At 44.4% G+C, this 238372-nt stretch overlaps 3 protein-coding genes across 7 annotated transcripts; 2 read left to right on the forward strand and 1 right to left on the reverse strand.

Moving 5' to 3' along the window:
- Positions 1 to 6970: 6970 nt before the first annotated feature.
- Positions 6971 to 14068, forward strand: LOC307098609 (isopentenyl-diphosphate Delta-isomerase 1). Of its 3 annotated transcripts, none has more exons than XR_013813447.1 (6): positions 6971 to 7265; positions 8495 to 8667; positions 10759 to 10851; positions 11311 to 11441; positions 12531 to 13604; positions 13681 to 14068. XR_013813447.1 is itself a non-coding variant. In XM_079769541.1 (6 exons), exons 3-6 carry the CDS (start codon positions 8526 to 8528, stop codon positions 12846 to 12848), a joined length of 684 nt encoding a protein of 227 aa, XP_079625667.1. In that variant the 5' UTR covers positions 7159 to 7265; positions 7810 to 7971; positions 8495 to 8525; the 3' UTR covers positions 12849 to 14068. The 3 variants fall into 3 exon arrangements, 2 of the variants coding, with proteins under 2 accessions (XP_079625666.1, XP_079625667.1); XM_079769541.1 differs by adding an exon at positions 7810 to 7971 and having other exon boundaries at positions 7159 to 7265; positions 12531 to 14068; XM_079769540.1 differs by having other exon boundaries at positions 12531 to 14068.
- A 9882-nt stretch (positions 14069 to 23950) lies between these two features.
- Positions 23951 to 48070, reverse strand: GTPBP4 (GTP binding protein 4). The gene is made up of 17 exons (XM_079784491.1): positions 47959 to 48070; positions 46779 to 46949; positions 43121 to 43224; positions 42904 to 43040; positions 42245 to 42345; positions 40712 to 40804; positions 39914 to 40105; positions 37631 to 37696; positions 35332 to 35421; positions 34387 to 34497; positions 32535 to 32612; positions 32153 to 32204; positions 31537 to 31637; positions 29561 to 29758; positions 28311 to 28376; positions 26042 to 26185; positions 23951 to 25126 (listed from the first exon to the last, which is right to left on the reverse strand). Exons 1-17 carry the CDS (start codon positions 48004 to 48006, stop codon positions 24974 to 24976), a joined length of 1905 nt encoding a protein of 634 aa, XP_079640617.1. The 5' UTR covers positions 48007 to 48070; the 3' UTR covers positions 23951 to 24973.
- Positions 48071 to 110813: 62743 nt separating this feature from the next.
- LARP4B (La ribonucleoprotein 4B) lies at positions 110814 to 211812 on the forward strand. Of its 3 annotated transcripts, XM_079769244.1 has the most exons (19): positions 110918 to 111099; positions 122614 to 122740; positions 145369 to 145503; positions 146291 to 146350; positions 166492 to 166642; positions 166926 to 167066; positions 176158 to 176236; positions 178055 to 178191; positions 180667 to 180770; positions 182566 to 182676; positions 183926 to 183979; positions 184060 to 184269; positions 186723 to 186829; positions 187350 to 187601; positions 193148 to 193193; positions 199484 to 199645; positions 206790 to 206914; positions 206997 to 207096; positions 208439 to 211812. In XM_079769244.1, exons 3-19 carry the CDS (start codon positions 145423 to 145425, stop codon positions 208709 to 208711), a joined length of 2193 nt encoding a protein of 730 aa, XP_079625370.1. In that variant the 5' UTR covers positions 110918 to 111099; positions 122614 to 122740; positions 145369 to 145422; the 3' UTR covers positions 208712 to 211812. The 3 variants fall into 3 exon arrangements, with proteins under 3 accessions (XP_079625369.1, XP_079625370.1, XP_079625368.1); XM_079769243.1 differs by lacking the exon at positions 122614 to 122740 and having other exon boundaries at positions 110814 to 111099; XM_079769242.1 differs by lacking the exon at positions 110918 to 111099 and having other exon boundaries at positions 122660 to 122789.
- Positions 211813 to 238372: the final 26560 nt, after the last annotated feature.

Genomic DNA, 238372 nt, shown 5'->3' on the forward strand with positions numbered 1-238372 from the left:
GAGCCCCAGCCAGGTGGGCAGGGCCTCCCTTTGCACAGTGATCGATGGTGGAGCCCCAGGATTGAGAGCCTCAAAGAGGGAGGCCCAGGCTAACCAACGGGTGGCACTGTGGTGGGTGGGCGGGGCCTCCCTCTGCGGGGCAATCTATCTATCACCCCACAGAGGGAGGCCCAGGCCTGTCACCTACAGAGGGATTTTGATCTAATCTTTGGCGGGCTGGGGGGGGGGGGGGGGGGGGGGTTGGGAACCCAAGCAGTGGCAGCCGTGGAGGTGGGGCCAGCTGCCGGCAGCCAGGGGAAGGAAAGCCCCTATAGGCCCTGATTATTGGCCATGCCTAGGGACCCTACCCGAGAGGTCCCAGATTGCAAGAGGGCGCAGGCCGAGCTGAGGGATATACACACACACACACACACACACACACCCGTGCACAAATTTCATCCATTAGGCCTCTAGTTCTTCTTATAAGATCATATTGGAAGATCATACTGGATTAGGGGCCCATCCTACTCCACTGTGACTTCATTCTAACTAATCTACTAGAACAACAACCCTTTTTCCAAATAAGGTTACATTCTGAGGTTCTGGGGGTTAGAATTTCAACATATAAATTGGGAGGGGGGCACAATTCAACCCATAACACACTGTATCCTGAAATAACTATATAATTTTTTTTAAAGTTGTGATTGTCATCCTGGTATCTATTTGCTTTTGCAGAAACTGTAAGGAGTACCCTTCCCATAAAATAAGTTCCTATTTTGTCACATGCCCATCAATGCAAAGGCATATGATTTTTTCCCACCAAGAAGGAAATAAAGCTGAATTTAGTAAGATTCAATAATGAGCATGGTTGATAGGTAGATGAGGTTTGCTGGGTATTCAATCATGAGCTTCATCACTGATTATTTGATCTGTACCTCAAATACCTAGGTATACTATAGGGTTGAGCTGGTTAATATATTGCTTCATGATCAGTCTCATGTCATTTTGTATGTAGGGTGTCCAAAAAATGTGTACACACACTTTGAATAATTATAAAGGCAGTGTTTATTAAAATACATTTCATTTTCAAAATTGAGCTACCAGCTGTTAAAGTGTGTATACATTTTTTGGGATACCCTGTATGTGCATTATATGAGATATATATAATAAACATTTTTTTCTTGAACATGTGTAGCACTTCATTCAGATCTCTGCTCAAATAACACTTCAGAAATGTTCTCCTTATCACTTATCTTTAAATGGCATAGTCCCTCATTATCCCTTAACTGTATTTTTCTTCATAGTACTTATAACCTCTTATGACATTATTTGAGTATGTGTTACTGTTTCTTCCACTAGCATGTATTGTAAACTCTATAAAAACAACTTTTTCTAATTTGTTCACTGCTTTATTTCCAAGACCTAGAAAAGTGCCTGGCACAGTATGCACCCAAAAATGTTTGCTAAAGGGTAAATATTTGTACTTCTCAAGAGTATATAGACTCCTGAATGGCATAGGTCAAGTTTTCCAGTTCTTTTTAGGTACAAAATTTATCGAGGTCTATGCAAGAGGAGAATTAAGAAAAACACAATCATGGCATGTGAATACAACACCTGAACAACTACTGTTTTCCCTATTCAAAAGTGCTCTCACTAGGAAAGTTAATTCATAATTTTGTGGACCAAAGAGTCCAGTCCATACAATAAAACTTCACCAGAACTGAGTTGCTAACCCATGTCACCTGTGCCTCATTCATGACGTTCTTGCCTCAAAAAAAATTTCAATCTGTATTAAGTTTCACCTAGTACATACTTGTTACCTTGTGTGCTGTCCACGTGCCGAATGAAAAGGAACAACTAATCTCACAGTGGGTGTATGTTTAGTCTTCAAGCTGTCTTTAGGAATATGTTTCAGTTCCAGAACAGCAGTTTTGATGTTTTTGAATAAAGAAACAAATCTGTGTTGTTCTCATTATGACACCTAGATTAAAAAGTACGGTAATTATTTGGGGGGGGGGGTGTTGGGAAACTCTACTTTAAAGAACAACCAAACATTTACTGCAGATCTGTTCCAGATGACATTAGAAAACTGTATCTCTATTGATCACAAGTACAAATGAATGAAAACTAAAATACTGTAAGGAGCTATGTACTATTCTGTAAGCCACACAGTTGCTATCCTTTTATTTCTTTATCAATACTGTATGGCTTGTAACCAACAACTACTTACATTCATAACAATAACAGTGCCCAGTTAATGTGAGGCATGTTTTAGAAGAGGTGCTCCAATATATGTAGGAACTGGCCCAAGGTCACAGAATAAGAGGCTAAACTAGAACTCCTATCTCTTCTCTTTTTGTTAACATTAACAATATGAAAACCAAATACTTAAACAGCTCTGGAGTGAACTTAAAACTTAAAACCAAACAACTACTAGTATATGACTCTGAATCTTGTAAACAGGCTTATGCATACACAATGAACTCCCATTGCTGGGCATTCTGAATTCTGAATTTCTCCATATGTATCAAGATGATATACTAAGATTTCTTGATGGGAATATCACTGTCCCCAATCTGATGTCAATAATTTCCATAACTTGGAAGTTTCAAAGTAAAGTATTGAAATGTGAATGCTGTGCCATGTTAGTTAAGTCTAGAACTTTGGTCTCATGAGCCTATTTATGTTATAAAGGGGAACATAAAAGAAATATAAGTCATCTCTGAACTTCAGTTCCTTCATATCAATAGGGATACCATTTACATGTAATGATAAAGTGAAAAAAAATATGTAAAATGCTCCTAGCACAGTAAATAATGCAGGCAGATTTAAACTAGAAGGGAACTTCAAGACCATCTAAGCTTTCTCCTATTACAGATGAAGGTGATGAGGAATTTTAGCACAATATTATTCAACAACAGGTAGCAAAGCCCTGATAAAAACTAAGTAAGGTGTTCTATATTCAGTAGACTTCCCACTACACCAGCAGTTCTCAAGAGTATTCCAGGGACCACTGGCATTTCCAAGATCCTGCCAGGGACTCCATGAGGTCAAAATTAATGTCATAATAATACTGTTCACCAATACACATCTGAGGTTATAAAACAATTTAAAAGTTTATTTGGACCTGTGGACCAAATCCAGCCCCTCTGTTATGTCCTGTGAGCTAAGAACGGTTTGCAATTTAGTTGGAGGGAGAGATATTTTGTATTTGTGAAAATGGAGTAAAATTCATTTCACTGTCCCTCGGTGAAGTTTCCTTGGGACAGTTCACACACGGCCCACAACTGCGTTTGCGCTGCCAGGGAGGGTGACTCTCACTGCAGACAGTGAACTGTCTACATCAGCAGTCCCCCTAAGCAATTCTTTATTTTCTTCCCCTAATAGCTCCCTTGCCCCACCCTTCTTCCTATACTAGTAAAATCCTTCCATTTTGTACAACTCTTGGGACCTCCTTTCTAGTTGCTAGATGGGATGCTGCCAGACTCATAAACTGTTTTAATAAAACCAAGTAGATCTGTTACCGGGAAAATTGTCCTTTTTCCTGTTGAGTGCTGGGGTGGAGTCTTTATGATATACGGAGAAAACAAATTTTCTGAGATTTGCATGAGAGGATGAGTGATTTATATTTGCATGGAATTACATCCCTGGGTTTCCAAAGACCCGTTTCCCTTAGTCCGGTCATAGAAGAAGTGTGGCTGGGGTTTCAGTAGAGCTAGAAACAAAGCCAGTGTCCAGAGTTTCCATTCCATATTGCAGCTGGGTCCAGTTCAGCATCAGGCTAGTTGCAGTCCCATTAGTCCATTGTGTGTGGGGTCCACATGGTGGTGAGCCATGTGCCAAGTGCAGGCAAACCAAGAGAGTGCGCCACCCGCTGCAACAAGAGTCCCGGGATTAAATATCCCAAATTTCTTGCCCTTGCAGTGGCCATGCCCATTCTGGCCAATGACCTGTTCCCAGGTGTAACTGACAGCCAAGTACTTTTCCAAGGTCACCCCAACTTTACTGGGTATGCGTCTATCTTCCCTTTGTTCCTCTCCTATTATTAATAACTAGGTTAATTATAACAGTATCAGATCTTCATATTTACTACATTGAATTTTTTTAATGTTATTGATTTCAAAGGGAGGGAGGGAAAGGGAGAAACAGATAGAAACATCAATTATGAGAGAGAGTCATGATCAGTTGCCTCCTGCACACCCCCTACTGGGGATAGAGGCAGTATCCCCAGCATGTGCTCTGACTGAGAATTGAGCTCTGACCTCCTGGTTCATGGGTCAATGCTCAACCACTGAGCAACACTGGCCGGGCTGAATTTGGTTTTTGTTTTTTAAAAATATAATTTTTATTGATTTCAGAGAGGAAGGGAGAGAGAGATAGAAACATCAATGATGAGAGAGAATCATTGACAGGCTGCCTCCTGCACAGCACCTACTGGAGATCGAGCCTGCAATCCGGGCATGTGCTCTTGGCTGTAATTGAACCTGGGAGGCTTCAGTCCGCAGGCTAACATGCTAGCCACTGAGCCAAACCAGCTAGGGCTGAATTTTGGTTTTTAAGTTCCTATGTCTATACAACGGTTGTTCCAGGATGTTATGTTTATCGCTCAGCCTTGAGCTGTTTAGCAAGTTAATAGCAGCTATGGGAACTGAGGGTAAGATCTGCATAGACCCCACTTCCCTAAAAGCCTCCCAACTACATTTTAAGTGACTCTCTTAGCAATGCTTACTCCCTTTTATTTTCTCCATTATTAGGCTAAACATAATTTCAATTACTTTATATTGTGGACGAAAAAGGGGCCACATGCTAACCTGACAAGTTATTCAGGGAAGGCCTACATGGCAGTCTTTCAAACTCAAAAACCTAAAGTAATCACAAAGGATGGTCTGAAATTAAAACTTTATTTTTTTTGTCTTATCTGTATCTTCATTTTTTTTTTTTTGAGACATGTACTACTTTGTTACAGGTCAATGATAAAATAATCCTAGTAACAAATGTTAACATACAAATGAAGGGTTCTAGCCAAATAAAGATCTAATATCTAAGTGAATGATGATTTCACAAACAGTGCAAATACAGACAAGTGGTAAAAGAATTACCAGTAAGTTGAATTATCACCCAGCAAACAATAGTACAGCTTGTTGTCACATTGAGCAATTATCCTATATAACAAAGAGGTAATATGCAAATTGACCCTCGTGCCCTCGCACAAGATGGCCACCCCCATGTGATCAAAGATGGCTGCCACAAGATACCCAGCAGGGGAAGGCAGTTGCGGGGGACTGGGCCTGCAGGGGAGGGCAGTTGGGGGTGACCAGGCCAGCAGGGGAGGGCAGTTGGGGGCAACCGAACCTGCAGGGAAGGGCAGTTGGGGGGACCGGGCCTGCAGTGGAGGGCAGTTGGGGGCAATCGGGCCGGCAGGGGAGCAGTTAGTCATGGATCAGGCTGGCAGGGGAGTGGTTAGGGGGTGATCAGGCTGACATGCAGAAGCAGTTAGGGGCAATCGGGCAGGCGAGCGGTTGGGAGCCAGCAGTCCCAGAGTGTGAGAGGGATGTCCGACTGCCGGTTCAGGCCCGATCCTACAGGGATCGGGCCTGAACCGGCAGTCGGACATCCCCTGAGGGGTCCCAGATTGGAGAGGGTGCAGGCTGGGCTGAGGGACACCCCGCCGCTTCCACCCCCCCCCAGTGCAACGTGCACCGGGCCTCTAGTATTACATGAATTCCACCCTTGTTCATAGCAACAGTTCATGAACAGTAAGTATAGAAGCAAATATGCAGTGAAGACATTTCTGAAGGTTATGTTTTCATTCTTTAAAATTGTTTTGGGGTTTCTTCATGGATTTTTTTTTTAACATTTGAAGACCTTTATTTTGTATTTGTCATCAAAGTCTTTTTAGTGGCATATTTTTTTCTTTATTGATTAAGGTATTACATATGTGTCCTTATCCCCCCTTTACCCCCCCCATGCCCTCACCCCCCTGGTGTCTGTGTCCATTGGTCATGCTTTTATGCATGCATACAAGTCCTTCGGTTGATCTCTCCCTCTTGCCCCCACCTCCCCTACCTTCCCTCTAAAATTTTAAAAGTAGTTATGGTGGATAGTCACATCCTAGGCCAGTCTCTTCCCTGACAAAGGTCATTCTTTACCTTAACTGAGCCTACTGTCTTTCTGCATGTATGATAACATATTGAAATGTCTGGGTAACTTGTAACTTCCCTTTTTCCAGACCCTTCAGGGCACAACCGAATGTCCTGGGCGCCAAGACGGGTGCCATAAATTCCTTCATTGTTATTGTTGTATTTATTGTTGACTAGTAACTATCCTGTACCCACCTAAGAAGTATGTGTCTATCATTTTACTTTTTATCCAATCACAGAGGTTTCCCCGCCTCCATTATCAGGCTAAAGGTCTCCCTAATCTATCACCAATGGATTTTACGGAAGTCTCCTCTTTTGGTTGTAATGTATGAAACAAGGTGAAAAACGGCCACTCTCCAGAGCATTATCCCAATACATTGAGATTCTGCTTCCCGGCAATTGTATGGCTCTCAAATAAACTCACAAAAATTCTTTATAGGTTTGAATGTTAACAATATCTAAACATTGAAAGATAATTTCTCATGTAGTCTGCATTACTAACATGCAACCTTCAATGAATATATGGATAAAATAAATGTCTGCCACCTGCGCAGAAGGCTCCTTAAACTGCCTCTACCTCGCTCAGCAACTGTCCCTGGGAACATTACCGTTTCAGAACTCACAGAAACTTCCCATTGGAGGTACACTCTTTAACGATTCCAAACAATGTAACCCGGGGTGTGCGGCCCCCAAGCTACTACATCAACAGTGACTTCTACCTTCATCTTCACGCCAAGGACCCCGTCGGAGCCAACTGGGTGAGCGGCTCCGCAATGTATTCAGTGCAGTGCGCAGACCCCCAGTGCGCAGGCGCGACTCCAGGCACAGTTGCCCCAGGACCGTCCTCCGGGGGGACTGGGAAGCAGCCCTACGTCAGGTGGCTCCTAGGTCAGGGGCTAAAAGCGGGTCTGCGACCCCCGGTCCCGCGAGAGACCCTGCGCGAGGTGGGCGTGGCGCCATCGCGCGACGTGACGTCATGCCTTGGCCGCGCGCGATTGGCCTGCAGATGCGTGCGCTCTGGCGCGGCCGCCGGAGATTGGGCTCTCGGCGTCAGGGGCCTGGACCGCGGGGAGGCAGCCCGCGGGGCCTGGGCCGGAGGGAAGCGCGCGCGGCGGAGCGGCAGCCCACGGACTGTCGGCACCTCAGGTTCAGTGCGCCCCCGAGGGGAGAAAAGGGGTCCCCAGGGGGAGCGATGTGGGGTCGGGGTCCCTGAGGGCTAGTGACGAGTGGCTCCCAGGTATAGCGAGGGCAGAGAAGGGGGACTGGCTCCCGAAGGGAGAGATGGGGAGTTCACAGGGGTCGACGGGGGGCAGGTCCCCGAGGCGGAAAGACGAGGGGTGGGGGTTCCCTAGGGGAGAGATGGGGCGTTCCCGAGGGGAGACTCTGAGGGCCCCCGGTGGTCCTGAGGGAGACGGGGCGTGGAGGTCCCTGAGGGAGAGAGACGGGGGTCCTCGAGGGGGACACCTGGGGCCGGTCCCCGAGAGTCCCGGAGGCTCGGCACCGCCCTCAGTGAGCTTTGGGAGGGGGGGACCACCTTCAGCCTGAGGACCAAACCGGCCCCGCCGCCTGTTAGGTCCTGTGAGCTAAGAATGCTTTTTCCGAGTTAGTTGTTTGCGGGGGGCAGGGGGTAGAGAGACTGTGCATTTGTGAAAAGGGAGTGAAATTCCTGTTCTGCTGCTCCTCGGTGAAGTTTCCCCGGAGCAGTTCACGCGCTGCCAGGGCGGGGTCGCGCTCACCGCAGACGGGGCACTGGCCGCGTCCGCAGGGGTGCTGCTCACTCTGCTGCCTGTGGAGAGGGGACGCAGCGGTCACAATCTTCCTAGGATGCCCGGTGGTGCGTGTTGGTTAAAAGGTTCGTGAGTGTTGGGCACATAGAGTGGACCTTGAAAAGGGGATTTTAACAGATTAGAATGTGGCATAGGAGGGAATATGGTTACCATAGGAGCCACCTTTGTATATGTAATGTATAATATGGGTTATCATAGACAACACAGAAAGGGTGAACAGCAGGGTGAAAAGTGAGGTTGGGACTAGACCATAGCCGGACAGGCTCCTAAGGAAGGAAAGTGTGCAGAGGCAGAGGCCACCACAGGACACAGTCTGGGCTGCAGAGGATGGATGGATGGCTGTGACACACATCAGTGACAGACAGACATTAAATCTCCACATGCCTTTCCAGCTGATGGCCAAGATGAGGCTGAATGCTGGGAGTAAGAGCGGTGGGGACGCCAGGAGCAGCGGCCACAGTCCTGACCCTCTGAAATGGCTTACAGTATTTGCTTACTGGGCTCTGGATTCAGAATTGACTTGTCACTGTGTTCATATGACAATTCGAGACCTGTGACACAGCGGCCTTTCTTTCTCCTCCCTCTTAGGATTCTAGGAGAGGTCGGACATTCTGTCACCATGCCTGAACTCAACACCGACCATCTTGATGAGAAACAGGTTCAGCTCCTGGCAGAGATGTGTATTCTTATTGATGAAAATGACAATAAAATTGGGGCTGAGACCAAAAAGAATTGTCACCTGAATGAAAACATTGAGAAAGGTACTGTTTTGAAATACTGTGTGAGAAAGTGACATGCCTAGGCATTTCAGGGCAGCTGAGAAAAGTATGTTGGTAAAGGTGTGACCTTTATCATCATATTTTATCTCTGCTTCCCATTAGGTGAGTGGTGTAATTATACAACCTGTTTTGCTGCTTTCCCTGCTTAACAGTGATTTCCACTTCATGTCTTTTATACATATACTAGAGGCCCAGCGCACGAATTGGTGCTCCGGTGGGGTTCATCAGCCTGGCCAGCGATCAGGGCCAATGGGGGCCCGTCTCACCCAGTCCCAACTGGGGCCAATGGGGGCTGGCCAGCTCAGGGGAGGGACCATGGGAGATTGGCTGTGGGAGTACACTGACCAGCAGGGGGCAACTCCTGCATTGAATGTCTGCACCCCGGTGGTCAGTGCGCATCATAGCGACCAGTCAACTGGTCGTTTGGACACTTAGGGTTTTATATATAGAGACTAGAGGCCCAGTGCATGGAATTTGGGCACGGGTGGGGTCCCTAGGCCTGGCTGGCAATCAGGGCCTATCGGGAGCGTCGCACCCAGTCCCAATCGGGGCTAGGCCTTCCAGCTGCTGGTCAGGACCTGCCGGATGGTGGGAGAGACCACAGGAGGTTTGCCGGCTGGTGGGGGAGGTTTGCTGGGGGAGGTTGGCTGTGGGAGCCCACTTACCACCAGGGGGCAGCTCCTGCATTGAGCATCTGCCCTGGTGGTCAGTGCGCATCATAGTGACTGGTCGAGCAGTCATTCTGGTCATTCGATCGTATTGGTCGCTTAGGCTTTTACATATATACACTAGAGGCCCGGTGCATGAAAATTCATGCACTGGCCGAAACCGGTTTGGCTCAGTGGATAGAGCGTCGGCCTGCGGACTCAAGGGTCCCAGGTTCGATTCCGGTCAAGGGCATGTACCTTGGTTGTGGGCACATCCCCAGTGGGGGGGGGTGCAAGAGGCAGCTGATCGATGTTTCTAACTCTATTCCTCTCTCTTCCTCTCTGTAAAAAATCAATAAAATATATTTTAAAAAAAAGAAAGAAAATTCATGCACTGGAGGTAGGGGGGGGTCCCTCAGCCCAGCCTGCCCCCTCTCACAGTCCGGGAGCCCTCAGGGATGGGAGGCGACCCGGCGATCAGGGGAAGGTGATGCCCCCATCACACCTCTGCTGCTGCCACTGCTGGCAGCACAAGCCTCAGCCGGCCCTGGTTACCTGAGCCTTGGGCGTTGGCTAGGTGGCCGACATCCGAGGCTTGCCTGCGCCTCCGGTGTTGCCTGGGCAGCCGCCATCTGAGGTTTGCCTGCACCTCAGGCCAGCCCTGGGCAGCTGGGGGGCTGAGGGCGGGTCCGCACTGGGCGCCGCCATCTTTGTGATGGCATATTCTCTCTTTATTAGATAGGATCATATTCTCTCTTTATTAGGTAGGATTTATTTATTTATTTATTTATTTATTTATTTATTTATTTAAGAAAGGAAAGGAGGAGGGGAGAGAGATAGAAACATCATTGATCAACTGCCTCCTGCATGCCCCCTACTGGGGATTGAGCCCACAATCCTGGGCATATGCCCTGGCCAGGAATCAAACCTTGACCTCTTGGTTCATAGGTTGATGCTCAACCACTGAGCCACACTGGCCAGGCAACTTCATGTCTTTTACTCAGCTTCTTCAGGATTAATTTGGTTTGTAAAAAAGAAGAAATATAGTAATCCTAGCAAAATAGCACTTGTCAAGCCTATAATGCTTTTTTTCTAGTGAATGGAGAAAGAGACAAGTATTGTAAATGAAAGCACATACCTTCCCAGCTTTCTCAGGATAAGGCTCACTAAGCCTAATGTCCCTGGACGGGAGGTTGGCCGGTAGCAGACTGGCTGACAGATCTCCATTTCTTTCACTTGGAGGCCAACTTCTTGCTGGTATGCCGGAGTTCTTCTCCATTGTAGCCATCTGGAGACTCACTAAATAGAAGACAATGGATAAAAGCAGAACTGCCAGCAAGTTACTAATATCCTGAATTCCAAGTAGAGAATCAGGCACATAACTGGTATTTTAAAACTATATTAACAGTATTGTTTTTGCTTTCAGGATTACTGCATCGAGCTTTTAGTGTCTTCTTATTCAACACTGAAAATAAGCTCCTGCTACAGCAGAGATCAGATGCTAAAATTACCTTTCCAGGTTAGTGTGCCCAATCGATGTACAGTATTTTGTTGGGAACTATATTTAATTTGACTTTGTCATTTGGAACTTTCTGGTTAGCCATTGTCAAAAAGGGAAATCCTGTGAAGGACATAATTTTATATTCTACATAAAAGAAGCTTATACAATGAGTGCAGCCTAATAAAATAGCAGTAAAGGATAAAAACTGCTAGGGGTGCGTGTGTGTGTGTGTGTGTGTGTGTTTAAATCTGTATCTTACATCTTGATCTTTTTTGTTAAAAAGGCATTAATAAAGAACTTATCTATACATGTCTATTTCACAAAATGATGACTGATAGTCCATTATAACTGATTTAGAAATCAATCTTCAAGAATCTTTGATTAATTTTTCTATTAGTTTTAAATCTTTGGGTTGTTTTGAGCTTTTAGACCTACTATGAGCAAAAGTTAATCTACATCTATATTAACATGTTCCAGGTTGTTTTACCAATACTTGTTGTAGTCATCCCTTAAGTAACCCAGGAGAGCTTGAAGAAAATGAGGCAATTGGAGTAAGGCGAGCAGCACAGAGGCGTTTAAAGGCTGAATTGGGAATTCCCATGGAACAGGTAACTAAATTGATTGCATAACCAACCCCTACAAGGTGAAATCTAAACGTATATTAAAACATTTTTCATTAAAATTTTAGACCCAGGTGTAGGTTTCTGCTTTGTAACCTCTTTATAGTTATTGGCCCCCCCAAAAAAAACTTGAATAAAAATATTGAAATTTTTATTTCTTAATATTGTCAGAATTTACCTCAGTATCGAAACAGATTGGTCTGTTCACCAGTATAAAGTTGACTATTTTTATAATTGGTCATATCAAAGATGAATTATTTTCTTGTGGAAATCCTTAAGATTATGAACCACAAGTCTGGGTGAATTAAAATCATCCCCCTCCTCCCAAATTGTCCCCTTTAAGTAAGACAAAATATCTGAATAAACAAAGTATCTCTCATCTAGTTAAATAGCAAGTATTTTTTTCTCCCAAAAGGTAATATTAAGATGTGAAGGGAGACTGATAGAATTCCAGTTTGAGTGACTGCTTTTTTTTTTTTCTTTCTTTATTGATTAAGGTATTACATGTGTCCTTATCCCCCATCTCCTCCCCCCCCCACCAATCTCCCCCTCCTTCCCCCCCCCCGCCCCCCACAGAGTGACTGCTTTTAAAAAAATATATAATTCTGCCCAGCTGGCATGGCTCAGTGGTTGAGCATGGATCTATGAAGCAGAAGGTCAGAGTTCGATTCCCCATCAGAGCACATGCCCAGATTGCAGGCTCAATCCTGGTGTGTGGTGTGCAGGAGGCAGCTGATCAATGATTCTCTGTCATTGATATTTATCTCTCTCCCTTCCTCTCTAAAATCAATAAAAATATATTTTTAAAAATAATGATAAAATAAAAATTTTAAAATACAATTCTTTCAATATATCAAATTATTTTTGGTCCTATGGAAAAAATTTAGGTACTTGAAACTATATAGTACTATTTCCATAAATCATCAATAGAAAATTAAATTTTTTTTAAAAAAAATTAAATTTTTAAAGTCCTAACTAAAACTCTACTTCTTTTGTTCAGGATAGCACTGAAATGTGGTCAGTTAATTTAGATTATTTGTTTTTGATATTTCTATTACTGCTTCATTTTCGTCCTAGGTTCCTCCAGAAGAAATTAATTATCTGACTAGAATTCACTACAAGGCTCAGTCTGATAGTATCTGGGGAGAACATGAAATTGATTACATTTTGTTTGTGAGAAAGAACGTGACTTTGGATCCAGACCCCAATGAAATTAAAACTTATCGCTATGTGTCAAAGGAAGAGGTGGAAGAAATGCTGAAAAAGGCAGCCAGCGGCGAAATTAAGATAACTCCATGGTTTCAATGTATTGCAGAAGCTTTTCTCTTTACATGGTGGGATAACTTAAATAATTTGAATCAGTTTGTTGACCATGAGAAAATACACAGAATGTGAATGTGGAGATGAATGATTAGTAAAGTACTAAAAATGTTTCTGCTTAGTAAACTTAAAATGATTTTTTAAAAATTGGGTTCCCCATTAGAATTTTCATTGGATACATTGGTACTTTACAACCTGAATTTGTGTGGAAAAGATGCTGACAATTCTTACTTGTATCACACACCCCACATATATGCACTCCTATTTGTAAAGGACATTTGTGAAAGATTATTTTTAAAAAGCAAATCAACTAAACTTAACCTGTCTAAACAGTCCTGACAAATTTGAACAAATAAGTGAAGCTCTTTATTTGCAATGTGTTGAGACGTTTTCAGAACTTGTAGAGCACTTTATTTGCCAGGTGCTTTACATATCATTAAAGTTTTATAATAGTCCAGAAAAATGTGCAACAGAAACTGTTTGCTTAGCTTCTTCAGAACAGTTCAAATTAACTTTCCATATTAAGGTATTAAATTAGGGGAGCAGGTCGAAGGTAATTAAATGGTCTATGTCCTGATTTCTATCAGTCTGTGTTCTCAGAATTCCAGGGGACAGTCTATTTGTAAAATGGAAATTGGGTCATACTCTACCACAGGGGTTCTTACCACTGGTTCTGTTAACATTTGGGCTGGGTAATTCTTTGTTGAGGGGGTTCATCCTGTGCATTAAAGGACATTTAGCAGCATCCTTGGGTTCTACCCACTATTTGCCATTGGTACCCATTCCCCCATCACAGTCACAGTGATTACTGATGCCAAATGTGTGCTGGAGGTCAAAGGTGCTCCCATTGAGCACCACTGCTCTACAAAGTCATGCCATACTGGGGGGAGCAGAGGGTGTGCTGGAGGTCAAAGGTGCTCCCATTGAGCACCACTGCTCTACAAAGTCATGCCATACTGGGGGGAGCAGAGGGAATTAAACAGAAAGGTTAATATCCGTGTTAAATGGAATTGGGGTCTGGAATATGTGTATATTAATATTTAAACTGTACCTTGATTGATGCACTTTTTAAAACTCTTGCATAGATTTCTCAGTTTGAAATCTCAAGACAGCTTTATTATCCTTGAATGCTATGTAATAATAATGAAAAAAATTTGTTTCTTACAAGCTAAATATTTTATAAATTTAATGGAAGAATCCATTTCTTGTTAACTCTGAGCAGTTAATTCATAATTTCAGGGAAGATTTGTCACAAGTATTAATTTTACTGAAAAGTAAAAACAATTTAAAAATTACATTTTAATACTGTTGTCTTGTTTGTTAAAATTTTAAGACAATAATAGGTTAACCTGCCTATGGTAGCGTAAACATAAATGCCATATAGCTTCAAAGTACATTCAAAACATTATTTCTAGTTCTTGAGTTTTCTTTCCTAGGAAGTTTTAGGCTGAAAGCCACACATAACTAGTTCCTCAGATACAGTGGCTAATGGCTGCCATACTGGACAGTGTGGCTTTAGACCAGCACTTGGCACTTGGTAAGTGCTCAGCAAGTGCACATATTCCACCGTTACTAGAATGCCCCTTCACACACACACACACCCCTTTTTTGTTTTTGTTTTTGTTTAATTCTCATCTGAGGATATTTTTTCCATTGATTTTTTTATACAAGAGTGGAAGGGATGGGGAGAGACTGAGATAAACATTGATGTAAGAGAGGCACATCTATTGGTTGCCCCACACACACCCCCCAATCAGAATTGGGGATCAAGCCTTCAACTGAGGTATGTGCCCTTGACCAGAACCGAACCCTGAACCCTTTAGTCCGAGGGCTAATGCTCCAACCACAGCCAATCCAGCTAGGTAGAATGCCCCTTCTTTGACCTGATGAACTTACAACTCACTCATCCAATTGAGACTAAAAATTCCTGAAAGGGCCTGAGGGAGCCTATTTAAGCCACTCCTGTATTCCTAGTCCTTTCTCCATCAGTTTTAGGTTACACCTCTCATTCCAGACACAATCAGATGTTCAGCCCATGTATACTTCCCATGCTCAAGTCCTGAAATGGGCCACTTTTTCAAGATGAAGAATAGGAATTTGCATACACATACACTGAAGTAGATTCACTGCAAAATTTACTCATCAGAAAAGGAGAGCCTCTGAAGTTGAGGATTTTTACCCAAAGACCCTCTTTCCCAAGTTTCCTTTCGTTTTGAGATTAATTTTGTAATTACAAAGATTGTAGTGATTTAAAAAAGACATCAGTGGTAGAGGTATATAACATTCAAGATTGTTGTAAGGACTTTCCTCCAACTACTTCAGCAAGGCCTAACTAAGTGATTAGGGTACGTTCCTCACCCAGAACATAAGTTTAGATTCAACTGTAATCTGGGTTTTTTTGTAAGTTTTTTTTTGTTTGTTTCGTTAATCCGCACCCGAGGATATTTTTCCCTTTTTTTTTTTTTTTGAGTGGAAGGAAGGGAGAGAGACAAAAACATCTATAGAAGGGCCAACATTCTATCCACTGAACCAAACCGGCTAGGGCTGTAATCGGTTTTTAAATATTTATTTTTTATTTTAGAGAGAGAGAAACATCGATTGGCTGTCCCCTGAATGCACTACCCCTCAACCAGTGATCTAGCTGCAGCCTGGCAAGTGCCCCGACCAACTGGAATCAAACCAGTACCCTCTTCCTTCGTGGGTCGATGATCAACCATAAGCAAACCAGCTGGCTGGGCTGTAATCTGTTTTTAAACTGAAGGACAGTGTTAATGTGTGTGGGCTGCTTTTTTAAAAATCCTCACCTGAGGATATTTTTCCATTGATTTTTAGAAAGAGTGGGACAGAAAATATCAATGCTAGAGAAACACATCGATTAGTTGTCTCTTGCACATGCCCTGACCAGGGTATGGACTGGGGAGGAACCTGCAACCAAGGTACATGCCCTTGACCTTTCAGTCTGTAAGCTGACGCTCTATATCCACTGAGCTGAACCAGCTAGGGCTGGGCTGCTTTTTAAAAAAATGTTATATCCAAAAAAAAAAAAAAAGTTATATCTAGGAGTAATTTCATTTAATCTGGTATGATTTGCCTTAAAGACCTCCCAATACTGATGGAGAAATGTGAAATCTGGAAAGAGGCTTATCTTAATAGTAGAGTTTCATACAGATATACATAATTTCTAGAGTAACAAGTATAAAAACAGATTGTATTAGTTTCAAATCAGTAGAGGAACTAAGGATAAAAGTTGTATTCCAAAAGCAGACAAGATAGAGACATATACAAAGACAAATTACAAGTACAACATAAGATGGTGCTTTTTAATTCGATTATTTATAAATAATGAGAACTTTACTCTCTTAGCAATTTTCAAATATGTAATACAGTATTTTTTAAATGAGATTTATTCTTTTATTTATTTACTTATTTACTAGAGGCCCGATGCATGAAATTCATGCACAGGTAGGGTCCCTAGGTCTGGCCAGCAATCAGGGCCGATCTGTGGGGCGACTGGTGGGGTGATCAGGGCTGCCCGAGGGCATCTGCCTTGGCCGGCCTGGCGCCACCTGCTCGCTAGCCCTGCCACCCCCACTGCCAGTCGCCGCCCTCTGCGGGGCAACTAGTGGGATGATCAGGGGGCCCCCGCTGGTACCCACCTTAGCTAGCCTGGGGCCTGCGGGCTGGGGGAAGCTCCTACGTTGAGCATCTGCCCTCTGGTGGTCAGTGTACATCATAGCAACTGGTCATTCCACCAGTCCTTCAGCCATTAGGTCGATTTGCATATTAGGCTTTTATTACATAGGATTCTTTTTTTTTTTAATATATTTTATTGATTTTTACAGGGAGGAAGGAAGAGGGATAGAGAGCTAGAAACGTCGATGAGAGAGAAACATCGACCAGCTGCCTCCTGCACACCCCCTACTGGGGATGTGCCCGCAACCAAGGTATATGCCCTTGACCGGAATCGAACCTGGGACCCTCCAGTCCGCAGGCCGGCGCTCTATCCACTGAGCCAAACCGGTTTTGGCTACATAGGATTCTTTTTTAATCCTCACCCAATGTGTTTTCCCATTGATTTTTATTTATTTATTTATTTAAATATATTTTATTGATTTTTTACAGAGAGGAAGAGAGAGGGATAGAGAGTTAGAAACATCGATGAGAGAGAAACATCGATCAGCTGCCTCTTGCACACTCCCTACTGGGGATGTGCCTGCAACCAAGGTACATGCCCTTGACCGGAATCGAACCTGGGACCCTTGAGTCCGCAGGCTGACGCTCTATCCACTGAGCCAAACCGGTTTCGGTTTCCCATTGATTTTTAGATAGGGTAGCAGAGAGAGGGAAAGACAAAGAGAAATATCAATGTGAGAGAAACTTATTGATTGGTTACTTCCTACAAGTGCCACAGCTGGGGAGGAGCTTGCAACTGAGGTTACGTGTCTTTGACCGGAATCGAACTGGAGACCCTTAGGTCCATAGGCCGACACTCTATCCACTGAGCCAAACTGGCTAGGACTGTAATACAGTATTTTTAAAATTGGTTTTAGAGAGAGGGAGAGAAACATCAATGTATGAGAGAAACATTGATCGGTTGCCTTCTGTACGTGCCCCAACCAGGAATCGAACCCACAACCTGGGTATGTGCCCTTACCAGGAATCAAACTTTTGGTGTACTGGGACAATGCTCCAACCAAGTGAGCCACCTTGGCCAGGGCAATATAATATTTTTAACTATAGTCACTATGCTATATATTACATTCCCATGACTTAGTTATCTTACACAGGAAATTTATTTATACCTTTTAACTTCTGTCACTCATCTGCCCACACTCCAGCCCCCACCTCTGGCAACCACCAGTCTCTTCTCTGTAGCTGAGAAACACTGCCAGGGCTATTTTTTAAATAAGTATTGTTGTAGTTGAGTTGTAGGAATTCCTTTTATATTCTGGATATTAATCTCTTACAGATATTGGCAAATATTTTCTCCCATTCTGTAAGTTGTCTTTTCAGTCTGTTATCTCCTTTGATGCAAAGACATTTGTTTGACCTAGTCTCATTTACCTCCTTTTGTTTTTGTTGTTTGTACCTTCCACCTCCAGTATTTTTTTGATACCTTTGTTTTCTCTTTATCGACATTTCTATTATGTTCACACTGTTTTTCCCACATCCATGTCTTCCTTTAGCTCTTTCAACATCTTTAAGACCATTGTTTTGCATGGCATTTGCAGAAAAACAGACACACAGGCCAATGGAACAGAACTGAGAGCCCAGAAATAAACACATGTATATGGGCAAATAATTTTTGACAAAGGATCCCAAAACATACAATGGAGAAAAGAAAGCCAATTCAATTAATAGTGCTGGGAAAATTGGAAAGCCACATGCAAAAGCATGAAACTAGGTTTCAGTTTGTCCCCTTGTACAAAAAATTAACTCAAAACAGATCAAAGACCTAAATATAAGAATTGAGACAAAATCACATAGAAGAAAACACTGGATCTTGGCCTTAGAGAAGATTTTATGAATTTGATCTCAAAGGCAAGGGAAGTAAAGGCAAAAATAAACATGACTATATCGAAGCTTATGCACAGCAAAAGAAACCACCAACAAAACAAAAAGGCGATAGGAGAAACCAAGATGGCGGCATAGGTAAACACCTAAACTGCTGCCTCTCACAACAATTTCAAAACTAAAACTAAAAGACAAAACGGACATCATCCAGAACCACAGGAAGGCTGGCTGTGTGGAAATTCTACAACTAGAAGGAAAGAGAAAAGCATACTGCGACTCAGGAGCTGTGGAAGGCAGAGGTACAGAGGCGTGCACGCGGAGAGGGCTGGCAACTGAGTACGTGGATGGCTTTCTAAATCGGGAGGGAGACAAAAGCTCCTAAATGCTCTGAACTCCAGTTCCGGGTGAGACTCTGGGAACCCAGACTCATACAGGGAGAAACTGGACTGTCTAGCAGCATGCAAAACTCGACGGCGGCTTTCTCTCAGAGGTGTTTGCAGTGATTACCACAGGACACTGAGACCCAGGGGCCTCTTAGGACAGGACAGGAAGCCATTGCAGTTTGCTCCGTCCTGAGACTCCTCCCAATCCAAGTTGAGCGCAGAGGCTTTTGCATATGAATGGCCTGGTCCTTTGAATTCTAAACTTACCTAACAAACTGCAGCTGAGTCAGTGAAACCCAGAACATCCAAAAGAAGGCACAAGGCCCTGCAGCAGCTTGCATTGCTTCACAGCTGGGCCTCATCTGGGCACCTCCAAAACCCAAACAAAGAAGAGGAATCTGCAGATCTCTCCATAGCTCTGGCTGGGTGGCCTCAGGGAGAGGCTAAATTAGCACCTCCTTGGAGATCCAAGAACCAGTGTACCCAGGGGTCAGAGTGGGACCATCCAGATTACAACTCCTCAGACCCATAAGGGACACACTCAAGGGGCAGACTCAGTGAGCACCAAAGCCCCACTGAAACAAGTCTTGTCTCATAAGGGTGTCTCCAGCACAGAAGTTCTCCCATCATAGACACAGCTGATCCTCACAGGCAATTGGTCTGGAGGTCAATTCCTCCCAGTGATACCAACAACAATCAAGGCTTAACTACAACAAGACTGTGCACACAGCCCAAAAAGCGGTGCACCAAGAGTGTCCACCTCAGGTAACTGGGGAGGCTGAGCCACTGAGCCCTGCTAGGACACCTAGCCCACAAAGCCACTCTATCAACTCAGGGAAGCAGCCAAAATGTGGAGACAAAGAAACAGGTCACAAATGAAAGAAATGGAGGAAAGCAAATGACTGGATATAGAGTTCAAAACCACAGTTATAAGGTTTTTCAAGAATTTTCTAGAAAAGGCCGATAAATTTAGCGAGTCCCTCGAGGATATGAAAAAGGACCAACTAGAAATTAAGCATACACTGACTGAAATAAAGAATAATATACAGAGATCCAATAGCAGACTAGAGGATTGCAAGAATCAAGTCAAAGATTTGAAATACAAAGAAGCAAAAAACACCCAACCGGAAAAGAAAAAAGAATCCAAAAAGTTGAAGGTAGTGTAAGAAGCCTCTGGGACAACTTCAAGCGTACCAACATCAGAATAATGGGGGTCCCAGAAGAAGAGAGAGAGCAAGATACTGAAAACCTATTTGAAGAAATAATGACTGAAAAATTCCCCCACCTGGTGAAAGAAATAGACTTACAAGTCCAGGAAGCACACAGAACCCCAAACAAAGGGAATCCCAAGAGGACCACACCAAGACACATCATAATTAAAATGCCAAGAGCAAAAGACAGAGAGAGAATATTAAAAGCAGCAAGAGAAAAACAGTTAGTTACCTACAAGGGAGCACCCATATGATTGTCAGCTGATTTCTCAACAGAAACTATGCAGGCCAGAAGGGAGTGGCAAGAAATATTCAAAGTGATGAATAGCAAGAACCTACAACCAAGATTACTCTACCCAGCAAAGCTATCATTCAGAATTGAAGGTCAGATAAACAGCTTCACAGATAAGAAAAAGCTAAAGGAGTTCATCACCGCCAAACCAGTATTATATGAAATGCTGAAAGGTACTCTTTAAGAAGAGGAAGAAGAAGAAAAAGGTAAAGATAAAAATTATGAACAAATACGTATCTAATAACAAGTGAATCTAAAAATCAAGTGAATAAAAATTCTGATGAACAGAATAAACTGGTGAATATAATAGAATCAGGTGCATAGAAAGGGAGTGGACTGACAATTCTCGGGGGGTAAGAGGTGTCGGGGGTGCGGGAAGAGACTGGACAAAAATCGTACACCTATGGATGAGGACAGGGATGGGGGGATAAGGGCAGAGGGTGGGCGGGAACCTGGTGGAGGGGAGGTATGGGGGAAAAAAAGAGGAACAATTGTAATAATCTGAACAATAAAGATTTATTAAATAAAACAAATAAACAAACAAACAAACAAAAAAACACAAAAAGGCAACCAACTGAATGGAAGGAGAAATTTGCAAACAACACTGCTGATAAGGAGTTATAATTAAAAATATATAAAGAATTAGTACAACTAAACATCAAAAAGTCCAAATAGAAAAGGAGCAAAAACCTGAACAAACACTTAGTATCCCAAAAATACATACAAATGGCCAACAACCCCTCTTCTGGGTATCTGGCCAAAAAACTTGAAAACATTGATTCATAAAGATATATGTATCCCTAAGTTCACTGCAGCATTATTCATGGTGGCTAAGATATGGAAACAATGAAGTGTCCTTCCATACATGATTTGATAAAGAAGTGGTACATATATACAACTAGAGTCCTAGTGCATGGGCAGGGTCCCTAGGCCTGGTTGGCGATCAGGTTCCCCGCCTCCTCGCCTCCTCCTTCCCTCGCTCCCTCAGCAACCCGCCACCACCACTGGTCACCCGCCATGTTTTGCACCACCCCCTGGTGGTCAGTGCATGTCATCGTGAGCAATTGAACTGTTTTCCTGGTCGAACTCCTGAGGGGACACTGTGTATTAGCCTTTTATATATCTACTAGAGGCCCAGTGCGTGAAAATTCATGCACTGTAGGGGGGATCCCTCAGCACACCTGCCCCCACTCACAGTCCAGAGCCCTCAGGGGCGGGAGGCGACCTGGCAATCAGGGGAAGGCAACGCCCCATCACACCTCTGCTGCTGCCACTGCCAGCTGCGCAAGGCTCGGCCGGCCCTGGTTACCTGAGCCTCGGGTGGCCTTGGGTGGCTGGGTAGCTGCCATCTGAGGCTTGCCTGTGCCTTGGGCCGGCCCTGGGCGGCTGGGGGACTCCGGAGGCAGGTGCGCGGAGCGGCCGGGCCTGCCTGGGGGTAGGCCAGGCCATGCCCCATGCCTGCCACCCGGTGGGGCTGAGGGGACTGGGCGTCACCATCTTTGAGGGCATGGCAGCCAATTAGCATATTCCCTCCTATTGGCTGTGGGCACTGCCATCTTTGAGGGCGGGGCAGTCAATTAACGTATTCCCTCCTTGTTCGCTGTGGGCGCCGCCATCTTTGCGACGGCATGAGGGTCAATTAGCAATTCTCTCTTTATTAGATAGGAAGATGGAATACTAATCAACCAAAAGATGAAATACTGCCATTGCAACAACATGGATGGATCTTGAGAATATCAAATAAGTCAGTCAAGAACCTTATTTCACTCATGTGGAATATAAAACTGAAAGCAACAAATGAATAAACAGAAAACCAAAAATTCATACAGACAACAGTATGGTGATTATCAGAGGAAAAGGGGAGTGGAAAATAGTAAAGGGAGTCAGATACATGATAATGGAATGTTTGACTTTGGGTGGTAAAATGAAATATACAGATGATGTATTTTAGAATTGTATACTTGAAACCTACATAATTTTATTAACTATTGTCACCCCAGTAAGTTTAAATAAGAAGATAGCTTTTAAATTCTTTGTCTAAGGGATCGTTTCCGTTTTGGCCATATTTTCCTCTTTATTTGTATGCCTTCTTGGTTTTTTTTGGTTGTTGAAAACTGGGGCCTTAATGGGTTGCTCAGTTGGTTAGAGCGTTGTCCCAACACACCAAGGTTGTGGGTTGGATCCCCAGTCAGGGCACATACAAGCAACCAATGAATGCATAAATAAGTGGAACAACAAATTGATGTCTCTCTCATCTCTCTCCCTTCCTCTAAAATCAATAAACAAAATAAAAACCAAACAAACCTGGGTATTTGATTCATATAATGTGCTAATTCTATAAATCAGATTATCTCCCTTTACCTGGGTGGCTGAATTTTGTTTTTTGTTGTAGGGTATCTGTGCCAGCATGAGGTAAAAAATTTAGATCGTGCCCTAGCTGGGTGGCTCAGTTGACTGGAGCATCGTCTCATAAACTAAAAGGCTGTGGGTTTGATTCCTGGTCAGAGCACATGCCTGACTGGCAGGGTTGATCTGTCCGGGAGCGTGTGGGAGGCAACCTATGGATTTTTCTCCCTCACATCAATGTTTTTCTCCCCCTCTCTAAAATCAACAAACCAACAAAAAATAAAATCAATAAACATGTCCTCGGGTGAGGATAAAAAAAAAAACCCTTAAGGTCTTCTCAGTTCTAAGTATGTCTTTCCCTGGGCATGGGTGCTTTCTAAATGCCCCTGAACATGAAGTTGGTCTTTAAAATCTTAATTCTTAAATCTCTGGTCCCCTGAAAAAGGTGGTGGTGGTGGTGGGGGGGGGAATGCAAAGGGGAAAAAAACGCACTGAGCCTTTAAATTTCCCGAATCCAATTCAGCTTATGGGAACTGAGCGTCAACCTCTGCTATCAGAAGCAGCCATCAGCAATCAAAACACAGAATCCCAATGTGTGGAGGACAAAGTCCTGGGCAACCCACTCCCATACACAAAAACAGGGCTGGGAGTGGGTGGTATGAAATACTAACCCGTAAAGGCTAAAACTGACCAAAATTAACTGACCTACTGGCCAAGACTTTCCCTAAAAGAGGTTAGGCATCAGAGACTCTAGAGTTCCAAGCTAGTTACATCAGACAAGTTCTGCTGGTGCCACTTAAATCTAGAACAAAGGAATTCCTGGTGCTTCCTACTTGACATCTTCCCTATCACTGGAGGATGAGGCTCTCTCTCTCTCTCTCTTTTTAAAATACATTTTTATTGATTTCAGAGAGGAAGGGAGAGGGAGAGATAGAAACATTAAAACTTGTGACTGACATACTTTCTGTCCAGAAGACAAAACAGGCTGGGCGCTTAACGTGTTAGTAATGAGAATCATTGACTGGCCGCCTCCACACCCCCTACTGGGGATCAAGCCTGCAACCCTGGCATGTGCCTTTGACCAGAATCGAACTCAGGACCCTTCAATCCACAGACAGACACTCTATACTGAGCCAAAAAAACTGAAAACAGATCCCTCCCCAGGAGGTGCTTTTGTGGTAGTACTGGAGTGTTTGTTATAATTAAAGTGTGATTTTCGGCCATGAACTACTGAAACAGGACATGCCTACATTTAATAGCTCTTTACGCCACAAAAAAAGTATTTTGCTTAAAAAAAAAAAAAAAAAGGTCTTTACCCTCACTTCTTTTGGCAAAATTGACAATAACTTGTAACTAAACCCTACACACACACACACACACACACACACACACACACACAAAGAAAGTAAAAGAAAATACAAACCAACAAAATAATAAAAACTAAAAGAAGTTTATTTTGGATAAAATAATGAAGACAGATTACAATGGCACATTGTACAAAAAGACTAGAAAATAATTTAGTGCTGGCATACGACAAACCCACAACCTGTATCTGCAAAGCAGGACTGGCAGCCTTCTGCCCATGGCCACAAGTGGAGAGGTTTTCTTAGCAAGGAAGGACTATTTATATGCAGGGAACCAAACCAAAGTTCCGTCTTGCTGAAGAGAAGACTTTTTTTTCTGCATCAAAAACAACAGTCACACCAATAAATCTTCCCAGTTCTGCAAATCTGATGCAATCAAAAGTCCATTAAAAGCAGAAACCAGCCCTAGCCGGTTTGGCTCAGTGGATAGAGCATCAGCCTGCGGACTGAAGGGTCCCAGGTTCGATTCCAGTCAAGGGCACATGCCCGGGTTGCGGGCTCGATCCCCAGTAGGGGGCATGCAGGAGGCAGCTGATCAATGATTCTCTTATTGATGTTTCTCTCTCCCTCTCCCTTCCTCTCTGAAATCAATAAAAATACATATTAAAAAAAACACACACACAAAAAAAACCAGAAACCAGTCTACTCAAAGTATTTGCAATATTAGGCAGTGATAAAAATTTCTCACACCTGTATTGTTAAGGGTTAACCATAATTTTTTTAAAAAATATATTTTATTGATTTTTTACAGAGAGGAAGGGAGAGGGATAGAGAGCTAGAAACATCGATGAGAGAGAAACATCGACCAGCTGCCTCCTGCACACCCCCTACCGGGGATGTGCCTGCAACCAATGTATATGCCCTTGACCGGAATCGAACCAGGGACCTTTCAGTCCGCAGACCGACGCTCTATCCTCTGAGCCAAACCGGTTTCGGCAAGGGTTAACCATAATTTTGAAGAAAAAAGGTGCTTTAGTTATTTCATTGTTATTTATAGTTTATAGATCATGACTGCAATTTTCTGAAACCATACCATATCAAACGAGAAACAAACAACAGTCCTGCCAAACTGCTTCAGCTGAGAAGGACACTATCTCCTGTCCTTTTTACCAGCTTTCCTCTTCCCAGAGAGTAAGTGCTTGGGCTTCATATCAAACACATGCCTGTCTGCCTCCCCTTTCTTCCCCAAGCGATTCATCTTCTTCTGAGCATTCTTCATCATAGTCTTGGCTTTCTTCACCATCTAAAGAGGAGAAAACATAAAACACATTAGGTGCTCACTGAAGACCAAATATCCATATGCATTTTCATGAATGCTTAATAGCCTGTCTTTACAATGTAGGTGTGCTCAGTACTGGAAAACCCAGGTAAGCCCCACTCACTGCTATTTTGAACCCACTGCAGTACCTGCAGGAACTCAACCAACACCTGCATGTGAAGGCAGGAGGAAAATTATAGCCAGACAAGTTTTGTACCTACAAGGAGCAAATATATTTAGTGTGGAAGATTAGAGTGTCTCTATTATAACTCCCTCTTGGACAAACAAGAAAACTCAGATTAGGACCCATGAAATTATACTACTCACACTTGACTAACAAGTGGCAAGACTGTTATTAAAATCAGATTTCTAGATGGAGATGGAAACCTCAGGTTTCCATGAAGTCGACTGCTTGCCCATTTATACAGACTTTCTCCTTTACCTGAGTTTTCAAAATGCCGAAACTAAGAATTTTGGGGTTTATTTAATAAAATCAAGTTTCAGCAAGAGACAATGTACATCCAAAGTGTCTTTCCCAAAGGACTGAACAAAAAGCTCGGTTGGGTCCCAGCATGACTCACTGTGGGTGAGGCCCCAGGCCTCCAGGGGCCATTTCCTAGAACACCCTTAAACGGCTGGGGCCTAAGCTCAGACCACCTGGTGCCATATGACATCATGCTTCTGTTCACCACAAGAGAATGGTGTTCTGTGGGCAAAGCTCCAGGGACACCCAATTGAACAGGCCCATGCATGGCTCTTGGGGTACAGCAAAACAGCTAACCCCCACCTGCATTCCCTGCTCCAAAGGACAGCTGAGGGATGGGGAGGTTTTGCCTTGGACGTTCAGGTAGCCAAAAGCAGAGGCCACCATGTTATTAATTGCACATGACAGAGACTAACCTTGACGTCCCGAAGACCAGACACATCACGTGGAGTTCGAGAACAACTGCGACTCCGGGCAAGAGATGTGGGCGGGACAGAGTCTTCCCGCTTCCTTTTCCTAGTGACACTCCGAGACCTTCTGGCTTGGACTGCATAATGGGCCTGAAAAGCACAAAGACCACACTTCAGGATCCTAGCCTGGCTTTCAGGCTTAGGGACAAACATGAAATCACTCCAACAAGGGCAGAGGGCACTCAGGAGCTTTTATCAAAGCCATTATCAAATAAACTAAAAAGAGATCTTTAAAATACACAAAGTTAATTTCACATTATTTGTCAAATATTCTTTTTCATGGTTACAAAGCTAATTTTACTCCATTAAAAAAAAAATTAGAGTTGCCCATTCATCCATGTTTTCCTTTAACCTAGCTCAGCATCACAATCTGAATCTTAGACAGAGTTTTATCTTCTTTATTCCTCCATTTTGGATTAAGCCTGTCAACACTGTGACAAACATCAGAAAGCTCAGCCTTAGGGTTCAGCAAAACCATGCAGATGGCCACCGACGGGTTGTCTTTAGCCCCTCCAGTTGTCAGCCCTGCTCCCGCTGGCAGTGGGTGAACACCCTGCTCACCCTCCCCACTTGTCTGGATCTAAGGATAATTCAGCTCCCTCCAAAGGTAGATAAGCAGTAAGTCCAACACTTAATAAGCCCCCAAAAGTCAGGAGCTACATATGCACATTAAACTATAACTCCACGTGAGCAGGGTGTTCTCACTCATTGCTGATGAAAATCCAAATCAGCCAAACCCTTTTGGAAAGGAACTTCAACAAACACTACCCTTTAATTTCATTACTCCACCCCTGGGAATGTGTTGTGAGAAAATAATCCAGAATATGGGAAAGTTCTTTTATACAAAGATGCATATAACCCAGGATAACTCACTAAGCAAAAAACATTGGAATTCCAACAGGTACCTGAAATGCCCTCTAGTCGTTAAGATTTCAGAACACAGCTCTAGATGATTTGCAGCCTAAGTTCCCCTCCCGTTGAGAGACTCAATAGCACCTATGGTTATTTTATAACTGAAGCTAATCAAAGCACCAGATAAAGACTTTAGTCAACAAAATTAAAAGTTCCGGTAAAAAAAAAACTGTGTAAACTGTGTAGGACGGACAACATTAGTTTGTACTAACATTTCCAATTTATATTTTTCGCTGACACAAATCTTGTTTTTATTGTGCATTTTTTACACATCAGCTTTCATTCTTTGAGGCAACAGCAAATGAATTTTTAAACTGCAAGCAATCAAAAAGGCTTAAAATGAAGAGACTATTTATTACCCTAAAAGAAAGTGCCCGTTGCACAATGAAAAGTAGATGCAGCGTGTAGCATGTGGGTATAAACAGATTTCAAAGAAAGAAACAGAAAGATTAAAGTTCTCTGCATAAACACTGGATAAAAAGGCATGCACCACATGGTAGCCTAGTTCATTTTTGTGCACTGTAACCACAATTGTTTTCTTTCTAGTTTTAGGAACTTTCCAAGTTTTATAAATGAAAACACAAATATAATAAAACATCAATAAAAGAAAAAAAGGTAAATAAAAAGCCTCTAGGGTGGCTACGCACACCTGACATTAACTAAACTGGACACCAGAATGACATCCAGGGAAGCCTTCCATCCACCCACAAGGATGAGTTCTAATTGCAGAGGATGGTATTGGCAAGTCTTCTTCCTAAATTCTTCTCAAATGGGAAAAGCAAGAACTGACTCTGGCAACACCATCCTGTACCAACAGGATGAGCCAAATGCCCAACCTGTTCCCCAAAAGGGAATAGACAATAGTGTGACTAACGCTGTGTCTGTCCTCAACCAACCACTTCCAACCAAAATGTCAGGCTAGTGAAGCTCCTCAACAGAAAATTTGCAGGTTCTAATTTCTTTCTTTTTTTTTGAAAGTAGTAAGGAATTTTATTGTCAAAACAAGTAAGAGATACAAGCTTAACAGAAGACACAAATAAGTTAATTGTTCTCATCCTTTGAGACTCCAGGGTCTCTCTGTGAAAGGCTCAGCCTAGCTCCCTATGTAGCCACGACCCCTCCAAAGCAAGAACAGCAGAGATCTGAGACAGTGTTCAGGACAAGGATCAAACACGTCCACAGTAAGGAGATCTAATTTCTTTTCTAGTGAACTCTGTGACCCTACAGGTTTCTGAGTCCCTGGTTTTATAGCACAAAGCTGTAACCAACTATGAAGTATCTGAGACCATCTCTGCACACTCACATTGTCATTATCATCCATGTTAACACCAAGACTGCGCATCTCATTCTCCAAGACTTTCCGCTGAACCTGAAAAGAGGGGAAAAAATATTTCTTTTAAGCAAAATCAGTTTGATGAAATGTTAAAAAAAAATTGAGGAGAAAATGTGCCTTTTATAACTGATCTGTGATACACCTCTTATAAATTATATCTTTTACTTAGGCTCATGCTGATGTTTGTGGACAGCTCATTAAATCCCATGAAAACTAACATTTCCTGGGCACTTGCCATGTGTAGAACAGTGTACACTTTATCCCTGGATTCTGCACAATTCTGCAGGGGATTCCTGTGTGCATATGAGGTCATGAAGGCAGGTCATGTGACACACACCTCCAGCCAGTGTCCCTGCAGCACCACTGGTGGATACAGTGATGTCTGCATCTGCCAAGAAGCACTCACTTGCTATAACATGAAAACAGTGCCGAGCACAGGAATATCCGCAAGGTTAGTGCACTGTTGTCATTTTCCTTCCTGTCCCACTAAACTTTAACTGCCCTGCACATCTTCTCTTTCTTTGGGGAGCTGCCCCCACCTTTTCTTTTTTTAAATATATTTTATTGATTTTTTACAGAGAGGAAGAGAGAGGGATAGAGAGTTAGAAACATCGATGAGAGAGAAACATCGATCAGCTGCCTCTTGCACACCCCCTACTGGGGATGTGCCCGAAACCAAGGTACATGCCCTTGACCGGAATCGAACCTGGGACCTTTCAGTCCGCAGGCTGATGCTCTATCCACTGAGCCAAACCGGTTTCGGCTGCCCCCACCTTTTCTATCATGCCCTGTGGTTTGGAGACGACCCACAGGATCTAACCTCACCTGCCACCCTGACGAGAACTGAGTAGAGAAAGATGGCTACAGAGATGGAGCTGAGAGCTGGAAAGAACCCCAACCTCACTGACCCACTCGAGCTTGAACTAACAGGTCACAGGAGCCAATAAATAGCCCTCAGATTTATGTTAGGTTTCTGTAAATTGCAAGAGTCCTGACTAAATTATGATCTTATGAACTTTGAAAATCACTAAGAAAGGCATAATAATCAGAAATAAAAGATCAAGACTCAACTAACCTTGAAAGTTCATACATACCAACAACAACAAAAAAAGCATGTTATTACTATACACAGGTGAGAATGTTTTATCTAGCAATGACTATATGAGAATCCAGTATGGAAAGAAATGGGTCACACCTCCTTGAGGAGACACAAAACTTGCCTTCTTAGCAGTTCGTGGCATTCTGGGACCCTGTGTGTCCTTCTCTTTGGATTGCAGAATTTTCAACTTCCTTTTTTCTCTGATTTCTTTTGCCAACTGTCGGATTTCCACCATTTCTTCATCTTCACTTTCTGAATCACTGTCATATTCTCCGGCAGCTGTTCTTAGCTCTTCTTCTTTTTCTAATTCTTCCAATTTCTTTGAAAAGGGTCATAAACAAAATCAACATTGAAAAACTCAATTAAGTATAGAAACCTTTCTATGGGAATTAGGTTTCCCCTAAGCCTTTCAGTGTGCAATGGACACCAGGGTTGTCTCATGTGGGCCTCATACACATGTCAGTCAGAGCTGACCTACTAGCAAAGATTACGGGAAGAAAATGAAGACTGCACAAATGCTGAGCTGACAACATATTAATTGCTCGGTGCCAGATCTTTTTCTCCTTTAAAAACAATGAGTGTACACAGCAAGGTTAAAAATGTGCAGACAGACAGCACCTCCCTCAATCCCCTCTCTCCCAACAGACACATGGAAGAACCTCCGTTCCTGAAGAACTTAAATCATTCGTCTGCACTGATCTTGTACTATAGTGTCCATTTATCCATCCTAATGTCATCCCCAAGCACAACCTCACAGGCTGTACTGTTAAGATTTTTAAATGCATGTACATATATCATAGCCAAATAAGTAAACTCACAGGAATCCAGCAGTCATATGTGCCTACATCACTATTTATGTGACAGTGTGGGGGCAGAGACTAGAACAGCATGGCCAGACTAAACACAGGCCACCCAGAATCCACACTGAGGACAATGGGTGCTGTGCAATGAGAAATGAAAGCAAGAGGCACAATGGAAGTTTAGAGGAGAGCGACATGACTTCTTGTGTGTGTAAGTACGGACAACAGAATATGAAGGGGAAGAGCTGGGAAAACAGACTAGTTAAAGCCAAGGCAGCAAGGATGAACATCAGACAACAGAGAACAGTACTAGTCAGAAGTGGAAAAAAGCAGAAAATATGAAGGGGGCTTATGTTAGGGTTCATTCCCTTGATACCTGAAGACTGAAAGTATAAATTAAGGGCACCATTTAGGAACTGAGGAGAAGAAAGTGGGGAAATGTAGACAGCAAATATTCATAAAGCTTTATTTTTCAAAAAGCCTGACTGACAAAAGACAGGATAGGAACTAAAGGAGGACCCAGGACTTTGGCTTTTTTAAAAAAATATTTTTTATTGATTTTTTACAGAGAGGAAGGGAGAGGGATAGAGTTAGAAACATCGATGAGAGAGAAACATCGATGAGCTGCCTCCTGCATACTCCCTACTGGGGATGTGCCCGCAACCAAGGTACATGCCCTTGACCGGAATCGAACCTGGGACCCTTCAGTCCGAAGGCCGACGCTCTATCCACTGAGTCAAACCGGTTAGGGCAGGACTTTGGCTTTTTAAAGATGACAGAAATTTGCAGGCACTCATGTGCTAAGAAAAAGCAAACAAGGAGGGGAATGAACAGGAGGCATATATTGGTGATGGAGCAAAACTCTGGAGAAGACAAGGAACCAGGCCTGAGAACCAGGGGTGCTACAACCAAAAGTACCTGCCAATGAGAAGCACCTGGGCACTCACACCCACGGCTGCTCTACCTTCTTCACAAAGGCAGGCTACCTGCTATGCTGGGCCAAGGGAAGCAGAGCAGGAGCTGAGAAGGGAAAAGGCCTCAGCGGGAAGAGGATGAATGGCCCTGCAAATGGGCAGAGCGCTGGAGTCTCCAGGACACTGGTAGGAGCAAGCTGTGGGTGACTGGGGACAGGGAGGCTCATGGGTGTAGAAGGAATGATGGCAACAGGTGCAGGTGAGCCCAAAGTTGTGCTTGAGTCAGAGACCATTACACCATGAGACCAGCTAAAAGTTGTGTTTGCATTTTTTTGTGGTTGTATTAAAAAGAATAAAAATGTGATTTAACAAGTGATACAAACCTGCATGATGTCAGGATCAATGTAATCAGCTACATTATGGCCTTCCCAGATCTCAGGTATCTTATCATACTTTTCAGATGAATTCATTATGTCCCAGTACTCTAGAGTTAAAAAAATTACATTTACAGTAATTTTTAATATCTCCAACTACCACGTGCCCAAAATAAGTTATAACTTACGCAAGTCATTCCCCTCTCTAAAGACAACAGTGTTTGTATTCAACACTATGTAAGCAAAGCCACCTGCTTATTAAAGATTCACCCCCAAACATTTCCCAAGGTCTATCAGTACCTCAGGATGAAGTGACCATAAAGGAAAACAAAAATAAAACACGTACGATATACTCAAAGGAAAAAGGCATGAATAACAGATAACTGACAATATCAACCTGGCTCACATTAACCTATGAAAGTTACAAAACTAATCTCTCATCCTTAAATGACAGAAAACTATCAGAAAGGAAGAAATCTCAGAGCCCTGCCAGCACAAAACCTTTCATGTTTAAGAAATCAACAAAATGTTGAAGATTTGTGCTCATTAAAGCCCTTTCACACTTTTCTGAAACACTTTACACAAAACTGGCATTTTAAAATAATTAGTACATGCAGGCCCTTACTTTGAAGATCCAAAATATAATCATCTCCCAGTTCCAGTTCAATATCTCGTTCCTGCAATTTTAAAAAACACACAATTATGATCAGTTCTATTTGACCCTTCAGGTCCAGAATAGCTGAGCCCCTCCTCCTTGTTCCTGTGAAATAACCTCCTCTCCAACCTAAGGATTAATCCTTTACACACCTGGCACTCAGCTCCTACATCCAGTAGGACAGCTGTTGTGCCACATACAAGAGGGTGGGAACCTGTGTAGGGTTTCACAGCCATGTTCTCAGAGTGTAATGGTGCTATTGGCCTGTTCATGCTCTAAGTCTCCATCCCTCATTGCAAAGCCTTTCTGCTCATCCTCACAAGTACACCCAGAAAGGTTAACAGTGACCTACCCTCTTCCTTTGAGACTCCACAATCTCCATTCTCTTCCTGCGTGCCACCACTCCTTCTGGGATGAAAGGGGGTCTCTCCTAAGAAGATATTATGGGAAATATTTATGTAAAACACCTTGCTGAACGGGAAAGAAACACACAAATGAAAAACTATGAGTAAATTCTCCATCTGCAAAAAATACATAAAACCACACCCAGCCAATTAAAAACCAACAGATGATTCATGGGGAGAGGGGAGGGTGTAAGGCCAGTTTGGACATGTTAGCCAAGAGGACTAAGAGCCAATTCTAAAGTTTATTTAGAAAAAATAAACATTAAGGTTACCAAGAACAATTATGAACAAAGGAAGCAACACGAGAAATAAAGCACATCATGAACAAAAGAAATTTAGATATAAACATGAGATAAATGACTAGCTACTGTAAAGCAGAGCTGGATAACAACCTCCACCTGCTTCCTAACAAAATAAATTCAAAACTAAGTGAAGACTTTTATTCAAAACAGGTAAAATTAAAAATAAATTAAACCATCAAAGTATAGAATAAGAACTATTTTTGGAATGGGTGGTGGGCATTGATATGCATGACATCAAACCAAGCAACCACAGAGAAAATATTAATATATGCTAATAGCATAAATATGTATACTTTCTCTTAGATTAAAAAGGAAATCATCCAGCCTACATGTGTGGCTCAGTCATTGAGTATCAAACCATGAACCAGGTCAGGGCTTGATTCCTGGTCAGGGCACATGCCCGGGGTTGTGGGCTCAATCCCCAGTAGGGGGCATGCAGGAGGCAGTCAATCAATTCTTTTTATCCATGATGTTTCTTTCTCTCCCTCTCCCTTCCTCTCTCTGAAATCAATAAAAATATGTATTTTAAAAAATCCTCCAATGACAAAATTAAAAGAACAAAAACGTTTTATAGTACAAAACCCTTTTAAAGTACATAACTGTCTAACCACTAAGCTGTACACCCAAAACTAATACAACATAATACTGAATGTTAACTGTAATTTAAAAAATTAAAAATATATATATACCAGTCTAATTACCTTAATATAAAAATTAAAAATCAATGAGTAAAATATAAGTGACGTGAAGAACTGAAAAGGCCAAGAAGCCCATCAAAAATGCTCACCTGCACTAATCATTAAAGAAATACATCACAATAGAACCATCCCTTAAAAAATTGTAGTAAAATCAATATACAAGATTATATGTATTTCAGGTGTACACCATCATAATTTGATACTTACATACATGACACAGTCACATCACTGTCCAGCCAGTTAGCAGCCATATCTTTAACCAGTTGTAATCCACTAGACTAACAGATGTCAACAACAAAGGTGCAAGGAACCATCAGCACTATATATACACATAAGGTATTTTGGAGGACGATATTTTCAATGCCATACCTTAAAATCTCTACAGATAGATTTGCAAATTAAAAAAACAACACTATATATAAAGATGTGCACTTAAGCACTGTCTACTAGCAATTAATGAAAAACTTAAAGAACACAAAATTTGCGTTTAAAAAAATTTTTTAAAAAAATATGCTTTTATACCAAAAAAATTTCTGGAAAGATAAACAAGACAGAGTTAACATTAATAGGCCTGGTGGAATGAGAAGCAGGTTTTAATTTGGCACCTCACTCTCATTTTTTGTCTTTTTCAATATATGTGGAAGGATTTAGCCTGAGTGAGAACTCCGGTCCGCTCACGACATCCATTTATGCACATATGTGCAACTGCATCTGTGGCCCCCTGGACGAAGCACGTGGCATGTCCAGTGTCAGTAACACCGTAATTCCATCTCAAGGTGTCTCTGGAAGAGCAACCTTACCTTATCATCTCTTTTGTTTGGCATAGCCAAATGCAATCTGTTCAGCACCTCATTGACTTTATTTCCTTTCATTTTGGTTTCAACTCGATGAGCCAAGAGCCTGTCACAAGCCTAAGAAAGTGTGAAAACAAGACACGAAAGTCACAAAGCATCCTGCAGCAGCCTCCAGAGACTATGTATGTTCCAACGTTTGGAACTGGCTAAGCACTTCTGCTCAGTAGTGACATCTGGTGGCTATGTCCCCAGGACCACATTAAGGTCCAGTTCTTCCCCTGGGGTAGACCCTACTCTCCAGGATGGAGGCTCCTCTTTTTCCCTTTCTAGACCAGTCCCAATCTGAGGCAGAACCCGGAGGCGGCAGCACCACCACACAGCTGGCCCCGAGTAACCCCGCAGCCCTTTCTGGGACCTTCTTCCACTAACAGCGACTCTGTGCTAACCAGACAGCTCCCTAACTTGATCCACATCCCCCGCTCAGGACTCTAACTAAAGCATCTGAGCCCGAATAAAATCAACAGTATCAGAGTTGCCCTTTTTATTTCAGGTAAAAATAACAAAATAAGAATGTTAGAATCATGTGAAATCTAACCAGAAGTGCTTCCTTAAGCTGTTCCCACTTTTACTATTTTTTCCTTCTACTTCTGAACAGGTTCCATGGAAGTACTTTTCAGAACAGCTCCCATGGAAATATTGGCAGGTTGAGAGAAACAGCAGGCAGTGGACAAAGTTAAAACTACTGGAGCGGGGAGTGAAAGCATCTCCCAAAGCCCCACTTTTGTTGGGGTGGGTGGGACCAGGGCTTCAGTGATGGCGCCGGCATTCATGCCTTCTGCCTAAGCCACCACAAGCACTCACCTGGAAAGAAAACTTTCCCCATGACTGACTTTTCTCAAACAAGAGAAAGACAGCAAAGTGCTCGAACCCTGCCTACGAGGAAGCACTGACCTCTGTTTTCACTTTGATAACCCCTTCCTCCGTCAGGGTGCTGGTCTCTATCACAGGAAATCCTTCAGCCTGCAAATCTATAAATATTTTCTGGGAATATAAAGGAAAAACAAGAGACATGTTATTTCCAAGTCCCCATGACCAAATCTTACTGTTCCTCAGCTGGGTGTTATAAATGCTGCTTAGCACAACACCTATGGTTTGTTCTAACTCTTTTGAAGGACATCCCCCGAAAAGTTATTTATTTTTCCCTACTTTATTCTGTAATTAAGAAAATACAAATTACTAGGAGGACCAAACCAGACTACAGCAAGCAAACCAGAGGCTTTCTAGAATATTCTGTGAGATCTTACCTTCCAAAAAGAAACTTGGCAAGATCAAGGGTTTTTTTTTTAGAATGTTTTCCAAGTTTTTAAAAAAATCCTCACAAGAGGATATATTTATTATTCTAGAGAGGGAGGAAGGCAGAGATAAGATAGAGATAAACATCGACTGGTTGTCTCCCATACGCACCTAGATATATGCCCTGACTGGGAATCTAACCAGCAACCTTTTTTGGTGTACGGGACGACACTCCAACCAACTGAGCCACCCACCTGGGGCTCAAAGCTATTTTTAGTAAAAAAATATTTAACCTCCACAGCCTAAGAGAATTTCTTAGAAAACAACACAAAAATGTTTACGCATCTAGCTCCTTATAAACCACCAAGATGCTAAGCGAAAATACCTCGTTTGTGTGCCCTTCCCCCATACACAATTTCATTCAGAAACAGTCAACCAATCCAGCGACCCTTAGCTTCGTGTGAATAAGACCTGCTTCCCCACTGGAAAGAGCAGTGTTCTGAGGAATACCAGGGTCAGAGAGCCAGACTCACTACTGACTAGCGTGTGACCTGAGTAAGACACTCTGCATCTGCCTAAGTATGTGGACAAAGCGTCCATCACACAGTAACCTACACTGTTGTTGAGGAGTCAGAGCACTGATGAGGTAGTGTTATCCAGACAGTTAGCATCGCAATAGTGCCCGTGTCACCTACTTCTCGATTTCACTAAATCTTCCCAACCATATCACTGGTGTAAAACCAATGGTGCCACTGTTACTTCAGAGAGGTGGCCTCACACGTCAGGGCTGCTAGGTGGTGAGGCTGAACTCAAGCGTGTGTAACATCAGAGCCTGAGCATCTGCTATAAGGTTTACTCCCAACCTTCCCGGTGTCCCCAACTTTCCCTACTTCTCCACCCTTCAGTGCTTTTAGACAGAAAAACTGAGATTATTCAATAGGTACATGGGTCCTTTAAAAAAATAAGTGAATTATCTGGTGGCATGTTTATAATAGTACTAGTATAATTAGCAATTTAAAGAATACACCACAGTTCCCCAAGGAAACCAGCATGACTGAAACTCTAATTCTCACCAAGCATTAAACGTCCACATGACACAAGGGACACTGGGAAGAGAGCAGCATGCCCCTTCCTTGAGACCCACTCAACGGAGCATGCTCCAGGACATGTGACCAGCTGCAGTCATCATTCTACTGCAGTAGCTCCCAAACCTCGAGTGTGCACCCATCACCAGGGGGCTGTTCAAGCCCAAGCCTGCTGGGTGCCCCGTTTCTGATTTCAGAGGCCTTGCATTCAGAACATATTACCACGGGAAAGTAACGTTGGCTAATGGTCACGGTCACGACCTGAGAACCATTATACTAGTGCAAAGCTTCTCACAGCGCCTGTCCTGAAAGATGCTACTAAAGAGGGCTGCAGGGTTCAGTCTGACAAACCCAAGGCTCACATTCTGTCTCTTGGAAAACTTCAGCAGACACTACAGATTCCGGTCCTACAGTGTCAGATGCTCATTTTCCTTCATTCACTCAGTTTCCAAACTCACTTCATTACAGACTCCATGCAGCAGACACATAGGTAACACTATGAAACCTCTGCTACCTAGAAACGTACTCTGCGAAGTGCTGCTCCTGTGCACCTGCTGCCGAGGCCTGAGCTACATTTCCCTGGTGTAGAACAGTCCCTTCCTATGTAAGCACATCTTCAGAGGTTAAATGTACCGACTGATTGCACACATGGATGCTTCCACAGCCTCTAATAGAGCAGCCATCAGGAAATTTCAGGTTTAGTTGCTAGTAAGAGGTTTATATAATGTCATGTTGACTGGACTACCAAGGATACTATCTCAACTGTAAAATCAAAAACCAGACCAGCATTGCTGTAATTCTTTCTAAACTCTGGCAATCTAAGATGAGATTGAGAATTGGTAAGAAATATTAAAAGCATAAGGGTGACTTACCTGGTCATCTTCTGGAAGCTCCGCTATTCTCTTTACATCACATTTGTTTGCTACAACTATAAGAGGCTAGAGCGGGAAGAGAAATAACAAGGTGATTATCACCTTTATACTGCAGGTCATCAATGTGGTACTGGTCATCACACTCACCTTGTTTATTTGGGGTTTTTTGCTCTTTATTTAAAAACATAACCAGATGCATCTTGGTAGTTTATATTCTCTGGTTGTCATTTAGTCTCAAAATAAACATTGGGAGCATATGCTCAGCAACAGTTTATTGAAGCCGTAACATTTACAGGATTCTCAAATGGGTAAAATATACAATCTGTCATAAAAATTATAAATGATGCGAGGCAGAATAATACATTTTTAATACTGGTACAATGGCAATAGCAGCTTTACAACTATTTATCTATAGGATTTCTATAACATTTTTAATAAACCTTTATTCCACAAAAATGACTAAATCATTTAAATTAAAACTGATATAGTACACAATGGTTTAATATTCGAAACATAATGAATGCCTCATAAAATATTTTGTACAAATGCTCAACTACTTTATTTTCAGTGATAATTTCCTTTATTCACACATAAACGTAGCTAACAGGTTAAAAAAAAACTTTTACTGGATGCATAGGTTTCTTAACTATTATCGGTTGAATTTTTATCCATACATGTGCTATAAACATAAATGTGGATCTCATGAAAACAAAACAGTACCCCCAGGTCTGCTTTCCAGTCTGGTGACTTTCACAACACTATTTGGCATCTCAAAGCACTATTTATCTGTGGAAATACAGGCATTTCTGGGAAATGCTAAAGTATCTTTTTAGCCTAAGCCAACCAGGGGATATTTCAAGGATGTCATCCATGTAGCTGCTTCCTCTCAGGCTAAAAAGTACAGGGAAGATGTGAAACCCCTGGGTTCCTATCCATGAAGAACTGCTCTCCTTATTTCTGGAACTGCAGTGGAGGTTTCAGCACCTCAGCTCATCCTGCACCTTCAGTCACACTCACCTAATGAGTGTCCCTTCCTCCAGGATACTTAGAACATTAGTGATGGGATCCTTGACAAAGCTATAATCGTGTCCACTATTAAGTACACGTAACTGACAAACTGGGGGCTCCCAGAAATACCTGGCAACTTTGTAGAAGACTAACTGATAGGGTCACCAAATAAAAATACAGAATGCCCAGTTAAATTTGAATTTCAGGTAAATGAAATTTTTTTTTTTTGTTAGTCCTCACCTGAGGATATTTTTTCCATTGATTTTTTAGAGAGTGGGAGAGAGGGAGGGATTGGGAAAGAGAAACATGGATGTGAGAGACACATCAATGGGTTACCTCCAACACACACCCCTACTGGGGCCGGGGATCAAACCTGCAACCAGTGCCCATGACCAGAAATTGAACCCATGACCTTTCGGTGCATGGGTCAACGCTCTAACCACTGACCCACACAGGCCAAGGCTGAATTTTTTTTTAAGTATACATATGTCCCATGCAATATTTGGGACATAATTATACTGAAAAAATTATGTGTTATTTACCTAAAATTCAAATTTGATTGGTATCACATATTTATATTTTCTAAATCTGGCAACCCTAGATTGGCAGGAAAGAACAAAAATCGAGTTAGGTGTGCATTTACTGTTATTGAATCAGGCTACTGAGGACAGAGTATCAGGTCTCATAGTGAACCTGCTATGGACCTCAAAGAATCCTTTGCAGGGCACTGCAGAAAATGCAAGGTTCAGGTTGAAGTCTTCATGAAATTTACATTTAGCTGTATGAATGTGGACAACTGACATAAAAATAATGAATATCTCAGACTTCAGTGAGCCAGATATAACTACCTACCTAAGATGATAGAGATGATACAGTCTAATTTTTAAGGTCACATTGGACCCTTTGCTTCCAAACCTTTTGAAAAATAGCTTGGTTTAGATGATGTTCTTACCTCTTAACTGTTTACGATGAACATAAATAAAATCTAGAGGGTTTTTTATTGATCAAGTTTGTAGCACTAAATGGATGCATGAGCTTTACAGGCTGAAATACTTTTCATTACCTGAGAATACCCAAGATGAATGGAACTAGGTTATTGTCTTAAGGTCGTAAGTGCACCTACAGAGTACAAATTAGAGTGATCTAGTTAAATGTGAACAACCTCTCCTACCTAAATTGGGTAATTCCAGGATAAACATCACTTTGGAGATTGTATTTTCTGTTGTGTTCTTTTATTGATCGTGCAAACTAGAAAATATCCAAATACCCACTCACCTTGTTGACAAAGAGAGGCCTGATGTTCTGGAAGAGCTCCAGCTGCGCCTGCAGCCCGTGCCCACACTGCTCAGACAAGTCCATCACGTACAGCACTGCGGCACGCAGATGGGCCAGAGCCGTGATGGCCTGCATTTCAATTGTGTTCCGATCCTCCAAAGGGTGGTCCAAAATCCCCGGGGTATCTACAACCTAACCGTCAAACTCGTCACTCCAAAGCACACTGCTCACAAAGCACACTGTCCAGCACATCCTACAGGTCACTGACAACACTAGTTAATGAAACGTAGGTCTCCCAACTGATCATGATAAAATAAAGCAGTAAGGGGAAAATAGGGGATGGAGGGACCTGCATAGCTCATTTAGGAACTAGCAATGACCTTGAGAGAATGCCTCTCTGCTATTAGTGACATCATAAAACAGAACTGGAATAACTGGCTAACATGCCCATGTGGGAGGAACTACTTAATCATTGATAAAGTCAAATTCAACTGTGTAAATACACGGCTTCACGCTTTTAAATTAGTAAATGCCATTTCTAATAACAGGGTCAGAAACAGTGACAAGGAGACTTTCCTCAGCAGCACCATTGTTAACATAATGCAGAAGCCTCCTGGTAGAGAAATGAGGGCACTCCAGGCAACCCTAAGAGTCTACTTCCCACCTCCTCATTCTCCCCACCTCTAAAAAGTGCACTAAATAATAAGACACTTTGATCCCCTGTGCTGTAGGGATCAAAATCATTCCATTAACAAAACCACCAGGACATCTGTTCCGTTTAAAGATAAGAGCTCTTACCTGCCAGCGCAGATACTTATAATCCATGTGTCCAACAAACAGAGATTTGGTGGTAAATGCATAAGGCTGGACATCCACATCTGCTCTTGTCACCTGAAACCAATCATAGTGTCCTACACTTTATTTCCTCTCACACAGTGTAAAAGTACCCCAGATATGTTACCAAGACTGTGACGGCAGGAGGAAAAAAGCTCAAGTGAGACCTCCATGGTTAACTGCTGAGGACAAGAGCTACTGTGCTTTGACAGGTGACGGTCTCCACTTCCTCACCACTGCCCACGTAGAGAGAAGAGCCTGAATCACGGATAAGGGATGCGAGGCAGGCCCAGCCGGAGGAGGACACCCACCAGTTTTTCCTTGCTTGCCCCGGCCCCTGCCATGTCCAGAACAACTTTCTTTAACGAAGAAAACATTCCACATCTGCAATGTCCATATGGGGCCTGCTAGCCACACACTACCCATGAACTCCTGAAATGTGGTCAAGCACAACTGAGAAACTAATTTTATTATTTAAATAAAAAGATATATTTTTAATTGATCTCAGAGAGAGGGAGAGGGAGAGAAGAGAAACATCGAACAGCTGCCTCTAGCACTCACCCCAATTGGGGAGGGAACCCTCAACCTGGTATGCGCCATGATTGGGAATCAAACCCACCACCTTTTATTGTACAAGTCAACGCTCCAACCGAGCTAAACTTGCCAGGGCTATTGTTTAATTTTAATTATTTAAGTGGTCCCGTCTTTGCCCCACAGAACTGGCCTTCGAGTGTTGGAGACATAGCTAGGACACTGCAGAGAATCGGCTTGTCACTATGTCGGCACAACTTGTGGACAAAATCTGTAAGTCTTAAAGGCAAAGGTGTTCTTGGAAACAAATAGCCACATGGATGTATCTGAATGTAACAATTGTTTATTGGCACATGAGCTGTTGCTGCTTATGAAATGACATTTTAATAGCTGTTTCTGCTCTGCTCAGGTCCCTCAAAGTCAGGTAAATTACCCTGAAGTACCAAGTTACTTACATAAATAGTGCCCTTGAGCCTTAAATAATAAACTCACTCAAATAAGAATGACTCAGTACTCCCCACTACATGGACACAATAGTTTATGTGAAAGCTGGCATAGCAACTAAGGGGACAGTACCCGAGAAATACTTTCAGAGACTGGAAGTCCCATTCAGCAAGTGCAGCCTGCCACCGTGAACAGCAGGCCCACTGGCACCACTGTTCCCAGAACATGCCAACACATGTCCTGAGAGAGGCTCTTGTGTGTTAACAAAAACGTACTTTAACATCTCAAACCTCTTAAAAATTTGTAGGAAGCACAAAAGAATAAAAAAATGGTTTCTGTAACCGCAGTATAAATCTAGGATCAGACAAACTTAATCCTCCCTTCAAGGACACAATGTTTTAAACCCAGGGTAATACCAACTAAAGGACTAACTAGCCGTCCTCCATCCCATGCAGTCAGAACATGGCAGCCCGTTGGCCTCCGGTCCTTAGTCACCTGAGTAATTATCAGAGACAAACCAACCTTATTAATGAAGCTGGACTTGCCGACATTCGGGTACCCACATAGAAGCAGGGTCCTTGTGTTCGGGTCAATAGTTGGCAGACGGGAAAGGTGCTGACGCACTGTGTGAAGTTCAAATTAAATGTCAAGTAGCAGTTTGATGCTATCATGTTACAAAAAAAAAAGCATTTTAAAAAAAAATGAAAACGTAAATAATACATAAAACTAGGAATCAGGGGACTCTCTTCCTCGTCTCCACGTGGGAGTCCTGGGAGTCCGTTCTGTGGGACTCTTTTCTCCCTCCCCATGTGGGAGTCTGTACTTGTTCTTCAATAAATCTCCACCTTTGCTATACAAACAAACAAAAACAAACTAGGAAACACTTTATTTTCCTACATATTTTTGGTATTTCCCATGATTTACAATATACATGTCTTATCTACTAAATATGAGAAACGTAAGTTTTCTTAAAAGTGCTATTAACTTGTAAGTATTGTAAGTGCTAGTTACTTTTTCAATAACTGGCCTGTCAGAATTTCTTATAGGATAGACTAGGAAAAATAATTTGGCCCTGTCATCTCTAAAATAAAATAAAACATTTCAAAAATAAGTTTTTGACAAGGATCAAGTACCTTAATAGAATGCACTCAAAACTATTTTTGCTTATGTATGATGAGTACCTTGTTCCAAATACTCCAAACTCTGTTTCTGTCTTTTGATAATAGTGCACATTCGCCCCAGGGCGGCACGCTTCAGCTGCTTGCAACGGTAGAGGGAGTCTCCATATTTCATAAGCCGCACATAATCTTTAGCAACACTTAAAGAAATAAAAAGACACACATAAGTTATTTTCACTTTTGACAATTTAAAAGATAATATATTAGGAAAATACCTTACTTGTCCACTAAATTCTTGGCAATATTTATTTGTCCCAGAGCCAACTTGTAATGATCTTTATCATAGAGAATGTTCATCAAATCAGCATAAAATGGATGGATATCCTGTAACAACAACAAAAAAAAAGCAAAGCAGTTTGATATAAGTTCCTCATCCCTATTGTACATAATACTTGAAGAATAATTTCCTAGGGAAATACATCATACCTTTCCCTCTCTTCCCTCACCCGTAGCCTCTCTCCCCAGATCTCCCTCCTGGCTAACGTTTGTCCGGTTCTCTGAGACAGCAGAAGTTACAGGGAAGTAAGTCTGGCCGTCACCTCTGCCCAGCCACAGACCTTCATCCCACTCCTATAGAACTGTTCTTGGATCCAACCAAGGCCTGGTCCATCCATGCACTGGACCCTGCCCCTTACAATTCAAGAACTGAGCTCCAGATAGTATTCCCTCTCCACCTGGCCATTCCCTTCAGCCTGTAAACATATTATTTCTCCCCCTAAATTTTAAGTTTTAAAACTCCCTTGCTCCCCTCTCCCCTTCCCAATCCTTCCTTTCCTTTGCTCCCCCTTCTTGGCAAATGTCAAGAAGAGAGGTACTGAGTCTTTTCTTTCTCCCCATTCCCACAACCCAAACTAGTCAGGACTGTCTCTACCAGGCCGTCAAAGCAGCTCATCACCACCAGTGATATCCAGTTCTCCTTTATCTCACCAGATGCTTTCCCACACTTCCTGATGCGTTTATTCATCTGGTCTCCAGGATCTTCTCTTTCACTGGCTACTTCTCCAACCCCCTTGCTGGCTCGAGCTCCCACCCCAATGCTAACCACTCGCACTCCCCAAAGCATTCTTCTCACACTCATTTCCTAGGTGACCTTCCATAGGTTCTCACACATCTACATTTTCACAAGTCATATCTGGCCATCTCCAGGCCAGACTGCTCATGAGCTTCAGACTGCTCGGCATTTCTGCTTGAACATCTTACCCACATCTCACAGTTAACATGTACAAACTGTTCTCCTTCTCAAACCAGTGTCCCTCCCGGTCTTGGTGAAGGGCAACTCCACTGTCCAAGGTGCTATGGCCCACACCTACTCCATGAGCAAATCCATTAGCTCTTCCTTCAAAGGATACCCCGAAGCCAACCACTTCTCAACTCCTTCACCACCATGTCCTCCAAGTCACTGCGCTGACCTGAGTGGCCTCCTACCTGAAAAGGCCAGTCATCCTCTAAGAGATGAGCCAGAACATGGCCAGTCCCAGGCTCAGCTCCAAAGGCTTCCCTCCTTAGTCCTACACAAGTCGCCTCGCCCCACCATTACCTCTCTGACCCACCTCCCGGTACTCTCCTCCATCTCCTGGGTCCACCTGTTCCTGGAAGACACCACACTCTGAACCTCAGGGCCTTGGCACTTGCTTTCCCCAGGGAGCCAGACAGCTAAGCACCTCACTTCCTTCAGGTCCCTTACAACCTCCCTGCTGGGGCACTCCCTACTCTCCTTATTTATCTGACACACCATGTATTTTCACATTTACTGAATTTCCCCCCACTAGACGAAGTTGGGGACTTCTTTTATAAAGGCTGTATTCCTAATGTCTAGAACAGTACCCAAGAACCAGCAATCATTCGATGAATGGTAATTTACGCTAACCCTCTACCCTGAAACTGTTCTCAGATAACTAACTCTAGTTTTAAACACACACACACACACACAAATACAATGTTCATAAATTTGAACCTCTAATGAATAAAAACTGATGCCATAAAAGATAAAACTTTTTGCAAACCACAGAAATCTGATACTAATTAGACCAAAGTATTCTGTTCGTTCAAAGCAGGTATTTCCTAATATTAAATTAGTTTACAATAATCTCATCCTTATGTGTCTGTTTGTTTTTCAATTTTGAGAGCACTTTTTTAAAGCTGGGGACAGTAAAACAAGGAAAGACTTAGGATAGGAGAGCGCCTAGGAGAGGCTTCTTTGGAGACAGGTTCAGGGGGTTAGCTCGGGACAAGCTGGCACTGCCCATTGCTCCCGTGGCTGCAAGTCTTGTGGGGTTCCTTAGAGGTTAGGATGCACACCTGAGAGGGAAGAAGGGGAAGCCTCTCTTTCTCAAGAAATAATTACTTATTCAAAAGCATCTATTGAAAGACATGTGTCACTCCTCTAGCAGAAACCTCTAAATTTTATTTTAAACATTTCTGTATTTTTTTAAAATATTTTTATTGATTTCAGAGAGGAAGGGAGAAGGAAAGAGAGATAGAAACACCAATGATGAGAGAATCATTGATCACTGCACGCCCCCACTGGGGATTGAGCCCACAACCTGGGCATGTGCCCTTGACTGGATCGAACCCGGGACCCTTCAGTCCACAGGCCAATGCTCTATCCACTGAGCCAAACCAGCTAGGGCTTTTTTAAAAATATATATATTTTATTGATTTTTTACAGAGAGGAAGAGAGAGGGATAGAGAGTTAGAAACATCGATGAGAGAAACATCGATCAGCTGCCTCTTACACACCCCCTACTGGGGATGTGCCCGCAACCAAGGTACATGCCCTTGACCGGAATTGAACCTGGGACCCTTGAGTCCGCAGGCCGACGCTCTATCCACTGAGCCAAACTGGTTTCAGCCATTTCTGTATTTTTAAAACAAACCATCATTACCTTCTTTTTTTGTTAATCCTCACCACAGGATAGGGTGATTTTTTAGAGTAGAAGGGCGGAGTAGAGACAGAGAGAAACATTGATGTGAGAAAGACCCAGCGATTGGTTGCCTCCTGCATGCGCCCTGACTGGGGCCCGGGATGGAGCCTGCAACCAAGGTACATGCCCTTGACAGGAATCAAACCCGTGACCCTTCAGTCTGCAGGCCGATGCTCTAATCACTGAGCCAAACTGACTAGGATTATCAATATCTTTTTATTTCATTTCTTATATCATTATCTTTTTAAATATAAAGACTATTTTAGGACAGTGGCAAATTTACACCATCTCACATAACCTTGCTACCATGTGATCCTACAAGAGGACTTCTTAAGCAGTGTTGCTTTACCTTTCTACAACTAAATAAACAGGCAAACTGCACTATGCAGAAGAATGAAGAAAGAGTTCAACTTTTGTGACTTAATGAAAAATCACAGATCCCCTGAGCAATTTCTTACCACTAGTGAAAAAAAGCCAGAGCTGAACTGACCATCACTGGCTGATGAACCAATAAGATCACAAACAGTGGGAGACCTCAGGGCACGGACCCAACTTGAGGCCAGGAAAAAGAGCCTTGGAAACAGGCAGGAGAGGAACCCAGACCAGCTGGTGAGCTGCTAGAACTCTGGGCTTCCAGATTCAGTCACAGCTTTCAGAGACCCTGGGATGGACCCTGCCAGCTTCGAAGTTACACAGCCTGGAAACAGCTCTGGGCCCTCTCAGATGGGGTTTGGTTGGCAGAAAGTAAAATTATTAAGAAATTTAAAAACAAAAAACAAATAACAAACCATGTTCTGTTCCCAACTTTGCCACTCACTCACTGAGTAAACTTAGACAACTCAATTATTTTCTGTTTCCTTCATAATCTGTCAGGTGAGTAGACCAAACTGGTTAAAACCCACTACCCCAAAGCTAACATTTACATAAGCATCGGTGGCCTCTAGAGTCACTTACATCCAATTTGGGGAAATCCATTATAATCTGTGAGAGTCTGTCATGGTAATTCTGTTGAGTAAATTTGACTTTTCTCATGTAAAAATGTCTAATGCGATGAATTTGGTAATGTTTATGAATGACCGTTGGAGTCTTCCGTTGCGTCTTCGATAATGTCAGGTCAATAAAGTCCTGCAATTAAATAAAATAAGAGTTACACCAAATGCACCTACTTTTCATCCACTTTATTGAAACCTTCTTAAAAGACTAATATCTAATAATAGTACATATTTTAAACGACACCTTTTCTAACTAAATCTTTTATATACAACTTTGTTCATCTTTATAGTTTCTGGCCTTTAAAAAAAAAAAAACACTTAGCAAATGGCTGCTGAAATAAATCTTTTATCTTAATTCCCAAACACCTAAAAACCTTTGAAACTTAAGTAGTCAGACAACTCAAGCAAAAATCAGAAGGAAAAATAAACACCCACAGTATTAAAAAAAAAACCACAAAAACAACCCTACAACTTTAAACGTACATAAAATGTTGGGTAAAACGAAAATCCACTGTGTATAATTTCCTAGGACTTGTTAAAGGTGACCAAGGACATTGAAGATTTTTGCGTGAATTCCCCAGCTGACAGGTGCCTGCGGCACCAGCAGGGAGGGATACAGATGTCAGATTCCAGGTCGCTACTCCCGCCTCCACCTGCCACCTGTGTGAATCCTCGGGGGCCCAGTTCTAAAGTTCCCTGCTTCCAAAAGCTTTCCGCCTCCGCCCCTCCTCTCGGGAAAGGACCCCTCCTCTCGGAGGAGGACCCAAATGTCTGAGGGAGGACCCCCTCACCTCTTAGGGGGGCGTGTGTGGAACCCTAATGTCTGAGGAAAAATCCCAACTCCTGGGGAAGGACCTCTCCCCTCTGTAGAGGACTCAAACGTCTGAAGAAAAACCCTCCCCTCTGGGAAAAGACTCCAGTCACTGAGGAAGGAATCCCTCGTCGCTGTAGAGGACTATAAGGTCTGAGAAAGGAAACCACCCTTTTTTTTGGGGGGGGGGGGGGCGGGCCTAACCCGGGGGACCCCTAATTTCGAGGATGCGGCCTGGGTAGCGGGGCCCGGCGGAGGAGCGCTGCAGGCCCGGGCCCTCCGGCGACCCGCCGAGGAAAAAGGCGAGAACGGAAGGTCCCGGTACGCTTACCTTGGCGGACGGCACCACCGTGATCTTCTTGAAGTTGTAGTGCGCCATGTCGGCGGTCGGCCACGAGGGAAGCCGGCCGACACACGCAGCTGAGGCGGAGGAAGGGGGCGGGACTTCCGTGGACGACAGAGGCGGGACTTCTGCCGACCGCGCGTCACTTCCGGGCGTTCCCTGCATCTCCCTTGCACAGACCTCGGGTCCCACAGCGCCCCCTCCCGGCCGGAGGTCCCTGGCAGGGGAGTCACAGGCCCGGGTGGGCTAGGGGCGCGTTGGGGACTGAGGATCCCGGGAATGGAGCGGCCCGGAGGTTCAGATCCTGCGGAATAAAAGGAAGGGTCCTGACAGGCTGACCTTGGGATCTGGTGTCTCCGCCATCCAGGGGTCTCCGGAAACTCAGGGGCCCGGGGATTCTGGGGAATCTTGGCGTCTGGAGGGTCTCGGGTGGGCCTTGGGATCCGGGAGTCTCGGGGGGTCTTGGGGTCTCGGGGTTCCTGGTATCTCCCGGGTCTCGGCCTTGCGGGGTTTTTGGGGACTCAAGAGTCCGGAGATCTCAGGGGTTTCGGCGGCCCGGGGTTCTCTGAGGATATCGGGGGCCTTGGGGACCCGGAAGTGTTGCCGGGGACTCGGGGTTTGGGGATCTCGAGGGGTTCCGGGGACTCTAGGGTCCAAGGATTCTGGGGACTTTTGGGGTCGGGGTATATGTCTCCAGGGACTCTTTGCCTGCAAGGGTTTGGTTGTAATCCTCAAGTTTTTGAGGTCCCCAAAATGTCTTGATGCTCTCTCTGCCATCTCCTAGGAAAGCAACCTTCATTCCTTACCTGGAAAGACTGCTGTGAACCAAGTAAACAAGCAAGGTGCCTACCAGGCCATTTCTTGCTTTTGATTGGCTTTGATCAGTTTTGAGAAGGCTTTCTGGTGACCCCCCGAGTCCAGGCACATGACATTACAAAGTCTTGGTTAATAAAACCACAATTGGAGACTCATAAGGAAAATAGAATCTTATTGGATTTATGCAAATAAATAGGGGTAGTGGGCGAGGGTCTTGTGCTCCCAAAGAAGGTGGGTGCGCAGGCCCTGGGCTGTCCCCTCTGAAGCAGTGAGGCCCTTAAGTCTGGCTTCCCGCATCTCCCCCCCCACCCCCCCATACAGGGTCATAACTCGACCCAAACCAGTAAAGTACAGCACAAAACATTTAAATAAAATGATTATGTAAGAAAAGTATTTGATAACTTCAACATTCATACATAACAAAAACAACAACACTCTTGGCAGACTAGTGATAAGAATATCCTTCTTCAGGGAATCTAGCAAAGGAAACAAAACAAACAGAAACAAAACTCAGCAAACACCTTACTCAGGGGGGAAACATGGAGAATGTCCTGTTTGAAATTGAGAACAAGATTATTGCCGAAACCGGTTTGGCTCAGTGGATAGAGCGTCGGCCTGCAGACTGAAAGGTCCCAGGTTCGATTCTGGTCAAGGGCATGTACCTTGGTTGCGGGCACATCCCCGGTGGGGGGTGTGCAGGAGGCAGCTGACTGATGTTTCTCTCTCATCGATGTTTCTAACTCTCTATCCCTCTCCCTTCCTCTCTGTAAAAAATCAATAAAAAATATTTAAAAGAAAGATTATCCATGATGATCATTGTTAAAAATGGGCGATTCCCTCCGTGTCATGTCTTCATCCTGGATGGTTTCCAGTCTGCTGGTTCTATCCTCAAGCGCAGGGACATGGGTTTAAAAGGGGGAAGGATGACAGTCAATATATGAGGGTCTATTACACTGTTTTCTCTAATATATGTTTGAAATATTCCATAATAAAAATTTTTTTAATAAATAAAATTAAAAGTATTAACTACATGTCCCAGTTCTTGAAGCCCTGGTCCATAGAATGAATCCACTACTCAAACCAACAAGAAGAGAGGAAGAAAACCTATATAAGGAAATTAACAAAAATTTATATAGCAAAACCAGTATTCATCTTAGCAAATGAAAGGCATGGGTCTAAACAGAAGTACCCAAGTTAGTTCTTTGAAAAGTAACAACAAAAACATTAGCTACACAATGTGAAGATGACATTATGTCTAAATATGGTGAGAATTCATCAGTGTAATTTTCCAGGGATCGATAAAGAATACAGGGTCCAAAAAATATATATACACACTTTGACCAATTATAAAGGCAGTGTTTATTAAAATACATTTCATTTTCAAAATGTAATAGAATCTACAGACATTGTGTGTATACATGTTCTGGGGACACCTATATAATGAAATGCCACCAATCACTTTACATGCCTGGGAAACTACTATGTTCAAGGTTTTATTACATGTAAGGTGTTGAGTGGAACATAATGTAGCATAAAAGACACCTTCTCTGTGCTCAATAATTGTTTCATTTTAGTCAAAAAGACAAAATTGAACATATAACAGTCTAAGCCAGCGCCATCCTATACAAAACCCTAATATGCAAATCGACCGAACGACTGAACAACTGCTCTCTATGATGTGCACTGACCACCAGGGGGCAGATGCTCAATACAGGAGCTGCCCCCTGGTGGTCAGTGCGCTCCCATGGGGAGCGCTGCTCAGCCAGAAGCCAGGCTCATGGCTGGCGAGAGCAGCGGTGGTGGCGGGAGCGGGAGCCTCTCCCGCCTCCGCTGCAGGCAGGCAGTAAGGAGTGAGGGGTCCCAGACTATTAGAGCCCCGGACTGTGAGAGGGATGTCTGACTGCTGGCTTAGACCCCATCCCCGATCCCCGGGGGAATTGGGTGTAAGCCGGCAGGCAGACATCCCCCGAGGGGTCCCAGACTGCAAGAGGGTGCAGGCTGGGCTGAGGGACTCCCCCTCCTCCCCAGTGCACAAATTTAATGCACCTGGCCTCTAGTTTACAATATAGTCATAAGTTGGTCATTCCCACCCTCTTCCTTCAGAGATACAGGGGCTCCTGTCCTTCAAACATCACAGCTCCACCTGCACCCACCTTTCTCCTATCTGATGGCTTTCCCCTCCCTGATGTCTTTCTGTCTCCTCCTTAGTTACTTAATACCTTCATACACAGTGACCTTTCTTCTCCACACTCCCATGTGAACCAGGCAGTGACACTGTGGACTTCAGTACCCTGAGTTAAGTCCAGACACACCACCCAGATGGCATGTCTGTGGTGGGATATTCTGAGAACCTCTGTTTTTTTACTGCACTGCTTATGGGAAAACAAGCTTTAAAATACAAAATGCCAATCGACAAATTAACTTTTAAGCCTATTATAACACAATTTGGTGAGAACTGCCTGTACATTGAAGATCAAATTGGAAATAGAGACCAGTGGTTCTCAAATTCAGTGTCATGACATCACTGTCATTTTGAAATTTTTTGTTACAAGCAACTTGTTACTACTTATAAAGTTCTCAAGTTTGCAAAGATTTCCTTTTTATTAATGAAAAATGCAAACTGAAAACTCTCCTTGTAATGCCATTTATTGAGATTTCTTCTTGACCAGGAGAGAAAAGGTTGTGCTCCAAGAATTACTATAAATAACCGACGGACTACTTAATTTGTCTGAAAAATAGAATTTCTGCATGCTTACAATATTGAACAGAAGTGCAGCACAGCAAAAGAGTGTTGACAAGTAGTGTGTAGACAACCTGTCAAAGTTACAGGAAAGAAAGGAGGGGGGTGGAGGGGTGGCTATTGGAACCAGGAATTCATCTCTGCAAAGATGAATTCAGACTTCCCCTTGGTGGGTATTATTTCAAACAGGGGAGAGGACAAGCCAGGTGAGGGGAGTGGCTGCTTCCAAGGGGTGAACAGATGGCACCATGGGTCACCGAGGTTGGCTTGGTTCTGTTTTCTTCCGTGGGTGGGTTAATGGATGAGGCGTTTGACTCCTGCCGGGCAGGTGACTAAATGATGGTTAAGTGTTTTTTCAAGCACTGTATACAAAATGCATCGAAAGCAGGGTCGTTGCTGTGGCCTCAACAATATTCACACTCCCTGAGCACCAGCTGTGTCCTCTCATAGGATCCTCACGAAGGCCTGCAGGTAGGTCCATGTCCTGAGGAGAGGGGTACAACCTGGGGGGAGAGGCCACGACCTGGGGGTGGGAACTATTGTTACGTCTGTTTTGCACACAAAGAAATGGATCATAGAGACCTTGTCTCCCACCCCAAGCCTCACAGTGGAGGCAGAGCTGAACCCAGCCTGTCTGAGGGCAGGGCTTCCTTCTTCACTCCCCACTGCACTGAGGACCTTCTGCGATGGGACCCTGTCTCCTCGTGTCACTCCCAATGGAGGCAGAAAGGACCTCACCAGCACCGGGTGGCATGCATCACACACACGCATGAAAGGCATACAGGTACCTAAGAAGGAGGGCATTAAATCACCCGGGGAATGATGTCAAACACCATTTTTATGCTATTCTTTAATCAATGACACTTGTTTGGCTCCTGCAGGTTCTGCCAGCTGAAGGCTATTGATAGTGCATTGAACTCTGAGCAATTCTTTGGCCCAATAGAGACTTACAGCCTTACATACTCTATTTGGAAAGCATTCAGTGATTGACAAATGACCATCATGTTGAGATGTGAAGTCATTTGGAATCACACTTGGAGAAGCCATAGAAAAAAATGTTTCAGCAAATATTGACAAGCCGATGGAGCTGATTTAAAAGATATGGTAGTCCTAGCCATCTTGAGCAGTGGTTAGAGCATCAGCCTGTAGACTGAAGGGTCCTGGGTTCAATTCTGGTCAAGGGCACATACCTCTGTTGCAAGCTCTATCCCTGGCCCTGGTCTGGGTGCATGCAGTAGGCAACCAATTGATGTGTCTCTCTCACATTGATGTTTCTCTCTCTGTCTCTCCCTCTCCTTTCTACTCTCTCTAAAAAAAACAAAAAAAATCAATGAAAAATATCCTCTGGTGAAGATTAACCAAATAAGTAAATAAATTTATTTTTTAAAGATATGGTAAAAAAAATTAACAAACGTTCATGAAAAATTCTTTTAAAAAATTATCTTTATTGTTGAAAGTATTTCAGATATCCCCTTTTTCTTCCCCCACTGACCCCCTCCACCCTACTCCTCCCCGGGCCTTCACTGCACTATTGTCTGTCCATGGGCTATGCATATGTGCATAGAGGCTCTTTGGTTAATCTCTCCCCAAAGATGTCCATGTCCTAGTCCCTGGAACCTGTGACTGTGTCACCCACCATGGCGATCAAGAGACAATGACGTTTACTCCCAGCTGACCTGAAGGTGGGGAGATGATCCTGCATCCGTGGGATGGGCCCAAGTAATCACCAGGGTCCTTTTAGGTGGAAGGGTATCAGCCACAGTGCCATTTGATGTGACAAGGACTTCCTAGTAACCACCACTGCTGGCTTTGAAGATGGCGGGCGGTGCCACGAGCCCAGGGATGGGGGTGCCTCTAGAAGCTGGAAAAGTCCAGTAAGAGCTCCTTCCCTCGCCCTCAGAAAGAACGCAGCTCTACCAACGTGTTCACGTCAGTCCAGGGAAACCCGTTGCAGATTTCCAGCCTGAAGAACTGTAAGGTAATGAATGTGTGTTGTTTTAAACCACATTTGTGCTCATTTGTTGCAGCAGCAAGAGAAAGCAAAGGCACCCACTAATCTATCAATTGGTCCGACTGTTTTCTTGCTAAAGAAAAAATAGATAAGACACGACTCTGGCCTGCAGGGACAAACATATTCACAGCCAATTGCAGTTGTGCAGTAGAAGTCTGCACGTGGTTACATGTGTGTAGGTTTATATGCGCTGTCTGAGCAGAAGAGAAACATTAAACATAAAGGCAGTGAAAGGCACCGTCTGAACGTGGGTTTTCTTTTTCTTCATTGTGAATCCTGTTGGGACCCAAAATAGTTGCCGTGGAGACAGAGTAGGTAGGAGCCACTCTCAGCCAGGGGCTGGGCCGGTTTCCTCTGCATCTCTCCAAGGTTCCCCTGTGGTGGGCGGGCTGCCCTGCCCTCCTCTTCCCAGAAGAAGAGTATTTACGTTCTCGCTGATGATCATGACGACGACGACGAGGGGACAGAGTTCGACGAGGGGACAGAAGCCACGTGGTGTCCGGGTGTGTGTCTTGCTCACTTGTCCGGGAGGTGGCATGAACAGAGACAGACACTTCCTGGGGGTCCAGGTCCACCGGCTGAACTGCTCAGGGAACGGAAAGTCTCCTAGGGCTTAGTTGTTCCTGGGGCCGGAGTGGAATCCATTCTTCACCGCATTTTTAACTGCTTCCATGTCTTCGCTTGACTAGGCAATGCCAGGCTGGGGCGTTGTGGAAAACACCAAAGTTGTCACCATGGAAACGTGCCTGTTACGTTTTGTGGGTTTAATCTTTATTGTTGAAAGTATTACATATGTCCCTCTTCTCCCCCCCCCCTACAATTTCATTTTTAAACAACCCCATTTTCAAATCTAATTTGAAGTATGAATGAATGTGGGAGGACTCTTTTCCAGGACTCAGAGCAGACAGATCTGTGCTGATCTAGTCAGTTGCAGACGTGGTTAGCAACTGCCCAAATTCCACTGGTGACCTTTACTCTGCACTCTTGTCAGGACCCCCCCTCCGCCCGCCCCGCCACCTAGACTCTGGCTGAGAGGGTTTCCGGAGATCCTTGGACTGCCCTAGGACATACTCTCTGGGGATGCTGGCACACACCCTGGCCCTGAGAAAGATGGGGACTCTTCAGCATGTTAGTCTGAACCCGAGGACCTAGTTATCATAGGACCCATTCTCGGAAAGCTGCTAGCACTTGCTCCACAAGCTCCCTGGACTCTGACCCTCCCACTGGCTTTTCAGAAGTGCTCAGAGCTGGGTTTCTTATTCTGCAGCCCTTATCCGCCCCCCTCATGCACCCTGTGGTCAGGGGAGGGGACCTCAGAGAGCAGCAGCTCTCCCACCCAGCGGAACCTTCTCCACACTCCTGGGCTCCCCTTCCGCTCCTTCCTGCAGTGAGAGGTGTGGTTAGAGGGACCCTCCTCTTGTGGGTGTGGAATGCCCACTGGTTGGAAAGAAGGAGGGCAGTGCCAGCGTTGAGGCTGCTCCTCCCAGGAAGGTGGAAGAAATGACTCTGCGCCACCAGAAGCCTCTTCATGACCTGGAAGGAGTGGAGGCCAGAGCAGAGGACGGGAAACTCACGCTCTGCTGGAGTGTGCCTCACCTTTTCTGTTTGGTGGCTTAGAGGCAAAGCCCTCAATACATAGCCCAGAGGATTGGGGGGTGGGGAGGTGCCCAGCCTACCCAACCCAGTGGTGGTTAAGCATCTACTATGCACTCACTTCTAACATGTCGCAGATTTAAATATCCCCAACTAGATCACATAGAGCAAAGGCCCTCAGCAATGGGACTTGTCATTTCGCACATCTGATACCTGTTAGTAATTTTATATTTTAAAAATAAGAGGTACGCCCTAGCTGGTTTGGCTCAGTGGATTGAGCGTCCGCCTGCGGACTGAAAGGTCAAGGGCACATGCCTATGTTGCCGGCTCGATCCCCAGTAGGGGGTGTGCAGGAGGCAGCAGATCAATGATTCTCTCATTATTGATGTTTCTCTTTCTCCCTCTCTGAAATCAATAAAAATATATTTTAAAAAGATAAGAGATAGTAATTTTTTAAAAATAAAAGTGTATCATGAGGTAAGACATATAGCTAAGTCCAAAAATTGATAAAAAACATGATAAATTAAACAGGGAAGTTACAGGTGAAGCGAAAAAGGCGGTCTCTGGAGGAGGAGGTTTGGCTGGGAGTAGAGAGACGTTCCCAGGACTGCTGGTGACCACCACCTAAGCATTTTAAACCCACATCAGATCAAGTGGTCTTGGGGGTGGATCTAGGCAATTTTGTGAAGCTTCTTGGGGCTGTGAACAGAACAGTGGCTACCTGGCAGGCCTGACAAACTGAAAGTAACCACACAGGATGTTTCCGTCATAATTCCTAACTGAGCAGGTTGCAGTGGGAAGTCCCTGAGGCCTATGTCATAAATTAATCTCTGCCTTGAGCAGCCCTGTCCATTGTTTTTGTGCATCTGGAATAACATACTTAAAATGTCAGAACAATCTCTTCTCCAGACCTGCAAGGGTAAGGGCGGACAACCGCAGCAGTCCTCATCACTTTCCCCAAATATCCCTATAAACTGTGCCTGGGAAATGTTAACCGCCTGTACCCACCAGTGTAAAAGAAGTATGTCTGTCCATTTTGCTTTTTGCTCAATTCTATAGACTTACCCGCTTCACTCTCTCCTTCCTCCTTAATCTGCCACCAACGACTTCATGTAGCTTTCCTTACATCTTCTCCTTTGATTCTAAATGCATGAAAGGAATCACATAACTGCCATTCTCTGGAGCATTTTCTCAGTCCTTTAATATTTTGCTTCTGGGACTGGCCCCTAAACCTTGGCTCAAAAAAAGTTTTTGTTTTTTTTTTACATTTTAATCATGCTTTTTTATTTAAATTATAAATATAATCCTATTTCCATACTATTAAACATTAGTTACAAGTGTTATTTTCAATGGCTGCAAAATAGTTCATTAAAGGGATATATTATAATTGATGTAGTAACCATATTGCTGCGGTTCTTGATCTGGCATCTAGAAGGGTTCAGGAAACCTGGAGAAAGGGCTGTGCGTAAATTAAATAAGAGTCCAGAGATGAAACATAATTTTGAAAGGCATTTGGGGGGCCAGAGGAGCTTGGCTGAAGAAACCAAGTTCTCCTTATCTCAGGACCCCTTGCTTTTTATTAACACAATTTGTCCTAAGGCGAGGTAGAGATATACACATCATACAGTAGGGTTTAGAACAGAAGCATTGGCAGATTGGGGAATTACCTTCGGCTGTTCAGGTGTTTGGCCAACAGGAGGCAATAACATGTAGATTAAGATGCCACGAGCTGTCTGGCAGCAAACAATCATCCTTCTCAGGTTTGGGGAAATGCCTTTAGCCATTCCCAACAGGCGATAACATATGTGACTCAGCCCTTGTTGAGTCCCCAAGTTCCATCAACCTTTCGATGAAACTCTTGCAATCATGACATGCTGGAATTGGCTTCCAGCATAACCATTCAATCGTTTTTTGAACATTTAGGTTTTTTTCTCATTTTTCTACTACTATAAATACTACATTTGGTATTTCAAGTTATTTCCTTTAAAATTTCACCAGAAGTGTACTTATTTTTTCAGAAAGGGTAAGCACATTTTTAAGGCTTTTATTACTTTTTAAATAATGGAATAATAGACACTCCCATTAGCAGGAAATGACAGTCCCTGCCTCATCAGACCCTCAGCAGCACTGTGTATTATCACTTTTAGATCTTTATTAATAATTTAAGTGTTTTAATAATATTATTTTAAATTTCTATTTATTTTGCTAAAAATAACATTTAGCATTGTTATACATCTTTAGGATTGTTTTCAACTTAAATTTGTTTTTTCCTTTCCTGTCTCATTTCCATTCACCTATTCATTTATTTTTTTAAAAACTCTTTAAGCCCTAGCTGGTTTGACTCAGTGGATAGAGCGTCGGCCTGTGGACTAAAGGGTCCCAGGTTCGATTCCAGCCAAGGACACATGCTGGGTTGTGGGCTCGATCCTCCCCCGTGTAGGGGCCCGGGCAGGAGGCAGCCAATCAATGATTCTCTCTCACTGATGTTTCTATCTCTCTATTCCTCTTCCTTCCTCTCTGAAATCAATAAAAATATTTTTTAAAAAAAACTCTTTAAAACCTTTCTTCAGGTTTGGAATTTCTTTCATCAACAGGGGCCCCCATGCAGCCCAGGGTGGGAAACTGCCGAGGTCGAGGAGTGTGCATCCAGGGCAGGGTGGGAGGTCAGGGCCTGCCGCCTGCACTAAAGGTCCATCACTGTCTCTCAAAGTGGGATCACACCCGTTCCTCCCTTGCCATCACCCCTGCCTCCACCTAATCAGTCCCTCAGTAGGTGAAGGTGCCTTTCCTTCCTCTGTAGCCCTGGGCTCCCACCTTGTCTAGACTGTCTGCCCTGGGGACTCGAGGCCTGGTGCCAGGGTACAAACCCACCTCACATGGAAGAGTTAGAGTACAGGGTATACAAGTCCTTTTTAATAAAATGTATAGTTTTTATTGATTTCAGAGAGGAAAGGAGAGGTAGAGAGAGATAGAAACATCAATGATGAGAGAGAATCATTGATTGGCTGCCTCTTGCACGCCCCACACTGGGGATCAAGCCCAAAACCTGGGCATGAGCCCTGACGGGGAATCGAACCATGACCTCCTGGTTCATAGATCAATGCTCAACCACTGAGCCACGCTGGCTGGGCTTATTCATAGTTTTTATATTGCTCACACACTGAACATTTTAGTTATGTGGGATTATTAAAATTAATTTGCACCTGTCTCTCTACTGTGTAAAAAAGTGGTTACCAGCTCACTAAAATTACAGGCGTCGCTCATGTCGTGTCATGAGACCCAGATGGGCTGGCATGACGTTCTCCGTGGGTCTCTGTCTCCCTGTCACCTCGCCTGCGCCTGCCTGCCCCCCACCTCACCGGCCCAGCAGTGAGCAACCTGCTGCGGTTGCAGAGGGAGTGCCCGCCCCTGTTTGTTGGTTGGGGCTCCAATTGATTTTTTTACTGTCCCCCCTCCTCGCCACGTCCTCCCCTCACCCCAGGAGCCAGGCGTCTGTCTGCCTGGCCTGCTCTGATCACACACAGGATTGGGACGGTTTGTCGGTTTGTCGTCTTCCCGCACGCACGCACATTTGCTCCTTGGAGGCAGGGACAGTACCTGACTCACAACATCCAGCTTTGTGGTTTGTATCAATCAAAAACTGTTCATTTACAGAAGGAGCAAGGGAATGAATGATGACACAACTAAGAAGGCAGCGTGTCAAGAGTTGACGTATTCTGATATTCATGCCAGCATTAATCAGCTGTTATTGTGCTGGATGACGATTATGCGTAGATGGTACCAGTCTCATCAGCTGTCTTTCCCTGCTTCATTTATCATGCAGGTGCCCACCACCCAGAGACACAAGTGCTGTTCCTCACCATGCAGGGCCCCCGCTCGGTCCCAGGGCCTTGGTAGGTATTTGGAGCAGAAACTGGCAATCAGGCTGCGGGCCACACACTTGCTGGGGTGGGGCAGGAAGCTCAGGGTGTTTGCTCATTGGGAAGAAAAGGAGCCGGAGGTCCTAGTATCTCTGCTCTGTCAGCAACAGGGGAAGGGCTGAGGGTACAGAGGAGAGTCTGCACTCTTCTAACCCTGCAGCTGCCCCCAGAAATCGTGCTCTAACCCTGCCTAGAGGAGATGGAGTTTCAGGCCCAGCAGGCCATCGCCTCCCACCACACCACTCCCATATAAGCAGGCCCCGGTGTTTCTCCTTATGCAATTAACACATGTGCCATGATCACTTCTGTTAAAGAGGAAGCATGAATCTCAGGACACTGGAACCTTCAGGATGGGCAAGGTGGAGGGGAGCAGCCCGTGGCAGAAAGGCAGGCTGGAGACATTAGGGCAAACTTTGAAACCGGTGGTGAATCACTCAGACCCCATTCTTTCTCCTCTCCTTCTGCCTACCTGTGACTGGTTACCTTTTTACTGGTGTTTCTATCTAGGAAGTGCTCGAGAAGACTCAGGGTAAGTGAAACTCTAGCGTTCCCTTTGTTTTGTCTGTCCATCTGTTCATCTGACGTTCTGACTTAGGGACAGGAGCCCTTCTGGAACCAAAGGGCTGGATTTGGACCCAGGTCCCCGCTCCGTAGAGCCTTAGATGAGTTGTTTGCTTCTCTGTACCTAAATTTTTCTCTTCATAAAATTGGACATAATAGTAGCATCTATCATGGAAGGAAGCATAATGGTGCTCAAAGATGTCCACATCCTAAATCTCGGAACCCCGGAATGTTCTCTTCCATGGCAAAAAGGGCTTTGCACAGAGACAGAGAAGCATCTTTCAGACCGTCAAACCTCAGAGGGAAGGTAAGGGAGGGTGGGGGGAAGGGGAAGAGATCAACCAAAAGACTTGTATGCATGCATATGAGCCTAACCAATGGACACGGACAACAGGGGGGTGAGGACATGAGTGGCGGAGTTGAGGGGGGAGGCAATGGGGAGATAAGGACACATATGTAATACCTTAATCAATAAAGAAAAAAAAGGGCTTTGCAGATATGATTACGATTATATAGAATTTTGAGATGAAGAGATTATTCCCAATTATCTGTGCCCTAATTACATGAGTCCTTAAAAACAGGGGAATCATCCCTGGCTGTTCAGAGAGAGAAATGTGAGCAAGGATGGACTAATGGATAAATGGATGAATAAGATATCTAAGAGGCCAAAATGAGGTTTAGAAATATTTGTGTGATTTCTTAATTTATAATTTCAGTTCTTTCATCAGAGTTCAGTCTCTCTCTCTGTCTGTCTCTCTTTCTTCTCCTCCTCTCTGTGTACAAGCCATCTGTACTAATAAAAGCCTAGGTGGTCCTCACACCCTCGTGCACAACATCATCACAAGATGGCCACCACAAGATGGCCACCACAAGATGGCTGTGCGCACAGTGGAAGTGGGGCCCGGCGGCTGTTCTGTGCAGTGAGGCCTGGGGGTCCACGGCTCCGTGCAGCACAGAGGAGGCGGGTCCCAGTGGAGGAGGTGGGTCGCAGCACGGGAGGGCAGTTATGGGCGATCAGGCCAGCAGGGGAGGGGAGTTGGGGGCGATCAGGCTGGCAGGGGAGGGGAGTTGGGGGCAATCAGGCTGGCAGGGGAGCAGTTAGGCATCAATCAGGCTGGCAGAGGAGCGGTTAGGGGGCAATCAGGCTGGCAGGCAGAAGTGGTTAGGGGCAATCAGGCAAGCAGGCAGGCGAGTGGTTAGAAGCCAACAGTCCCGGATTTTGAGACGGATGTCCAACTGCTGGCAGTTGGATATCCCCCGAGGGCTCCCAGATTGGAGAGGGTGGCAGCCGGGCTGAGGGACACCCCCCCCCCATGCACAAATTTCATGCACCGGGCCTCTAGTAGCTAATAGAAAAGTTTTCTATAATTCTAAACTTAACAGAGGTCCCATCTGAGTCGAACATTGATGTTTGAGATCTTTGTGTGGTATGAAGCCAGGACATCTAAGGGGTCAATACATAAAACTCCATGATATTGTGTATCCTTTGAGCTCATTAAGTATCTCACCAGCACAGCCCGGGATTGCACAGGTCCATCCAGACCCCCAAAGGGGAGTGTGGTGGGAATTCCACAGCACTCCTGGTGCAGCACAGATTTACCTATTCTTTTCTGTTGAACCGAATGATGGTGACAACAGGATGAGTGATTGAGAAACTTTGGGTGGTTCAGGACTAATTCACAGCCTTAATATACTGAAAGGAATAAGGTTAGGAATATTGTCCTTAAAATAAAAAGAGGCAAGAATTCTCAAAAGAGTGGAAGTGGAATTGTTAATACAGAAGTAGAAGAGAACCAAACAATCTGATTCACCCAATTTCTGTAACGTTTGTGTTGTTGTCACCAGTCCTCCGGTCCCACTCCTCCCTACCCCTAAATTGGATCTATATTAACTCCCAGGTTGAGAGATGTATTGCAGTAATTCCCCTGAAGCATCACTGTAAATAGAGCCCTCCTCAGAAAGTACATTTTTTAAAAAGAGTTCTATGTCCAGGCCTCCCACAAGGCCATCACCACCCCCATAGACAGGGACCCCCTGTAGCCTGCTGTAGGCTTGCATCATCTGTGTGGGTGAAGCTATCTCCCAATAAATATTTGCCAAGTTAATGAACTAATTAATTAGTACTTTCACTGTGGGAATAGGAATTCAGCTACAGCTACTCTAGAAGTGAAGGTGGAGGAAACAATATAGGCTCAAATGTGAGGAATCAGCAAACATTTCTATTGAACACTTGGATTACATGCGAGGACACAGAGTAGACATTTGAACCCCTGTATTACATGTGAGGCCACACAGTAGACATGTGCAAGAAAAGTAAATGGAGTCACTAAATAAAGGCATCAAAACCAAGTAAAAATAAATGCACAGTGATGTTCTCTTTTAACCTTTCATTTAAACACTAGAGGTCCGGTGCATGAAAATTCATGCACTGGAGGAGGGGGGGGGGGGTGTCCCTCAGCCCGGCCTGGGCCCTCTCGCAGTCTAGGATCCCTCAGGGGATGTTCACCTGCCAGCTTATGCCCGCTCTCCGGGGGATCGGGCCTAAGCTGGCAGTCAGACATCCCTCTGGCAGCCTGGGAGCCCTCAGGGGATGTCACATCTGACTAACAGGGAGCGGGCCTAAGCCGTTAGTCGGACATCCTTAGCGCTGCCACGGAGGCAGGAGAGGCTCCTGCCACCACCGCTGCGCTCGCAGCTGTCAGCCTGGCTTCTGGCTGAGCGGAGCTCCCCCTGTGGAAGCACACTGACCACCAGGGGGCAGCTTCTGTGTTGAGCATCTGTCCCCTTGTGGTCAGTGCGCATCATAGCAACCGGTCATTCCTGGTCGTTCCGCCATTAGTGTCAATTTGCATATTACCCTTTTATTATATAAGATTATTTTAAAAGCAGGTATTGTATTTGATCAGTTTCCATCTTTATGATGGAGAAATCTGAACCCCAGAGTTGACACGGGACGTGACACATAGCTAGTTAAAGGCAAACTGCAACTGGAATCCTTGTCTCCTCATAGCCAGGCCAGCCCTTTTCAACTTAAGATACTCCAGAGTGGGTGCTTATCCTCTCCTGGTGCAGGGGAGCCTGGGGAATGAGGCCAGAGGGCAGTGGTGACTCACTGGGCCGCATGGCTTCCTGTCCCTGGGTATCTGAAGAGTCTCCTTCTGGTTCATTGGCATCATCTGTGTGATTCAAGCTTCCTGTTCCATTTATAGTCCGGCCACTGGATGAGCTTGCTGTGGCTGTATTTCTCGCCTAGGCTCTGATGTCAGAACTGGCTCCTCTGGGGTCATGAAACAGGATTTCCATTCCTGACTTGTAACGGAGTCCAATCATGGGGGCAGGTGGCTCAGAGCTAAAGCTCCCAACTGAGCTTCATTCAACACATTCATTTAACTCCAACATATCAGGCACCATTGCAGGCTCTGGGGATACAAGAGTGAGCAAAACAGACAGAACCCTCACCTCACAGAGCCGCATTCCAGTGGAGGGCATGTCAGTCAGTCATCCCTGCTGTGGAGAGGAAATACAGAGCAGGAAAGGGAGGTCAAGGAGGGCGCCGTGGACAAGTGATATTTGAGCAAAGACCTGACGGGAAGGAGGGAGCGAAACCACATGGATACCAGGGGCTGGTTTCGACCAATAGTGCGAGTGAGGCACATGCCTGTGAACTGGGCAGCCACAGTGAGGTGGGAAACCCTGCAGGGGTCAGGAAAAGTGACCCGACCTGGCCCTGGTTCACAGGGAGACCTCTGATTGCCATGTTGAGAGGAGAGGTAGGTGGAAGCCCAGAGCTCAGCTGGACACCGTGACCCATGTGGGGTATCAAGTCTGTCCCACCTAAGAACCACGGCTCCGCAGACGTGCCGCAAAGGGAGCAGGCGTGGATGATGAGCCGGTGGCTGCGGCAGGAAGGGAGGGTGTTTCTGTGCCCCTGCCGTGTTTTACTTCTCAGAGTGGATGGCCAGTCCACCGGTATTGATTCTATTTTAAAATGCTCAAAATCCCTTCTGAAAGTGAAAGAGAAAATAAGGAACCGAAGCCCACAGAGGCGAGATGATTTTGTCCTGAGCCTCATCCCTGAGAGTTTGCCAGTGTCTCCAACCCTATGGCAAGTCTTTATCCCCTAAAATTCTTGTATTCCAGGGAAATCGGAACAGTTTGCCTTTTTCAGTGCAAGGAAATAAAGTGTGAAATGCATGCCACAGACGATGAGCCTGCTTGGGGTGGGGGGGTGGGGAGGTCTAGGTGATGGGAACTGAGGGGGCAAGGAGGCCAATGCCTCTTTCCCTAGAGACAGTGTCCTCCGGGCCTCCTTCCACCCCCCAAAAGGCAAAGCTTCTCATGCTCATGGGTCCCATCAGAAAGGCACCCTACTGTCTTGTTGGCACGATGCATCACCATAAAATGTGAAGAGCTGTCGGCACTTCTTAAAAACCCCGGCTGGATTTCTCTCCCAGGATCCTCTTCTTCTGCTCGCTAGCTAACTGGCCTTGAGTGCTGACTCCCCTTAGAGAGCCCCGACAGAGCCTCGACCCCCACCCAGTGGGAGCTCTGTGGCCAGCCTGCCAAATGTCCACAGACTGCTGGTCCTACCTGCTCAGCTCCCACCACCTGTCCATGGTCAGGGAGGCCGAAACAAGCTCAGATTCCTTGCAGAAACTGCCCACACTTCAGGCACTAAGCAGACCCTGCGGTGCACCTACCATATTCCAGGACCTCCTCGGCATCAGGACTACAAACAGGTGTAAAAAATTTACTGTGCGTTTGCTGAAACCGGTTTGGCTCAGTGGATAGATCGTCAGCCTGCGGACTGAAAGGTCCCAGGTTCGATTCCGGTCAAGGGCATGTACCTTGTTCGCGGGCACGTCCCCAGTGGGGGGTGTGCAGGAGGCAGCTGATCGATGTTTCTCTCTCATTGATGTTTCTAACTCTCTATCTCTCTCCCTTCCTCTCTGTAAAAAATCAATAAAATATATTAAAAAATTTTTACTGTGCGTTTGAAGAGCTCACAGTCTGATAGACAATTTAGTAACATCATTTCCTTGTTCTGAAAATGAAATACATGCACTTATTACAGAAATACAGAAAATAATTACGAAAACTAAAATCATTCATAATGTCAACACCTACAGGCCATCATTGTTAAAATCTTACTTATATCTTAATCTCCATCGTTTGACAATTCTAGTCATTCCCGCTCCCACCCCTTGTTCACCAGTTACCATTTGCTCAGCAGTTTCCCTGGTTTTTAGCAGAGGAATCAATTGTGTTAATAGGATCGGTGGTCAGGGGTCTTACCCACCCCTGCCCACCAGTTTGTTGGAGGGGTTTATTTTCTTCTGCACAAGACTGTGAGTGAGAATTTACCAGCTGTGAAATGTTCACAACCTCTCAATGTATGTCAGATTCACACAAGAGCCTTCCATCGGGCTCAACATCCTAGAGAGGATGCATTGGGGCACAGTCACAGGAGTCTGCCCAGAACAAATGGAGTCTAAAAAATGCCCGCCTTCCGCCGTGAAGTAAATTGACCACTGTCACCACCAGCCAGCATGGCCTGTGACTTCAGGCCACGGGAGGATTGGACCATGCCCTTCCCTGAAGCATGGCACCAGGCAGCAGGGACATCTATTCGGGGGAAGTGCCCCTTTTAAGGAGTTAGATTGACAAATGTAAATGTCCATTATTTTGTGAGAAGAATTTATATTTTAAATAGAATGTAAATTCTATTTACATTTAACTTGTCTAACTAACTCATCTCCATATTTCCTTGTCAAGAAACTCTAAAGTGTTGCTATTTTATGACAACACCATTGAGCCTAAAGCACCTTGAAGTTTGTTCCTTCCTTCTCTCTAATCAGTCAGTTATGTAATTAAGTGCCCTGATTTTTGGCAAAAATACTCAAACAGGTCTTTTGATCACCGAGCTTTGGGACATGCTTCTCCCTCATTATTCTTCTATGTCAAAGGCTGCTTCTTCCTTATTTGGAACATTGGTGCCAGATCTTAATTTATAATCCAAAGTCAACATCCAGTCCATTGAGCAACACTCATGCTCCAGCCATGGAGAACATCACCCCATGCCAGGGTGGATAAGCATCCTTATCCTGTGAGTTGCAAGGAACAGGATGTTACTGAATCCATGACCAATGTTACAGAGAGAAGACGAGCTGACAGAATTTAGCACTTTTCAGTAAAATTATATAAAACAAGCAACACAAGACCAACCCTAAATCAAGCCTGTGCTATTTATCGGTGTCTGAGTGGGCAGTGTGGTACTGACTGAGGCACTGTCTTGATTTAGGCCACGTCAGCCTGGACTTGATGTGGGACTCCTCCTGTCCCGGGGAGGGGCGGGGGGTGGCGAGGGTTGCCTGGGCCTCCTCTTCCCTCACTGCTTTCCAGGAGAATGGAGCCCCTTTATCCACCTGGCCCACCCTAACAAAGGCAGGAATTTAGAGTGTCACCAAGAGTAGTCCTGGCGACTTTGTTCAATTGGTGCTGAAAGAAACCACGGTGCTGGAGAACACTAGTGTGGTGGTTCACAGATGCCATCTCCAGCCGGATTAAATTCTCTCCTTAAAGGGTGGACGGGCATCTAACCATTAGCTAGCTGGCTAGCCAGTGTCATTTACACTCGGACTCCATCTTCAATAGGGGAAATGCGATACAGAGTTCTTGGTCTTCTATGCCCAGAGCATCTACTCACAGCCTGTATCACATGATTCTTTTACATAAGTGTTGTCATTGTGATTGAGCATCCACAGTGCTCTGAATGACAGCAATGGTTTCACCTGCATCACTGTGTTGTCTCCTCATTGGCAAGGTCTATAGGCAGGAGGAGGATGACCATGTGTGATGACCCTTGAGGAACCAATGAGCATTTCTAGCCATTCTTACTTTGTCTGCCTCCTGGAACAGGGAACTAACTCACTGTGCACAGGCTGGGGTAGAAGGTTAGAGAGACCAGTGGCTCTTAAACCAGGTCCACACCATTGGCATCTCCTGGCCAACATTGCAAATAAAGATGCTTAGATCCATCCAGACACACTGCTTCACTCGGCCCATGAGGGCCAAGGGTGACCCCTTGCCTGGTGTTTACAGCTCCTTCCCCCGAGTCCACACCCAGCTCTGACTGGCCAGGGGGTGCAGCTGGCTAGCCATTAGCAGTCCTGCTCCTTCTGAGGTTTTTGCTTGAACTCTGTTCTCAGGTGTCCCAACAGAACAGGAAATGTTTTCGAAGGGGAAAAGTCAGATGGATGTGGCTAAGCTACACTCACTAGTTTGCTTACCCTACTTCCAGAATTGTGTTTTCAGTTTCCGTCTGCTTTTGTTCATCTATGATGCCTTCAAACTCCTGCTCTTAATATTTAATACAGCGTTTATTATCAGGAGAGTTAGTATGATAAAAGAAACTTGCTGTGGCCTAACACACATTTTCCCAAGTATTTTCCTGATGGCCACGTGTGTTCAGATCGTCAAATAATATGGAATTGAGATCAGGAATCCTGATAAATTGAGACAAAATTATTTTCCCACTGTTATTACAAAATAACTTTGGTCACCTCAACTTTTTAGTATCCTTAAATTATGTAATACAAACAGCTGTAAATTTAGTTGACACATTCTATATTTAGAGAGCAATAAATTAGAGTAGTTTCTTCCTCTTTTACAGCCCCCCTTTGCCCCTGATTAATGTACATGGCATTTACATAGAACATGCTGATAGTTCACTTGAGAGGGGCAAAAATAATTGTCATAACCTTGTCAAAAATACTTTGCTACTTGAACCAATATTTGAACTGATGGAATTCTTGAGTAAAATGAAAAGTAATTAAAATTAAAGAACAAATTTGCATTCCAAAAGTTTACCCAAAGAACTCTTTTCTAAAATGATATCTGGGCCTGAACAACTGCCAAGGATCTGGGCACAAACACTGCGTGGGCAGCTTAGCGTGTGTGTGTGTGTGTGTGTGTGTGTGCACACACACACTAATGCCACTTTAATTGGTTTTGCAAACACACAGCAGAGTGATCTCCGGAGGACAGTGGAGCCAAGCCCAACACCGGGAGCGCCAGCACATCCTGCCATAAACCTTTAACGTGGCTTGGAAATGGCATTTGCAATGTCTCCATTCTTCCTTCTCAATCTGTCATTTTTTTTTTTTGTCCTTAAGTCTTCCAGTTGTATTTCCAGTCTTTACTTCACCCTCTTCTCTCTGGATGTCTTATCGTTATCAAAATAGACATCAAGGAAGAAAAAACACACCCCCAACTTTGAGAATGGTCAAAGCTGATGCAGCTATCTTTTCTCTCTTTGAAAAGGAGTTCCATCACTCATTCTAGGAGCCAGAGTAAAATAAACACCCCAGTTGTTTGCAGTGCAGAGTCCCTGACCATGCTTACACACAGGCTGTGATCACTGCTTTCACAGGCCTCCTGTGTAAACAGGTACATGCAGCTTAGACTCTCAGCCCTACTCCCATTTTTGAGCCAGGGATTCCAATGACTCAGAAAACCAGGAAATCCCAGATTTGGAAGGGCTGGAAGATTCCAGTTAACCCAATTTGTACCACCTATCATGAGATTTTCCTGCAAAACACTCCTAAGGGATAAGACACTAGCTTTCACCTGTGACCAGAGCTCATGGTTTCTCCTATCAGTCCATCCCATTGCTGGGTAGTGCCAATGCCTATAAAGTTCTTTCTTGTGTTAACGAAAATATCCTTCCAGAACCCTCTGCACTTAATCCTTTCTCTGTCATTGAGTATAATTAAATCTATATTTATACAAGGCTAAGCAACTGTCTGACCTTCCAATCACATGACTGGCCAGTGAGTATGATGTGCACTGACCACCAGAGGGCAGATGCTCAACGCAGGAGCTGCTGAGCTGCGGTGACTTGGCAGTGGCGGTTCTTGGGTGATGCACCCCAGAACCAGAGAGGAGGGAGCCCGATTCCTCGTGGGGCCGTGCGATTCCACCTTCGGCTGTGGGTTATGTTGTTGCTGGGACACTGTCAGCCCAAATCTGGTTTACTGCACACTTGCATTTGCGTTCCACACCCTGTACGACAGCAACTTTGCAGAGCGCCCTCTCACACTCCGGGACCCCTTGGGGGATGTCGGAGAGCTGGTTTCCCCTGCTCACTCCACAGACACCCTTTGAGCCCCAGCACTGCCCCAGGTGTGGCTGGCCAGGGAGGGACTAAGGGAGGTTGGCTCCTGGGCGTGTCTGGCCCTATCTTACCCAGTGCTGCCCTGCTGGGCACATCCTAATTAAATTCCTTTCAATGTGCACGAATCCGTGCTCTAGGCCACTAGTCAATCCATAAATACAGATGCACAGAAAATTACCATTTCTTTAAATCAACTTTCATCTACAACTGGGCCTCTGGCGGTATTGATGTCAGTATTTCATCTGAGTGTTGATAAAGTTCCCAGTCACTAATCAATAACCAGGGCCCAAGCAGAGCCAAATATCAGGGGCATTCCAGTGGTAATGAGCATGGGCTGATCATGCTGGAATGCTCATGGCCACTTTACTTCCTGTCCTGTTGGGGTTGTTGTGGGGTGTGCAGCCCCCTGACACACCTTTCAGGGGCACCTTCATAGGAAGGGGATCAGGTTGCCTCTAATCCTGGAGCAAGTCACCCCACTTCCATTCCCTTACTCCCAGAATATCTTTTACAACTAATAAAAGTACCACTCCTGTCTCTAGCCTACCACTGGAAATCTAATTTCTCACAAGCTTTTGTAAGTCAGGAGGAGCCCTTGTCACCAAACTTCCCTGCAAAGACCCCAGGCAATACAATTTAGTCTGAACCCTTACCTGCAGTGGGGTGGGGTGGGGTGGCAGGAAAGACAAACAGGGAAGGTAAATATGGGAAGACCAACTGCAAGTATTCCAGCCACACCTAGTGAAAATGAATCATTTTCTTAATTTCCTTCCAAATATTTGAAAATATCTATGATGTTTGCTCAAAACCCTATTCAATTCAGAAACCATCCCCATTTCATTTAATTATTCACCATAAAACATAGTTTCCAGGGTTTTAAAAAATCCTCACCCCCAACCTGCTGTTGTTTGCCCAAGTCTTTCTAAAAGAGCTGAGACCTAAACACGGTGTCCAGGTGTGGTCTGACCTCGGCAGAGGATCATAGTGCCAGAACTGCCCTTGGTCCAGACAATGCACAAAAACCTTAAGGTAATATCAGTTTTCTCCCCAAACACCACATCATGAACCCACTTTGAATTGCAGCCAAGACAGAATCTCGGTCTCTTTCTAGCACCTTCTCCAGAGCACGCTGCTGACCCAGGAACAGCTGTGCGGATAGGCGCTCACCTCTGCTGCCATGGTTTCTGAGAGAAGTCTCTTTCTCCCAGTGCTTTAAGTTCATAGCCAAGCCCTTCTTTGTGGTTCAAAGGAACGTCAGCTTGTGGAGAGAGCACCAACAAAGCAAAGGAAACAGGTGCTGAGCCTTCAGGAGAGTCCCTTCACACCAGCCAGCTGGGAAGTGGAAGTGTCCATCCTGAGTGTCCTCTCTGTTATGTTCACTAGATTAGAGGGACAGCATTAAAGCCTTCCTTTGGCGTGTGTAGTTTAGATGCCCACGTGGAGCAAAACCCTATCAATGTAGGCTGATTGGAGAAAAGGCCAATGGAATTAATGAAAAGTCAAGTACACTTGAAAATTCTTTGGGACCTATCTCTAAAAATTCTTTTAATTAACCTATAAATTGTGTGGCATGTCTATAATATTTAACCTCAACATTCTCTCAAGAAGCATGACTTGCTTTAAAAAGCCCTTTTATTAGCTCAAAGGTATACTGTAGCTTGAGCCCTAGATGACTATTGCAAATTACCAGGTTTCAACTTAATGAGGGTTTCATGCCATAACGATTATAGAGTCTTGGAGGCAGAACCTCAGTGGATATTGGCTCTGAATTTCCATCCATTGCTGAACACCTCCTCTTGAGTATGTCTCCTGAGCATGGGTTATATAATATATAATTATATAATTAATATAATAGTAATATTATACAATATCTGGAGAGAGAATTTGCTTTAATTTTAAAAAATATTTTTATTGATTTCAGAGAGGAAGAGAGAGTGAGAGAGAGATAGAAACATCAATGATGAGAATCATTGATCAGCTGCCTCCTGCACGCCCCCTCCTGGGGATAGAGCCCGAAACCTGGGCATGTGTGCCCTGATTGGGAATTGAATATGACCTCCTGGTACATAGGTCGACACTCAACCATTGAGCCACACTGGCTGGGCAGAATTTTTTCTAATTGAGCCAACATCCTCTGGTTAATTTCCACCTCCCCTGTTTTAGATTTGCTTTCTAAAACAAACCATCTCTTCTGATGTTATTTTGTTGCAGGCTAAATAATACTAGTAACCTGAACAGGGATAGGGCCCCAGATCTGCCTGCCCACTCCCTCTCCCTAACCCACTATATAGCGGCACCTCATGCACAGGGCGCACAACACTCACAGAGCACTGTAGCAAGGTGAGTACCAGGTTGTCCTTGAACCAGTCTCTAGGCAGCCCCATCCCTTATTCCCTTATCTGTATGTCTCTTAAGTGTCCAATATACCTAACACAATGCTTGACACAATAAAGGAGATGCCCACACCCAAGATCCTGACGTTCTGCTTCTCTATGAAGGAGTTTAAGGGAGAAGTAGGTGCATCCCAGAAACAATGGCCCAGACTGACTGCAGCCATCTTCACAGGTATTGTGGGCCTCCCAGAAATCTCTGCTCACAGGATCTTAATCTTAGCTGCACACTAAATCATGTGATGCCAGACCACACCAGGACCAATAAGTCCAGCTCACAGATTTATCTCTGAAAGTGTGCATAATGCTGTCTCCTACTCTTTTTATTCTAGGGTCATCCATTCACTCCCATCTTGAGTGGCAAGGCGTTAGCTATTCACTGATGGCTGCTGTTCACCATCAAGCACATACATGCACACATACATGCACACACGTGCACACACACCTCCCAGCCTTTATATTCTTAACATGCTCTATTGTAACACTGGGTTATTTGACTTGTATCCATGTAAACATTGTTCCTATAAAAAACTATGATTTCATTTTCTTTATTATACACTTTCCTCCCCTAAAGTGAGTAGCTTGGTCTTCCTACTGTTTACCTTTATATGCACTTATAATAAATCCCCCCACCCTCTTGGCTTTGGACATACACCTCTTCCCGACATGCACATCACATCCGTGTCCAGTCTGTCCCATCTCCTGGTGCTGAGCTCCTGAGGCCTCAGACTTCCTCTCTAGTCTGTGCTGGGTTTGCTCAGGGTCCACCAAGCGATTCTGGGGACTTTCCCCCGCTCTCCTGTGTTGGAGTTTCTTTCTGGACCCTGTGTTCTTGTGTTTTTGTCTACTCCCCCATTTGATAGGAACACATCTCCATTAACTTCCTGAGATTCCTGAATGCCTGAGAATCTCGGCTATCCCATGACCAGGTCCAATAATTGGGCTGGATAAGGACTCTCCTGGGAGGTGATCTGCCCTTAGAGTTGGGGGAGGGGGTCCTTGTCCCATCACCTCCTGTAGTCCAACGTTGCCTTCCAGTCATCAGTGGCATTTGTTCCCAATTCTGTGCATGGCTGTGCTCTCCCCCTGTGCCTGTGGCTCTCAGGACCATCCTTTACCCCCTTGTTCTAGAATACTGTGACAGGTCTGGGTCACCCCTCAGTTCACAACTGCACCCACAACTGTTTCATCAACCCGCCAAACCAAAGATATATCTTGGTTCTTGTTTCTTGGGTGCAGTATCTCCTCTCCTCTCCTCTCTCTGAGGGTGCAAATCCCTAGTGTTATTGTGTCCATTTCCTCTGAATGGCTTTCTGTTTGTTCTGGTGTGAATTCAACACTGGCTGCTTTCCTCCAGAGTCAGGTGGGTTGGGGCCATCCACCCGTAGGAGTGGGACTCTAACAGGGTGATGGTCGCTGTGTATGTGCTGCGTAGAGTGGTGAGGCGGGAGAGTGTTATCAGGGTGCTTCCTATGAGAGAAGATTTAAGGAACTTCTCTCGAAGTCTAATGGGATTCTATAAAAAAGAGTGTCCACACCTTATCTGGAAGATGCCGCCAGTGCTACAAGACTCACCGCAGAAACAAAGGGGGTGTGGGGTGGCCTAATGCCTCAATGTGTGGTCTCTCACTTAAACCACTCAGCAGAGACCCTCTCTCTGACCACATGCAGGGACCAACCCTTTTCCAAGTTGCCTTATTGTGAGCAGTGGAGGGAGGGGCTTCTTTTCAAGTTTCCAACAAGCCTTTCATTTTCAGGCCCATCTTCTCCTCCATCATTCACGGGTCCCTGCTACTTCCTGTCTCTGTGCCCCCTGAGGTGGTTCAGGCACAGGGCTGCCAGTGGGCTTCCCTCTGGGCTGGGCTGTCCTCTGGGCTCAATGTCCTCAGCATGATGATGCCACATCCACCCTTTCCTGCTCCCACAGTCTTCTCACTCTACCCTCCCCTTCCTGCCCCATGTCCTCCCCCTTTTTCTTCCTTCCTTCTCCACTTCTATGGGCATTTCAGAGAGATTTCAGGTGGGAATGAAGGAAAAACCGTACATTCAATTCACTAAGCCCCCTAAGCTCCATTCTACTTTTTAAATTATTACTAGAGGCCCGGTGCACGAAATTCGTGCACGGAGGGGGGGTGTCCCTCAGCCCAGCCTGTACCCTCTTCAATCTGGGACCCCTCGAGGGATGTCCAACTCACAATCCAGGACTGCTGGCTCTTAACTGCTCGCCTGCCTGCCTTCCTGATTGCCCCTAACTGCTTCTGCCTGCCAGCCTAATCACCCCCTAACCACTCCACTGCCAGCCTGGTTGATGCCTAACTGCTCCCCTGCCAGCCTGTTTGCCCCCAACTTCCCTCCTCTGCCGGCCTGGTCACCCGTAACTGCCCTCCCCTGCAGGGTCGATCACCTCCAACTGCCCTCCCTTGTAGGTCTGGTCTCTCTCAACTGCCCTCCCTTGCAGGCCTGGTGCCTCCCAACTGCCCTCTCCTGCTGGCCATCTTGTGGTGGCCATCTTGTGTCCACATGGGGGCAGCCATCTTGTGTGTTGGAGTGATGGTCAATCCGCATATTACTCTTTTATTAGATAGGATAGAGGCCTGGTGCATGGGTGGGGGCCAGATGGTTTGCCCTGAAGGGTGTCCCGGATCAGGATGGGGATTCCCTTGGAGTGTGGGGTGGCCTGAGCAAGGGGCCTGTGGTGGTTTTCAGGCCAGCCACGCCCCCTGGCAACCCAAGTGGAGGCCCTGGTATCTGGAATTTATTTACCTTCTACAATTGAAACTTTGAGCCTGGAGTGGAGCCAAGCCTCCTGCTCTCTCCAAGGCCGGCAACCATTTCTATTGGAGTTAATTCACCTTCTATAATTGAAACTTTGTAGCCTTAAGCGGAGGCCTGGGCTGGCCAGGGTGTGTGGAAAGCTTTGCTTCCTCCGTTGCCGGGGACAACCCTGGCCTGCTCTCTCCAGCTCCGTGGCTGACGCCATTTCTGTTTGGATTTGTTTACCTTCTATAATTGAAACTTTGTAGCTTGAGTGGAGGCTTAGGCCTGCAAGGGCAGGAAGAAAGCTTGGCTTCCTCCATTGCCTGGGAAACCTTGCTCTCTGTGGCTATAGCCATCTTGGTTGGGTTTATTTGCATATCTGCTCTTGATTGGCTGGTGGGCATGGCTGGTGGGTGTGGCTTGTGGGTATAGCAGAGTTAGGGTCAATTTGCATATTACTCTTTTATTAGGTAGGATTACTATTTTAAATCTTTATTGTTTAAAGTAGTACATAGGTCCTCCCTGCCCCCCCCCTTTAACCTCTTCCAGCCCACTCCTGTCCTCCCCCACTCCAGACCCTCGCCACTCCATTGTCTGTGTTCACAGGTTATGCTTATATGCATACAAGTTCATTGGTTGATCTCTTCCCACCGACCTTCCCCTGTCTTCCCACTGAGGTTCCACAGTCTGTTCATGCTTCTATGACTCTGGGTCTATTTTTGATCATCAGTTTATTTGGTTCATTAGATTCCACATGTGAGTGAGATCATGTGATACTTATCTTTCTCACACTGGCTCATTTCACTCAGCATAACATTCTCCAGGTCCATCTATGCTGTTGCAAATGGTAAGAGTTCTTTTTTATTGCTTCATAGTATTCCACGGTGTAGATGTACCATAGTTTTTTTATCCACTCATCTGCTGATAGGCACTTAAGCAGTTTCCAAGTATTAGCTATTGTAAATTGCACTGCTCTGAACATAGGGGTGCATATATTCTTTCTGATGAGTGTTTTGGGTTTCTTAGGATATAGTCTTAGAAGTGGGATGACTGGATCAAATGGGAGTTCCATTTTTAATTTTTTGAGGAAACACCATACGGTTTTCCACAGTGGCTGCACCAGTCTGCATTCCCACCAGCAGTGTACTAGGATTCCCTTTTCTCCACAACCTCACCAACACTTGTCATTGGTTGATTTGTTGATGATAGCGATTCTGACAGGTATGAGGTGATATCTCATTGTCATTTTGATTTGCATAACTCAGATGATTAGTGATTACTTAAAAAAATCATCATTATTGAAACTATTACATACTTCCCCCCCATTAACCCCTTTCCCTCCTTTTTCCCCCATTAACCCCTTCTAGCCCACCCCACCCCCACTCCAGGCCTTCACCACCTTATTGTCTGTGTCCATGGGTTATGCATATATGTATACAACTTCTTTGGTTGATCTCTTCCCACCCAACCCACCCACCTGCCTACCCTCTAGGTTCAAAAGTGTGTTCCATGCTTATATGTCTCTGGATCTATTTTGTTCATTAGTTTATTTTGTTCATTAGATTCCACATATGTGTGAGATCATGTGATACTTGTCTTTCTCTGACTGGCTTATTTCACTTTGCATGATACTCTCCAGGTACCTCCATGCTGTTGCAAATGGTAAGAGTTCTTCCTTTTCTTAAACAACATCACGCCCCAAACTTAGGGACAAATGAAAATAACAAATGGACCCACCAGGAAGCCTTTTTCCTCAACAGATGGGAGGGGCTGGAGTGTCTGCATTAATTCCTTCTGTTGGTGATATGGTATAAGGTAGTGGGGCAGTTCTGAAAGACTTAGCTGAAATTTCATCCGTCACACTCCTGTAACACTTTATTACATTAATAGTGGACATAAATCTCTCTTCCAAAGGAGAGTCATGCCTCAACACAGTAACGTTTCCGTATTTCCTTTTTATCTTTAGGGTTCAGCCTCTGGCGGGTGTTTGACAAATGTCTGCTGAACAACTTGGTGAATAAACAATGGCCTCATCAATTATTTGACTATTTAATAACTGATTCGTGTAGAAATGACTCAAAAGGACATATTTCTTCCTTTTTCTTGTTTATCTTGTTTTACTTACATACAAATATCTGTACTTTGCTAGTTCCCTCATATCTTCTGTTGCATTTTTGGGCTCTGGATGGATCATCAGCTGTTTGAAGATATGGACCATCTCAGAATTACATAATTTGAAGTGAGAGGAGCACTCAGAGCATCTCCCAGGTCATCCTTGAGGCCCATGTAGCATGAGCCACGTGAAGAAGATGGAGGTTGTAGAAAAGGAGGTCAGAGAAAAGACAGAGCCCAGACGAGACCTGGCCTTTCATTCGCCACAGAAATTCCTCGGCACCACTGTCTTCTGTCCCTGAGAGGTTCCCACTGAGTCCGAGAAGCAGCGAGTGTGGGTCTCCCGTGCTCCTCAGTCACAGCGTCTGCACTGCCCTGGCACTCACCAAGACAAGACCAAGGAAGTGATTCTCCCACGGAAGCCAGTGGGTGCAGAGTGGGGGATTGGGGTACACAGTCACACAAACGTCCACTCACCATGCTGGCACCCTCTTCTCTTCTGACTCTCCAGCAGCAGCCGTCTTAGAGGCTCAGCGTGGAAGGCAGGGACCAGGGGTGGAAGGTCTGCTTGGCGTCCCCTCCTGGTCAGGACGTCCACCCCAAGTGCATGTCCATCTTCCACAACCCTCATTTCCAACGCTCCCTCTCCTACTATAGTCATCCCTCCTTCCCATTCCTCTCCAAGATCTGAACTTTCTGAGCTCTTTACTCTGGCTCGGCCTTAGGCCAAGAGAAGCTGCTCTCTCCCCAGCTGCCCAGCCTCGGTAGGTGGCCAACATCACCTGTGCATGGAAACGCCGTCATTATCCAGTACTGCCTCAGCCGGGCCTGGAAATGGAGCCATCTGTGCTTGGACCTTGATACCTGCATTTTGTGGTCTGTGACCTTGAACCCTGACTTGGATTTTGACTTCTGTCATGTCTGCTGAGCCAGGCCTATGGTTTACTTTAGCGATGGTCAGTTTTCATTTAGCCCAAATTGATGAATTGCTGCAGAAATGGGTACCGCTTTGGCCAGTTTTGCTCAGTGGATAGAGCATCGGCCTTCGGACTAAAGGGTCCCGGGTTTGATTCCAGTCAAGGGCACATGCCTGGGTTGTGTGCTTGATCGCCAGTGAGGCATGCAGGAGGCAGCCGATCAATGATTCTCTCTCATCGTAGATGTTTCTATCTCTCTTTCCCTCTCCCTTCCTCTCTGAAGTCAATAAAAATATATATTTAAAAAGAAACAAAAAAGCCTCCCAACTTTGTTTTAAAAAATGTGAGTACCTACATTTTTGTTTCCTTAGAGCTCCTTTTATGGGATGCACTCTGTTCTCCACACGTTGCCACTCTGGACATTGTCAGGGTGGACTTGTGGACTCCCGGAGCATGGGACCATGACTCATCATCTTTATTCTCCTACATTTCTGTTCAGATACAGGAGAAACCACTGAATTCTCACACATCCAAGAGACTCCTGGAGAACCTATAAAAACAGGGATGGGGAACCTTTTTTCTGCCAAGGGCCATTTGTATATTTATAACATCATTCGAGGGCCATACAAAATTATCAACTTGAAAAATATGTTGCTATGGCCCTGGCCGGTTTGGCTCAGTGGATAGAGCATTGCCTGCAGACTGAAGGGTCCCGAGTTCAATTCCAGTCAAGGGCATGTATCTTGGTTGCGGGCACATCCCCAGTAGGGGGTGTGCAGGAGGCAGCTGATCCATGTTTCTCTCTCATCGATATTTCTAGCTCTCTATCCCTCTCCCTTCCTCTCTGTAAAAAAATATATATATTGCTATGAAAAAAGCTCCTGGATTTATTGAATTTTGAGTGCCGCCTGCGATTGCCTTTGCAGGGCCAGACCAAGTAATACTGCATGCAGCTGGACGTTCCCCACCCCTGTTTTGTAGTATAAAACATGCAACCCCCAGGACCCTTGGCAGGCAATTCTGTCTGTATGTCTGAGGCAGGCCTAGAAACATGAATTTCAAGCTCATGGTTTTTAAAAAATATATTTTTGTTGATTTTCAGAGAGGAAGGGAGAGGAAGAGAGATAGAAACATCAATGATGAGAGAGAATTATTGACTGGCTGCCTCCTGCACACCCCCCACTGACCAGAATCAAACCTGGGACCATTCAGTTCTCAGGCTGATGCTCTATCCACTGTGCCAAACCAGTTAGAGTGGGTTTTTGTTTTTGTTTTGTTTTTCTCATTGCTTATCTGACATCACTCCACCAATCAATCAGCAGCACCAAGAACCCGTGGTTGCTAAATCCAGAGCACGTTTCTGTCTCTGTCTTCCTCGCTAACTCACACACAGCACCTCGGACCATACCCTCCTTATTGAACCTCACCAGGCATAGTTTGGCACATTGTAGATACTCAAAAATTACTTGTTGAATGATTGAAGTTTGAGGATTTAGACTAAGAAATATGGAAGAATCACAGAACAAAAAATACAATTTAAGGCTGTATTTTCTGATTTGGAGCACAAGTGCTATTTCCTACAGGAGAAATATTCATGTGGGGAAAAAGCAGTCAGTGTCATTTATGCCACAGACAGAGAGACGCAAGGGAGGCGGGTTCAAGAGGAAAGATGACTGCTTGCCAGAGTGATCAAGCAGGTTCCCAGTGTGGTCTCTGCTCTCTTTCTCATGCGGCAATCCCTCCTCTTTACATCACTACTGACGAATGAATGCCCTTCTTTCTAATGTTCACCTGTCAAGACCGACTCTTAGCATGGATGGCATCATCCGATCTGTCCATGACATTGTTCTTGTTCTCCTCTGAGCAGCCTTCTGCCTTCCCTGCAGCCCTCTGCTCTGCCGACTCTATTCTTTCTTCTCCACCCCACGCATTGCCGGGTCAGGCCGGAGAGGCTCTGATCGGCCCTCGTTGGCTCCTGTTTGAGCTCCAGGTGCAAAATTGCATCATCGGAGAAGGGAAAGCACAGGTGAAAGTCTGAAGTTGAGCTATGGCACGACACTTAGGAAATGGTTAGCACCCAGTATGGATGGAGTGTAACATTTGAGGAGGGGGGTGAGAAGGGGGAGGGTCAGAAAGAAAAGGAGCCAGGTAAGAAAGGGGTTTGGGTACCTGGGCAGGGTTTGGAGCAGGCGCTGTAAGCAGATTTGTGTATGGCAAGAATGGATGTTGAGAGAACAAATAGATCACTGTTGTGATCAGAGGGGGAGGAAGGTGGACTAGTAACTAGTGGTGTCCAGTGGAGGGACATGGAGGGAATGAGTGGTCATCAGGAGCAGAACTGGTCACTAGTGCCTCTCACAGAGACCGCTTACAAAATAGGGCAAATGGTTTGGGCACTGGGCTGAAGAGGGGAGGGGAAAGGCAGCAGGGGAGAGGCAGAATTCAGTTGGGTTAACTTGACGTGAGCTCATCTTCATCCCTCTGGGAAGTGTTGAGTAGACAGTCAGGGACACATAATTTAAGTTCAGGGTCTATGTACACCAACCATGTCAAACGTGCGGCCTGTGGGCTGCATGCGGCCTACAACAAATATTTTTGCAGCCCAGCCAATATAACAGCCTATAAGAAACGTTTTAATAAGAATTTTGTAACTTAATTTTTACAATATCCTGTTATACATAATCCTATCCAATAAAGAGGGAATATGCTAATTTACCCTCACACCATCACAAAGATGGTGGCGCCCACAGCCAATAAGGAGGGAATATGCGAATTGACTGCCCACCCTCAAAGATGGTGGCACCCACAGCCACATGATGGTGGTGCCCAGTCCCCTCAGCCCCGCTGGGGTGGCAGGCACGTGGCAAGGCCGGGCCTGCCTCCGGAGTCCCCCAGTCCCCTCAGGCCCCCAGCCGCCCAGGGCCGGCCCAAGGCACAGGCAAGCCTTGGATGGCGGCTGCCCAGCCGCCCAGAACCACCCCAGGTTCAGGTAATCAGGGCTGGCCAAGGCTTGCGCTGCCGGCAGTGGCAGCAGCAGAGGTGTGATGGGGCGTCGCCTTCCCCTGATCGCTGGGTCGCCTCCCGCCCCTGAGGGCTCCTGGACTGTGAGCGGGGGCAGGCTGGGCTGAGGGACACCCTCTCCAGTGCATGAATTTTCATGCACCGGGCCTCTAGTTATTAATAACGAACTACAACGTTCACTAATGACTGATTACTATAATCGTGTTGCATTCATTTCCCTTCCGCGCCTTACGAGCAGGCGCACCATTTCTCTCCATTAATACTAGCAGCGAATATGTTAGCAGCCAATTGCCACGTCATTAGTCTTGGACTGACTTGTTTGGTGCACACAACAGGAAATATTTTGCTTTTGGAGAACAAGAAAAATAGTTTTTTTTTGCGTTACGCTTATTAATTTGTGCAGTTATTCAGTGTCTGGTAAGTTCATGTTCAAGAAAAAATATTAATTTTTATTAAAATGTTCTATTGTTTTATGTTAACGATTACTCATTATTTCAGCCCTTTGTATTCAGCATGTCTCTATTGAAATAAGCCTATGTTTTTATGAAAATTGAAGCTTTTGGTTTTTTTGTGGCCCACATAAACTTAAACCTTGTTTATTTGGCCCGAGTTAGCCTTTGAGTTTGACATGCTTGATGTACATGAAGGCTGCTTTGGGAGTAATTGAAGCAGAGATGACGATGGAAAGTCACCCAGTAAGAGTGGGCAGAGTGAGGACACACAGCAGAAACCCCAGAGGCACCAGAAGTTAGGAAAGAGAGGAAGAGGAACCTACGAAAGGAACAGAGAAGGGCTGCCAGAGAGAGAGAAGAGGCCAGAAGCCAAGGGAAGACACTGCTCAGAAAGGAGGCTGAGACACCTGAGGCAGAGCGTCAACACCGAAGGCTGTTCTTCGGGCGGCTGTCCGCGACTCAGCAGGTGCGGTCTGTATGGACAGAGGGAGGTGTGGGCCAGGTGGAGGGCTAAGAGGGTGACTAGGGAGAGGGGAGACGGGGTGACAAGTGTAGAAAATTCTTTCTAGAGTATGATCAGCCTGAGCCAGGAAGATCTCGCCTATTCCTAGGAATCAGGAGGCACAGATGTCTGTGTCAGGGAACAAAGGGAGTTGTTGTGCAGTGGCCTTTATTTTCTCTGTGAAATTGAAGAGCGGTGGAGTGGGGGGAGCTTAGTGGTTTGAGGAGGAACGGGGGAGGTCGGAACCAGCATCCTGGAGAAGGAGGGGGAAGTGAGAGGCTGCAGAGCATGGCTGAGTGGACCCTCGAGTCTCTGAGGTCACCGGCTTCCACCAGCAACACCCTCCGGAGCCCTGGAGTGGGACAAGGGCAGGAAGTAGTGGGGTTAGTCCTGGACTGGCTTCTCTCCAGGCAGGGATGACACAGGGATGCAAGGGCGGGGCAGTAGAAGATGCTGTAAGAGCTGAAATAATGTAGCTTGTAATATGACTTTGGTAGGGAGGGTGTGCGTTAGTTTTCTATCACTGCAGAACAGTTTACCTCTAACCAGTGTTGCAAACAAAATCCATTCGGCTGTGATAAGGCAGAAGTCTGAGTCTGGCTTAGCTGGGCCCTTTCCTCAGTCTCACAAAGCTGCAGTCAAGCTGTGGGCAGCGCCTGTGGCCTCACCTGGAGCTCCGGACGCTCTTCTGAGCTCATTCAGGTTGCTTGTGATGGTCTCTCTGAGGTCCCTGAGTTTTGCTGGCTGTTAGATCACTCTCGGCTCCTAGAAGAGACCCCCCTCCACAGGCAGACACCTCTCTCCTCAGGTTTTTGCTTTCTTTCTCCCAGGCCCTCTGCTCTTAAAGAGCTCACCCAATTAGGTCAGCCCCCACTTCCCCAAGGCAATCTTTCTTTCGATTAGCTCAAAGGCAAGTGATTCAGAGCCTTGTTCACATCTATAAAATTCCTTTTACCATATAATGTAGCATGATCACAGGCGTTATAGCACAGGTTCCACCCACACGCAATGAAAGGGGATTATACAGGAGGAGGGCAAAGTCATCTACGTGCAAAAGAAGTCCTGGATAAATAGAAAGAAGGGGCTAACAGAAATTGAGGGGTTGGGGGCAGGTGGCTGTTCCTGAGTGTAAGTATAGCAGAGTTAGGATTAGGTGTGATGAAAGAAATGCAGAATAGTCACCCAGAGCAGGGAGGTGGGCAGTTTAGGCTGATGGGACCAGGTTCTCTCGATGGCCCTCCATCCTTATTCAGTGACCTCGGCCTCCTGGTCCAAGCTGGACTTCTAAAAAACTCCAGCTCTAGCCAGTTTGTTTCAGTGGATAGAGCGTTAGCCTGCGGACTGAAGGGTCCCAAGTTCGATTCCAGCCAAGGGCACATGCCCAGGTTTCGGGCTCGATCCCCAGTAGGGGGTGTGCAGGAGGCAGCCGATCAATGATTCTCATCATTGATGTTTCTATCTCTCCCTCTCCCTTCCTCTCTGAAATCAATAAAGAAATATATTTTAAAAATAAAAATAAAAAACTCCAGAAACCGCCACACAACTTATACCTTTGGTTTTAACAGTGGGAAAGCCACTTTCTGAGCATTATATGTACAGAAGTGCCATTTGTATAAACACACACATCATTAAAGGGCTTAACTCCATTATTAAAGAGTGCTTATTTTTTGGTGGTGGAATGTAGGAAGTTTTATTTTCTGTGTTGGGCTTTTCTAGATTTCCATATGCATGGTAATAAATGTGTACAGCTTTTAGAAACAGAAAAATCCAACAAAAATAATTTCCAGAAAAGAGAGGAAACGTATTGATTTATGCTGGAGATCCAGAGGGTTGATTTGTGGCTGAGAGAGGAACGAGGACAGGACTAGATAACAGTTGGGAGAAGAAACATTTTTAGATTCAACAGAAGGGACCAACTTCTCTTCCATTGTCAAAATGTTTACAAACAGTCTGAAGTGTTGTTAGGCTTGGGATTTTAGGCTTAGTTGTATTTGTTTTGGAGTTTATTCTCTTCACAAAATGAGACTCAAAAGGAACAAAACGTGGACAACAGACAACAGCTCAGGCTGCAAATGAGGCAGAAGTAAATACCAAGATCTTGAAAATGTCAAGCTCTCCTTTCAATATTTGTCTACATGGTAGTCCCATTCCAGCACCTTCCGTGATCCCTCACCCAGATAAAGGGCATCTTAAAGTTTTCTATTTACCCTCAATGTCTAGCTCCAAGCCACTCCCCAGGCCCAGGAGGGACTTTCATGTTGGCTACCAGGGGTCACAGTTCTACCAGCAGCCCTGGGAGGCAGCCCTCAGCCCACCGTCAATAGGGAAGCAGTCCAGTTGGAACCTAACCAGTTCTTGTCTTTTAGGTTGAACAAAAGGATAAGTTAAAGATTTTCTACATTAGACTATGCTCCTTAGTGCCTTTTGGAAGTAGGTATAGCCTTGGGCATGCAGATGGGAGCCCTGTCAGTACTCTGGTAATGTAACTACATAGTTTGTAGCTTGTGATGCAAATCAAGTTCCTAGCTGCCATTACACTTTGTTGTGGGGACTGGTGCAAACACAATTTCATTCACCTGTCAGGGCCCATGGGGTCAGAAGTTTGGGAGTAGACAATTGGTCTGAGCCAGCTCCTAGGGCAGCTGTACCAAGAAGGCTCTCTGGCTTGGTGGGTAAACCAGGAACATGACTTGGGCCTCTTCTCCTGCAGAGTGGTGTGTGTGAGAGCCCCTTCTCTGCCGGGCTGCTGGCAGGCACCATGTGTATGTGAAGCATGAAAGGCATAGTGTGGGGACCAGAGTGCAGAGCGAGATTTGTCAGCCAGCCAGAAACACGCTGAGTCAGGACAGATTAAGAGGAAGAAATTAAGACCCAAGGTTCTAAACACGCTCACATGGTTTCCTCCTTGCCAGGGTTTTCAAAGGATTATATTTTAAAAAATAGTCCAGTTTCGAGTTATTCAAGTTTACAGGATAGTGTTTACTTTGCTTATTTCCTTCTAGAACTTAAAGCAGAAAGAGTATTAAGCTCTCCGGGTTTTGCAGTATGTCAGGCAGGCTAGAAAAGCTCGTTTAAATCCATGGAGTAGAAAAACATAAGCCGCACATCCTAGGCAACAGGCAAAGATACATGCTGCCTAGGCAGTAAAATATTTTATTGAAAAGGCCATGACCTAAGCCAAAGCTCTTATTTAGTCATAAGAGCGGTATGCTCAGCACCTGCCTAATCTTCCATCACGGAGCACACCTGCAGCCTGTGGTGTGGGACTCCCCAGCTGGCTACACCACTGGCAGGTGATCTGGGAGTCGAGATGCAGGTGTTATCAGCAGGATGGTGGACTTTCAGGTTGAACAAAACGATAAGTGAAAGATTTTCGACACTAGACTATTCTCCTTAGTGCCTTTGTTGCCCTCACTCACTCCCCGTGCCTCCCCCCCAAAAAAACACACAACAATTTAACAACTACCCACAGATGATAATAGTTCTGGGAAAGCTCTGGGGTACAATTAAGACACTGCAGCAAAAACTGAGGATAACCACATAGAAAAATCACAGAATCATTTCACCTATGTCACTGACCCCCGACGGAACATCTCCGTGCCAAAAGGAATACCCTCCACTGTGAGTCCCCTACAGGGAAAGGGAGGGGAGGGACTGTAGCAGCCTTATCACTGAGGATCCTGCAGCCCTTGCACTGCCAAGGACCCCACTGTCTCAGCTGACACAAACTCCAGCTGCCAGACACAACCGGAGCCCACACCACAGCTAACATCATCTGTGAAGAAAAAGCTTTTCCTCGAAGATTCGATACCAGACAAGGATGCCCACTCTCACTACTTCTATTCAATATAGCACTAGAAGTTCTAGCCAGAGCAATCAGACAAGAAAAAGAAATAAAAGGCATCCAAATTGGAAAGGAAAAAGTAAAATGATCTGTTTGTAGATGACATGATCATATAGGTAGAAAAACCTGGCTTCACAAAAAAGTGTTAGAACTGACAAACAAATTCAGTAAAGTTGCAGGACACAAAATAATCTAATTTTAAAATGGCAAAAGATCACCCTGGCCGGTGTAGGTCAGTTGGTTGGGCATTGTCCCATGCACTGAAAGGTTACTGGTTAGCCCATATGGCTAACTGGTATGGTTCAGAGCTTGAGTGTTGACCCAGGAACCAAGAGGTCACAGTTCAATTCCTGGTTGGGGCACATGCCCAGGTTGTAAGCTTGACCTCCGTTGGGGGCCTTGCAGGAGGCAGACCATGGGTGATGTTCCTCTCTCATCAATGTTTCTATCTCTCTATCCCTCTCCCTTCCTTTCTCTCTAAAAAAAAAAATCAATAAAACATATTGAAGGAAGGAAGGAAGGAAGGAAGGAAGGAAGGAAGGAAGGAAGGAAGGAAGGAAAGAAGGAAAGGAAGAGAAAGGAAAGGGAAAAGAAAACACATCAATTGGTGTGTTTCTCTCACATCGATATTTCTCTTTGTCTTTCCCTCTCTCTTCCACTCTCTCTAAAAATCAATGGGAAAATATCCTCAGGTGAGAAAGAAAGAAAGAAAGAAAGAAAGAAAGAAAGAAAGAAAGAAAGAAAGAAAGAAAGAAAGAGGAAGGAAGGAAGGAAAGAAGGAAGAGAAAGGAAAGGGAAAAGAAAAGAAAAAAAGGAAAGGAAAGGAAAGAAAGAAAAGAACAGAACAGAACAGAAAAGAAAAGAAAAGAAAAGAAAAGAAAAGAAAAGAAAAGAACAGAAAAGCTGGTTTGATTCCCAGGCAGCTCGATTCCTGGTAGGGGGTGTGCAGGAGGCAGCTGATGGATGTTTCCCTCTCTCTTCCCCTCTCCCTTCTTCTCCCTCTAAAAATTTTTTTTTTAATCTAGAAAAAATGTTAATGGGCAAAGGATCTGAAGAGACATTTCACGAAAGTTGATAAACAAATGCCAACAGGTACATGAAAAAATGTTCAACATTAATAGTCATGAAGGAATTGAAAATCCACACCACAATGAGACATCACATTACACCTGTTAGGATGGCTTTTATAAAAAAGACAAAAGATAACAAGTGATGGTGAGGATGTGGAGAAAAGGGAAGCTTTTTGCACTGTTGGTGGAAAAGTAAATGGGTATAACTATTTTGGAAAGTAGTATGAAGGTTCTTTAACATTTTTTTAAAAGAGCTACCGTATGATCCACCAATCCCACTTCTGGGTATATATCCAATGGAAATAAAATCAGTATGTTGAAGAGATATCCACACTCCCATGTTCATGGTAGCTTTATTCACAATAGCCAAGACATGGAAAAAACCTAAATGTCCACTGAGACACAAATGGATAAAGAAAATGTAGTATGGCATATACATATGATAGAATATTATTCAGCCTTGGGTCCCGGGCCCGGGTGAGGCCACGTGCCCCTGGGTCCGGGGAAAGGCCACGCGCCCCTGGGTCCGGGTGAAGCTGGATCCCGGGTCTGGGTGAAGCAGTGTGCCCCTGGATCCGGGTGAGGCTGGGTCCCGGGTCCGGGTGAGGCCATGGGCCCCTGGATCCGGGTGAGGCCACGCGCCCCTGCATCCGGGGGAAGCTAGATCCCGGGTCCGGGTGAGGCCGTGTGCCCCTGGATCCGGGTGAGGCTGGGTCCCGGGCCCGGGAGAGGCCGAGCGCCCCTGGGTCCGGGTGAAGCTGAATCCTGGGTCTGGGTGAGGCCGTGTGCCCCTGGATCTGGGTGAGGCTGGGCCCCGGGTCCAGGTGAGGCCGTGGGCCACTGGATCCGGGTGAGGCCACGCGACCCTGGGTCTGGGAGAGGCCACGCGCCCCTGGGTCCGGGTGAGGCCATGCGCCCCTGTGTCCGGGTGAAGCTAGATCCCAGGTCCGGGTGAGGCCATGTGCCCCTGGATCCGGGTGAGGCCACGCACCCCCTGGGTCCGGGTGAGGCCACGTGCCCCTGGGTCCGGCCGAGACCCAACCAGAGGGAATCGAACCTGCATTACCACCATTTGTCCACCATCCAGAGCTGAGGGGTCAGTGCCGACATGTACACATAAGGAACTGGTGGACATTGATATTGGGTCTCAAAAGAACTGTTGGTCCAGAAAGAAACTCACTACAGACTGATTCATTTGCCTGTCAGCATAACTATTATTGCTCATTTCACATTCAGTTCATATAAGTATATCTCTAGTGACACATGATCTCGCTCATCTAGGGGAAATGATGAACAACATAGACTGATGAACAAGAACAGAACCAGAAACAAGGAGGCATCGATCGGACTATCGGGCCTCAGAGGGAGGATAGGGGAGGGTGGGGGGAGGGGGGAGAGATCAACCAAAGGACTTGTGTGCATGCATATGAGCCTAACCAATGGTTAAGTTCAACAGGGGGTTGGGGCATCCGTGGGGAGGGGTGTGGGATGGGAATGGGGGGATGAGGACAAATATGTGACACCTTAATCAATAAAGAAATTAAAAAAAATTAAAAATAAATAAATAAATAAATAAATAAATAAATAAATGCCACACACACACAAAAAGAATATTATTCAGCCTTAAAAATGAAGGAAGGTAGGGGAGGGGGGGTGGGTGGGAGGTAATCAACCAAAGACCTTGAATGTATATATGCATAACCCATGGACACGGACGGTTAGGTGCTAAAAGCCTGGGGTGGGGGTGGGGGCGGGCTGGATGGAATTAATGGGGGAAAAAAGGGACATATGTAATACTTTAAACAATAAAAATAAACAAAATGAAGGAATCCGGCCATTTGAAACAACATGAATGTACCTGGAGGAAATTATGTTAAGTGAAATAAGTCAGACATATACAGCATAATCTCACTTACATATAGAATCTAAAAAAGTCAAACTTAGAGTATCAGAAAATAGAATGGTGGTTGCTAGGGGATAGAGGGAAGGAGAAATGGGGAGATTATGGTCAAAGGGTACAAAGTTTCAGTTATGCAGGATGAATAAGTCCTAGAGAACCAATATATGACAATATAACTAGAGTTAACAATACTATATTGTGTACTTGACATTTGGTGAATCTTAAGTGTGCTCAACACACACAGACTCACTCACGCACACACACACACACACACACACACACGTAATTATTTAAGGCAATGGAGATATTAATTAGGTTGATATGATGATCATTTCACAGTGTGTACATATATCAAAGCATTACATTGTTCACCTTAAATACATATAATTTTTATTTGGGAAAAAAAGGAGTGATTACGATGGGGCAGGCATGCTCAGCAGGGCTCTGATAGACTGAGGTGGGATGTTCTTCTTCAGCTTCTGATGTGCAGGTGATAACTGGCTGCTGGGTTACCAGTTATCTGCCACCCTTTAAATGTCGGCACATAGTAAATATTTAATTCACAGTGATAGGACTAAAACCACCATGACAATCAGTAGTGAACCTGCTCATATCCCACCACACTATTCTGGGAGCAGTTTCGTTAGCAGCTGAATTCATCTGCATTCTATTTTCACTTTGAACAGGTGTAATCAATCAGTCCTTCATGTATAGTTACCAAACGCAGGACAAAACAAAAATAAGATATTTTGCCAAGGAGATACTTATGCTCCAGCCTCCCAATTATTTCTCTACATGCAAAGTGACCACAAATGACAAAGCAAAGGAGCTATGTTCTGGAGGGCAGCAGCACCCAAAACCAGTCCTCCAGCCTCTGGGCCCCCCAAGGCCGCACAGCCAGGATACAGTCTCTGTAGGGCTGATTACTCTAGGCTCACCAGGACTTTGGGGTTCAGCCATGGTCACTGAGTGGCTCCTCCTTGCAGGCTCCTGGGTCAGTCCTTCTTCCCCAGTGGCAAATACCTTTTGAGCTAAAGTAGATTCCCATCTTTCCCTGGGATCTTGTTCAGTCCTTGCACATTTTTCAGGAGATTTTAATATGCTGCGCTTTTGGTGTTTCTGGTCAGAATTACCCTGCCCAGCACTACGGAGGCAGAAACCCCTCATCCTGCCCCTGTGTTCTTCGTGTGTGTTCAGATTTCCTCAAGCACATCCTGTGGATTATATGCTTGGTCCATCCTGTTACTCAGCTGGGCCTTTGAATTCTGTAATTCATTTCAGTAAAAAAATTACATTTTAAGTCCCCTACAGACTTTTCTTGTACGGGTGCTCCCATGAGCAGTCTAGTATTATTTTGGGGATATAATATTGCCCTGAATGTCTCCGAAGGCTCTGTTAGTTTCATATTTCTTAAAGTTCTTGCCTGTTTCTGAATTAGTACCATCACATCTGGGCTGATTGTTCTAGTCCTACCTGTGGTCCTTCTATTCTGACCTGTCTGAGGACCCCGAGGTACCTGGAGGGCAATGCAGGTTTGTAAATGAAGAACAAAGTTTATGAGTATTTGGAGCTGGCATAGGAGTCCTCTGCAGTTGTATGACTCTGTCGCATCTGCTATCTCCATCTTCCCTCATTCCAGTCTCATTCCAGATCTGGTATCTCATCTTCATCTGGAGGGTCACTTTCCATTGATCCTTCAGATCAACAAAAGGCAGAGATAGCCGAAACCCGTTTGGCTCAGTGGATAGAGCGTCGGTCTGCCGACTGAGGGGTCCCAGGTTTGATTCCGGTTAAGGGCATGTACATTGGTTGTGGGCACATCCCCAGTAGGGGGTGTGCAGGAGGCAGCTGGTCAATGTTTCTCTCTCATCGATGTTTCTAGCTCTCTATCCCTCTCCCTTCCTCTCTGTAAAAAATCAACAAAATATATATTAAAAAACAAACAAACAAACAAAAAGGCAGAGATAAAAACATAAATAGACCAAAAAAAAAAGGCACCCAAAAAACCCAAAGATAAAATAAGAGTTCAGTGTACTGATGAGGTAAGTGTTTCTGGATCAAGAATGAGTCAGTGTTTATATTTTCATTCTGTATTCTCTCTGTCTGGGCTAACTTCATCTTCTCTTTAGGAAATCCACAAAAAACAGCCATAACTTGCAAGTGTAAGTATGAAGAAAGAATAGATTCTTTTTTGTTGTTGTTGTTAATCCTCACCCTATATTTTTTCCATTGATTCTTAGAGAAAGTAGAAAGGAGGGGGAGGGAGAAAGAGAGAGACACCTTGATGGGTTGCCTCCCCCACGCACCCTGGCCAAGGTGGGGAATGAGCCTGCAATCCAGGTACGTGCCCTTGACCTGGAATCAAACCCGGGACCCTTCGCTGCTCAGCTGACGCTCTACCACTGAGCCACATTGGCCAGGGCAGGAAGAGACTTTTAATCACAATTTATGTAGCCTGTTCCTGGCTGGACTGCAGACTGGGCACACTTGAGTCCTGGGTAGAGGGAATGTGCTAACTGGAGTACTTGGCAGAGGAAAGACAGAAGGCTGTCCCGAAGGAGTGAACTTTGGGCCTTTAAATAGCAGTGTTGTTTGTCTATAGCTGCAAGAACTCAAGGAGCAAATACCACGTATTTTCTTCAAGAAGTGCCCACTGACAACAGAAATATAAATGCACCTTCTCAGTGTGAATATGCCGAAACACTGCAGGTTACGATTATGCTATAATTAAGTGAAGTGGCACTGCAGGAAGGGAAACCTAGCGTAGCCGTCACAAAAATCCCAGGAGCAATATTTTCAGCATTTGGTGAGTCACTATTCTCCAGAAATAAACACAAACACAGCCCAGGGCAGAAGACTGCTTGGTCATTTCACACAGAGGGGTTTTCAGTGGTGCTGAATGCAGTTTCTGATAAACATGAGGGACCTACATTAATTATTCTTTGAGGCTTTCTACTAGTATCTCTGAAGGTGGCTCAGGGGATCCTCAGGCTATAAATAAGTCATAGTCCCAAAGCTAATCCACGTCTGACATTTGGAATAATGTCATCCATGGTATTTCAGTTCCCAGCTGACTCACCAAATACAACTGAGGGTGAATCCTATGTCTTTTCAAAGTATCTCTATATGCATTAAATCACACCAAACACCTAACATATAGTGATAATGAATCAGGACCGGTGAATTTGATAGTAATAATGGCTTTGGGGTGAATAAATAAGAGCCCCTATTTCCTGAGTGACCTAACTCTGATGGCATGATCCCCATGTTACAGATCAGTAAACTGAGGTTTGGAAAGGGTAAGCAACTCAGTCGAGTTCACAGTGGAGGTCAGGCTGCCAAGACAGGCCCTCCCTGTCATCCTTGCCACTCAGCTGTATGTGATGTCTGTGGGTAGGCCCAGCCTGGTTCCGGGGTCCTGCAGACAGGGCTGTGCAGCTCCAGAAAAAAAGAGGGGCCATGGGAGAGAAGTTCCTGCCCTGCTTTGGGCAGAGTTGGGCTTGGTCACAGTATCTGACCCAGACCCTCCTTCCGTGCACGTCTTTCACGGGACACATCATGGCCACTGTGCCAAACCCCTTCCACACTGGCCGTGCTCATCCCCACCCCCAAGTGCTCCGTTTGCCTCTCAGTAACCATCTCTTTTCCCCAGCAGGAGTGGATTGAACCTTCCTAGAAGTGTGGCCACGAATGAACCAGGTCTCTGAACCTTTACAATAGCTGGCAGTGCACCCAGGCGAGGTGGGACAGGAACCAGCGGAGGAAGAGTCACTTTGCTGGTGTTTTCTCAGAAACTACAGGTCCTTTTAATGTCCCACATTGGCCCACGATGGTGGCCGGATCTGAAGCAGTGCAGGCACCACTCTTTAAGCTGGTTCACAAGCCAGGGGCTGCCTATCAATGGTCATGGAAAATACTGGATCCTGCCCTGTCCAGGAGCTGGACCAACAGGGCCCCTCGGAGGACACGGATTCGGAGTCTAGTGAGACGTTGTTGTGAATAGAGACCCCAGCATTTCTAAACCAAGCTGTGTAATGTTGTGAGCACCCCAATTCAAGGCAAATGGCTCCACTTCCTACTTAGGGGGTCTTGGCTCCACTTGGTGCTGGTTGTTCTTTACCACCTACCCTCGTCTTTTTATTTTTTATTTATTTTTTAAATATATTTTATTGATTTTTACAGAGAGGAAGGGAGAGGAATAGAGAGTTAGAAACATCGATCAGCCGCCCCCCGCACACCCCCGACTGGGGATGTGCCCGTAACCAAGGCACGTGCCCTTGACCGGAATCGAACCCGGGACCCCTCAGTCCGCAGGCCGACGCTCTATCCACTGAGCCAAACCGGTTTCGGCTACCCTCGTCTTTTTAGATGACAGTTGTTTCTTAGTGGCTGCACTGTGCTGTGACAGAACATCTCGCTTTCATTACCATGCAAACCTGTTTGTTGTTGTTTTCTTTAGGCCCAAAGTTAGAGTTTGAGGTTCAGAGCTAGGATACTCAGACCAACGTCGTAAAACTACATGCTCACATGGGATGTTGGTATACACAATAATTCAGAATGAATGTCTGTGTGTCTCGACAAGAGCAGTGGCAAACCCATTGTGCTCCCGATTCTGCAGAGGGCCGTTCGCATGCAGACGGCGTCAATGGCCGCGGCAGCAGGGCCCCTTTGGGAGCGCAGTTGCTCTGCTGAGGCCCTGCAGCATCAGAGCCCATGTGTTGACTCAGAAATTTTCCATCAACCCTGCCAACCTCACCTCAGCCTCGTCCACATTCCACCGGAGCCACATATCCTACAGGCTCCTGGAGTGGGTGTCCTTGGTTATTCTGATAATAAACAACGTCAACATTTCCAAGATTAGAAATTTGGTGAAGGTCATAGTCCAGCTTTTAGAAAGGAGGATACCGTTTTAAGATAAAAATGAAGGTTAGAATGTAATGTAGCAAATATCAGTTTTCGTCAACTTTGAGGATTTCAAAGTGTGGAGAGTTTTTCTGGTTAGGACCAATTCACGAAGGCACATCTAGTGGACATTAGTGAACCCCAGGGCTGTACCTTGCGTTTCCAGTTCTCTTTTCTCACGTCCCTAAGCAATCACATCAGTTTCAAAGGTTCCTAGACTCATATATTGAAAACTCCAACAGTTTTACATTAGCCCTCATGTTTCCTTTGACTTTCAGACAACTGACTTGACACCTACCCTTGGATGTCTTGTGCTTACTTCCAACCAAACACATCCAAACAGAAATCTTGGCTTCTCTCACCCCCACAGTCTCCTAGTATCCCCCATATGAGTAAATCCACTCTTAGCATGGTTGCTCAGAAACATGAGGCTCCTGCTGATTTCTGCCTCCTGTCCCCATACTTGCAATCAGTCAGCAAATCCTGCTTTCCATCTTTGCGATCTATTGGAAGCTGTCCACCACCCTAGCTGTGTGGCTGCCGGCTTGGTTCAAGTCCACCTGGCCAGCTGCCACCCTCACTCGGGTTCTCAGCAGCAGCACTGTTGACATTTGGGGCTGGATGACACTTTGTCGTGGGGGTGGGGTGTGGGTAAGTGCCGACCTATGCATTGTAGGGTGTTGAGCAGCATTCCTGGCCTCCGCTCATTCAATGCCTACAGCTCCCGCTCCCGCCGCCCCCTACCAACCTTGATGTCCAAAACATCTCCAGGCATTGCCAAATATGCCCTGGGCCAAAATCTTCACGAGTTGAAAACCAATGTTCTCTTCCAACCCATTTTGTGCTCAGAAGAAATATGAGCAATGATGTTCCTAAATCCTAATCAGATAATCTCACCGTCTTGATTTAAAATGCTCAATGATCCCCTATTGGAATAAACTCCAAAATCTTTACCATGAGATGCTCAACTCCTTGTATGGCCACACACCTCCTACAGCCCCAACCTCTCCCTTCACTCACACCTTCAGCTAGTGCCATGGGATGAATGTCTGAGTTCCCCAAATTCATGTGCTGAATCCTAACCCCCAAGGGAACAGCAGTAGGAGGTGGGCTTTGGGGAGTGACCTAGGTCATAAGGGTGGAGCCCTCATGATGAGCTAAGTGTCCTTATAAAGGAGACTCCAGAGAGTTCCATTGCCTCTCCCACCAAGTGAGGACACAGCAAGAAGACATCATCTATGAACCAAGAAGTGGGTTCTCTTCAGACACCAGATCTGCTATTGCCTTGGCCCTGGACTTCCAGCCTCTATACTGAGAAATGAATGTCTGTCTAAGCCCCTAGTCTGTGTATTCTGTTGGGCAGCCCAGGTTGACTGAGACCCGTAGTATAGCCTCCTTTCACGCTTGGGACCCTGCCCAGCCCTTTCTCACGCAGGGCCTTTGAGCATGCTATGCCATCTGCCTGAAACCCTTCAAGTTTCGGCATAAATATTACCACCTCAGGGAAGTCCATGCCTGGCCACCCAAACTGCCCCATTTTATTCTCCCTCAGCCCCTTTCTATTTCCTCTCTCAGGGCAAGCCCTGGCTCTCTGGTTTTCGCTGGGTACAAAATGACAGGAAAGGGAATTTCAGAAGAGATGACAGCATACACAGAAGCCCCAACACAGGAGAAAGCCCGGTGGTCTGAGAGGCAGAGGAGGTCTGTGGTAGCAAGGAGTCAGTGAGGACACAGAGGGAGGCAGGGGTGGTGTAGACTGCTGTGTGCAGACTCTGAACACAGTGCCAGAACCAATCACCTCCCCCAACTGGACCCAGGGGCCCCATGTTCCCCTGCTCCAGTGTGGAACATAAACCTGTCCCCCTGAACTAAAATCAAAGTATGACAAATAAGTGGGAGAAAACAAATATTCCTGTGATTTTCAATGTTATTTGGACAAGACAATGACTAAGCTCCTTGTTTGCTCTGCTATTGCTGAGTGGGTGTTGAATGTTCACTGTGTCACAGGCTCTTTCAGGGTGTGGATCTGGAGAGGCCACAGTCCAAGCCCTAAGGCGGGATTCACACTGTGGATCAATGGGAGGGCCTTTGGTCTGTCTGTGCAGCCCTAAATGACAAAAATTGATGGGCATCTTTCTAGGGAAAGTGTCCATCGCTTCCCTCAGATTCTGAAAGAGGTCTGAGCCCCCCCTCAGACATGCCGAGACCCACCAATGCAGGCACATCCCTGAGCATGAAGCACATTACCTGCCATCTAAATCTTGCTCACATGATAGGAGGTTGCAGTTCCTCTGTGTTAAAGTTAAAGTGTGTTCTTCAGGCTCACACTCACTGTAATTGCAACCCAACAGACCAAAGGAACTGTCAGCGGCATCCATGTGCCCTCAGGGCAGCAGACTGTGGAGGTCACAGTCACGGAGCTGGGCCTCGGTGTCAGGCTCTGGGATAACTGTGGAGTTCAAACCCTATAGCTTCTGACAGTCTGTCTGTGGATTCGCCAGAAGAACCGAATATGAGTGTTTTCCTTGAAGGTTATAAAAGAAGTTTGAGAATATGTAACTGAAGATTACCCCGGACTTTGGGCAATAGTATATAGGAAGAGAGATGTTTTCAAATCGAGAAGCATAAGCGGTTGTGAGAAGGGAGTGACAGGAATTAAGAGTGTTTATCGCCCTCGGTATCCAGTATAGCAAGAACAGTGATGCAATCTAGTGGAACCAGAGGAAAGGCTTTACTCTGGATTCCTGCAAAAAGCACACACTAATAAAATCCCTGGAAATTATTCAGGCCATGTACTTCTGTCAGATTTTCCAGTGATTTTCTAAGTAAGAACATTCTTAAACTTTCCGGAATGTGGAAAGAATGGTGGCACTGGCCCATTCACCTACCTTGCTGGAACAATTTGACTTCTAGGAAGGAATCTCAAATACTGGTCTTACTCAACACCTTCCTAATCAGATGTTCTGTTTTTATTTCTTTCCAGATTACCTTTAGAAGAGTTAGTGAACACATTTAGCACATACCAAACTTCTGACTTAAAAAAACTGGCTTCTCTTTGCAAAACTAAAAGTTGAAGTTTGCCATCTTCCAAGCCAATGTGAGGAGAGGGTGTCCCCTTTGCCCAAAGGAACAAAGAGTCCAAGATGGAAAAGACAAAAACAAAACAAAACAAAACAACAAGGGTCTAAGGTGAAATACTATTTGTCATAAATCATTTTCCTTCCTTACCTCGGCCTCCTTACCTTCCTATATCCTGCATGTTGCTATCCAGAGAAGCAGTCATCATGTTATGCTCACCTGTAGCTCAAAGCTCTTCCTGAAATACCCCTTACCCTCCTCTTCACACACTCCATTACCTATCTTAACACTTCAGCTTTCCCCAGCTGACCCTCTGCTCCACCAGGCACTGCCCTGGTCCCCACCATGCACACCTGTATTTACCAGTGTGTTGACATGTACATTACTCTGTCTGCAGGAGGTGCCTTTCTCCTTGTGCTTTTGCTCAGAGCCTCCCACCTTCCTCCTCCCCATTAGGACCAGCCCTTATTTTAAATCCAGATCACCAGGATGCTTTCAAACCTTTCTAAGTCCACTCTACCACAATTATTCCTTTCTTATGCCAGTAAATTCAATCAATAAATTTAGGAAATACATGAACACTTTTTCTTATAGATACACTATGGCTGAGAAAAAGCATGTGAGAAATTATTTATGCCACTTAGAGATTAAAGTTTGGTAAGGAAAAGCAGATGTTTTTAGATAACTGCAATTTAAGAAGACAAAGCATGGGACACATTAATGATGCTTACAGCCACTTAGAGGAATGAGGCGACTTTCACCCACCACATCCCATATTAAGACCACAGGGTCATGGACCTTGGGAAAGGGTGGAGGGGAAACCAGGGTTGAGGAGGAGGGTGCTAACCCAGAGTATCAGGCTGGCCCTACAATCCAATATGAAGTATTCAGACTTGACCTGGACAGAAACTCACTTCCTGGAAGAATGCAATAAGAAGATGGATCATGGCAGCAAAAATAAACAGTGGATGATACTCAGAGTTGCAGGGAGGCACCTGCATAGTTCCAGGAACAGAAAGAAAGGAGAGGAAGGATAAGGGGGAGAGGAAGGAAGACTGGCAAAGAGTGTCAAGAGTTTAGCCAAATAGGCCAGGTTTCTGGGCAAGACTGATTTCAGCAGGAAGCTAAGAGAGAAGCTGGTCCAAAGGCGAGCCAGCACACAGGGGTGGAAGGGAGCTCTCATGCAGCCACCCAGAGCTGCCAGGCCTGGGCCCAGACCCTGGACCTAATGGCTTTTTCTATAAGTACTTTCATTTTTGCTACTTTATTAATTGAAAAAGAATTGTAAGGTAAAGTAAGTACAAACCATTCAAAACAATCCTATATAATAAAGAGGTAATATGCAAATTGACCATCACTCCAACTCATAAGATGGCCATCCCCATGTGGTCCAAGATGGCCGCCCCCATGTGGACACAAGATGGCTGCCACAAGATGGCCAGCAGGGGAGGGCAGTTAGGAGGGACCAGGCCTGCAGGGGAGGGCAGTTAGGGGTGACCGGGCTGGCAGAGGAGGGCAGTTGGGGGCGATCAGGCCTGCAGAGGAGGGCAGTTGGAGGGGACCAGGCCAGCAGGGGAGGGCAGTTGGAGGGGACCAGGCCTGCAGGGAAGGGCAGTTGGGGGGGACCAGGCCTGGAGGGAAGGGCAGTTGGTGGGGACCAGGCCTGCAGGGGAGGGTAGTTAGGGGCAATCAGGCCAGCAAGGGAGCAGTTAGAAGTCGATCAGGCTGGCAGGGGAGTGGTTAGGGGGTGATCGGGCTGGCAGGCAGAGCGGATAGGGGCAATCAGGCAGGCAGGCAGGCGAGCAGTTGTAAGGCAGCAGTCCTGGATTATGAGAGGGATGTCCGACTGCCTGTTTAGGCCCCATCCCAGTCGGACATCCCTTGAAGAGTCCCAGATTGGAGAGGGTGCAGGCTGGGCTGAAGGACACCCCCGCCCTGTGCGTGAATTTCATGCACCGGGCCTCTAGTATACAATAAAAACAGTTGAACAAGAGTGGTGGCTATATGGATGTCATTGATACGATTCCTTTAGCATTTCAGCTTGTATGAAATGTGCATATGAAAGGGTGGGGAGTCAATAAATCCCCTCCCCACCACCTTTTTTAAGCACAACCGCTCCAGCTCCTTAACAGACTTGCCCTCATTAGAATAGCCCAGGGACAAAGCTCATAGAACTGAGAAGGACATTCTAAGTAGAGGAAAGAGCCCGGTTAGGAACGAACAGGGAAAGCACTAGGCACACCTTGGGTGTAGCAAGTAGACCAGTTGACCAAATGGTGGCCTGCACACCTGTATCCAATATCCTGAGTTGGGCAGTGAATAAATTCATACAGAATCTGATCCCAGAAATTAAGAGCTTATTGTTTATTCAGAGAGTGAACATGCAAGCAACACTGCAAAGAAATATGTAAAAAAAAAAAAGAATGAAAAAGAAAAAGAAGTGTGTAAAAATGCTGATGGCAGGAGAAACCCCATTTGTACAAGGCTTCGAGAAGAGATGATATGTGAGCAATACTGTGAAGGATGTGGAAGATTTGGATATTCTGAAAGGAGAAAGCAGAGCTTTCTGAGCATGTGTGCGTGTGTGTGTATTCATTTTGTGAAGTATAAATATAACTACTGACTATTTGCCTTTCTTCTTAATTATCTCATTACCTCTGAGCATTGGCAAGGGATGCAGACACCAGGGTGAAGAGAGGCTGTCTGTGGGGGAACAAATGGAAAGCCTGCTGCTCTGTCCTCCTACTTCCTGCCCATCTCCAACTGCCCTCTCTGCTTACTAGACATGGTAGAATGTGTAGTTACAGGTGGAGTTAACCTAATGACATACTTCATAGGGGCTAGAATGGTCTGGACCTTTAGTCTCAAAAAGATGATATGCGAACAAAACTGTAAGACCATAATATAGACCTGTGTCTTTAAGAGTCTCTCTGTTACTGGGCTTAAAAACTTCCCCAGAACTCCTTTAACAATATATATTTTAAAAAATGCTTGTGGGAGTGTACGTGCTTTGAGAACTCATGCTTCTATGAAGTAATAACTAGGGGCAATCAGTTTTCACAAACACACTTGATGTTCACCTGTCTTTCCTAGGATAGATTAATTTTTTTAAAACACTAAGCGAATATAATCTCACATTTCCCATCATGAAAAAAAAAAAGTGAATCAGAAAATCTGAATGACAAGCTTGTTTTTGCTCCTTCCCAGCTTATTAAGTGAACTTGGCTGAGTCATTCAACCTTTGAGCCTGTTTCTTTAACTGAAATAAAATTGAAAGATGAGACTAATCCTGCCCCATTGATTTTACAACATTGGTATGATGATCAAAGAAAATACATATGCATAAATACTAAATCACTGTATGAAATATGAAAAATCATTAAAGTTTCAGCAAGTTAGTATGTACCAACTTACATTTCTTTGAGTGACTTGTACTGCCATACCATCAAACCATATGTAGAAAGCAAGTACTTTGCTCAAAATATTAAAACCTCTAGACCCAGATAATTTCACTGCAGCATGCTACCAAACATTTTAAAAAATTAACTCAATAGCTACTGAAAACGCCCGTGTCACCCCATTTCCAAGCCATTTAAACCACTGAGCCCCGACTGTGCAACATTCTCCAGGGGTTCTACACAAACTGTTTCGCTACTGAGAATCTCAAGCAGGCCATATCTCCCCTCAGGATGGGCAGAGATGGTTTGAACCTTAAGGCCTTTGAGCCTAAGGCTAGAGAGAAGCTAAGTGGGAATGGTCAGTTAAGATGCAAACAAACTAAGGAAAGGCCAAGTGATGACATAGGCAGAAGGCAACTGACTACAAGCCTCAAAGAGGATCTCACCAGAAACCGAATCTGCTTGGAGCCTTGATCTTGGACTTCTAGCCTCTAGTTTAAATAATTCTGTTATTTAAATTATCCACTCTGTGGTAATTGTTATGGCACCCAGATATACTGGTAAATTATATCACATAGAAAATTAGACACATTTTAACCTACTCTGCATTCTTTGGATAAATCCAATGTAGCCATGAAGTATTTATCTTTTTTATATGTTGCTTATATGTTTAATAGAAACTTGAGAAAGATTTTCAGGATCATGGTAGAAGGAATATAATTTTGGATCAGGCAAATTTAATAATATGCTGATCTTGTTACAGAAAATAGAGTATACTATACATTCTGTTGGTATACATAAAGAGGTATAATAACACTTGAACTTATGCTGATAAGCTAATAATGTAAACTCAAGAAACCACTTAAATAACAAAGTTATAGCTAATAAGCTAACAAAGGAGATAATCATAAAACATACTCAGTTACTACAAAAGAAGGTAGAAAAAGAGGAAAAGGGGAGCATAGAACACATGTTATTAATTTAAACCTAATCACATTAATTCTCACATTAAATATAAATGAACTGAAAACAACTAAAAACGCCCAACTATATAGAGCCTACTAGAAACCCACTTTATTTTTTAAAATATATATTTTTATTGATTTCAGAGAGGAAAGGAGAGGGATATAGAAATATCATTGATGAGAGAGAATCATTGATAAGCTGCCTCCTGCATGCCCCACATTGGGGATCGAGTCCACAACCCAGGCATGTGCCCTGACCCAGAATTGAACCATAACCTGGTTCATAGGTCGACGCTCAACCACTGAGCTATGCCAGAAGGGCCAGAAATCCACTTTAAATATTAAGTCACAAGTAGGTTAAAAGTAAATCATGTTAAATAGAGATATATAAAAATAAAAAGAAAGGCCCAAGTCAAATTTCTAAAGATAAAAACTACAATGTCTAAGATAAAACATACATTGGATGGGACTAAGGGAAGATTAGAAATTGCAGAAGAAAAGATAAATTCAGACACTAGCTTTTAACAAACTGTTTATGGACTGATTTTAATAAGAAACTAAAGAGCACCAGAAGCACTTCAAGATGAGACACAGAGACTCAGAGTCAGGTGCAGGGTCAGCCATGCCCAGGAAGCCAACTCCAGGGATGGGGCAGGACAGGGTCAGCACCACTCTAGAGGCCAGGAATAAACATCCAAAGCTACAGTGTTGGCAGGAAGGGAAACTTGTTTCTCTCCCCGTCTCCACCTCAACACAAATGACAGGCACTGGTCCATCAGACTGGGAGGGGGCCAGTGTGGAAGTTGAGGTCCGAATCCAAATCTGCTCACTCCAAGGCCCATGTCCCCTCCCAATATTTTCTAAAGGTTGTAACCTCAGGCCGATGATGCTAAACCAGATTTCCACATTTTCTTTGTTGTGAAAACTAAACAACCACTTACCAAAGGAAGTGTGATGGACAAACTAATATAATTGTATTAATTAGACTATTTATAGATTTCCCTACTTTTAAAAAACTATATATTCTTATTGATTTCAGAGAGGAAGGGAGAGGGACAGATAGATAGAAATATCAATGACGAGAGAGAGCCATGCCAGGCTAGATTTCCCTACTTGCAGTGAGGCAACCATTGATCAATACATATGCCCATCTTCAGGTGAATTTGGAAGTTTTAGTCTTTAGCGACACGGTGTTAAGTATGGGAATAATTAGAGTTCCCAATGTGCAGAAGCTTATTGATAATCCTCAAGAAAGACAACTGTGTTGGTGGAGAAGCCAAACTTCAGAATTCCTGTCCTTTTGGTTCATATTTTTCTAATTTATACACGTTATATGCCAGTAAGACTGATTTTGGGTCATGCTATTAACATTCTCCCTTGTTTTCTGAGGCACTGGAGTCAGCTGTGTGCATGTCTTCTCACCCCACATTTCCTCTTTCCTCTCTGCGCCCCACTCGCCTACTCAGGATGCTTTCCTCCCTCAGCAAGAATGTTGAAGAGCTAAGTTTTCCTAGGACCCAGCCACACACATCCCTCAGGGCATGAAAGTTGAGATGCTAAGCATTTGCAGGTGCTAGAGATAACAGTCTCTGGAATCTTGGGCTTATAGTTTGGCAAGATCAGAAACAACTACAATTACTACACAAATGGTATTGCTCTCCCATTGCTTTCCTGATTTTCCTGCAGCATCTTATGTACTAATTCTCAATATCTATCACTCTCACTGCCCACTTCTCCTGCAACAACTTTGTGAAGGAAAAAAGAAACACTATCCTATCTAATAATAGACAAATATGCAAATTGACCATACCTCTGGCACACCCACAAGCCACGCCCACCATCCAATCAGAGCAAGTATGCAAATTAACCCAAACCAAGATGGCTACAGCCACAGAGAGCAAGGTTTCCTAGGTAACAGAGGAAGCCAAGCTTTCTGCCAGCCCTTGCCAGGCCTAAGCCTCCACTCAAGCTACAAAGTTTCAATTATAGAAGGTAAACAAATTCAAACAAATGGCGGCAGAATGGAGCTTGAGAGAGCAGACCAGGGTTGCTGCCGGCAACAGGGGAAGCAAAGCTTTCTGCACACTCTGGCCGGGCCCACCCTTAAGGCAACAAAGTTTCAATTATAACCCCAACACAAATGGCTACCGGCCTCGGAGGGAGCCCCAGGCTTGGCTCTGCTCCAGGCTACATAGTTTCAATTGTAGAAGGAAAATAAATTTCAGATACCAGGGCCTCCGATTGGGTTGCCAGGGGGCGTGGCCCACCTGCAAACCACCACAGGCCCCTTGCTCAGGCCGCCCCACACCCCAAGGGAACCCCCACCTGATCCGGGACACCCTTCAGGGCAAACCAGCTGGCCCCCACCCCTGTACCAGGCCTCTATCCTATCTAATAAAAGAGTACTATGCAGATTGATCATCACTGCAACACACAATATAGCTGCCCCCATGTGGTCAAAGATCCTGCTCCCATGTGGACACAAGATGGCCACCACAAGATGGCCAGCAGGAGAGGGCAGTTGGGAGGCACCCGGCCTGCAAGGGAGGGCAGTTGAGAAGGACCAGGCCTGCAAGGGAGGGCAGTTGGAGGTGATCAACCCTGCAGGAGAGGGCAGTTAGGGGTAACCAGGCCGGCAGAGGAGGGAAGTTGGGGGCAAACAGGCTGGCAGCAGAGTGGTTAGGGGGTGATCAGGCTGGCAGGCAGAAGTGGTTAGGGGCAATAAGGAAGGCAGGCAGGCAAGCAGTTGGGAGCCAGCAGTCCTGGATTGTGAGAGGGATGTCCGACTGCCCGTTTAGGCCCGATCCTAAACAGGCAGTCGGACATCCCTTGAGGGGTCCCATATTGGAGAGGGTGCAGGCTGGGCTGAGGGACAACCCCCCTCCGTGCACGAATTTCGTGCACCGGGCCTCTAGTAGTTTATAATGTCAATCTTAACTCAACCAATCAACTCTCATTAAAAAGAACACTTGACAGAAATCACTCTCATTTAGAATTAAGGCTGAAAACTAGCTTCTGATTCACATTCTCATGTATGTTCAAAATGCTCTCTTGGGAAAAGGCACCAATGTGCATCTCACAGTTAGACGAATTACAGGAGGGAGGCTGGCTGAGCCCAACCCGCAGAATAATACACCACAAGCAAGGGTCCAGCTTACCCTTTCAAAAAGGAGTCAGGAACTCAGAATGGCACAGCTGGTTAGTTCTCATGCAAGGCTCAGGCAAGAAGCAGCTTGGGCTGTGTGTGATCTCATCTGAAGGCTGCGCTGGAGCTGGAGGACCCACTTCCCAGGGAGCCTCTATGGCCTTTGGCAGGAGTCTCAGTTCTGCCACAGGTACCTCTCTAGAGCTGCTGGGATGTCCCTATGCCATGTCAGCTGGCTTCCCTCAATGTGATAACCCAAGACAGGGGACCATGGTTCCAAAAATGTCATTAAATCATGAAATTAAAAGAACTTCCCATATTTGTGATGATCATTTATGATGACTCACTCAAAGCTGAATATTAGTAATACTCCCACTATAGATTTGGTAACCCACTACCTTCTATACTTTGTAGAGATGGTTCCATCTGAAAGAAAATTAACTTCCAGGACAAAGTCTCTCTCTCTCTCTCTTTTTTTTCCTTTCTTCTTCTTCTTCTTCTTCATATATATATATATATATATATATATATTTATTATTATCATTATTATTATTATTATTATTATTATTATTGATTTTTTACAGAGAGGAAGGGAGAGGGAGAGAGAGTTAGAAACATCGATGAGAGAGAAACATCGATCAGCTGCCTCTGCACACCCACTACTGGGGATGTGCCCACAACCAAGGTACATGCCCTTGACGGGAATCGAACCTGGGACCCTTGAGTCTGCAGGCCAACGCTCTATCCACTGAGCCAAACCAGTCAGGGCTCTCTCTCTCTTTTTAAAAAAATATATTTTATTGATTTTTTTTACAGAGAGGAAGGGAGAGGGACAGAGAGTTAGAAACATCGATGAGAGAGAAACATTTATCAGCTGCCTCCTGCACACCCCCTACTGGAGATGTGCCCACAACCAAGGTACATGCCCTTGACTGGAATTGAACCCAGGACCCTTGAGTCCGCAGGCCGACGCACTATCCACTGAGACAAACTGGTTAGGGCCAAAGTCTCTTTTTGACCTCTGGTTTAAGTGTGTACAAATATGATGTTCGGGAAAGAAGATCTTGTTAAAATAAGTTATTTGGAAGGAATTGGGACCTAGAAAAATGGATCTGGTTCAGAGAGAAGAAAAGGGGGTGGGGTGATGCCTATGGAATCTGATCCTGGAAAAATGAGGGGGTCAGGCTCCTAGGAGAGTCTAGGAGTTTGATCAGAGAAGTCTCCTCTCCTTCTTTACCTTTGTCTCCCTGTTTCCTCTTCTATAACCTCCTATTTTCTTTAACATAATTACCCCCCCACCACCCCACCTCATTCCATTTCTAAGCTGTCTCCAACAGATACTTCTTGTAATAAATCTGGATCTAAATTATCCAAGGGAAAATAGATATGACAAGAAACATATGTGAAGGTGCTCAAACACAGTAGTTAACATAGAAGTATAAAGTAAGGCAAAAATAGGTATCATGCAATACTGGATTACTATAACACCAACTGGAATTGCAATCACTTAAAAGTAATAGCAACGTCATGGGGAAATGGGGCTCTCTCTGTTCATCTATTCTCAGGTGGGGGCAGGAGAAGGAGTTCCATCAATAAGATATGTAACAACCTTAGACAGGAGAGAAAAACAGGCTGCTGGTAAGTTCCTAAAATCTGTAAAAGTGACTTAGTAGTAAAGAGGACATCTTCAACATTCATATTTTCTCAAGCATATTCCTGACAACTTTTACAGACTTCATCATTTCTCCAACCTGCTAGTTAACCGCATTTTCAGCAAATGAACTGACCTGCAAGTCTGAGGTCTGAGCTCCTTTCACCATAGAGAACCAGTGTTCCACTTCTCTGCCACCAATAACCTCACCACCCAACTCAATGAACGATTAAAAAAAAAAAGTATTTTTACTGATTTTTAGAGAGAGAGGAAGGGAGAGGGATAGAGAGACAGAAACATTGATGAGAGAGGAAAATCATCAATTGGTTGCCTCCTGCCTGCACAGAGTTTAAGCCCACAACCAGGCATGTGCCTGACTGGGAATCAAACTGGTGATCTCTTGGTTCCTGGGTTGACGCTCAACCACTGAGCCACACCAGCTAGGCTTGAGCCAATGATTTTGTCCAGTCAAGATATTAAGGCCCAACTTTCCACCCAACATACTTTCTCTGTAGTTATTTAGATTGACCTCTAGTTGCCACCTAAACGCAACAACTTCTAAGTGAAACTTTGAAACTTGATCTTTTCAAAGTCTTCCAGTTGCCCCAGGATACAGTAAAAACTCCTTGGTTTGGTGCTGACAGTTACAACCTGGGACTATCCTGAATTTCCCATTTCTCATATTGCCTCTCACTGCTTCCCCGTTATGGACTCTTTGATCTATACTCCAGTTTTCTCACTGTACTCCATACACACCAAACTTATGCTGTCTTCCTGGTCCAGAAACACATCAGTCCTTGAAGTCCCAACACTGCAAGCTAAGTCTTCTCCCTACCCTTGGTGTCTATAGCACTTATTTTTAGAATAACACATTTTGTCTTCTGATTTGGTATTTGTTATACATTGTCTTGTTCATAAATGTCTCATCTCCCCCCAAACATTGTAATATTTTTGAGAACACAGCCTATATCATATGTAGCATTTCTTTTGTATACTTACAAAAATAAGCCCTTTGTTGTATACCCCTTAACAAATAACATCGTGCTTAAGGTCAAAACAGGTTCTTTAACCCTGGCTAGTTTGGCTCAGTGGATAGAGCATCAGCCTGCAGACTGAAGGGTCCCAGGTTCAATTCCAGTCAGGGGCACATGCTGGGTTGCGGGCTCTCTCCCCAGTGTGGGGCATGCAGGAGGCAGCTGATCAATGATTCCCTCTCATCGTTGATGTTTCTGTCTCTCTCTCCCTCTCCCTTCCTCTCTGAAATCAATAAAAATATATTAAAAGAAAAACAACAACAACAAATTTCTTTATAGGTATTCACTGAATAGTCCTGTTTTTAGGGGGGGAGGTATGGAAGCATATCAAAAAGAGCCACATCCACCTGCATTTCAGCAAACACACTAAGGTCTGGTGATAGGATCAAGACTTCAAGACTAAAAGAATTCTAATTTCAAGTAGACTTAAAATAACTCATATCTCCATTCACAAATGTTATATAACCAGAGCTGGACCCATACAACACTCTAATGTCTTCAGGAGGAATTGAAGCTGTTCTTTTCTGGGCACAGATGTCACAGTCTGACTGTATTTTAATCAGTGAGCAATAGATTAAGTCTGGTTAAGTCTTTATATAGAAAGCTATTTGTCTTCCACTTTGCTACGTTAAGAAGCAAGGTATAGCAAAAAACATTTCCACTGAATGAAATGTGAAGTTTCCCCAAACAGACTTCCATTCCACTGACAGAACATGGAACACATTATGGTGTAGGGGGAAACACACTGAATCTGGAGTTCTAGTCTGGCTTTCTCCTCACTAGCAAGGGAATTTTGGGCAGATTGTTTTATGTCTCTGAGGTTCACCTTCCTTATGTATAAAATGGAAATGGCGCCCAGCCGGGGTGGCTCAGTGTTTGAGTGTAGATCTATGAACCAGGAGGTTCGATTCTCTGTCGGGACACATACCTGGATTGCAGGCTCCATCCCCAGTTGGGGGGCGTGCAGGAGGCAGCCGGTCAATGATTTTCTCTCATCACTGATGTTTCTATTTCTCTCTTCCTCTCTCTCTCTCTAAAGTCAATAAAAACATAGAATAGAAAATAGAACTGTTGATAACTTATACTTGTGTCATTTACACTTTTATTTATATTCTTAGTATAAACTCATGCACTCTTTTTTCCCCAATGTATTCTAATGTATTACTGTCATTATCCATTTTGATATTTCTACCTAAGCCAGTTCCTTATTGTATTTCTATTTGCATGGCTTTTGGGGGCCAGAGAGCCTCCAGAACTTAAAACCTTTTACATACCCCATCTTGCTTCATCATAAAATCTTTTTTTTTTTATTATTTAAAATCTTGACTATCAAATTCAAACATTTTAAGTGGCTCACAAGACCCTTGGGGTTCTTGCCTTGCTTACCCCTCTGGGCTCCTGTGCCCACTTCCTCCTTGTTAACTTGGCTTTATGCTTTGCCGTGTTCAAACACTTCTGTTCTCTGACCAGGATTGGTCTCTCCCGCCCTGCTGGGGGCTTTGCTGGCAGCCCCCCCACTCCTGTCTCTCTGGCCTTGGCTTAGTTATCACTTTCTCTGATTCCTTCCCAAGCTGGCTGCAGCCCCTGCCATGTGCTTGCTACCTGGGCACTCTGTGCATACTCCATAGTCATCCTTAATTCTCTTTATCCCTCACTGCTCACCTGACTTCTGGTCTGTGCTGTGCATCTCCCCAGAACTTAGTACAGCCCCCCCAAGGTAGAGTAGGGTCTTGCTGAGTATTTAATTAATTAGTAAATGAATAGTTTCACACTATTAGAAATAAAATTTGAGCATAGCAAATGAGTTTGCTAACATACAAGTAAGATAATTTTCAATAATGGAAAATAAACCATGGATAAAGGTGTTTCACAGCAAAGAAAAGAAAAGGCCCTGTCGGCGTGGCTCAGTGGTTGACTGTCCACCTATGAACCAGGAGTTGACGGTTTGATTCCTGGTCAGGGCACAAGCCTGGGTTGCAGGCAGGATCCTCAGTGTGGAGCATACAGGAGGCAGCTGATCAATGATTCCCTCTCATCATTGATGTTTCTCTCTCTCTTTCCCTCTCCCTTCCTCTCTGAAATCAATAAAAATATTTTTTTAAAAAAGGCATTATTAAAATTTCCTTAAAAAAAAAAAGGATGTTCCCATATATTAGCTGAAATTTAGGCTTTTACTAAGAGAATAATGTCTTGCTTTTCTCATTGGTTAAATCAACAGACATTTTTAAGGAGGTCCTATGTCCCCACCCTCCACCCCCCACATGGTGCTAGATATCACTCTTATGAGCCTCCTCCCTTGTTTGGCGGACAGTCATGCAAATATCGTTACAGCAACTTTAACAGAGCTATGAACAGACTGCTAAGAGGACCCAGAGTGAATCGGAAAAGATTTATGGTTGACATTTGAGCTGTAGTTTGAGAAATTAGCCAGATTTTAACAGAAGTGGAAGCAGAGGAAGGACACTTCCAGCAGAGGAAAAAGCACAGATAAAAGGACACTAAAGTCCCACAGTGCTCAGGAATGAAAATACGCCCCACACTCAACTTCAGGAACAGCAAACATCTGGGAACCCATGATTCTGTTTTGTTCTGGTCTTTAACAGGACTCACCACACACTATGGCGACTGTCAGTTGATTTGCCTTTCAGTAACCGATAAGGCCCTATCGTGTAAAGACTATGTATTATTCCCACCTACACCCAGGAAGCACCGCAGTGATTTCAAAATACTTGCTACTTGAGTGTGATTGAAAAGTTAGGGTGTCTGACCTAGGGCTGGACAGGACAGACTGAAGCAGGCTAGGGCCTTCTAGTCCATGGAACACGATGTGGACTTCACCCTCTGGGGCGGCCAACAAGTCTTGTGGGGAGGAGGCTTTTTAAGGAAATGTCTGTTGGCATAATGAGTGATGGGGTAAGGAGACCTGGAAGCAGAGACCAGCCTCCATGCTATGAAAACAATTGGGAGAGGAGTAAAACCGTCCTTAGAGGGAGAAGGAAAGGGTTTTTAGGTAGGATAGGTAGGACTTGTAACTGCTTGACATGATTTGAGAAACTTTTGTTAAAATGGTTTTTAAAAGTTGATCTTGGGGCTCTCCCTCCCCTCACTCTTCTTCCCCCACCCACCTTTAAGGGACCCCCCTCTAACCTGTAAGGGACCCCATGAGACTTGCAACCAGGGGAGCAATGGGCAGGGGCAGCTTGTCCTGGGCTAACCCCCTGAACCTGTCTCCAAAGCCACCTTTCCCCCCCTTCCTCTGACTTCCCAGTGAGCCACGGCAGCCCTGCCTAGGGTCTCCTGCTACTTCTTCTATGTGCTTTCTTGTTTCACTGTCCTAAGTATATTTTTGCTGTGCTTAATAACTTCTTGCTTGCTTTAAAAAAAGTGAATCATACTTTTTAAAGTAGAAATGCCACAAACATGTGATTTATGTTACCACCTCACATCCCAAGGTGAAAATGGATATTTCATTTGAATCATGTGTCAAAAACACACACACACAAACAATCATAGGGGAACAAAAAAACCCAGTGTTGATTGTTCAGGAAGGATCACATGACATGAACAGAAAGTAAGAGATGCCATTTAAATATAGTGTTTTCTCCTATCATTTAGGTTTGTAGTCTTTTTTTTTTGTAATTGGGGAATCTGACTGTACAAAAGATGAAAATCTAACTTACCAACTTTAGAGAATTATTCCTGGTCTCTCACAGGCAGACCACATCACTGGGCCCAGGGATGATGTCACCAGGAAGAGTAGAGGCCTTAGTCTCAAAGGTTACAAGTGGACGTAAGCACAGAGGAGGCACCCGAGAAGGGCTCTGCAACATATCCAACAGGCAGGTTCTCTTGGAAAGTGAGCTTTCAACGTTGTTTTTCCCCCTCGAAAATCTGTACATGATTTCAGTGTTAGAAGAAATATTAGCCTTATGTGATTATTCTCCTTAAAGACAGTATTATGAATATTATTATTTAACTTACAAGTGTCTTAGAACTAGGATGTGAAAACACATCACAGAGCAGGAAGCATCCCACACTGATGACAATATTGTGACCCTACCAATAGATTCCTGTAAGTCCAGAATGTAGAATACATTAGGAAGAACCAATAAGAAGCATGGGTGCACCAAAAGTCTGGATAGAGTGACCCAGAAAGCCATTATAACAGGGGTCAAATCCTGTAATTTGGCCCAATTCATATATAGGTCTACACCATCAATAATCAATTAGAGCAGGTATACAGGAAACCAGGCAGCAAGTTTAAAAAAGGTGTACATGATTTTCTTTTGTTTCTTTCTTCCCACAAAATGGTCAGAGGTGGGTGACAAGGTCGTGTTTGGGAAGATACCCGAATTTTCAGCACTCCCCCTGAAACCTTTGAGAAAATAGGTGACAGGCGGAAGAGCGAGGAGAGACTGAAGGCACCTGCGACCTGACCGCCTTCTCCTCAGCCCGCTCAGGGGGCTCCCGGACCTCCACTTGGGATGCCGACCGCCAGAGGAGAGGCCTGGGGAACGCGGTCCCGGGATGAGGAGGCTGGGGGTCGTGGTCTGCCGAATCTCAGCGCTTCCCCAGGTCGCGGTGGGGCGCTGGGGAAGGCGGGGTGGGGCCGGGAAGCGTGGACGGGGCGGGGCGGGGCGGGGCGGGGCGGTGTGCGCGGGGCGGGGCCTGGCTACGTGCGCGCCCGCGCCAATCGCGGGCGCCGGGAAAAAGGGAGGGGGGGTACGCGCGCGCGCGCGGATAGGCCGGGAGGAGAGGGCGGGCTGGACGCCCCGTGCGGCCAATCGAGCCGCCGCACCTTCATGACGTAAGGCTCTCCCGGGCTGTGAGCGCCAGTCGGCGGGCCTGGCGGCTGAGTTCGCGGGCGCGCGGGCGCGCGGGCGGGCAGGCGGGGCGGGACTTCCGCCGAGTCCCGGAAGCGGGAGCTGTGTGTTCTCATGCGAACGGGAAGGAGCGTTGGGGCCCGGAGTCGCGAGGTTGAGACATTTTTCTGGCCCGAAACGGGAAGGAGCTGCTGCCGCCCGCCGTCAGCCCGCCCCGCGCCGTCCCCCGCCGCTCGTCCGGGCCGGCCGCGCCCCTGCTCCCGCCCCTCCCTCACGGCCCGTCCGCGTGTGGCGCGGTCGCCGGGCACCGGGGCTGCGGCGGTCGGCGGCCGGGCGGCGGAGGCGCTGACAGGTGAGCTCGGCGGGCGGGCAGGTTCAGGGCCCCCTCTTTCTCCCTCCGCTCTCTCCCCGCCGCCTCGGACCCTCGCCGAGCCCGCCTGTCATAGGCCGCCATCTTCCCGGAGGACGCGGCTGGCTGGGCGGCGGGCAGGACCGGGCCGGACAGGGTCGGGCGGCGGGCAGGGTGGCGGCGCCTTGCAGGGCCAGAGTACAGGCTGGGGTCGGGGTCTGGGCAGGGTCCAGGCAGGGCGGGGGTCTGGGTAGGGCCGGGTGCCCGGTAAGATACAGACGGCGTCCAGCAGGGTCTGGGGTCGGACAGGGGCAGGGCCTGTGTCGCAGGTCAGGGTCCGGGCAGGGCCGGGGTAGCAGTCCGGGGTCCGGGCACGGCTGGGATTCCGGCAGGAGCGTGGTCTGGAGTCCGGGCAGGACAGGGCAGGGTCTGGGCCCCACCGCGGGTCCGGCCCGCACTGCGACGGCCTCGCCCCGGCCTCCGCCCCGGAGGCCGGGGCCGCGGCTGGCCGGGCCGGGAGGGGGCAGGGTCATTCGGACCAGGAAGTGGGGATCCTGTTGCTCGGTGTGTGTTTGGGAAACTCCGGTTCTCTCGATAGGGTTGAGCAGAGGCAGATTGTGAAGGTATTAGAAAAATAAAATAAAATCTTAATATATCCGGTGTTCGAAATAGGGCCAGGAGACACGGTGGAGAAAAGGACAGGTCAGGAATCTCTTACCCACCTGCTTCTCCGTCTTGTCCAATCAGAATGTAAACTTGGAAGAGTTAAGACTTAAGTGTAACTTTGTATTGCAATTCTTTGTGCAGCTAATATTACTTTCCCCCTCTTTTTCTTTTTTCTTTTGTGAAATGGTCTTTAATTTTGGCTGACATGAAACTTGAGGAAATTATCTGTAGGGTAGCTCTTATGATTTCGAGAGCCCCTCCCGGCTGTAATGTAACTTGTCCTAATCTTAAGTGAAAGTTTGAAGTTTTGGATAGCTGAAAGAATGGAAGTATTTTCCTGTACTGTGCAGGGAAATTAGATTTTAAGGGTGAGGGGTTTTACAAAAGATAATGCCACCTTGAAGACGAATATTGTTAAGCGTACAAGTTATTTTCCTTTTTGAAAGTTTTTTCTCTATTGATATTTAGTTGGTCTCTTAAGTTGTATTAGTATTCAAAACACACTTGAAATAGGTGCTGAGTTATAGTTTGCAAAGATCAAGGGGAGGAGTTGAGAAAGAGTGATGTTCACTTCTCTGGGGTGGTCAGATAGGAAGCGCAAGGTGCAATTTCCAAGCTTCCCCACCTGCCTGGCTCCCTCTAATTTACAGTCCCAGTAATTTACAGAAGTTGAAATGGTTATGGCTTTTCGACTTTCCTCTGTATTTAATATACTGAAAGGCAGTTTAAGCTATAAAGAAATCGGTTGACTGAAGTTTGCTTGAGTTGCTTAAAGTGAAATAATTTCTGAAAGGCATCAGATTAGCAAGTTTATTATTATTCAACCATAAATTTGACTTGTGTACTTCCCTTTGAAACTTGTGTTTGGTTAGAAATAAGTTTCATCCTGTATTTTGAAAAGTTAATGTGAGATGCCTTATTTACACGAAATAATGGCATGGCTTCTTGTTGATTAGAAATTACCCTCTTGGGGCTTCACTTTTTTAATCTCTAAAGGGAATGGATGACAATATCAGCCTCATAGGGCTGTTGGAACACATTGGAGTTGGCTGATCTTACTATTTTTTTTTGAGGCATGTACCCGTTTTTTGTTTTTTTTAAAAAATACATTTTTAATTGATTTCAGAGAGGAAGGGAGAGGGAGAGAGAGAAAAACATCAATGTTGAGAGAGAATCATTGATCAGCTGCCTCCTGCACGCCCTCTCCTGGGGATGAGCCCACAGCCCAGACATGTGCCCTTGACGGGACTCGAACCTGGGACCCTTTAGTCCGCAGGCCAATGCTCTATCCACTGAGCCAAACCAGTTAGGGCTATTTTTTAAAATTATTGAGATTGTTATTAAGAAATTTGAAAATGGTGCTTACCTTATTACTATTTTCAGTATTCTTTCTGTGATTGACAATTTTAACTTATTAACAGAGATTTTTTTAAAATTAATCACATGTATCTGGGCAGAGAAAACAGGTTCTGAGGACAGAATGTATATTCGGAGAAAGGAGTCATAGTCAGACTATAGTAGTATTTGAGTAGGAGCCAGAGAGAAAATAGGCGATAATGTGGGTACAAAAGTTTTTAGCACTCATTTTAACATTTTTTGTAATGTTCCTAGGGATTGAGTTTTTTAAAAATATTGAGATTTGGAGATTTTATTGAACTTAATATGATTTCCACAAATGAGCACATTTTGACAAATACATAGTTAAACTGTGGAAACAAATATTTTACTCATTCATTTGTGTGTGTTTTTGAAGCAATCTTCACATATCATAAAACAATTCTAAAATATTTAAGTGCAAGTTGGAACATCATGTTGTTAATGCTAATAACAATAAACATTGTCTGCAGATAGCCTCACTACTTACTCTACATGGATTTGCAACAATATTTACAAGTTTTTGTAGTGATAGACCTGTGTGGTTGGTGTTGCTAACCAAGAAGTGGCTGAGAAACTCCTTATTTCAGTGTCATGCTGGAGTTCATGCTTTTGTATGATAACTAGGATTATAATCTAGGCCTAATTTCAGTAACGTGTTGTCTTTATGATGCTTCCTTGAGATTGCAAACAGCTGTATAGATATGTTAGTTTAAATCCATTTGCTGTTGTCCTAATGTTAAAGGCACAAGTTTTAAATATGCTTTCATTGACACATGCTTGTACTCTTTCAGAGTTCTCATGCTTAAGGACTTCCTTTTTCAGATTGGTAAATGCAAGAAAATCTCAGAGTATATTCTTGTAATTCTTTCTGTAAGACTATTTACTCAACCTTTTACTAATGGAGAAAAGAAAACAGTGATGTTGTGTTTATGGAAATACATTGTTAAAAAACAGACACTGCTGCAGGAATTTTTTGTTTATGCTCTTTTGTAAAACTTTATTCCTGTAAAGAGTTCTCCTTTTTCTGTGAAAGCTAATTTTAGAGTACACAGTGAATGAGGCACTGCCTTCTAAAAGGGTTAAACTCAACAGATAAGATTTTAGTTTAGTTCATTTTAAACTTTTTGCTCTTAATTATTGCACTGGCTGATGTTTTTGGAACTACTTTACTGGAATTATCATGATTAGAAAGTGAATTTCTTTATTGGCATATGGAATTCTAAGGTAGAAACCATTAGGTTCTCTTATTAGAAGAAGGATGATAATTCCTAGTGTTCTAACAATTTATTTTTTGAGTATGAATGTCTTCATACTCAAAAGAAGACATTTACTTAGCTTGTTTCCTTTCCCCCTCACTCAAGCTCCATACCTTTTATCCCTTCAATGCCTTTATAAACACTGTCTTTTCACAATTTTTATGGTGAAGTTGTCATGGCTTCTGTTTAATCATGAAGGGCTACAGGTGAATGATGCCACCACTTTTGTGCCTCTGTCAGGGTCTGGTTCCTTCTTTAGTGTCGGCCCTTCTTCCCTGCTAGTGAGACCTAGGCCACAGAGTGCATTGTGTAACATGGAGGACATTTGATATTTACTCGAATTTGAAAGCATGCAACTTAAGTTTTAGGGGGAGTTTGATAATCATTAGGTAGGATAGTCTTCACTTGACAGTTCTTTATGAAATCTGAATTATGATGGTATTTATTTGCATGATAAAGATAAAATACTCTCTTATTTATACACACCATGTTAGTCACACTACAGCCAGAGGTTGCTTTAAAAGGTATATCCTGCCCTGGCCAAGTAGTTCAGTTGGTTAGAGCAGCGGTCGCCAATCGGTGGTCTGAGGACCACTGGTAGTCCGTGAGGTCCAAAAGGTTGGCGACTGCTGGGCTAGAGTGTCATCCTGACATGCCAGGGTTGCAGGTTCGATCACTGGTCAGGGCACATACAAGAAGCAACCAATGAATGCATAAATAAGTGGAACAACAAATCAATCTTTCTCTTTTTCTTTCTCCCCCCCTCTCTAAAACCAGTCAATCAATCAATCAATCAATCAATCAAATAAAAGAGGTGTATCCTGATTATTAGGACCTTTAAAAAACTCCTTAGTGACTGTCCCCTGCCTAAATAAGAAGTGCTGCCCTACTGGTTTGGCTCAGTGGATAGAGCGTCAGCCTGCAGACTGAAGGGTCCCAGGTTTGATTCTGGTCAAGGGCACATGTGGGCTCCATCCCCAGTAGGGGGAGTGCAGGAGGCAGCCAGTCAGTGATTCTCTCTCATCATTGATGTTTCTATCTCTCCCTTTACCTTCCTTCCTCTCTGAAGTCAATGAAAAAAATATTTTTAAAAAACAAAAAATTCAGCCCGGCCAGCGTGGCTCAGTGGTTGGGCATTCACCCATGAACCAGGAGATCAGAGCTCAATTCCCAGTCAGGGCACATGCTGGGGATACTGCCTCTATCCCCAGTAGGGAGTGTGCAGGAGGCAGCTGATCATGATTCTCTCTCATCATTGATATTTCTCTCTCTCTCCTTCTCCCCCTTCCTCTCTGAAATCAATACTATATATACATAATTTTTTTTTTTTTTAAAGAAGTGCCCAGGCCCCTGAGCACAGCAGGCCTGGGGCCCCCAGGGCCTTTCTTCTCTGCCTTCTCCTTGCTGACAGGGCCATCTGTGGTCAGCCTCACTGATCACTGCCTACCCCCACCCCCACCAAACCCCTTAAACCATGCTGTTGCCTTTGCTCTTCGTAGTTTCTTTGCCTGAGGTTGAATGTCTTCCTTTAACCTATCCTTACAAAGTTATTTTAGGAGGCCTTCAGAAATCCCTGCCTTCATTTCTAAAGTGGTACTGAGTGCTTTCCCATTTTCATAGTACCCTAGGCATGGCACCTAATTCATTAATGGAAGTTCCTTGAGGGACAGATTATGTTTGTAATCTCTTTGCTCAGCCCAGGGCCAGGTACACTATAGATGTTTAGTAAACTTTGTTCAACTAGAGGGATAAAGGCATACCTAAAAGACAACTCCCTCCTCAGTTTTAGAGAAATAACCAAGCATGGAGTTCTTAACTAGAAAAGGGTGCAATAGAAAGTACATATAAATTATATTTATAGCCCTGGCTTGTGTAGCTCAGCAGTTAGAACGACAGCCTTCTCACTGAAGGGTGTCTAGTTTGATTCCTGGTGTATCTAGGTTGCAGGTTCCATCCCTGGCCTGGTGGGGAATGGTGTGGGAAGCAGTCAATCTATGTCTCTCTCACATGGCTGTTTCTCTCCCCCTGCTCTCCTCCACTCTCTCTAAAAATCAATGGAAAAAGTATCCTCAAATGATGATTAATAAAAAATTTTAAAAATTATATTTATAAAATGTTAACTGATTTGATAGTTGCATCTAGTGCTTACAGTACTATTTCAGATGGAGTAATTTACATGACCTAGATTACACTTTTTCAGTCTTCAAAAAATGTGCCATTTTAATAACAAATATTTTTTACCTTTATTTTGCTTTAATATTAAAACATACTTTATTAACCCAAAACAAAGCAATTGCAATAGTGAAAATGTATTTTTGTTGATTTTAGAGAGGAAGGGAGAGGGGGAGAGAGCGAGAAACATCAATGATGAGAGAGAACCATTGATCGGCTGCCTCCTGCATGCCCCCCACTGGGGATCAAGCACGCAGCCTGGGCGTGTGCCCTGACGGGGAATTGAACTGTGACCTTCTGGTTCATAGGTCACTGAGCCTAGCTGGCAGGGCTTGAGCAGATGTTTTTGATCAATCACACTAGCAATACAGTGATGAATGGTACCAGAACTTTTTTCTAAGGCTGTGGTCTAGAAGAAATTAGAGTGAATTGTTTTATTTAAAAGACTGGTATTTGCATTCTCAAAGCTTCCTTGCAATGAAACTTCTTGATCACTCTCAACTCCACACTTCCTTGAGCATCTCTGTTATGACAGGCGCATATATTATAGCATACCTGGTGGCAGGCACTCCTCATCTCCCTTCCCTGCTTTATTTTTTTGTTGTTGTAGCACTTGCTACATTATAACATCCTGTATAATTTCCATATTTTTATGTATGATCTGCTTTCTCATACTTGAATGTAAACTTTATGAGATCGAGGGTTTCTGCCTATTTTATTTATTGATATGATCCCAGATCTTAGAATGGTACACAGTATAAATGAAGTAATTTATGAATAAATCCCAGGGTTATAATGATGAACAAAAGGGATATATTGTCCCCCTTTTGATTGCCTGAGGCAGGCAGTCGAATAATCAGATACGAAAGTAGGCAGTGCTGAGATCATCCAGTAGACCTTAGGGATCTGTAAGCCTCCTTCCCTAAGGAAGAGTTGGGTGTGGAAAGAGGGCTTTGTAGGCAAAAAGGATAACTGCAAAAACTCTGAGCTGAGAAGGGGCAGAGCGATTTGGAGGAACTAATTTGAATGAGACTGAGGCTGGGAGAGGTAGCAGCTACATCCTACTGGGTCTGGAAGGTCCCAGCATAGATGAAAATTTTGTTCTATATTCCAAAAACAGTTGGAGGATTTCAAAACCAGAATTGCCTTTTTAAAGTGATCATTCTGCTTTATGGAGAGTAGCATGGAGGGGGAGGAATGGGCACACACAGATGGGTATTACTTGGCCCAACGTGGAGAGCCCTCTTGTTTCAACTGTGTTTATCACAGTGGAAAAGGCTTTAATGGAAGAATAGCTTGCTCAGAACCCTTTTCATTTATATTACACATAATAATGTATGTTTAAAAAATGCTTTAAAATTATGCCTTAAATTTGCTAGCATTTGTCAGTTTTTTAAAGTATATTTGTTGTTTCAGCTTTTATTAAGGCAGACTAATTAACAAGATTCCTTTTTTAGAAACATCTTTGAAAAACGAGAACATTCTGTTTTCAGGATTCAAAAAGCTTTGTTTTATTGTCAAAGCTTAAGATATGGGGATAAAAACATAGTGACCAATTTGATAAAGATTTACAAGTTGCATCTTTCTCTGAACATGTTAAACATTCCCTCTTCAAATGTTTTCTTCTGAAAATGTCAAGCCCTTTAAAGTCTGTTCTTTAAAGACTTTATATTTGCCCACTGGTGTGGCTCAGTGGTTGAGCATCCATCCATGAACAAGAGGTCAATGGTTCGATTCCCAGTCAGGGCACATGTCCAGGTTGCAGACTTGATTCCCTGGCAAGGGGATGTGCAGGAGGCAGCCGATCAATGTTGATGTTTCTCTCTCATTGATGTTTCTATCTCTTGTTCTGAAAATCAGTAAAAACATTTAAAAAAATGACTATACTTTCTGAATATGATTTTTCTTTTTGTTGATTACTACATTATAGTATCTATGTTTCATTGTTGAGATTTTATTATCTGTATAATTTCTGCCTTGCCATGTACACATCATCTCCACACAAACTGTATATAGTACTGTAATCCATTGCTGCCTGGCTTATTACAATTTAGCATAGTCAGAGAATACCAGGATCTTTTAAAAGTAGAATTGAAGTCCCTGTGGAAAGTTACCTTTTAAAAATGTAGACATTTGAAAGTCAAAAGCATTTTCTCTTACTTGTGTTTTTAGCAGGTAAATAAAAACATTCAAACAATTGGTACTATATATTGGTTGTCATGTAGTGCGGAAGTGTAATTTGAAAACCTTATGGCTGACACTTTCTCTGGAAGGTCAGTGTTCCTTTTTGATTAATATCTGAATTTTTAGTGTTACTTGTTATCAAACTAGAATCTGTTTCCGGTTTCCCTTCAGTGGGTCACTTGGAGTACAGGCCATTGTGCAAATGAGTAACTGATGAATCAGCAATGTTTGCTTCTTCACACCTTACATAGCTAGGGAGGGGATTGGCAATCGGTGAAGACCAAAGGACAAAATGAATAAGGCAGTTGACAGAAGTTGCTCTCTCTACCTTTTTTTTTTTTTTTACGGCTCCTCCCGCTTATTTTATGCTTTGGAAGGAGAAAGTAGAGTCCCCAAGTAAAACTGCAGAGCATTCAGGCACATAGCATTTAAGTCTCTGTGATTGGTGGAACTCCAGTCACGGAGTGAAATGCTTTCTGGCAGAGAGTGTTTTGAGGTCCTAAATGACTATGAGTTTTAGTATTGAAGTCAAGTCCACAACACTGAGCATACTATGCCTTTCAAGTTCAGAATATTTAGAGTACTAGTATGTTTGTCATATTAGAGGTTTTTAATCTGTAACTCATTGTAAGTTTTTATGATATCACGATTTTACAGTTCAATATAAAAAAACAGATCAGATGCTTTCCCAAAGTCATTATTTTGCCACAAATTGTATTACTAGATAATTTTATGAGTGGGCAAATAAAAGCTAGATTATTAACTTCCAGTTTGCTGTGTGGAGGTTATTGATAATTTGTGAAGAATATGCTTACTAAATGTTTAACAACTAGCAATACATTTAATCAGCCTTAATTCAGTAGCATGGAGTATTTTGTTTTTATCAGTGCCATTGTAATCTGTCTAGAATAATAGAATTGAGAGGGAAACTTTTCATTCTTTTTGCTATTCAAGTAGTGTTTGGTGTGAATGAAACAACAATTTGAAGTAGGACAGTCATTTTCTAAGACTTTGAGTTTTGGTCTATATTATAACAGATTTGATAACTAGTTTCTGAAAGTAATGGCCAGGAAATAGTGTAATACTGCAGTTGCAGTCTTAGGATTTTAGATTTCTAAAGACTCAGAAACTGAAGCTCACAGAGGTAAAATTAATTAGAAAAATATGTTAGTTGGTGGCAGAGTGAAGCTATAACATTGGTGTCTTCTCTGAGTTCAGTTTTCCATTGCACTGTAATTGTGGAACTCACATAAGGTACTTATCCAGGTATAGTCTTAAAATTTTTATTTTTTAATTCCCACCTGAGGATATGTTTTTACTGATTTTAGAGAGAGGGGAAGGAAGGGGTGGGAGAAAGAAAGAAAGAGAAACATCGATGTATGAGAGAAACATCAATTGGCTGCCTCATGTATGCACCCCCACCGGGGATTGAACCAGTAACCTAGGTATGTGTCCTGCCAGGAATGGGGACGACATTCCAACCAACTAAGCCACATCAGGCAAGGCTAGGTAATCTTTTTAAAAATTTTTTTTAATTTTTATTGTTGAGGGTATTGCAGATGTTCCCCTCCCTCCATTGCTCTCCTCCACCAGGTTCCTGCCCCATCCTAGGCCTTCACCACGCTATTGTCTGTGTCCATAGTAATGCATATCCTATATAATAAAAGCCTAAGATGCTAAGTGTCCGACCGTTTGACCAGTTGCTATGATGTGCACTGACCACCAGGGGGCAGAGGCTTGCTGCTGGGGTCTGGCCAATTGGGACTGGGTGAGACGAGCCAGACATGTCCTAGAGCCCTCCTCCCATGGTCCCTCCCGGGCCCCAATCGTGCACTGGCCTGCGCCCTCTCACAATCCGGGACCCCTCAGGGGATGTCGGAAAGCCGGTTTCGGCCCATTCCCCACAGGCCAGGCTGAGGGACCCCACCGGTGCACCAATCTGTGCACCCTGTCTCTAGTATACGTATAAGATCTTCAGTTAATCTCTTCCCGCCCGCCCTTCCCTCTGAGATTCGCCAGTTTGTTCCATGTTTCCATGCCTCTGATTCTATTTTATTCATCATTTTATTTTGTTCATTAGATTTCTTGTTTATTTTTAGATTCAGTTGTTGATAGATACGTATTTATTGCCATTTTATTCATATTTTTGATCATCTTCTTAAAGAATACTCTGCAACATTTCATGTAATACTGGTTTAGTGGTGATGAACTCCTTTAGCTTTTTTTCTCATCTGTGTAGCTCTTTATCTGATCTTCAATTCTAAATGATAGCTTTGCTGGGTAGAGTAATCTTGGTTATATGTCCTTGCTATTCATTACTTTGAATATTTCTTGCCACTCCCTTCTGGCCTGCAAAGTTTCTGTTGAGAAATCAGCTGACAGTCCTATGTGCACTTCCTTGTAGGTAATTAACTGCTTTTTTCTTGCGGCTTTTAAGATTCTCTCTTTGTCTTTAACCCTTGACATTTTAATTATGATATGTCTTGGTATGGGCCTCTTTAGGTTCCTCTTGTTTGGGACTCTTTGCGCTTCCTGGACTTGTAAATCTATTTCTTTTCACCAGGTAAGGGAAGTTTTCTGTCGTTATTTTCTTCAAATAGGTTTTCAGTATTTTGCTCTCTCTCCTCTTCTTCTGGCACCCCCATAATGTGAATGTTGGTATGCTTGAAGTTGTCCCAGAGGCTCCCTACACTATCTTCATATTTTTGGATTCTTTTTCTTCTGATTGGGTGTTTTTTGCTTCCTCATATTCCAAATCATTGATTTGATTCTCGGAATCCTTACTTGACTCTGTTGAATCCCTGTAAATTATTCTTTATTTCAATTAGTGTATGCTTAATTTCTGACTGGTCCTTTCTCATGTCTTTGAAATTCTCAAACTCACTAAGTCCCTTGAAGCTCTCATTAAGATTCTTGAGCAACCTTATAACCATTGTTTTGAATTTTGTATCTAGTAGTTTGCTTCCATTTCTTTCATTTGTGTCTTATTTCTTTTCTCTGTATTTTGGCTGCTTTCCTGTGTTTGTTTTTATGTATTAGGTAGAGCTGCTATGTCTCCTGGAGTTAGTAAGAGTGGCCTTGTCCTGTAGGGCCCAGTGGATTTCAGGCCATTCTGAATGATTGTTCTGTATTTTAGTTGTAATTTTGATGTGGTTGTGGGTGGCGGTGAATACCATTGTTTATCTATGTCGCCATCTTGGTTCTCTCTAGGTAAAGTCTTAACAGTGGTATTTCAAAAGAAAAATTGAAATTGGTTAAAGCGTTAATTTTATATATGCTATTGATTTTAGGTTGGCATTTTTTTAAAGCAAATTCTTAAAGCACCTATTAAACTGTGCTTTTTAAAACATTGAAATAAATTATATATTCCAGGAAAAGAAAGGGTTTCTATGTCATTTAAGATAATTTTTAGTGTTAATGTATTTATAAAGGTGGTAACAGGCCTTCCAGTTTGTCTCATATTCAGACTGCAGTTTGCATGTTTTCTTTGAGAAATAGTCTCAGAGAAATTAAATTCAGTGGTTTCCTTCCTGAAGCATTCAGACAGTTGTAAACCTTCATGTCTATGCTGTTTTGCAGAACTCTCAGGCCTTGACAGTGTCAGCACCTCTATCCATACTCTTTGCCTTTCTGTAAGGAGAGAAGTGACTTGTGAGCACTGTGACACCTCTTTTGTCTTTAATTTACCATCCTCAACAACTGTTGTTACTCAATACCTGCTAATTTCAGATTTAACAGCCTGCAGCTCTACTACAGAATTGAGGAATGAATGCAGATTGCTGTAGTTCCCACCCAAACAGTATATTTGGCATATAATTCAGAGGACTCAAAGCCCTTGCTTTCTTTTTTTGTTTTTCTTCAGAACACCTGTTTTGCTGTATGGGAAACTGAGACCTGGAAACAGTTCGCAGAATGAGGGGAGAGCAGAATATGGGATCTGTCTAGCTTCTTGCTTCCAAGACTACTGCAGATTGCATCATTGGAAAAGCGTAGGTGTCCTGTGTAGCACCCACCTTGGGCCCAAGTAACATGATAGAGGTGAGGACTAGCCACACAGCATAGCTAAGGGTCAGATATGTTGGCTTTGAATAAAAAGTTTTAATAGTAGTTTTTATAGTGATGATGGTTGAGATCAGGGGTATCCCACACCATAAGGCCAAACAGTAGTTTAACATTATTGGAGCTGATTCTGATAGTTAGCTTTGAACTTTTATGGTGATGTTATTAGGTCCATTGTCTATTGAACTATAATACTAATTGGCATAGGAATTGTGATCCAGTTATTTATAAAGTGGAAATGTATTATGCCTTTGGAATATCAAACAGATTTTCCAAATTTGTATATATTTTTGAATTTATTACTTCAGAACTTAATTTTTTTTTAAAAAATAGTATCACTTGAAAGCAACATCTTCTGTTAGAGGGTGTTCGTGTATTTTAATATTAACTGTTTTGCACTGTCATCTTGAAAAATGAAGGCATGTTCAATTGTCCCTTCTAATATTTGAAGATTGAGATTGGATTCTGTGCTTAGATGCAGTGGCTTCCTGAGCACAGTGTGGTATTTCAGAGCTGCCCTGGTCTGGCCTCTGGCTCTTTAGTAACAGTAATGACTGAATTTTTTTTAGATTACATGCTCTGTGCTGTGCTTCCCCTAAAAATGCTCACAGTAGGTAAAATGGGAGTGCCCAGGGTCACCACTTGGAGAGTGGGGAGCTTGGGTTAACTTTCTCCTCAGATTCTGCCTGTTATTCATAGATGGGGGAAAGGGAGAGTGTCCTTGGACTTTTGAGTCTGTGTTTAACATTTCTAGTATGGGTCTGTTTTTTTAGTGAAAGGGTTTTATAGCTTGCAGCATATTTCCAAAGGATCTTTGACCTCTCCCTTCAATACAAATAACAGTTTTAGTGTGTTTGCCACATAGGAACTTCTTCAATGATTTGTTATTTTGATAATTAAACGTAGTTCTTTACTGTTCCCCTACCTTGTATTTAACTATTCTGTATGTTTAGATCCCAAGTGCACACTTACATATATGCACACATGTATACATATACAAAATCTAGAGAATATCTAAAATAAGATGAACATGAACTCAAAGTAATTCTAATTTTACCCTAACCTAAAAATACTGCCCTCCCCATTGTCACATCATTTGGAGTATGTAGCAGCAGCGGCTTTCACTTGTATTCCTCTCATTTTCTGAGCTTTATAGTTTAAATACTAGAAGTCTTTCCCCACATGTTTATTGCACAAAAGACCAAGTTACTAAACATGTATTTCCTGAGATTCTGTTCTGTTAAGTATGTGTCAGGAATATAGTGGTGAAGAAGATATACATACTGGAGCAACAGAACTCATTTGACATACTGTGTCACTGGGTATATTAGTAAAGGATTTTGGACTCCGGCTCTGTAAGAAAGATGGAGTGACATCTCACCTGGCCTTGCTTGTTGAAAATGTACGCTGAGAGGTGGGAGGGAAGATACGAGTTTAATTGAGAGGAAGAGGTTAGAAATGTATTTGCAGGTTTTTGGTTTGGGCAACTGGGTAGACAATATGCTGTCTTTCCTTGAGATTGAGGGATCAGTTGTCAGTTTTTGCTTGTTTATTTGTTTTAAATGGGAAGGAGGGATGAATTTGAGGAATCTGTAGGTAAAAAAAAAAAATGTTCACCAGAAATTTGCATGGAAATTCAGCATATGGTTTTAACTGCAGCCATAAAAAGCCAAGAGCAGAAGAGCAGAACTGGGGCACAGTGAGGCAGGTAGACTCACTCTTCTGGTAAGTCTTATTTACCTGTGGGCAGTGAAGTGCTGGGACTGGTGGCCACTGTCTACTTTGTCTCTTTTTCTCTTTCTACCAAGTTGAGTTGTGCTTAGAAAAGCCAGTTTTCTTGTCCCTAAACTTGTTCAGGGCTGTTGTACTCCTTAGTGCAATTACACGATTTAACTAATATAAACTGATAAAAGTATTACAAAAGCAGTTACTCAGGAAAAGTTATCTGACAACTTTGGAGTGTCTTGATAACAAGAAAATTACTAAGAAAACTGCTATTAAATGAGATATATGGATAAGACTATGAAAAATCGGGGAATGGGGGAGGCAGAGGCAACCTGTAGGAGGAAAGATGGGAGATAATCGGGTTGCATTGTAACATTGTAAAAGAGGCTACAGAAAGTGCAACCAGTGGCAAAGCCTGTCCACACAGCAGAGTGAATCAGTGGTCACAAATTGCAGTAGAACAAACTTTAGGCCACCTCTCCAAGATGGGAAAAATATTTAAATGTACTGTGACCTTTGTAATTATGCAGAAGAATAGAGTGGGATTATACCCATCAAGTTCTTGCTTCTGGGACAACTCTTCTAATGGAGAATAAGACCACGTACTGCATCAGCAGTGCCTGTGGTCCAGCTATGTGATCTCCTTGTCCAGCTTGTCATCTTTCTCCTTTTGTCTCAACATTTCTCTTCCACCTTCTAGCCACCAGTCGTGAATTCAGTGAACACCTTTTTCATTATCTTTGTGTCTCAAGCATATAGGAAGAAAAAACAAATGATTACATTGTTCTAGGAATTGCACACACTCAAAGGAAGTAGTTGGTCAGAACCTGTATTGCCACTTGTCTTAACTCTGCATATTTCTTTTCAAAGGTTGTAAAAACTCAAATCTGCTGGTGTGCAGCTTTACTCTAAAATTATTCAAATACACTTATTTTCCATATTTTGTACTTTGGTTAGAATAATAAATTATTGCCCTAGCTGGTTTGGCTCAGTGGACAGAGCGTCGGCCTGTGAACTGAAAGGTCCCAGGTTCGATTCCTGTTAAGGGCTCATGCCTGGGTTGTGGGCTCGATCCCCAGTGGGGACTTGCAGGAGGCAGCTGATCCATGATTCTCTTATCATGGATGTTTCTATCTCTCGCTCCCTCTTCCTTCCTCTCTGAAATCAATAAAAATTTATTATTAAAAAAAAAGAATAATAAATTATTCCAATAAAAAAATGGGGAATAATCATTTTAGAAGCATTGTGCCATTCATATTATTTGTTGAGTATCTAAGTTGTACTTCAAAGAACAAAGTGAAAATCTTTGTGAAAAAGAAATAAGAACGCATAATAATTGACTCTATTTAAGAAAAAGACACAAGAGAAGGAGCACATACAGTTAAACTGGGTAAGGATTCGAGTGTCAGTTTGTAGAATTGCCTATTGTTTGCAGTAACTTCCAATCAGGCAGGGCAAAGGAGGAGCATAAAGGTAGGGAGAGGTGAGAAAGGAGGAGGACAAAAGCATGCAGGGCAGAGTAAGCATCACACAAGGCCCAGACCCTAAGTTGGAGAAAGAAGATAGTTCTTGTAGAGGCCCACCCACCCCATAGATCTAGCAGCAAGGAGGCCGTTGGCCCCCTTCAAAGGAGCTGCATTGTCCTTCTGTGTTCCTGCTTCCCAGACCTCCATTCTCCCTACCTTGTGGCTCTGTCTTTGGAGACAGCAGAGGCTGGGGCGTGTTTAGACAGTGACAGGGAGAAAGAGGTTGATGGTACCAGGTAAGAGGAGGGTATGGGATCCACACTACAGATGAAGGACCAGTATTCCTTCAATTAACAGCTGTTTCCCCCCCCCCCCCCGCCCCCGCCCCTCTCCAAACCTTCTTTGACATAGAAACTCCTGAGAAAAATAATTCATTTTCATGAAATCTTTTCAAGTTGTCTTATGTGTCCAGGCTGTATTTAAGGTATCTTATTTTGACTTCTGAGGTCTGATTTTCTAGAGCTGTATGGGATTATAATGGTTATGGGATGTTTCCCTTTCTTTCTCCAAAGTGCTAAGAAGTATGTATCTGTTGGAATACTAAATTAAAGAAAGGAATGATGCACATGCATATAGATCTTAAAAATGAGGCATATTTTAATTACCACTTAACAAAGTTGTCACTTGAGGATATGTTTATTGATTTTTTTAAAATATATTTTTTTATTGATTTCAGAGAGGGAGATAGAAAGAAACATCAATGATGAGAGAGAATCATTGATTAGCTGCCTCCTGCATGCCTCCAGCCAGGGATTGAGCCAGCAACCCGGGCATGTGCCCTTGATTGGAATCGAACCCAGGGCCCTTCAGTTCGCAGGCTGACACTCTATCCACTGAGCCAAACCAGATAGGGCTATTTATTGATTTTTGAGAGACATTAATGTGAGAGAGAAACATTGCTCGGTTGCCTCCCATAAATGTCCCGACTGGGGATCAAACCCACAATGGAGGTATGTACCCTGAACGGGAATAGAACCTGCAAACTCTTGGTGTATGGGGCGACACTCCAATCAACTGAGTCACCTGGCCAGGGCATCAGTGGCTTTGAATTTTTAAGGAAGGTGGTATGTTTACTGATTAACAAGACTTTAAGAGCCCTGTGGAGCTTTGGTCAGGACATGAGGAAGACAGGTTGCACATTTCACAACCATCTGTTGGCATCATACAGCCATTTACTCTGCAGACCCTTCACAATTTCTTCATGACTTGCTGAATTTCATTGTCCTTCATTTGGAGAAACATTACACATTTGAGATGTTCTTGCTATTTGATTAACATAGATCAGAAGTACCTTTTCCCCACCGCAAAGTTGTTGTTTTTTATGTTTTCTTTTTAATCCTCACTTGAGTATATTTTTTTTCATTGATTTCTAGAGAGAATGGAAGGGAGGGAAGAGGGGAGTAGAAAGAGAGAGAGAAACATCGATGTGACAGAGACACATCGATTGGTTGCCTACCAAGCTACCCATACCTCCCACACGTGCTCCAACCAGGGCTGGGAAACCTGCAACCGAGGTACATGCCCTTGACTAGGAATCGAAACCACGATCCTTTGGTCTGCCGGCCTACTGTAACCACTGAGCAAACTGGCCAGAACCACAGCAAAGTTTTTAATATATGTGAAAACTATATCTTGGGTGTACTTTAAGAAATTGGTTTGTTACAAGATGAAGTGAAAATATTCTATTAGTGTCAGGTGGGCCCAGTTTTTTGTGTATATATGTGTATATATATATATTTTTTTACTAAATCAATTATGTATAGCTCCAGGACCATTTTACCACCTCCACTTCTGGTTCTTTAGCGCCCTCCTAGGGATAAGCATGTCCCAATCTCAGCAGCACAGGGTTAAAGCAGCTTTAAGCTGCTTTCCAGCTCAGACTGTCTGTCATTCTTTAAAACTAGAGGCCCAGTGCATGATTGAATCATGCATGTGTAGGGTCCCCTATACGCTTTCGCTTTTCGCGGTGGAGCTGGGTGCCTGTCCGCTGGTGCACCAGGCTTCTGAAAGGCCTGGTGCCAGAGCAGACAGGCACCCAGCTCCGCCACTTTTGATGGTCCGCTGCTGTTGAGGGGGGCTACCCTGCTGTTGAGAGGCGCAGGGGGCGGGACTCCCGCCCCCTGCGCCTCTCAGCGGCCGCTGAGGGGGACTGCCGCGGACACCTGGCTACCCTGCCGTTGAGAGGCGCAGCTGGGTGTCTGAGGCAGGCCCCCTCAGCGGCCGCGGATCTGGCCGTTGAGAGGCACAGGGGGCGGGAGTCCTGCTCCCTGCGCCTCTCAACAGCAGGGTAGCCCCCCTCAGTGGCAGCGGATCCGTGCCTCTCAATGGCCGGATAGGCCACCCCGAGTCCCGCCCCCCAGCCTCCCGCCGCCCAATCGTGGGCGTAGCGGAGTGATGGTAATTTACATGTTGCTCTATTATTAGATAGGATGTTGTGTTCTAAGTTGGCTTACTACCACCCACATCTTACTCTTTAAGTATTATGTGCTTTCAATCGAAAAACTGATAGTTATCCTATCTAATAAAAGAGTAATATGCAAATTGACCATCACTCCAACACACAAGATGGCTGCCCCCATGTGGACACAAGATGGCCGCCACAAGATGGCCAGCAGTTGGGGGCGATCAAGCCTGCAGGGGAGGGAAGTTAGGGGTAACCAGGCTGGCAGAGGAGGGAAGTTGGGGGCAATCGGGCCTGCAGGGAAAGGCAGTTGGGGGGACCCAGGCCTGTAGGGGAGGGCAGTTAGGGGTGACCAGGCCAGCAGGGGAGGGCAGTTAGGGGCAAACAGGCTGTCAGGGGAGCAGTGAGGCATCAATTGGGCTGGCAGGAGAGTGGTTAGGGGGTGATCAGGCTGGCAGGCAGAAGCGGTTAGGGGTAATCAGGAAGGCAGGCAGGCAGGCAGGCGAGCAGTTGGGAGCCAGCAGTCCTGGATTGTGAGAGCGATGTCCGACTGCCCGTTTCGGCCCGATCCTACTGGGATCGGGCCGAAACGGGCAGTCGGTCATCCCTCGAGGGGTCCCAGATTGGAGAGGGTGCAGGCTGGGCTGAGGGACACACACACACACCCCCGTGCATGAATTTCGTGCACCGGGCCTCTAGTATGATAATAAATTGGAACGTGTAGTAGAATTTGATTGGCAATCCTTGAAGAAAAGCAGGATTATTAGAAGGGTGAGATGAATGAGATTTTCCATTGAAGAGTTGGACAATGCACTACCCGTAGTTCATTTTTGAAGAGGACTTCTGGGTCTCTTAAGACTTTTGTGGTATTCTGACTTTTTCTTTGGTGCAGGTATACTAATGCTACATTTGCCCATTAGCATTTTTGTTTTCAAATGTAAATGAGAGAAAGTGAAGATACTGAACCAGACACTTCTGCTCTTTGTCCAAAAGGTGATATTACATCTGAAATATCAGCAGTAAGTTGTTTTTCCCCCTACACTATACTCTAGATACATTTTGTTTGCCATTGAGGGAGGTTAGTGTGTGGCTAAGAAAGAGATGACAAAAATAAGAGAAACAGTTGTTCAGTGGAAAGTACCTTTGCAACAAATGAGAAGACTTGGGGGTAGGAGTGAGGGGATCTGAATAAGGCAAGAAAGATGGGCCTCTCAGGGTGACATGCTGCTGAATGAGATGCTGCGAGTTTGGCATGGCAGGAGCTGTCATTTTCAACATAGGAAGTAGTAGTTCTTAATGTGCTGAATGTTGATAGACAAATAGAGGTCAGAATATATCCTAAACAGACTGGAAGAGAGCAGTTAACTTTTCAGCTATGGAATTGAACATTTTTGTTAAAAATATTTCTTATATATCTTGGCCAGTGTGGCTCAGTTGTTTGGGCATCCTCCTGTGAACCAAAGAGTCACCAGTTCAATTCCCAGTCAGGGCACATGCCCAGGTTGTGGGCTCAATCCCCAGTGGGGGAAGGGGGTGCAAGAGGCAGCCAATCAGTGTTTCTTATATCACTGTTTCTCTCTCCCTCTTCCTTCCTCTCTAAAGTAAATAAAAACATGTAAAAAATATTTATTATACTTGACTTCTTCCATTTTAGGTTAAATGAAGTAGACATGCTGCGTTGTATCCCATGCAGTTTCCAAGTTTGGGCCTAGCACTTCCTGGGAGTGTTCAAGAAGGTGTGCACCCTGTGAAAATCGACCTAAGGAGGTCATTAGTCATTATTATCCTTTCCATTTGCTTCTTTCTCCCTTTGGTGGAAAAGTGTAGGTGCTTCAGGAGGTGCTCTTCTCCTAGAAAATGAATGACTCCCAATAAGAGCAAGAAATTATACTTTGAGAGCAGAAAGGCTGTGTCTGTAAGGATATGATTACCTACATCAACTTTGCACTTAGTTTTACAAAATAACCATTACGACCACACGCAAAGTTAAGAGGTAGGAGTTTTAGTCTTCATATTGTTTTGCATAACATTTTATTTAGGCTTAAAACAAATTTTTTTATTGAATTTTAAAAAAAGAGAGGAAAGGAAAGAGAAACATCGATTTGTTTTTTCACCTATTCATACATTCATTGATTGACTCTTGTATGTTCCCTACCTGGGGGTCAAACCTACAACTTTGGCATATTGAGATGACATTCTAACCAACTGAGCTACTCGGCTAGGGCTTTTTAGGCTTCTTTATTATAAAAAATCGCAGTGGTTGTTGGAGTTTGTCAAACATTTAATGGATGAAATACTTCTCTCCTAGCAGAAGGTTAATGAGATGATCTAAATTCTTTGCTTAGTGAGAATCGTAGCTAAAATGATCTTTCCAAATAATTGTCCTCTTGAAGGCAAGATATGTTATAAACCAATTATAAGGCTTAAAGCTGGAAGGGACCTTTTTCATTTTTGTGTGTGAAATTACTAGGTAAGTTCTGAATTAAAAGCAATTAGTGGAAAATTCTTTAAGTGGAATTTTTTTTGGTCTGCTTCTCATGTAGATACTTTTCCAATCATACTTGGCTAAAAAGGAAGTTTTTGCATCTAGTGTCTGATTTATGCTCTCCCTAGGAGCAGAAGCAGATAAAGGTATAAAAATAAATTCCCTTTTCCCACTACTATCCTTTCCAGTAGAAGCACAGATGAGTATGTATAAAAGGTAATTTAAAATTTTAATCTTGAAGTTGATTGTCAACATCTACTTAGGAATATTTCTATACTGGGTGCCAGTTAAATGTGTAATTAAATGACTACTGAGATTGGATTTTGTTTGTCCATGTCTTTGAGTGACACATTTACTGTGAGAATACTCTGTGGAAAGAATTGACTATATATATATAAAAAGCCAGCGACCAAAACACCGGAACGACCAGAACGACCAGTCGCTATGATGCCCACTGTGGCCAGAGAACTGACCCAGATCGGCCTCCACCACCCCATGGGCCCACAGCCCCTCCCCCCCAGCCAGCCCTGCCCCTTATTGCCCTCCTACCACAATAGGGGGCAGGGCCAGCTGGTCAACCTCCTGCAACCCCTCTCCCTGCCTGGCCCCACCCCAGATCGCCCCCACCACCCCAATCAGGGGCAGGGCTGCCAGCCAACTGCCTGCGGCCCCTCCCCCTAGCCAGCTCCGCCCCCGATCAGACCTCTCACTCTGATCAGAGGCAGGGCCAACCACCCATGGCCCCTCCCCCAGGCCGCTGGTCCCAGATCATCCCCCCAACCCCATTCTGGGGAGAGGTGGTCAGCCCACCACTCACAGCCCCTCCCCATGGCCGGCCCCACCCCTGATCATCCCTCACCACCCTAATTGGCCCTCGACCCCTCCCCAGCCAGCTCTTCCCCTGATCAGCCCCCCCACCCCATTCGGGGGCGGGGCTGGCCAGTCCAATTGACTCCCTCACCCAAATCGGGGGTGGGGCCCGCCGACCAATTGCTCTGGGCCCCTTCCCCCAGCCAGCCCAGCCCTGATCAGGCCCTGATTGAGGCAGGCCAGCTGGCCAACCTCCCACCGTCTCCTCCTCCCAATAGGCCCAGTCCCAATCCGCAAATTGGGGCTGGGCCAGCTGGACCCTACCCATGAACGAATTCGTGCACTGGGCCTCTAGTCATAGAGATAATGAACTTAAAGAAAACACAAAGAACTATAATAACATTTCTCTTGGAAACAGCCATCTGTTGCTGTGTAAATATCCCACCTATTCAAGCCTACAAATTCAGTTGAGTGTACAGGTGACGATTGAACAGCACAGGTGACACTTGAACAGCACAGGTGACTCTTGAACAATGCAGGTTTGAACTGCACAGATTCCCAATCTCAGATGAAAAATATTGTTTTTGATTCATGGTTGAATTTGCAGGTGTGAAGAGCTGACTGTAGAGTCAAGAGTTACGCTTGGATTTAAGAGCAGGGGTTGGTGCCCTTAACCCCAGCATTGTTCAAGGGTCAACTGTATATGTGTAAGGTACTATGGAAGGTACAGCACCTAAGATACAAATTATTCTGTCGTAAAACAGGAATATGCAGTTTATAATCTGATGTCAACAGATGTGAGGTACACAGTATAATCTATCCAGCAGCACAAGGCAAATGAATAAGGAACTATAATTCCTATTATGGTATTTTATTTTTTTACACCTCTTTAGCCATGGGCATATTAAGTTCATTAAAGAAAGTTACTATTACATATTAACGAGTGTCCTTTCAACCTCCAAATGGCTATGATTGTGCTTTAATGATTAGATATAGCTTCTTTGATCATTTTGGTTTTTTTAATGGGTTTATTTAGTTTCAAAGGTCTGGAAGGTAAACTACCTTTCTACAAAGTTATGTTTAGACATTGAAAGTAACAAATTTTGACTTTTCTAATTGATTTTCAAAGGGGATCCTGCAGTACTTAATCAGGGCAGTTTCTAAAGTTCCTAAGCCCATTTTCCATCTTTAGTCAAACTGTGTTTACTTATCTAGTTGACTGTTCATTTACTGTTTTTTTGTAAAATGATCCTAATAGTTATGCTGGTGTTCTTAGAACACATGTCTGTGTAGAAGTGTCTTATACTATATATCTCCTTTGCTCATGCTCTGTCCTATAACACAGAGTTCTAATTCTGATCTCTTCTGATCCAGAGACAAATCATGTTTCCACATCACCTGTTTGTACCAAGGAAAATAATGTCATGCTCTTTAAGAGAATGATACCTTTTGGTTTTAGAAATCATCAAATTCTCAAACTATGATTCTATCACTGTTACTTGAAAATCCACTGAAGTAAGTATATCAGGCACATGTATGAAAATGAGGCTCTTAACCTTTAATAGTTTACGGTCCTGTATGACAGGGATACGTTATTCTGAGAAGTGTGGCATTGTGCAAACATAGAATAGAAGTTATAGCCTACTACATACCTAGATTGTATGGCATAGTCTATGGTTATACTGAATACTGTAGGCAATTGTAACACAATGATGAGTATTTGTGTATGTAAACATAGAAAAGATACAGTGAAAATACAGCATAAAAGATAAAGTGTGTGTGTGTTTGAGTTAGAGGGACAGGGCTATAGAGTGGGCACCTTGGAGGGAGAGTATATGTCAGGAGGAGTGTGGGAAGGAAGAGAAGGGGATGAAAAAGGATCCCTGACATAAAGAGACCCAGAGAGATAAAGCTTGAGATGAGGGGGAGGGGAGGGAAAGGAGAGAGGGACAAGGAGAGAGAGAGGAGAGTTGGACTTATCCTCCTATCTAATAATAGAGTAATATGCAAATCATCACTCCGCTACACTCACAAGCCACGCCCCAGCCACGCCCACCATCCCGTCAGAGTGAGTATGCAATTAAACTGAAAACATGGCGGCAGCCTCACCCCCCAGCCTCTCCTGGTCTCAGGGAGTCGGAGAAGTCAGGCACCAGCGCCTGAGGCTGGCTGCCGCCACGGAGACCAAGAAGCCGCCTGCCCCATGATCCCAGGCTGCAGCCAGCCTCAGAAGCCTCAGGTCCGCCTGCCCAATGTCCTGGGGAGACGGAGAAACGGTGCCCCAGCGCCTGAGGCTGGCTGCAGCCACGGAGACCAAGAAGCCGCCTGCCCCATGATCCCAGGCCTCAGCCAGCCTCAGAAGCCTCAGGTCCGCCTGCCTCACGTCCGCCTGCCCCACATCCTGGGGAGACGGAGAAACCGGGCCCCCGTGCCTGAGGCTGGGTGCGGCTGGGAGACGAAGAAGCCGCCCGCCCCATGATCCCAGGCTGCAGCCAGCCTCAGAAGCCTCAGGTCCGCCCGCCCCATGTCCTGGGGGAGACTGAGAAACCGGGCCCCAGCGCCTGAGGCTGGCTGCAGCCATGGAGGCCAAGAAGCTTCCTGCCCCGTGATCTCAGGCCTCAGCCAGCTGGAGAAGCGGTTCACCCCACGACCTGGGGGAGACAAGAAACCAGGTGCCAGTGCCTAAGGCTGGCTGCAGCCCGGGAGATGAAGAAGCCGCCTGCCCTGTGATCCCAGGCTGCAGCCAGCAGCAGAAACCTCAGGTCCGCCTGCCCCACCTCCTGGGGGAGACTGAGAAACCGGGCCTCAGCGCCTGAGGCTGGCTGTGACCTGGGAGATGAAGAAGCCTCCTGCCCCATGATCCCAAGCCGCAGCCAGCTGGAGAAGCCGCCCTCTCCACGTCCTGGGGGAGACAAGAAACCAGGTGCCAGCACCTGAAAGTGGATGCGACCTGGGAGATGAAGAAGCCGCCTGCCCTATGATCCCAGGCTACAGCCAGCCGGAGAAGCCGCCCACCCCATGTCCACCCGCCCCATGTCCTGGGGGAGATGGAGAAACCGGGCCCCAGTACCTGAGGCTGGCTGCAGCTCGGGAGATGGAGAAGCCGCCCACCCTGCGGTCCTGGGCACCAGTACCTGCGGCTGGCTGTGGGAAATCATTTTTCTTTTTGCTGCTTTTGGTGTCCTAAGAAGTCATTTCCTAATGCAAGCTCACAAAGATTTACTGCAATGTTTTCTTCTGAGTTTTGTAGTTTTGGCTCTTACATTGAGGTGTTTGTTTGGTCCATTTTGAGGTAATTTTAAAATATGTTTTTATTGATTTTATTTTTTAAATATATTTTTTATTGATTTCAAAGAGAAGGGAGAGGGAAAGAGAGATAGAAACATCAATGATGGGAGAGAATCATTGACTAGCTGTCTCCTGTACACCCCACACTGGGGATCGAGCCCAACCTGGGCATGTGCCCTTGACCGGAATTGAACTCTGGATCCTCAGTCCGCAGGCCAACGCTTTATCCACTGGGTCATACCAGCTAAGGCTTGAGTTAATTTTTATATAGAGTGAGATAGGTATCCAGCTTCATTTTTTTGCATGTGGATGTCCAGTTGTCCTGGCACCAATTGTTGAAAAGAATATTCTTTCCCCATCAGATGGTCTTGGCACCCTTTTGAAAATTAATTGTAAAGTATTTACATAAAGGTAAAGTATTTCTGGATTCTCAGTTCTATTCCATCCATCTGTATGTCTGTGCCATTACCACACAATATTGATTGCTGTAGTTTTGTAGTAAGTTTTGAATTCTGGAAATATGACTCTCCCAATTTTGTTTTTTCCAAGATTATTTTGGCTGTTCTGGGTACCTTGCATTTCCCTAGGTTTTTTTGGATAAATTTCCATCAACTTTGCAAAAAGGGCACGTGGGATTTTGCTAGGGATTGCCTTGACTCTGTAGATGACTTTGGGGAGTGTTGCTGTCATAAGAATAGCATGTTTTCTCATCTGTGAACATGGGAATCTCTCACATCCATGAACACCAGGTTTCTGTCCACCAGAACCACTATCTTATGTCAGTGGTTCTCAAACATTTTAATCTCAGGACCTCTTTACATTTTTAAACATTGAAGATCCCTATCTCAAAATTAAGGTTAAGAAATTTTAAAAATATATTTCTCTTTAATAATAATAACAAATCCATTACATATAAGTAATATTGCTTATGAAAAGATAGCAATCTTTTCCAAAACAAAAAGTAATTTAACAGGGAGAGTGGCATTTTTGTCATTCTCCTTAATGTCTGATTTAATAGAATCTCAGCTGGATTCTCATCTGCTTCTGCATTTGATCTGTTACGAGGTAAATGAAAATCACTTAGACTTTATGGGTCCACAGAAAGGGTCTCTGGGACCCTGACAGAGCCCAGGCCACACTTTGAGACCCCCTGTCATAGAGAACAAGACTGAATAGTGCAGTTTCACAAGAAAATGGTGTGATGACCAAATGGCAGTTTTTATTATCTGTATTGATGAACAGCTGGGAAGGGACTTGAATGCCTTTTCTGCTGGGTCAGTACTTGCTCTTCTCTAGGAAAGACACTGCTAGACCTAAAGGTCTTAGAGAGCTGCTTGGTAAACATGGAATCAGCAAGCTGGATGAGTTTTATTAAGTAGATCCTATCTGATACAGAGGGAATATGCAAATTAACCATCACACTGTCACAAATATGGCGCCCACGGTGGAGGCGGGGTTTCTGTAACACAAGATGGCTGCACCCACAGCAGAGGCAGAGTTCACATAACGAGCCTTAAGGTGCAATCAGCAGGGACCTGAGGCTGCATGGTGCTGGGCCAGGGCTGGGGACCTGAGCCTGCGCCCCCCCGCCCGGTGGGGCTTGACGGGGGACCTCAGGTCACACCCCCTGCCCAGCAGGGTTTGACGGGGGACATCAGGCCGCACCCCCCTCCCCGGCGGGGCTTGATGTGGAACCTCAAGGTGTGCCCCCTGCCCCGGCCCGGGCTGGGTGGTCTCAGGCTGCGCCCCCCACCCAGCGTCGGGCTGGGGGACCTGAGGCTGTGCCCCCCGCGCCCAGTGAGGCTTGATGGGGGACCTCAGGCCATGCCCCCCGTCTGGGTGCCAGGACAGGCGACCTCATGCTGCACCCCCCACCCCAGTGCTGGGCAGGGGAACCTCAGGCCATGCCCCCCCGCCCGGCGGAGCTTGATAGGGGATCTCATGCTGCATCCCCCACCTGGCGGGGCTTGACGGTGGACCTGAAGCGGTGCACCTTGCCCGATGTGCGCCAGGAGACCTGAGGCTGTGCCCCCCACCCAGCGGGGCTTGACAGGGGACCTGAGGCTATGCCCTCCGCCTGGTGCCAGGCCAGGGGACCTGAGGCTGCACCTCCCTGTCCGGTGGGGCCGGCAGGGTCTGGATCTTGGCTAATGGAGGTGGGGCTGGCTGGGGCTGGGTCTCTCGCGATTTTGAGGCACCGCGGGTGGGCGGGGACTTGACTCTGGGTTCCGTGGCGCGCCCCAGACTCTTGACAGGAGGAAGAAGATTTTAATATACATTTTACTAATTTTCTTTCATCTCTGTCACTTCTATTATAGAGAAAGGGCAAATAGCAATATAAAAATATTTCCTCTAATTAATCCCCTTTAATGTGCATGATTTTTGTGCACCGGGCCACTATTGTGATTATAAAAATAAGTTACTTAAAAAATTGATACTGTAGGAATGAAACCAAGTAAAACTATTTTTGAGTTTTCATACACATTGTTAGTCATCTGGTGTATTTCATTCTAGTTTCATTTGCTTTGCTTTTATTTCTATTTATTTAAAATTTACTTATTTATTTTTTGGTTAATCCATGTAGGACTCAAACCACGATTCCCTTAGTTCCTGGGTCAAAAACTCAACCACTGAGTTACGCTGGCCCGGTTCCCATTTTTTTTTCCCCAGAGAGAATGGGAGAGGGAGAAGAGAGATAGAAACATCAGTGATGAAAGAGAATCATTGATTGGCTGCCTCCTGCATGCCCCCCTAATGGGGATCGAACCCGCAACCCAGGCATGTTCCCTAACTGGGAATCGAACCATGACCTCCTGGTTCATAGGTCCATGCTCAACCACTGAGCCACGTGGCCAGGCTTTCATTGATTTCTTTTTTAGAGGGGGGTAGAGAGAAACATTGGGTGTTTGAGGACCAACACTCTAACCACGGAGCATCACTGACCAGGGCTTGTTTGACTATTTTAAATAATCTATACTAATAAAAGGGTAATATGCTAATTAGGGCAGGCATCCATCCGGACAAAGCCACAGCGGCTGCGAGGTCTGGTGCTCAGGCAGCCACTGCGGCTGGCAGTGGGGGGGGGGGTGCCTTTCCCTGATCAGCATGGTTCCCTCCCGCAGAGGACATCCCTGAGGGCTCCCGGACTGTGAGAGGGGGCAGGCTGGGCTGAGGGACCCCCCCCCCTCCAGTGCACAAATTTTCATGCACCAGGCCTCTAGTCTATATATCCTATATAATAAAAAGGTAATATGCAAATTGAACCTAATGGCGGAAGGACTGGCCGCTGTTACGCACACTGACCACCAGGGAGCAGACGCTCAATGCAGGAGCTGCCCCCCTGGTGGTCAGTGCGCTTCCACGGGAAGTGCTGCTCAGCCAGAAGCCGACTTATGGCTGGCCAGCACAGCGGCGGTGGTGGGAGCCTCTCCCGCCTCTACCATAGCACTAAGGATGTCTGACTAAGCCCTTAATCAGACATCCCCCGAGGGCTCCCGGGCTGCCAGAGGGATGTCTGACTGCCAGCTTAGGCCCAATCCCCCAGGGAAATCCCCCAAGGGGTCCCAGACTGCAAGGGAGCGCAGGCTGGGCTGAGGGCCTCCCCACCCTCAAGTGCACGAATTTTCGTGCACCGGGCCTCTATTATATATATATAAAAGGCTAATATGCTAAGTGTCCGTCTGGGTAATGACGTCACATAGCAATGTCCGGCTTCCTCTCCCTAGTGACGACTAGCCTCCTTGCAATTTCTTCAGCCCAGGAACACGACTTGCTTTATAGCCAGGTGTAAACATTTCACACTGTAACCAAATGTCTGTGAAGTGTTTTCCCATGCCTCATCTCATTTGATCCTCACAGAAGTCCGGGATTAGGTAGAGAGGAGACTCGGTGGAATTCTGTTTTCATTAGCCGGAAAACAGAGATTTAGAAAGCTTAGAAACTTGACCTGACTGAAAAGAAGTAAGAAATGGTGGACCTTGAAAATGACTTCAGGTTTTCTCACTGCGCAGAATATAGTCAAACACTGCTGTAGCTAAGTATTTTATCCTTTGTTCTCCCTGTGTGATCTACAATAATAATCAGCTTCGTGTTGATATTTACTGCTGTTGTGCACCGGGCCACTAGTGCACAATTAACTGAAAGAGAAGTTGGGGTGCTTCACTGGGCTGGAAAAAGTTTAGCTAAATCAGAAAGCAGGTCTAATTAAGCAAGTTTATTCTATATCTATAAAAGGCTACGTTGACTCGTGCATGCGGGATACATATAAAGCTCTCGCTGGCGCCAATCGCATGCGTGTGTTTCCATCTGTCATTGTTGATCATTAATTTGGTTGACATTTCTATTATAGAGAAAGGGCAAATAGCGATATTAAAATATTTCTTCTAATTCATTTCAATGAGCACGAATTCATGCACCGGGCCACTAGTTTAATATAATGCATTAGTTTCTGCTTTTTTATAGCTTTTTCCTTTCTTGTGTGCTAGAGCTGTCATGAACATTGTTCATAAAATGGTTTACATAGTTTGTCATCATTTCATTAGTACAGATTTTAAATAGAAGTAAGTATATGAACTTTTAGATGTATATTGATACTATATCTTAGAGATATTTTTATTATTATTATGGATGATTTTAACGACAAAAGTAGAGAGGTTAGTACAGCAATCTTCAATGCACCCATCATTTAGTTTCAGCTACCATCAACTTGCTGTATTCTGGTATTTTTGTTTTTTCTCTCTCCTTAAACTTACCCAAAAAATATTAGCATATTTTAAAGCAAATTCCAGATGTATAATTTTATCCATAGTCTTTTAATTCATATCTCTTATAGGTAAGACTTTTTAAAAATTTAATCCTCACCTGAAGATATCTTTTCCATTTACTGCTAGAGAGAGTGGAAGGGAGGGAAGAGGGGGAGTGAGAGAGAAACATTGATGTGAGAGAGACACATTGATTGGTTGCCTCCTGCATGTGTCCCTACTGGGACTGGGAAACCTGCAACTGAGGTATGTGCCCTTGACTGGGAATCGAACCCAAGACCCCTTGGTCATTGGGCCAAAGCTCTAACCATTGAACCAAACCTGCCTGTGCCAGGTAATACCTTATAGTTTAGTTTTTTTTTGTTTGTTTGTTTGTTTTGTTTTGTTAATCCTCACTTGAGAATATTATTTTCCGTTGATTTTTAGAGAGAGTGGAAGGGTTGGGGAAAGACACAGAGATAGAAATGTTGATGTGAGAGAGACACCAACTGGTCGCCTCCTGCATGTGCCCCGACTGGGGCTGGTGATGAGCTTGCAACTAAGGTAAAAATAACCCGTGACCCTTTATTACCTAGGCAACATTCAGTGTTTCTAGTCAAAAATGTCATTTTAAACTTAATTGATTTGATTTTGGATACAGGTACAGTTTTCACACAAGGTTATTTTGATTAAAGCTTTTGTATTTTCTAGCAATACAACTCTCAGAAAACACAGATATTTACATTACGATTCATTAACAGTAGCAAAATTACAGTTATGAAGTAGCAACGAAAATAATTTTATGGTTGGGGGTCACCACAACATGAGGAACTGTATTAAAGGGTCGCAGCATTAGAAAGGTTGAGAACCACTGCTCTATGGCTAGTGTCTAGGGCTCCCATTCCCAACTTAGGTAGATGCTTCCTGGACCACCCTGCAGACACTGTCTTAAAATCACTTAGAATAATTCTCTGAATAGTTACACCACTAACTTAATATATAATTAAGTTTGAGATTGATTTACATTTTTAAGGATTGCTTTGAGTGTTTTAAAAAGACCTTAATAACTATTTAATTATGAAACATTTCTGATATATATGAAAAGAATTATTTAGAAACAGAGCTAAGAGAACTATATTCTTCCAAGTATTTAATAAGATTGGTAAAGCTTTTTCAGTATAGCTTTGACATTGAGATGGAAAATGTACTGCTAGAATAGAGTCCACCAAACAGGATTCCATCATACGGGAAGAGGGCTTAATTTAATCTCTCTGCTTTTTTCCTCTAAAGAGCGATGAAATCAAATCAGGGAAATGACCTCTCTTGATCAGCTCATTAAAGGTGTGTTGAGGCTGCCTCTGGGTTTTAGGCCAGAAAGGACTTTACTTTGGTGGTAAGTTTTCCCTCTTGCGTATTTTTCTTTGTAACCCAGAGACCTGCTTTTTGGCCATGCCAGAAAGCAATAGTTTATAGTTTTAAGTCTCAAAATAGTTTTGGTCTCTTGAACAACTAATGAAAAAGTTACTTATTGGAAGGATTGTCAGTAATTGCATCATTATCATCTACTTTTTTGTTGTTGTTAATCCTTGCCCAAATATATTTTTCCATTGATTTTTAGGGAGAGTGGAAGAGAGAGGGAAAGACAGACAGAAACATCAATGTGAGAGAAACACATCGATTGGTTGTCTCCTGCATGAGCCCTGACCAGGTCCCGGGCCAGGGAGGAGCCTGCAACCAAGCTACATGCCCTTGACTGGAATCGAACCTGGGACCCTTTGTTTGGTCTGCAGGCCAAAGCTCTATCCACTGAGCCAAACCGGCTAGGGCAGTGGTCGTCAAACTCATTAGTCAACAAAGCCAAATATCAACAGTACAACGATTGAAATTTCTTTTGAGAGCCGAAAACCGACTTCTGCGCATGGGCCACGAAGTTTCAATCGCACTGTACGTGGGCGCCCGCACGTGGTATTTTGTGGAAGAGCCACACTCAAGGGGCCAAAGAGCCGCATGTGGCTCGCGAGCCGCAGTTTGCCGACGACTGGGCTAAGGCATCATCATCGTACTTTAAATCTTATTCTAGATTCAGACATTTGATAATAAAGTCTAATTTTAATGCTTTGTATCTGTTGTACTGTTTACAAGAGGGGACTATTAATAACCTTTTCTGTTGGCAGACTTGGCAGTTGTAGGACTCTTTTGAAAACCCGTTTGCATGTAGGTTAGTAATTAAGAGCCATAATGGTGTGATGTGAACCTTCCTTGTTTATGGACAGGATACATGGGTCAGATCAGGACCACTCTTTTTGTTGGACTGATATTCTGGCCTGGTTACCTTTGTAACCTTGTATTAAAGAACATTGAAACATACCAAAGTAGACAGGACCATATAATGATCCCCATATCCTTCTCCAGGAGGAGGAATGGTGAAGGTCCCACATCTCTGCCCAATGTACTACTATGAGGAAAATTCTAGACATTGTGTTATTTCCCCTGTAAATATTTCAAACATGCAGTTCTACAAGCCAGGGTCTCTTATTATTAAACATAATCATAATATCATTGTAACATCTAAGAAAATACAGTAATTCTTTAATGCCATCAAATATTCTATCAGTATTATTTGCCTGATTGTTGTTTTAATCAAAGCCAAAGTTTGGCCATTATGCATCTTGTGTTGTCTTTCATGTGGAAAAAAGCCAGGCTGCTTGTCTAGTAATTGCCCACTTTGCAGAACTCTGCTTGTGTTTACTGTTAGTTTGTAACAAGTTCATATCCTGGATTCTGTTGTTTTGTTTTGCAAGACTACTTCCTGTCTGGTGTGTTGCTGTTTCCATCAGCAGGATGTGATTTCTGACTGCCTGAAAAAATATAGAATACACACACACACACACACACACACACACACACACACACACACACTGGAGGCCCAGTGCACAAAGTTTGTGCATGGGGGGGGGGTGTCCCTTAAGCCTAGCCTGCACCCTCTCCAATCAGGACATCCCTCTCACAATCCTAGACCACTGGCTCCTAACCACTCACCTGCCTGCCTGCCTGCCTGATGGCCCCTAACTGCCTCTGCCTCCAGCCTGATCGCTCCTCACTGCCCCCCCCCCCCCCCCCGCTGGCCTGGTTGCCCCCAACTGCCCCCCCTGCCGGCCTGGTCGCCCCACGCAGCCTGCTGCTTGTTCGTTTGGTCGCCCCTCACGAACCCCCCTGCTGGCTGGGTTGCCCCACGCAGCCTGCTGCTCCGTCGTTTGGTCACCCCTCACTAACCTCCCTGCCGGCCTGGTCGCCCCATGCAGCCTGTTCGGTCCTCCGTTTGGTTGCAGTGGTCACTTAGGCTTTTATATAGATAGATATATCTTCTAGTTGTGTCCCCCCCACCCCCCCTTTTGGCTATCATATATCATGTTTAACCAAACATTTTTTTGAGAATCTTAAAAGTGTAGAAGTTAATAGTGATGAAAAGCATCTACAGGACTACCTTCTGTGACTTATCAGTCTGGATACCAATCTATGTCTTTATTTTCTGGATGTGACAGTTTTGTGAGAATTGATGTCGGTCTCTGTTACAATTTAATGTATTTGTCCTTTATCCTACATTTTGGAAAACACTGACCTCTTGAAATAGATTTAACTTGTTTCAAGCATTTCTTCTTTATAAGTAGTTTACATTTATATATCTATCTTACAACATTTAAGGGATTTTGTACCTTTCTGATTGATGATACACAATGATAATTGGATGAGACCATCTTTGATCATCAGATTATTTCATTAACAAGGGTTTTGAGCATTAACTATAAACAGGTTATTGAGAATAAGGAGCATCATTATAGAAACTTAACTAGAGGCCCAGTGCACGAAATTCATGAACGGGGGGGGGGGGGTTGTCCTTCAGCCCAGCCTGCACCCTCTCCAATCTGGGACCCCTCGAGGGATGTCCGACTGCCCTATCCCACTGGTGGACATCCCTCTCACAATCCAGGACTGCTGGCTCCCAACTGCTCGCCTGCCTGCCTTCCTGATTGTCCCTAACCGCTTCTGCCTGCCAGCCTGATCACCCCCTAACCACTCCCCTGCCAGCCTGATTGATGTCTAACTACTCCCCTGCCAGCCTGTTTGCCCCCAACTTCCCTCCTCTGCCAGCCTGGTCACCCCTAACTGCCCTCCCCTGCAGGCCTGTTCCCTCCCAACTGCCCTCTCCTGCTGGCCATCTTGTGGTGGCCATCTTGTGTCCACATGGGGGCAGGATCTTTGACTACATGGGGGCAGCCATCTTGTGTGTTGGAGTGATGATCAATTTGCATATTACTCTTTTATTAGATAGGATAGAGGCCTGGTGCATGGGTGGGGGCCAGCTGGTTTTCCCTGAAGGGTGTCCTGGATCAGGGTGGGGGTGCCTTGGGATGTGGGGCGGCCTGGGCGAGGAGCCTGTGGTGGTTTGCAGGCCGGCCACGCCCCCCGGCGACCCAAGCAGAGGCCCTGGTATCTGGGATTTGTTTATCTTCTACAATTGAAACTTTGTAGCCTGGAGTGGAGCCAAGCCTTCTGCTCGCTCCATGGCGGCAGCCATTTCTGTTGGGATTTATTTATCTCCTATAATTGAAACTTTGTAGCCTTAAGTGGAGGCCAAAGCAGGCCAGGGCTGCAGAAGCCTGGCTTCCTCCATCCCTGGGGAAACCCAAGCCTCCCTCTGCTCTCTCTGTGGCTGCAGCCATCTTGGTTGGGTTAATTTGCATACTCGCTCCTGATTGGCTGGTGGGCATGGCTTGTGGCTGTAGCAGAGTGATGGATAATTTGCATATTACTCTTTTATTAGATAGGATAAGCTTCATGGTTATCCAGGAGACAAAATAGTTAGCTTTTAGATTTTTTTTATCAAGCACTCAGAAGAGTCTGAAAAGATACATGGGTTAAATCAAGGTCTTTATCTTGTTGTAAAGCAGAGTAGCCTGGAATCAGACCTGTGTATCCAGGAATCTTGGGTCTGACACTTACAATACGAAGGCCTAGAAACCATCCCTTCCCAACCAGAGTTACTTTGTAAGACGTGGGAAAATCAGGAGGTGTTTTGTGTGAAGTTGAGCCAGTACTTTGTAGCAGAGGCCCCTTTACACTATGGTTCAGAGTGTGAAGGGGTTCCTTTTAACCAATTATTGTTTATTTCTCCTGACAACTGTTCCTGGAAGAAAGGAAATTAATGGGGCTGGTCAAAAATGATATATATAAATTGGGGGGGGGGGTGTCATCAAATTCCAAGTTGGAGTTCTATTAATTTTGTAATTTTCTGTTTTAAAAATATGAGTTCTGGGCATGAGTGGGTTTATATGTTTTGACACATAGTTTCTAAGTCTTAAAACATTATCATGGTCACCAAATTATTGTGAAGAAGAAACTTATTAAAAAAAACAACCAAGGTATTTCTTGAGTAAGTAAGGTGTAAATTATGGGCAGGTTTCTCTAAACTATTTGAACTCCAGAGGGATAAACATATCCTGGAAAATTTGAGGATTTTAAGACTTCAGAATCAGTTATACTCTGTACTTCAAGTTACCAATTTACTGTCTTTGTCATTTTACAGCATCCTACAGTTAACATTAAACTTCTCCCAGTGGAGCCACAAAGTAAACAGCTCATGACTTCTGATCAGGACGCTAAGGTTGTGGCTGAACCGCAGGGCCAGCGAGTCCAGGAAGGGAAAGACAGCGATCATCTGGTGAGTGCATGCCTGAGGCCAGGATGGGCCTGTGCATCTCCCTTTCTTCTGATAACAGATTTTTACATGCAATAAATTTATGGGTAGCTTGGTAGAGGAAACTTAAGTACTAGGAGATAGAGAAAACAAATGGCAACTAGTAGCTCTAGATATTAAAGCCTTGGATTTTAATTTTTTTTTTAAATTATTGATTTTTAGAGAGAGAGAAAGAAATATCAATTTGTTGTTCCACTTATTTATGCATTCATTGTTGATTCCTGACTAAGGATGGAACCCACAACCTTGACATTAACAGGAGGACATTCTAACCGACTGAGCTACCTGGCCAGGCCAAAGCCTTGGATATGAAATCACCAAGAAAACACAGTGATTTATAAATACTTTTATAACATTATAGCCATTGCAGTGGTATGTAGTTAAAGAATTAACTAGAATTATAACATAATTTTTTTATTTTGACTGCTTTTGTTAATTGTAAGATTTGATCATGTCAAGCAGTAATATTTAAAGTTTCTAAATGGCTTTGGGAAAAGTAGTGTTTTTTTTTAAATTTTCCCTATTGAAACTACTTTAGTAAAGTAAAGGAATTTTACTTTATTGTGTACAGTCAGAATTTCAACATTTTAAATTTTAAGGCTCCTATATTGCTCTGAATATCTCCCTGAATTTCCTTTGTCATATAAAAATGTGCTTTTCTCATGGGTTTTGTTGTGCTCAGTTACTGTGGTTTGAAAATATGTTTCTTCACATTGTAGTGATGGTATGTTTGATGTTTTCAATTTTGCAGATGAATGGTCCCATATCTCAAACCACTTCTCAGACAAGCTCCATCCCAGCTTTGAGTCAGGTAATTTAGTCCTGAGATATATCACGTTAGAGGCTCACAGATATTGCCTTATAACCAATATTTATTGTAAACTAATTAGAAAATGTTGATGTTTCTCAATGGGGTAGGGGGTACCTAGTGCCTTGTGTGTTAATTTGATGTCTTATATTCATTAAGATGTTTTTAAAGGTTCACTGATCATCTATCATGTGTATACTAGATTCGTATAGGGGTGGGGGGGCCCCTCAGCCCAGGCTGCACCCTCTCCAATCGGACATCCCTCTTGTAATCTGGGACCGCTTGCTCCTAACTGCTCACCTGCCTGCCTGATCGCCCCTAACTGCCTCTGCCTGCCTGCCTGATTGCCTCTAACTGCCCTCCCTTGCTGTCTTGATCTTGTCCCCATCTGCTCTCCCCTGCTAGCCTGATCTCACCCCCAACTGCCTCTGCCTGCCTGGTCACCCCCAACTGCCCTCCCCTGCTGTCCTGATCTCGCCCCCAACAGCTCTCCCCTGCTGGCCTGATCTTGCTCTCAACTGCTCTCCCCTGCCTGCCTGATTGCCCCTAACTGCCCTCCCCTGCCTGCCTGACCTCACCCCCAACTGCCCTCCCCTGCCTGCCTGATCTCACCCCCAACTGCCCTCCCCTGCCGGCCTGATCTCGCCCCCAATGGCCCTCCCCTGCCGGCCTGATCTCGCCCCAAACTGCCTTAAAACCCCTCCTCAGCCCCCACCTTAAGTTCTGCCTTTGCTGTTCACTCAGATTAGGTTCTGATTGGTCGGTTTCTATGCCAGTCAATGTCAAAAGCTCCGCCTTCTAGGCAGCCATTGGCTCCTCACAGTTCACCCAGATTTGGTTCTGATTGGTTGGTTTCTATGCTAGTCAGCATCTCCGGGCCTATCCCCCGGCCTAATCAGAATGGCGGGGCTGATCAGCAGCCCCCGTGGAGGCCCGGAGAGAAAGAGAGGCACGCTGCTGGCCAGGCCCAGACAGAAAGAGAGAGGCAAGGGCTGATCTACAGCTGCCACGGAAGCTATGGATCAGACCTTGCTTCTCTCTCCAGGCCTCTCTCTGGGCCTGATCCATGGCCCCCGCAGCAGTCAGTGCTGGGTTGTCGCGCCCGCAGCGGCAGCAGTCAGTGCTGGGTCGCCACAGCAACCCAGCACTGACTGCAGGATTAACTTCCAGTGTTTGGTCGAGCCTTCGGTCATTATGGTCACTGCCTTTTTATATATACTAGAGGCCCGGTGCATGAAATTTGTGCATGTGGGGAAGGGATGAGGCGAGGCTGAGGGGACTGGGCGCCGCCATCTTGCGGCTGTGAGTGCTGCCATCTTGTGAGGGCATGGCAGTCAATTAGCATATTCCCTATTTATTGTCTAAGTGCTGCCATCTTGTGAGGGTGTGACGGTCAATTAGTATATTCCCTCTTTATTAGATAGGATTGGTAATTAACTTTATGTATTGATATCCTGTACTTTTTAAAGCACACAATTCATAGTAAGCTTTCAGTATAAGAAAATTAGTTCAGAAAAAATATTCCTATGAGAAATGTTCAAAATTTTACTGCCTATGTTTTTTTTCCTAGGATTTTTATGGTTTTGAGTCTTAACCTTTAAGTCTTTAATCCGTTTTGAGTTTATTCTTGTGTACGGTGTGAAAAGGTAGTCTAGTTTCATTTTTCTTGCTCATATCTGTCCAATTTTTTCAACACCATTTTTTGAATAGACTATCTTTAGTCCACTGTATGTTTTTGCCTCCTTTGTCAAATATTAATCTTCTATATATATAAAAAGCTAATATGCAAAATGTCCCCTTGGGAGTTCGACTGGGAGTTCGATCACTCACTATGATGTGCGCTGACCACCAGGGGGCAGTGTGGAACGAAGGAAGACCCCGGTCGGCAGCTGGGGAAGGAAGGCCCTGGCCGGCAGCCAGAAGGTCCCGATCAGCCCTGATCGTTGGCCAGGCCTAGGGACCCTACCCATGCACGAATTTTGTGCACTGGGTCTCTAGTTAACTGTAACAGCATGGGCTTATTTCTGGGATCTCTACAGGCAGTCCTTGGGTTAAGTTGGTCTTGACATACATTGTTTCGTGGTTACGTCGCCATCTCACATTGATTTATTTAAAAAAATTCCGTCATTTCGACGTATGTACATGTGTTTTATGTTTTTTATTATTTATTTACCACAAGAAAAGGTCAGGAATTGTTACCTCTCTTTTAAATTTTTTTTACTGTTTTCACTTCATTACTGCTGTGTATGTGCTCCATGTGAGTGACGAAGGTGCTTATGTAGGTGGGTTCCGACTTACGGTGAAAATTGCATTATGTCGTGCCATAGGAAGGGATCTCCGACGTAACCTGAGGACCTACTGTATTCTGTTCCATTGATATCTTCCTCTCTCCCTCTCTCTCTCTCTCTCTCTCTCTCTCTCTCTCTCTCTCTTTCTGGTTAATCTTCACCCCAGGATATTTTCCCATTGATTTTTTAGAGAGAGAGGAAGGAAGGGGGAATGACAGAGAGAGAGAGAAACATCAATGTGAGAGACACATCAATTGGTTGCCTCTTGAATGTGCCCAGTCCGGAGATACATACCCTTAACTGGAATCAAACTCAGGACCTTTCAGTCTGCAGACCGATGCTCTATCCACTGAGCCAAACTGGCTAAGGCTCTATATGTCTCTTTTTATGCCAGTACCATGCTGTTTAGATTACTATGGCCTTGTAGTATAGTTTGATATTAGGTAGCGTGATTCCTCCAACTTTGTTCTTTCTCAAGATCACTGTTGCTATTCAGTGTCTTTTGTGGTTCCATAGAAATTTTTTAAACATTTGTTCTAGTTCTGTGACTAAGTGAAATAAACCAGTTAGAGAAAGACAAGTACCATATGATTTCACTCATATGTGGAATTAAATGAACAAACTGAACTACCAAGCAGAGACAGACTAATAGAGAGCAGGCAGACAGCTCTATTGGGGTGGTGGGGTAGTGGAGGGATTGAGCAAAAAAAGAAAAAAGAGAGAGAACTCATGGACATAGTCAACATTGTGGTGATAGTGGGGCATGGAGGGGTGCGGAGAGGGTAGCTGGAGGTGGAAAAGGCATAGAGGGGACAAAGGGTGATGGGGGAAAAAAAAGAAAATTGGTTCACATTTTAGCTGTGATTAATGAAAGAGTATGGAAATGGACAGCTATTGGTTTTTAAATCCTGCTTTACACCATTTGGGTCTGCATATGTCAGGTGCATTTGGAGATATACCAGATTTAGCTTGTTAATCTTGTATGTGATCTTATAAATCTTACACAAAATTGAAAAAGTGAATCTTTTTTAAAAGTAAAAATTTAAAAGTAATCTCACAAAATTTATGGTAAACCTCCTAATATTCCCCCCATATAAGCAGTTCATGTAAGAAATTAGAGGGGATTGAATTATTTATCTTCTTATAATAAGGAAGGCTTTTTTTTAAAAAAGACCCTTCCAAACAATTATATTTCATTATTATTTTTTTTGCATATTGTATTTTACATTGATTTTTTAACAATAAATTTTATAGCCCTGGCCCAGTGGGTCATTTGGTTGGAGTGTTGTCCCATACACCAACAGATTGTGGGTCTGATTCCCTGTCAGGGCATATATACCTGTGATTTGTGTTTGATACCTGGTCAGGGTATGTATAGGAGGCAACCGATCTACAGTATGTTTCTCTCATTGATGTGTTGCTCTCTTTCTCTCTGTCTCCCTCTCTCTGTCCTGCCCCCCCCCCCCCCTTCCTCTTTCTCTAAAAATCAATAAAACATGTCCTCGGGCTACGATTTAATAAAAATGAAATTTATAATAGCTTTAGTAACTTAAAATCCAAATATAAGACCTCTGGTAGTCTAAGAGGGAAATGACACAGAAATCATAGAGAGTTTTAAAACAACAAAAAGAATTTTTTTAAAAGAACAAATCTTCCTCTGGTTGATTTGCAGTCTAATATAATGTTTAAATGTCTTTAAAACCTGTTGCTGGCTATGAAACTAGCTTTTGTATTCTGTGGGGGTTTTTGGTCTGTTTTGTTTCTGTAAATTACTTTGTGGATGAGAATTGAGTTAAGACCTATCTAAAAAAGAATTCAATATTTCATTTCTGTGGAGAAATAACTTGCAATTAGTACTACCTACACATAATTTTTTTGTTATTTTTAAGTGTTAATGGCTGCCCTGACTGGTTTGGCTCAGTGTGTCGGCCTGCAGACTAAAGGGTCCTGGGTTTGATTATAGTCAAGGGCATATGCCTGGGTTGCAGGGTCCATCCCCAGTAGGGGGCGTGCAGGAGGCAGCTGATCATTGATGTTTCTATCTCTCTTTCCCTCTCCCTTCCACTCTGAAGTCAATAAAAATGTATTTTTTTTAAAAAAAGAGTTAATGGCCTGTAACAGAATATCATGTGACTAGTTCTTTGTCTAGCCCTGCTACTCAGTACCCCTAGCATCCCTTGTGCAGATCACATCTCTGACACTGGGTTTTGTAAATTGGGGATATACGATTTACCAGTTTTGCAGGGTGGTGCACACTTCAGGTTTTCATAGGATCGTTAAATACTTGAGCTGGAAGTTACCATAAGGGACCATCTTGACTCGCATCGCATGTGTGTCCTTTAAAACTTAATTTGTAAACTTAAACATCTTCATAGAAAAAAAATAAATCTTATTAGAGACTACACCTATTTTTAAAGAATGGTACAATGAGTAGATATATATTTCACCTCACTTTTTCCCATATAGTATGAGTTCATCTATATATTCCCTTGTACTTGTCGTGCAGTGTTTTCTTTTCTTTTAAAATTACTATACTTTAATTTTAAGGAAGGAACTTTTTAAAAAAATATATATTTTATTGATTTTTTACAGAGAGGAAGGGAGAGGGATAGAGAGTTAGAAACATCGATGAGAGAGAAACATTGATCAGTTGCCTCCTGCACACTCTCTACTGGGTATGTGCCCACAACCAAGGTACATGCCCTTGACCAGAATTGAACCTGGGACCCTTGAGTCCGCAGGCCAACGCTCTATCCACTGAGCCAAACCAGTTAGGGCGGAAGGAACTTTTTTTGTGGTTAATCCTCACCCGAGGATATTTTTCTCATTGATTTTTATTATCCTTCCCCCTTTCCCCGCCCCAGTGGTTTTGTTTTGTTTTTTAATGTCGATAAGCCATCATTTCTTTAGCCATTTGGTTTTTGGGGAGGGGGGGCATTTGCATTGTTCATTTTTTCCTATCATTATCAGTGGCGTTGCTCTGATCATTTTTTTCTGACACTGCTTATGCCACACTGAGTGTGTAGACATCTTACTTGGTGTTGTGGCTCTGAGTGTTGATGCTCAGTAGTCTGCAGTTATGATTGACAGTGAGTATGCTTAGCAGTTTGATTTAGGAACCATCTCTTTAAGGTTTAGTCTTTCCCCCAGTTGGACACAGTGTGAGTTAAAGGAGAATTGCCATAATGATGACCAAATAAAAGTCTGACTAATTCAGGAGCAGATTTGCATTTATCCAGTCAAATTATCAATCATATTTATCATACATCCCTCTGTTCCCTATCCCCCCAAATTTTTGAGTAGTAGCTACAAGCCTAGCCAACCAGTGAGCACCAAAAAGTGATCCTATCTAGAGGAACTGAGACCTGGAGAGGATTAAGTAATTTCCCTAAGATTACTCAACTAAAACATGGCAGAACCAGGGTTTGAAACCAGGCATCCAGGCTTCAGAATCCAAACTCTCAAGATGAGATACTTCCTCATTGGCATACTTTCTGCATTTAAAAGCAGAAACAACAAGTGGAAAATAGTACCAAAAACAAAACCCAGCTCTTGTCAGCCATTTGGCAACTCTTTGCATCGTCTCCGAGCAGATAAAATTAATTTGGAATAAACCTGGAGGATTTTAGGTGGGGAATAGTGTGACATATATGAATATTATTTTGTTCTCATTATATTAACAGAATGGATTTTAGTGAGTCAAGAATGCAAGCAAAGAAACCATATAAAAAAAGCTATTAAGCAATGAAGGTGAGAAATTATGGTGGCTTAGACTTGGAGTAAATGGATTGCAAATTTATTTTGGAGGTAGGTTCAATCACACAACTCTGTGGATTGGATGTTGTAGATGTTGGGATGAGGAAAAGATAAATCAAGGATAGTTGAGCAATTGGTTTCATTTATTTTAGGGTGGAAAAAACTGGAGAAGTAAAGGTTTGTGGAAGGAAAATCCACCTGGCAGAAATTCAAGTGAGCAGTGAAGTGGGCAGGTGGGGCTGGTTGGACCTCAGTAGAGAAGTTATAGCCTGAAATATAAATTTGAAATAAATAAGTAGACGTTTTACTATATTTTCTATATAGAAAAGACTATTAAAACTACTATTCTAAAAAAAAAAACAAAAAAAAAACTATTCTGTATGTCTTGTTACTTTGTTTCATCTTTTCATCCCCTCTACAAGGACACTTCAAAAACAGTGTTATGTATTTACTTCTTTTTTTTAAAAAATATATTTTTTTGATTTTTTACAGAGAAGAATAGAGAGTTAGAAACATCGATGAGAAAGAAACATCAGTCAGCTGCCTCCTGTACACCCTCCACTGGGGGTGTGCCCGCAACCAATGTACATGCCCTTGACCGGAATCGAACCCGGGACCCTTGAGTCCGCAGGCCAATACTATCCACTGAGCCAAACCGGCTAGGGCTGTATATACTTCTTTAAATAAAGCTTCAACATGTTTCTCTAACGGGCACCATTCTAATTTTGTGCCTAGCATTGTTATTTCTGAACTCCAACAGTGTTATTTCTTTCAGAAAATTAGATATAACTATAAATACCTATAAATTTTAAAGATCAAATTTTTGTTATTATTTCCCTTTGGAGACTATACAAGGTAACTTCTTTGGTTGTCATCATTTCTTGAAATATAGTTCAGAGAATGTGGAAACACTAGAAAAATAAGAGGTTGGAAATTCTCTGGCTGGTATATTAATTTTAGTTACTTTTTAATTGAGTTTGTGAGAATAAGAAGAATAATATGAAAAATTTTGTTGCTATTCTGAGTCATTGGGTTCCATGTGTTGTTTGGGTTTTAGTGCATGGAACAGGGGCTGTTGTAATTAGGATTTTGGATTTGAGTGGCGGGGACATGTGACTGTTGTGCAAAGGGCTATTTTTGGTGTCTGGGTGTCGGCTTCTTGTCAGAAACCATAGAGAATTAGTGTGAGGTGCACTTGGAGCTTAGACAGTGCCGACAGGCATTGTGATGTGTTTGAACTTTTTAACATGGGTTGTTGCTTCAGCAAAGAATTAAGTGGTGACAATGACAATGAAAAAACTGGCCTGTTACAAAAATCTGTGGAGGAGAAGGACCCGGAGAACAAGATAAGTAAAACTTTATCTGTATTATTTGATACACTGGAAGGTGAAGAGCTGCACAATGTTGAATATGGAGCCAGCAGGGCAGCTGCTGGGACTGATATATGGCCAAGGATGTTTGTGAGGTCTGGGCACAAATGGGCGCACAGATCAAGGCCATCGGTTAACTCTATTTCCTCTTTAATGTATAAGTTCCTAGCTAGGTATAAAAATTTGGATGAGACTGACAAGAATTCAGGTACTGCTGCTGTTGAGCAGGCCTGTGAGAGTGTCTGTGAGACTCTGTGTGTGGACATTGACAGCACACGGAGTTTCTCTGTAGGTATTGGCTCTGAAGAGGACGAGTGTCTTTCACATGTCCCGGGGCCTTCTGACCAGGGCATGCAGGAAGGAGCCCTTGTAAATAACCGTCTGTACCATCACTCTGTCACGTGTAAAAATGCTGTAGTAGAAAAAGAAATCACGGTAAATGTTCACATCAGTTGTGGTAATGAGAAAAATGCTTTAGGTGTGTCTGGTAGGGAGACCGAGGGTGCAAACCCCATTTGTGTGGATCACAAACAATGCTGGAATTCAAGAGAGAACAAGTTTTACAGTATCTGTGTTGTAGATCCTGGAAGCTTGGACAGTGACGACGAGCCATGTGTGCACAGGTGTGGAACAGCTGCCACAGAAGAGAGCCCCTCAGCTGTCACTTTTGAGGGGGTTTGCATAGGGGCCTGGCCACCAGATAACGCTGCTGGAGGTCCAGGGGACTTAGAGGCACCACAGGAAGAACTATACCCATGTGGCCTGCTAGGTCCAAGTGAAGTGAAGGAAGTCTCTAATGAAAAAACTGAACCTAGTCTCCAAGTTTTGACTGACAGCGACCCATCTTGTAAAAGAAACACTGGTGACATGCAGGCTCAGTCTTTAAGGGCAAACACTTACACTGGGTTCCCTACAGATTACACAGAAAGTGATGCATTACATAATGTTGGCATAATACCTGAATCAAATACTAACATAGACACTGACTCACTAGAATACATGTGTGCCATCCCTGAAGAAGGAGAGAGCCATAGTTCAGTACTATTAAGTCCGATGGGTGACTCGGGTGTTGATCTAATTGAACAAAGTGGTGAAACCGAGGCTGTAAAAGCTAATGTAGATCAGAGTTTAAACTCTGAAAAGGGAGGAGGAAAGAACTTTATAAAATTTCTAAAAGACAGTGATTGTTCCAATTTAGATGTTAACAAATTGGACAGATCAAAAAGATGTATCACTTCAGCGAGCTTTGGAAATGAGTGTCTTCTTGTTCATGCTAATTTCCAAGGAGCAGCCCCTAAAAGAAGTGATGACCCCAGATCTGAATACCTGGGGCCAGCAATGACAGAGGGGCAATACAGTGGTGATTGCAGCCTGGGAACTGGGAGCATCCAGCTTGCGAGCAAAGGAGAATTGGCTTTGCAACCTGAAAATAGTTCGTCTTATCAAGATGAGGATGAAATGAGCATTTTTGAAGATGAAGGTCATGATAAGAGGGCTTTTGAAAGATCTTTGAGTCAGGAAGATCTGTGTGCAGATACTGGGGCCATCATAGCCCAGGCCCAAATCTGTGATTTAACTCATGCAATGCGGGCAAAAAACGTGGAGAGCTTATGTCAAAGAACAGATACGCAGGATCTCAGGAGTTTGCAGGAAGTGCCCCAGCAGGATGAGTCTCCCGGTGGACCCAGGTGTGTTCAAAGTAGCTTGATGTCCTCTGCATTTATTTTCACCTGCACTGAAGAAGAAAAAAGTGAAACAGGCCAGAATCATAAAGCAGAAGATGAACTGTGTGTGAAGAGTTCAGTGAGTGGCCCTCACAGACTAGAAAATGCCGAAAAACAATCACTAAAGGCTAATCACAGAGAGACAAGTAAAAATGACATAGAAAATTTCAAGTTAGACTCTAAAACAATCTTTCATTGGGAAACAAATACAGAAAAATGCAAGACAGTACCCGGTCAGGATGTATTGGCTTGTGCTAGTTCTAGTATAACAAAAGCCCCTGATTTTGAAATAAGTCAAATAGAAAAATGTGATGAAACCTGCAGAGTGAATGACAGCAAACACAAAGATCTTCATCTTGTACCACCAGTGAGTTCAGGTGTGCAGGTGGCAGAAGCACAGGAGACCTGCTCTTTTAACGGTGGTGGAGATCCAAGACGGGAGCAGGTTTCCTGCACATCCACTGGCGTCTCTGATACCTTAGACACTGCGGTGGCAGGACACAAAACAGAACTGATAGGGGAAGAAGGACTTTCCTGGGAGAAAGACAGTGACTCCAATGGCAGCTATTGCAGAGGTCCATGTGGGACAAGCAGACTTGCACACCACTTCACACAAAGAAATGCCAGAGCCACAGTTAAAGAGCCTGCTTTAAACGATGAAGTGAGTTTTGTGGGAAGTTCAAGGGTGAATTTTGGAGAAATAGAGTTATGTGACACTCTTGATGAGTATTCCTGTTTGGCTGGTGTGGATCCTGCCCGAGTGGACAAACACACAGCTGTTCCTCACGACGTGCTGCATGCAGTTTCTGTCATCTCAGGTGGCAGCAAAGAAATGGTAGTACCAAGTAGTGAGGACCATATTTTATTACTCTCAGAAGACACTATAAATACATCTGAAAACCCCTCAAAAGAGGATTTGCAGAGCTTCCCAGAGGAATTGTATTTGAATGAACTTTCCTATTATCCAGTGGGAGGGTTCGCAGGTCAAATGTTTTCTGAAAGCCTTGCAGGTGGTGGTTGTCGCTATCCCGTGGGCTGTCTGTGGACTAACACAGTTGTGAAAGGTGAACTAGAGGATGAACAAATACTTATGGGGGACCTGCACAGTCAGCCACAAGACTTCAAGATCACTCCCTTTTGGATGGAAAAGCTCCATTATCAGCTACCAATTGCAGAAGATGGTGTTATTTGGGGATGGCAGAATAGTAGTGCGCAGTTAGTAAGTGTTTTTATCAGTTTTTATTGTGCTGTGATAAATGAATCTTTCATTTTGATTGCTCTTAAGTTGAAATTTATAAAGGTTTATTCTAAATAATGGGCAGTTGTTTGAATCTTTATGTAAAGCTATGAGTGATGTAGCATTGATTTAACCATTTCCAAATTGGTGACTATGAATTCACTTTATTGTTTGGTGTATTTTAGCCAAAGTGTTTGTCAACTCTTGTTAGCACTAAACCTGTACTGCTCAGGTGGTCAGATTCAGCTTTGTGCAGACCATCTTATGTTTGTGGACTTCTTATGCATGTGCTCGTGCAGGCTGACATTCTAGTCCTGACTTTCTTATCACCAGCTTGCTGGAGCAGAACAAGCATTTGACCCATTGGATGTTTAAAGTCCTTTCTAAAAGGTTACTTACACTTGCAGTGTCTACATGAATTAAATCTGTGCTTTCCGCTTCATTGTATGGTAACCGTCTAAGACAGGTAAGATTTGCTGCTTTTAACTCACTGAAATTTTGCTCTCTCCTTTCTGTCAGAAACATCTGCAGAGCTTTTCAGACCACAGTGCTCAAGTCCTACTCATTTGGAAGAACCTTCGCAGATGATTCTGCAATGGGCAGCTAATTTGGGCATCTTTCTAGAAATTCTGTAATAAATGCAAATATTCCACAAACAGGAAAGTTAGTCTTCTCTTAAAGCAGTCCTTTTGGACATGTCTGATTGAAAGGGCATACTTTTAATAGTGGAATTTTTGTTGCATTAGGCAAGAAAAATGGTAATAGTAAGGAGATAGATGTAGAGTAAATGCTAATTAATGCCTATTATATGGAAATAAGTAAGTAGAAATTCTATAACTTAGGGAATCATCCATTAACTTCCTTCCTTTCCCTGCCCACATTTGGGAGTTTTATCAGAGTTACGTTCAAGTTAATCAGTTTTGTTTCTTAAATTATTGTAAAGGCAAACACTATAAAATTAGGCCTTTTAATCATATGCATACAATTGACTGCTAATTTCAGTGCTTGGTGCAATAATGTAGAGTGCACATGGGTTCTGTTGCTGTCCTGCTCTTCTGCCTCTAAGTGAGATACATGTGTACTGTTTTGAATTAGCTTTTCAATTATGAGATATGTCCAAACAGCATTCTAATTTGACATACTATATTTAGGATAGTGCTTTGCTTTTCACAACTCTAGTTTTCACAGTATTTGTACAGGTATCTTTTTTTTATAGTAATCTTATAAATAGCAGCTGTTACTCCATGTTACAGATCAAGAACCAGAAGTACGAGACTTCATGACTAAAGCCAGTGAATTGTTCTGAATTATTAAACTTACTTAGGGACAAATCCAGGAAGTTTGTGCTAACTTGAAATAAGAAATGTGTAAGTGTATCTCTTCCCCCCTTATCTTAACTGTTGTATTTTCTTCACCTGCCTTTCCCTTCCTCTGATATTAGTTACTCTAGTTTCTACTTAGTAACTTGTCAGTGGGACCATTCTATCTCATGTTGTGAAAAACACAAATTGATGAATTGCTGGGGGTAAATTTTTTTAAATGGTGCATTGTGTTTGGGGCAGGTAGAAGAAATTTTTTTTATTTTTAAAATATATTTTTATTGATTTCAGAGAGGGAGGGAGAGAGAGATAGAAACATCAATGATGAGAATAATTGATTGGCTGCCTCCTGCATGCCTCCAACATGCAACCTAGGTATGTGCCCCAGACTGGAATCAAACCTGGGACCCTTCAGTCTGCAGGCCAACGCTCTATCCACTGAGCCAAACCGGCTAGAGCAAGAGTTTCTTTTTAAAATATATATATATATTTTATTGATTTCAGAGAGGAAGGAAGAGGGAGGGAGAGAAACAACAATGATGAGAGAGAATCATTGATCAGCTGCCTCCTGCATGCCCCCAACTGGGGACTGAGCCAGCAACCACAACCTGGGCATGTGTCCTGACCGGGAATGGAACAATCACCTCCTGGTTCATAGGTCGACAATCAACCACTGAGTCACATCAGCTGAGCAGAAGAATTTCTTTAGAGCGTCAGAATTTGGGGCTGCTCTTCAAAGAGTAATATTGGTCATTTATGCAATATTGACTCCTCTTCAAAGAGTAATATTGGTCATTTATGCAATATTGATTCAGAACTTTTTTTAAATTGTCACCTGAGGATATGTTGGTTGATTTTTAGAGAGAGAGGAAGGGGGTGGAGGAGAGACAGAAAAAGAGAGAGAGAGAAACATCAGTGTGAGAGAGAAACAGTGAATGGTTGCCTCTCGTATGCACTTCGAACAGTGATCGAACCACAGCCTAGATACGTGCTCAGACCAAGAATCGAACTTGCAACCTTTTGGTGTACTGGATGGCGTTCCAAACAACTAAGCCACCCAGCCGGGGGAAAATGTGTTTTTTAAGGTCACTTCATTTCTGGTTCTAATGATCATTGCTTAGTTATGATTTTCAGTGGAAAAATAAAGACTTGGGTGGCCAAGCAGGCCGAGTTGTTGATAATAAGTTGGAAGTTCCATCTATATATATAAAAAGCCAGCAACCAGAATGCCGGAATGACTGGTCACTACCACACCCACTGCGGCCAGCAATCCGCCTGATCAGGGGGTGGGGCCGGGCCCCGCAGGCCAACCTCCTGCAGCCCCTCCCCCTAGCCGGCCCCGCCCCTGATAGGCCTCTCCTACCCCAATAGGGGGTGGGGCTTACAAGAAGTTAATGAACTCTTGATAAATGTTGTTTTTGCTGACATTAGAGCACTTTTTCTTATTACCATCATTTTCAGGGGGGTGGGGTAATTTCATAACCTCTTTCTTGGTTTTCTTATTTCTGAAATGGAGGCAGTGATTACTACTACCTGACAGGTTTGTCATGATTAAATACAGGTAAGTACATAGAATATTCTGGCACCTAGCCAACTCTCCAGTGTTAGTTGTCATGCCATTAGGACTTAGTTATGTCTCCCGTTTTTTACCCTTGTCACATCTCAGAGTATCTTTTTAATACTGCTTAATTGCTTTAAATCATGAAGTCCCTAATAGTTGATTTGGATTTGAGTATCTGCTACTTACGAAGTAGTAAATTACATAAAGGTAAAAACATAGAGAAGCCATTTGTTGATGGTAGCCATTTCTGACAGGTGTGAGGTGATACCTCATTATCGCTTTAATTTGTAGCTCTGATGATCAGTGACTTTGAGTGTTTTTTCATGTCTCTTGGCCATCTGTATTTTCACTTTGGAGAAGTGTCTATTCAGGTCCTTTGCTCATTTTTTTTTTATTGGATTGTTTGTCTTCCTTTTGTTAAGTTATATGAGTTCCTTATATATTTTGGATATACCAGATATATCATTTCCTTTATCAGATATAACATTGCCAAATATGTTCTCTCATACAATGGACTCCCTTTTCATTTTGTTGATGGTTTCTTTTGCCATGCAGAAGCTTTTTATTTTGATGTAGTCCCATTTGTTTATTTTCTCCTTTGTGTCCCTTTTAGGAGATGTATCGACAAACATATTGCTACGAGAAATGTCCAAGCTTTTACTGCCTATGTTTTCTTCTAGGATTTTTATAGTTTCACAACTTACATTTAAGTCTTTTATGCATTTTGAGTTTATTCTTGTATATGGTGTAAGTTGGTGGTCTAACTTCATTTTTTTGCATGCATCTGTCCAATTTTCCCAACACCATTTATTGAGGAGACTGTCTTTTCTCCATTGTATGTTCTTGGCTCCTTTGTCAAATATTAATTAAGCATAATGGTTTGAGTTGATTTCTAGATTCTCTGTTCTATTTCATTGATCTATATGCCTGTTCTTGTGCCAGTATCAAGTTGTTTTGAGTACAGTGGCTTTGTAGTATAACATGATATCTGGTATTGTGATCCCTCCAACTTTGTTCTTCTTTCTCAAGATTGCTGTGGCTCTTCATTTTTGTGGGTTTTTAAAAATATTTTTATTGATTTCAGAGAGGAAGGGGAGAAAGGGAGAGATAGAAGCATCAGTGATGAGAATAATTGATCGGCTGCCTCCTAAATGCCCCCTACTTGGGATCGGGCCCACAACTTGGGCATGTGCCCTTGACCAGAATTAAACCGGGACCCTTCAATCTGCAGGCCGACACTCTATCCACTGAGCCAAACCAGCTCGGGTATTCGTGGTCTTTTTTCGTTCCATATAAATTTTTGGAGTGTTTGTTCTAGACCTGTGAAATATGCCATTGGTATTTTAATAGGGATTGTGTTGACCTTTTGGGTAGTATGGACATTTTGATGTTGTTGATTCTAGCAATCCATGAACATGGTATATTCTTCCACTTTATATTTTCCTCTACCTCTTTTTTTCAATGTCCTCTAGTTTTCCAAGTGAAGCTCTTTTACATCCTTGGTTAAGTTTATTCCTAAGTATCTTAATTTTTTGTTGCAATGGTAAATGGGATTTTTTTTTAGTTTCTCTTTATGAGAGTTCATTATTGGTGTATAAAAATGCCATCGATTTCTGGGTGTTAATTTTGCTGGCAAGGATGTAGAGAAAAGGAAACCCTAGTACACTGCTGGTGGGAATGCAGACTGGTGCAGCGATTATGGAAAACAGTATGGAATTTCCTCAAAAAATAAAAAATGGAACTTCCATTTGACCCAGTCATCCCACTTCTAAGAATATATACTAAGAAATCAGACACACCCATCAGAAAGGATATACAGTATGTACCCCTATGTTCATAGCAGCGCAATTTACATGGTTAAGATCTGGAAACAGCCCAAATGCCCATCAGTAGATGAGTGGATAAAAAAGCTGTGGTACATTTACACCATGGAATACTATGCAGCAGTAAAAACAGAAGAATCTCTTACCCTTTGAGATAGCATGGAGGAACCTGGGAGAGTATTATGCTAAGCGAAATAAGCCAGTCAGAGAAAAACAAGTATCACATGATCTCACTCATATATGGAATCTAGTGAACAGAATAAACTGGTGAACAAAATAGATCTGGTGACATAGAAGCATGGAACAGACTGTGAGATCTCAGGGAAGGCCGAGGTTGGGTGGGTAGGGAGAGATCAACCAAAGAATTTGTATGCATATATGCATAACCCATGGACACAGACAATAAGGTGGTGAAGGCCTGGAGAGTGGGGGTGGGCTAGAAGGAGTCAATGGGGGGAAATGGGAGACATATGTAATACTTTCAACAATAAAGATTTTTTAAAAAAGAGTTGCTAAGATTAAAAAAAATAAACAACACATAGTGAAGCCATCAAGAGTACTAATGTTGCTAAGGGTGTGAAAGTGCTCACAAAACAACAATCCAAGGCAATTGAATAGTTAGCAAAACCGTTGTTGATTGGATCAGCAAAAAGCAGTTAGCTGGTGAGAGCATTTCGGAGGCAGTGCTATATGAAAAATTCATATAAGGCTAGTAGGGGGTGGTTCCAAAAATTTAAGAAGTGTTTATTTATAGACTAGAGGCCCAGCGCACGATTCAATCGTGCGGGTAGGGTCCCTAGGCCTAGCCTCCTGCGATCAGGGCCATCTTCTGCCTGTTCGCCAGTCCCCAGGCCCAATGCTGCCTCCGCCGCCGCCACTGAGCTGCCAGGCTGTTGGGATCACCAGCTCATCCCCAGCCGCTGCCGCTGCCGCTGCTGCTGGGGCTTGAGGCGCTGACGAAGGGGAGCACAGCAGGGGATCCAGGTGCGGACAACCGGCTCCCCGCCTCCGATGGCAGCGGAGCTGGGCAGGGGATCCGGGTGCGGACAACCAGCTCCCCGCCTCCGATGGCAGCGGAGCTGGGCAGGGGGTCCGGGTGCGGACAACCGGCTCCCCGCCTCCGATGGCAGCGGAGCTGGGTGTCCAGGGTGTCCGAGGCAGCCCCCCTCAGCGGCCGCCAATCCAGCCGTTGAGAGGCAGAGCGGGGGGCGGGAGTCCCGCGCCTCTCAATGGCCGGATATGCCACCCCGAGTCCCGCCCCCCAGCCTCCCACCGCCCAATCGTGGGCGTAGCGGAGTGATGGTTATTTGCATATTGCCTTTTTATTATGAAGGATTAAACAGTACATTAGAAATGTACTGTATATAAAAAAGGTTAAAATGGAATCATTTTGGTGGGAGGGTCTGGAATGGATTAATTCAATTTACATTATTTCTAATGGGAAAGAAATGATTCCGTTTTCGAACAAATCACTTCTTGAACAGCCTTCCATAACGAATTTGGTTTGAGAACCGAGGTTCCAATATAATTAGAAATAGTGGTTTACACAAGTGTTAGGGAAAAGAAAGAGAATAGAGACATGATTTAAGAGGGGGGAAAAAAGCAGGTGGTACAAGTGTGAATGCTGAGGAAGGTAAGTAGTGGTGTATTAGATGCAGAGTACCTTTTGCATTGCTTTGTTCACGAGGGTTGTATCTGCATTGTTCTATTCTGATGGCTTAGTGTTGTGCCTGGCACTTACTGAGCATTTGGGGAGTATTTATTGGGGACATGCAGGCAGGGGGATGAGAGACAAATAGAGAAACACCTTGTGCAGAAGCAAAGGCAAAAATGAACTGGAACTGTAGGCACCATATACAAAGAGGGATTCAAGACTCAGAACTTCTTGAGTATAGTATCCTTTTATTATTAATTTATTTATTTTTTGCTAATCCTCACCCGAGGTTATTTTTTCCATTGCTTTTTAGAGAGAGTGGAAGAAGGCGGGGAGGGGGTGGTCAAGGGAGAAACATCAATGTGAGAGAGACACATTGATTGGTTGTCTCCTACACATGCCCTGACCAGGGGTGGGGATCGAACCTGTAACCCAGGTTTGTGCCCTTAGTTCATAGGTTAATGGTCAACCACTGAGCCACGCCAGCTGGGCCGAGGTTTGTGCCCTTGACAGGAAGTGGAACCTGTGACCCCACTGTGTGCAGGCTGATGCTCTAACCACTGAACGCAACAGCCAGGGCTTGAGTCTAGTTTTCTTGAAGGGGAAGGGGAACCATGTTTTTTTTGCCCATTCATCAATACCTTAACAATGAGGAAACTTCCAGGTAGGCATTCACTGAGACATCCCATTTTGTGGACATGATATTTATTGCCTTGCCTCCTGAATATGAATAAAGTAGATACGATAGTTTTAACCACATCGGCTTCTACTGTTGATTTTAGAAATAGTTGTTTTTTACTTGAAACTTTATCACCCCAACTAGAGTGAATTTATTTTGTCTCTTTTTTTTCTTTATTGATTAAGGTATTATATATGTGTCCTTATCCCCCCACTGCCCTCCACCCCCCCACTCATGCCCTCACCCCCCTGGTGTCTGTATCCATTGGTTAGGCTTATATGCATGCATACAAGTCCTTTGGTTGATCTCTCGCCCTTATCCCCACCTTCCCCTACCTTCCCTCTGAGGTTTGACGGTCTGATCGATGCTTCTCTGTTTCTGGATCTGTTTTTGTTCATCAGTTTATATTGTTCATTATATTCCACAAATGAGTGAGATCATGGGATATTTATCTTTCTCCGACTGGCTTATTTCACTTAGCATAATGCTTTCCAGTTCCATCCATGCTGTTGCAAATGGTAAGAATTCCTTCTTTTTTTACCGCAGCATAGTATTCCGTTGTGTATATGTACCACCGTTTTTTAATCCACTCCTCTGCTGATGGACACTTGGGCTGTTTCCAGATCTTAGCTATGGTGAATTGTGCTGCTACAAACATAGGGGTACATATATCCTTTCTGATTGGTGTTTCTAGTTTCTTGGGATATATTCCTAGAAGTGGGATCACTGGGTCAAATGGGAGTTCCATTTTTAGTTTTTTGAGGAAACTCCATACTGTTCTCCACAGTGGCTGCACCAGTCTGCATTCCCACCAGCAGTGCACGAGGGTTCCTTTTTCTCTGCATCCTGGCCAGCACTTGTCGTTTGTTGATTTGTTGATGATAGCCATTCTGACAAGTGTGAGATGGTACCGCATTGTCGTTTTGATTTGCAACTCTCGGATGATTAGTGACTTTGGGCATGTTTTCGTATGTCTCTTGGCCTTCCTATGTCCCCTTTCGAAAAGTACCTATTTAGGTCCGTTGCCCATTTTTTGATTGGGTTGTTTATCTTTCTTTTGTTAAGTTGTATGAGTTCCCTGTAAATGTTGGAGATTAAACCCTTATCAGAGATAACATTGGCAAATATGTTCTCCCATGCAGTGGGGCTTTCTTGTTGTTTTGTTGATGGTTTCTTTTGCTGTACAGAAGCTTTTTATTTTGATGTAGTCCCATTTATTTATTTTCTCTTTAGTTTCCATTGCCCTAGGAGCTGTATTGTTGAAGATAATGCTTTGGCATATGTCTGAGATTTTGCTGCCTGTGGATTCTTCTAATATTTAAGTCCTTTATCCATTTTGAGTTTATTTTTATGTATGGTGTAAGTTGGTGTATTTTGTCTTTTTTAAGGTTGTTAATTTACATGTGGTTTCTTTGATGACTTATCCTGTTCCTGTTTACATTAGGAGAGCATCGGGTAATATGTGCACCTTTCTGGGTTAATGCAATGAGACTACACCAAGCTCAGAATTCCTGCCTGGCACTGCTCAAGGGCTCTTGGGACCAGGACTCTGGTCCCTTCCTTCAGAAGCTCTGACCCCTATACAGTGGGGTCAAGGCTCTGGTACCTGGAAAAAGGTGAATAACTTGGCTGGGTTTGCTGAAAGATTACGGCAGCAGAACTGGAGTTAATTTGAGGATCAGCATTTTATTTTTTATTTTTTGAGCAGCATTTTTGACATTAACTTTTCTTTAGATTTGTGGAGCCGCTCAAGTGAGCAGAAGAAAATTCGGGGTGGTTGTCAGTTTAATAAGGTTCATTGGAAAAGACCTCCCCAATCCCTAAAGAAGGTGAAGGTGGTAGCATGTGAGTACTTGGGATAGTGTGAGTACCTGGGACACACGGAGCAGAAGCATCTGGTATGTCTGGACAGCAAGAGGCTAGTGATCCTGAAATAAGCATGGTTCCAGAAGTGCCCCATCTAGCACCCTCTGACAGAGCTGTTAGAGACCTTTTTTCTGGAAGAACTTTCATTTTCTACATCCTTTGCTTATATGAGTGTTTAAGGTTTATTTTCAAACTAGAGGCCCGTTGCACAAAGATTCGTGCGATAGGCCTTCCTTCCCCTGGCTGCTGGCACCGGTTTTCCTCTGGCACCCGGGACCCAGGCCTTCCCTCTAGCCGCCACCTTCCGTCTTCGCTCCGGCCGGAGCCTTCAGTCTTCTCCACTCTGGCTGGAGCACTGCTCCTGTAGCTCCCTCTGCACCCCCACCATCCCCCTCATAGCAGGCGTCCCGGCCATTCTGCGCCTGTGTATGCAAATTAACCCACCATCTTTGTTGGGTTAATTTGCATATTCACTCCTGATTGGCTGATGGGCATAACAGAGGTGTGGTCAATTTGCATATTTCTCTTATTAGTGTAGATTTTCTCCATCTATGTTCTATTCATATTTGCAATTCTGCAAATTTTGTTGGGTAGTCTAGAGCATTGATGATAATTGGACCCGCATTTTTTATCAGTTACTGTCTCTAGAGTGCCTTGTACTCAGTAGGAACTTAGATGCTAATGACAAATTAAGTTGAGTTCTGAATGCATCCACTTTTGTTACTGTTGCCCTTGACTTCACCCCCAAAGTATGTGTACATAGGCTCAGCCCTTTTAGCATAAATTCTCTGCATTTTAACTCTGATTAAATATAATTGCATTTGATTAGAATTTGGATACAAATGCATATATCAAAATTTTTCTTAGGTACCAACAGCCAAGGTTTCGGAGCTAAACCCCAATGCAAAAGTATGGGGGACACCTGTGTTACATTTGGAGGCAGGTAGTGCATCAGACAGTGGTGTGAGTGCAGCCTGGGAGGACACCCCTTGCCAGCGCCCCGACTACAACCAGGAGGGTGAGTGGTGAGGTCAATGCCATGAGGAGCATCTTTGCTCTTCAGGCTTGGTCTATGTTTCCTTTTAAATTGTCTAAGAAATTGTTAATTAAAATTTGTGTCCTGGTTTGTGACACTATTTAAGAGCCATGCCATCTTTCACCATCAACTTAAAAAAAAATCGAACTAACTATATATATAAGCTTTTGTTTTGTTTTGTTTTGTTTTGTTTTGTTTTAATTTTAATTTTAAGAGAAAGTTACTCTTCTAACCCTATCTTCTGGGATAAAATTCCTAATTACAGAATTGGATGCCAATGGAGATGGTGACAAAAGTCATGAAAATGCAGCACTGTCAGAGTTACAGGAGTTGGACCAAACAGCCATGAATACTTTGGCTCTGGATCACTCTGAATATGAGTCTCTGCCTGAAAACAGCGAAACAGGTAAAGCTGCTTTATGAATTCATTTTCATATAGAGTACAGGCTTTTTTATGTTGCTTTTGAAATTTAGCTTTTTAAATCTTTCCCTGCACAATGTGTCTGATATTGCTTCCTTTGAATCTATTTTAAACTCACTCCTGTGTGAACAGAGATGAGGCTTCTGGTCTGGGAAGGCATCACGGAAAGAGTGTGAGACCTGAGCACTTCCTGCAAAGCAATTTCCCATTGGACTGAGAGAAGAAGATCTACCATGGGGCAAAGTGTGAGAACACAGACAGGGAACATTAGTGTGAAATTAAGAGTCAAGTTCAAAAGACGTTGGGTATTTTTATTTATTTATTTAATTGATTTTTTTCAGAGAGGAAGGGAGAGGGATAGAGAGTTAGAAACATTGATGAGAGAGAAACATCGATCAGCTGCCTCCTGAACACCCCCTACTGGGGTTGTGCCCGCAACCAAGGTACATGCCCTTAACCGGAATTGAACCTGGAACCCTTCAGTCCACAGGCCGATGCTCTATTCACTGAGCCAAACTGGTTAGGGCAGAAGTTGGATCTTTTTAAAGAGGTATTTAAAGCTATTTTCAGAAGAAGAAAAGAAAAGGAAAAGAGAGCAGTTCTTTTTGGGGGGCCTGGATATGGGTGGATATAAAAGTGCCTAAAGGTTATGGGACATCAAAACTCACCTCCAAGTTTGTTTCTGACATAATCTAAGACCCCAGAGATCTAAGAGGTAGGCTGCACTTTCATTGACAGTTGAATGGGGCACCTTGAGTGGAAGGAATAACTACCCTAAGTTGGCTAGTAGAGCTGATGCAGGTGAAGTGTGCTCAAGTCTCTCTTCTAGAGATACACTTGAGTTAGACAAGGTACATGAATGAGAAAGCACACCCTCCCTTTATGTGTTATGTTCTCACTACCAAATGTTGTTACATACAAGAGGTACACATACAGCAGCATGTACGGTAAGTGTTGGGCACTATATATTTGGTTATTTTTTCCCTTAAAGGGTAACATCCTTGAAGACCTTGTCTGCACTGTTGCTAATTTGGCTAGCACTTGTTGAATGATTCCACTGACCTCTGAAATCTCCCATGACCCGCCTTTCGCCTTCATTTCATTACTTCCTTCATAGTTGCTTAGCAAATGCTTCAAACTTGTTTAAATATAATTATCTACCTATTATGTGCCTATTCCTGAGCAGATAGATACATGTGGCTGAACAAAACTACATAGAAGTATAGTTTTGCTTTAAGTTCATGATCAAACATGAACACAAACTTCCAGTGGGCCCTTAGCATGGCCCACAGTGGCCCAGGGAAGTCATTCTTCTGGACAACTGTTTCACAACTTTTGTTCTGTCTTCAGAACCAGCACTCTCCTCTTCTTCATTATTTTTGGATGTAGAGCCTCTTGAAGCATAATTGATGTACAATAAACATCACCTATTTCAAGTATATCCCAGCTTTTCTATAAGTTTTATTTTTCCTAGCTTATAGCACAGTATTCACCTTACCTAATAATAGACAAACATGTAAATTGACCATACCTCCGCTACACCACCAGCCAATCAGGAGTGATATGCAAATTAACCCAACAAAGATGGCACTTAATTTGCATACACAGGTGCCGAGTGATGGGATGCTTATGTCGTTGCTATGGTGACGATGCAGGTGTTCTGCCCCACCCCCAGTCTCTCAGGGCCTCTGGGCAGTGTGGGAAGGCGGGGCTGGAGCGGAAAGAGGCGGCTCCGGGGCCAGAGTGGAAAGGCGGTGCTGGAAGCCAGGGAAAGGAAAGCCCATTCTAGCACGAATCTTCGTGCATCGGGCTTCTAGTTGCATTATAAAATTGATTTTCTGACTTCCATTCCTCATTGATTTCTCTCCCAAATGTGATATGATGTGTCTACCTATAAAACCATCACCACAATCAAAATCGCTACTTCTTTTAGTTGGCTTACAAATTTTGAGGTTCATTCATGTTGTAACATTCACAGGTTGTTCCTTTTTGTTGCTGAATAGTATTCCATTATATACCAGTATGGTTTTTCCATTCACCTATTGATGAATATTTGGTTTGTTTCCAAATAATACTGCCATGCACATTTATAAGCAAGACTTTGTATGGACACACTTCTGTTTCTCTTGGATAAATTCATAAATACAGAATAGACAATCATCTTGTAGGCATATATTAATCTGCTTAAGAAATGGTGAAGTTGTGTCACATAGTGGCTCCCTTTGTGTTCCCTTTGGAACACAAAGGGAGCCACTATGTGACACAACTTCACCATTTCTTCAGCAGTGGATCAGAGATCTAGCTGCCCATACCCTCACCAACACCGATAATGGTCAGTCTTTTTAATTTTAGCCATTCTAAAAGGTAGGTAATGGAGTCTTACTGTGTTTTTAATTTGTATTTCCCTAATGACTAATGGTGTCAAGCATCTTTTCATATGCATGTATTTTTTAGTGAAGGGGGTCTGTTCAAGTATTTTGCCCATTCTCTTAGTGGCTTCTTTAGTAATATGTTTTGAGAGTTCCTTATATGTTTTGGATACAAGTCCTTATCGGATATGTGATTTGCAAATATATTCTCCCAATCTGTGTCTTTTTGTTCTCCTGATAGTTTCAACAGAAATTTACAATTTTTTATATAGTACAATTTATCATTTAAAAAATATATAGTCCAGTGTATAATTTTTTTTTTTTTATGGATCTTGCTTTTGGTGTTGCACCTAAGAAATCTTTACTTAATGCTAGTCACAAAGGTTTTTTTTCCTAAAATTTGTATGGTTTTAATTTTTGCATTTTTTAGGACTGTGTACAATTTCAAGTTAATTTTTGAATATGTTGTGAAGTGTGGAGCAAAGTTCTTTTTTCCTACACATGTGGAAATTTGCTGGAAACACTCTCCTTTCTCCATTGCACTGCCTTTGTACCATTGTCAGAACCATCTGTTTATACATTTGTGGGTTTATCTCTGTCTCTTGACTTTATTGGAGTAGGAAATACTAAAAGTGTACAATTTTATAAGGTTTGATATGAGTCTAGAGCTGTGGAAACCATTGCCATAATTTTCTTTTTATTGAATTTATTGGGGTGACATTGGTTCGCAAAACCATGGAGGTTTCAAGTGTACAACTCAATAAAACATCATCTGCACACTATTGTGCACTCATCACCTCAAGCAAAGTCTCTTTCTGTCCTCATTTCCCCCCTCCTTTGCCCACCTCCACCTCAACCCCCTTTTTCCCGGGCTATCATCATACTGTTTTCTGTGTCTGTGTGTTATGCATGTATGTTTTTTTGTTAATCCCTTCACCTTCTTTCATCCAGTCCCCCAACCTCCCTCTCCTCTGACTGCTGTCAGTCTATTCTTTGTACCCATTCCTCTGTTTCTGTTTTGTTCATCAGTTTATTTCATTAGATTCCACATGTAAGTGAGATCATATGATATTTTTCTCTGAATAAGCCTATTTCACTTAGCATAATAATCTCCAGGTCCATTCATGCTGTTGCAAAAGGTTAAGATTTCCCTTTTTTTTTTTTTTAACTGCCAAGTAGTATTCCATTGTATAAATGTACCACAGCTTTTTTTTATCTACTCAGCTACTGATGGGCACTTGGGCTATTTCCAGATCTTGGCTATCTATATATATAAAAGCCCAGTGACCAGAATGGTGGAACAACCAGAATGACCAGAATGACTGGTGGCTATGATGCATACTGCGGCAGCCAAACAGCCTGTTCTGGCCCGGATTGCCCCCGCACCCATGGCTGGACCACCCCCGATGAGCCCCCAACACCCTGATCAGGGGCGGGGCTGGCCAGTCAACTGCCCTCGCCCCCCCCACCTCCGCCAGCCCAGCCCGATGGGTCCCCATCAGGGTGAGCTGGCCGGACACCACCCATGCACGAATTTGTGCACCAGGCCTCTAGTTGTAAATAATGCTGCTATGACCATAGGAGTGCATCTATTCTTTCAAATTAGTGTTTCAGGTTTGTTAGGCTATATTCCCAGAAGTGGGATCGCTGGGTCAAAAGGCAGTTTCCATTTTGAATTTTTTGAGGAAACTCCATACTTTTCCACAGTAGCTGCATCAGTCTACATTCCCACCAACAGTGCAGAAGGTTCCCTTTTCTCACCAGCACTTGTTTGTTGATTTATTGATGATAGCCATTCTGACAGATGTGAGGTGATATTTCATTGTGCTTTTAATTTGTATCTCTCTGCTGATTAGAGATGTTGAGCATTTTTTCATATGTCTGTTGGCCATATGTATATCCTCTTTGGAGAAGTATCTATTCAGGTTGTCCATTTTTTAATTGGGTTGTTTGTCTTTCTCATGTTGAGTTCTATAAGTTCCTTATATATTTTGGAAATTAACCCCTTATCAGATGTCTCATTATCAAATACTAGAGGCCCAGTGCACGGATTCGTGCACTGGTGGGGGACCCTCAGCCTGGCCTGTGACCTCTCGCAATCTGGGACCCCTTGGGGGATGTCGGAGAGCCGGTTTTGGTCCAATCCCTGTAGACCAGGCCAAGGGACCCCACCAGTGCACAAATCCATGCATTGGGCCTCTAGTATGCATATAAGATCTTTAATTAATCTCTTCCCGCCCTTCCCCCACCCCCTTCCCTCTGAGATTCATCAGTCTGTTCCATGTTTTCATGACTGCATTGAGCGTCTGCCCCCTGGTGGTTAGTGCGCATCATAGTTACCAGCCGAACGGTCTCTTAGGCTTTTATAAGTATAGATGTTCTCCCATTCAGTGGGGATCTGTTAGTCTGTTTTGACAGCATTGCCACACAGTTTTGATTACTGTAAGTAATTCTTGAAAACAGGTAGTGTTAGCCCTCTCATTTTGTTCTTTTTCAGAGTTATTTTGGATTTTCTAATTTCTATTTTCATAAAATTAGAATAAGATGGTTATTAGCTATAAAATGCTGAGGTTTTTTTTTTTTTTATTGAAATTGCATTGAATCTATAGATCAGTTGGAGAAAATTGACATCTTAAGGCAGTATTCATGAACAAGATATATGTTTCCACGTGTTTAGGTCTTTGATTTTTCTTGGCTTTGTGGTGTGTGTTTTTTTTTTGTTTGTTTGTTTGTTTTTTGGTGTACTGGTCTTTCACATCTTTTGTTCAACTTATCCTTAAGTTTTTTGTATTTTTTGGTGCTATTCTATTGTAAGTGATTTTTAAAAAATTTAATTTGTTTACTAAACAAATTAAGCAGTTGTTAAGCAATTGTTTATCAGTAGATAGAAATATAATTAATTTTTATAAATTGACATTATACCCTGTAAACTTTCTATTAAGCTCACTTACTAGTTTTAGGAACTTTTCTGTAGATTCCATTGGATTTTCTACATAGATGTGAATTTATCTGTGAATAAATTCAGTTTTATTTCCTAGCCAGTCTGGTACCCTTTATTTCTTTATCTTGCCTGATTGTACTAGATAGATTTTCCATTGCAAAGGTGAACATATGCGACGAGTGCAAACATCTGACTGAACTTAGGGGGAAAACAGTCTTTATATTGAGTATAATGCTAATTATTTTTACCTATATGACCTTTATTGGGTTGATGAGGTATCTTCAGTTATATTTTCCTGGGAGTTTTTATGAGGAATGGTTCTTGAAATATGTCTTGCTTTTCCTCCATCTGTGGCGATGGTCATATATTTTTTTCTATTTTAGTGTGTTAAAGGTGAATTATATTATTGATTTTTCAAACATTTAACCACACTTACATTCCTGGGAAAGCCTCACTTAGTTCATGATGTAATATACTTGATATATTGTTGGATTAGATTGGTCAAATTTTTGCTTAGAATTTTTACATCTGTGTTCATGAGTAATATTGGTCTGTAGTTTCCTTCCTGTTCAATTTTTTGATGAGTTTATTATTTCTTCCTTAAATTAAGAAATGAAGTCATCCAGGCCTACAATTTTATTGTGGGAAAGTTTTCACCTACATGTTTTTATCTTTTACTAGAGGCCTAGTGGCGCCCCCCCTCCCGCCATGCGAGGAGGCGTCCTGTGGGGGCCGGGACCTGCGCCTGACTCCTGCAGTGCCGGCCACTGCAGGAGTCAGGCTGGACCAGTGCCTGTCTGACTCGCAGTGTTCCCCGGCCACCCTGCCTGTGTCTGTTCCGGAGCCGCCCGAGCTGCCACGCCAGCTCAAGCAGGCCCCCCTGTCTCTGTCTACCTTCGCTCAGGGCCTCACCTATGCACGCAACCTCTTCCTGTTGGGTCCTGACCCGTTAAGGCATCCTGGCTAATTTGCATATTACCTCTTTAGATAGATAGATTTTTTAATATATATAGGGCTTCTCAGGTTATCTATTTCTTCTTGAGGGAGCTTTAGTTACTTATGTCTTCCAAAGATTTGGACCAGTTCATTAATTGTCAAAGTTATTGGATAGAGTTGCTTATATTATTCTATTTATCCTTTTAATCTATAGAATCTGTCACATCACTCATTTCTGTTGGTAATTTGTGTCTCCTCCGGCCCCCCAATCAAATTTGGTAGACGTTTGTCCATTTTATTGACCTCAAAAAAATAGTATTTGGTTTCATTGAATTTCCTCAATATTTTTTTCTTCTTGTTTCATTGCTTTAAATCTAATCTCCATAATATACTTTCTTCTTGTTACTTTGGGTTCAATTTGTTCTTTTTCTAGTGTCTTATAAGACAGAAGCTGAACTCATTGATATGGGGCCATTTCTTCTTTTTAATATAGCCATTTAGTTCTATAAATTTCCTCCTAAGTACTGCTTTAGCACAATCTCAAAAATTGTTGTGTCTTTCTTTTAAATTCAGTTTCAAATTTTTTCTAATTTCATTCCTACATTTTTTTAAAAATCCAAACGTAATTTAGAAGTATTTAACTTAGTTTCTAAATATTTGGGGGATTTTCCAGGGAACTTTCTTTTATTGACTTCTAATTTAATCTCTGTGGTCAAAGGACATGCTTTGTATGACATGAATCTCTTTGGCCCAAAATATTGGCAGTCTTAGTAAATGTTGCCTTTGCACTAAAGAAGAATGTGTATTTTGCTGTTGGTATAGGGGTGTTCTATAAATATCAGTCAGGTCTTATTCAAATCTACTATATTCCTGGTTTCTGCCTACTTGTTCTGTCAGTTATTAAGAAAGGTATTTTATCAGTATTGGATTTGTCTGTTTTTCTTTTAGCTCTACCAGTTTTTGCTTCATGCATTTTTTTTGGAGCTCTGTATTAGGATTGCTATGACCTCTTGATGAATTGACTCCTCTGTCATTATGAAATGACTTTCTTTATCCCTGGTAATTAATTGTCTTTGCTCTGAATTTACTCTGTCTAATAATATAGTCCCTCAGCTTTATTTTGACTGGTGCTAGCTAGCATGGTATATCTTTTCCCATCCTTTTACTTTTAACTTATTTGGGTATTTATATTTACTAAAGTACATTTCTTATAGATAACAGTTGAGTTTTGTTTGTTTTTACAAAAAGTCAAGTCTTAATTTAATGATCTCTGCTTTAAATTCAAATGTTTAGAACATTTACATTTTCTGTGGTAATTGATATGGTTAGCTTTGAGTCTCTCGCCTTGCCATTTGTTTTAGAATAGTTTTAGACTTACAGAAAAATTGAGAAGATTGAGTACAGAGAGCTCTCAGTTCCTTCTGTTTTTTTTAAATCCTCACCTAAGTACATGCGTTTATTGATTTTTTTTTTTTCCTTTTGGGAGAGAGACAGACAGACAGACAGACATGGATTGGTTGCCTCTCTGGGAATCGAACCTGTAACCCAGGTATATGCCCTGATTGGGAATCAAACCCTTGAGACCTTTTGGTTTACTAGACAAAACTCCAACCAACTAAGCCACACCTGCGGGACAGTACCTTCTATTCTTAACATCTTACATTATTAGTATGCTGTATCTGCCACAAATTCTAATGCAGTATTGGTACGTTTACCTATTCCAGGATACCAAATTATATTTAGTTGTCATGTCTTCTTAGGCTCCTCTAGGCTGTAACAATGTCTTAGACTTTGCTTGCCTTTGATGACCTTGATAGTCTTAAGGAGGACTGGTAAATTACTTTGTTTCTTTATTGATTTCAGAGAGGAAGGGAAAGGGAGAGAGAGATAGAAACATCAATGTTGAGGATCACTGATTAGCTGCCTCCTGCACGTCCCCTACTCGGGATCGAGCCCACAACCCGGGCATTTGCCCTTCAATGGAATTGAATCTGGGACCCTTCAGTCCGCAGGCCGACGCTCTATCCACTGATCCAAACCAGCTAGGGCTGAATTATTTTGTATGGTGCGCTTCTATTCCTGTTGGAATTTGTTTGATTTTTTTTTTTCATGATCATACCAGAGTTATGGGTTTGGAGGATAAAAAGACCACAAAGATCAAGTGCCATTTTTATCCCATCATGTTCACAGTACTTAGTATCAGCATGATTTACCACTGTGATATTGACCATGACCACCTGCCTGAGGTAGGCTTATTTGTTTTCTCAATCTTAAAGTTTCCTCTTAAGGATCTGTTTATTTAGTGTTCTCAGTAGCATCCCTGTGACTCCACAATTTCTCACTTGTGACTTTGACTATCTCAAACTTTAAAGGCGCATTTATAAGGCTCTTGTGTAGGAATTGTGTGGTCCTTACAGCCTGTGTGTTTATTATCCTCATCCTTGATTTTTTGGCCTTATTTTGATTCTTTCCTTTAGATTTTATTATTGCTTTATTATCTGTGTTCTTGAAGGCTGTCTGAAATTTTCTTTTTGGAATTGAGACAAAGCATAAACTTGTACATATTATGTGATAAAAAGCACCTGCTAAACTTTGGTAATAAATCTGATAATCATATTATTTTTGAAACTGTGTTTTTCTTTGGGGGTGAAGGGATTTTTTTTCTTTTTTTGCTTCTACTTTCCTTTTTTAGTGGGTACAACAGCATTTTTCTTATATTCTCTATACACTAAATGATTAATATGTATATTGAAAACATTAGAATTGCTATACTGAATCATCTGCTTGGTAAATTTTAAGTCATTTTTCCTGAGTTGATTATTTTGTATAGGAGGAAATGAGTCTCAATCAGAAAGCCAGGAAGACCCCCGAGAAGTACTTAAAAAAACATTGGAATTCTGCTTATCCAGGTAAGGATGGTAGTAGTGTTTCTAGTACCTAATACTTGTGGTATTATGCACTGGCTATTATATACAGACTAAAGGCCCAGTGCACAAAATTTGTGCATGGGTAGGGTCCCTAGAGGCTGCTGGCCAGGGCCTTCCTTCGTTCCATGCCACCCTCTGGTGGTCAGTGCACATCATAGCGAGCGATCAAACTCCCGGTAGGTTGAACTCCTGAGGGGACACTTTGCATATTAGGCTTTTATATATATATACAAGGAGAACTTGGTTTCTTCAGCCAAGCTCCTCTGACCCCCCCTAATGCCTTTCAAAATTATGTTTCATCTCTGGACTCTTATTTAATTTACGCACAGCCCCTTCTCCAGCTTCCAGAACCCTTCTAGATGCTGGATCAAGACCCATCAGCAATAGAAAGGGGCAGTTGGACATCCCTCTCACAATCTAGGACTGCTGGCTCCCAACCACTCGTCTGCCTGCGTGCCTGATTGCTCTCCCCTGCCTGCCTGGTCGCCCCCAACTGCCCTCCCCTGCAGGCCTGATTGCCCCCAGCTGCCTTCCCTTGCAGGCCTGGTCCCTCCCAACTGCCCTCCCCTACTGGCCTGATCACCCACAACTGCCCTCCCCTGCTGGCCACCTTGTGGTAGCCATCTTGTGTCCACATGGGGGCGGCCATCTTATGTGTTGGAGTGATGGTCAGTTTGCATATTACCTCTTTATTATATAGGATAGATGTGACGCTTTACATAGAAGGAGTATATATCTGTTAATATCTATGTCTGTATACGTCTATTAACAGGAAATCTGTAATAGTGAGTAAGTAACCTCTGACATATTGGAGAACTCTAGGCCAGAGTCCTCCATAGTTGTCCACAAATTCATCTTAATGATTGTTATCTGGGTTGTTTTCTGAAATTTTGATTCCTGGGCCCCTCCATACCCAGACTCTGAGTGATGGGGCCTTAGGTTGTCTATCTTACAAAGACATTTTTCAGCACACTAAAGATTGAGATCAAATTTCCTGCACTAGTTTTTAAAATATGCCAAACATTGCAATAGTAGGTTGTTTTACTCGTGCAGCATTCATATTTTTAGGTGTGTCCTCCCCCAACCCCCCAAATATTTTTTCTATTGAAAAGTAGAATAGAACATTTAAAGTTCAAATGGAAGAACGGAACAAACAAGAATATGGAATTGAGTTAAATGTAATCTTTTTGAGTGAGAAGATAACTGTTTGGCATGTGTAAAATTTATCAGTATTAGTGATTTTTCAGTTTTTTCTCTGGGCCTGCCTTAATACTTGAGAATGTTCATCATAGGCCAAAATACCAGGAAGTAGCTCATATTCAACCAGACTGATTATCTGTGACTTAGCTTGTGATCCTGTAAGTCATGTTATGATCAGGTTTCCTTCTTTTTAATCCTGGTTGCTAGAAAGTGCTGGGAAGTGTTTCAGACTGAATAGCAAGCACTTTGGTCACCAACCTTTCCTGGTCTTTTTATATTTTTCTTATTTTCTTGTTCTTTCAGTTGTATTTCCTTACTTAAAAAAATTGTGTTTGTGCTTTTAATAAGCTACTTAAAACACTCTTTAGAACAGATAGCTATAAGATACATTTTGTAAAGATTAGTTTTGATTGTATAAAATGCAATATACTTTTACTCTCTCTGCTTCCCAAATGTCTTTGAAAAAAAATTGACCTAAGGCAAATAACAGGTGGGGTTGGGTCTAAACTAACTCTGAAGTGACATCACACCACACTCATATCCTTGCAAGGCTTCCTCTTAAAGAAGTGTTAATTAAGAGAGATTGTCTTCTTTCTGCAGGGAGAATCTTGCTAGTGACATGTACCTTATATCGCAGATGGATAGTGATCAGTACGTGCCAATCACCACAGTGGCTAATCTGGACCACATCAAGAAGCTCAGCACCGACCTGGACTTGATTGTCGAAGTGCTGAGATGTAAGTGAATGACAGTCTAGGCTTCATTGTACCTGGTGTTGACATATTTTTTTTTTTTACCAGTGTGACTGTTAGATCTACAGCCATTCAGTGCTAAGGTCCTTCATGGCAATTGGAGTCTTCCCTGAAATCTGGGCCTTTCTGACCAGTCCCCATTGTGGTGAAATGCTCATGGTACTGGGCGTTGATGGGCTCCATAATTGATCATAGATCTAGGGAGTGGAAAAGGCCCATGGAGAAATGAAAAGAAACGTGACATGAAGGAAAAGTAAAATAAATAGTGATACTTTCGTTTAAAGTAAAATACATTTTAATTAGCATTCTAGTCACTAAAGGAGTTCCTTTCAAATTTCACCTTCCTACTGAAGTTTGGTGAAATTGTGTTTTTCCTTATAGGACTTTGTGAATGAGGTTGTTTCTTAGACATTTGGCAACATCAAAGGAAGGTTTAAATGGGTACATCAGAGGCCCACAGTGATTCTGGGAATGTGGATAAAAATAGTTAACCTGCCATGTGCGTCCGAAGGGTCTCGGGTTTGATTCCTGGTCAAGGTCACACCTCTGTTGCAGATTCCATGCCACCAGCCCCATGGGGGAAGCAACCAATCGATGTGTGTGTCTTGCATTGATATTTCTTTCTCTCTCTTTCTTCCCCCTGCCCTTCCCTGCCCTCCCTCCCACCCTCTCTAGAAATCAATGGGGAAAAAAATCTGGGGTGAGGATAAAATAAAGTATAGTTTGCTGGTGCCCTGGTTTGCTTTGCAGATTTAGTTTTCTGCAACCTAACCATTTTATTTATTTTTTTAAAACCACTTTATCGAGGTATACACTGAGTGGCCACATTATTATGATCACATTACACACACACACACACACACACACACACACACACACACACACACGTATATTAGAGGCCCAGTGCATGATTCGTGCATGGGTGGGGTCCGGCCAGCCTGGTCAGGGGGAGGAGACATGGGCGGTTGGCCAGCCTGCCTGCTGGTCGAACTCCTGGTCGAGGGGACAATTTGCATATTAGCCTTTTATTATATAGGATATACACTGAGTGGCCAGATGATTATGCGTTCAGAGATCATAATAATCTGGCCACTCAGTGTAATTGACATATAGTGAACTGTGCATATTTAAAGTGTGCAGTTGAATCAGTTTGGACATACGTATGCATCACTGAAATCTTCACCGTAATCAAGATTACAAACATGTCTACCACTGCCCAGAGTTTCCTGGTGCCCTTTGTAATATTTCTGTCTCTCCACTCCTACCCAGAACTGGCTTCAGTGGGAATTAGTTTTATATTAAATGTATGATATGTTTGATTTTTTTTAAAAAATGGGATTATTATTTTTTAATGGGATTATTTTTAATTATAAAAATTCATTTTATAATATTGTTTACAATTACTGGGTGAATAATTTCTATAGTCTCCCTCCTCAGGACTGCTCTACTGAGTAGCTCTGACGGGCGTTCCCAAAGAACACAGTACGATGCGTGTCCCCCACCTCACCCAAATATTTCTAAATGATGGGTCATCACTGTGCCCGAATTAAAGCCCCATTTCTCTGAGTTACTGCCATGACTATCCATCTGACTCTTATGCAAAAGTGTTTACATATTCTCCCTGGCTTAGTTGTACTGTGGACAGTCAGTGGAGATTTTTTTTTCCTGTGTCCATTTAGTAGTAGAAAAAAAAGAGAAACATCTTACCTTAAGTTTGAATTCTGAAAACTAGTGTTGTGCTTTCCAGTGTTGCTTTTTTTTGGAATGTTCATTTAGAACAGGAACCTATTTTACATATTAGTTGAGATTGGTTCCACCTGACCCACTTGTAAAGGCCAGCAGCTTTCCTTTTTGTTCTTTTTTAAATATATTTTTGTATTGACTTCAGAGAGGAAGGGATAGGGAGAGAGAGAAACATCAGTGATGAGAGAAAATCATTGATTGGCTGCCTCCTGCACGCCCCACACTGGATCGAGCTCGGAACCCTGACCGAGAATCGAAACGTGACCTCCTGGTTCATAGGTCAATGCTCAACCGCTGAGCCAAGCCAGCTGGGCATCAGCAGCTTTCTTAATCTTTACTTCTTGTGAATTCAAAATGAAAAGTCATAATAAGACAGAAAATTATTTTATTTGGGGGGACTTGTAGAAAGGAAAAGCCATTAACCCTGAATTGTAATTATTAGTTATTTGAGCTGTTTAGAACCTTTGTTTCATAGTGGTAACATTGATTATAGCTCTTATAGGACTTTTAAATCATGTTCTATAGTTCTGAGAAATGTAATATGCAAGATTAGTTTAAAACCTTTAGCTAATTTACAATATATACAGGCTTTTTTCAATGTGTTTAGTTCCATGGTGTAACATCCTACTGGAGTATCTATATTATATCATAATGGAATGTAAATGACTCGTGTGTTTTAATATTTTGTTTTACCATTCATATTTCTTCTCTTTATAGCTTTACCTTTAGTCCAAGTGGATGAGAAGGGAGAAAAAGTAAGGCCAAATCAAAATCGTTGCATAGTAATATTACGTGAAATTTCTGAATCCACCCCTATAGAAGTAAGTCATTTCTCCTCACAAGGCTACTTTGAAGTTTTTTTGTGTAGTTTTTTGTTTACTTCCTTGTTTTTTGAAGAGTGTATTTTAAAGAATGCATATGTACAGTAACACTTTTCCCAGAATTTATACACTGATGATTTCAGTGTGATTCATATGTGCGAGTGGTTCTCAAACTTTTTGGTCTCAGAACTTCACTGCAAACTTTACATTTTAAAAAATAAATAATGGTGACTTCAGTATTCAGAAATTAAAAGGTTTAAATATTTATTTACTTTAAAGTAATATTAATAAACCCACAAGTTAAGATAAAGACCATTACTTTTCAAAACAAATATTTTCATGACAAGGATACACTGCAAAGAGTGCAGTGAGCAGGAGTAGCTTGTACTTCATTCCAGCTGATGGGCCCACATCAGTGCAGATGTTGTCATAGTAGAAAGACAAAGGCATCTTTTAAAAAAATAATAAAAATTTTTTTAATTCTCACCTGAGGATATTTTCCCTGTGATTTTTAGAGTGGAAGAAGGGGATGGGGTGGGGAGAGAGGGAAAAACATCAATATGAAAGAGACACATCGATTGGTTGCCTCCTGTATGCACCCCGATTAGGGCCAGGGATCGAGCCTGCAACCAGCATACATGCCCTTGCCTGGAATCTAACCTGGGACCCTTCAGTCCTCAGGTGATGCTCTATCCACTGAGCCAAACTGGCTAGGGCACAAAGGCATCTTTTTTATGTAAATGGAGTAGAGATCATAATTTGAGAAGTTCTAACTTAGGCAATAATTTTAGAAAAAAAAACAAACCCACAGCATTTGATTGTTTTGAGTTGTGAAAAGTAATCTACTGTTACAGAATTGCTATAAAATCTGTGACATATCCGAATGTTTAAACTGAGTTGCATGTGTGTAGTAAAACATACTGATGGTGTGCCTTGAGAGAATGAAGGAAAGTCTTTCTAGAGAGCATTAAGAATATTTTTTATTTGATTGGAGTTTTCTCATTATAGGTCACATCATTTTTTTTTTTTTTTCATACCTGGTAAACTTTGAATGGATGCCAGGCATTTTGGACTGTAATGTTTTATAGTCCTTTCTCTTGAATATTCTTGAGCTTTGTTTTGAGATTCAGTTGTCTGACTTGGAAGCAGTTTCGTCCTTAGGGGCAGTGGTTAGGTGGGAGCAAAGCTGCCTTTCCTCTAGAGCTGATTTCCCTGTGCTGACTGAGGCAGCACCCTCTGTGTGCCCTGAAGAGGGCCCTGGAGGGGCTGGACTGACTAGGCTAAGCTCAGCTCGGCTCACCCTCCTAGCACTGTGGCCTGTTAACTCCAGGTGTGAGCTAGGTTCTCCCAGGCTTACCTGTGTTGCATGACCTGAGGTCCATTGTCTGAAAACTGTTATTCCATGTATTTTGTCTTTTGTTTTTGTTTCATGTGGGAGGCTAAATCTGGCTTATCTTGGCCAGAAGCAAAAGTCGAGCTAATTTTTAAATTTCTTAAATCCCCACTCCCACCCCCAGCCTACTGGTAAAATTAAATTATATTTTCACATTAATTTAGCTTAATGGTATCTTGGGAGTAGAGAAAGCTGTAAATAAGTTGTGGACTTATGTTCCTATAGCAATGAGACCCCAATTCTGGAAGCCACACTGAACCTTTTGAAGGAGCAATTCACTGGAATATCAGTGTGTTAGACTCTGTCTAAGGATCTGTCTTGAGAGCATGCATCATTTGTATTTCATGCGGAAAAAAGGTGGCATGGTTGAAAATTAATTTCTAACCTTTCTATTTCCCATAGGAAGTAGAAGCACTATTTAAAGGAGATAATTTACCAAAATTTATAAACTGTGAATTTGCCTATAATGATAATTGGTTTATTACATTTGAAACAGAAGCTGATGCCCAACAGGTAAACTTCTCTCCCTCAAGAAGTACAGAGTTTACCAATACTTAACAATTAAGTACATAGTGGGGCTAAATTTGGGGAGTGATGCTGCTGTCATATTTCGGGGTTAAGTTTGAATATAAAGTGGAGAGGAAATCAAGTTGTAGAAACTTAAGTAGGTGTGTGTTTGTAGACAGTTTTTGTAGAAATATGAAAAGCAAGTGACACTATAGACTAAGGATATGTAAGACAAGCAGTCTAGAACAATTCTGTTCTTGTATCTGGGCAGAGACAGGTCTTACTATTTGGCAAGTGTTTTGGGAAATTTGAACCTGACCTTATCTTTCACTTGGCATCACATGTGTTACAAGATACTTGAAAGAGCACAAGGCGCTGGGAGGAGACACAGGAGTTAGGATGGTCTCCCTGCCCTGAAAGGAAGACTTTTCTCTGGGGAAACAGTAGCATGTATAAAGGAAGCTCTCAGTGTTAAATGGTTTGAATGCAGGGGGTTCAGAGGACAGAAACAAGCATCTGAAAGGTGGACTTTAATTGGATTGTGGGGGACGGGGAGTTACTAGGAGGAGCAGGTAGCAAGTGGGTCAGAGCCTTCAGTGTTACGGAGTGGGATTTGGAAAAGAATAAAGACTTTAAAAAAAATACATTTTTTAAATTGATTTCAGAGAGGAAGGGAGAGGGAGAGAGAGATAGAAACATCAATGATGAGAGAGAATCATTGATCAGCTGACTCCTGCACGCCCCCATACTGGGGATTAAGCCCACAATCTGGGCATGTACCCTGGCTGGGAATGGGACCATGACCTCCTGGTTCATAGGTCGATGACCTCAACCATTGAGCCACACAAGTCCTTATTCTTATTAGGGCTTGTGAATATTGCAATCCTAGTTTTTTCCTTTCCCAAACTGTAATTCCAGTTTTAAATTCTGGTTATTATTAGGAATTCAGCACCCGTTCGTTGTTTCCCCTGGGTCAGGATTCTAGCCTGTGGTCTCTGGTAGCCTTTCATGTTATCTATTAATACTTACAAAATGTATACAGATGTTGTTTGTGAGAATTTTGGGTAGAGATTCCATAGATCTTATCAGGTTGTTTTTTTAAAAGCAATCTATGGCCCAAAGGAGATTAAGAATCACAGTTCTAGGTCTTGCCCACTGTATTTTAACAATATAATTTCTTATCTGAGGTATTAACTGTCAATTCATCTTATTTGTAAGATTAACACAATGGTATTTTGGATGATTTTATCCTTAGGCTTACAAATATCTGCGAGAAGAAGTCAAAACTTTTCAAGGAAAACCAATTAAGGTAAGCAAGACCACTGCTTATACTTTATTTGTAAACCAATATTCTAAAGTATTCTAATAGACACTTATATTTTCACACAGGCACGGATAAAAGCAAAGGCAATAGCTATAAACACATTTTTGCCAAAGAATGGATTTAGGCCCCTGGACATGAGCCTTTACACGCAGCACCGTTACACAGCGTCCTTTTACTTACCTCCCATCTATAGCCCCCAGCAGCAGTTCCCTCTCTATAGCCTGATTACTCCCCAGACGTGGTCAGCAACACACAGCTATCTCGATCCACCCTTGGTGAGTCCTGTCTTTTCTTGTCCCTTATGTGACAGAAAGTTGTGTTGTGGACACTGCACTAGATGCTTTGAAGGATAAAGAGCTTTGTCTGATAAGTAAACCAGATATGTCTACAGCTTGCTATAGAAAAACAGACCTTCTGGTTCTGCGGTGGGTTTTAAATTTAATTGGGAGATAAATAAGGTGCCATGTGTATTTTAAAAACCTTCAAACATTGTACTCAATCCTTTGCCCAGTTTTCTTGCCCTCCTGTCTAGCATTTCTTTTCCTAAATGTAAGGAAATGTATACCTAGTAAAACAAAGTATGATGCAAGCTCTGGGGTGGGTAGCAGGGGAGCTATGAGCACGGGGTAGCCTGGGGGGATGCCTTTAAGGAGAACAGTGTTCTCATAGGTTTCTAACAGTCAAGGACGCGTAGAAGACAGGCCATCTTATAAGTGTTACTTCTCACATCAGCCCTATACTAGTCACTTGGCATAATTAATTTTTATATATTTTGAGTTCTGTTAAAGCCTGTGGTTAGAATTCATAGATTTGTAATGGATCCAGTCCTTTTTCTTAAGCTATGCTGGTGGCAGATGTTAGAAAGATTGGGGAGGCCCTGGGCATGAGTTTGATGTAGTGGATGTGTCAGGGCTAATCTACGGCAGGAAAAGAAGTGGCCATTTGGCCCCTTGCTTGGGAGGTGGAGTAGGTTGGTTGGAGGGAGGTTTGCATCGGGTTGCCAGCATGTTTTGTTGGAACCATAGTGATGGAAGGGTAGAGTGTGTGGGAGGTTGTGGTCAGAAGCAAGAATTTAGTTTAAAATTTCAAGGATATGGCTGTGGACCACATCAAGGAAAATTGGGATGATCTATCAGATGTGTGGGAAATGAAGGATATGAGCCAGGCCCAATCATATGGGGATATCACCTGAGGCTTGTAACTACTGATTGATGGATGCAAGGAGGGTGGTAACTGAAAAGGGTGAGCCTGAGAGGAGGAGGGTTGACTCAGCTGGATGGTGGGTGCCTGTTACCTACTAGAATGTAAAGATGTGTGTCCATGAAGGAATAGTCTGGAAAAAACAAATGTGTAAAGCAGGTGATTATTGCAAAAATGGAACATAGACAGAATTGTGTGAAACTTATAATTAGGGGTTTATCAGATATAATGTCATCCTCTAAGTGGAGCATATCAGAAGGGCTGGAAGGGAAGGAAGCTGCATGAGAATGGCATGCGCAGAGGTTCCTGGGGTGGTTGTGGTGTGGTGAGTGTTTCTGAGCTGAGATAGGGACTGGGTAGATGAGGTTGGTAAGCTCTACATATACAGGTTCTTAAATGTGTCTTGAGGTGTGTGGACTGCATCTGTGGTGTGTGGGACATGAGCAGGACAGATGGGTAGAGAGATGAGTCAGGAGAGGTCCTTATGGGCACCGAGCCCTTAAAATCTAGAACCACTCAGTGAAAGACAGTAGCAGGCAAGTGCTAACGTGCAGAGTTGTGTCTGCCTCTGAATGAATCCCAATGTTAAGAAAATGTACTACTTTTTTGAAGTATTTACTATATTCTGTACAAGTGTACTGCTAGCCATGTAGTTAATATGTCATGGGAGACCTGTAAAAGGAAAGAAAGTCCGTAACCTCTTGTGTTGAATAATTTTCCAAATGACGCTAGATCAGTTGTCTGGCCATTTGGGATGGCTCCTGGTCTGATACGTGAGGCTCTTTGCTTGCTCTAAAACACACTGCATTTTTGAGCAGAAGTGAAGAGATGATGCTTATTAATTCTCAGAAAGTTATATTAAATTATTGTGTTAGCAACCAATTTATTTTTAAACTCTTGAGCAAAATTGTTTAAATACCAGAGTTCTACATGTAAAAGTTTATACATGAAAGGATTCTTCTTGATGAGTCTTCCTGTGAAAAACAATCGTCAGAATCTAGTTCTGGGGTAATTGACATATTTCTAAATAGTCTGACTCTTTCAAATTATGGAATTTCTCATTATTGCATTGGGGATTCTGTCAAAGTTTCAAGTCTGTCTCTCTCCACCAGCGTTTTGAGGAATTCCATTAAAGTCATTGGGGTTAAGGAGAAATTTGCTGACTTCTTATCAGCCTGGAGGTAGTGTTGCAGTTCATTAGGTTGAGCACTTGGGCTTTTCAGACAAGCATGTGGGGTCTTGGCAGGTGCCTCCCCCCTCTTGTCAATTTCCATGTGTGGGTATCCGCTTCCTGGAGGCTTGCTGGGAGGATCTAAAACAGCATTGGAAAAGGTCTTAGCCCCAGCCTGACTTTGGCCATTAGCAATAATCTTACACAATGCTTTTCCTAAAGGAATATTTTAAGTATAAAATGGAACATAGACTCCTTGACACATCAAGGAATGACATTGGTTATCATCTTAGGCAGTGTTAACCAACTCGAAGTCTGGTTATGGTTTGTTGACTTGTTTGTTTTTAATGAATCTAGGTAACTCCATTTCCAAATACTGGATTTATAAATGGATTTACGTCTCCAACTTTCAAACCTGCAGCAACTCCTCTGGCTTCACTCAGACAATACCCTCCAAGAAGCAGGCAAGTTGCGTGATTCACTAAAATGCTATTTTTCTACCATTTGTAATAACAGGTCACTGCCACTGTATATTTTAAAAGCAAAGCAAAATAAAATGTGTTAAACCTTGGTCGTTCTAACCATGTGTATGACTCCTGTTTAACTAAGTAAAGAGGCTCTTCCTGATGATTGCTAATGATATACTTGACCACTAGTAATGTTCATCCGAGATAAAACTACTTGAAACATATGATTACACAAAATGATGCTGTAGTGCCTACATGCAGGGGGTTCTCTTTAGACAAAGTCTTCTGGGGCAGCGTGCAACCGTGTGAGCCTGCTTTTCATTTGAAAATTGATACTGTAGTTACAGGTTTGCACTGTCAGCACTATCAGACATATCATGTTTCAACTATTCTTACCACTTTAATATTTTTTCTAAATAGAGAGCACATTTTACCTTAGACATTTCTGTGTGAGCATGCTTACTTCATCATGCTGTGATCACTCATAATTGAACCTTTATAAACATTTCATTTGCAGGAATCCTAGTAAATCCCATCTGCGCCACGCCATTCCTAGTGCAGAGAGAGGACCTGGGCTGTTAGAAAGTCCATCAATATTTAACTTCACCGCGGATCGGTTAATTAACGGTGTGCGGAGCCCACAAGCAAGGCAGACAGGCCAACCTAGAACCCGCATACAGAACCCTCCAGCTTATGCCAAGAGAGATACAGGAACTGGGCGGGTGGAGCAGAGCAGCCTCGAATCCTCTCCTGGCTTAGGTAGAGGCAGGTAAGTTACTCAGAACTGTTGTTGGATGGGTACTATGTAATGATAAACTATTAATATTTTTAAATTTTGTTAATTAAGATGTGTTTTTTATAGTCATTTCAAATACATCACAGAAAATTAAATTGAAGGCTCTAACCATCAAAGGTTTTATATAGTTAGAGGGGTTACTTTTAAAATATATATATATATTTTTATTGATTTCATAGAGGAAGGGGAAGATAGAAACATCAATGATGAGAGAATCATTAATTTGCTGCCTCCTGCAGGCCTCCCACTGGGGAACTAGTTTGTTCTCTCAATGGTTTATTCGATACAGGATATCTGGAAGGAAACCCCCTCTTACAGATAACTAGCTGAACTTGCCTAAGGTGTTTTGTTTTGTTTTTTTAAACCGAAGGCTCCTGAGTTTGATTCCAGTCAAGGCCAAGGCTGTATCCACTGAGCCAAACCAGCTAGGGCCAGAGGGGTTACTTTTAGAGCAGAGACCTAACTGGTCACATCTTTGTTTTAATATAAACTATGGATAGAATGGAACCATGTAAGGTTACAGTCATTATTTGTGGAGATGTTCAAGCAGAGTAGATACCAGACTCCACAATATGTGAGCCTCTAGTCTCCTCCCATTCCTGCCCATTCAGAGGGCCCACATTTTCTGTTCCAGTATTGCTCCTTTTCCAGCCAACAGGATCACACAATAGACAGGTAATGAGTTGTATAGCCAGGCAGTCAAGAGTTTAAATTTCATTAGTACTAAGTTTATTTGCCTGTTGTTCACATTTAGGGGTGATTTCCATCCCTGGGTGTTCAGTCAGGTAACGTTGGTCCCACAATGTTTGTGGTTATTATCTGGATCGTTGCCGCATCCTAACAGTGGACTGTGTCCACTCTCTTTTCTCCTTTCCTTTGATGCAGCTTGCAGCTGCTTGCTGTCTTACCTTCTGCCATTTGCACTCCATTAGAGAGAGGAGATTAAAAAGATGGAAGTGAGTCCTGGGCGTTGTTCAGTCACTGCTCTCTTGCCCGAGACTGACAGATTGAAGCTGGCTTTATCCAGTTTGTTCTCTCCGTGGTTTATTTGATACAAGATGTCAGGAAGGAAACCCCGTCTTACAGATAACTAGCTCAACTTACCTAAGGTGTTTTTTTTAAAAAACTGCTTTGAATACTTTAGGTGAACATAATTTCTAAGTGTTTCATACAGCATGTACAGTGCAGCGTTTGACATGCAAAGACTCCAGTGACATTGGTTCCTTTTTTCTTGACTCAACAGGTGCTTCCAGTGCAGGTTCAGGGTGTGAGGGACCAGAGGCAGTCCATTGTATTCATGGTGGTTAAGCCTTATGGCTAGGCCTTGGAGGGGTTGTAGGATAAGAGTTAGAATGGCTGAAGACAGCACCGCTGCAGGAGAACTGTCGTGGGACTGCATATCTTCAAGAAATTTGATATAAAATTAGTTCAACAGGTATCGGAGGGCTGAAAGGCAAAGAGGGACACTGAAGAAATACAGACTTCAGGAAGCAGCTGCTACCCATAGGGCAGGGGGACATTGGGTGTGTTTGGACTTATCAGACTGAAAAGCTTGGAGCAGGACTTGTGGAGCTGAGGCCAGACCTTAATGAGGGGCCTATCATGTTGCTAGAGGGACAATTTTAAAAAATGCCACCAGGTAGACAGGTTCCCAGCTCCTCTCCTTCTCTGTCTACCTGTAATGCTTGCTGTTGAGAAAAGTTCCTGGCAATGGAAAGACAGGGCCCGAGGAACACCTGCCCCGGGTCACACACAAGGTTAAAGGTACCTGAAGCTGAGAAGATCTGGTTGACCAGCACTATCCAACTGTGGCCACATGGATATGTATAATCCTCCCACAGCATTGGAATTTCCAAACTACAGCAGTGATGAGTTAATGCCTTTGCCCAACAATTAGACTCCCACACAAATCCTCTGTACCCTGAGGACTGCGACTACCACTAGCGAGACATCAGGAGAGAGGAGTTGAGCTGGTGTGCAGCATTACACATGACGCACAAGGAAAAGCCAGTCAGGAAGCCCTGGTTATACTGATAGGTGGCTCATTCCTCTTCCTCAACATTTCCTTTGTCTCTAGACAAGGCTTCCGGCACTCAGTGCTTCAGCTGGAGGGTGATGCTGTAGTTCCTGAGCCACGATGGCTGTGTCCCCCACTAGCACTCTCCGTTTTCTGGTTTTTGTTTTGTTTTCCATTAACTTCATGTGTTGGGCCTAAGGAGCTGTGCAAGGCATCCCAAGGAATCCCCTTGGACCACACATGGTTCTCCAACCCCCTTTGTAGCAGCAGCCTGCAGAGTAGTCACCCAGTCAGGTGCAGTGGCAGGAGGAATCCCAGCTGAGCAGACACTGACTGTTATGTCACCGGTGAGAGCATTCTGCTCTGTTGATCAAGACAGCCAAACCACCAGAATTCAAAGTTGTGGGCACAGGAAGTAGAAATTGTGCTGGTAGAATATTGGCTGTGCTCCGTGGTGGCTGGACCTATGTGCTGCCATGGCCCAAGCTTGGTCATATGCAAAGCATATGATGCTCTCCTTAGTTAGCGACATCCTCTGAGGGTGCTGCTGGCCCCTAGTCTTGCAGCTGAGTGTTCACTTAACCAGCCTGCTCCCCATAGTGGGGCACACACCACTTCTGTTGCTGTGAGATGGGCCTCTGGGTCTGACCAGCACTGCATGGACACTATTAGGTGAAAGTGGCATCTCCTTAGGTTCACTGAGTGGTGCTGATGGGGCGGTGGCAGGCAGAAATGCTGCCTCCTCCAGGATGGGACAGGGCTGGCACCACTCTAAGGTGATGATAAACAGGCTAGCCTCGGCACCAGGATCCCAAGTGTGACTATTTTGCACCTGGGGTGACCAGGAAGAGGCTGGCTGGTCACCACTTTTCTCCTAGCTGTCAGAGGTCTCTGCTAAAGTGGATAATTTCAACACAGATGCCTTCATAGTTCCTTCCATAAGACTGCCAAGGTCTTCTGTCACCAGACTTTGAGTCTTGGACTTTGTGGGTCTAGCACACAGCCAGATCCTTAGCTCCTCTGCTCGAGAACCAATAAACATCTGTATTTTCAGACATTTCTGTAACCAGACACTGGATAACAAATATGTTGCTTGAACTTCTGCCCTCCGGAGTGATCTCCCTGCACCCTAGCTTTCGGAGGCACTCCTGAGGCGATCTGACACTGCATGGCCATAAGTAATCCAGGTCTGGAACTCCTCCCCCTTTGTCCCTGTGCTGAGGGACTCCCCACAAGGGAGTGATGCACAGAACTGGAGCCCTGGTTCTGATGTGCTGCTTCTGCTGCTGGTGGGTGCTAGTGCTTGTGCCTATCTCCATGGCTCCGTGCCCCATCATGATGGGCGGCTCAAGTCCATGGTCACGGATGTCTACAGTCAGGCTTTTATTTTCTTTTAAATACATTTTTATTGACTTCAGAGAGGAAGGGAGAGGGAGAGAGAGAGAGAAATATCAATGATGAGAGAGAATCAGTGATCAGCTGCTTCCTGCACGCCCCCTACTGGTGATGAAGCCTGAAACCTGGGCATGTGCCCTGACTGGGAATTGAACTGTGGCCTCCTGGTTCATAGGTCAATGCTCAACTACTGAGCCACACCAGCCAGGCTACAGTCAGGCATTTAGGCTCTACTAGGAGCCAGTTGCATTTTGATGATAAATCCAATACATTTTATCATCATCCTCTCACAATTCACCTGTGTAGTTCAGTGTCAGATTTTACACATCCTGTCATCCAATTGAATGGATGTTCAAGATAGATATAACAAAAATTTGAAATAGCCACTAGGAATATTCTTTTAATATTTTTATTTTCCTATCTAGACATCATTTTTAGTCCTTTACTATACAGTTTTTGTTTCTTTTGCTTACACTTCTTAAGGTTGGGATTTTGAATCAAAAGTCATTGTAAAAGAATACAAAATCATTAAGATTAAATATGTGTGCTCTACATGTGCCCAATGAAAAATGTTCCAAATGGGAATCATCAGAGAGATGCAAATTAAAACTATATTGAGCCCTGGCCATTGTGGCTCAGATGGTTGAGCGTTGTCTTGTGCACCAAAAGGTCACTGGTTCAATTTCTGAGTGGGGGGGTTGAGGGCTCACTCCCTAATATGGGGCATGCAGGAGGCAGTCGATTAATGTTCTGCTCTTGCATCAATGTTCCTCTCTTTCTTACTCTCTATCTTTTTCTTTCCCTTTCTCTCGAAAATCAAATTTTTAAAAATTTATTTTTAAATAAAAAAACTTACAATAAGGTATCACCTCATACCTTACCAGAATGGCTACCATCAATAAATCAACAAACAAGTGCTGGTGAGGATGTGAAGAGAAGGGAACCCTAATGCACTGTTGGTGGGAATGCAGACTGATGCAGCCACTGTGGAAAACAGTATGGCGTTTCCTCAAAAAATTAAAAATGGCCCTGACTGGTTTGGCTCAGTGGATAGAGTGTCAGGCTGTGGACTGAAAGGTCCCGGGTTCGATTCCAGTCGAGGGCATGTACCTTGGTTGCAGGCTCGATCCCCAGTAGGGGTCGTGCAGGAGGCAGCTGATCGATGTTTCTTTCTCATCGATGTTTCTAACTCTATCCCTCTCTCTTCCTCTCTGTAAAAAGTCAATAAAAATATTTTTTTTCCTAATATATTTTACCGACTTTCTACAGAGAGGAAGAGAGAGGGACAGAGAGTCAGAAACATCGATGAGAGAGAAACATCGATCAGCTGCCTCTTGCACACCCCCTACTGGGGATGTGCCCGCAACCAAGGTACATGCCCTTGACCCGAATCGAACCTGGGACCCTTGAGTCCGCAGGCCGATGCTCTATCCACTGAGCCAAACCGGTTTCGGCAAAAAAATATATTTTTTAAAAAATTAAAAATGGAACTGCCATTTGGCCTAGCGATCACACTTATGAGACTATATCCTAAGAATCCCAAAACACCAATCAAAAAGAATATATTCACACCTATGTTTATAGCAGGGTTATTTATAATAACCAAGATCTGGAAACAGTGCAAGTGCCCATCAGTAGATGAGTGGATAAAAAGACTGTGGTACATTTAGACAATGGAATAGTATGTGGCTATTAAAATAAAGGAACTCTTAACTCCTTGCAACAGCATGGATGGACCTGGAGATTATTGAGCTAAGCAAAATAAGCCAGTCCGAAAGACAACATATAATCTCACTAATATGTGGCATTTAATGAACAAAACAAACTGATGAACAAAATAGAAACAGAGACATAGATACATGGAACAAACTGACAAATGTCAGAGGGGAGGGAGGTGGGAGGTATTAGATAAAAGAAGGTGAAGAGATTAGCCAAAGAACATACATTCATAGTCCATAGATACAGACAACAGTGACGAAGGCCAAGGGAGAGGGGGATGCAGGTGGGCAACGTGGAGTGGGGAATGGGGGACATGTGTAATAGTGTCAACAATAAAAAAAAGCTCCAAGTGGGAAAAAATTAACTGTTTTGCTTTTCTCTCCTCTAGGAAAAATTCCTTTGGTTACCGGAAGAAAAAGGAGGAGAAGTTTACAGTGAGTACATCAAGCTTGTGTTATTTTCGCAAGACATTTAAATCTAATTTATATTAAACAAGCATGAAATGTAATTACAGTTACATTAAGAATAATGTTAAGATGTAATAAGGAGCATTTTAAAAGAAGTTTTCTTTTTATGTGATATCCATGAAGTGATAGCTGATATTTTTGATGCTTTAATGGGGAGAAGGTGGTGGCTAGTTTTCTGAGATAGTACATGGTGCACATATGTATTGTGCAGTGGGTATAGCCAGAACATATTATGCACATGATGCAGTCTATCTTCTGGTGTCCACATGAGTCTTTGCGTGTGGTTAACTATACTATCTAATAAAAGAGAAACATGCAAATTGACGGTACCTCCGCTACGCCCACCAGCCAATCACAGCGACTATGCAAATTAACCCAACCAAGATGGTGGTGGCCACAGAGCAGCTGGAGAGAGCAGGAGGCTTGGGTTGCCCCCGGCCATGGAGGAAGCCAAGCTTCCTGCTCACCCTGGCTGGCCCTGGCCTCTGCTCAATGCTACAAAGTTTCAGTTATAGAAGATGAATAAATCCCAGATACCTCCTTTCAGCTGGCCCTGGCCTCCACTCAAGGAGGGGCTGGGAGCCTAGGTTGCCCTACCAGCCGACCCTGGCCTCCGCTCAAGGCTACAAAGTTTCAATTATAGATAAACTAGAGCCCGGTGCACGAAATTCGTGCATGGGGGTATGTGTCCCTCAGCCCAGCCTGCACCCTCTCCAATCTGGGGCTCCTCAAGGGATGTCCGACTGCCCGTTTAGGCCCGATCCTACCTGGATCGGGCCTAAACGGGCAGTCGGACATCCCTCTCACAATCCAGGACTGCTGGCTTCAAACTGCTTGCCTTCCTGATTGCCCCTAACCGCTTCTGCCTGCCAGCCTGATCACCCCCTAACCACTCCCCTGCCAGCCTGATTGATGCCTAACTGCTCCCCTGCCAGCCTTATTGCCCCTAACTGCCATCCCCGGCAGGCCTGGTCACCCCTAACTGCTCTCCCCTGCAGTCCTGGGTCCCCCCCAACTGCCCTTCCCTGCAGGCCCAGTCGCTCCCAACTTCCCTCCTCTGCCGGCCTGGTCATCCCTACCTGCCCTCCCCTGCATGCTTGATCACCCCCAACTGCCCTCCCTTGCAGAACTGGTCCCTCCCAACTGCCCTCCCCTGCTGGCCATCTTGTCGCAGCCATCTTTGACCACATGGGGGCAGCCATCTTGTGTGTTGGAGTGATGGTCAATTTGCATATTACTCTTTTATTAGATAGGATAGAGGCCTGGTGCACGGGTTGGGGCCAACTGGTTTGCCCTGAAGGGTGTCCCGGATCAGGGTGGGGGTTCCCTTGGGACGTGGGGCGGCCTGAGCGAGGGGCCTGTAGTGGTTTGCAGGCCGGGCACGCCCCCCAGTGACCCAAGCAGACGCCCCAGTATCGGGTTTATTTATCTTCTATAATTGAAACTTTGTGGCCTTGAGCGGAGCCAAGCCTCCTGCTCACTCCGTGGCCGCAGTCATTTTTGTTGGGATTTACTTATCTTCTATAATTGAAACTTTGTAGCGGAGGCCAAGGCAGGCCAGGGCTGCGGGAGCTTGGCTTCTTCCATCACCGGGGGCAACTCAAGCCTCCTGCTCTCTCCAGCTCCGTGGCTGCCGCCATTTTTGTTGGGATTTATTTAGCTTCTATAATTGAAACTTTGTAGCCTTGAGTGTAGGCCTGGGCCGGCCAGGGCGGCAGGGAAGCTTGGCTTCCTCCATTGCCGGGGAAACCCAAGCCTCCTGCTTGCTGCAGCTCCGTGGCCGCAGCCATCTTGGTTGGGTTAATTTGCATACTTGCTCCTGATTGGCTGGTGGGCTTGGCTTGTGGGTGTAGCGGAGGTATGGTCAATTTGCATATTATGCTTTTATTAGATAGGATAAATCCCAGATACCTGCTTCCAACCGGCCCTGGCCTCCACTCAAGGAGGCGCTGGGGAAAAAAAAAGGTAAAAGAATGAAAGGAGGGGCTGGGAGCTTGGGTCACCGGGGGCCGTGGCCAGCCTGCAAACAGCCATCACCCCTCACCCAGGCTGGCCAGGCACCCCAGCGGGACCCCCCACCCTGAAGGGGGTGTGGCCAGCCTGAAAATGTCCCTCAGCCCCTCACCCAGGCTGGCCAGGCACCCCAGTGGGACCCCCCCATCCTGATCCGGGACACCCTTCAGGGCAAACCAATGGGCCCCCACCCGTGCACCAGGCCTCTGTCTATACTAATAAAAGGGTAATATGCTAATTAGACTGGGAGACCTTCCAGGAGACCTTCCGGACATTCTTCTGGACAAAGCCATGGTGGCGGGGCCGAATTAGAGGCGGTTAGAGGCCAAGAGGGGAGGGCAGTTGTGGGTCATCAGGCTGGTGGGGGGCGGGGCCATTGGGGGTAAGCAGACCAGCAGGGGGGCCAGTTGTGGGCAAGCAGTCTGTCAGTGGGGGTCAGTTGGAGGTGATCAGGACTGCGGGGGGGGGGGAGTTTGGAGTGAGCAGGCCAGCAGGGGGGCAGTTGGGGGTGAGCAGGCCAGTGGGGAGGGAAGGTAGGGGCAAGCCGGCCAGCAGAGGTGGCAGTTGGGTGTGAGCACACTGGCACAGGGGGCAGTTGGGGGAGAGCACACTGGCACGGGTGGCAGTTGGGGGTGATCAGGCTGGTGGGGGGGGGCATTTGGGGACGAGCAGGCTGGCGAGTGGTTAGGAGCCAGCAGTCCTAGATTGCGAGAGGGATGTCCAACTGCCCGTTTAGGCCCGATCCCTGTAAACCGGCAGTAGGACATCCTTCGAGGGGTCCCAGATTGGAGAGGGTGCAGGCCGGGCTGAGAAACCCCCCCCCTTGCATGAATTTCATGCACCAGGCCACTAGTATATTATAATTTAAAGTAACTGGACTTGTACAATTTGGCAAACAGAATAAACTTTTCCCATGTAGAAAATACTTCACCCATCTTTTTCCTTCAAAACACTATGCAGAAGGCATTATTGCCTCTGCTGTAACTTATGGTGGTGGGTTTATGTGAGTGATGGGCATGTGAGACGGGGTCCTATCTTCTTGGGTGATGACAGTTCAGCCTATGCGTAGTTCTCTACTGAGCTTTGTCGAGTGCTAATATGGTGCGTTTCCACACACGTCGTGGAGAATATTCTGGCAGTTTGCAGGAAGACGTGAGGGAAGGAACAGTGTTTCCTGGACTTGCAGGTGTAGAATAAACTCCACACTTGGCAAAGATAGGAAAATTATTGGTCCAGTCCCCTGAGTCATCAAGTATGTACTTTCCCATTACAGAAGATGTGTTTTCTTTGGAACTTAGAAAGTGCAAATTAGTCATAATTCCCATAATTCTATGTTATAGCTGATTTAGTCTAGTTTTTAGTGAACCCTTTGGCGAGGCAATTTATATCAGCTGATTTCAGTTGGAATTAATTATTCCTGTAATGCAGGGGTGGGAAATATATAAGGCCCTCGAAGTCATTTGGCCTGGCACTGCCAAGGCATTAGGGGTGAGTTAATAAAATGTTTGACCAAATATAGCAGACTAATTTTAAGTTTATGTTGTATGGCCTTCGAAACCTATATAATAAAAGGGTAATATGCAAATCAACCGAATGTTGGAAACAACCGGTTGCTATGATGTTCACTGACCACCAGGGGCCAGACACTCAACACAGGAGCTGTCTGCAGGCCCTGATTGCCCGGTTGGGACCTGCCGGGCAACCTCTTGGTCCCTTCCCCTGCACGGCAGGCTCTGTCGCCATCGGGAAACGGGGATGGGTCGCGGTGAACGCTGGTGGCACCAGGCCAAGGCCCCTGCCCTGCTGGTAGCCCCACACAGGGCAACCCATGGCGGGGGACAGGGCCGGCAAGCGGATGGGAATGGCCAACCTCTCGGTTCGTACCCCTGCTGGCAGGCTCCGATTGCCCAATGGTTAACGGGGAACCAAGGGTTGGGGGGCTGACTGTCGGCAGCCAGGGAAGATGGCCCTGATCGCAGGCCAGGTCTAGGGACCGTACCTGTGCATGAATTTTGTGCGCCAGGCCTCTAGTGATGTTATAAATATCCAAATGGCACTTGGCAGAAAAAGGTTCCCCACCCCTGCTGTAATGTTTAGACTAGCAAGACTAGCATCTGAATCTCTTCAGAGTCTAGTTATCTTACATGAGTTACTCCCATTGCTCACTCACTGTATCACCTAAAAAGGTGTAATTTTCTTTCGTTGCCATTTCTGTTTCATTTTGTTCCATGTTCCTCATTCACATGTTCATACTTGGGAACCACTTAGAAGCCCAGGTACGTAACACAGTTATACTTATTAAAGAGATTGCACCTGTTGTTGCACAGTCTGATGATTTCAGAAATCTAGAAACTTAACATACAGGTGAGCGTTGGCCCGACCAAACCCATAGGACTAGGGCAGCATTCATACCTCACCTAAAGCCCATCAGATGCTAAAAAATGTTAGACACTTACCTTCAAGAGCAAATCTCATCAGTAGGTCCTGTCATTGTGTACCTCTTGTGTCTGGGCAGTTGTTGCTTGCCTCTTTTGTCCCGAAAAATCGAGATGTAGTAAATTTTTGTGAAGTCTTTCTCCTTAGAAATGCTTATCTTTTGAAAACACGAAGATCTATAAAATAAAACCTGAAAATTGCTTTGAGATCATAAAGTCTATGCATAGCCTTCTAGATTTGTTGAATTACAGAGACCATCATGGCTCCTGTTAGTTAGTGCAAGTTCTACTCCGAGAGCTCATGACTGAGCAGAGTGAGGCTCTCAGTGCCTGCACTGTAATGAAGGAGAGTGGCTGGCAGGCTGCCCAGAGGAGGCATGGGATTGCTGCCACCTCATATCCATGTCATCCTTAACCTGCTCTCACTTGAGTTCTAACAGACTTTCTCCAGATTCTGATTCTGGAGGGAATGATCTTCCTGTTAGTATAAGTTTCTGGGGAGTATCAGCCCTTTGAAGTTAAGTGAGCCCCATGAGAGCAATGCATCCACTCAAAGTGGCTAACATTCAACAAAAATACCACCTAAGTAGAAACTTCATTTCCTTTCTGTTCCTTTTTGCCTTCAGCCAAGGACTTGAACACCTACAAAATTACTTCTAGCTTATTAAAACAGGTTGATTGTAGTTTTTCAATAAAATTATATCACTGCCTTTTTCCTGAGAGCTTGGGTTGATGATTTACACTTGGATATTATTCTGCTGAATTTACTTTCTTGAAGTCAGGAATGTGATAATCTCTTAATACCATATTTTTACTTAGGGATTTAAAAATACAGTGTTTCTATAAGTTTATTTTCAGACTAGAGGCCTGGTGGAAATTCGTGCACTTGGGTGGGCGGGGAGTCCCTCAGCCCGGCCTGCATCTTCTTAGAGTTTGGGAGCTGTTAGTCCGACATCCTTAGTGCTGCCGCGGAGATGGGAGAGGCTCCCGCCACCGCCACTGTGCTCACCAGATGTGAGCCTGGCTTCTGGCTGAGTGGTGCTCCCCCTTTGGGAGCGCACTGACCACCAGGGGGCAGCTCCTGCGTTGAGTTTCTTCCCCCTGGTGGCCAGTGTGCATCATAGCAACTAGTCGTTCCACTGTTCGGTCAATTTGCATATTAGCCTTTTATTATGCAGGATAACTGAACCCCCCTTATTTTTTTATTTTTTTATTTTTTTGTTAAACCGTTTTTTACTCTAATGGAAATCTTTCATACATAAGTTGTAGATAGTTGGAAGAGTGGCCTTTTTGTTTTGGGGTTTTTTGTTTTTTTACTATCCTTTATGACCTAAATTACACACTATTTCATAATAACACAAAATTTGTCTGGAGATGAACAGGTTAATGTCTAGACTCAGGCTACTCTGATTTTTGACAGTGGGGCCCACTTGTTCCACAGCGTCTTCCTTGATCATAGCTATCACTTTGCAGCTTACCTGTGTCTTGCACGGTCTGTGTTGGCCCACTGTACCAGGGACCAAAGGGTCTTGGTCATAGAGAGAAGCAGCTCTGCACAGCAGTTGCCTTTGAGGTCTCAGCTTTATAGCTATGCTCTCGATGGTGGAAATTGCCTTCTAAGTGACTTGACCTACTAAGTGACCTTTGATTAGGTGACAAAGTGTTGTTGTGGTCAGATTATGTTTGTGTTTTCAGACAGATGTGGAAATCAGAAGATTAGAGAACAGATTATTGCCTTACTATTCTGGTGTGTTTCTTAGCACTGTACTGTCTACACTTGTGCAACTTTGTGGTGTTGTTCTCTTTCAGAGGAGTCAGACCCAATCTCCAACGCCACCAAAACCTCCATCCCCGAGCTTTGAATTGGGGCTGTCTAACTTTCCCCCACTGCCTGGGGCAGCAGGCCACTTGAAGACTGAGGACTTGTTTGAAAACAGGCTGTCTAGCTTGCTGCTAGGATCAAAGGAAAGGGTAAGATACATGTCACAAGCTTAATTGTTGCTAGCATTTACTAAGCATTGATTTCCTAACAGGCACTGGGCTGAGCTCTTTACACACAATTTTTTTCACAGACAGAGGAGGTCCAGAGAGGGTAAAGGGTTTTCAGAGGCCACACAAATTTTGAATGGTAGAGTCAAAGCTGACCCCAGGACTGGAGCCTGCCTCTTAGTTCCCAGTCTGCCAAGGTTCAAGGGAGAAACTTGTGCCATGGTGTGGAGTTTAGATGCTTTCTCTCACCCATAAACTCAGATTGCATTTTTATTATTGCTATTCAGGACCTGCCTTTATTTACCAGTCAGAAGAATAAAACAGAAAAACCTGGATTATACCAGAAGTAATATAATTTTTAGTAAACTACACAAATAACAAGAAGCCTGAAATAACTTTAATACTTGTGGCTTTTGATGAGCTCTGTAGGCTCCAGACAGGCTGCTTTCAGTCTATGTGATTACGATCCCAGGAATCAGCTTGCACCACTGAAGTCACACGGAATTCTTTTCCAGCACTCCTTCTGGGATCTGCTATAGTTAATGAGGTACAGAGAGATTTGTGCTGCTGCCAGGAGTAATCCCCCTATGTACTTTTCCAATGGAAACCCATTTCATATCACTCCCAGATGTCAGGCATCAGAACACCCTGCCCCTCCCCACTCCCCCTCCCCCTGCCCCAGATTGGAGAAGGCCGCATCTAGACTAAATGCAACCTTGAAGCCCGTCAGTCACCAAGCTGAGGCTTACATGGGATTTATAGCCAGTTTTCAGTCCTCTTTATGCTGGTATGTGATTACTGCTCCTGTTTTTAACCTTCAAGGTTATAATATCAATCACATATTAAACTTGGCATGTCTTGTGCATTATTCTAAACTTTTAAAAAATGTATGTTTTTATTGATTTTTGGATAGAGAGGAAGAGAAAGAGAGAGATAGAAACATTGATGAAAGAGGCACATGGAACAGCTGCCTCCTGCATGCCCCCTACTAGGGATCGAGCGCACAACCTGGGCATGTGCCCTGACCAGGAATCGAGCCCGGGACCTCTTGGTCCATGGGACAGTGCTCAGTCCACTGTGCCACGCTATCCAGACGCATTATTCTAAACTTTTAAATAGTAATTTCTGAGTTCTAAGTGCCTCATAGATCGAAGTGCATTTTAAAGATTGTGGTCTAGCCCTAACTGGTTTGGCTCAGTGGATAGAGCGTCGGCCTATGGACTCACGTGTCCCAGGTTTGATTCCGGTCAAGGGCATGTACCTTGGTTGCGGGCACATCTCCAGTGTGGGGTGTGCAGGAAGCAGCTGATCGATGTTTCTAACTCTCTCTCCCTCTCCCTTCCTCTCTGTAAAAAATCAATAAAATATATTAAAAAATAAATAAAGATTGTGGTCTAGTTTCAGACTGACTTTATTCCCCCCAGTGGTGGACAGAGCAAGCTGGCCTATCAATTATTACTTCTTTTAAAAAAAAATGTATATTTTATTGATTTTTTGCAGAGAGGAAGGGAGAGGGATAGAGAGTTAGAAACATCGATGAGAGAGAAACATCGATCAGCTGCCTCCTGCCCACTCCCTACTGGGAATGTGCCCGCAACCAAGGTACATGCACTTGACCGGAATCGAACCTGGGACCCTTGAGTCCGCAGGCTGATGCTCTATCCACTGAGCTAAACCGGTTAGGGCAATTATTACTTCTTATATTTACGTTTCTGTGTAAGATTTCTTTGGAAGAAAGAATTGCTACTTTAAAAAAGTCAGAGCCTGATTCCATGGCCAGGTGAGAGCCTCCATCCCTGCTTCTTTTGGGAGCACCTACAATAGTTTTTTCTATCTCTGTGACACTTGAGATTCAGAGCTGGGGGGGAGGGGACTTAGCAACTGTGCAGGAGCTTGGGGAAGGCCTCACATTTGAGGTGCTGGTCACATTCTGACTCCTTACATTCCAGCGTGTCAGGATCAAAAGATCCTTGGTAACAGATTTTCCAAAAGAGGAGGTTATTTCCCTTTCCCACATTTCCACCAACCTTGAATACAAAGTAATAAAAGATGATGGTTCTCAGGGAGGCTGCACGTGTCTGCTCACCCCTGCTGGGGACAAAGTGGTATAGATGTTGCTGTTCTATTCATCTCCCTCAGCACTTTTCTGTTTAGTTTACTTCTGAACCTTTTGTCTACTTTGAAAAGTACAATTTTAGGAAATGTCTTTTTACACTTAATCGCCCTTCCAAATATTTATTTACTCTCCTGCCTTTATTAATTGCACATCATGAAGAAGACAGCATGTATGAGCTGTCACTGTGTACAGGGGTGGGGTGGGTGTCAATGGTTGGAGATCTGGTATCAGGCTTTGCCTTATGACCATGGATGATTAATTTAAAAGTTCTGAGTTCAGTTTATTCCCCTGTTAATTGAGAAAGTTAACACATCACTCCCTGGGATTGTTTTTGTGTTATTTTATTTTTTATTTTTAAATTTTTTATTTTTTTTCTCCTTATTTTTTAAATCTTTATTGTTGAGAGTATTACAGATGTCCCTCTTCTTTCCCACCATTGCCCCCCGCCCTCCACCTGTCCCAGGCCTTCACCACCCTATTGTCTGTGTCCATAGGTAATGTATATATGCATATAAGATCTTTGGTTAATCTCTTCCTGCCTTCCCTCCCCCCTTCCCTCTGAGAATTCATCAGTCTGTTCCATGTTTCCATGCCTCTGATTCTATTTTTCTCACAAGTTTATTTTGTTCATTGGGTTTCTTGTTCATTTATTTTGGTTTTTAGATTCAATTGTTGATAGATAAGTATTTATTGCCATTTTATTCATATTTTTGATCTTCTTCTTCTTAAAGAATACTCTGCAACATTTCATGTAATACTGGTTTGGTGGCGATGAACTCCTTTAGCTTTTTCTTGTCTGTGAAGCTCTTTATCTGGCCTTCAATTCTAAATGATAGCTTTGCTGGGTAGAGTAATTTTGGTTATATGTCCTTGCTATTCATCACTTTGAATATTTCTTGCCACTCCCTTCTGGCCTGCATAGTTTCTGTTGAGAAATCACCTGACAGTCCTATGGATGCTCCTTTGTAGGTAACTAACTGCATTTCTCTTGCTACTTTTAAGATTCTCTCTTTGTGTTTAATCCTTGTCATTTTAATTATGATTTGTCTTGGTATGGGTTTCTTTGGGTTCCTCTTGTTTGGGACTCAATGCACTTCCTGGGCTTATAAATTTGTTTCTTTCACCAGGTAGAGGAAGTTTGTTTTTTGTTGTTTTTTTAAAATTTCTTTATTGATTAAGGTATCACATATTTGTCCTCATCCCCCCATTCCCATCCCACACCCCTCCCCACGCATGCCCCCACCCCCCCTGTTGTCCTTAACCACTGGTTAGGCTCATATGCATGCACACAAGTCCTTTGGTTGATCTCTCCCCTTTACCCCCACCCTCCCCTACCCTCCCTCTGAGGCCCAACAGTCTGATCCATGCCTCCTTGTTTCTGGGTCTGTTCTTATTCATCAGTCTATGTTGTTCATTATTTCCCCTAGATGAGTGAGATCATGTGCTAATAGAAATACACTTATAAGAACCGAAAATGAGAAAAGCAATAATGGTTATGCTGACAGGCAAATGAGTCAGTCTGTAGTGAGTTTCTTTCTGGGCCAACAGTTCTTTTGAGACCCATCTTCAATGTCAAACAGTTCTTATGTGTACATGTCAGCAATGACATTTCAGTTCTGGATGGTGGACAAATGGTGGTAATGCAGGTCCGACTCTCTCTGGTTTGGTCCTGGCAACCTGCAGTGACGCACAGCTGCTAACTGCTAGTATGGCAAGGCGACGTCGGTGTCTTCCATCTCTGGACTGCTTCTCTTCTGTCTTCATGGCTGGAGTAGTCCTGTCGATTTCTCTCTGTTGCTGGAATCCACATGGTCTCAGAGTTGTTTTCTGAAAATATACAATCATATTCTTGACCAAAAGTTAATAAAGGAATATTTTCTATAAATTTGACTTGGGATCTTATTTTATTTTTGCCCAAATGGTTTTCCTCTGGCTTGTTTTGACACCTTGTGTGTTTTTCATGGGTGTCTTGCTTTTAGCCTTACAATTAATTTTCTAAAGTATTAATTTTCTAGATGTAATTTACTTACAGGATATTTTTTATTACATGATATTCTTCTACTATCCCCCCCTTTCTTGATTTAAATATTAGGAGGCTTTTGAAAATTTTATAATGTAGTCTTGATGGCTTTTAAATTTTAATTTTGCACTATAATATTACTGTTATAGGTTCATTACATGGTGCGCAATTTTATCATGAGATGAACTACCAATAAAAATTTTAGTTAACACTTTAGGAACACCTTTTTGTCCAGTACAATTAATTTTTCTAGCATATTCGCTTGTTTCAACTAGCCAATTTAAATTTGCCTGAAAACTTGACTACTATTTTACTGTCAAATTTAATACTCTAACAACAATCTTATTTTACCCTGTAAATATTAGTGGAAAGGATTATTTGCCTTCTTGAGTAGGTCCTGAGCATTCCTGGTGGTAGGCTAGATTTAGATATCATAAACCCACTTCCCCACACCATGGGTACAAGACAACTCAAACAATTCTTGTTGGAGTGAGAGGGTAGCTGGGTCCTGATCTGAGCTGGGCATGGGAAGCACGAAGCAGCCATGGGGGCAGGAGACCTCCCTCAGAAGGGGCTAGGGTTCAGGCCCCTGCAATGTTGGGGGGGTGAGGTTCTGTGCCCCACCTCTGTTGACCCCCAAATTCTCACCTGATGGCCCCTCTGCGACTGTGCCTGTCTTAGGTTGTTCCTCCCCTGAGGAATCTTACCCGTCTCTGGCTAACCAGCCATCTTCCAGGGCCAAGCAGGGTGATGTGAGATTCAGTTTTGTCTCCTTGGTAGCCTATGCCCCCCTGGCCTCCATGCCCAGCACCTGCCTTGGGATCCCCTCGCCTGCTGGCGGGGCCCCAGCACTGATCACATATCTTGGGGAACCCGGGTTTCTTCTCCAGGGAGGGCTCAGTTCACCCCACTGAGTGAGAGACAGATCCATGGCACCAGTCATCACGAGACTTCAACCTCGACATGAACAGAGAGCTCATGCAATAGCTGTGAGCAATTGAATTGTGAGAAGAGGGTCCCTCTTGGCCTAAAGGGTAAGAGGGACCAATATAGAATGCTCAGGTGCCTACTAGAGGAAGTTTTCTGTCATTATTTCTTCAAATAGGTTTTCAGTATTTTGCTCTCTCTCTTCTTCTGGCAACCCCATAATGCAAATGTTGCTATGCTTGAAGTTGTCCCAGAGACTATCTTCATATTTTTGGATTCTTTTTTCTTTTCTAATTGGATGTTTTTGGTTCCTCATATTTCAAATCGTTGATTTGATTCTCGGAATCTTGACTATTTAATCCCTGTAAATTATTTTTTATTTTAGTTAGTGTGTACTTAATTTCTGACTGGTCCTTTTTCATGTCTTTGACGTTCTCATAAGGTCCTTGAAAGTCTCACTAAGTCCTTTGAAGCTCTAAGTAGATCTTTGAGTAACATTATAACTGTGGTTTTGAACTCTGAATCTAGTAGTTTGCTTTCTTCCATTTCTTTCATTTGTGACCTGTTTCTTTGTATCTCCATTTTGGCTGCTTCCCTGTATTTGTTTCTGTGTATTAGGTAGAGCTGCTATGTCTCCTAGAATTGGTGGAGTGGCCTTATATAGTGGGTGTCCTGTAGGGCCCAGTAGCTCAGCCTCCCCAGTCACCTGAGCTGAGCACTCTAGGTGAGCCTTTGTGTGGGCTGTGTGCACAGTCTTGAAGTTGAGCCTTAATTGCTTTTGGCATCACTGGGAGGAATTGACCTCCAGGCCAATTGGCTGTGAGGACCAGCTGCAACTACAGTGGGAGAGCTGCTGTGCAGGAGGAACCCCTATGAAGCAAGTCTGCCCCTTGAGTGTTTTGCTTGTGGATGTGTAGAGTTGTAATCTGGTGTGTTCTGAAGCTTTCCACCAGGTGCACTGGCTCTGGGGCTATCTCACAGGAGCTACAGATCTGCAGATGGCTGCCAATTGTATTGGGTTTAGAAGTGCCAAGGCAAGGCCCAGCTTTGAAGTAAGTCAGGCTGATGCTAGTGCTGGGTCTTGGGCCTTCTATTGATACTTCGAGGTATGCTGACATCAGCTGCAGCTTGTTTGAGGGATTTTATGAAAGTCTGAAGCCTGAGCCAGGACAGGCCATTCATATGGAAAAGCAGCTGCAAACAAGTTTGGGTGGGGCTGCAAATTGGATGGGACGGGGTCTCAGGGAATCACCAGGGTGGAGTGAACATTGTGAGCTAGGCTGATGGAGACTCAGATATGGCTGCCAGTCAGCTCTGTGATAGGGGAGGTCCCAGCACAGGAACAATGACCCCTGTGAACACCCTTGTCTGGGAGAAAGCTGCCCCCAGTTCCTGCCCCGATGCCAGATAATCCAGTTCTCCCCGTATGTGTCTGGATTCCCAAAGCTGACTGATGCTGGAGTTCAGAGTCTGAGTAAGTTCATGTGCTGGACCTGTGTGTCCAGCAGCCTCCATGTCCCACAGCCACAATCCCCGTTGATTTTTACAGCCGAAAGTTAGGGGGACTTCTCTTCCCAGCTCTGGAAACCTGGACTGGAGGTCTGGTTTGGGGCTGGGACCCCTTGCTCCTTATGGGCAGCCTCCACAGGCCCTCCCGATTACATAAACCGCACACTTGGGTGTCACCTGCACGGTCCTCCTTTCCTCCCCTCCTACCAGTCTCAGTGTGCTTGCTTCTTTGCTTCTCTAGTTGTAGGACTTCCTTTCATCCAGCTTTCAGGTGGTTCTGAATGAATGATGGTGTTGGAGATGAATAGGTGTTTTTGATATTCGTTCATTTGGGAAAACAAGCTGGCAGATAAAACAAGCTAGGAGGACAGATTTGGTTTCTGTTTCCTTTTCTGACTGCCCACCCCACACGACAGTACCTACCTGGTGCCACAGGAATGAGGGTGGGCAGCTGTCTGAGTCAGTTGGGCTGGTACCCGTTGGTGTATTGTAGATGAGAGATGTGACCCATGCTTCTCTACCTGACTGTAAACTCTAACTCCAATGGTTTTCAGAGCCTCAGCGCAGATGCAGGCACGAGCACTCTTCCCACAGCAACCTGCAGAGAGCCCTCAGGGCCAGTCCCCTGCACCTTGTCCGTGGCCCATGAACGAACCCCTTCCCCCGCCCACCTGCCCGAGTAAGTATAATCCTGCTGCCTCCTCCTTACCCACTGGGATTGCTGTTATGTGTGACTCACGTGTTGGGTGCTCTTTTCACAGGGACCCCAAGGTGGTGGAGAAGCCGAGGGAAGCCCCGAGTGCAGACAGACTTACTTCCACCACCGCCAGTAAATCGGTGCAGGTGAACGGCACCACCACGGTAGGTGCCAGGGGCACGGGGCCGGAGGAAAGCAGCTCCTTCTCAGATCAGCTCATTGTCAGCAGTCTAATTTGGTGGGCTTTTCCTGCTGTGTGCGGTGTGCTTCCTGTGCAGGATACCTTGGATATGTGCTAATTGCTTATATCTTGTCACCACTGCCCTGGGCTCTCTAGTGTCAGTTGAGGGGGCTTATCCTTTTGAGTAGTCTCAAAACTCCAGCTCCTGTTCCCCATAGGATACATGCTCCATCTGAGTGTGGCTGTTGCTCACGGGTACTGAGAACACAGAGGAACCTCGCCCTGCCCATCACGCCCAGCCCACCCCCTCCTTTCCTTCCCTTCCCTCCAGGTGGATCCAGCATATTCTGTTCTGTTTTTGTTTCCTCAGTTTGGTCTTAGTGAGCTTTGTCATTTAGATTAAGGAGTTAAACCCTTACTGTCCACTATTTTGACTCTTTAAAGAAAAGACTTTTTTTAGGTTAAAATTATTTTCAAGTTAACAAATGATTTATTTAACAAATAATTTTAACTGTTCTTTGGTTACTTAGCCTTAATACTTCCACTTACGTGAAAACCTGCTAACTTTTTGTCCAAGTTTTTAACTCTTCTTTCCTAAACCCACACCACCAGTCTTCTATAGTTAGAAATGAATGCAAAAAATTTTAAAGACAATTCTGACGTTCATTTGTAAGCTGGACTATTTATAGGAAGCAAGGGCAGAGAAAGCTGGTGCTGTTCATGTCTTCTTGGGGCACCTGGTTTTCTCAGGCCTCCTTTGAGGCCTCATGTGGCTCAAGAATGCTTCAAGTTGGAAGGAGTTCAGTCAGCACTTTACACATCAATGCCTTTCCTAGTTTTTCCTATTTTTACAAGATATTTCTAGAGTTTCTTAGTGGAAAAGTTGTGCTGCAGGGGAAACTACATTTTTAAAATTTATGGCATCTTTAAAAATAAAAATATTTTTTAATGTGGGAATTGGTTACAGTTGAAAACATTTTTTGTTTTTTTGTTTTTTAATCCTCACCTAAGGATGTTTTTTTCATTGACTTTCAGAGGGAGGGTGGGGGAGAGAGAAACATTGATATAAGAGAGACATATTGATTGGTTGCCACCCCAACTGGGGCTAGAGATCAAACCCGAAACCCAGGTATGTGACTTCGACTGGGAATTGAGCCTGTGGCCCATCAGTCCACAGGCCGATGCTCTAATCACTGAGTAACACCAACCAGGGCCAAAAAAAAAAAAGTTTTTTACCTTGGAAGAACAGTATTTCACCTGTTGCCCCTGGAGATGAGATGTCATGTTCTGCATGTAATTAATCCCAGAGCTGTGTCTTTTCCCAGGAACTGCGAAAACCCAGCTACGCCGAGATTTGCCAGAGGACAAGTAGAGAGCCTTCGTCCTCCCCATTGCCACCCCCAAAAGAACAAAAGCCAAACACTGTTGGTTGTGGGAAGGAAGAAAAGAAGCTGGTGGAGAGAGAGCTCCCTGCCCCCAAGTCCAACCAAGGACTACCCAGTGACCAGAGAAGGCCACCAGGCCGCCGGCCCTCACCCCCGCCTGCAGGGAAGCATTCACACAGAGAACAGAGCTCCCCTCCCAGGTCCCCTCAGTGAGCGCCGAGGTCAGGGAGGGCTGTGAGGAGCTGAGGTCGCCACAACTAAGCACTGTCCCACTCGGTACCGAGAATGAGCCGCTGGTTAGGAGCTTGCAGTGTAGACAAGGCCCATGAGATGCCTGCAAGTTATTTTTCTTCTCAGTCAGATGTTCCCCCCTCTTGAAAAAATCTATTTTTCAGGATTTAATTAATATAAACCTTATTTTAGGTTGGTGCTTAATTGGAGGTGATGCATAAGTCTGATTTTTTTCAGGATAGAAAATGCATTTATCCTAACAAATTGATATTTTTTATTAAGCCTCCATGTGGCTATGAATGCAAGCTATAAATAGTGAGTTTTTCTAAATTAAGCGGAACTGTGCTACTTTATTTTTTAAAATAACTGGTTAGCAAGTACATATCTCTAAGGATGTCAGACCAACAGGCAAACGGGCGAAGCTGAGGGCTGTGGGTGTAGCCTAGAGGAGGGATGGGTCAGAGGATACCACACACTGGCCTGGGCCGTGTACTCATTCAGAATCCTAACAAGTGATCCTAGCTTTTTGTAAAAAGTACAGTCCATTTTTTATCTACTGGGCAGAATGAATCTGCAGAGAACCCCTGAGAGCCTAAAACCTTGAGTTTCGATGCACTGCAAGCAAGTAACCAGCTCCTCACTCCAGTCTCAGTGGCTAATATGTAAGATAAATTCAAAGCACATTGTGAATAGAACTTAAATGAAAACATAAACTTTGTTGCCCACTGACATGTTACCATGACATTGTACCCTGGTGGTGTTTTGTTCCCATGAGCTGGCGGGAGGGCTGGAAGCCCATAGGGCTCCCAAGTCTCCCACACGTTAGCCAGCTTCCATGGGCGTCTCCCTGTACCTCCGCATGGGCACACGGACTGAACATTACTTAATCGTGAGAGAATGTGTTTGTGGTGCCCTGTGGTGGTGGAGGATAAGAATTCCCGCTCTCTTTACCTCCAAGATGAGGGTCTCACTGATTCCCTTCTGGAAGTGCTGCACTCTGAACCCGCATGCACTAAAGCTAGCAGTTTATAATAAAGTTAAATATAAATTATTTTCTTTTAAAATGCCTAAATTTTTTCTTTAAGTATTCTAAGCAGCAGGCAGTAAACTAAGAGTCTTTCCTGCTAAATGTAACCATACAAGTTTATTCCACAAAATGTTATTTAACAAGACTGAGGGTTTTTGTTTTTTTTAAAGTTATTTCCATCCAATATTTAAAGACTTGAATTTTATTTAAACTTGAAAATGACTTTGCCTTAACTTTTGTATAAGACAGCGTAGAGTTCCTGGAGACCGGCCCCTGGGTTGGCGTGAGTGGATTGCAGTTACTCAGTGATGTGGGATCTACTGGCGCTAGTTTTACTGAGTAAACGTACTGGAGTACGAGAACTAGCCGTCATGTTTGTAATATACCTTGAAGATCTTACACAGTTGATCTTTTTTCAGATTGTTGAAAAATTCTGTAAATGCAAATAGTCGATACTGTATTAAATATGTGCACTTGGGAGTGTGTGCTTTGCTTGTACAGTTGTAAATAATCAGAACATATTAAAAAGGTACCCTAAAGAGAAAAATCTGATAAAAATTATTGATATATTATAAATGTTGCTATTGAGCTGGATGTAGATAAACTAAATGTTGTGGTTTGAATATTATTTTAATTTGTTGAGGTTTTTCTTCCCTTTTAAACTGGTGTGTTGAGCTGATTCTGCCGCTTTGCTACTGCAGAGGGAAGTGGACAGTCTCATGAAAGCCTTTGGATGTGTCCATGCTCTTCCTAAAAGTATGTAAATATGCGTTAATCATAGTTGGTGTGAAAGGGTTTTTGAAGTGTAATGTAGAAAGCAGAAACTGGCAGTATCTTCAAGGGAAGTGAAAAATAATCTACTACTGAAAATCACAGATAGCCCAGCCTGATTACCTTGCCGGAGGAAAACACCCTCCTCAGAGCAGCCAGCATCCTTTATACACCTAGAAGTACACCACAATGCTAATATTGTGCAAATGCCTGTAAAAGGAACATGGAAATTATTTGTGGTTGCCAGATAGCTGATGAAAAAATCAGAAATAACTGACCTCTTCTGCCCAAACTAATGAGTCCCATAAAGAGCGTTGGAAAGGCAAGCTCCAAGGTTAGGAATTCTTAGTGTTGTGATCTTTGCTGGAGGAGGGAACCACGGTCATCCCCAAATGATATAATGACAAAACCTTTCTGTGAGGCAGTGCCTGCTGGTGAGTGGAGAGCTAAGCAGCTGCATGTAGGATGAAGGTGGTCACTGACCAGTCTTGGCGTGGCGAGGCGTGCGCTGCAGCGACTGCTCCCACAGCCAATCTGTGGCATCCAGAATTGAAACGTTGCTCTGATGGATTTTTATAACATCCTTTTTAATTAAGCAAAGTGATATGCCAAATAACTATATAATGTCCTAAAAACCTTCCTGATACTATCCTTCAGATTTTCTACACAGAAAAGAATGAGAGTTGGCACAACAGGAAGCTGTGATGCAAATGGCTAGTAGTATATGGCTTTGTACATTTTAAAAAATGTAACTGTTTTTCCCCAGCAGTATTTTGAGGTATAGAATCAGAGATACAACGATCACAAATGACATTTTAACTTGTACAATCGTGTGATGATGATATTTTGGAAATACAGGAATCTGGCCCCGTTTCTGCAGACATGAATTTCAAGTATTGTAGTTCCTTCTTAAAGAGTTAGTGTCATGATGTTTCTGATCAGGCCCTCCCCTGTAGGCTCATCACCAGCTGTCACTAGCTGTAGTCAGGAGCGCTGCAGGTTATGTTTCTCACAAGGTAAGCAGGTGAGGAGGGTGTGAGCTGTCGGTAGGGGTTACACAGAAAGCAGCAGACAATCGAAGACTGAAGGAGAGCCAACAGCTGCCAGTTCACAAAACAGGAGCTTTCTTGAGGATTTTTATTTTTGTTTTATTTTCATTAAGACTGGAATCAAGCTTATGTGTAACTATTGGTAATTTAAGTTTCCTTTTGTGTCATTCAGTGTAAAACTGTCTAATTTGAAAAAAATGTAGGTTATGAAAAATAAAGATTTAGGCACTGTTCAATTTTTCTTTTGATTTTTTTAAAAATTAAAATATTCTTTAAGAGTGTACCTTTTTAAAAATAACTTTTTCTGAATTCCCATCTGTGTACATGAGAATGAAATACAAGTTTCTTCCAACTTGGTGTTTTAATTATAAAGGCTTCTTAGCACACGTGTGAGTGATCTGTAGCATGAGGGTTCTCCAGTCGGCTTAATGTTTGAAGGTATTCAGAGCTAGCATTGAAATCAAGTATTCATGAGGAAACTGTTCATTAAGCCCAAGATTTACCACAAAAGTAAATATCCCTGTGTCAGGATCTTTTGTTTCTTGTGTTAAAGGGCCATGTCTCATGAGTTGTGTTCATAAAGTCACTCAGAGTTGATGTTGTGGTTGTGTGGTTTTCAAACTATAAGTGAGCCCCAAAAACAAAGTAATTGGTCTATGCTTAAACTGGTGATACCAACACTAGTAAAAGGCTGAAGGTAGATGAAAATTCTAAGTATATTATTACTTTAGTGGACAGACAGTCGATTAGATGTTAATTGACCAATTTTCTTTCACGAATTGCCTGTTCATATCCTTTTTCATTTTTCTACTAGGTTATCTTTTTCTTATTGACTTGGTATTTTTTATCTGTTCTGGCTATTCTTTGTCTATTTATATGTGTTATAAATATGTTCTCAGTCTGTACCAGTTGTCTTAACTTTATTTAGAGTATTTCTTATTTTACAGTTTTTTAATTATGTAAATGTATCAATCTTCTCCTTTAGGTTCAAGCATCTTGGTCTTGTTTATGAAATCTTTCCTCACTTCAGAGTCAATCTTTTTTTATATATATTTATGTCTTTAGTCCATCTGGAATTCATTGATCTGTGTGTGTGTGTATGGTCTGAGGTAAGAACCCAACTTCACTTTTCCATCATATGGAAAGTTTCTTTTTCCTGTATCACTAATTAGTTCCTTATTTCTCCACTGATGTGTAAAGCCCCTCTTGTTACAGAGTTCCCACATATGCATGCATCTTTACTTGGCTCTCATTCTATGTTCTGTTTCCTTGCTGACACCATAGAGTACCATTCACCCATTATTCTCTGTTCGTAAGTATTTCCTTTGTAGAACTCATCACAATGATAACAAAATGTGCTCTGTGAAGGCAGGAATTAGGCCCATCTGGATCACCATTGTGTCCCCTGTCCTTTGTACACTGTGACATAGTAGATGCTCAATAAATATTTGTCAAATTAATGAAATATTTATTGAGTATGTATTCTCCATGCGCAGCACTGGCCTAGGAAATTCGGAAGAAATAGGGTGATGTGTTGATTGCTGTATCAGCATAGCCACACCAAAACTCAGTGGCTTAAAATGACAGTCATTTACATACATGGGGATTTGGCTGATGCGGGCTTGGTAAGACTGCACTTGCTCACAGGTGTGTGCCTGGGCTGCTCTGGGCCTTTTTGTGGGGGTGGAGGCTCACACTCTGCTGTTCACCTCTGCATTTCATCTTTGGGCCAGCAGGGAGGCATGTCCTCTTGTCTATAACTGCACCTTATAGGGCAGTCTCCTGCAGGTCCATAACTTGACACTTCATGGAATGTGGGTGATTCCACAGCACCTGAAATCTGAGCCTACCTGAGGATCAGCAACAATCATGTCACTGAAGAGGAAGCTCAAGATGTCCCCAGGGACCTGTGCCCTTTCCGTCGCTCTGTCCTGCCACCTCAGGGTCAGCTTCGTCCTCAGAACAGAATGCTGCAGGAGTCATGTTAATATCTAGGGAGGAAAAGGATATTCTGTGGCATTTAAGAATTATGCCAAACCAATAGTAAATTGCCCATTTCATTGGCCAGAGTGGGGACCTGTGTCTATTCTTGAACCAGTGATTGCTTTCAGACCATTTAGGTCTGGGGTAGGCCAGGGAGGGTGGGGCCCCAGACAGGTTGGGACTCACTCTGTTAGGAAAGAGGAGGCAGCCGCCAACCTGCCCACTGAAAGCAGCCCCTCAGGCTCCAGGCTTGTGTATCACATTTGTGTGGTGTGGCCACCTCAATTTAGTCAATATCAGACTTTCCACATTCAAGGTAGATCCTTTGTTTCCTGCACAACACACCATCTCAGCTGGTACCAGTTACTCCACTCAACAGCTGGAGTAACCATTTCTTCCTCCCTATATCTAATCCAACACTCCTGTCACCACCTCTACCTTCATAAGACATGACACCCTGAGCCTCCCATTGTCCTACTTAGCCATCATCACCTCTTGAAAGCCTCTTAACTGGCCTCCAGTCCACTTACACCCCCAGCCCCCTTCAACCAGAGGGGTCCTCCCTAAGTGTTCTCTGACATAAACCCTATGACTGATCCCTAAGTCCAAACAGCATAGGCTCCAGGTCACTCGCCAGTGAGCTGCCCAATTTTGGGTCTGCCGCTGGTTGGCTCTTAATCCCTGCTCATCCCACCCAGCTGCTCCACCTCTGTTTCCCTAGCTTGGAACCCTTCTCCCTCTGGCTTGACAGCTCTTCCTATCACATGAGTTCTGTTCACATGTTGGCCCTTCACAGAGCCTGTCTCTGAGCCCATCCCAAGACACCTCTATCTCATTCCTATCTTATTTGCATCTCATCTAATTTGTCTACTTGCTTTTGGCCCAAATTCCCTGTCTCCCCAATGTCTGGAGAGTGGCTCTGCCCCCTGTGGGTGTCGCATAAATCCATTCAAGTATTGAGCAGTCCAGTGACAAGACCTGTGTTGTCCCACACACTGACACCTGCAGGCTTCAGGCCACCAAAGTTTCAGGTGCCCCAGAGCTTAAACTGTCGGCTTACCGGAACTGTGTGGGCGCCTAAAAGGCAACATGGCCGAACTTCTGACGCTCCCTCAACAATCTCCCTTCAGGCGGTGACAGCCCTATCAGTCCACTCCTTAGACTCAAACCTAGGACTCACCCTTCACTGCTCTCTCTGCCGTCCCACATCAGGAAATCAGGACATGAGCTGCCTCCTTTGGATCAATGCAGTAAGTGCCGCTTTTACGCTTGGCCCTCCTGTCCTTTCTCACAGGGCACCACAGCCCACCTCCTGGCGTGACCTGGATGACCTGAAGAGCCCTCAGACTCAGTGGGCCCTGCGTCCCTCACACTGGCTTCTGGTGATCTGTGTGCATCCAGCCTCCTGACCACTGATTAACTTCTACCTGCCTGCCCTTCCTGCTGTTTTCCTCACAGTCCCCATCACTATCAAATAGAAGGTTTCTGGGTCTTGTTTGCTGTCTGCTGGCCTCCCTGCAAATACACACTTCTTTAGGTCACAGTGAATTTGGGGGCGGGAGAGGGAGGAGGTGTCTATTTTGTTTAGTGCTGTTTCTCCAGAGCCTGAAAATGTGTAAAAAGCCCTTAAATGGGGAAAAAAAATCCACTTTTAAAAATTAATGTTTAAGTATTTAAAACATACTTCTATTTTCATACTTGTTATGCCAGTGGGTGGGACCATGAAGCCAAGCTGTTGCAGCCACAGCCGCCTTCCAAGGAGCCATCCTGCCCCGTTTCTGCCCTGTCCAGCCTGGCCTGGCTCCGCCCAGCCCAAGAACCACAGATGTTCCCACAATAGGGTTGTGTGTAGTGCTGGGTGTCGTCGTTTGAGGTTCCCACCCTGTGTTCTTCACCTTCAGCCCCATGAGATCACCCAGAGCTCTTGTGGGAGCTCAGGTTCCTGAACCTCGCCTGGTCCTGACGCTGCGATAGTGGCTCTGGCCTGAGACAGGCATTCAGGTTTATTGTCTAGCACCGTGTCATTAATGGTGTATGTGACCCAACCAAGTCTGTCTGAGACAGCTGTGGTGCCTGCACATGCGTGCACACACACGTACACACATGCACATACACACCTTTACACACGCACAGGCGTGCACACAGGCTTCCTGTGCCCTCCGCAGTATTGCCTATTACAGAGGAGCTCCACGCCAGAAGCACTAGGATCACCAGGCACTGAGTTGCCCAGGAGCTGGTGCACTCAGTCCAGTGCAGGGGGCCCTGCAGGCTCCTTGGCAGGCTGCTCCCTCTGCGCCTGCAGCTCCGCTGACAGTTCAGTGTCCTCACCCTTCTTTTCCCTGCATGAAGGCTCACACCACGTGCAGGCCTCTCACAGCAGCTCCCCGGGCTAGCTCCCTAGGATCCTGGAGGTCCCAGACCAGCGGGGTTGAACCGTCAATGAGAAAAACAGCTCCCCACAGACTGGTGGACCCAGGGCTATCAGCCTCCCTGTCTGTTCCTGAGCCTGGCCAGTGTCTTGTGAGACCTGGAGTCCTGGCTTCCAGCGACACAGACGCCACTGCCAGCAGGTAAGGGGCCATCTCTGGGCAAACAGTACTTCTGAGGACTTGGTGAATCACACCCTGGCCGGCCACAACAGCTCTGGAGCACCCCCAGTGGCGGCCTGGCCTCAGGGATGAGGGCCACAGGGTGGCATGATCCCGGGAACTCGAGGGTTGAGGGCAGCTGGGGGAGGTCCTGCCCCGGATCCTCAGACGTGGGTGCAAGGCTTGGTGAGTCAGCCTGGAAAGGGAGAATTAAAGAGGGAAATAACGGGAGGTGGCACCATACTTGAGGTGGCTGTGTGACTGTCGTGTGAGGGTGACCCCTGAGACCACGTTTCCTAAGGGGGAACTAAAGGGTTCCTTTCTTCAAGTTGAGATATAATTGACATCAACATTGATATTTGTGTATATTGTGAAACAGTCACCATAATGAGTCTAGGTAACTTCTATCATATCACAGCTAACAAATTTTGTGTGTGATAATTAAGATTTACTCTCTTAGCAACTTTCAAGTACAGTAGAACCTTAAATAACATTGTTTTGTTCAATGTTTTATTGTAACACTGATGAGGAAAAAATATTGCTTCCTGGTGGGGCCGCTGTCTGTGCAGTTTGCAGACTCTCCCCATGTCTGCGGGGTTTCTCTGGGGACCCTGATTTCCTCTCACGTCCCAAAGATGCGCACGCGAGGCGAATGTCGTGTCCACAGTGTCCCCATCTGAGTGTGGGTGTGAGTGTGAGTGTGAGTGGCTCTGCCTTGCAGGGTGTTCTGTGAGGGTGGGTCCCTCCTTGTGCCTCCCTGACGCTGAACTGGGGTAAGTGGGGTGGAAAATAATAATCTAACTTGTTTTAATTCATTTTTCTTAAATGTATGTGCAGCTACATTTCTTTCAATGTTTAATATTAGAAGTTTTGAGAGTCTTTATTCAGAAATTTGATGATATTTTTGTGATCAGAAATATGTCATAGGTAGGAGCTTAACTCTTGTTTATATCAATTCTCCCAGGGCAGCAATTTTCAACCAGAGTATCATGAGAATTTTTAAAACATGCAATACCTGACTACTAGGGCCACTGACCTCTTTTCCCTTAGATTGTCAAATTAAAAAAATGACAATAGCAAACAATAGCCATCTGGTGTGAATGAATCAAAATATACCTATTTTTTTGTCAGATCGGCCAAAAATATAATATACTAGAGGCCTGATGCACGAAATTCATGCAAGAGTAGGCCTTCCTTCTCCCAGCGGCTGGCACCGGCTTCCTTCTGGCACCTGGGATCCGGGCTTCCCTCGCAGCCCTGGCTTCGTCTGGAAGGACGTCCAGTCTAATTAGCATATTACACTTTTATTATTATAGATATTTTAGTGTGCCACAAAATTGTAGTAATTAGTTTATATGTGCCATGAAATGAAAAAGGTTTAAAATCGCTTTTATAGGGCAAAACTGGTTTCCTAACAAGTCGTTTCACTTAAAGTCAGTTTCCAAGAACCTACTTCAATGCATTAAGTGAAGACTTACTGTATTCAATACAATAGTGCCCCTTATGGGAGATTTCAACCTCTGTGGCTTCAGTTACCATGGTCAACTGTAATCCAAAAATGTTAAACAGAAAATTCTAGAAATAACATCCATAAGTTTTAAATTGTGCATTGTTCTGAGTAGCTTGATGAATTCTTGCACCTTCCTGCTGCATCTCTCATGGACATGAATCATTCTTGTGTCTAGTATATCCACACTGCATACGTTCCCTGCCCCTTAGTCATTTAGTAGCCACCTCAGTCATGAAATCGATTGTCACGTTGTTACAGTGCTCGAGTTCAGGTAACCCTGATTTCACTTAGTAATGGCCCCAAAGCACAAGACTAGTGATGCTGGCAACTCGGATATGCCACAGAGAGGCCAATGAAGTGTATGCATGTGCAGGAAAAAGCAGTATCTATGGAGTTCAGTACTGTCGTGATTTCAGGCATTCACTGGGGGTCTGAGAATGTGGATAATAGGGGATTACTATATAGTATTGTTAACTACAGTACAGTCACCGTGTTGGACATCACATCTCTAGAAGTTACTTTATTTTTATCGCCTTCACCCATTTTACCCACCCTCTACCCCTACCTCTCTGGCAAACACCAATCTGTTCTCTGTATCTGTGAGTTTAGGGTTTTTTTTAGAGTCCACATATAAGTGAGACCACACAGCATCTCTGTCTTCCTCTGCCTTATTTCACTTAGCATACTACCCTCAAGCTCCATTCATGTTGTCACAAATGGCAAGATTTCCTTCTTTTTATAGCTAAAAAATTTTCCATTATGATTATATATCACAAATTCTTTATCCATTCATCCATTGATAGATACCTAGGTTATTTCCATATTTGGCTGTTGTAAATAATGCTGCAATGAACATAGAGATGCATATATCTTTTTGAATTAATGTTTTGGACTTCTTCAGATAAATACCCAGAAGTGGAATTGCTGGGTCACATGGTAATTCAGTTTAACCTCCATACTGTTTCCATAATGGCTGCACCAATTTGCAATTCCACCAACAGTGCACAACAGTTCCCTTTTCTTCACATCCTCACCAACATTTGTTATTTCTTATCTTTTTTATAATAGGCATTCTGACAGGTATGAGGTGATACCTCAATGTGGTGTGAACTTTCATTTCCCTGATGACTAGATTAGTGATGTTGAGTATCTTGTCATGTACCTCTTGGACATTTTTCTTCTTTGAAAAAATAATATCTATTTAGTTTTTCTGCCCATTTTAAATAATTTTTTTCTTGCTATGAGTTGTCTGAGTTCTTTCTATATTTTATACATTAAGCCCTTATCAGATATATAATTTGCAAATATTTTCTCCTATTCCATAGGTCACCTTTTCAGTTCCTTGATGTTTTCATTTGCTGTGTAGAAGCTTTTTAGTTTTCTGTAGTCCCATTTGTTTATTTTTGGTTTTGTTGCCTTTACCATTGGCATCAAATCCAAAAAATCATTGCCGAAAGCAATGTCAGTGAACTTACTGTTTATGTTTTCTTCTAGAAATTTTATGGTTTCAGATCTTACTTTCAAGTCCTTGATCCATTCTGAGTTAATTTTGTGTACCGTATCAGATAGTGGTCCACTTTCATTCTTTATTTTTTAAAAAATATATTTTATTGATTTTTTACAGAAAGGAAGGGAGAAGGATAGAGGGTTAGAAACATTGATCAGCTGCCTCCTGCACACCCCCTACTGGGGATGTGCCCACAACCAAGGTACATGCCCTTGACCGGAATCGAACCTGGGACCCTTTGGTCCGCAGACCAACGCTTTATCCACTGAGCCAAACCAGTTAGGGCCCACTTTCATTCTTGTACATTTGGCTCTCCAGTTTCCCAACACCTTTTATTAAAATCACCCTTCTTTCCCTGTTGTATATTCTTGGCTCTGGGCTCTCTATTCTGTTCCATTGATCTGTGTATTTGTTTTATGTCAATACCATACTGTTTTAATTACTCTAACTTTGTAATAAAGTTTTAAATCAGGGAGTGTGATGCCTACAACTTTGTTCTTTTTTTCAACGTTGCTTTGGCAATTTGGGGTCTTTGTGGTATCATACAAATTTTAGGACTGTTTGTTCTATTTCTGTGAAAAACTCCATTGGAATTTTGATAGGGATTGTAATGAATCTGTAGATTGCTTTGGATAGTATGGACATTTAAACAATATTAATTATTCCCATCAATTAATATGAAATGTCTTTTCACTTATTTGTATCTTCATTTCTTCTCATCAATGTGATATAATTTTCCGTGTACAGGTGTTATACCTCTTTCGTTAAATTTGTTCCTAGGTATTTTATTCGATGCATTTATAAATGAGATTTTCTTCTTAGTTTCTCTTTATGATAGTTTTTGTTAGTGTATAGAAACAAAACTGATATTTGTATATTGATTTTGTGTCCTGTAACTTTACTGAATTCATTTACTAATTCTAACAGTTTTTTTGGTGTAGTCTTTAAGGTTTTCTATATATAGTATCATGTTATGTGTAAATAAAAACAGTTATACTTCTTTTCCAATTGGATGCCTTTTCGTTCTTTTCTTCTCTGATTGCTGTGGCCAGGACTTCCAGTACTATGTTTGGGTAAAAGTGAACATTCTTGTCTTTTTCCTGATTTTAGAGGAAAAGCTCTCAGCTTTTCATAATGTTGGCTGTGGGCTTGTCACATATGGCCTTTATTATGTTGAGGTACATTTCCTCTATGCCCACTTTGCTGAGAGTTTTTATCATGAATGGATACTGTATTTTGTCAAATGCTTCTTTTGCATCTATTGAGATGGCCATATGATTTTTATCCTTCATTCTGTTAATGTGGTGTATCACATTTATTGATTTGCGTATGTTGAAACATTTTTGCATCCCAGAAGCAAATCCCACTTGATCATGGTTTATAATCTTTTTAGTATATTGCTGAATTCAGTTTGCTAATATTTTGTTGAGGAACTTTGCATATGAAATCATTAGGGATATTGGCTTCTGATTCTCTTGTATTCCTGTCTGGTTTGGGTATCAGGGTAATGCTGGCCTTGTCAAATGAGTTTTTAAGTGCTCCTTTCTCTTCAATTATTTGGGGAAGTTTGAGAAGGATTGGTGTTATTTCTTCTTTAAATGTTTTTAATCTTATTTTTTATGAAAGTATAGTTGTCATATGAAGTTCTTTAAATGTTTGGTAGAATTTATTAGTAAAGCCATCTGATCCTGGATTTTTGTTTGTTGGGAGGTGTTTTTTTTTTTTTTTTAATCCTCACCCAAGGATATGTTTATTGATTTTTAGAGAGCAAGTAAGGGGAGAGAAGGAGGGAGGGAGGGAGACTGGGGGAGAGAGAGAGAGAGAGAGAGAGAGAGAGAGAGAGAGAGAGAGAGAGAGAGAGATATCAGTGTGAGAAAGAAACATCAATTGGCTGCCTCTCGTACATGCCCTGACTGGGGATCGAACCCACAACCTTTTGGTGTATGGGACAATGATCCAACCAACTGAGTAACCTGCCAGGACTGTTGGGAGGTTTTTGGTTACTGTTTCAATCTCCTTACTACTAATTGGTCTGTTCAGATTTTCTGTTTATTTATGTTTGTCCTTTAAATGATTTTTAAGGTACACACACATACTGACAGTCTAACATTATCTATAGTTTTCAAAGCCAGTGGCTCTAACTCCTCTGTGCACTCTGAGTCAGGTCCCTCTAGGTTTGGGTCTGCAACTGTTGGAAGGAGGTTTGGAGGCTGGTGCAATGATCTCTTGAGGACTGAGCAGTGTGCTGGGAAGAGGGATCGAGAAAGATGCCAGGTGGGTGGGCAGCCTAATTTAGTCTTTGTAAAAGGAAGGATAATATCAGATGGAAGGAAAGTCCCATGAAAGGAGGGCCAGCAGGACTCTTCACCTTCACAGTGGTTTACCTGCCTGGGTGCCTCCTGGACCTACAGTCCATGACTATAGACTCAAGTTCACATTCATCCCTGGCACATGGACTAATCCATATTTGCTCCCATTATACAATGAATGGGTTAACAATGAGATCAAGGATGAAATAAAAAACTTCCTAGAAACAAATGAAAATGAACACACAACAACCCAAAATCTATGGGACACAGCAAAAGCAGTTCTTAGAGGGAAGTTCACAGCATTACAGACCTACCTCTTTCTAGTTCTTTTAGTTGTAGGATTAGATCATTTATTTGAGATCTAAAAAATATATCCCAAAAATTTATATGAAACCAAAAAGGACCTTGAATAGCTCCAGCAATCTTGAGAAAGAAGAAAAAAGTTGGAGGATCACAAAACTGGATATCAGACTACACTACAAAGCCATTGTAATCAAAACGGCCTGGTATTGGCACAAGAACAGTCATATAGGTCAGTGGAACAGAACAGACCCCAGAAATTGACCCATGCTATTATGGTCAATTAATATTTGACAAGGAAGGCAAGAGCATACAATAAAGTAAGGACAATCTCTTCAATAAGTGCGTTGGGAATATCGGACAGGTACATGAAAAAAATGAAACTAGACCACCAACTTACACCATACAAGAATAAAAGACTTAAATGTAAGTTATGAAACCATAAAAATCATAGAAGAAAACATAAGCAGTAAAATCTCAGACATCTCATGTAGCAGAATTTTCACTGATACATCTCCTAGGGCAAGGGAAACAAAGGAAAACATAAACAAATGGGACTACATCAAACTAAAAAGGTTCTGCACAGCAAAAGAAACCAGCATCAAAATGAAAAGGGACCCCACTGTATGGGAGAACATATTTACCAGAGATACATCTGATAAGGGGTTAATATCCAAAAAATATAAATAATTCATAGAACTCAACAAAAGAAAGACAAGCCAATTAAAAAATGGGCAGAGGACCGAATAGACATTTCTCCAAAGAGGACATACAGATGGCCAATAGATAAATGAAAAAGATGCTCAGTGTCATTAATCATCAGAAAGATGCAAATTAAAACAATAATGAGGTATCCCTCACACCTGCCAGAATGGCTATCATAAAAAAATAAACAATAAGTGCTGGCAAGGATATGGAGAAAAGGGAACCCTAGTACACTGCTGGTGGGAATGCAGCCACTATGGGAAACAGTATGGAGTTTCCTAAAAATATTAAAAATGGAACTGCCTTTTGACCCAGCAATCCCACCTCTGGGAATATATCCTAAGAATCCAGAAGCACCAATCAGAAAGAATATATGCACCCCTATGTTCAAAGCAGTGTTACAATAGCTGAGATCTAGAAATAGCCCGAGTGCCCGTTAGTAGATGAGTGGATAATAAGCCTGTGGTACGTTTACACACTGGAATACTCCTCAGCTGTAAAAAAAAGGAGCTCTTGCGCAACCTGGTGGCTCAGCTGGTTAAGCATCAACCTATGAACCAGGATGCAATGGTTTCATTCCCAGTCAGGGCACGTGCCCAAGTTGCAGGCTTGATCCCTAGTAGGGGGTGTGCAGGAGGCAGCCAATGATTCTCTCTCAATATTTCTATCCCTCTCTCCCTCTCCCTTCCTCTCTCTGAAATCAATTAAAAATATTCAAAAACGAAGGAGCTTTTACCCTTTGAGAGAGCATAAATGGACCTGGAGATTATTATGCTCTATGAAATAAGCCAGTCAGAGAAAAACAAGTATCCATGATCTCACTTATATATAGAATCTAATGAACAAAATAAACTGACAAAATAGGTCCAGAGACATGGATACATGGAACAGTCAGACAGATCTCAGAGGGGAGAAGGGTTGGGGGAAGGCGGGGAGATTAACCAAAGAACTTACATGCACATGCATAGCCCATGGACACAGACAATAGTGTGGTGAAGGCCTGGGGTGGAGTGGGGGCTGGGTGGAGGGGGACAAAAAGGGAGAAATGGGGAACATCTGTAACAGTGTCAACAATAAAAAAGAAATGTTTGCTCCTGTGTTGTGCCCACACTCTCTTCCCAGGCTCAGTCCATCCTGCTCTTACCCCTTACGACAGCAGCACCTGCTGGACCCAGCCAAGCCTGTTGGTTTTCACTCCATAAAAGGGAATGTGTTTGCCCCAGTCCTCACCCTAGTTCTGTCACCAGAGGGCGGCAGAGAGACTCCGACGGATGCAGCCAACTGTTCCCAAGGAGACAAAATCAAGTCTCAGCTTTGTCCTTAAGGGACCAGGCGGGGCTCCGTGAGTGCTCAGGTCGCTGTGCTCCGGCCCAGGGGCTCGTTGGGCAGCTCCCTGTCTTGTTTTGAGGCCAACTTCTGGGTTTCTAATCACGACTGTTCCTGCTACCGCAGGCCCCTAGGTGGCCCCAGGGGAGCAGCTGTGGTCAGTGCTGGGACTGGGGACATCCTGGAGGGCCGGGCCTGTAGGCATCCAGACTCGCCCTGTCTCAGCTGGCCAAACCTGCAGTTTGCCTGGAAATGTTGGCAATGCAATTTTGTTTAAACCTTCTCTCTTACATTTTCCATTCCTAAAACAAATGCTTTTTTTTTAATTTAATATAACCACTAGGGGTTAGACCAGCCCACACTCCAGTCAGCCTCCTCTTCCTGTTGTCCCCCTCAAAGCGGACTGACTTGGGGTCTTCCTCCCAGGCCCCATGGCTCAGTCTGTGGGCCCTCCACCCTCAGGCACAGTGGGACAAGGCCACTGAGTGCTGGTCTGGGCCTGCAGCATGGGAGGTGGGGGGATGCAGCCTCGGGAAGGAGGGGCGGGGCCCGTGGAGACTGCCCAGAGCAGCAGGAGATGCCAGCTGAGTTAGCACAGCCACCTCTTTTCCTCGCCCCCTTTTCTCTCTCCTTGGCACCTGCCGTCTGAAACCTAGGTCAGCACCCACATTTCACAGAGCGCACACCCACAGTCCAGCCACTGGAATGCCGATGCCCAGGCTGCTCACTGCTCTCTGCCATCTATGTTTTGTTCTCCATTTGCTAAGATTTCAAAGCCCACACATAAAATCACATGCATGGGTCAGGGGAGGCCGTGGAGGCGGGGGGAGGGGGGCATCCTTATAAGCTGGGTCACTGCTGTGGCCTTGGGGGTCCCTGGATCAGCCTCGACAGAGAGCAGGCAGGGGTGCAGTCTTGTTTTGTGTGGGAAGGGAGGGAAAGGTTCAACACCACCGGGCCCAGCCTGACAGCACATCGTGGCTTTTGCGTCTGGCATCTAGAGTCCGTGAGAGCTCGCTCAGAAATGATGCTCAAGGTGGGGAAGGAGGGAGGGGCAGGGGATGGAAATGACCACACTCCTGCCTCTCAATGTGCAACATGGGCTGGGCTCTCGAGAGTCTGTGAAAACGCTCTTCAAATGGGCTCCGATGGGCACTTTTGCTGGCAGAAATAATGGCCCAGGCAGGTGCTCCAGCGACGAGAGCAAATGCAGGCCTCGCTCTGCAGCAGCCTCCTCATGGATTTCTATAATTGGAAGGAAGCAGAGCTGATAGGAAACACACTGCCGTTAGAATGACAGGCGTGCACATTCCATCCGGCTCCTCCGGCGCTCGGTGTGCTCCGAGCATCAGGTGCGTTTCCTGGAGGAGAGCTTTCAAGCACAAGCTGTACCTTTTCCCAATTTATCGAGCTATGAATTCCTCTAACGTTTTGCCAATCTCTCTCTGGGGGCTCATTAAAGCTAATCAGCTGAGTAAATAATATAGAATGAGGACAAAAGGGATCAACAGTAAAATACTAAGAAAACCGCTTTGGTGCCCTGTTATAATCGGGTTCTTCACTCTTCACACTTGAGCTCTGCGGGGAGAAAACACCTTCGTTCTGCAAGTCAAACAATTGCAATAGAAAAGATCGATTTCCAAAAGATGAAAAGGATCATACTGGGCCTAGCCAGCTTGGCTCAGTGAATAGAGTATCGGCCTGCGGACTGAAGGGTCCCAGGCTCAATTCAGGTCAAGGGCACATGCCTGGGTTGCGGGCTCGATCCCTAGTAGGAGGCAGCCAATCAATGATTCTCTCTCACCGTTGATGTTTCTATCTCCCTCTCCCTTTCTCTTTCTCTCTGAAATCAATAAAAATATATTTTAAATAAATAAAAATAAATATAAGAAACACACTGTATACAGTGTTGTGTGGTGAGCGGAGAAGTTGCAGTCAGACCTGAATGCCAGCAATTTCCTTTCTGGCCAGCCCCGCACCAGTAACTGGCAAATAAAACCCAGACACGCACTCCTGTGAACACAGGGCCCAGGGAGGAGGCAGAGTGGCGCTCACGGGGAGCTGGAAGGAGACGGGGCTGGATTCTCCCTCACTGCCGGAGCTTCTGACACTGCGGCTGCTTCCGGCCTCCCTGTGCTCCAGCCCTTTCTCTGCAATGTGGGCTGCAGGGATGAGTGACGAATGGGGGTGATGCTGAACCACGGAAGTCAGCAGGGAGCCGGGATGATTCAGCTCCTTCCCTTCGGCATCTGGCCCAGAAGGCGTTTGCTGCTGGGTGACGCACACCTGGGCGCCCAGGGCTCGGCTCAGCACCTGGTGATGGAGGAGGAGCGTGGGCCGGCTCCCAGGGGTGGTGAGGGCAGCAGCGCCGCCCCCCCCACTTGCTCCCGGGCACCTCCGCCAGTGTTTCTCTCGGTGATTCTGCGTAAAGTGGGTGGGACCCACTGGCCTGGTTTCAGCATCAACTGTAACACTGTGAGTCCAGTCTGAGAATCAGGGATGGGCTAACCCAGCGTGGGGCCTGCCACCTCCTCTGTGGGGAATAGGAAGGGCAGTGGGTGGTGCCCACTGTGGATTTGTGCAGAGCATGGGCAGGGAGGGCCCAACAGTTTTTGAGCTGCCCCACCCCAGCCCGGTTCCTGCACAAAGCTCCCGCCAACTCTGCCCTCCTGTCAGCACCCAGGCCATGTGGAGAGGAGTGGATTTTACTTCCCCGAAATCTGCACCAGCACTGTCCCCTTGAAATGTAATGTGAGGCACCGATATCATTTCAAATGCCCTAGTAGCCACATTTTTAAAAAAGTAAAACGAAACAGGCTACACTAATTTTAACATTTTAATTACCCAATACATCCCAAATACTGCCACTTCAACAGGTAATGCATATAAAAATCATCAATGCAATCTGTTATTTTTTTTCACGCTCACCTTCGAGAGCCAGTGCTTCACGCCTACAGCACCTCTCATTTTCTCGGGAGCCTGCAGCGCAGGGCCAGGGCCACCGCCTCCCCGTGCAGTGCAGGTCTTGGCTGAGCCCATATGTCCACGTCGCTCTCGATGGTCCTAGATTGTCTAGAACCACAGCCCACAGCTAACAGAGCTGTCCCCTCACCAAGCAAAGCGTGGCCCCTCTGAGCGGGGCTGAGGCATGTGGGGCCGCAGGCAGGGCCAAACTGCTTGGAGATACGCACGTAGGAAATAAAGAGCAACTGTGTGCAGGGGAGATGTGATTTAGGGGCAGAAATAGTTTTTTTTCTGTAGGAAAGCAGTGCGCCTACATGTGTATGCATATACATGTGTGTGCATATACATGTGTGCATGTTCAAATGTGAGCATGCACATGTAGGTGTGTATACTGCATGCACGTGTGTACATGTTTGTGCATGTGCATACACACATGCATCTATAGGCACATGTTTAGGCGTACATGCCTATGTGCAAGTGTTTGCATATATGTGTGTATGTGCGTATGTGTGTAAGTGCATGTTTGTGCACGTGTGTGGGGGCGTGAGAGAGAGAGAGAGATGAAATGTGAAGGGAACCCACATTGACAGTATTTTCTATTTATTTCTCCAAGCAAACAACACTGGGAAAAGGCATTGCACTGCGTGAGGCTACTGTGGGGGACAGCGCACTGCAGTGACCGGTAATGCCCAGGGCACTTCACGCGTGAGGATCCTTGTTGCTCCGTCTGGGCAGTGAGACGCCTTTACTCTCTGTGGTTTAATGTCAAACTGCTGTGATGCTCAGACCTGGGCTTGGGCTTGGGAGAGGGGGCAGCTCCTTGCAGGACAGCCCGAGGCTGTGAGAGGTTCCCAGTGCCCGGATCGGCCTCCCCTCGGCCAACGCAGGGAGGGAAGCCTCAGAGCCCGGGAGCAGCTCCAGCCTCAGCCCCACCCCAAGAGTGTCAGCCCACCCGGCCCACACAGGGACCGTCTCTGAGGGGAAGACGCCCTCAGGCCACCAAGCACACCCTCCTCTCTGAGCACTGCCCCCCCCCCCCCCCCCCCCCCGCCCCAACTCTCAGGCTGCGCCAAACGGGCCACGTTTGATTACGTGTCACCTGAGGCAGAGAGAGTGGGAGAAACAGAAACAGAGAGAGAGACAGAGAGAAGCAGAGAGAGAGACAGAGCCAGAGAGGGAGAGCCAGAGAGAGAGAAAAGCAAAGAGAGACAGAGACAGCGTCCTGAAGGCTGTGTGCGCAGCGCCCAGGGCAGCCTCAGGCCGCAGGGTGGCCGCTCTCGGAGGGGCGGGCTGCCGGGCCTGTGTGGAAGCCTCATCCCACCGTGTGGGCGCCTTCCTTTCCTTTCTGCCTCCTGGGAAATGGGGCTGCTGCAAACTGATTTCAGTAGCGGAATTTCTGATTCACTGGCACCGAGCCCTCAGCGAGGCTCTAAAAATGGCATTTCAGGGGCTGACTCAGTGGTTAGGAGCATTTGGTAGGTTCGCTCCTGCCGTGGAGGAAGGAATGACTCATCCTCCTGGGGGCTGGAAAGGTTTTGGATTGAACGCCTGGAGCCTGATGCCACATCTGGGCTGCTCCGGCCCAGGGGCCCTGGGAGAGGAAATCCCACTGCAGACCCAGCCGGGCCGAGCGTCGGAGTGCCCTGCCTCCCAGCAGGGGGTGGTCTGCTCACCTACCCCCAGGTAGGAGTGTACGGCCAGGGGTGGTCAGGGCTCTGTGAGGCTGCTTGCCCTCGCCTGCCTTTCGCTGGGGGCAGCCTCTTCTTCAACCAAAGAGTCGGAGCAAAACCTGGGCTCTTGAGACAACTCGCTTTCATCGGGGCCCACGGGAGGCGTGGTGTGCGCTGGGCTTCCCCCACGCAGAGCTGAGCCGGCGCTGAGTGCAAGTAGTTGGTTTGGGAGGTGGACCTGGAACAGCCCGTCAGAGCGGGGCAGGGAGGGACACACCAGGCCCCCGGAGCCTTGTCCAGCACTGGACAGTGTAGGCAGGCCCAGGGGTGGCCTGGGAGAGGAATCTGGGGTATTCCCCCCAATCCATGCAGGGGTACCCCTGCAGCCCTGGGCCTGATCTCAGGTGACCAGAGGGAGATGCTGGTGCGGGCACAATTCAGGTGGCCACAGGCGGCCAGTCTGCGCCATTCAGCCATCTCAACAGCCTCAGGCCAGACCAGCGTCCTTTCCCGTCCGGGCCACAGGAAGGGGGTCTGCACTGCAGCTGTCTGCTGAGCACACAGAGGCCGCGATGCTCGGGATGCCTGAGCGTCGCTGTGAGGATAAGTAAAAGGGCCACATGTCAAGGGACCATGAATGGCAGGAAGAGAGTGTGATTGGAACCGTCCCCGTGACACAGGTCTGCACGTGGGGGCTGGGTGGTGGGCTCCCCAGGGCACACAGTGCTCACTCAGCCTGACACCATCTCCCACAACAAGGAAGAGCTGCTTGGCGCCTGCCTCCCGGAGCCCAGGCCGGTGGACGGAGCGGGCTCTGAGTGCATCCCTGGCTGCTTGCCAGGCCCGGAAAGAGCTGCTGATGGCTGAGGTGGGTCAGGCCACACCTAACTCATCAGCAACCCAGGGCTGAGCTGACTCTCCGGGCTGGCCTGCCTCGGGCCTGGCCCAGGGACTCTGGGGAACTCGACTGGGTCTGTGAGCTTTGATTTTCCAGGGAAGAGGGCAAATCTTTCTGAACCTTCCAGGCTGTGGGATACCTGGACGAGTTTTGTGCCTGTGTCTGGGATCGACAGCTGCTGGCTTGGAATTAAGTCAAAGGCAAAAAGTTGTGCTCAGGCCTCCTCATGACACCACGTTAAATCCTGGGGCGCCCACTGAAATGCAGGTTCCCGGGCCGCTTTGGAAAGGCCCGCTCTGCGGATGAGCAGCAGCCGTCCTCTGAGAAGCAAAATACAAATGGCACCTTTCAACCAGAGGAGCTGCACTAGGAAGGGGCCAAAGATCAAAGACAGGGTTCACATTCAGAAGTCAGGGCTCCTGGTCAGAGCTGGAAGGATGTGCCCTGTGCCCTGGCCCCGCTCTTGGGGGGCCTCACAGGTGGACTTTGTTCCCCCCTGCCCCAGCACCACACCTGTAGCATCACCTCACCTCCCGCAGGCTCTCCAGGACTGAGAAGGGTTTAATTCCCAGTGCTGGAGCCTTCACGCCCCCTGGGCTACTCAGACAGGGAGGGCTGGGGACCGAGGGGTGCACAGAGCAGCGGCACTGCCTGCCCGCCCAGGCTGGCTGCTGGCCCCCCTCCGCACACCAGCGGCCACCAGAGCCCTGCCCACGTCTGCTGTGTCAAAGACGCTCGAGATACAGGCTGCACTCATGAGGAAAGGAACACACAGATGACACGATGGTAAACGCCTGGAGAAGGAAGGTGAGTTTAGTAGCTGTAGTACCGGATGTGGCCTGACCTCGCTCCGTGTTTCCGTGGAATCTGGTGTCAGGCCCACACTCCGTTGGCCAGTGCGGGTACCAGGGAAACTGAGTTTAGAGGACAAGGTAGCCGTTAGGATCCCACCGCTGATGCGCACGGCTAGAGACGACGATGGACAGAGGGCTCTGGGACGGCAAAGGTCGCTCTCGATTCTGAAAGTGCTGCCCAGGGTTTCCTTCCTGCGCTTGCACCAGGTCCCCTCATAATCTCTTTCTTGACAAATCTTCCAGCTGAACCTGTCGGGGTCGTGTTTTATTGGGACTTTGAGATGGAAGTCCGTTGGAGAGTGGGATTTGCACAGGTTTTTAAAGTCAGGCCACTTACATCCCACGGGATGAGAGACCCCATAGGCACGCGGTCTGTGGCGGGGGCGGAGCTCCGTGGCGGGGGCGGAGCTCCGTGGCGGGGGCGGAGCTCCGTGGCGGGGGCGGAGCTCCGTGGCGGGGGCGGAGCTCCGTGGCGGGGGCGGAGCTCCGTGGCGGGGGCGGAGCTCCGTGGCGGGGGCGGAGCTCCGTGGCGGGGGCGGAGCTCCGTGGCGGGGGCGGAGCTCCGTGGCGGGGGCGGAGCTCCGTGGCGGGGGCGGAGCTCCGTGGCGGGGGCGGAGCTCCGTGGCGGAGCGAGCTGGGCAGGCAGGCCTGCAGGCTTCACCACTGATGCCAGGCTCTTCTGACTTTGGTCTCTGAGTTCACGCCTCCTGAGTGAAGCTCACGACTTGATTTCTATCGATTCTTTTGCAAATGAAAACGAAGAAGTTCAAGAGACTAAATACTTACGGTATGTGAATCGCGTTTCTTATTGTTAACTTTAAATATTCAGGGAATTGTTCTTGCCTGTGGGTTGGTCTCAGGGGTGTGGGAAAGCAGCACAGTGATGAGATGCCAGCCAGGAATGTGGCACTGTTCATCCCTGGTCCACTCCTGCCACCCTCCCCAGCTGTGATGTAAATTTAAATTTGGGCCAACATTTAAGAAAGAGCTTCCACCCAAACCTCCTATGGAGCCAGGGCTAGGGTAGGTGCCCAGGGTCTGCCTCAGGGCACCAAAGCATCCTGAGAGGAAGGATAATAATCATCTTAAAAGATTGTGCAGAATTTCTAGCCTCCTCGCTGTTCACAAACGTTCATGGCAGCCAGAGGCCACAGAGCCAGCGTTAGGTCTGCAGTGCTTAGGGCGTGATCCACTCTGCAGCGCCCACATCATCTGGGAGCTGTGAGAAATGCAGACGCCCAGGCCCCACCGCCCTGGGGCCACCATGACCGGTAAGAGTCTGCAGTGTGGCCAGGTGTGCCAGTGCTTCACAAACACAGTGATGGGGAGGGAGTGCTGTGGGCAGGGCTGGCTCCTCTCCCCTCTCCTCCTCCCTCTCACCCCTCTTTTGTCCTAAACCCTTCCCCCATCCCTCCTCTTTTTCTCCTCTCTCTAATCTGAGCAGCCTTGGGCTCTGCCTTCTATTTTAGGTAAAAGATCCCACATCCCATAACAGCCTCCTCACGCACTGCCCTTGCCTTCTGCACCAGGAGCTACTCCGGTCGTGTTTTCTCTCCAATTTCTTTTTTTCCTGGTTCTCAGTACTTGGGTATTTCAAATGCTGATGCCATGGGGCAATCCCTGATCTACTTTTAACAAACAAATAATTTAGCCCTGGAGGAAAAGGCAATCTTCTTAAATGAAGGGATGGCAGATGGGCTTTTGTCCTCTGAAGAAACGCTCCCAGCCTGAAACCAGAGGTGCTTCCTGCCCCTGGGGCCACAGGCAGCCATGACCTTCACTGACCACCTGGTCCCCGGCTTCCCCCTCCCCAGTTTCCAGTACTTGAGACCAAAAGAAGAGAGAAATCGCTATCTGGAGCGGAGGGACAAGGACGAGCCCTGTGGCAGTCACCCTACCCGTGTCAGAGGCCGAGGAACACCCTCTCCTACCCTCTCCCCGCGTTTAATAAAAACCTCCCACCCAGACCCCATTGACGTGTCTCGTTCTCTGAGGCCGCCCTCTCTCACTTCTCGGGAGTGCTATGGCTTTCACACAGCGACTATGCTTTGCCAAGTCTTTCTGACACTCTCCAATTCCTCTTGTTCCGAGACAAGAACCCGGATTGGGTTGAGGCCTCGCTGTGTGGCTTCACAATCTGGCCCCTCTTCTCAGAAACACGGCCTTTCGGGGTTCGGAGGGTCACGGAGGGCCAGCCGGTGCCTCTGCGCTCACTCCCTACCAGCTCCTTCCACTAGTGAGCAGCTCAAAGCCAGAGGACCCCCCTCCAACCCCCCTCCGCAACCAGGCGTCCCTCTCCCCAGAGCCCCCGGCTCACCTCTGCTCCTCACACTCTCCAGCTCTTGAACTTTCCCCGTTTCCCTACTCTTCTTTTCTTTTTAAAATTTAAATATAATTGGTATACCATGTTATGTTAGTTCAGGTGTCCTATATAGTGATTTGGCAATTTTATAACTTACAGTGTGATAACCCCACTAATTCTAGTAATCTCTGTCTCTGTGCAAGCCTATCCCAATATTATTACACTGTTGACTATATTTCTCTTCTCCTTTTCACCCCTCCCCTCTGATAACCATCCCTTTGGTCTCTGTTTCTATGAGTCTGTTTCTATTTTGCTTGCTTATTTATTTATTTAAGATTCCTTAAGTGAAACCATGTGGTATTGGTCTTTTTGTGTTACTTATTTCACTAAGTTAATACCCTGTAAGTCCATCCATGTTGTTGCAAATGGCAAGGCTTGTCCTTTTTTGTCTGAAGAATATTCCTGGGCGCAGGGCACCATCGGGCGCCGAAGGAAAGGTGAGCCCAGGTCAGAGACAACAGCTCCCCCTGCCGTGCTGACCGGCTCCCCTATGTTCTGACCCGATGCCTGGGGCCGGTGCCTGTGGTCCGACCTGAATGGAGCAGGTGGTCATCTCCGGCAGCTTTGCCTGCATCCAGCTCTCTCTCTGCGGCTTCAAACCCCGGGTCCCCAGGGCAGCCAGAGAGATTTTTTTTTCTTTTTTAATAAATCTTTATTGTTCAGATTACAATTACAATTGTTTCTCCTTTTCCCCCCCCATATCTCCCCACCACCCGGTTCCCACTCCCCTCTGCCCTTACCTCCCCCCACTCCCCGTTGTCCTTATCCATAGGTGAATGATTTTTGTCCAGTCTCTTCCCGTACCCCCCACACAGACACCCCTTTCCCCCTGAGAATTATCAATCCACTCCCATTCTATGCCTCTGACTCTATTATGTTCACCAGTTTATTCTATTCCTCAGATTTTTAATTCACTTGATTTTTAGGTTCACTTGTTGATAGATATGTATTTGTTGTTTATAATTTTTATCTTTACTTTTTTCTTCTTTTTCCTCTTTTTAAAGAATACCTTTCAGCATTTCATATAATACTGGTTTGGTGGTGATGAACTCCTTTAGCTTTTTCTTATCTGTGAAGCTCTTTATCTGCCCTTCAATTCTGAATGATAACTTTGCTGGGTAGAGTAGTCTTGGTTGAAGGTTCTTGCTATTCATCACTTTGAATATTTCTTGCCATTCCCGTCTGGCCTGCATAGTTTCTGTAGAGAAATCAGCTGACAGTCGTATGGGTGCTCCCTTGTAGGTAACTAACTGTTTTTCTCTTGCTGCTTGTAAGATTCTCTCTTTGTCTTTTGCCCTTGGCATTTTAATTATGATGTGTCTTGGTGTGGTCCTCTTTGGATTCCTCTTGTTTGGGGTTCTGCGCGCTTCCTGAACTTGTAAGTCTATTTCTTTCTCCAGGTGGGGGAAGTTTTCAGTCATTATTTCTTCAAATAGGTTTTCAGTATCTTGCTCTCTCTCTTCTCTGGCACCCCAAAAATTCGGATATTGGTATGCTTAAAGCCATCCCAGAGGCTCCTTACGCTATCCTCACACTTTTGGATTCTTCTTTCTTTCCGCCTCTCTGGTTGGGTGTTTTTTTCTTCCTCATATTCCAGATCTTTGGTTTGACTCTTTGGGTACGGTGGTCTACAGTTGAGCGTCTGTATATTCTTTATTTCAGACAGTGTATGCATAATTTCTGACTGGTCCTTTTCCATTTTTTTTGGTATTCTCATTAAGGTCCTTGAAGGTCTCTTGCGGTTTTTAGAAGATTCTTGAGTAACCTTATAAATGTGGTTCTGAACACTGTGTCGTCCATTAGTTTGCTTTCCTCCATCTCTCCTACTCGTGACATACTTTGGTGTCTCCGCATTTTGGCTGCCTCCCTGTGTTGATGGAGTGGCTTTGTGTGGTCAGTGACCTATAGGGGCCGATAGCTTAGCTTTCCCAATCACTCTAGGTGGTCGCTCTTGGTACACCCCTTTGTGGGCTGAGTAGAAAGTCTTGGTGTAGTTAAAAGCCTTGATTGCTGTTGGTACACTGGGAGGAATTGACCTCCAGGCCAATTGGCTGTGAGGACCTGCTGTGTCTATAACGGAAGAATTGCTGTGCTGGAGACACTGTAGGGCTTTGGTGCTCACTGAGTCTGCCTCTTGAATGTGTCCCTTATGAGAGTGGTTGAAATCTGGTGTCATCCACACCGACCACTAGATACCCTAGTGTCTGGATCTCCAATGGAGTGCAGGTCTGAGGCCTCCCAGCAGGAGCTACAGCAAGAGCTACAGTTTTCTCCTCTTTGCTTGGGCGGTTTTGGAGCAGTCTGACTGGAGCTGCAGTTAATTTGGTTGAGCTGCCACAGAACAGGCCATTTATATGTAAAAGCCGCTGTGTGGAGCCTGGGCGGGTTTGTAGAATGTACAGGGCGGGGTCTCAGGGTGGGGCGGGGTCTTAGGGCATCACTAGGCTGGGGCGTGGCCAACGGCCATGGCTGCCTTCAGCCGTCTCTGCCTTTCCGCTTTCCAAGTCCCCGTATCCCGCGCTCCAGCGCAGCAAACCCTGATTGCTGGGCGCACCTCTGCAGAAAAGTCACTCTCACTCTCCGACCGATGGCCGAGAGTCCAGCTTCTCCCCGTAGGCGTCTGGGTCCCCCGCGTGTCCCCAGAAACTGGAGTTCAGAGTGATCGGGAGTTTGTCTCCCTTCGGTTTGAAGAAAAGCCGCGCGCCCAGTCGCCCGCCGCCAGCCCGCTTCGCACGCACCTCCGTACCTCAGCTCTCCAGCGTTTGCGCTCCCTTCTCTTCTTAGTTGTAAATCTACCACTGAGCCAGCTTTCTCATGGTTCTGGGTGGTAGACATTTTGTTTTTTAGTTGTATTTTTGAAATTGTTGTGCGAGGCGGCAGTTTAGTTGTTTAACTTTGCCGCCATCTTGGTTCCTCCTCCCAGAGAGATTTTCTTCAGAATGTGAATCAACCACATCACCTTGTAACACTGAGACCAAACCCGAAGCTCTCCGTGTGTCTAGAAGGTTCTCGACAGCTGGTTCCCTGGGTCCCTGGGACCTCCCCTACCCATCCCTGACCATGGTCCCCTCCTCCTCTGTCCTCCCAGCACAGCCCTGGCCCCAGCTCTCCCACAGCTCCTCCCCCACTTCACATGTCACCCCTGAAAATGCCCTTGCCCCAACATTCCTCCGGGTCCCCTCCCGCCTCTCCCACTTATCGTGTCTGTGCGTGTGTCAGGGGCCCCTCGGTCACCCCTGAATTCCCCAGGCACACGGCGGGCACTCTGCCATTAGTGGTCTCGTGAGTGGATGGAGAGCAAATACTACATTTCAGTTACTCCCAAGGCAACTGGACTCTGGATTCGGAATGACCTTCCACTTAATAAGAACCCCCAGGTATTATCTGCCCCCTGGAGGCACACGTCTGTCACCCCACATCTATGCAGTCGAGGGCAGCTCAGTGCAGAAACTCACCTGCGTCTCTTTAAGTTAAATCCCGTTAAGTCTCTACAGCCCACGAGGAGCTTTTCAGAGATTGTGTCAACCTCAGCCATCTGACACCACTCAGTTTCCGCCCTGAGGGCTCCAGGGGAGGTTCCCTTGTCACCTGGCTCACACCCAGTTACCTGAGTGCACCTGGCGAGGGGCCCAGGCCGCCTGAGCGGACTGCAGCCTTTAATTAACAGCCAGCCTGCCAGTCAGCCCGTCCTCCGGGTCCTGGTGAGCGGCTATAGACAGAATGTGCACGCCTCAGGCAATTTTAAATTTCTTGGTGGCCACACTTAGGGAGTACAAAGAAACAGGTAAAAGTAACTCTAATAAAATATTTTATTTCAACACCACTTCCATGATATCATTTCAACATGGAAGCAACGTGAGATTATCAGTGAGACCGTGCACGTCATTTTCATTCAGTCTTGGAAACCCCGTGTTTTATGCTGACAGCGATCTCACTGAGGATCACCATATTTTATGCTCCAGGGCCCTTGTATGTCCAGCTGGCTGGGCTACTCAGGGCCCATCGCTGCAAAAAGGAAGGCGTGGAGGTGAAGGCGTTGCACGTCCAGCCTACCGCTGCCGTCTTAGCCGTAACTATCCCCTGCCTCTGGTCCCAGAGTCTGTCTCCCCAGGCGCCCTCCTTTCCCATCCCTACTTCTGCCCTCACCCCCAGTGCGTCGCCCAGCAGGTCTTGCTCTACCTCCCTGTGTGTGTGGACAGGTGCCAGGTGAGGACTGCCAGAGCCCCTGAGAGGTGCGGTCTAATGGGGACCCAGCCTGGCAAGCAGTGGGTCTCTGAGTGACAGTGGCTTTGTCTATTCCTGTGAGCAGCACAGCCTGGGGCTACTGGTCACCTGGCACCTGGCTGGAGCATGGAGAAGGCCCATGGAGCTGCCAGGAGCTCCCACATGCCCAGGGCGCCATGGCAGGAGCAGGAGGGCCAGGCAGCATCTTCACCTCCATGCCTCCCTTCTGCAGGGGGGCCTTGGTACCCCAGCCAGCTATCAGTGGCTGTTTAAAATGCACAGGCACATTGCAAATATGGATGCCTTCTACACAGAGAAAAAGTTTGGTTTTCAAATCCATTCAAATTATCCTAAGTAATGCCAACAGTTTGCATTCCCACAGTGTGCAGGGCTCCAGTTTCTCCACACGCTATACATGCAAACGACAATATGGCATCATGCACTTCAAATCTGTTCAGAGGGCAGATCTCATGGTGAGTGTTCTTACCATAATAAAACATTTTTTAAATTAAAAGGAAATGTCCACACTACAGGAAAAGGAAGGGAGAAATAAAAATCCTATATAATAAAGAGGTAATATTCAAATGGACCATCACTCCAACACACAAGATGGCCATGTGGTCAAAGATGGCCGCCCCCATGTGGTCACAAAATGGCCACCACAAGATGGCCGGCAGGGGAGGGCAGTTGGGAGGGACCAGGCTTGCAAGGGAGGGCAGTTGAGGGCGATCAGGCCTGCAGGGGAGGGCAGTTGAGGGGGACCCAGGCCTGCAGGGGAGGGCAGTTGGGGGGAACCAGACCTGTAGGGGAGGGCAGTTAGGGGCGACCAGGCTGGCAGGGGAGGGCAGTTAGGGGTGACTGGGCCAGCAGGGGAGAGCAGTTGGGGGCAACCAGGCCTGTAGGGGAGGACAGTTAGGGGCGACCAGGCTGGCAGGGAAGTGGTTAGGGGTAATCAGGCAGGCAGATAGGCGAGCAGTTGGGAGCCAGCAGTCCTGGATTGTGAGAGGGATGTCCAACTGCCCATTTAGGCCCCATCCCACTGGGCAGTCGGACATCCCTCGAGGGGTCCCAGATTGGAGAGGGTGCAGGCTGGGCTGAGGGACACCCCCCCACCGTGCATGAATTTCGTGCACCAGGCCTCTAGTCTTAGATAAAATCCCAATGTTAACTTTTAAATGGTTGTAAAAGTGGCTCTTTATTTTTTTTCTGTTGCCTCTTGGTGCACTTTTTCACTGCTAGATGGGTTTTGAAAATGCATAGGAAGCACAGGAATGCTTACAAAGTCTTGGGAATGAGTTATGTGTGGCCACTTCAAGGATAAATCCGGATGTACAGAGGTTATGTTTTCTAAAGCAAGTTTCACAGTAAGGTGTTTTTTTTTTTCTTAAAATATATTTTTATTGATTTCAGAGAGGAAGGGAGAGGGAGAGATAGAAACATCAATGATGAGAATCATTGATTGGCTGCCTCCTGCACGCCCTCTACTGGAGATCAAGCCCACAACCGGGGCATGTGCCCTTGACCAGAATGGAACCCAGGACCTTTCAGTCCACAGGCCCATGCTCTATCCACTGAGCCAAACTGGTTAGGGCCACA

Source organism: Cnephaeus nilssonii, assembly GCF_951640355.1.
Source record: "Cnephaeus nilssonii genome assembly, chromosome: 1".
Taxonomy (NCBI): Eukaryota; Metazoa; Chordata; class Mammalia; order Chiroptera; family Vespertilionidae; genus Cnephaeus; species Cnephaeus nilssonii.

Bases quoted from the DNA above. Each gene is read 5' to 3' on its own strand.
- LARP4B (XM_079769242.1), top strand. The intron at 146,351-166,491 runs GTAATTTAGTCC...AATTTTTCTTAG, and splicing joins CCATCCCAGCTTTGAGTCAG to GTACCAACAGCCAAGGTTTC. The intron at 183,980-184,059 runs GTAAGCAAGACC...ATTTTCACACAG, and splicing joins TTCAAGGAAAACCAATTAAG to GCACGGATAAAAGCAAAGGC.
- LOC307098609 (XM_079769540.1), top strand. From the start codon at position 7,096: ATGCCTTGGCCGCGCGCGATTGGCCTGCAGATGCGTGCGCTCTGGCGC. The intron at 10,852-11,310 runs GTTAGTGTGCCC...AACATGTTCCAG, and splicing joins TGCTAAAATTACCTTTCCAG to GTTGTTTTACCAATACTTGT. The intron at 11,442-12,530 runs GTAACTAAATTG...TTTTCGTCCTAG, and splicing joins TGGGAATTCCCATGGAACAG to GTTCCTCCAGAAGAAATTAA.
- GTPBP4 (XM_079784491.1), bottom strand. From the start codon at position 48,006: ATGGCGCACTACAACTTCAAGAAGATCACGGTGGTGCCGTCCGCCAAG. The intron at 43,041-43,120 runs GTAAGGTATTTT...TATTTCTTTAAG, and splicing joins GCCAAGAATTTAGTGGACAA to TGTTGCTAAAGATTATGTGC. The intron at 26,186-28,310 runs GTGAGTGTGCAG...TGTGCTTTTCAG, and splicing joins ACATGGATGATAATGACAAT to GCCCATTATGCAGTCCAAGC.